The sequence below is a fragment of the Notolepis coatsorum genome, assembly GCF_963971535.1.
Source record: "Notolepis coatsorum genome assembly, chromosome: 20".
In the NCBI taxonomy this organism is placed as follows: Eukaryota; Metazoa; Chordata; class Actinopteri; order Aulopiformes; family Paralepididae; genus Notolepis; species Notolepis coatsorum.
In genome coordinates, this window is record NC_140184.1 from 55,891,782 (window position 1) to 56,180,139 (window position 288,358).

A 288,358-nucleotide genomic window follows, 5' to 3' on the forward strand; every position below is an offset into this window, starting at 1 on the left:
GATAACTGTGAACCAGTGGAGGCTGCTGACCAAATTTTTTGGTGAAGCACAAATTATTATATTATATATTAAATTATATTTTTAAAACATCCCCCACTGTGTGTCAGTGGTCAGTGGACACAGATGAAAACATATTAACATTAGGTGACAGCGCACCTGACCAGATGAAATCATATTAGGTGACAGCGCACCTGACCAGATGAAATCATATTAGGTGACAGCGCACCTGACCAGATCAAAACATATTAGGTGACAGCGCACCTGATCAGATCAAAACATTTTAGGTGACAGCGCACCTGACCAGATCAAAACATATTAGGTGAAGGTGACAAGGAAGCCACAGACTCATACCCCCCCGACACTCAACTAACCGCCTCGGACAGTCCTTCATACCAGTGGCCATCAGGCTCCACAACAGTGGGCAGCAACTGCTGCCAGACATCAACCTAGAACTAATAGGAACCCAAGTAGGACAATAACACTACCTTATGCATACTGCACCTTATGTGGATACTGTGATACTGTGAATAATGAATAATGTATATTTCAGTTAGTTAGATAGTAAATTATAACACTACTGTTACAAAGGGTCAGATTAAACCGAATATATATATTTATTGCCTGAGATCCCATGTATAATATTTGTATATCGTTTGATATTCCCTGTATATTCCTTGTACAATATGCACTGAATATCCCTTTAGTCTCCAGGACAGACCATAATATTCGTTCCCCTATTGGAAGCGATCCCCTGGCGCCAGGTACCGAGTAAAGCCTTACCCCCCTCGAGCTGACTTGAAAGCTACCGCCAGGACTTGCCCAAACATGCCCGCTTTCGCCCAAGGCTACGAGACAGTGAGCAGGCTGGCACCATCGTTTACCCCCCGCACATATAAATATAGCGCGGCGAATACAGAACCCCCCTTGCAGTTCCTTTTCAGTTCGCCTTCAGTTCAGTCTGGTTCAGTTATCCAAGCAACGTCTCACCCACTACGCAACGTGGGCAGAGCAGGGCTCGCAGTGCCCCAAGATAGAGCCTCGTGTTATCCTAATACGTCTGTTTGTCGTATCGTTCTCTATTTTATTAGTAAACCTTCATTACGAGTCAAAGACCACGTGGAGTGAGTAATTGTGCGTCGACATAGAGCACTTATTGCCCGTGCTAATAGTATAGTAACGTCAAGTTTAACCGTGCATTACCGCACCGGAGGATTTACACCGGAGCAGCAGCAGCACCACGGGGGATTTACACCCCGCCCGCAGTGCCACTTTTCCGGCAAGGATTATTATTCTCCATTCTTCACCAAGCTGCTGGAAGCAGAGAAACCGTCTACACCCACTGCTGTGGGATCCACGTGCCTGTGGAGACATCACTCAAGCCCGTTTCTGTCGTACCAGAGACTCCACGGCTTCTACCTTCACCTGCAAGGCGCGCACCCTGGGATCAGGCTGCCTCTCCCCGCTGACCACACGGGTGACATCGCCTCCTTGAACCCTGGACTTGCATAGAGCTTTGGCCCCCTCTGCTGGCTTACAACCGGTAGTACACCCTTTCCCAGAATATCCCTAGATAATTCTCAATATCCATTATTGATTTACCTGCACATTCTATTTGCCTTATAAGCGCAATCTAAGCAAAGTATATTATGTAACAATATTCCCTTTGATGTAATAAATATTCTAACCGAGTATTTTGTGTGGAAAACCGTGTTATTGTTGGAGTGTTCTAATCTAATAATACTTATGTACAGTATTGGCCAGGAGTACATAGACGGTAGTGATTAATGATATCAGTACTTGATTAATACAGTCAGGGAATTGTACCCCTCAGTTACAATTGGTCCTTCGAGCCGGATAATAATTAGCGTAATATTAATATAATATTAATATTGACATGGCCGATGACGAACACTCCACAAACGGTTCTCCTAAGCTAGATCGCCCGCAGCGCAGACGACAGCCACCTCCCTACCTAGAGGCATACCCTGTCAGTCCAATACCTAGCTTTAAAGGGAAGTTAAACGCGGAAAAAGTAGAAAGTAAAATTATGTCTGACCTTAACAACCAGGTTACCCCGACCACAGAGGCCCTAGTGGGTGCTAATGTAACTGACCAAGCTCACGGTGGGGACCAGGAGGGAACTGACACGACTTTACCCCCCGCCACTACCCAAGAAGTAGTCCCCGACCAGCTCCGGGAAGAAGACAACCCTAAAGAGACGCGCACCCAGGAGACGGATCTCCTCGGTACGCAACAGGAGAACGGATCTCCAACAAGTACTGCCGGGAGCCGATCGCCCCGAACGGCGTCTTCCCCCAGCGAGGCGGACAAGATGCTGGCGCAAGCACTCATCGCCACCCTGGCAGCCTCCACCGAACGCGATCGACTTCAAGCGCAACAGACGTGCGAGCGCGAACATTACGCAGGTGAGCGAGAGCGCTTCCAGGCGCAACAAAGGAGCGAAGACGACCGAATAAGGCTGGAGACCAGACGCCTCCAGACAGAAGAGAACATCGAGCGAAGCCGCGCCGACGTCGCAAATGCACAGCTCCACGCCGCCCATGCCAGCGCCAATGCCCAGCGCGACGTCGCCAACGCACAGCGTGACGCTGCCCAGGCCAGTGCCAATACGCAGCGCGACATCGCCAACGCCCAGCGCGAAGCCGCGCGCGACGCAGCCCATGCCCGGCGCGAGGCAGAGCGCGACCGGCTGCAGGCGGAGCTGATGGACAAACTGGTTGCCATGGCGACACCCCCTCACTCCGCACGGAGCTCCCAGAGGTCGTCAAGACATGGGTCTAGGACACATTCCCCTACCCGACGAAGCGACCCGGGACCCCGCCTACAGGAGGAGCCTGTCCACGTCTCTGAACCCCCTCCCCAGCCGGTCCATACGAGACCTAGCAACCGGGGTACAGAACCGAACCACGCCGAGAGACTGAACAGACGACTCCAGGTCCTAGCAGAGGGAGATGAGGAGGAAGAGGAGGGGTGTCAAGCCGACCAGCAGCAACGTGCTCTGGCCCAGGAGGCCCAGTACAGCCCCGACCAGCAGCAACGTACTCAGGACCAGGAGGTCCAGTACAGCCCAGAAGTCAGCCCCGAGGCCCTGTGCTACAAACCCCCGACTCAACTCACGGGTGAGTTTGACGCACCGTCAGCCCCGAGGAACAGCACCTGGGTACCCGACCTTCGGTACCCACCAAGTACCAGCCCAAGACGACACGCAAGAGGAGACTCGCCTAGGAGGCCTCTCCCCCAACGCTCACCGATGTGCCAGTCATCCATGACATCATACATTGCCACGCCGTCATTTCCCGACTTCGCCTATGAGACTCGAGCACAGTACACGGAGCTCCGGATGTGCCTAGAGACAATGATGGTGGACGTCGCTGATGAACGCCACAAGTATGCAATATTACTGAAGCACCTGAAAGTACCGCGAGCGCACAATATAGCGCTGGCCTATGCCTCCTCTTCGACACCATACACAGCGGCCCTTGCAGCGCTGGACCAGAGATATGGACGTATATGGGATTACGTAATAGAAGAGATAAGGCATATTGACCGCTTACCCCCAGCCACAGACAATCGCTCACTAGACGACCTGTCAATCAAAGTGCAGTCCCTGGTGGGGATGCTGGGAGCGCAACGGGAGAAGAGCAGGCATGAGCTATACGCCAACTCTAACGTTGAGAGGATTTTGGAGAAGCTGCCACCCGCAAGACAGGAGCGCTTTCGGCGGCAGAGGGACTACCGCGACCCCGACGGCCCCGAGCCATCCCTCCTTGATCTGGCCGACTTCCTGGCGAGAGAGGTCAGCAGCTTACGACTGGATACATTCGGGCGGAGCACGCCAAGCTCCAGAGAGGGACCCAGGAGAATAAATTATGGAAGAAGATCGGTGACTGTCATGCACCAATCAGAGTCAGTACCGCAGCACTCCAACCACAACACCCCCTCGACGAAAGAGGACCAGTGGAAGATTGAGTGCCAGTACTGTGAGGGAGAACATCGGCTCCATCAGTGCGAGGACTTCAAGAAGCTGACCACAGAGGATGTGAGCCAGTGGGTCAAGGACCACCGCCGCTGCTTCCGCTGCGCGCGCAGCCACCTAGCAGCTGAGTGCCACCTGAAGAAAAAGTGCAGCAGGTGTGGTGGCACCCACCTGGAGGTCCTGCACGACATCAACAAGCGTCACCCAGGACAACAGAGTGGGCCCGTCGCGGTACTGTACCACGCCGAGGCGGTGGCACCAGAACCAAAGTTCCACCAGACCGCTCCCTTCTGTCCCGACTGCTACGGCAGACACTGGGAGTCAAGGTGCGACTCGTGCCACATAGAGTCTACGTCACCACCGACAGGAGTGCTCCACATAGACCCCCAGCATAGCGGGACCCCCCGTGTGCTCCTCAAAGTGGTCAGAGTGCTCCTGAGCCATGGGGACAAAGTCATGGACACTTACGCCGTCCTTGATGACGGGTCAGAGAAGACCCTTCTGCTCGCGTCCGCTGCGGCCCAGCTGGGACTGCGGGGGAGCGAGAACCAAATGACGATTCGGACAATAAGAAGAGATTTAAAGACGATAAAGGGCGAGAATGTCTCCTTCACTATCGCAGCAAGCGGGCAGCCAGAGCGACGGTATAGGATTACAAATGCTTTCACCAGCCAAGAAATAGGACTATCACAGTACACCTACCCCATCCCACAGCTGATGGATAAGTGTGTGCACCTGCGTCAACTACCTATCCCGCTCATAGACGGCGCTACCCCGACCCTGTTGATAGGCTCCGACCATGCAGACCTCATCGTCCCGATAGACCGGGTCCATACCGGAACCCGAGGCTGTCCTGCAGCAGTCGAGACCCGCCTAGGATGGACATTACAAGGCCCCCTCGCTAAATCTCTCAACCGAACCGCAGCCACTAGCTGCCTCCACTCCAGAGAGACAGAAGAAGACACCGGCCTCTCCCCCGTACAGCAGAGGCTATTGACATTAAGCGAGAGGCCCGTGAGAGAACCGTGGGTACCAGAGGGAGTTCGGAACTCCACCCCCCTCAGCTGCGCTTCAGACGTAGCTGACCTCGAACCCAGCACCCCAAGCGACTCCTTGACGGGGCGGCCGGGACCGGCCCCTCCTCACACGGGGTACAGAGCGAACCAGAGAAACAGACGGAGGAGGAGAAAGCACAGCCAAGCCCAGATCAAAGCAGTCTCAGGCCCGCTCCCTCCTAAGCCCCCCTTCATCCCGTCCAGTCGTCATGACCATAGACCAGTCACTACCCCGAGTTGCGTGGCCGGCCGGCCGCGTAAGCAAAGTGACCACTGGTGCCGACGGAAAGGTCAGAGTGGCAGAAGTGCTCGGCCAAGGGCGGATCTACAACCGACCCGTGGCGAGGCTGATAGAGCCGCCAAGGCTCCCCGACTCGCCTAATGACGACCATGACCCCTGACTTTGTGAACTGCCTGACCCCTCACAGACATTGAGTAGTGGACAGTGCGGTTAATCTGTCCCTGCTTAGCTAATTAGGTGGGACTAATTAGGGGGCGGCTGTTACAAAGGGTCAGATTAAACCGAATATATATATTTATTGCCTGAGATCCCATGTATAATATTTGTATATCGTTTGATATTCCCTGTATATTCCTTGTACAATATGCACTGAATATCCCTTTAGTCTCCAGGACAGACCATAATATTCGTTCCCCTATTGGAAGCGATCCCCTGGCGCCAGGTACCGAGTAAAGCCTTACCCCCCTCGAGCTGACTTGAAAGCTACCGCCAGGACTTGCCCAAACATGCCCGCTTTCGCCCAAGGCTACGAGACAGTGAGCAGGCTGGCACCATCGTTTACCCCCTGCACATATAAATATAGCGCGGCGAATACAGAACCCCCCTTGCAGTTCCTTTTCAGTTCGCCTTCAGTTCAGTCTGGTTCAGTTATCCAAGCAACGTCTCACCCACTACGCAACGTGGGCAGAGCAGGGCTCGCAGTGCCCCAAGATAGAGCCTCGTGTTATCCTAATACGTCTGTTTGTCGTATCGTTCTCTATTTTATTAGTAAACCTTCATTACGAGTCAAAGACCACGTGGAGTGAGTAATTGTGCGTCGACATAGAGCACTTATTGCCCGTGCTAATAGTATAGTAACGTCAAGTTTAACCGTGCATTACCGCACCGGAGGATTTACACCGGAGCAGCAGCAGCACCACGGGGGATTTACACCCCGCCCGCAGTGCCACTTTTCCGGCAAGGATTATTATTCTCCATTCTTCACCAAGCTGCTGGAAGCAGAGAAACCGTCTACACCCACTGCTGTGGGATCCACGTGCCCGTGGAGACATCACTCAAGCCCGTTTCTGTCGTACCAGAGACTCCACGGCTTCTACCTTCACCTGCAAGGCGCGCACCCTGGGATCAGGCTGCCTCTCCCCGCTGACCACACGGGTGACATCGCCTCCTTGAACCCTGGACTTGCATAGAGCTTTGGCCCCCTCTGCTGGCTTACAACCGGTAGTACACCCTTTCCCAGAATATCCCTAGATAATTCTCAATATCCATTATTGATTTACCTGCACATTCTATTTGCCTTATAAGCGCAATCTAAGCAAAGTATATTATGTAACAATATTCCCTTTGATGTAATAAATATTCTAACCGAGTATTTTGTGTGGAAAACCGTGTTATTGTTGGAGTGTTCTAATCTAATAATACTTATGTACAGTATTGAGGAGTACATAGACGGTAGTGATTAATGATATCAGTACTTGATTAATACAGTCAGGGAATTGTACCCCTCAGTTACAACTACCTTATGCATACTGCACCTTATGTGACACTGTGAAAATATATTTCAGTTAGTTAGATAGTAAATTATATTGACCTATTTGTTTACACTGCTTGTGTTGTTTTCACTACCTGTACCCCCCCCCCTTCCCCCATGCTGCTATGATGCCTGAATTTCCCCAAGGGGATCAATAAAGGAATATCTTATCTTATCTTAAAAGGAAAGATGAAATTCCCTACCTGGGTTACATCCTATAGAGGCAAATCATTCCTGTGACAAAATGGGATCCAATGTAATAAAACTAAGTCAACCAACGAACTAGATTCCTGTACCGGATCTCCTCTCTGGTAAACAAGAATACCTTGAAGACTCTAACAGGAGCACTCATTCAAGGGTACTACGACTATGCTTGCACCTCATGGTACCAAAGCACCTCAAAGGCACTAAAAACAAGATTACAAACATCACAAAACAAACTGGTCAGACTACTGCTTGACCTTACTCCTAAAACCCACCTCATCCCTGCCCACTTTGACAACCTAGGAGTAGACGACAGAGTACAGCAACTTGCAATGGGCCTGGTCTACAAGATACACTACACCACTAAGATACCCATGTGCATGTCGAAATACTTCCCAAAGGTCAGTGAATACCACGACCACAACACCAGAGGGAGTTCCACAAATCATGTTCAACCCAGATAAAATAATTTAAAAGGTAAAAAAAAAAAAAAAAAAAATTTAATAAAAGAAAAATAGTCATAACTTAGAAATGAGATTGCATAGGTCTATGAATCGATATCGCGATTCTGTTTTGATTAATTGCTTGGTGATTATCATTGTGATGTAGGCTAAGCTGGCTAGCTACTGTTAGCATACAAGCTTTTACAAACACTGTAGCCTACTTACTTTTTCATCCACAACGTTTTTTCTGATCCAGATGCATAAAAAGTTTAATTTAGCCTGACTTGACTTGTTATAGCTGTACAGCTTACTAACTACTAAACAACAACTAAACTACTAGCTTGCTCTTTCAAACAGTCAAAACGGGTCCAGCTGCAGGTCCGGAGGTTAGGTTTAGCTCTGGCCAATCTCAAGTTTCTCAAGTTTCTTTATTAGTTGTCATACAGAAGTACAGAATACTTTTATACAAAATGCTTCTTTCTGTTACATTTTGTATAAAAGTATTCTGTACTTCTGTATGACAACTAATAAAGAAACTTGAGATTGGTTCGAGCTAAACCTAACCTCCGGACCTGCAGCTGGACCCGTTTTGACTTTGCAATGCAGCAATCTCTGATTGGATTTGCAAGGCTGCCAATCATATTCAACCTCCGTGTATTGGATGTCAAGGGCTGTCAATCATTCATTCCTCCATTCAATGGCAAGAGTTTAACTTCACAGACCGTGCTTAGACGAAGTTAATAGCCTATTTCGATTGGCTGTTATTTATTATTTATTTAACATTGGGTCAGCCTGTGAAGTGAATCTGCACGAATATTACCGCAGTCATTACTACAGTGCAGGCCTGCTCAGAGCTGTAAATTTTGGCCATTTTTGAAAAAAAAAATTCACTGGCATTTTTTTACAGAGGAAAACTTTTCTAATAAAAAAATATAAAATAATAAGAATTAAAAAAATAAGAATTGTATATATATATAAATAAAAAAAATTATATATGTAAATTAATAATTATTATGAATTATGAGTGAATTTGTGTTTCACGTGTTGTCATGGAGAAACCTCCACTGCTGTGAACAGGGTTTACAACAAAACCAAGTCGCGTGTGTGTGTGAATCCTACACCCGCATCCTATGTTGTACACAGAAAAACACTGATAGAGAGAGCAAAACGGCTGGGCCGTGGTACGTGTTCATACGAGCATTATTGCAACTAACACAACAGTGTTGTAGCTCAACATTACTTGTGTAAGCAACAGACCATACAACTAGCCTCTACCTGCATGTGGAGTCTCAGGCCGAGGTAGAAAACCTTTCTATAACCGAGTGTAGGCTGCAGACCTTGCTTAAGCTCATAACACGAATATAACCCTCCTATCAATGCATACAAGTGAAGATTCACACTTTGCAACCTCATCATATGTTTTGGTGAAGAAACACACAGTTTGTTAACAAAAAATACAGTCCCCCTTTAGAGGGGACTTTTTATTTTCGAACAAAATTATATGAGAGGGCCGGGGAGGGGTAAACAGAGGGGACCACAGGGGAAAAAAGTCACTGGCCTAGCGGCGCCTGCCGCCTCGAGCCGCTCGGGATTTGCCACCCCGGGAAGCCCCGGAGGGACGGTAGACAATCGGCGGCTGGTCACAGCGATCCCTACCGTCTCCTCCAGGCGCAGATGGGCCGGCTGCAGCGGCGGCGCCCTCTCTCCTCCTGGCCTTCTTCGAAGGGCCAGCAGTGGCGGTGGTAAAAGCAGCAGCCACGGCGGAGGAAGCTCGACGACGTGGTAGCCGTCTGACTCCACCGGCGATGTCGGGAGGGGGAAAATGAGGTTGGAGCACGGAGCGCTCCTCTTGCACTTCTCTGCACGTCGAGGTCATCAACTGCAGGGCCTTCCCGAACAGTCCAGCATCGGAGAGGGGTGCCGTCAGAAGAGGAATCCTCTTCTTCTCCGGTACACAGGCCTGCTCCAGCCAAAGGTGGCGCTGGGTTAGAGTTGCCGGGGCTCGCACTTTCCCAGCGGCTATGGCCTGCGGCTGCGTCAGATGCAGGATATCTCCTGCCGACTGGGTGAGCTGGTCATGTTGTACATCACTCAGCTCCATGCCGCCCGTCAATATCCCGGACATGAATCTTGCCAGCTGCGCGATGTTAGACGCGGCAGCCAGAGATTGTGTTCCGGCAATAAATGACTGGTCGCTCCAGTAAGCCAACCGCCTCGCAGATTTCCCTTGAGGAACCGGCTTGCGTAACGGCTCCCACACCACCTCCGGACAGAGGAGCGCGGCCATCGGCCTATCAAGCCGTGGCACGCCCTCTCTCATACCTTCGACCAAACCCGCCACCCGCGTAACTTGTACGTAGGCGGGGGTGAGGCCAATGATGTGGGACACCACCTGGCCCCGACGAACATAGGCCCCCATTGAGGGGAAAAATGGGTAGACAACGTCCACCCCTCTCACCGGCCGACGTTGCCAGAGATGACCTATTAGATCATCAGGGACAGGAACAGGCGGTGGCTGCGGCAGCGGCACGCCGTTTGCAACGGCCGCCACCGCCATAAGCTCGGGAAACAAAGCCTGCAGTTCCCCCTGCAGACTTTCCTCCACCGAGCCCGCATCCCTCACATACAGCAGGCTTCGACTGGTCAAGGAGCCACACTCCAATGTGGCTGATAGTAGGGCATCCTGCCGACGAGTCCGAGGGTCTTCCCCGACATCTTCAAACAAGGCGCCCCACGGAGACATTTCACCCCCCTCCAGTGTTACCTGGACGGGCGGGATACATGTCTCCACCGGGCCTTCAAATAAGAACCCGTCCGCCTCTACCATGTAATCCTCTGTTTCCATCGGGCAGGTAGAGACCGACGCATCCTCACTGGGCTCCAGCAACTCACCAAACCCAGGCCGTTCGCGTCTGCAAGCCACCATCTTGCGACGGGAGCGAGCAGACGCAAAAAGTTTGCGTCTCAAATCCTCTGGAACCAAAGGAACCGGCCGCTCAACAGCGGACGATTCCCCGGAAGCAGAGGAACCAGAGCCAGGACCAGGCCATCGCAGAGGCGACGGCACCGGTGCATCAGCTCCTTGGAGAGGCAAACTACCCATCGGACGCCTACCGGGCGTGGCTGTCAACCACGAGAGAGGTAACAGCCCTGCACCAGAACGCACGACGGAGGCGGAAATGGAGAACCGCTGGTGGAGAGTGGCTCTGCGACTCTCCGAAGTAGACATTATGACTTAGATTTTTCTATCGAATATTTATGAGAAAAGAAAAAAATAAGCACAATGTAAACACGTCTCAACTTTCTTCAGCTAACAACCTCGTCAAGTGGGGATCTACCGAAGGCACTTCCTTGTGGTGAAAGTGAAGAAGGAGGCGAGTAGGTGACCACACACCTGCTTATGAAGGTAAGCGGAAGGGGGTGTGGTCAGACGGATGTTGGGATGTAAAGGTACATGGTGGAATTTTTTATTCAGTGCTCGTGCACGAAGTGAAGTACAGTGCAGACAGGTGCTGAGCAAGCCATAACGACATAGAACCTTCTGTAGTGTGGTAGTGAAAGGTTAACCTTCTGTAGTGTGGTAGTGAAAGGGTTAACCTTCTGTAGTGTGATAATAATAATAATAATAATAATAATAATAATAATAATAATAATAATAATAATAATAATAATAATAATAATAATAATAATAATAATAATAATAATAATAATAATAATAATAATAATAATAATAATAATAATAATAATAATAATAATAATAATAATAATATTATTATTATTATTATTATTATTATTATTATTATTATTATTATTATTATTATTATTATTAATAATAATAATAATAATAATAATAATAATAATAATAATAATAATAACTTCATTTTATATAGCGTCTTTCAAGGGACCCAAGGTCGCTTTACATAGGGAGGGGGGATAACAAAGTAACTGACAGTGGACAGACACAACATATACATATATACATATAAAGTGAGAGATTAGGGGTTAAATAGTGAAAGGATTATGTCTGTTTTCATTCAGCATGCATCAGGAGCACAGCTCGCTGCTCGCACACACACACACCATCCCTCCCCCTCTCTCGCTCTGAATGAAACGGAATGCATTGGTATCACTCCGCGGGGAAATGCTGCTGCTGACGAAATATAATACATAAATTCCCTATTGTATCGCATTTTTTTTTTAACTTTTCTTTTTCTACCTTAAACAAATCTTTTTCAAGTTCCAAGTTTTAATACTCTTAGTTACTTTGAAAGTAATAATAATAATAATGCTTTATTGAAAGTGCATAAATCATGATTGGCTGCTCAGACAGGTCATCATGAGACGTCATCAGCCATCATGCCATATAAGGTCACAGCTGTCCACTGCTCAGGCACTCTAGGACAGTGGTTCCCAAACTAAATAAAATAGAAAATGTATATAATATAATTTTAATTAAAAATAAAATTGTAAAACCGTTGTGTAATATAAAACATGGTATTATAGTTTGTTATTCTCTCAAATTAGGCTTATCATTATGGGTAAATAGTGGCGCTTGTGCGTGATGACAGTTTTACTGACGCACCTGCTCCTCTGCTCTGCACTTACCAGCGTAAAAGCAGTGGCTCAGCAAGCAAAATAATATTCACTGCTGCATCCACAGGAAGGCCCTAGCTGCCAAAAAAATGCCTGTTGATCTCAAAAAAGGTTTTGGACGAAGCGGTAAGAACTGTCAATTTTATCAAGGCCCGTCCATTGAATTCACGGTTGTTTGCAGCTTTGTGTGATGAGATGGGCAGTGATCACCGGCAATTACTTCTCCACACCGAGGTCCGCTGGCTATCGAGAGGAAAGTTGCGTGAAATCTACGAGTTGCGTGATGATATTTTTACTTGACTCAAAATGTGATCTTTCACATTGTTTCTGTGATGCTCAGTGGCTTGCCAAATTGGCATACATGGCAGATATTTTTGAGCATTTAAATGGACTCAATCTGAGTCTTCAATGGACTAAGCGTTCGTCACCAATGCGAGAGACACTGGTATCGAATCCGACTGTCAGCGTTGCCTCCGGCTTGGCCGGCCGTCATACTGGCTCAATTGGCAGAGTCAGCGGGAGGGAAGCCGGTGGGGTGGTATTCTGGTCGTTGTAAACAGCGACTCCTACAGGTCGGTCAGGGCGCCTGCACAGCGAGGGAGGGAGATGGTGAGGGTAGTATGACCTCCCACACGTTACACCTCACCAATGAGAGTCCGCGCTGGCAGGTGAAAAGATGCTGCTGGCTGTCTCCTATGTCTCGGAGGAAGAATCTGATAGACTTCAGGGCTCCCTAGACCGACCAGTGGGGGGCACATGCGAGCAACGACCAGGAAGGGGAGGGGGGAATTGGCATAACGACTAAGGCCCTGTTTAGACGGAAACGCTAGCAGGTATATTTTTTCGGATGTGCCTTTCGTTTATACGGAAACGGCGTTTTTACGGGGTGAAACCGCAAAAAAGTGAGACTACCTTCCAGGGTGGAATTCCTAGAAACGATAAACCTTTGCGCTATCATCTAAACTGTCAAACCGCATAAAACGATGACGAAAGGGTTGTCAAGGCTCTCGTCGCGTGTACTGCTTACATCACAGGCATGCGCCAGTAGCCTAGAAGCGTAAACAAAGCATGTCTGATTCTATCCATGGCGATCACCTGAAGGCTACATTGGCAGTACTTTTAAATACACAAGAATCTGTCCCGCGGCGTGACTGGACCCACTGTCTGTGAGTGACTCTGCTTTGGTCCAATCACATTCCCCACCCACAGTCTGCGAATCAGAGGCAGAGTAGGGCGGGTCTTCACAGCACGTCATGTGACATATGCGCCAATCGTGTGACAGCGGGGCTCAGTCGTCTAGAGTCGTTACAGCCTCGTCTGCACAGAGAATTCCATCCCAAAACGCTAGTCTAAACGCAAAATTAAAAGTGAGACCGCAAGACGACTTTTGCGGTTTCTGTTCAGACTCTCTCCGATTAAACGTAGCCTAAATTGGGATGGGAGAAAAACACAGAAAAACAGGAGGAGAAAAAGTGGTATCAAAAGAAAAAAAAATAAGTGTGTGTGTGTGATTGCTGATTGGTGAGTTTGAATTTGTTATTACGTCACGGTCACGGTTGAGTTGATGGGTAGTCAGAGCGTGAGTGAGCACAAAAAGCATATGCATCGCAAAGAGGGTCAGGGACGGTAAAATACAAGGATACAAAAGAAAATGGACATAAGAAAATGGTTGCATGGTGGGGCAACTTCTCCAAGGCCTCCTCCAACATCTAACGTTGGAGAAACACATCCAAATCCCAGCACCTCTGAAGAGCTTTCGGCAAGGAGCCAAGAAGCCGGTGCATCTTTTCATGCAGAAGCTAACGTGGTTAGCCATCAACAAACACGAATATGGATGGGTATGTGGGTGAGGGAACTACAGGATATAGAGGAACGATGACTGCAAAACCTAACTCAAGAGACTGTACTACGAGGGCTTTGCGCAAAAGGGGTGTAAGTGACATTTTCTGAATTTTACAGGAGAGCAAAGACAAACACCAAACTCAATTGAAGGTTCTCACTTGCGACTTTATGTTTTCGGCCTTTATTAGAAAAAGTTTAATTAAGTGAACTTATCCTTTTACCATTTGATAGAGCTTATCAAGAGCTTTAAAATGATATATAAAACTCATTTTCGCCCGAGGTGTCACTTACGCCCCTTTTGCTCCAAGCCCTCGAGTCTACAGCATTATCGAGTCAGTTGTTGGAGAAAGTTGCAAAACAGTTTTTCAGGATGCAAAAAGAATCACAGCCAATCGAGGAGGTCGATCTGGACCATAAAGTACATTCTATCACAGTACCACACATCTCTCATGGCAATGCCCAGTGTACTGACTGCTTTCAAACACGCATTCACTTTCGGCGCCTCCACAGCGATGTGTGAGAAGCCGAGAACTCATTCTCAACTCTACGAAATGTTTTTTCGGACCAGACGCACAATGCTCCACAAACGGAAGGCCCAGTTGGTTCAGCTGGCGTTTGAGAAAGACCTCACCCGAAAATGTACAACTGAGTGGAAGGACACCGTCCTGAGGAGGTCCAGTGCCACTCGCCGCCTTCAACTCTTCTGATGGTAAGTCATATGTTTAATTTACGTAAGCAAGCCTTTGCTCTTGCAAAATATGCTGTACTCATACTGAAGTTATTCTTGGTATATACTGTATAGGCCTGATCATTTGCAGTTTCACCTAATTTGTTAATGTGTAGTGTTTGGGATTCCACGTGACATACGTAATGCTGTGTGTGTTTGGCCATGACAATATCCCCTACAAATTCCCCAGTCATCACCCACAAATAAACCTCTCCATAAAGCAGAATCAGGAAGCGACGGGGGCGGCGTGTCCCTCCCACGCAGACCCTCGCCGCTGAGAGATCGCGCTGTGCAGGTGAAAAGATGCGACGGCTGCCTCCTTGTGTACCGGAGGGGACACGTGATGCAAGGCTTCGTCCACATTGCAGCCGGCCTGTGGGAGGCATGGCCTAACAGTGTTCGAGACAGGGGAGGGTAGAATTGGACAATACAAAATTGGGATGGGAGAAAAATAGAAAAATGGGAGAAAAAAGTAGATAAAAAAAAATTGCGAGAGTAACCCCCCTGCACAAAAAAAGGCAGCAAATTAGACCCAGGCAACTACTGCCCTGTTTCTATTCTTACCTCCATCTCGAAAGTCATGGAAAAAATTGTCTACGAACAGGTCGAAAAGTACCTTGCGGAAAAGAAAGTAATCTACGAATTCCAATCTGGCTTCAGAACATCCCACTCCACTGACACATGCCTTCTCTATTTGAACGACCACATCAAACAAGAGGTGGACGCAGGGAAATACTGCGGCATGGTCATGCTGGACCTCCAAAAGGCTTTCGACACTGTCAATCACTCCATTCTGATTGACAAGCTAAAAGCTATTGGTTTTGATAGTTCATCAGTGAGCTGGATGCAATCCTACCTGGAGTTGAGAGAACAGATGGTGGAGGTAAACGGTACACTATCCCCCCCCTCCCAGTGAGCTGTGGTGTTCTACAAGGAAGCATACTAGGACTGTTACTGTTCCTAATTTATGCAAATGACTTGTGACTGCAACTTGTTCCTGTTCGCGGACGACTCAACCCTGCTGGTCTCTGACAGGGACAAGTTGCAGGTTGAAAAAGAGTGTTTTTGTAGGCGCTATTGGAAACCTGGCTGCATTGACTGTGATCACATATTTATTGATGGCAATGGTGCTGTACTGTACTGGAGTTGTACTGTACCTACTTAAATATTCGTAGGCTTGTCACGTGTGGAGAGAGAGAGAGAGAGAGAAAGACTGTCTTACATGCACTCATGTTTTGAGATTTGTGTGTTGGCTTGTGGGAAATTCATTTTCTGAAGCCTATATTTTATGCCACTGTTTGAGTTCTTGAATGGGAATGTATGCCCCCCTGCTGTGAGCCTATGCCCCCCCCCCCCCCCCCCCCCCCCCCGTTAGATTTTGGTTCTGACGCCAACTCTGTTTACACCACACCTTCCTGGGAAGATGGGCCAACCAATCACTACATGCATTCATCATGTTATATTTCTATCTCATCTTCAGCTGTGATTAAGCAAGCCAGGCTACACAAATACAACGAAAGTAAAAATGCTCAGTGTTCAAGATCTGAAATGCCTTCTCAGAGTGCTTTATGTGATGAAGAGGCAGAGGGACCATCACCAAAGCACCTTCGTTCGTCAGTGGGTGGGCCTCTCCATGACAAAACAACATGTGTGTGGTGTATGCAAGGTACGGACATGAGGCACCCAAACAGGAAGCAAGGCAAGCTGTTAAGAATCAACACACCGTCAGCTGTTAAGAATCAACACACCGTCAGCATGGCGCTGCTTCAAGCACCACACAATCCTCATAGAAGATGAGGAGCTCAGGGATCGTCTCACACGACTAATTGAGTCAATGACAGCACTATCGGATCCTAATTTTGAAGTTAATTGTATTGTTTGTTTTGAGTTGACCTTTAAATTCAGCTCAAGCAACTAACCTTGCTAGCTTTGCATACAGAATACTATTTTATGTTAGGCTATAGTGCAAAATAATTTTTGGTTCATTATGAAAATGTGATGGGATGGACTGGACACCATATTCTCAGTAGCCTACCCTATTTAAAGAAAAACTGCAAATCAGCAACTGTTGTTTACACACAAACATTGACTTTATTTACCTCAGAGATTACTTTTGTGTATTTATACTGTATATTATTGTGACGTAGGTGAGTTGGTCATTACCATTATTGCTGTATTTATAACACCATGTGAACATCAGGTTAGTACTATAGGTAAGTAATATTGTGTTTATTTTAGGGCTGGGACTTTATCGCATTATGATTTTTCTTTATTGTGTAAGAATGTTACCTTTCAAAGGAGACCAGACTCATGCATGTGCTATAAAGTATAATAAATCGCAAATAACCTTTTTTCTCAAATGGTCAACTGTTCTGGAATGTACTTGAAAGTACTGCGTTTTACTTTTACCTCGAAAGTGCTTGAGTATAATAATAATAATAAAAAAGAAATATATATATATATTTTTTTTTCTTTTTTCTTTTTTTTTTATAAAAAAGCTGTAGATGTGTTGATTCAGTTTGGCACCACATACTTTTGTGAATCTGGGTTTTCTACTCTAGCATACCTGAAAAACAAATACAGAAACAGACTACAGTAAATGCTATGCATGACCTCAGAATAGTACTTTCAAAAACCAAGCCCAGAATAGATCTGCTGTTTGAAAACTTCAACCAGCCACATACCTCTCATTAGATTTCATTGTGCCATAGATTAAATATTATACCCCTTCTAGCATGATGTCAGGTCAGTAGAATTTTTTAATAAGTCAGTACAAATTAATCAGAATGTTGCTCAATGTTGGGGTTTAAGGTTGAGGGACGGAGGGAGGGGGTAAGAAATGGAGAGTTGAAAAAGGGGTGAGAAATAGAAAGGATAGTAGAACATGTGTGTTCATTTAAAAGTGTTACAAAATTGTATGCACATATGTTATGAGGTGGTGAGCAACTTAACATTACACTCTGATTATTGCTGTGATGTACTTTTATAATTAAATAAATACATTTAATATACATTTGAAATTCATGGTTTGTTGTGTTCTTTATCAGTAGTTTATCAATGTATGTTATGGCAATAAAAAAAATGTATCTACTTTATTCTCCCCCTTTTTTCTCTATTTTTCTCCCATCCCAATTTAGTCATTATGCCAATTCCCTTCCCTCCCTTCCTGGTCGTTGCGTGCATTTGCCCCCTACTTGCCGGTCTAGGGAGGGTTGATAGATACTATTACATGTCCCCTCCGATACATGTGGAGTCAGCCAGCCGCTTCTTTTCACCTGACAGCGAGGACGCGTGGGAGGCTCACACTACTTCCCCCAGTTCCCTTCCTCGCTGAGCAGGCGCCCTGTAGGAGTCGCTGTTTACAACGACCAGGATACACACCCCACCGGCTTCCCACCCTCTAACACTGCCAATTGTGTTAGTATGGACGACCAACCAAGCCGGAGGTACCGCTGGATTCGATACCAGTGTCTCTGCAATGGTAGGCAGGCGCTTAGTCCGCTGTGCTACCCAGCCGCCCATGTTATGGCAATTCATGATGTATTTTTGTAAGTTTGGGTCCCGGGGAAACACCAAATTTCTCTTTTGGGTCTCGAGCTGAAAACGTTTGGGAACCCCTGCTCTAGAGAGTGCTGATTGCCCGAGGATGTGGCAGCAATCACGCCTCAAGGGGCGGGTGGATAAAACCTAGGATGCGACACACACACAGGCGCCTTTTCTGCCATTGCCACTGACCTGAGTGGAGTGTTGGGTTGCCTATTGCCACTGTTGTGTCGACCGATATTGTGTTGGCCATCTTGCCACTATTGTGTGTGTAAATTCACACTGCTACTTAGTAGCTTAATTGTGTCCTCCCTGGGGTTGCTAACCAGGTAAGGTTTTGTTGTGTGGTATGGCACTCTGCTGTTTTTGAATAGCCGTATTGTATTTTGTATTATTGCTGGGTGGTTCCCAGGTTGCCCCTTGTGGCTTTTTGCTTGTGTCTGGTGACACGTCGATAACGTGTGTTTGTTTAGTGTTTTTTTTCTTTTTTTTTACTTAGATTTTTATTAACAATTATTGACTTACAACATTTAGACAATACTTTAAAAAACATCAACCATACAACAATATAGTGACATGGGTCCCTTGAATTATTAGGCTAGGCTCAGTAGAGGAGAGGGGAGGGCACTCCCCCCCACCAAGCCAAGCCCGTTACCTCCCATGTCACAAATGCCAATATGTACATTTAAAGCAACTGCTATTCTAACATGACTCCAAGAAAAGGGAAAAAGACTAAAGACAATTGGCACTTCCCAGGTTTTTTACCCCTGTTGGCAGGCTGGAGGGGTAAAGGCTCTCCTAGTGAGAGGGCCCCTCCCTAGTGACGGAGATGTCCCCAATGGAGATTCTCCCAAGCCCCTATTATTGTCCAACATTTAATTTGAATTTTTTGTCTTTCATGTGATAGTACAGTTCCAGAGCTCCCGGTCAGAGCTTGAATGTGTTTTCCTCATGTTCCTCACCGTCATAGTTGTGCGTCATGTGTGTTAGGACCTTCAGTTTAGTCTAGTATGTGATATTTATTATGTCCCGAACAAAACCCCAATTTCTTTTCAACTAATATGTATACCTTGCCTGTATTCCAAATCAGAACTTGAATTGTTTTATTTTACCCCTTATTCGTATATATTTAAATTCTCTGGTTCCACTTAGTTTAATTGTTATTTATAATATGTGTCCCGGATCCAAACATCCATCTAAATCTAACCTTGAATTGTTTTCGGTACTTTTAATATGTGTCTTGTATCAAAGCATCTATTTATTCTCAGCTAATATGTATTTGTAGTACGTATTCCAAATCCAAATCCAAATGTTTATTTGCCTTTCTCAGTGGTTTGTGTGGTACTTATAATGTGTCTCGAGTCATAACATCCATTTATTATCAAATAATATGCATATGTGATATTGAATCCTGGTTGGTGTGGGTGACCTCAGTGCTTGAATCCTGGTTGGTGTGTGAGATCTCAGTATTTGAATCCTGGTTGGTATGGGTGATCTCAGCGCTTGAATTCTGGTTGGTGTGCGTGGCCTCAATGCTTGAATGCTTTTCCTTCGTTGTATTTTCTTTGTCGGGGGTCGTTCTTCTCTCACTTATCCTCGAGTTTTGTGCACTGGGTCTTGTCATCGTTCTCTTGTCTTCGAGTTGTTACTTTTTTTTTTTTTTGTATTTTATTTTTTTATTATTTTTTAAACAAACACATAAACAAACAGGCACGTGCACACATAGAGGCCAAGGGGTGCCTGAGCACCTGCCTTTTTGAGCCTCAACAAAAAAGTGCCCTTTTTGAAAAAAAATTATAATAATTTTTTTTTTTTTTTTTACTGTTACGCATATAGACTGCCCTTCCAACTGAAAAATGTCAGGATAGAATCAAAATATTAGGTAAAGAGAGAGAGATGCCCCATATTCCATTGCAGTTTGCACGGCCTCCTCAGCATGCCTCTCCGCGGACCTATATATTTTATGCATAGTGTGGGTGGTGATGATGATCATGATAGAAACCGCTGTTGAATGCTGGTATTACACTCATTGAGGGACACAAAGAAGTCAAGTCCGATGGGATTTGGGAATCTCAAATACAAATCGGGATTGGAATAAAAAATGCATTTATATTAAACAATACAGAATATACAGCACTTCTTGGGGTCTGTAGGGTAAGCACTTATTCCCTCCCCCCTGAACATTTATGGAGATGTATGGGCCTTTTAAGTCAGTGATAAAAGTGTCTTTCAAGGATAAGTGAGCTCCTGCACTGATTATTATAGTTCAATATTCAATATTTGATCACCAAAACCCCCCAAAAAGCATAAAAAGGGGGCCCCCCGCCCGAAAAGGGCCCTTACAAATCGCGCTCGCGCGCTAAACTCGCTCGCTTAATATATATACACAAGTGTAGTGCCCTTTTCAGCCTTTGAGCACCTGCCCCTCTAAAGTCCTGTGCACGTCCCTGCATGACAACACACGATAAGATATACAAGCATTAATTGTCAGAGCACATCCAATGAAATCACATTTTAGTTAATTGTCTTATATAAGATATACCCCGGCCCTAATACCTGTTATCTAAAAACCTACACACATATGCTCCAGCTCGAACCCCCCCCTCCCGGACCCCACCTTGGGTAGTACCTCCATTATCCCTCGCACCTAACCAGACACTACCATTATAAGCTAGCTTTTATTCTCTCCACCACTTCTAACCACATTGACATTTTGGATTCATTGAGACCCAGAATTCTTGCTGTAGATATTTCTTGATAAATCACATTGAGATATGTAAGACATTTTTTTGCATATTTCTTTATAACTACAAAAACCCTGTTTGTTAAAAACATCCCCTAATGAGTGTATGCCTTGCTCTTCCCATATAGGGAATCTTATAGGTCGTTTTTCAATTAAGAGTGCATTGTTCAAGTCAAGTCAAGTCAAGAGTTTTAATTGTCACGGCATACAGGTATACAATGAAATGCGGGTGGTCTTGCCCGCAACGATGTGCAATACAGTGGTACATATAATAGAATCAAAAGAAGAAACAACATTGTGCAGTAACAGATAGCAGGTAACATGGAGTGACATCTCGGTATCTGTACATAGTTATTTACAGCGCATGTGTGACATGCTAGTTAGCTTTGGTAGTGCAATACACTGTTCCTGTTATTCTAATTTAAAGTGACCTTTCCTTTGGCCATAAGTGTGCGTGTGTGCGACATGAGTGTGTGCCCGCTCATGTTAAAGTGTTAAGTGGCTGCTCGTGTGTGAGCGTGCACAGTGTGCGTGTCGTGTGTGTGTTCATGTGTGCTTGTGTGTGGACAGTTCAATGTTCTGAGCACTCAATGTACATTGTTCATGGCTCTGATGGCCTGGGGGAAGAAGCTGAGCCTAAACCGCTCTGTCCTAGTAGCTGAGATTTGCAGGCGTCTGCCTGACCTCAGCAGCTGAAACAGGCTGTTATTGGGGTGGTGAGGGTCTTTCATTATCCTGCAGGCTCTGGATTTGCACCTCTTGTTGTATAGAACCTGCAGGGGGGGTAGTGCAATACCCGTGGTACGCTCGGCTGAGCGCACCACTTTCTGTAGGGCCTTCTTGTCCTGTGCCGTGCTGTTTCCATACCAGGCAGTGATGTTTCCGGTCAGGATGCTCTCTACAGCTCCTGAGTAGAAGGACTGGAGTATCTTCCCCGATACTCTGAACTTCCTTAACTGTCTCAGGTGGTAGAGACGCTGTTTCGCCTTCTTTACTACTGTGCCTATGTGTGTTGACCATGTCAGGTCCTCTGAGATGTGGACCCCCAGGTACTTGAAGCTGCTCACCCTGTCCACGGTAGCCCCGTTTATCATCAGTGGTGTGTGTGTCTCCTGCTGTCCTCTCCTATAATCCACGATCAGTTCCTTGGTTTTGCCAATGTTCAGGAGCAGGCTGTTGTCCTGGCACCAGCGTTCCAGTACCTCCACCTCCTCCCGGTAGGCCTTCTCGTCGTTGTCCGAGATCAGCCCCACCACCACCGTGTCATCTGCGAACTTCACTATGGAGTTGGAGCTGAACTTGGCCACACAGTCGTGTGTGTAGAGTGAGTACAGCAGGGGGCTCAGAACACAGCCCTGGGGGGACCCGATGCTCAGGGTGATGGTGTTGGAGGTCTGACCCCCCACCCTGACCGCCTGGGGTCTTTCGCTCAGAAAGTCCAGTACCCAGGCGCTCAGGGCGGAGCTCAGACCTAGCTCGATCAGCTTGTCCACCAGTCTGGTGGGGACTATGGTGTTGAACGCTGAGCTGTAGTCAATGAACAACAGTCTCACATAGCCCCCCTTCTGACGGTCAAGGTGCGAGAGGGTGCTGTGCAGTACCTGGGAGACCGCGTCGTCGGTGGACCTGTTTGTCCTGTATGCAAATTGCATAGGGTCCATATCACTGGGGAGGGAGGCACAAATGTGGTCCTTGACCAGCCTCTCGAAACATTTCATGACCACAGAGGTGAGTGCCACCGGTCTGTAGTCATTTGGACATGCTGGGGAGGGTTTCTTCGGCACAGGGATGATGGTAGACCTCTTGAAGCAGGCAGGGACCACTGACTCCGCCAGTGATTGATTAAATATGACGGTGAACACAGGGGCCAGCTGGTTGGCACAGGTCTTGAGTATACGTCCTGTTATGCCATCTGGGCCAGCAGCCTTCCTGGTGTTCACCTGCATAAATGCTCTTCTCACACTGTGTTCCGACAACGAGAGAGCGTCCCCCCCCCCTCGCGGTTGCCCCCCCCCCTCCACAACAGCCGGCGCGCCAGTGACGTCACTAGCCGGAGAGCCAGCAGCGCCACTGTCTGCACCAAACCGAGCGTAGAAGGTGTTGAGCTTGTCCGCGAGGGAGGCGTCGTCGCTCCCCATTGACGGGGCGCTGACTTTATAGTCAGTTATTGACTTCAGTCCCTGCCATAATCCTCTTGTGTCGTTTTGTGCCATTTGTGTCTCCAGTTTGTCAGCATATGTCCTCTTAGCAAGTTTGACTGCTTTGCGTAGAGTATAGACTGAAGCCTTATACTCCTCCATGTTTCCTGACTCTCTACCCAGGTTGTAGGCGGTGGTACGAGAGTTCAGAGCTGCTCTAATAGTGCTATCCACCCACGGTTTCTGGTTTGGGAAAATCCGCACCGTTTTCCTGAGGACAATACCATCAGCTATTGTTGTTATGTAGCACACCACTATGTCTGCTAGTTCACTGACGTCACTGGCACTTCCTATGAACATATCCCAGTCCGTGTCTGCAAGCACGTCCTTGAGCGTGGCCTCTGGTTCGTCGGTCCACTTCTTAGTCTCACGTGACACGACGGCGTCACGTGATCTCTGTTGATATGCCGGAAATAGCAAGATGGAGTCATGATCGCTCGAGCTTGTGGACCCCGTTAATGGCGGAGCGGCTACTGCCTTGTAACCCGCTTTGAACGGGGAATAGCAGTGGTCGAGTGTGTTCTTCCCTCTGGTGGAGCAAGCGATGTGTTGGAAAAAGGACGGCATCACTTTCTTCAGGTTGGCCTGGTTGAAATCGCCGGCCACTACCATCGCTGCGTCTGGGTGTTTGATCTGGTGTCTGTTGAGATGATCGTGTAATTCGCCCAGCGCTTTGCCCGTGTTCGCGTGTGGGGGAATATACACGGCAGTCATGACGACTGCTGTGAACTCCCTCGGGAGGTGAAACGGACGACATAGGATAGAAAGATGTTCCAAGTCCGGCGAACACAAGTTTGAGAGGACCTGCACCCCCTCGGGATTAACCCAGGAATTGTTCGTGATGAGGCAGACTCCGCCGCCGATGGTCTTTCCTGAGCCAGCGTTGCGATCTGCACGTAAGACTGTGAAGGCATCCGAGGGAGAGACGCTTTTGTCTGGGGTCGTCGACGTGAGCCATGTCTCTGTGAGACATATAATGTTGATGTCTCTCATCTCCCGTTGGAACCGGACCCTCGCTCTCAGATCATCCATCCTACCCTCCAACGAACGGGCATTCGCCAGAAAGATGGATGGAATTGCTGGGCGGTAAGCAGCTCTTTTTAGTCTCAATCTGATACCTCCTCGTCTCCCTCTGTGTCTTCTCCTGCCGTCGCCTTTGTTCTTTTCTTTGCCGCCATTCTCCCGTCTGATTTCTGCTGGCCATTCTAGGTCAAAAGTGTCTCCAAACTCCTCTTTGAGCCCGGGGTTCAGGTCCATAAGTGTCTGACGGTCGTATGACGTACCCGCCAGTGTTGCTTTAAATAAAAAAGTAGCAAAAACAAACATAATAGCTAAAAGTGAGTACATCGTTGCGGAGCTAAAACCAGAGGCGTCTGACCAGGGTCGCGTCCTCTCTGTCTTATTGAATAAGGGAGTATGATTGTGCCATTTATGTGGGTTAGGATTTTTTTTTGTGTTTCACGCCATATCCGGATCGCATGAGTAATTATGGGGCCAAAGTTGTTACTTTTTATCGTGTTTTTAGAATATTTTATTACGTTTCTTGAATTTTTTGACCGGGAGCTCTGTCCTGCAGCTGCTTACCTGCTCCTCGCTAAGCCGGAAGTCTTGTTTAGTGTTTTACCTTTGTTTAGTGTTTGTCCATTTGTCTTATTATATATACCTGTTTTGTTTCCCTTCCCTTTATTGTTGTGGGTTTCATTCCCCTTTTTGTGTAATAAATATCATTTACTTTTGGAAAACGTTTTGTTTATTCCTGCCGGGACCTGTGCTTAACACTTTGAACGCCTGCCGTGTTAGCCATCCTTGTACTCAGTGTGCCACCACTGTAAAATATAGGGATTTTCATTGTGCGTCACAGTGTTTGCAGGGCTATATTCTATATTGTAGCTATGGAGACAATACTATGGCTCATTTGACAGTAACTATTCCTCGTTCAACATGTGAAAAAGAATAAATAATAAATGTTTTCATGTATACGTCCGCATGTTATACCGTGGTGAATATTGTATAGTTTCAGAGTGATCCTGCCTAATTCCTGGTAACTGTGTTGATTATCTTTTTCCCTTTCCTTCTTTTTTCCGATTTTTCTCCCATCCCACTGTTAGTCGTTATGCCAATTCCCAACCCCCTTCCTGGTTGTTGCGCACTTTCCCCTACTGTTGGTCCGAGAGGCCGGAGACTGTCACATGCTTTCCTCCGACGCATGTGCAGCCAGCCGGCAGCCAGCCTGGCCGCTCAGATTCTCACTGGGAGAGTGTAACGTGTGGGAGGCCGCACTACCTCTCACCAGATCCTACCTTCGCTGAGCAGGCGCCCCGACCGAACTGTAGGGGTCGCTGTCCACAACGCCAAGGACCCACCCACGGCTCCCCTCCCCCTAACTCAGCCAAACAAGTTAGTATAGCGATCAGCCCGAGCCAAGGCAATGCTGACTCTCCGGGAGTCGAGACCGCAGCCTCTTGCATTGGTGACGAGCACAATCTCCGCTACGCCACCTGACCGCCCCCTGGTAACTGTGTTACGGAGCGATGTGTGAATTTTGCTAAAAGCGTTTGCGTTGCTCGTCTGGACACGCTACTATTTCCAAATCAAAAGTATATAATAGGTATTATGTTTCATCATGAATGCATGAAAGGGGGGGGGTAATTTTTTTATGCTTTGATCACCAGTAACGGCATTCGTATTACATACGTTGATTGGCAGGATCGATGTGAAACCATTGTTGGATCAAAGTAGGATTGATGTCATATAGTCCTTACCTTTACTAGGAGGTATCCCAAAAAGATTATTGAAATTGTCTGATCACGATTTCCAGTATTGATGTCGATCGGGTCACTGACATGAAGTGGCACAAGATATGCCTCAAGTGTGCTCAACGTGTTTCGAAGTGATCGGATGAAGCGATTTACTTGGCTTGGTCTAAATTTTCCGCCCGGATGAAGTTAGATGTGACACACAGTGTGAAATAAGGTTTCAAAGGGTGGGCGATACTGCCACCTAGCAGGATGTGGCCGGTATTGCACTTTTGGGATCTCCTATGATGATGATGATGATGATTTCCTATGGTAACACCGAGGCCCGTGACACTGCATAGAATTTAAAAAAAAATCGAATAAAACAAAAAAATATGAAAACCCGAGAAATCTCGGGTTTTGGCGCTCAACCGCAGGCGAGATAACCCGAGAAATCTTGGGTCTGGCGCCCAATGTGTTAAAGCACTCACTGGAGGGGTTGGCTTCACAACAGCCCGGTCCAGGTATTTCTGTTATTATTATTAGACCTTTGTTTGTGACAATTATTCAACTCATCATGAGCAGAGCTTTCATTAGAGCCTAATATGAAGGCTGATTGATTGATTGATTGATTGATTGATTGATTGATTGATTGATTGATTGATTGATTGATTGATTGATTGAAATTTTATTAACAGATTGCAGAATACAGTACAGCAATACACACAATTGTTAAGGGGATGCAGACCAGCGAAAGACTTTCGTCTTGTTTACATCAGGGTCCCCCATTTTCAATTCGTCATAACATATTATGACATACATGACATACAGATAGACAGTACTGCTACATCTAGACATTTATGACATACCAGATCTACAAATACAGTACTGTTTGTGATACAAAAAAGGAGTCTAAAAAAAGAGAGTATATACATTTGAGGGGGAAGAAACTGTACATTGGAGGAGGTTGGTACAGTAGGTGCGGTGGGGGGGGGGGGGGTTGTGTAGGTGGGGTGGGGAAACTATACATTGGAGGTGGTTGGGTGGGGGGGGGGTTGGGTAGGTGGGGTGGGGGGGGTGCTGTGGGTAGGGCGTTCCACTTTTATGTGGCTCTGTGATGATTTGGAAATAAATCCCTTTTGGACCTCAACATTTGCAGCCATCTTGCATTTGAAGGTCAGAAATAGGTAAAATCATTATATAAATACCAAATATGTATTCCTTGACCAATATAACCTCTGAAACCATGTATTGTGCATAATTGTAGGTCAAACCATTAACACTTTCAATGCGAACGACGAGATATGAACTGATTAAAAAAACAATCCGTTTGGACAATGTTGACTGCAAACAAGTCATTGATAAGCGATGGCCAGATTAGACACATAGCCATAATTTAAGATGTAGTTTATGCATTCGCAAATATGAGAATGCTATCATTGAAGTGGGTGGTGGCACGGAAGCACTAAATCGTGCGCCCCCTGCTGGCATTGAAAGTGTTAAAAAGCTAATTTCCACGGCAGCCATTTAGGATTTTGGTCTCCCACAAAATGTCCCTGCCTTTTTTTTTTAAATACACCCCGGCTAAATTTGTTTATTAACCCTCCTAGGGTGGAGGGGGGGGGGGCACCCGTGGGGGGGCGGGGACGCTCTCTCGTTGTCGGAACACAGTGTGAGAAGAGCATTTATGCAGGTGAACACCAGGAAGGCTGCTGGCCCAGATGGCATAACAGGACGCATACTCAAGTCCTGTGCCAACCAGCTGGCCCCAGTGTTCACCGCCATATTTAATCAATCCCTGGCGGAGTCAGTGGTCCCTGCCTGCTTCAAGATGTCTACCATCATCCCTGTACCGAAGAAACCCTCCCCAACATGTCCAAATGACTACAGACCGGTGGCACTCACCTCTGTGGTCATGAAATGTTTCGAGAGGCTAGTCAAGGACCACATTTGTGCCTCCCTCCCCAGTGATATGGACCCTATGCAATTTGCATACAGGACAAACAGGTCCACCGACGACGCGGTCTCCCAGGTACTGCACAGCACCCTCTCGCACCTTGACCGTCAGAAGGGGGGCTATGTGAGACTGTTGTTCATTGACTACAGCTCAGCGTTCAACACCATAGTCCCCACCAGACTGGTGGACAAGCTGATCGAGCTAGGTCTGAGCTCCGCCCTGAGCGCCTGGGTACTGGACTTTCTGAGCGAAAGACCCCAGGCGGTCAGGGTGGGGGGTCAGACCTCCAACACCATCACCCTGAGCATCGGGTCCCCCCAGGGCTGTGTTCTGAGCCCCCTGCTGTACTCACTCTACACACACGACTGTGTGGCCAAGTTCAGCTCCAACTCCATAGTGAAGTTCGCAGACGACACGGTGGTGGTGGGGCTGATCTCGGACAACGACGAGAAGGCCTACCGGGAGGAGGTTGAGGTACTGGAACGCTGGTGCCAGGACAACAGCCTGCTCCTGAACATTGGTAAAACCAAGGAGCTGATCGTGGATTATAGGAGAGGACAGCAGGAGACGCACACACCACTGATGATTAACGGGGCTACCGTGGACAGGGTGAGCAGCTTTAAGTACCTGGGGGTCCACATCTCAGAGGACCTGACATGGTCAACACACATAGACACAGTAGTAAAGAAGGCGAAACAGCGCCTCTACCACCTGAGACAGTTAAGGAAGTTCAGAGTATCGGGGAAGATACTCCAGTCCTTCTACTCAGGAGCTGTAGAGAGCATCCTGACCGGAAACATCACTGCCTGGTATGGAAACAGCACGGCACAGGACAAGAAGGCCCTACAGAGAGTGGTGCGCTCAGCCGAGCGTACCACGGGTATTGCACTACCCCCCCTGCAGGTTCTATACAACAAGAGGTGCAAATCCAGAGCCTGCAGGATAATGAAAGACCCTCACCACCCTAATAACAGCCTGTTTCAGCTGCTGAGGTCAGGCAGACGCCTGCGAACCCCAGCTACTAGGACAGAGCGGCTTAGGCTCAGCTTCTTCCCCCAGGCCATCAGAGCCATGAACAATGAACATTGAGTGCTCAGAACATTGAACTATCCACACACAAGCACACATGAACACACACACGACACGCACGCTGTGCACGCTCACACACGAGCAGCCACTTAACACTTTAACATGAGCGGGCACACACTCATGTCGCACACACGCACACTTATGGCCAAAGGAAAGGACACTTTAAATTAGAATAACAGGAACAGTGTATTGCACTACCAAAGCTAACTAACATGTCCCATATGCTCTGTAAATAACTATGTACAGATACCGAGATGTCACTCCATGTTACCTGTTACCTGTTACTGCACAATGTTGTTTTTTCATTTTTGATTCTATTATATGTTGTACCACTGTATTGCACATCGTTGCGGGCAAGACCACCCGCATTTCATTGTATACCTGTATGCTGTGACAATTAAAACTCTTGACTTGACTTGACTTGACTAGATGACAAATCCATTGAGAAACGGACCCTCGCTCTCCGCGGCCACGGAAGTGCCACAGATGACCCAACTATATAGGCAACAGAGTTCAAAGTCATGCAGTATGGGTAACAGAGCCTAGGGTGTAGGCAATGGAGTCAGAGTTTATTATGGTATGGGGGGGCTGTCATTGTGGTACAGAGTTCAGGGAGTTGACAGCTGAGTTGTTCCTGAGTTTGCTTGACTTGGAGCGGAGTTTCCTTTAGCGTCTCCCGGAGGAGAGGAGGGCAAACAATCCATGATTGGGATGAGGAGTTGTTGTCAGCGCACCACATCGCCAGGTGCTGGACCTCCTCCCTATAGGCAGACTCATCGTTGTATTTGATGAAGCCCACCACCGTTGTGTCATCTACGAACTTGATAATGGTGTTGGTGCCATGTATAGGAGTACAGTTGTGGGTGAAGAGGGGGTAGAGAAGGGGGTTCAGCATGCAGCCTTGTTGTTAGAGTTGAGGTAAGTGTGTTGTACCGAGGTGCAGTGTAGAACAGAGGAGACGGAATGCAGGAGTTGATCTTCACAATATAAATATGTTCTTTATTGCTGAGTAGCGAGGCGCACGTAGCAAAAAAAAGATGAGACGGCTCAGTCTCCACAAAACACGATACGAAAAGAAAGCACTTAAACAGGGGGAAACAAATGGGAGCAAACAAGTCTCCAAAACGGGATAAGTTAATGCTTATGATCGATAGACACACGCATCAATGTACACATTCAATAATAATTTCGCATGACAACAAGGCAAAAGGCGAACATTATTAAAGGCGACTTATTCCTCCATGGCAGGAGCGATAAGTCTTAAGTAGCAACAGTGTACTCACGGGTAGGTTCAGTGAGCTGACAATCTAGTAGAGAGAGAGAGTAGTAAGCAGGGAGGACATATAAAGCAAACAAAAAAGGTGTTTAGCCTGCTCATACCTTAAAAGCGTGGGGCAGCACAAATAACTTGGCTCTGCTAATGTATATCGTGCTTCCATTCAAACAGACGGCAACAAACGTGAAGTCAGGTCTCACTCGCGTGAGACCTCCTCTACATCTACAATACCTGGCCAGGGTACTCCTGGGTCCTAGTGCCCCCCAAGTTACACTATATGTTATGTGTGTGCAGTGCACATGTATTTTATATGTTGATAAAATTGCCTTTATCTATAGTCCTAATTCTGTCACTGTTTGATGTCACAAAGAAGGGTGTATCCAAAAGCATTTGTAACAGATGATGAAAAAGTTAACAAATAATTAACTGTATTAGACATTTGTTAATGATGAATACGCTTCACTTTAGATTAGGGCACACAATAGCATCTGTAAATGATTTATAGATGTTTTATGAATGTCTTAACAAATCATTTGTTGAACATGAACAAATAAATGGAGGTACAGTATAGTTGTTTTTTCATATCCATTTTTCAAAACATCTACAAATGTGTTACTACACATTAAACAACATTATTTAATGATGAACAAATCAAGAACAAACCATGTTGATAATGAGTTATAAATAATGTAGAACTACTTTGTAAATGTTATACAAATATAGTTATAAATGATTTAATAATAATTTACGAATGTATATACATGGTTTGTTCATGGTTAGTTCATTATCTACAAATGCCTTATGAAGGTCTTATAACTGAGTGTTATTATAAAGTGTTACCTTTGTTGGTATTGTTATTTTGGGAACCTGCTACAAATAGTCTTCCTCTGCCTGTTGACAATTGCTTACAAAATGTCCTCAAAAATAAATTAAATTATCTTAGCCTTCTTTTTTGATCCAATCACAACTGTCGCTTTCCTCTGACAAATGTTGCTCTTTTTTCTCAGTGGACATTGAGTGAGAACAATATTGACCTCATTCTCGAACATTCCCGTAAGTGTCTTCGTAAATATCTTCTTAAGAACTTCGTAAGAACAAACTTAAGAAAGATTTTTCTTAAACAGCCAAAGTGTCCCTGGAAGAAGAAGAATGCAGCGGATTCTTAAATGGACGTGCATACTCGTACACCTGAATTTGCATATATAAACGCCCTGCCAGCTCTTTGTAAGAGCATGCAACCCAGGACCGCATGCACAGGACAGAGTCCACAGGCAACGTGAATTTGAGACTGATCAAAATTACATTAGATGAGATTCAAATGTATTGTCATACAGCACAAGTACAGTACAACAAAAATAAGAGTCATCCAAACAGTAGGCCTAAAGTGCAATAGTAATATACAACGTATACAGGTGATTAAACTGGGTATATAATATATGAATTAGTACTACTGAGTAATAGTGCTAATCAGATGTATGTAGTACAATACTACTACAGTTGTAGAGTTGTAGTATTAATATGTACAGTGATACAGGTAGTAAGTCCGGTAGTAAGTCATACTGGCCAGCAGCGTAACTAGTAAGAGTAGGTAAGGGATATGTACAGATATAGTATCTAAAGATATGTAGAAGGGTTATATGCAGGTATGTGCAGACAGATAATGTCAATACGGGTACAAGGCCACCCCAAAAAAGCGGTATGGGATGAGTAAAAAGGTGAGGTTAACGTGGTGTCAGGAGAGGAGCGCACAGCAGCTGAAGTGAAAAATAAATGGGCTCATGTGAAATCAGAGTCCAAAAAAGAATCACAAAACACAGGAGAGAGATGCTGGCCACTGGAGGAGGAACAGCGGGCTCAGGGTTGTCTGAGGTGTGCCAGCTGCTGCGTCCAGACACATCCAGCGTCTTTTCAGCAGTCCGATGCTGCGCTCTGTGGTGGAACAGGTACGTGCCTGACTCTCATTATATAGGCCACCTCCTGCTCCGTCAGCGGGCCAGCGCATATCCACAATCTTCTAATAAAACAAGTCATTAGAATAATAGAAGCCTATTGTCGCTGGAACGATTCATTACGCACATATACATACCAATTAGCCATGCGTCTCTCCAGTGTCTCCTTGCTCGAGGACCGGTGCACACCCACAGAGCTGAATGTTGATGGAGTGGTATTGCTTTCTTTTGAGATATGAGATACGGCTCTGGGGAAGGTGCCTTGATGTGCACATGCCCAAGGTGGACAGTACCTGGACATGTGGTGGCACAGGGTTTGAGTGTCTGGTCCGGCTCCTTAGTGCTGGCTCCAGGGTATTGCACAGCTCCATTAGGACAGGTAGCCTGAAGCGTCCAACTAGGTACTCATTGCTCACTGTGAATAGGTCCGCATGGTCGCAGTACTGGCACTCAAGATTCAAGATTCAAGAGGTTTATTTGTCACATACATACCAGGGCATACAGTGAAATGCGGGTGGCCATGCCCGCTTTGATTGTGCAATAATACTAAATAATAAAATAGACATAATAAACAGGTAATAAAATAGACATAAAATAGACATGATAAAGTCCTGAGATAATGCAATACAATGTTAGCTACAAATTAAGGCACTGTGTCCCATGTACACTACTATACAATATACAGTTTTTACTCTATATCCTTATGCTATACTTGCTATTTCTAAACTATACTATACAAGAACCACAACAGTTATTTCCTTAAAGTGACCTTTATTTTCCTTGTTCCTTTAAAGTGACCTTTCCATTGTGTTTATAGTGACCGTTTGTGTGTGAGCGAATGCAGAATGTGTGTTGTGTGTGTGTATGTGTGTGCTCACGTGTACTTGTGTGGAGTGTGTGTGTGTGTGTGTGTGTGTGTGTGTGTGTGTGTGTGTGTGTGTGTGTGTGTGTGTGTGTGTGTGTGTGTGTGTGTGTGTGTGTGTGTGTGTGTGTGTGTGTGTGTGTGTGTGTGTGTGTGTGTGTGTGTGTGTGTGTGTGTGTGTGTGTGAAATGCTGTTGAAGTAGAAAGGTCTCGTGCCATGTGCCTTGCATCAAAAATTCAATCAATCAATTGTAGGTGATTCAAAAAGATTTGATTAAAAAAAACTAAAACAAACCCTACAATTCCTTCTGATTGTCAGCAGTGTGGGACACACACAGCTGCCTTTTGTTCTGATTGAGGACAGAGCCTTTACCCTACAAGGCTACAGTCTTTATTCATCACTGCAGATATTGCATTAGGCAGGCTGTGGAGAAGTGACTTGTCCAGTTAAATACACATCACCTGTGAAGGCCACAAATTTCTCCAGAATCATTTTAAATCCATTTATCCAGTGCTTGGAAAAATGCTGCTGTACACAGTTTGGATTCAAAGGTGTCTAACAATAAGCTAGACAATGTTGTAATAGAGGGGAAACTCTCTCTCTCTCTCTCTCTCTCTCTCTCTCTCTCTCTCTCTCTCTCTCTCTCTCTCTCTCTCTCTCTCTCTCTCTCTCTCTCTCTCTCTCTCTCTCTCTCTCTCTCTCTATCTCTCTCTCCCACTCTCCCACACACACACACACTGTGGTGTAAAGGTTGCAACAGTTTGTTTTCTTTCCTAATGCAGATCCTCATCACGGTCTGTTGATTGTGACCCTTCTACATTCTCACACCATTCTGTGTGTCTCTCGTCTGTAGCCTGACACTAGATGCCAGCTCTCCCTTCACTTGACTCAGACGTGTCAGGTTGTCTCTCACCCTGTCTACAGCCAGCAGCACCTGACCTGACTAAAAGCTGTCTCTACAGATTCAACCCTCACCATGGAATTAAGTGCCTTTGAGCAAGCCCCCCCCCCCCCCCCCCCCCCCCCCCCCCCCCCCCCCCCCCCCACACACACACACACAGACTCAAAAGGATACTACATCTGCAACAACCGTCTAAATCCACCTTCCAGTCACATACTGGAACATATACAGTTATGTATACAGTCCAATACTGAGTAGACCTAGACCCAGGACACTCTTTATATAATTACATTATAATTATTTGAATGACTTAGCTATAATAATATTATATGCAGGACGTTGTCTATCCACCAAGTTTGAGCCAAATCAGATATGAAATGCACAAGTTATCACGTTTACGGACAGACACGCACACACACACACACAGAGTGATTACAATACCCCTTTCCGCTTTGCGCGCAGGTGTAAGGAGAGAGGAGAGAGAGAGAGAGAGAGAGAGAGAGAGAGAGAGAGAGAGAGAGAGAGAGAGAGAGGGGAGAGGGAGGGAGAGGGAGAGAGAGATAGAGAGATTAGATTAGATTTAGATTAGACTTTATTCGCCCACAAGTACATTTTTGCATATACCAGGAAATTGTCCTCTGCATTTTACCCACTAACTATTTAGGAGAGAGAGAGAGAGAGATTTCTCTTTGTCTAGCGACCAATGTCATTCACAAAAAAATGCTGGTTCATCTGTGAGAGGGAGTGTTTCGAAGGTTTGTCTCAGGGCTCCTGAGGCACATGTCAGAGCATAATTATGTCATCCTGAGAATCAGCTCCATAGATTCAAGAGCCTAAAGCACACAGAGGAGAACATGAAGCTGTCCCCAGTAGTTGTGGTCAATCTGTACAAAGTGTAAGGGATTCCTTACAAGCCTGGGGCTTTATGTCAATGACTTTGTGTGTTAGAACTCTGAAGCTTGACATAACACATTCAGTATGCCTCTTTTCAAACAACAAAACCTGTAAATCAAGATAACTGCAATTTGTTGTTTTTCTTCTTCATTCAAATCAAAGTGTGACGGTATCTGATGAATAGCTTCCTGCATTATCTGTGGCAATCTAACCAAATCCACCAGTGTGTGAGTACCCCCCACCAGTTATCATTTAGGGCTATCTGTCTTTCATTCCTCATGTCTCAATAACAGTATTACTGACTAAGTATTTATTGTAATCGCTTCAATATGAATGTGAGTCATGTAGGTCAACATCATCATGTAATGTACCATACCTGTACGTTGACTCACAGTTCCTTCAGTATAGCGTTACACACACACAATATTCTGGGCCAATGGGGGAAGGGGAGGGAGTGTGTATGCATATACACACACATGCATATCTGTCTGTCTTTCATCCCCTTATCTCCGTTTCTCCTCTCTTTTCTTCCTCCTCCACTGCACTACCTGCGCCCACTGTCCTCCACTGAGGTCTGCCACCTGGTCTGTTTATCTTATCTGTCGAACAAATCATTCTGATGTGAATGGGTGAAATTAAATTAATCAAAGCAAGATTAAACTCTCCGAACGATGAAATAATATTTTCCTATACAGATGCAGTCATTATTATACCATTGGGTTTGGCTTGCACAGGAGGTTATCTCTGGAGCAGACTGACTTAGCAAGCCGTTTGCGCAACAGCTACATATCACAGGGGGCTTTACATGTCCACATTACAAAAAAAGTGACACCCCTTGCTGGTTCCTGGCTGTATGTACTGCTACGTTTTGCTTGCTTCATATCACAGCCGGGCAAATCAACACAGACTGAAATTATATTACCTACACATAAAATCTGGACCACTTCTTTGTCAAATGCTTACCCCAAAGTGGTTGAAATTATCCAACATCTCAGACTTTCAATGGAGAGTTTACTGTTTGCTGGGGGCTGACATCTTGATTAGTTAATTTGTTATTTTCACTCCACATCGCATTCAATTCATCATGGCAGTGCCCAGAAATGTTGAGAAGATGGACCATTTCCACAACTTTGGGGTAAGCATTTGACAAATAAATTAGGTAATGTAAAATGCTTCTGAATAAGTCAAATAAAATTGCATGACATAACATCGCCTGGGGGATATAAAGTTAATTATGCCAGGCTCAGGCTGTGATATGAAGCAAGCAAAGCGTAACGGTACATATACAGCCAGGAACCAGCAACAAGACCCCATGATGTTGATCTTCGGTGAAGACAAGGAATAACTCCCTTAATAGGAGACAAAAATGGAAGAATCCTTTGGAAGGGCAATTCAAAGAAAGAACCCCCTTCCATCACAGTATGTACAGTACACGTATATAACATTACCTGCATTAGAGCATCCTGAGGGACTTAACCCTCTGAAACCGACATTACTATCTTACGATCTCGCGGACTAAATTATTATTATATATCTTTGTTTCACCTTTTCTCCCATCCCCCAATTTTTGTTGTTATGCCAATTCCCTTCCTGGTCATTGCACTGCCCTACTGTCGGTCTGGGGAGGGTACCTAATGCCTCCTCTGATACATGTGGAGTCGCCAGCCGCCAGACAGCTAGGAGTTTCACTGGGAGAGTGTAACGTGTGCAGAGGTTCACGCTATCTCCCCAAAATCCCCTCCCTGCTGAACAACCAGTAGGAGTCGCTGTTGCAACGACCAGGACTCATATCTCCGCGGCTTCCTACCCACAAACATTGTCGATTGTACAGGGACGACCAAGCCGGAGGTACCACTGCCAGGACACTCTCTGTAGTGGTAGATGAGTGCTTAGACCTCTACACTACCCAGCTGCCCCCAGGCTAAATTTGAAAGCTGATCAAAATGTTATTACATTAGATTCAAATGTATTGTCATCATACAGCACAAAAATAAGTTTGGCATCCAACCAGAGTGCAAATGTAACAGTGAAGTGCAATAGTAATATACAATGCACAGGATACTGTGCATACAGTACAGAGCGCACCTGGGTACCTCAGGTAGAGGTAGAGGCTTGAGAGTTGGGAGTGGTATTTGAACAAATTAAAAGTCTGCCGTCTACTTTGGCTCACGCCTCACATATCGGCATGTAACTCGAGAACCGCTGAAAGGATTTTGTTGCCTAAACTATCGCTATCGACAGGCAACAAATAGGGCTTTAATTTGATCTATATTGTATTAAAGATTATGCACGCCCGAGCCGCTAGAGGTCGCCAAAGTGGCGCGTCGCACCAGTGGGCAAATCGTCCTCAAGAGGGCCCACATGTGGGCCGCTGCGTGGTAAGAGGTTGACAAAAGTTATGAGCAAATTTCATCGTAGCTCCACTTAAGACCTTTTCGGGCATTCACGAACAGTCCCTTCTTGGGGATTCACTCTTAACTAAGAGCAGGATTTAGGAGCGCTGAAGAGCAGTCGTAAGTCGGACAGACTGGTGTGCGCCGTGTTCTTAAGGGCTTTATTTGGGAGGAATCATGGTGATTGCATTCATGTTGATTCTACAGACATCCTTTTAATTAAATAATCATAATAATAATAAATACGACAATATTTGTATGATAAAAAATTACGTTTTACATTTACAGTCATGCCTCAACGACGCATTGTGATGTCTAAAATTAAATAAAAGCACTACACCGCAAATGACAGTGGATAAATAAATAAGAACTAAACCCAATTGCGTGGATATAGCTATAGTGGAATAATATTCCATATTTATACCATCTTGTTGCGCGCTCCTGGCCACCTACCTCAGGGCACACACACACACTCACATATGTTTCAAGTTTCAAGTTTCTTTAATAGTTGTCATACAGAAGTACAGAATACTTTTGTACAAAATGCTTCTTACTGTTGCGCTCCAGAGACTGTGCATGACAAGATAGTATGAAATAAAAACATAGTAAAAATTAGAAGAAAAAAAAGAGGTCACAGTGTTCAGTTTAGACATATGTACAATGTTCGTAGACGTAGTTACCATACAATATACAATACTGTGCAGTGTACTAATATACAATACTATATAGTGCAAGGCATAAATGGACGAGGTGCAGTTTAGGTACAATTCACAGTAGGTGTACGAGTTGTAGTGCAAATCCTTTATCAATAAATATAAAGTGTAATTGTGTTTGTGTGTTCTAAAGTGTGGAGAGTGGGTGCTGCAGTGTGTTGTTTGTTTGAGTGAGTGTGTGTGTGCGTGTGGGTGTGTGTGCTGTGTGCATTTGATGGTTGTTGCATAGTGATTATTGTTCGTTTAGCGATTATTGTTCGTTTAGCAGCCTGATGGCCTGGGGATAGAAGCTCCTTCTGAGTCTTTCTGTGCTCGCCATAAGACTCCGGTATCGCTTGCCTGACGGCAGCAGTTCAAAGAGGCAGTTGTTCGGGTGGCTCGAGTCCTTAATAATTCTCTTAGCCTTCCCCTTGCACCGCTTGTTGTAAATGTTCTGGAGGGTGGGAAGCCCCCCTCTAATTGTGCGTTCGGCTGAACGTGTCACTCTTTGTAGTCTGCTACGGTCTTGTGCAGTGCTATTCCCAAACCAGGAGGTGATGTTGCCGGTCAGGATGCTCTCTATTGTACATGAGTAGAAGTTCCTAAGGATCTTCTGACTGACTTGGAACTTCCTTAGGCGCCTGAGGAAGTAGAGGCGTTGTCGTGCCTTCTTCACAACACTGTCAATGTGTGTGGTCCATGTCAAGTCCTCGGATATGTGGGCTCCGAGGTACTTGAAACTGTTCACTCTCTCAACTGGTGCCCCGTCGATGCTGAGGGGGCTGTAGTCCTTGACCCCCGACCTCCTGAAGTCCACAATCATCTCTTTTGTTTTGCTGACGTTCAGGGAGAGGCAGTTCTCCTGACACCACTGTGACAGGTTCTCTACCTCTTCCAGGTAGGCCCTTTCGTCGTTGGCAGAGATCAGGCCCACCACTACTGTGTCATCAGCAAATTTGATGATGGTGTTGTTGTTCCGCTGTGCTACGCAGTCATGTGTGTACAGGGAGTAGAGGAGGGGGCTCAGAACACAGCCCTGGGGGGCCCCTATGTTGAGCGTGATGGATGAGGAGGTGCAGTTGCCGGCTCTTACCACCTGGGGTCTGCCCGTCAGGAAGTCCAGGACCCACTGGCACAGGTCATAGTTCAAGCCCAGGTCCCTGAGCTTGGCTATGAGTTTGGAGGGGACTATGGTATTGAATGCTGAGCTGTAGTCGATGAACAGCATTCTCACATAGTTCCCCTTCCTCTTGTCCAGATGTGATGCTGCTGTGTGCAGCACATGGGCTATGGCGTCCTCCGTGGACCTGTTGGGGCGATATGCAAATTGCAGAGGGTCCAGGTTGATGGGGAGGGAGGAACAGATGTAGCCCTTCACTAGCTTCTCAAAGCACTTCATGGCTATGGAGGTGAGGGCTACAGGGCGGTAGTCGTTGAGGCAAGCGGGCGTAGATTTTTTGGGTACAGGGATGATGGTGGACTTCTTCAGACAGGTGGGGATGACGGCCTGTTCCAAGGACAGGTTGAAGATGTCAGTGAATACCGGGGCCAGTTGGTCGGCACAGACTTTTAGGACGCGGCCGGGGATGCCGTCCGGTCCTGCTGCCTTCCTGATATCCACTTTTTTAAAGATCCGTCTCACCTCATGCTCTGTTACCCTGAACACTGAGTCTCCATCAGCAGACCCCCCCCCCCCCATTGCCGTGGTTTGTAGGCTGGTGTTGTTATTCACAGCCTCAAACCTCGCATAGAAGGAGTTGAGATCGTTTGCTAAGGAGATGTCACTGTTCAGTTTGAGGGGGGTTCCTTTGTAGTCTGTCATTGTTCTGAGGCCCTGCCACATGCCTCTAGAGTCAGCCTGTTCAAACTGAAGTTCAACTTTATCCCTGTAGCGCCGTTTTGCCTCTATTACTGCTCTCCTGACGTTGTATCTTGCCATCTTGTGTTCTTCCATGTTGCCTGTCACCAGCCCGGTGTTGTATGCTGATGTGCGCACTTTCAGAGCCTCACGGACGGATTTGTCTACCCAGGGCTTTTGGTTTGGGTAGATATTAATTTTGGTGGTGGGGATTATTACTTCTACCTGAGTACAGACATAGTCAATCACCGTTTCGGTGTATTCGTTAATATTGGCTGTGTTATCACGGAGTACACTCCATTCTGTGCTTCCCAGCACTGCTTGGAGTGACTCTACTGACGTCACGGTCCAACGCTTAACCTCTCGCGAGACCACCGGCGTTCGCTTGAGACACTGTTTGTACTTAGGCAGAAGAAAAATTGCGGCGTGATCGCTTTTACCGAATGGACTAAGAGCCTGTGACTTGTACCCATTCTTAAATTGCGAGTATACATGGTCTAATATGTTCTCGCCTCTGGTGGGACAGGTCACATGCTGATAGAAATTCGGCAGCACCTTTTTAAGACGCGCGCTGTTGAAATCCCCCAAGACCAAAATGGCCGCGTCAACGTTAGCTGCCTGGAGTTTGTTTACCTCGTCGTGAAGTTTTGAAAGTGCGACCTCAGTGTTCGCGTGTGGTGGAATGTACACTCCGATGAGGATGATGGACGTTAACTCTCGTTAACGTACTGTAGCCTATGTGCGTAATGAATGAACAGTAGGCTTATATTATTCTAATGACTTGTTTTATTTATTATAGACTGTATTAATATTCCATATTTATACCGTCTTGTTGCGCACTCCTGGCCACCTGCCTGTTAGATCCTGATCAATCTGGCCAGTGTCACGTCTTCTTGTGTTATCCTCTCTCCATCCAATTCCTCTGCGTTGTGTAATTTTAATGGTCCTGACGTCTCAGATACTGGCTGAATATAATCCTTATCTCTCCCCGTTAGTGCAATCCACAAACCATAATAATTCTCCACCTTCGTAAGAATTCGACACTTTGACAACGTGAAATACCTTACAAGGAGAAGCGTGGTTTAATTGATAAACAGAAGCCTCAGCTCAGATGTTAACAGATGGTATTGTCCTTGAAAAGTCTATTCTAATGATCTTTCGGTGTGTTCAGTCTATTGTCCTTTTGCTATTCAGTCCACTGGTGGTCAGGCCTGGTCTTTAGCCTAACCCTCCTCGCGTTAGACGAAGCTAATGATGATGTGGCATCCTTCCTCCCCCCCCCCCCCCCTCTCTATGAGAGGAGAGAGTCTCTTGGTCTCTTCCCTCCTGTGGGATTCGTTTCTTTGGTCTGAGTCACATTTTTGTCTGCCCTACCCGGAACCACTGTCAGCTTTATAGGATCTTCGTCATAGCTATGATAGCCCACCCCTTTTCTGATTGTCATGTGCCGCGCTGTCATGACAACCGCGTTTAACCTTTACACACATCAAAATGCAGTTTTCTACTGTTTTCATTAAGATGAACCCCTCTCCCTCGCTCTGGGCCCACACGCTATCAGTGTTGTGTCTTAGATTGGAATGTCAACATCCCCATGCTCACACTAATACCCTGCTCGCTCTGAACCACTGTTCTATCACCCTCTTCTAAGGCAAACCATGCACATTTCGATCTCTCTGACCCGGCACCGTTTTAGCTGTGCTCATCTCCCCCAATCTATACATCACATACATTGAATAAGCCCCGTTTGCTCTCATTCCCCCCTTTGATTCTTAATCAACCTTCAGAATCAACAGACTACTTGGTTTTTCAATTAATTATACCCAAAAATAGACTGTGGTTGAAGCAAACCAACCTCATCTCTTGTGCACAAGAAATGAAGACGGCCCGCGGTCAACCCAGTGATCTTGCTGGCTGATATCGTGCACAAAGGGAACCGAAACAGACCACCAAAACCAACAACATCCAACGACTCATAACAATTAGGGCCCCCCTGTCTGCTCCCAATAATTATATCCTGTTGTTTTACTGTTTTCCCTCTTATCTACCTTCTATATATATATATCCTTCTATACATATATCTTATATATGAATCCTCCATTTATATCTCATACTCCTAATCAATGAACCCAGGACTTCTCGCTTTTGTCTCGTCTCTCGATCTCCTGATTGACTCTGAAAGGGAGTCCCTGTTTTGTCCATGATTCACCGCCCATGCTCTGTTGTTTCAAAGCGCTCTCTAAACAGCGTCTCCGCAGGAAAGCCCCCTCCGATGTCCGCCTCGTTCTCCCCTGGGCAACACCGTCTGCGACCGCTGGACTCCGCCCCGTCGGCCGTCTCCGCCCCGTTGGCCGTCTCCACCCCGTCGGTCATCTTGGTTGAGGCTCATCTCCACCGCCGTCGGCCCTCTCCAGACTCTGAAAGCAGAAACACCACGCCAGCAGTTTTTCTGTACACTCGACCCTGTGTTTTCTATTAGTCTACCGTGGCTTTGGGCCTGCAGCTCGTTCCATGGAGTTATCTCCAGTTCTCTATATATTTTTCCTCTGCAAGCCCCTGCCATGGCCACGCCCTTTCAGACTGTTGGACGGTGTGAGTGTCCTACAGCCCATGGCGCTATTTGTTCTCTATTAGTCCCCCACCTTCTCAACACCCATATCTATCCTACAGGGCTGTTCCCTGTTTGTTGTCTTCCGGCGTGACACCCGCAGCTAACCGATTCCCACTTCCGTCGCCCTATCTGTTCATCCCAGGTTGACCCCCAGCGCGCGCCAGTTCTTCTGGTGATGTGTCTTCTGAAGACTCTGCCTATTTATTAGGTGTGAGAAGGCCCCACTGGAGATCGAACTCCCTCTTATTTCATAATTAAACTTATTTAATTAACCGCATCTCATCTCTCTGTGCAATTCTTATTTAACCCATTCAATAATTAAACTATTTAATTAACCCGTATATCGATATTATTATTATGATAATAACATCCAACCGAGCATCGCTCTAACATACAACAGAGCAGGTTGGTTCCCTGCCCCTAACTCACATACACGTACTCGTACTATTATCTAACATACAACAGAGCTGTCCGTTGCTCTACCCTAAACGGGGCTGTCTCCGTCGCCCTGGAGCTGTACGTTGCTCTATACCCTACGGGGCTGTTTCCGTCGCCCTGGAGCTGTCCCGTCGCTCTATACTACACTGGGCTGTTTCCGTCGCCCTGGAGCTGTCCCGTCGCTCTATACCACACGGGGCTGTCTACGTCGCCCTGGAGCTGTCCCGTCGCTCTATACCACACGGGGCTGTCTACGTCGCCCTGGAGCTGCCCGTCGCTCTATACCACACGGGGCTGTCTACGTCGCCCTGGAGCTGTCCCGTCGCTCTATACCACACGGGGCTGTCTACGTCGCCCTGGAGCTGTACCGTCGCTCTATTCTACACTTTGAGTTCCTTTACAAAGTTCTCACATACACCACCGTGTATACACACAAGCAGTTGGTAATTTAAGAAAAATTAAACTCCTTAATTAAATTAAACTCTCCTAACTGGAAACACTAGCATTACTATAAAAATAGCACCCTTTTTGTACTCAATCTGGAGTCACTCCCCCACCCCGCCACTAGATGGTCATAGAGACCTATATCTGAATATTCCCCTATGGGTAATGGAAAACTCCCCAGCACTACCCCCCTCCGCCACTAGGTGGCGACCTACTCCTCCTCTATGGTGTTTTAGTTGACGTGTCACTTCCTGGTTCTTATCTGTTGTTATCTCCTCGTGGCTCATGGCCATCTTGTCTGCTCAATTTTGTTGATATTTCCTCTCATCTTATCTCGCCCATCCTCCTCGTGGCCCTTTGCGGCCATCTTGTCTCTGTGCCTTTTTTTTCCCCACTGTCCCTTTAATGCCTCAAACATTCTCTCGCTACCGACCACACCCGTAACGTTTGTTCACTGCTCACTTCACGTCACAGTCCCGCTTCCCGCTTTCTGTGTTTTGAACAGTAATCAACTAAATACGATGTTGCCCCTTTAATTGAATGAACATCTCCCCTTTGCCTCCCTTCCCATCTCCTACACAGTGGCTTCTGTGCTCTGTAGATAAGACTCTCGATTTTCAAAACAAAAACCGTGCCGCTCTGCTGTTATTCAAACACACTATTACAGCTGGCATTCTCTCTGTGTCAAACTAAATATGTTTACGTTTACGGATGCACTATCTGTTCGTTTTTATTTGGCTTAAAGATCAAACAACCACGTGCGTGCAAGTGAACTCACATTATTTCTCCAGCCACTGTTTGCTCGCTCCTCATGGCCGCTCGAAACGACTCTCTCCCATGGTTGGCTGTCCTCGCTTGCCGGCTTGGCTCGAGTCCATGATGGCTGTTGTTCACTCGTCCCCGCATTGAAAAGTCTTTTTCTCTTGTTCTTATCTCTTGCAAATCCGGGTCATCGGCAACCAACTGTTAGATCCTGATCAATCTGGCCAGTATCACGTCTTCTTGTGTTATCCTCTCTCCATCCAATTCCTCTGCGTTGTGTAATTTTAATGGTCCTGATGTCTCAGATACTGGCTGAATATAATCCTTATCTCTCCCCGTTAGTGCAATCCACAAACCATAATAATTCTCCACCTTCGTAAGAATTCGACACTTTGACAACGTGAAATACCTTACAAGGAGAAGCGTGGTTTATTTGATAAACAGAAGCCTCAGCTCAGATGTTAACAGATGGTAGTACAGTCAGCACACACACGCACACACACACACACACGCGCGTACTTTATAGCCTACGTGTGTAATGAATGAACAGTAGGCTTATATTATTCTAATGACTTGTTTTATTAGGAGATCGCAGATACTGTATGCGCTGCCCTATAGTAGTCCCTCAAAGCGGACAGCCGCAGGGTACGTCCGCGCGAAGCAAACATTTTCTAACAGCAACAAGACAGTAATATGGAATATTAATACAGTCTATTCCACTATAGCTATAGTGTGCTGTATGATGAAAATACATTTTAATCTAATCTCATTTTGATCCGTTGGAATTCGCTTCCGCGCTACCTGTTGAATACAGGGGTCAGCACATCACAGATGCAATGCTGACCGTCTCGCTTCCATTTTGCACATGGCCCTGGCCTTATAAGGAGCTGGTGGGGCGTGTCTGTATGCAATTTCAGGTGTACGAGAACGCGCTTCCAGTTTTAGAATGAGTGACGTACTTCATTCAGGGGATTGCAGCTGCGATCATTTTGGCAACTTAAGAGAACCTCTCCACGCGTTGAGAATCCGGGGGTAACTGTCGTAGGTTTTCTTATGATCTTCCAACGAGGTTGTCGTAAGAGGAAACTTATGACAATGTTGGTGAATGAGGTCCATTGGCTGTAGTGGCTTCACTGCAATAGCATCAAATCTGTATCCTTGTCAAGCTAGCTTAATTAACCTTAAATAAAACTTTTACCTTAAAAATAAAAGTGCCAGCCAAGCCAATTCATTCATCACTAGCGCACTAGCAGAAAACGGTGGGGCCATTGTCTCAAAATCTAGGAGTTTATTTGCGCCTGTGAACCCTTGTGCTAGTTTAACACAAAATCAAGTGATAAAGACAAACAGTATTTAGTTCTCATATAACATGAATTCCAGAGAGAGAGAGAGAGAGAGAGAGAGAGAGAGAGAGAGAGAGAGAGAGAGAGAGAGAGAGAGAGAGAGAGAGAGAGAGAGAGAGAGAGAGAGAGAGAGAGAGAGTAACCTCGGGCTAAAACAGTAGCACATTGGGAACTATTTTTTTAGTGCTGTGAATGTTATGATTACACAGTTGCAGTTGATTGATTGATTATGATCGCACAGTTTGCACCTGACAGACACGCTAATGGAGTTGTTGGCAGATATATTTGTGATCGGGTTTTGATGTGACACCGAAAGGCAAAATGTGTGAATGCCGGGCCCAGGAGTTGTATGTCCCATCATCACACAGCAGCAGGCTGCAACATCAGAGTAGCAGCAGCAAGTAGTATTGTCTCCACCCTTGTAAGACTTCATTCATTAATGCGGCAAACAACACTGCTTGATTTCCATATCAATCGTCTGGTATTCTGCTATTCTCTCAGCTTGATGATGGGTGCAGTTTTTGACTCTGCACGCTCATCTGGGAGGAGGAGGAGGAGGAGAAGGAGGAGGCACCCGTGGGGCACGAAGACATGGGACCAAGCCAAGAGAACAGGTAGAGTAGTTAGAGAATCACATATTTCCTCTCTGAGTTACTGTAAACAGGTCGAGGAGGAGGAGGTGGAGGAGGAGGAGGGAGGAAGGGAGGGAGGGAGGGAGTTGTTGTTGTTATTGGTGGTGGTGTGTTTAAGATGCTAATAGCCCCCTGAGCCAGTAGTGATGTGGGTGGATGGATGGAAGGGGGAACACGACTGCCCTACAGGGACACAAGTTTATTTAGAACAAGTTAACACCCATACGGTCGGAACAGGGAGAGTCTAATACTCACTCACTCTCAAGGTCTATCTCTCTCTCTTTCTCACACACACACATGCACACACACACATACATGCACGCGTGTCACTCCCTCTAGCACGCAGCTACGCATGTGTGCACATACTGTACCTACAACAGCGAGCAAACATGCATTGCGTGCAGGCATTGTGACGTGTGTGTGTGTGTGTGTGTGTGTGTGTGTGTGTGTGTGTGTGTGTGTGTGTGTGTGTGTGTGTGTGTGTGTGTGTGTGTGTGTGTGTGTGTGTGTGTGTGTGTGTGTGTGTGTGTGTGTGTGTGTGTGTGGATGGGCAGTGTGTGTGTGGGATGGAAGGGGGGTAGGTTGCTTGCGTGGTGGTGCCCATAGCAGTCGCAGAGCCCAGGCCTATAGGCTCCTGCTGTCTCCTTGGTGGTTTCTTATCACGACCAACATCTTTAATCTCCTGCTGTGTGGGGCCGTTGGATTACTGCCTCTTATCACACATCCCAGAATCACACACACACACACACACACACACACACACACACACACACACACACACACACACAGCACCATTCCGTGCACCCTCTTCTTTTATCGCACTGCCTATCACTCCCTCGTATTGCATGAAAACCTGTATGAAAAGTCTCCGAAAGATCAAATGTTAAAGCACTTGACTATGTACACTGTTCAGATTCAATCCCCTCTGGTGCAGAGAAGGAAGCCAATGGCTGTGTGGTGTAATTGACAATTGTCTGGGACTAAGTCAGCATTAGCGCCTATCAGGTCATCAGTCTTGCCGCTCTTTTCTTTCCCCTCTGCGTGTAATGAATCCAATATGCCGGAGTCTTGGCATGCTCAAATGATTAACTAGTGGCAAAGGGAACTGATTAAGGAGATAAAGCTTGGCACACAATGGTTTCAGCGCTCCCACGTGTACCTGCATAAGCAGCGCTTCCTCACGCGAGGGAATTATTCACCTCTGGCATTCATTCCCCCTTCTTGCATTCTCCCGGCACAGTACAAAGTTGGTGTGAGCAAGAGAAAAGAATGTAGAAACGGCTAGCGCTTTCCAAATCGACGTGTTGAGTCTATCCCGAGTTATAGTTATAGTTTTTTTGGTTTTGTTTGTTTGTTTCCTTGCAGCTTGACTGGAGCACGAAAAATAGAGAGAAAGACTATAGCAGTTATTATGGGAAGGTTTTGGATCAAGTTCAAGGCATATCAAGGGGGTGGGGTGGGAGGGGGTGGGGGGTACTGACAGGCACAGTGGAGTATGTGGAAATTTTGTATAAGCGGGAACAGGAAAGCAGTAAAAGTAATCACAAATCTCACGCGCTGAGAGTAGATACAGCACTAAGGTGAGAGTAGATACGGCACACCACAGCACTAAGGTGAGAGTAGATATGGCACACCACAGCACTAAGGTGAGAGTATATATGGCACACCACAGCACTAAGGTGAGAGTAGATACAGCACTAAGGTGAGAGTAGATACAGCACTAAGGTGAGAGTAGATACAGCACTAAGGTGAGAGTAGATACAGCACTAAGGTGAGAGTAGATACAGCACTAAGGTGAGAGTAGATACAGCACTAAGGTGAGAGTAGATACAGCACTAAGGTGAGAGTAGATACAGCACTAAGGTGAGAGTAGATACAGCACACCACAGCACTAAGGTGAGAGTAGATACAGCACTAAGGTGAGAGTAGATACAGCACTAAGGTGAGAGTAGATACAGCACTAAGGTGAGAGTAGATACAGCACACCACAACACTAAGGTGAGAGTAGATACAACACACCACAGCACTAAGGTGAGAGTAGATACAGCACTAAGGTGAGAGTAGATACAGCACTAAGGTGAGAGTAGATACAGCACTAAGGTGAGAGTAGATACAGCACTAAGGTGAGAGTAGATACAGCACACCACAACACTAAGGTGAGAGTAGATACAACACACCACAGCACTAAGGTGAGAGTAGATACAGCACTAAGGTGAGAGTAGATACAGCACTAAGGTGAGAGTAGATACAGCACTAAGGTGGGAGTAGATACAGCACTAAGGTGAGAGTAGATACAGCACTAAGGTGAGAGTAGATACAGCACTAAGGTGAGAGTAGATACGGCACACCACAACACTAAGGTGAGAGTAGATACAACACTAAGGTGAGAGTAGATACAGCACACCACAACACTAAGGTGAGAGTAGATACAACACTAAGGTGAGAGTAGATACGGCACTAAGGTGAGAGTAGATACAGCACTAAGGTGAGAGTAGATACAACACTAAGGTGAGAGTAGATACAGCACTAAGGTGAGAGTAGATACGGCACACCACAACACTAAGGTGAGAGTAGATACAGCACTAAGGTGAGAGTAGATACGGCACACCACAGCACTAAGGTGAGAGTAGATACAGCACTAAGGTGAGAGTAGATACAACACTAAGGTGAGAGTAGATACAGCACTAAGGTGAGAGTAGATACAGCACTAAGGTGAGAGTAGATACAGCACTAAGGTGAGAGTAGATACAGCACTAAGGTGAGAGTAGATACAGCACTAAGGTGAGAGTAGATACAGCACTAAGGTGAGAGTAGATACAGCACTAAGGTGAGAGTAGATACAGCACTAAGGTGAGAGTAGATACAACACTAAGGTGAGAGTAGATACAACACTAAGGTGAGAGTAGATACAACACTAAGGTGAGAGTAGATACAGCACTAAGGTGAGAGTAGATACAGCACACCACAGCACTAAGGTGAGAGTAGATACAGCACTAAGGTGAGAGTAGATACAACACTAAGGTGAGAGTAGATACGGCACACCACAGCACTAAGGTGAGAGTAGATACAGCACTAAGGTGAGAGTAGATACGGCACTAAGGTGAGAGTAGATACAACACTAAGGTGAGAGTAGATACAGCACTAAGGTGAGAGTAGATACAGCACACCACAGCACTAAGGTGAGAGTAGATACAGCACTAAGGTGAGAGTAGATACAGCACTAAGGTGAGAGTAGATACAACACTAAGGTGAGAGTAGATACAGCACACCACAGCACTAAGGTGAGAGTAGATACAGCACTAAGGTGAGAGTAGATATGGCACTAAGGTGAGAGTAGATACAACACTAAGGTGAGAGTAGATACAGCACTAAGGTGAGAGTAGATACAGCACTAAGGTGAGAGTAGATACAGCACTAAGGTGAGAGTAGATACAGCACTAAGGTGAGAGTAGATACAGCACTAAGGTGAGAGTAGATACAACACTAAGGTGAGAGTAGATACAACACTAAGGTGAGAGTAGATACAACACTAAGGTGAGAGTAGATACAACACTAAGGTGAGAGTAGATACAGCACTAAGGTGAGAGTAGATACAACACTAAGGTGAGAGTAGATACAACACTAAGGTGAGAGTAGATACAACACTAAGGTGAGAGTAGATACAACACTAAGGTGAGAGTAGATACAGCACTAAGGTGAGAGTAGATACGGCACTAAGGTGAGAGTAGATACGGCACTAAGGTGAGAGTAGATATGGCACTAAGGTGAGAGTAGATACAGCACTAAGGTGAGAGTAGATACAACACTAAGGTGAGAGTAGATACAGCACTAAGGTGAGAGTAGATACAACACTAAGGTGAGAGTAGATACAACACTAAGGTGAGAGTAGATACAGCACTAAGGTGAGAGTAGATACAACACTAAGGTGAGAGTAGATACAACACTAAGGTGAGAGTAGATACAGCACTAAGGTGAGAGTAGATACGGCACTAAGGTGAGAGTAGATACGGCACTAAGGTGAGAGTAGATATGGCACTAAGGTGAGAGTAGATACAGCACTAAGGTGAGAGTAGATACAACACTAAGGTGAGAGTAGATACAGCACTAAGGTGAGAGTAGATATGGCACTAAGGTGAGAGTAGATACAGCACTAAGGTGAGAGTAGATACAACACTAAGGTGAGAGTAGATACAACACTAAGGTGAGAGTAGATACAGCACTAAGGTGAGAGTAGATATGGCACTAAGGTGAGAGTAGATATGGCACTAAGGTGAGAGTAGATACAGCACACCACAACACTAAGGTGAGAGTAGATACAGCACTAAGGTGAGAGTAGATATGGCACTAAGGTGAGAGTAGATACAGCACTAAGGTGAGAGTAGATACAGCACACCACAACACTAAGGTGAGAGTAGATACAGCACTAAGGTGAGAGTAGATACGGCACTAAGGTGAGAGTAGATACAACACACCACAACACTAAGGTGAGAGTAGATACAGCACTAAGGTGAGAGTAGATACAGCACTAAGGTGAGAGTAGATACAACACTAAGGTGAGAGTAGATACAGCACTAAGGTGAGAGTAGATACAACACTAAGGTGAGAGTAGATACAACACTAAGGTGAGAGTAGATACAGCACTAAGGTGAGAGTAGATACAACACTAAGGTGAGAGTAGATACAACACTAAGGTGAGAGTAGATACAACACTAAGGTGAGAGTAGATACGGCACTAAGGTGAGAGTAGATACAACACTAAGGTGAGAGTAGATACAGCACTAAGGTGAGAGTAGATACGGCACTAAGGTGAGAGTAGATACAACACTAAGGTGAGAGTAGATACAACACTAAGGTGAGAGTAGATACGGCACTAAGGTGAGAGTAGATACAGCACTAAGGTGAGAGTAGATACAACACTAAGGTGAGAGTAGATACAACACTAAGGTGAGAGTAGATACAACACTAAGGTGAGAGTAGATACGGCACACCACAGCACTAAGGTTCAAGTTTCAAGTTTGTTTATTATTTGTCATAATAAAATACAGAATACTTTATGATGAAATGCTTGTTTCTGTATGAGCCCCTGAGAGTGTGCTACATACAGTAAAAAAAGTAAGTAAAGGAATGTTCAGTCAATATACATATATACAATATACAATACAGAGTAAAATTAGTAACAGTGAGGTACAATGTATAAATGAGATGAGGTAAAAAAAAACTTAGGGTAGGGTGCAAATGAGGTATGAACGTAGTGCAAATCTCTTTAATAGTAGATAAATATAAAGTGTGTTAAAGTGTCTAAAGTGAGTAAAGTGAGTGATAAGGTGAGTGTTTGTTTAAAGTTAGTGTGTACATGTGGATGTGTGTGCAGTGAGTGTAGATGATGGGTTGTTACATAGTGTCATTGGGCCTCATTCAACAATACTCTCTTATTATTTTTCTTATATTCTTGCTTTTTTTTTTAACTTACATTTTTATTTGCAAACAATACATTCAAATAACAGAAATAATAAAGAAATATCCCCATCCTCCTGCCATCCACCCTGAGAGCTAGGGCTCCCCCATATCCCAGGACCTCTATACACGAAGCCGGGCTCCAGCGACACGGGTCCCTTGAATTGATTGGGCCTGGCCCCACCGAGCCAAGTCCGTTACCTCCCATGTCCCAAAGAACCCCACCCCCCGCACATCGACCCCACAACACACAAGACCCCACTCTCCGGGTCAAGACGATGGTCCCCCCGACATGGTGTGCTACTGGAGCACCCTCGCAAATGTTCTTGATAACAATCTAGTGGTCCGCATAAGCAAGAAGTTTCGGAACCACTGATATAGACGATCTCTAAATATGCGTTCTATGCTACGTATACAGTACTGTATATCTCATGTATGTCATGATATATATCTGTATATCTGTATGTTGTGTATGTCATAAATGTCATTATGAATTGAAAATGGGGCACCCTGATGTAAACAAGACGAAAGTCTTTCTCTGGTCTGCACCCCCTTAACAATTGTGTGTATTGAGCCCTACTGTATTGTACCCATTCTGCAATCTGTTAATAAAATCTTCAATCAATCAATGGCCTGGGCGGCCAGAGCATAACTGTTCTAACAGCAATATATAATCCATTTCAAACAGAACGCACGCAATAAGTTATAATAATAATAATAATTATTATTGAAAGGTTCTGTATTTTTAAAGTCGTATTTGGGGGCAATTAACCAGTGGTATGCTTTTTTTTATTTTATATATTTTTTTTGTACGATTTTCTTATATGGGTAAGAGTGCTCTCGACCACTCTTAGAATTTGGTCTTGCCTGAGAGAAAAGTAACAATAAGAAAACATTGCTGAATCCCAGGTAAGAACAAAATAAGAAGGAAATCTGTTCTTATATCGCTTCATGCATGAGGCCCATTGTCATTGAGCATCCTGATGGCCTGGGGATAGAAGCTCCTTCTGAGTCTCTCTGTACTGGCCATGAGACTCCGGTAGCGCTTGCCTGACTGCAGCAGTTCAAAGAGGCAGTTGTTTGGGTGACTAGAGTCTTTGATTATTCTCTTAGCCTTGGCCCTGCAACGCTTGTTATAAATGTCCTGGAGAGTGGGAAGCCCACCTCCAATTGTGCGTTCGGCTGAACGGGCCACTCTCTGTAGTCTGCTACGGTCTTGTGCGGTGCTATTCCCAAAGCATGAGGTGATGTTACCAGTCAGGATGCTCTCTATTGTGCACGGGTAGAAGTTCTTAAGGATCTTGAGGCGTTGCCGTGCCTTCTTCACTACACTGTCAATGTGTGTGGTCCATGTCAAGTCCTCGGATATGTGGACTCCGAGGTACTTAAAACTGTTCTCTCTCTCGACCGGTGCCCCGTCGATGCTGAGGGGGCTGTAGTCCCTGGCCCCCGACCTCCTAAAGTCCACAATCATCTTGTTCGTTTTGCTGACGTTCAGGGGGAGGCTGTTGTCCCAATAATTGTGTTGTTGTTTTGCTGTGCCACACAGTCATGTGTGTACAGCGAGTAGAGGAGGGGGCTCAGAACACAGCCCTGGGGGGCCCGTGTTGAGAGTGATGGATGAGGAGGTGCCGTTGCCTGCTCTCACCACCTGGGGTCTTCCTTGGGTCAGGAAGTCCAAGACCCACTGGCAAATGTCATAGTTCAAGCCCAGGTCCCTGAGCTTGGCTACGAGTTTGGAGGAGACTATGGTATTGAATGCTGAGCTGTAGCTGAAGGTGAGAGTAGATACGGCACACCACAGCACTAAGCTGAGAGTATATACGGCACACCACAGCATTAAGGTGAGAGTAAATACGGCACACCACAGCACTAAGGTGCGAGTAAATACGGCACACCACAGCACTAAGGTGAGAGTATACGGCACACCACAGCACTAAGGTGAGAGTAGATACGGCACACCATAGGGTTGGCAAACACCAGGGACCTTGCCATTTGAGTACACGATTAGACTACGAACAATTCTCGATTCATCACTTTTCTTTTTCTTCAATACCTTGCAATTTCACATTTCTTTTAACACCAGTTCACTGTGTATAATACATGCGCTATTACACTGGTTGCTTAAAACAGTGAATAGAATTGACTTTGGTTACTGTTGGGGGGTTTAACACCACAAATACCCAGACACAGAATGTGCCAAAAGCTAGAACCCTGATCGTTACATACTGTAAATAGATTGTTTCTTCCACCCCTATAGTAGCCTGCACAGGTTTCTCCTACTGCTGATGGGAATCTACACTTGTTCAGTTCTGCCCCCTATCCCTGCCTATCCTAGACGTTTACACCGGGAGGTCACATCCTGAAAGCTGCAGCCCCTATACCGGATGTGAGGAGACACAATATGCTATTAAAGTAGATGCTAGGACTCTCTGGAGTGGATTATTATGGTTATGATGATGATTTTAGTATGGCTATTTCTGCTTTGTGGGTTAACACCGTGCAATTCAAAGAGGTAACTTGAAGATGAGAATGGTCATCATCATCTGTAAGGGTAATTTGAAAAAAATTAACTATAGTAAAAATCTATTGTATTCTTGCGTTTTTTTCATACACACTATAGATGTACCTCAGAAATACTGTAGTGATTCATAGTATTGCTATAGTGGAATATTATTGAGATTAAAGGGGAATTGCTTTAATATACCTGTGGTTTTGATCAGAAAAAGCCTGTGATTTGCTCAGACACCGTTTTGTTCCGGTTTAACCTTTGCCGGGTCAAAACAATACATTCCTATAGTATTTGGTTTTGATTGATTGATTGAAAAGTTTATTAACAGATTGCAGAATGGGTACAGTACAGTACAGCTCAATACATACAATTGTTAAGGGGATGCAGACCAGAGAAAGACTTTCGTCTTGTTTACATCAGGGTCCCCCATTTTCAATTCATCATAACATATGACATACATGACATACAGATAGACAGTACTGCTACATCTATACATTTATGACATATCAGATTTGCAAATACAGTACTGTTTGTGATACAAAAGTGTCCAGAAAAAGAGTGTATATACATTTGACGTAGAAACTGTACATTGGAGGAGGTTGGGTGGGTGGGGTGGGGTTGGGTAGGTGGGCGCTGTACATTGGAGGGGGGGGGGGGGGTTGGGTAGGGGGGGGGGGGACACTGTACACTGTACATTGGAATACTGACAAAGCCATACTTGGTCATTTACTGTACAACTGGGTTAGGACATTTGTAGGGGCCAGTTTAGAATTGCAGTCTCCCGTAGGTGTTTTTTGAGAGTGTTTTTGAAAGTGGGTAGTGATTCACATTCCTTTACAGCTTTGGGTAGGGCGTTCCACATTGATGGTATGTAGGAGAACACTAGATTCTAGTTCGATAGTTAATTTGCGTACATTTGTTGTGTGTGGACCCCAGGAAGACTAGTTGTTGCTGCGGTGATGACTAATGGGGATCCGTAATAAAGATAAAGATAAAGATAAAGATACACAACATACAGATATATATCATGAAATGTACGACATACATGACATACAGATATACAGTACTGTTACATTTATGACATACAAGATATACAAATATACAGTACTGTTTACCAGAGATCCTAACAGAAACTATATACATTCAAGGGGGAGGGAACTGTACATTAGGAGGGGGTTGGGTGGGTGGGTGTTTTGGGGGGGGGGTTTGGACATTTACGGGGGCCAGTTTCGAATTGCCGCCTCCCGTAGGTGCTCTTTGATGGTGGTTTTGAAGGTGGGTAGGGATTCACATTATTTTACGGCTGTGGGTAGGGTGTTCCACATTGTTGTGGCATAATTGCGAAACGTGTTTAGTCCCTTGTCTGTGCCGAATCTGGGTTGAACATGATTTGTGGAACTATTGTGTCAACTATTACACTAGCAAACATTGCAACAGGAAATAAAATTCCTTTAAAGAATGTTATTCTTTGAAACGTCTATATTCTACTCATAATCTATATTCACTCATAATCAAACATTCAGAATCTTAAGGCAATTTATTGAGCATTGGTGGTGTCCATGCCGATTGTTTGATTGAGCCTTGAAATAAACTTCAAGATTTAAGGTCCTTAATCTATTAGCATTTTAGACTAGACCCCCCCACCCCCGCCTACCCAACCCCCCCCCCCCCCCCCCCCCTCCACCCCTCCTACCAACCTCCTTCCTACCAACCTCCTCCAATGTACAGTTTCTTCGTCAAATGTATATACTCTCTTTTTTAGACTCTTCTTGTATCAAAAACAGTACTGTATTTGTAAATATGGTATGTCATAAATGTATAGATGTAAGCAGTGCTGTCTATCTGTATGTCATGTATGTTATATATGTTATGATGAATTGAAAATGGGGGACCCTGATGTAAACAAGACGATCGTCTTTCTCTGGTCTGTATCCCCTTAACCAATTGTGTGTATTGAGCTGTACTGTATTGTACCCATTCTGCAATCTGTTAATAAAGGTTTTCAATCAATCAATCAAACTATAATGTGTATCTATGAGCCTCTATAACATTTTTGAATTAACTAGGCCAAATTAATGTCTGGAGTCTATTTGTCTGGTGATTCATATGGTTATTGTCATAGCTCACATTGGTGTTGTAGACCGATACCTTTTATAAATTATCTGTATTATTCACACATCGAATTGTATTAATTTAGCCTATCACAATATTAGAATAAACAGATCAATGTTTAGCCTACAACCTACTTTTTTTTATTTATTTTTTTATTCTAGGTTATTATTTTGAAGTAAGTCACAATGTTTGGCAACAGCCAGGCAATCATGGAGAGACAATTCACAGTAGCTAGAAATCGAGCCAATCACTGCAAGTTTATATATACACAACCGTAGCGTGCTTCCTAAAAAAAACGGCCAGCGATTGTTTTGATAAAAGGGGGGTGACCCGCGAGGCTAGCCATACCTCCCTCTGCTCTTTCTGTACACAACCTCGCGACCCTTGGCACGGCCCGAGCAAACACAGTCTGCACGCAATGCCGGGGCTGTGGCACAATGATTAACCCATAGAGGGACTGAACGACCAGTCCCATTGGCTTTCGAGCGGCTGAAAGAATGAGGGGGGGAGGGGCAGATGAGGTTAATTTGTTTCACGCATGAGTTGTTTTGCGTGTCAAGCTTATCTATATCTTCTTTCAGCCTATAGTCGCTCTTTAAACACGCGTTTCATGTGTGCTTTCTTTCACGTCCTCCTCACACACTATTTGCTCGCCGTTGGAGTCGGCGGGGGGAAAAGTCGGTATGCCATGACACCTTCGTGCCCAAATAGAGAGAAGTGACAGAAAAGATGGATGGCCGAGATATTTCCGCACGCAACTATTGTTATTCCCGCGGAGCGTGTATACCGGCTTGCATACGGACGGGGGGCGGCATGTTAGCTCAGTTACTAATCTGGCATTCACTCCTGGTCGAGAGGGGAAGGTGATACAATTGAACCCCGCCTCCCACCCCCGTATAGCGTCCCTTTGGGCCACTGCGCTGCGCTCATAGCGAGCCCCTGGGAAGAGGAACGAGCGAGAATGTTGCCCAATGTTTGTATGGGCCTGTGTGTGTGTTCGCCTGCTGTACTGATTGCGTGTCGCAGGGAGATAGCGGGAGCTGTTCAAATGATCTCGATGCCTCTACAATGGCCCTATTTCAATCGATTCTCACGCAATGACCAAAGTCTGTTGCCTGCCCCCAATAATTATCATCTGTTGCACTATAAACCCAGATATTTTGTTGAACACCAGCCACACATTTGTCTTAATCATCTAGACTAGGACTGGTGTTACTTTTTTCTTTGTTAAATCAATATAGGCCTACAGCAGCTAAACGTTTGCTAGACAATGTGTTCAAGATGCATTGGTTTGGATTTCCCCCTCAGTTCTCTATTATAATAGGAAGAAAATTGCCTTGTGAAATTGAACAGATTTTTTTGCATTTGAAATTTAACAGAAAGTAGACCCAGCCAATGTGAGTGACTACTACCATACAGTCTTTACACATGTACCACTGTACATAATTATACTACAACTCTGTATACATCTGATTAGCTCTGAACTAGGCAAAATCTGCATCTGGCTCGCTGATAACAAACTATCATTACACCTGGGTAAAACAGTCCATTCTCTTCGGTTCAAATAACAAACTCAGCAAGACCGACGGCTTTTCAGTTACAGTGGGTGACAATAGTGTCACAAGGAAAGATGAAATTACATACCTAGGTTCCATCCTAGAGGCAAATCTTTCCTGTGACAAAATGGCATCCAATGTAATAAAAAAAAGTCAACCAACGAACTAGATTATTGTACCGGATCTCCTCTCTGGTAAACAAGAATACCCTGAAGACTGGCAGCCTGCCAGTGGCAGGAGCACTCATTCAAGGGTACTACGACTATGCTTGCACCTCATGGTACCAAAGAACCTCAAAGGCGCTAAAAACAAAATTACAAACATCTCAAAACAAACTGGTCAGACTACTGCTTGACCTGACTCCTAGAACCCACCTCACCCCTGCCCACTTTGACAACCTAGGATGGCTTAGAGTAGACGACAGAGTACAGCAACTTGCAATGGGCCTGGTCTACAAGATACACTACACGACTAAGGTACCCATGTACATGTCAAAATACTTCCCAAAGGTCAGTGAATAAATACCACGACCACAACACCAGAGGGAGCTCCACAAATCATGTTAAACCCAGATTCGGCTCAAACAAGGGACTAAACACGTTTAGCAATTATGCCACATCAATGTGGAACGCCCTACCCACAGCTGTAAAGGAATGTGAATCACTACCCACGTTCAAAACCACTCTCAAAGAGCACCTACGGGTGACTGCAATTCGAAACTGGCCCCTGTAAATGTCCTAACGCAACCCCCTCCAATGTACAATAAATGTCCTATTAAACCCAATAATACACGAGACCCTCTTCTTGGGACCAAGTAAGGTTCCGTCGCTAATCCAATGTACAGTTACCCCACCCCGCCTGCCCAACCCCCCCCCCCCCCCCCTTGGCTAAATTGCCTCACTAACTAAAAGGTGTTCACAATTTTACAACGCATGTTTTTGGACAGTGTCATAGTCCTCAGTTAGGCCACAGGGCTCAAACCCTGCTGTTGCTGTGCTCAGAGGATACCTGCTAACTGCCCCCCCTGCCACAGGAGAGGGTATCCCGGACCCGTGTCGGAGTGGTTAGCAAATCCAAAACAAGGTTTCCACACTATTTACCCCCATCAAACAGTAAAGCCCGGCCCCTGAGGGCATGCTACGCCCAGGCACAGAGCCCACAACGCAAACACACGTACCTCACCCATCCTACGTCTGACACTAGTGCCTATGGATTGAGCCTCAGGCTCCCAAGACGCCGCCAGGAGGCCAAGAGGAATGACACGCAGGGCAGGCCATACCAGGGTCAACAATATTTCCCTTTCAATGGACTTTTGGGATGTAGAATACTCAATCACAGTGCAGACTGCAGAGTAGGTGATTATTTATTGATGGCGTATGAGCCCAGTTCCCAAGGTTTCAAAGGGGAAATAAATGTGGGAAGGAAAATACAGAGTTGTTCTTAGGTCAGTGGGGGAATTGAAAATGAGAGGTGAAAGTCAATAAAAAGTCTACTCTGTGTTTTCACACCTAATGGACTGTCTGGAATTGAATGCCACCTAGTATGAACCAAGTAGGCTATACTGCGCTCTAGGTCTATTGAAAGTACTTATTATTGGTAGAGAATACAATTACAATGGGGGGGGGGGGGTAAGTATTATATAATTTATATATTCATATTTATATATTCATATTTATATAATTTACAGCATATCTGTCTGCATATAATCATCCTGTATACCTACTGCACATGCATATAACCCATACAACTCTGTATGTTAGTATGTACGATAATGCTGTATATATATATTTATTCGTCCTGTATATATATATATATACACCTGTCTGTACATACCTGCACATATTTCTTTTTTTTTAATCAAATTTACCTGCACATATTTCTTAGATAGAAATATATCTGTAAATAGTAGATACTATATCTCTATCTGTACATATCCCTTACTTACTCGTACTAATTACGCTGCTGGCCAGTATGACTACTACCGTACTGTCTTACCTGTATCACTGTACATATTATATTACTCTGTATATACATCTGATTAGCACTACACACAGTAGTACTAATTGATATATTTTATACCCAGTTTAATCACCTGTACATTGTACATTACTATTGCACTTTACTCTTACATTTGCACTCTGGTTGGATGCCAAACTTATTTTTGTTGTACTGTACTTATGCTGTATATTGGCAATAAATCTGACTCTAACCAAGTAGGCTATTCTATACTGCGCTTGATTACTCTGAAAGAGAGTCCAGCATGCAGCCTACAATTTTATTGAAATATACAGTAGGTCTTTGAAAGTACTTATTATTGGTAAAGAATACAATTACAATTGTGAGGAAAAAAGATCAAGTAACATATAAACAAGACTAGATCAATCTAGTTAAGCCTGACCCAGCCGTGACACTCACGCGTGTTTCAACCATGAGGAGTCAGTTGTGGACATTTGCTATCATAGGCCAGCCCACATATGAATGAATGAATGAATGAATGAATGAATGAATTAATGAATGAATGAATGAATGAATGAATGAATGAAAACTTTATTTAACAGATTGCAGAATGGGTACAATACAGTACGGTCAATACATACAATTGTTAAGGGGATGCAGACCAGAGAAAGACTTTTGTCTTGTTTACATCAGGGTCCCCCATTTTCAATTCATAGTGACATTTCGCTGCTGTCGGGACAAAACCTCATAACACCATTTTTTTATTTATTTTTTTATTATATAAATCAACTCCGTAGATCATCCTCCATATGTCTGTGTGGGTTTTACAAAGTTTAAACAATGGGAAAGCATTAAACCGATCATCTGTCTAAACCTCCTAACTCTATTCACCCTCAAATCTGTGTTAGTTTTTTTCATCTGCTGAAAAGTTGGGTTTTTGGAGTTATGAGGTTTTGTCCCGACAGCAGCGATTTATGACATACACAACATACATGACATCATGACATTTATGGCATAGGGACATACATGACATACAGGTATATAGTACATTTGTGACATATATGAAATATACAGTACTGTTACCCATAGATCCTGACAGAGTATATACATATGATGGGGAGGAGACTGTACATTAGGAGGGGGTGGGTGGGTGGGAGAGAAATATACATACGGGGGGGGGGAGAGAATATATACATACGGTGGGGAGGAGACTGTACATTAGGAGGGGGTGGGTGGGTGGGAGAGAAATATACATACGGGGGGGGAGAGAATATATACATACGGTGGGGAGGAGACTGTACATGAGGAGGGGGTGGGAGGGTGGGAGAGAAATATACATACGGTGGGGAGAGAATATATACATACGGAGGGGAGGAGACTGTCTATTAGGAGGGGGTGGGGGGGTTTGGACATTTACGGTGGCCAGTTTCGAATTGCAGCCTCCCGTAGGTGCTCTTTTAGAGTGGTTTTGATTGTGGGTAGGTATTCACATTCCTTTACAGCTTTGGGTATAGGGCGTTGTTCATATAGCATGTCACTCCTAGAATTTCCTTTTCACTTTGGTGTTATTTTGTGTGGATCATATATTGAAACTCAGTGGGGTATAGAGTACTTTTTCCTATGTTACTGTACGACCAATCACACAAATTGTCCATCACAATACATAATGTGTGTTTTAACATGGCGAAGTGAGCGGAGCAGGGTTGTCTGAGGTCACGGCATGTAAGGTGCCATGACCTGCAGTCGCACATAATCCTATTAAGGTTGGACTGATCAGGGTACACGCAAGGCAGGAGCTGGTCCACTGATGTTCACACCAAAGGCATCACTCCCCCATATCACCCCTCTGGTTTACTCATAACTGGGTCATTTTGGATTTAGGGGAGAGCCAATGAAATCAATCCTAAGACCCCTTGCTACTGGTCTGAGGGTTCATTGTGTGAGAGTGCAACTAAGAAGAATCAGAACCACTTCATTCGCCAAATACAATTAACTCACAGGAATTTCTCGACGACAACATTGCAAAGATGTGGTAACAGCTCACAAAGCTTAGTAGGCCTATGACTGATACTCAATGACAAGCCACAGAACCTTACAGTGCACTGGGAGGGCAAGGTGAAGAATAGACAGTAGGCCGTATATACGGCGGTGATGTCACTCTTCATAATTTTTTGACAGAAAGAGTGGGTTCCATGTCATTCTTGCCTTGATATCAGCCCATGTACAGTATGTCAGACCATTGTTCAGCTTTTCCTTTATAAAGATACTTACTAGCCATTTTGTGCCAATTCGTCACTTGCAAAGACTTCCAGTGTCCAGATGTACAAAGCTCACCACATCTGATGAAAATGGCGGCATGCTAACCTGTGGGTCTACACTGCTGATGTTTAAAGGAACACACCAAAATGATGGGAAATGCGCTCGCTGTCTTCTCCAGAGTCAGATAGGAAGATAGATACCAATTTCCTCTCTGTGAGTTCAGTAGAAAGATATCTGGCTGCAAACTCTGGGAGAAGTGTTTTTGGCCAACAGCTAGCTAGCTGTATCCGATTCCATTAATTTGTGCTAAGCTAGGCTAGCTTGCAGCCTGATAGCTTTCTACTGAATGCACAGAGAGGAAATTGGACATTTGAACCTATCTTCTTGTCTGACTCCGGAGAAGACGGTAAGCGCATTTCCCATAATGTTGGCTTGTTCCTTTAAAGCAGTGGTCACCAACCCGTCGATCTTGATCGACTGGTCGATCTTTGAGACTGTCCCTGTAGATCTTTCCATGAAAAAAAAAAAAAAAATTTTAGATCTTACACTGAGAGTCCACATTACAGTTCTACGTTTGTTTTGATGTGAAAAGTGATGCTGCACTTAGCACTGACTGAGAAAGTACACATACAGTTCTACTATTGTTTTGATGTGAAAATGATGCTGCACTTAGCACTGACCGCACTTAGCACTGACTGCACTTAGCACTGACTGAGAAAGTACACATTACAGTTCTACGTTTGTTCTGATGTAAAAAGTGATGCTGCACTTAGCACTGACTGAGAAAGTACACATACAGTTCTACTTTTGTTTTGATGTGAAAATGATGCTGCACTTAGCACTGACTGCACTTAGCACTGACTGAGAAAGTAAACATTACAGTTCTACTTTTGTTTTGATGTGAAAAGTGATGCTGCACTTAGCACTGACTGAGAAAGTACACATTACAGTTCTACTTTATAAAATGCTAATTGTAAATATGTTTGTCAATGTTAATAATATGAGAAAGTCCACATTACAGTTCTACTTTTGTTTTGATGTGAAAAGTGATGCTGCATAAGATGACTGCACTTAGCACTGACTGAGAAAGTACATAATAGTTCTACTTTAATGTTGGACCAAAGCATTGCATGTAATTAGAATACAGGCAAATAAAAGTCATTTAGTTTAAAGTACAATCTTGGCTGTCTTTCTATCTCAACGCTTCAATAGGTAGATCTTGCCTTCACCAAAAAAAAAAAAAATTATCTTGGGCTTAAAAAGGTTGGTGACCACTGCTTTAAAGCATCTTTAAAGATGCTTCATGAAACATTCTGAGACATTTCTTCCTCATCTTCTTGTTCTTGATTCAATAATGGACCTGTATACCTCACCACAAACTATGTGCACAGTGCACACACACACAACTGACACACACACACACGAATATGCATGCATACACACACACATTGACACACACATATGTACATCCACACGTCAGCATGCGAAAAATGTGCATGCGCAGGCAAGCGTGCACATACACGCACACAGAGGGAAATAGAGGGGCACACCTGGTCTGAAGGTGCATACGTGTGTGACAGGTGCTTGCGTGCATAGAACAAGAGTGCCTTCACAGTCATTACACGCTTTTATCTCATGCTCAGAAAACAGGCTTCTGTTGTACAGGTATATGACTGTGTGCAAAACAGTGCTTTCTTGTTTGCGTGTCTGTTTGGTCAAATGGACACATACTAAGCTATACATGACATTATCATGCAATTGGCTCCAGTGAGCTCAAGTAGCCTACATATTTTGGCACTGGCAGCCAAGCCAGTCTATATGACATTTACAATGTTCTTCTCTCCCCGTGGCTGCAGCCGTGAGTGCTGTTCACCTGTTGTGATCCAACACAATGTCACACACAGCCCCATGCATGGTGGTCACTGAGGATGTAACCTGGCATCACCTCAGGCTTTCCACACAGTGAAGAGCAAGACAAGTGACATAATCACTATAGCAGACCATTGCTATGTTAGAAATGTGTTTGATAAAGAGTGATTATCTGACATTTTGGTGATCAGTTACTGAATCAAAATATCTTCCAATTAGTCCTTCAAGTTGTCAATGTCCACCTGTATGTCTGTATGTCGTGTGTGTCATATATGTGTCATATATTGTTGTTATTGTTATGATGAATTGAAAATGGGGGACCCTGATGTAAACAAGACGAAAATCTTTCTCTGGTCTGCATCCCCTTAACAATTGGAGCTGTACTGTACTGTACCCATTCTGCAATCTGTTAATAAAGTTTTCAATCAATCAATCAATCATCACCTCACACAAAGTGCCACTATTCATTCAAGACTGGCAGTGATTGGACAAACATATGGCCTAATGTTGAGCCTCTGGCTTATGAAATGGGTTCCAAGTTGCAGTATGTGAAGAAGTAGTAGCCTTTCTAACACCCCTCCTGATCTATTGGTTGGAATCGGATGGTTACAGACAGTGGCTATGGCAGTCGCAGCTTGGTGGGTTTTTTAACTGTTGATTTCAGCTCAACCGGTTGCATGCCTGCAATGAATGAAGCCGTGGCAGATCGCATGACTCCAAAGCCCCAAGATCCTCGCATTTACAGAAGCTATAGCGCGCAAATATGTGTACCTCCGTGCCCGAGAAAAAAGTCTCACGTCCTGCACTCTTTGTTCTGCGAGTTTAAGACCCTTGTGTCTTTCCAGAGGCTGCTGCCTTCGCGTGACTGACCAAGCAGATTTAGGATTGTCCCGAAGACCGAGCCCACCCCTCTGTGCGGGAGCTCCGCTTTCTCACGCGAACTGGCTCGAGGCGCACTGCCGAGCCCGAGGGGCAAGACGGGCAGACGGGCAGGCAGCGGGAGAGAGTCCGGAGGAGGGACTCGTCAGTTGTCAAACAAGTTCGACGCTTTCTCTGAACACTGATAGTCCCAGAATGGTGTGGATTTACGCGAAAATAAATAAGTAGCCAACCTATGAAAGACTGGCTGTCTGATTTGGTTAATCTATCGTCTGTCAGCTTTGCTGTGCTATAGTATAGGATGATGTATTTTGTTATTGCTGATTTTTCCTAATTAGAAATAGCCTTTTTTTCTTTTTTTTTTTGCATATACAACCTGGATGCTTTGTATGAAATTAAACATGAAAGGGTGATTCGTGCGCACATGAAAATAAACTCAACAGGATAATGGGCGGATTTGTCATAACCTGACCGCGATTAAGCATGCCACGCCACCGCACATTTCTGATACAAGGCTATAGAACATTTCAAGGTTCAGGTTATCATGCAACAATTAGTCCAACTTTTTCTCTGTTTCTCTGCATATGCATAGCTACTGCATTATGTAATTATGTAAGCCTATAATATATGTACATAGTGTCTATAGGCCACTGTAGGTGAAACATTTTGAAAGGCATATGAAAAAAGACTGGCAGTGATTGGACAAAAATGGCCTAATGTTGAGCCTCTGGCTTATGAAATGGGTTCCAAATTTCAGTATGTGAAGAAGTAGTAGTCGGTGGGGGAAAGTGTAACACCCCTCCTGATCTATTGGTTGCCTCTTATGTTGAATTAGAATTGCATTTGATTATAACTTCTAAGTGATATCTAAGTGAGCTGTAATTAACACAAGGATTCAGTATCCTCTTATTCCACTGGTGGCCATATAGGCATTAACTCTCAATAACTGTCAAATAAAATTAATGTGTGCAAAACAATTTAAAGCTTTGGGATACAGTATGTGTGAGATTATGTGCAAAACAAATCACCATTGTTTTTTTTTTGGCGAATTGCCCCTTTAAATTATATTTACCTTATTCCCTGCAAAGGACGGGGCCTCTAAAGATGTCTCTATCATTAAGGCTGGATCAGTCTCTGCAAAGCCTGGGGGAATTCCGAAGGCATAAAGCTCTCTTCAATTTTACACAATGTATACAGCTTTTTGGCTTTGGTCTGACATGACTTACCACCAGGTGTTGAATATTATGCATATTGCATACTGACTACTTTACTTATACACATCAACAACACACACACATACACAATCGCATACACATAGCCTTCAGGCCCTTCACTCATATCCCTATGTCCCTCCCAATCATATCCATATCTCTGTATGTCATATTCTCACCACATCTCTCTGCCCTGCATGCATATAACTCATTCTGCACGGCATAGCCATTTTATAGAGATCTAAGCTGGGGCTCCATTGCTGACATGTTGCAACATATTCTGTCAGTAAACTCTATCCTTAATCAAAGACTCTCCTTGTTGTTGTGAATAATCTGGTCAAATTATTCCACCTCACCTATACTGTTTAATGGCCTTTAATGGATATTATGTCCATTTCTTAGCCAGTCAAGCAATGACAAATGTCTCCCTCTTGCTGCTCTGTTTCATATTGTGCATGGCTGCCCTCAGCTGTGGGGTTTCTCCAAGCCAATTATATTCAATGAGAAGAGTAGAGCTAATGACCACTGATGAAATAACAACTTCAAAGGCTGGATCATACCGTACTCTTTTTGTTACCTCAGGGTCAACCATTCAACACTAAATCAATCACAGAAGCAACACGGGTGTAGCTCACACCTCATACTGTGAAGCAAAATTAGGCCCTTACAAAGAAAAACATTGAAATCCATGGGTTTGGGCTGTATAGTCTGTACATGAACTAAAGCCAACACCAATTTTTTTTGCTCAAGATAATGTTCACTTACTTTCACTTTTTAACGGTATTAAATGTTAATATTAGGTATTAGTCTGTAATTATAGTCAAATCACTTTTTTATTTTTTTATTAAATATAACAATATAAAATAAACCCCCCAAACACGCGCGCGCACACACACGCACACACTGGCAGATCGGCAAAAGGTTCGCTCCTTCACCATTGTTTTAAGAACACAACGGAATCAACCCCTGTGCGTCAAGTTCATGTGTACTAAAATCCCCAAGGGTGCATGCATGACAATATTAACAAGGTGTTCTATCAAAACAGAAAACAGACATACTTAGGCCTATATATGGTTTTAAAAAATATATAGAAAAATAGAAGGAGAAAAAAAGGGATAAGTGAGCTGTATAATGTAATGCCAGAGCTATATTCTTTCGAACAAATGCATCTTCATTACACATCACGACGCCTGTTATTTATTCAAAGAGAGGACAGGTAATGAACTCATAACACCCTTGCACTCCAGCACTGATGCCCCCCCCTCTCCTCCTCCTCCCCCCAGCATCACCATCAAAGGGAGAGGAGGGCTTGGCCGCACAGTCCTCGCACGCAACTGGTCAATCTTTAACTCGAGTCGAGAACTATAACAGGTACACGCACGCGATGGCTTTTGACAGTCTTTTTTTTCTATCAGGATTTAGATCTTATACCGAAACTCCCTTTCAACCTATAGCCTACTGGTTCCATGCTCTTGTCTTGTAGACAGTCACCCTGTTAATTAATTTAGACCTGGAAACGGGATACACCGATGAAACCACAAAGATGTCAAGTCTAAAATTCCTTCAAGAACACATAGTGGATAGCCACTCACACCCCCCCTTATTAATCTTAAACCAAGACAAATATAGTTTAAAGAGAGAATTAGATTTAACCTGTAACAGTATTTGTATACGTCTACTCTACCCCAGCAATCATTGTGAGATTTATCAAGCTCTCCCGACGTAGTGCCTTTATTGATATTTCTCCAGGGGATGACATTCTTCATCGGAGTGAGTTTATGATGAGTCAAGTTTATTCCCCACGGCGTGGGTTATTATAATCCCAAATAATAAACGTGATTTTGTGATGTATTTGCTTTGGCAGATTGTGTGATCTGTTTTCTTAGGCAATACATAATTAGCTTTAAAATGCAAATTATGAAATGCTATGGCGGCGCACCGACAATATTATGTGAAAATATGTGTGACCTTAAATTTGGGGAGAACTTCTCAAAGCAGAACAAACTGCAAGAGATATATAGGCCTAATGACTGGAAGAACTAATTCTGTCTGGTTTAAAGTGATCCTAAATGAATGTGTGTACGTGCGTGCTCGTGTATGTCTCTCTCTGTGTGTGTGTGTGTGTGTGTGTGCGTGTGTGTGTGTGTGTGTGTGTGTGTGTGTGTGTGTGTGTGTGTGTGTGTGTGTGTGTGTGTGTGTGTGTGTCTGTTGGATGTGTAAACTCTCCCGCCTCCCTCCCCCCTCTAACTAAACTTCATTGATGTCTCCGCTTGGGAATCTGTGTTGTACCTTCCCTACCGCTGCTCGAGCGCCCCAGGGAGAGAGAGTGGAGGGGGGGGGGGGGGGGGGGGCATTACGTCATGGACAACAACCAATGAAGCTTTGGAGCGCACTATAAAGCAAGTGCCCATTCTCTCTTTCAGAGACAGCAAGAGAGTACACTCAGAAAAGGACAACCCTTCATTGTTATCACTCGCAAATAACGTCTTTGATCACCACAGACTTCCCTTTGCCCGTCAACTAAGGTAAGCCTGATTTATTAAACTGTTTATCATTGAATCATGTATGGCCTATAGGTTAGGCTATAACAAATAATCATTCATTTATGTTCAAACAATAGATGTTAAAGTGTAGTGTTAAAACATGATGTTGTTCAGTAAAGATATACTGTGCACCTTGCAGTTGGGACTTTTTATACGTTTTTGTCTCCTTAAATTTTTTTCAGTTTTTTTTCTTCCTGAATTAAGTAAATTTCCATTGGTTTATCAGTCATATAGTGATGGCAAACTGTAATGGTTTGCATAACATGTGTGAGGTTAGAAATTATGAAAATATGTACTGACAAATTAATAATGACGGCATGTTGTATTACACCTCTTGCATAATTTATGCTGAGTTTGTGGTGCACGTTTTCAGCTTGTTGCACAAGAGCTGTCTCCCACTCTTTCATACTGTAACATCCCTCTCCTCTTTTCCAGGTTGTGCAGCCTGGGGCCCAGAGAAAATCAAAATGGTTCTAATGATACTACCCTTCATTGGCTCGCTGTCAGTGTCTGAGGGCTTGGTGGCCATGGTAACACTATGTCTGGTCTATTTGATCATCAAGAACCTCCACACTCAGATTCCTGAGGGGCTGCGCCGACTTCCGGGACCCAAGCCCCTGCCCATTATTGGAAATGTGCTGGAGGTGGGCAGCAAACCCTACCTGAGCCTTACTGCCATGAGCAAACGCTACGGCCCGGTATTTCAGATCCAAATTGGCATGCGGCCAGTGATTGTGCTGAGTGGCGCAGAGACTGTGCGACAGGCTCTCATTAAACAAGGGGACGACTTTGCCGGCAGACCAGACCTATACAGCTTCCAGTTCATCAACGATGGCAAAAGTCTGGCGTTCAGCACGGACCAGGCCGGTGTGTGGCGCGCTCGTCGCAAGTTGGCCCTGAGCGCTCTGCGCTCCTTCTCCACCCTGGAGGGCACTACACCAGAGTACTCCTGCGTGCTGGAGGAGCACGTCTCTAAGGAGGGAGAGTACTTGGTGGAACAGCTGAACAGCGTCATGAAGGCCGATGGCAGCTTCGACCCCTTCCGTCACATTGTCGTGTCCGTCGCCAACGTGATCTGCGGGATGTGCTTTGGCCGGCGCTACAGCCACGATGACCAGGAGCTGCTCGGTTTGGTGAACATGAGCGATGACTTTGGTAAGGTGGTGGGCAGTGGAAACCCTGCCGACTTCATTCCCAGTCTTCGCTTCCTGCCCAGTGCCACCATGAAGAGGTTCGTGGCCATCAATGACCGTTTCAACAACTTTGTGCGGAAGATTGTCAGCGAGCACTATGCCACTTACGATAAGGTAGATAGGGCATCTGTGTTTCATTCTGTGACCTCATTTTACATCCAAGATTCACAGTCAGAATCAGATGTCAAGATGATGATGATTGATGACGACGCTCCAATTGTCTGTTTTCAGGATAACATCCGGGACATCACCGACTCCCTCATCGATCACTGCGAGGACAGGAAGTTGGATGAGAACTCCAATGTTCAGATGTCAGATGAGAAGATTGTAGGCATTGTCAATGACCTGTTTGGAGCGGGTGAGTTAAAGGCCTTCACCTGTGAAGGATCAGACATTTGGCACATCTTAAAATACATGAAAAAATAAAGAAAGAAAGATGATAAATGTCATAACAGAGGTTTGCATTTCTTTTCTAGGCTTTGACACTATCTCCACTTGCTTGTCGTGGTCTGTAATGTACCTGGTGGCTTATCCAGAGATCCAGGAGAGGCTTCACAATGAGCTGAGTAAGTAGAACAAACAGATTTCGTTTTTCTTTAACAGAAAGAGGGCTGTCCTCTCTCCTTAGCATTTCTTTTTTTATTGAGACAGTAGGATGGCTGAGAGGGGGACAGAGTAGGGGAAACGCTAGGAGAGAAGGTTTTGGTGGGATTTCATCCTAGCAGGCCAGCAAGGTGCTGTCAGAGACGGGGGTTGGAGGTTTGTAATGTACCCGGAAGGAGATGAGATGAGGAGAGTCATAGAAGGAGATGAGATGAGGAGAGTAATAGAAGGAGATGAGATGAGGAGAGTAATAGAAAGAGATGAGATGAGGAGAGTAATAGAAGGAGATGAGATGAGGAGAGTAATAGAAGGAGATGAGATGAGGAGAGTAATAGAAGGAGATGAGATGAGGAGAGTAATAGAAAGAGATGAGATGAGGAGAGTCATAGAAGGAGATGAGATGAGGAGAGTAATAGAAGGAGATGAGATGAGGAGAGTAATAGAAACAGATGAGATGAGGAGAGTAATAGAAGGAGATGAGATGAGGAGAGTAATAGAAGGAAATGAGATGAGGAGAGTAATAGAAGGAGATGAGAAGGTCAGCTTTAACCACTACACCATCTCTGGGACACCAGGCCTGAGTGATTTTTTTTAATTTTTTTTTACTATATTACACATTTCAAATCAGACTTCACTTGGGATGGCCCATTTGTTGATAAGGGAACAATGTTGCCCAAAAGTTTGGTCATACAAATTGAGTGGACATCTGATGTTGTGTTAGCTGAGTTGCTTGCAGTCTGAATGCACAGTTAAGTGTTTTAGTAAAACATTTTCATCATGTTGTTGGAGTTACTTCTCTCTGAGAAATGTGTATTCGTCTTTGATAAACATTAATGGGGCCATTTTTGAACTTTTGTTTTCATTTGCAGCACAATTATGTGAGAAAAGTATCTTATAGATTCTTAATCTTGACACCATCTTGTTTAAAAATCTGTTAGTCTGGGAAATCCTTCTATCAGATATTATATTATCACATATTACAGTCCAGTGCCAACAGCAATCACAAACTCTGTTGCTGTCCATCTAATAATCCATGTTGTCTCTCCTACCAGAGGACAAAGTGGGGTTGGATCGCTGTCCTCGTCTCACGGACAGATCAAACATACCTTTACTGGAGGCCTTCATCTTGGAGATCTTCCGTCACTCTTCCTTCCTGCCATTCACCATCCCACACTGGTGAGGTTCATCTCTGGGAGATTAGGACAACAGAAGTTATTACACACATCAGAACTTGAGTGAGCAAACATAGAACTAACTGTAAATATATATATTATACTGTATCTTTTAGCTCCACCAGAGACACATCTCTTAATGGCTACTTCATCCCAAAAGACACCTGTGTCTTCATCAACCAGTGGCAGATCAACCATGATCCGTGAGTATGACATCATCTACAATGACTGCATGGTGATTCCACTGGGTAGGGACTATTGGTATCAGACATTGGGTCAATACCAGGTACCAAAAGCGTGTCAGATACTAATAAAAAGTTACCTTTTTGCATTTTTGACACAGAAGCAAGAACATTTATAAAGAATGGATTGCACCGCATTTATGTCCAAAGACCAATGACAAAACCAAGGAAAACAAAAACAAACCGCGTGAACTTTGGAAATTACTCAATAACCAACTAGGCTGCAGTAAAAAACTTAAAACCAGATTCTCAAACATAAACATAAAGACGGACAACACGCTCATCACAGAAAAGCTGGATGTAGCCAATTACTTAAATAGTTTCTTCACAAACATAGCCACAACACTGGTAAACAAACTACCCTCCCACTCAGGGCATTATGGGGTAGAACACATAGTAGCATACTACAAGAACCTAGGGGTCCACAAAGACGACTTCAAACTGGAAATGGTAACAACAGATGAGGTACTCAAAAAACTGAGCGCCCTCCAACCCAACAAGGCCACTGGCCATGACAACATCCCCTCCAAATTCCTCAGAGACTCAGCAGCCGCCATCACCCCAGTCATCACACACATAATAAACCTCTCCATAAAACAGGGACACGTCCCCAAGGACTTCAAAATTGCGAGAGTGACCCCTCTGCACAAAAAAGGCAGTAAATTAGACCCAGGCAACTACCGCCCTGTTTCTATCCTTACCTCCATCTCGAAAGTCATGGAAAAATTTTTATACGAACAGGTCGAAAAATACCTTGCGGAAAAAAATCTAATCTACGAATTCCAATCTGGCTTCAGAACATCCCACTCCACTGACACATGCCTTCTCTATTTAAACGACCACATCAAACAAGAGGTGGACGCGGGCAAATACTGCGGCATGGTCATGCTGGACCTACAAAAGGCCTTCGACACTGTCAATCACACCATTCTGATTGACAAGCTAAAAGCAATTGGTTTTGATAGTCTATCAGTGAGCTGGATGCAATCCTACCTGGAGGGGAGAGAGCAGATGGTGGAGGTAAACGGTACCCTATCCCCCCCCCTCACAGTAAACTGTGGTGTTCCACAAGGAAGCATACTAGGTCCGCTACTGTTCCTAATTTATGCAAATGACATGTCGTCAGCTTGTGACTGCAACTTGTTCCTGTTTGCGGACGACTCAGCCCTGCTGGTCTCTGACAAGAACAAGTTACAGGTTGAAAAAACCCTCAGCTCAGAACTAGGCAAAATCTGCATATGGCTCGCTGATAACAAACTATCATTACACATGGGCAAAACAGAGTCCATTCTCTTCGGTTCAAATAACAAACTCAGCAAGACCGACGGCTTCTCAGTTACAGTGGGTGACAATATTGTCACAAGGAAAGAAGATATTACCTACCTGGGTTCCATCCTAGAGGCAAATCTTTCCTGTGACAAAATGGCATCCAATGTAATAAAAAAAAGTCAACCAACGAACTCGATTCTTGTACCGGATCTCCTCACTGGTAAACAAGAATACCCTGAAGACTCTAGCAGGAGCACTCATTCAAGGGTACTACGACTATGCTTGCACCTCATGGTACCAAAGCACCTAAAAGGCGCTAAAAACAAAATTACAAACATCTCAAAACAAACTGGTCAGACTACTGCTTGACCTTACTCCTAGAACCCACCTCACCCCTGCTGCCCACTTTGACAACCTAGGATGGCTTAGAGTAGACGACAGAGTACAGCAACTTGCAATGGGCCTGGTCTACAAGATACACTACACGACCAAGGTACCCATGTACATGACAAAATACTTCCCAAAGGTCAGTGAATACCACGATCACAACACCAGAGGGAGCTCCACAAATCATGTTAAACCCAGATTCGGCTCAAACAAGGGACTAAACACGTTTAGCAATTATGCCACATCAATGTGGAACGCCCTACCCAAAGCTGTAAAGGAATGTGAATCACTACCCACTTTCAAAAACACTCTCAAAAAACACCTAAGGGAGACTGCAACTCGAAACTGGCCCCTGTAAATGTCCGAACACAACCCCCTCCAATGTACAGTAAATTACCAAGTATGGTCTTGTCAATAATCCAATGTACAGTGTTGTTTGTACAGTTGTACAGTGTCCCCCACCCACCCACCCCTCCTACCCAACCCCCCCCGCCCCCCCCCCCCACTCCTACCCAACCCCCCCCCACCCCCCCAACCCCAATGTACAGTCCCCCCCCACCCCCACCTACCCAATCCAATGTACAGTTTCTACGCCTAATGTATATACTCTTTTCTTTCTGGACTCTTTTTGTATCACAAACAGTACTGTAATTGCACATCTGGTATGTCATAAATGTATAGATGTAGCAGTACTGTCTATCTGTATGTCATGTATGTCATATATGTTACGATGAATTGAAAATGGGGGACCCTGATGTAAACAAGACGAAAGTCTTTCTCTGGTCTGCATCCCCTTAACAATTGTATGTATTGAGCTGTACTGTACTGTACCCATTCTGCAATCTGTTAATAAAGTTTTCATTCATTCATTCATTCAGACCCTGAACCAATTGTGTAATGGTTCAAATCTATGCTGTTTATAAAAGCAATGGATAATCAGATTTGAGATTCTGCAGTAGGCAATACTCAAAGGTCTCCCAAATTGGTATCGGCCCAAAAGTGTTATCTGAGCATGATGCATCCCTATTATTGGCTTATTCCTCCTTTATTTCTGTGCCTTATGTCTTGATCCTCTCTGGTTTGCAGTGAGCTGTGGAAAGATCCTTCCTCCTTCAACCCGGACCGTTTCTTGAGCGATGATGGCACTGAGCTCAACAAAATGGAGGGCGAGAAGGTGATGGTCTTTGGTATGGGCAAGCGCCGTTGCATCGGTGAGGCCATTGCGCGGAATGAAGTTTACCTTTTCCTAGCAATCCTCGTCCAGAGACTCCGCTTCCAGGTGATGCCAGGGCAGCCGCTAGACATGACCCCAGAGTACGGTCTGACCATGAAGAACAAACGCTGCCAACTGAGAGCCACCATACGAGCGAGGAATGAGGAGTGAGGGCATTTAGAATCTATATATGTATATATATATTATAGATGGTATACGTTAACTCCAAAGTTGGTATGAGTCAAGTTTCGATTTAAAGCCAGTGTAAGGGAGTGTATGTCTCTCAGAAGGAAGGCACAGGAGGCCTAATTTCGATTCACACTGAATTCATGGCATCGAAGCAAATGTCTGAAAAGGGTTTACAGAGGACCAACAAACAATGAGATGTCGAAGTTTGCTTGAAAATGTCTTTGTAAACTTGCATCTGTTTATTTTGTTTGAAATACATTTGCATGTCACAGTTCCAACAGGCAATTGGCATTTCTCTCTTAAGTGCTGAGAGGGACTAGGAGCTAATTTGCTACTAGATAACATGTCAGATTGTCTTGACACAGTCCATTCAATGGCTGTAATAATACACAACCAGCTGATCCTGGGTGTGTGTGTGTGTGTGTGTGTGTGTGTGTGTGTGTGTGTGTGTGTGTGTGTGTGTGTGTGTGTGTGTGTGTGTGTGTGTGTGTGTGTGTGTGTGTGTGTGTGTGTGTGTGTGTGTGTGTGTGTGTGTGTGTGTGTGTGTGTGTGTGTGTGTGTGTGTGTGTGTGTGTGTGCGCGTGTGTAGGGGCTATGTTAACTCCACTTAGACAGTGAATATTCTGAAATGTCACCAAAATGTTACCTCCACAGTTCTGAAAATTATCGATAAAGTGCCTCAAACTTATCATTCAGGTGACCATGGGACAATGAGGTAAACAAATACCATGTCCACTTGTAAGCTAATTATTTCTTATTCCATTGTATAGTGGATGGAAGACACTGAAGCTGTTTATATCCCAAAATGTGATTATCTTTTTTGTATATTAAGTGAATTTTTTATGTTCCTACTAATGTGTATATATTTGTGATATAGGCCTAGTGTCACTGTGCAGTTGTATGATTCATAATAAGGACATCAAAATATATTAATTGAATATGAGTATGTACATTTGTTTTGTATCACTTGTGTAGTAAAGATTTTGTAACAATGTAACAAAGAGGGACTTGTGTCCAGTGTATCATTAAATCATTCTCAGAAATAAAATATGATAAAAGCAATGGCCTACAGTTCATCTTGCCCCTGTTCATTTACTTATTTTGGAGAACACACACACACACACACACACACACACACACACACACACACACACACACACACACACACACACACACACACACACACACACACACACACACACACACACACACACACACAGTGGTTGAAGAAGTACACGGTTCCTAAGTAGAAATACCCAGATAAAATACTATAGTAAAAGTAAAAGTCCTCCTTCAAAATGTAAAGGTAGAGACATTTCAAGTTACAGTTTCAAGTTTATTTGTCATCCATATCCTGTTTACAGTGCAGTAAAAGTATAGTTCCATAAAATTTAAATACTCAAGTAAAGTACAAGTACCTCAAGATTTTAGTTAATTAGTTAGTTAGTTTAGTTAATAAGTGCAGTACTAAAAATACTTAAAGAGGCACTAACCATACCAGTCTATTTGACACATGGGTCATTATTACCTTGATTCAAAGATCACTACCATTATTCTTTTCATGATACAAGTTTGGTGGTTCTTTCCTGCCGATTCACCACTGCCACTTGATTCAAGTATCAGATAATGTGTGTAGAGCAACCTTTCAGTGGAACAACAAAAACTTTCAGGAAGATGAATGCACCTCAGATGTTAGTATGGAATTTTAATCAAATGTGGTGACTTTTAAGGGTTTATGTGACATTTAAAGGGGCAAACCAACATTATGGGAAATGCACTTACCGTATTCTCCAGAGTCAGACAAGAAGACAGATATAGAGCTATAGAGCTAAAGCTATAGAGACAGAGTGCAACAAGTTATACTCTGAAAACCACACCCTCCAGAGAGGAAACAATCGGCACAGTAATATGCAACCAAGGATGGAAATCAAACAAAATGCCTGTAGCTAGTTCAAAACATGAAATATCAGCATGTCAAACGATTATTGTATACCAGAGAGCAAGATATATTGACAAACAATATACTGTCAATATCTCCAGGTTACACACACACACACACCACAGGAGGGAGGAAAGTATAGCGTTTATCGCAAACAAATATTGCAAGCTAATGTTATCTATGTGTAAGAAATTGCAAACATAATAGGCTACTGTAGGCTATAGCTTTCTGATGTATCTTTTAATGCTTACCATGACCCACTGCACACGTTGACATAGAGGGTATTGAGTGTCAGGGTTCGACAGTCTTATTGCCTATATCCACCTTTATCTTCTTAAAGGCTCAGTTTCGGTTTGGAAGCTTATGGAAACTTAGTTCAGGTTCTTTACCCTGTTGGTAGTGCATCCCACCACACAGTATATTCTAGTTATTTTTCTGATGTTTGCTAGCTGACTGAAATGACAAGGAGGCACCATCACACAATACAAAGTCAATGGAGAGAGATGGAATGTTTTCTCCTCTGTGTGAGTGGGACATTTGTCTCTATCCGGCTGCAAGCTAGCCTAGCTTAGCACAAATTAATGGAAGTGGATACACCCCAGCTAGCCTAGCTTAAAACTTGGGGATTGATCGATTGATTGATTGAAAACTTTATTAACTTTTGCAGAATGGGTACAATACAGTACAGCTCAATACTAACAACTGCTAAGAGGATGAAGACCAGAAAAATACTTTCGTCTTGTTTACATAAGAGGTGCTTTTGGCCAACAGCTAGCTAGCTGGTATGTATCCGCTTCCATTAATTTGTGCTAAACTAGGATAGCTTGCAGCCGGATAGCTTTCTACTGAATGCACAGAGTAAATGGGTATCTATCCTATCTTCTTGTCTGATTCTGAAGAAGACAGTAAGCACATTCCCCATAATGTTGACATGTTCCTGACACAGTATCAGATACAATAGAACACTATTATATGGAAGTGGTGAATCAGCAGAAAATAACTACAGAATCTTTCAGTAATGGTAAAAGATAATGAAATAAGAACACCACATTATGAGAGCATGAACAATTACTTGTAAGAGTTGTACCCTTCCTGATGACTTGTCGTACAGAACTTGTAAGTCGCTTTGGATAAAAGCGTCAGCTAAATGACTAAATGTAAATGTAATGTACTTAGAAGAACCCACATGTCAAAAAGACTGATAATGGTCCTTTAACCAAAATACAATGAAGATTTATTTTAGCATAGGCCTATTCTATTGATATAATTTGCACAGTATTCATCTAGTGTGTAAGTGTGCAGTGGTGGCACACGCACACACACACAGGCAGGCACGTGCACACATAGAGATAGAGCCCAAGGGGTGCTTGAGCACCTGCCCTTTTGAGCCTCATAAAAAAGTGCCCCTTTTTTTTACCGTTACACATATTATAGACTGCCCTTCCAACTGAAAAATGTCAGGATAGAATAAAAATATTAGGTAAAGAGAGAGAGATGCCCCATATTCCATTGCAGTTTGCATGGCCTCCTCAGCGTGCCTCTCCGCGGACCTATTTTATGCATAGCGTGGGTGGTGATGATGATGAGAAACCGCTGTGGCGCATACAGTTGAATGCTGGTATTACACTCATTGAGGGATACGAAGAAGTCAAGTCCGATGGGATTTGGGAATCTCAAATACAAATCGGGATTGGAATAAATTTTTTTTATTTATATTAAACAATACAGAATATACAGCACTTCTTGGGGTCTGTAGGGTAAGCACTTATTCCCTCCCCCCTGAACATTTATGGAGATGTATGGGCCTTTTAAGTCAGTGATAAAAGTGTCTTTCAAGGATAAGTGAGCTCCTGCACTGATTATTATAGTTCAATCTTCAATATTTGATCACCAAAACCCCCCAAAAAGCATAAAAAGGGGCCCCCCCCGCCGGAAAAGGGCCCTTAAAACATACACAGGTATAGACCACCGCAACACTTCCGGGATTCTGAAATCGGAGAGGAGATAGCGGGGGGAGCATATGAATGAATGTGGATGAGAGCCGTGATGTAAGTGGTTGCAGATACGGCTGTGGGGGTGCTAGAGACATGATCGAATAGACTTGTATGCGCCTGAATCTCCTGAACACGGCGCAACCCATTCCTAATCGATCAGAACTAAATCGGCCAAGAAAAAGCCCATTTTTAAGCACCTATTCCCCATGCACATGCGCAGATTGCCCACGGATTGTGACACCACACACACCCGCCCTGGACTGTTCCATCAGAGGGGGGAGCTTCGGTGGTAGTGTGAGTGGCTACAGACCACTGCACTTAAATATAAACATTAGTCTACCTGGAGACTCAATGAGGTAATTGTAGATGTCGCCATAAGACGCGTCTGGCCATTTAGTGGGATCATTGTTTCATTATCCTGTTCGGCTGAAAGGACACTGGCTGCTGAAGCTCCCCCCTCTGATGGAACAGTCCAGGGCGGGTGTGCGTGGCGTCACAATCCGTGGGCAATCTGCGCATGTGCATGGGGAATAGGTGCTTAAAAATTGGCTTTTTCTCTGGCGATTTAGTTCTGACCGATTAGGAATGGGTCGCGCCGTGTTCAGGAGATTCAGGCGCATACAAGTCTATTCGATCATGTATCTTAGCACCCCCACAGCCGTAGCTGCAACTACTTACATCACGGCTCTCATCCACATTCATTAATTTGCTCCCCCTGCAATCTCCTCCCCGATTTCAATGTAACGCGGAAGTGTAGTGGTCTATAGTGCCCTTTTCAAAGTTTGAGCACCTGCCCCTCTAAAGTCCGGTGCACATCCCTGCACACACGCACGCAGACACACTCTCTTGTGTCAGCATCATATGGCCCAAGCAATGACCATAGTCGCCAAATATTCTGCCAAACATTTACTGCCAGACATAACGTTACAGTTCAGAACACTGATAATAATAATAAATAATATAATAAAATAATTATAGAAAGATCCTTCAAACTTCCCAGAAGCCCAAGTAATATAAATAAATGAAAGGAAGTGACGTTACAACCCGGAACACAACACACATTCGACGAGTGCTCACTGCTCATCAAGCTACACAACTAACTTGGCTGCGAAATAACACAACTTGACTTTGGCTTAATCACATAATTGAATTACAAGGTAGCGTAATAGTTATTATTGTATATATCTTGACATTGACAATACACATTTGACTATTCCTGGTCTCTCTTAGCTGAAACAAATAGCCCACAACAACATGTGCACTAGTTTTCATAGAAGCAACGTTTAACAGGCTAAACTGTATTATAGCTAACGTTACGTTCGCTAAAGTAACAACTACTTAATGAAATCGAAGTGATGTCGCTAGTAATTTTAGCTAGTCAACCTTCATGTCTAGATGTCTCATTTTTAACGATAAAGCGACTCGAGGCTAATGCTTATTTAACGATTATCTCGCCATTCAAGTTGTCTTTTGTGGACATAAGACGCACCCTGGCTGTATTGTAGTTGCCTAGCTTTAAGGTTTTGTGTTTGAATTTAACGCGAACATGAAGCCCCTGTAATATGTTTATTTGGTATGTGTATCCTCTCTCTCCAGGTCCATCGAGAGAATAATGGCCGCCGACTGGTTGGGTAGTGTTGTGTTTATAAACTGTGGGTCGGTCTTAGGAGTTTACCAGGGAGAGGTTTCATCAGTGGACCAGACCAGTCAAACCATTTCTCTGAGACAGCCTTACCACAACGGACTCAGGTGTTCTGTCCCCGAGGTTACTTTCAGGTAAGAGTGGTTTCAGATGTTATTTGAGCAAGCTGCACTGTTTGTCTTTAGCTAACATGCAGAAGTTGCATTGTAGTGTTTGGCAGGTGGTACAGGTATCATCCATCCCCCACCCTGGTTGTTAGACTGGCCTGACCCCAATGAATCCCAAATAAGAGTGTATCCTAATGTTCAGTTCTGCCAAACCCACAGTGCAGACAGTTCTCTCTGATGGCCCGCCACAACATCTCACTTTTGACACCCAATTTATGCCTGTCAACTGCAAGGCTATTGCATGCCAAGGGCTTTCCAGGGCACAATGCTTTGAGCCAATTTAACACAAGCCTCGGCTTGTATCCACAATCAACTTAATCACATCATCACATAATAGTAGAGGTTGTCATCGTATACTTAGCATTTGATCCCACCCACTTTAAACTGTATCAATACGAAAAGCATTAATTTCATGTCACTTTTAGGTTGATGTTGGTGGTTATTACCTGCTTATGGTTAAATAGTCAATTGACTGCATTCATACAGCGCTTTTATCCAAATAGCTTTACAGCTTATGCCTCGCATTCACCCACTAAAAAAAAACAATACTATCTTTTACTAGTATGCACTCTGCTACTTTGGAATCTACCTTGCCTGTATTACTACTATGCTAATATATCTCTACTACTATACACACGACTGTAGCACTCAAGTTCGACACTGTTTGACAAACAATGCTACTAGCTGTCAAGTCCTGCTGACTTGTATAGTCAGCTAAATTACTAAATGTAAACAGTCACACACCAATGGCAGTGACAACCATGCAAGGTGCCTACCTGCTCATCGGGAGCATTTAAGGCCGAATTAGACTTCTGCGCAAGCTGTTGTGGTTCCTTTCTCTGCGTTGGTTAGACCATTATACCAACACCACGTATTCCGTGTCACTCGACATTACATCTTTGACAACTTCCAGAGCCTTCTCCCGCTGTACCCCTGCCTCTGGAATTCCCTACCACAAGACATCCGTGCAATAGACAACCTCCCCACCTTTGTTTCCCGTCTCAAAACACTTCTGTTCATTCTGGCATATTCACTTTAATTTTAAGTTTATTATAACTGCTCCCCTATGTGTAACTCTGTAATATTCTGTTTTTACTGTGTGTAATTGTATTTGTTTTGGGTGCTTTGAAAGGCGCCTTTAAATAAAACGTATTATTATTAACTTAATACACCTGTTATGTTCATAAATCAGTTTAAACCATCTCTCTGTAGTGTAATACATTCCCATTTGTATTTTTCCTTTCTTAAGTTAGGCTACTCATCTACAACAATATTAACTTATTTTTGTAGTCCATAAAGACCATATTTACCCCCCGAGCACCCCACCCAGACAGCATCCTGTCCCCCGCTACCCACCAACCTCACCCCAGCCCTCTACCCCCAGAGGCAGCTAGCAACATTTACCAGACTGTAGTAGCCAGCATCCTCTTTTTTCTGTAGTATACTAGGTGGTGAGGAAGGCTAGCTCAGTAGTGGGAGTCAAACTAGAGGTGGCAAAGAATGAGAAAGAAGCTGGACGATATCCTGGAAAACCACTCCTACCCCCTCTATGAAGAGCTAGACAAGATGAGGAACACGTTCCACCATAGACCCCCCCCCCCCCCCATTTTACTCTTAACTACTAAGCCCTGCAGTCTCTGGCGCAGTAATGTTATTATTATTATGGATAGACTATACATATGTCAAGTTTCAAGTTCAAGTTTCTTTAATAGTTGTCATACAGAAGTACAGAATACTTTCATACAAAATGCTTCTTACTGTTACGCTCCAGAGACTGTGCTAGACAAGATAGTATCAAATAACATAGTATAGCATGTAATTTAGAAGAAGAAAATGAGGTCACAGTGTTCGGTATAGACATATGTACAATGTTCTGAGTTACCATGTCTCACCTGTCTGTGTTATTATGGATAGAGTATACATTAATACAGGGATTAATAAGGACCGTCTTACCTTATCTTAGATAAACCAATCATTTTCATTAATATTTTTCGCATGAATTACTCGAGTAGTGCTCGAGCAATTGTTTAGGAAAACATTTTAGAACGCCTCTTAAAGCACATGGCAGCAGCAATAATAACGACATATTTGCGCTTAGTCACACAAACTCGCTGCCGATATTATTATGTCTCGCTCCAAGAACATAACAATGCACAGCAATATACTCTATGCTTAATGCGTATTGTCATTCATCAAAACAGTCAGTTACCATTTGTAATAATTACATTACCTCCACTGTCTCTTTGCTCATGGAACGACATGTCCGTATCAATAGTCGGTGATTGCTACACAAAGTGGGCGACATGTTGTTGGCACAATTTGGAAATGCACAAACCGGTTTTAGATAATGCTAAGATAACTTTTTGCTGTAATGTTAAGTGTACTATCCATGCTCCACAGCTTCTAGCTTCCTCAACAACTCACGCCTTGCAGGATTTCAGGGTGAGATTTCAAAGCAAGTTTTCTGTTAAAAACATAAAACATAAAATCTTAAATATTACATGTTCATATCCCCACTGCATACCAAGTTCCATGCAGAGAAAACAATGTTTAGAGGTGTTCCAGTGATGTTAAACTCTGAAATGGGTTATTTTCCCGACAAAGGGTTATTGTGGCATGTCCATAGGAGGCCTCTTTTTCAACTGACTGTACTTGAGGGAAGCGATCTGAACTGCTGGTTGTGGCTGCTGTGGTTATCGGAAGCACGGCACTCTTTTACTAAAAGTTGAAATATTTGAACTCCTAGCACTCTGAGTGCTAAAACATGGTCAGCTCTCAGCAGTGACGGAAACGTGCAGTAGAGCAGCGTTTACATTGAAACAAAAGAGAAAAATACAGACCTTCTATGGATATGCATCTTAAGTCCCAAAGTAACAGATTGATTGAATCAGTATTCGTTATTTGTTGGTCAGAAGAACAAATCTGCACTCACATACTCTTGCCAGCCATGATATAGTTCAGCTGTACCGGTCCAATACTACTAAGTAAAGGGCAACATCAGTTCAAGGATATCACATCACAGTACAATATTTTGATCTTGTCGTGCAGTGCCGGGGACATCAGGGAGCTGAAGTTCCTAGATATCCAGAGTGGCATCAGTGACCGGACTGGCGCTTGCCAGGGAAATGCAACACAACCCACTGCTGTTGTATCCTTAGGAAGCAATGGCCAGAACAGCAGCTGCACACACTCCGCCAACAACACCCATTCCGCCAACGTGCCAGTTACCATATTACGCAGAGGTAAGAGGATTGGCTACAACTTGAACTTAACAGCATATTTCACCCTGCTAACCCGTTAACACTATACCTTCCATTACCTCCATATGAGCGGTGAACCACGGACAGTAGCTTCCCTTGGGGAACCGACTGTATTCAGCAACAAATAAATCTTTAGGGTGTGTGTGTCCCTCCACTCCATGATTAGTTTCCACTGAAGGTTTAAGAATCTAGTCTAAAAACCAAAGATGGGCACTGATTTGGAAATTCCATATAGATATTTTGCTGATAGTGTTGATAAATATAATTATCTGGTTAACAGTTTTAATTTTAAAGGTCAGTAAAATCCCTACGACAATCACGGTGAAGGGTTCCATGCGATTCCTTTTAAAACCTTTATGGAACTCAAGGCTTTTTCAGCAATTCCCACCTTCATGCTCATACAGTTACATTCACACAGAGGGGCTGCCTAGTATGACCACAGTATGGAACTGTTAGTCATGGTTGAAGAGCAGCTCCACTGGAGCAGTTGGGGGTTAATGCTTGAATTTTCCACAGCTAGCTACAATGTGAAAAGTTTGCGAACTGTTCTGTGTACATGTGTGTGTCCTTTATCGTTCTTATGCACACACACACACACTCACACACATCACGCAACTGATTACAATATCCCTTGTGCTTCTCGCATGACTGCAACTATGGTGAGACAGATCCAGAATTATGGGCACATGCTCCGAACATCGGCTCCGAATGGGTACTGCACTAGTAATCCCAATTTTAATATTTATTTTAATATCATGGTGATCAATGAGGCAGTCTTAATTTAAATTGAATCTATTAATTTTCTAATTCATTCATCCAATCGGCTTCATGCTCGGCAGGTGTATTGCTGAGGACCCAGGGGAGCGGGGCCCAGTGTCAAATTTGGTGCCATTTGACCAGATGGTGGCGCTATAGTGCGTGTCTGTCCTTCGCATGTCTCAAGAACCATTCATCCAATCACTCGCCCTCAACAGGTGTATTGCTGAGGACCCAGGGGGTCTCGTTGGCGAATTTGGTGCAATTTGGCCAGATGGTGGATTGGCCACCTTAATTCACAAATAATTGGTATTGGCAGAAAAAAAATCAACCACTAGAATCCATCCAGTCTTGTGCAGTGAAGACACGTACGCGACTAATTTTCATCAAGCAAACACTAATGGGTTGTGGAGTTTTGTTCTTGTAAGAGCCAAAGCTATATATATATTTCGGTTATTGTATTATGTATGTTTAATATTCATTGGATTTGGATAAAGTCATTGAACCGTCGTATTTGTCATAATAGAGCATTCTAGAACATAGAACCTTCGAGAACGTAAAACAGTCCGGAACGTTTGGGGTGATGTCATAGTAGCCTTTCTAGAACGTAAAACCTTCTAGAACCACAGGATAACGTCATGATAGAAAGTTATGGAACCTTCGTGATGTCACCGTATGATGTCATAACCGAACATTCTAGAACCTGTGGGTCTCTATATAAGCAGACGTTTCCTTGGAGTGGCGATGAGATGGAGGGTTCCCCCTCTTGGGGGGGCCCTCCAAGAGAGGAGATGATGTTTGTATTGTGATTGTATGACAAGAGGAGCAGAGAAGAAGGAGACAGAGACGATAGAAATGTGTTTTGAAGATGAGAAGAAGAAGAAGAAGAGTGTAAACTTTCTCAAGTGTGGGCGAAGCAAGAATTGTGGAGGGCAGTAATACGCCACGATGCGTCTACACTGCCGGAAATTCAAATAAGAAGAAGAAGAAGAACGGAGCTTTTTGCATCTTCGACCAGACTGAATGGGGATGGACCTATCGGATGGACTCAACCAGGGAGCGAAATAAACTTTTTGACTCACCGGCCAGTGGCGGGTAGATGGGAAGAATCTACCCGCCAAGCATATTTCTTACCTGCCAACTTTTTTTTGATAAAAAGAAATTATTATTATTTTATATACATTTTTTTTTAATAAAATATATATAATACTTGTGATTGTGTTATCTGCGAGACATCGCCACCTCACTGTCTGCAAACAGCTCCACTGTCTGTGTGTATACTCGAGTGGCCTCCAGCTCCAGCAAGGATTCTCCAGCGCTGCAGCTGGACCCTAAACGCTACATTCAGCATGCAAAAGGATTCTCCTGAGCTACAGCTGGACCCTATTCAGCAGCGATGTAAGCCAGGGACTCGAATACGCATGTTGTTGTAGGACATTGATGTCAGGAGCTTTCTGTAGCTACTGCTGGATGGCGTTGGGACAACGCCTCAGTGAACTATTTAGTTTACTGCGACATTTCATAGTGACTAGTGAGCTACCTAGCCAACGGAGGTATTATGCACTGGACTATTGCTGGAGCATTTGTTTATGTCGGGAGCTATCCGTAGCTAGCCGGCTGGATAACGTTACACAATGCCTCATGTATTAAACTAAGTGAATAGTTGACTGGGTCATTTTGTAACGGTAGCTAACGTTATCTCACGGAGGTCCCTCTGACTAGACTAATGTCACAGTGACTGTCTGAGGCAATAGCCTCTGTTTACATGCAGGCATACAGAAACAGGTGGGGAGTATAGGAGCAGCAGTAGCAGCAGCAGCAGTGCGCGGTGCGCTGCATGTCTGTGCTGAGACAGCGAGTGAGAACTCCGCTAAAGAATTGGATCATGATTTTCGGTTTTCACATGACTATTTGATTGCCCGCCACACGGCGGTCAGACCTCTCAGTGGGAGGCGCCAAACGTAAAAACTGAGCGCAAATGGCGGGTGGCGCTTTCTAGTTTCGGTCCCTGGACTCAACCATGGACTGAAGTCAGAAGCCAACGAAGGAATTTTCATGTGTCGAGTCGGCGGGGAATTTGGAGACTGGGAGAATACAGTTTTCTTACCTTGTAGTAGTACTTGTGGCCTGTATTAGTAGTCCAGTCATTATAGGCCAGAATTAGGCTAAACCTAGGACAAATTGCAACATTAGCAAACTCAACTGATTTTGTATCCTCAATATGTCTTTAGTGAGAGAAAAAAAGTCCCAAGGAATCCCATCATGGGAAATGTGTTTTTTTTCAATGTTTTGTTACCCCTATAGTCCAGTCATTATAGGCCAGAATTAGGCTAAACCTAGGACAAATTGCAACATTAGCAAACTCAACTGATTTTGTATCCTCAATATGTCTTTAGTGAGAGAAAAAAAGTCCCAAGGAATCCCATCATGGGAAATGTGTTTTTTTTCAATGTACTTGATTGCTGGCAGGATCACTGACGACACTGTCTTTCAGAGATTGTGACGCGTTCAAATTTTGATGTAGCTCAAAAGTAAAGATACCATTTGATTCTAGACAACCTCGGGTTTCCAATGAGACCAACCATGTCATGTTACCTCATTGGAAAGGGGGCTACATACCTAATTATTCAAAGTTAAGACGATTTTTTGGGGAGGGAAATATGGCCATCACCATTTTTCAAATGGTCCCTTGGCCTTCTACCTCAATATATGTTAATGGAAATGGGTTACATGGGTACCTACAAGCCCCCCCTATACAGACATACCAAATTTATGTTAAGCCCAGTTTTGTGCAAGAATCATGTAGTGTTTTGCATGCTGTACAAATATGTAGTTTCCGCCTATTATAAAAACCCCCATCTCCATGGACCTATCCCCACGGACATAAACCCTTGAGCCCCATCCTCGTGGACTGAGCTCCACAGAGCCTATCTACTAATATTCCAAGAAGAAAAAAATGTTTTTATCAAATGTTTTGATTGGTTCTGGCGTGTATGCTAATTGGTGCATATCAAATAAGATAATGTGTGATTTGCATGAGTAAACAGAATAATTCAATGAAGTTGTGATTGACTTTTTTTCTTGTCTTTGTGTGTGTAATCAGCTTGTGAGTTTTTATAGTGATATCTAAAAGTAAAATTTTCACCACTATGTTATAACAGGCATTTTTCGATATGAATATATATAGGTCGTTTTCAAAACTTTCCCATGATGGGATTCCTTGGGACTTTTTTTCCCTCACTAAGGACATAATGAGGATACAAAATCAGTTGAGTTTGCTACTGTTGCAATTTGTCCTAGGTTTTTTCATATAATGACTGGACTATAGTGCTTGTAGCTGGTAGAAGCCACTTGTATTAGTATCTGTAGGAGTGACAGGAATATTTAGGAAAGTAGATTTAGGACCACTTCTGTAAAGAAAGACTTCGCAAATAAACCATTTGGATATCTTTGCTTTGCACTGGAGCGGCTGTGGACATTACTTTTCTTTATCAACGAACGTACTACTCATGAGTAAGTAATTTAACCAGTGGAGTGGATCGTCGGCCCTCACAGTTCTATATGAAAAAACACTGTTTAAAGGCCAACTTGCAGGTTAAACCCTACTGATCAATTATGGGTAGTTTACATCATTGGTATATAATTTCATTATTTTTTTTCTTTCCATTTGACACCGGAAATGCCACTCAGAAATGGTTAAAAAGGTCCACACACAATAACATGCACGAGCAAATTAAAAAGCTTATCAGAAGCTAGTAGGGCCTTGACATCACGTCAGGAAACGTATGCCTTATGCCCGTCCGGGTCATAGTCCTACTGGATATATGGCGCTGGCTAACGTTAGCATGATGTCTACTGTCGTGAACCATTTTAGATCGGGGCATGTAGAGGAGTTTGGGGAATGAGTAAAATCATGTACACAGGTCCTCTTCTCAGACCTGTGTGGCAAAGCACTGCACACGCATCATGCAAGCTACACGTTGCTGCATGTTGATCAATGGTGGGCATTGGTGGCCCACTCGGTGCATCACAGTCACGAGTGGGCTACTATTGTGCTAACAACGTGCTGCGGCGTCTGGCTTGTTGGCCGGCATCAGTGCCCGATTTGGGGTGGTTCTCTCCTCTTTGTGTGCCTTTGTCCTCGCGGGTGTTCTGCCGGGGGAGCTTGTGGACGCGACAATAGTGGTGGTTGTAGGAGCTTGTAGCGTTAGTTAGCTCATAGCTATCGTTAGCTTCTAACGGTGTATACACAATATGTACAACGACACAATGATCAAACACCTTATAACTACTACTATTGTCATGTCCATAAGTTCCCTGGCAGAATACTTGAGGACAAGGGTATACAAGGAGGAGAGAACCATTTTCACCATCAAATCGGGCATTCATGCTGGCTAACAAGCTGGGTGTCAGGGTATGTTGTTAGCTCAACAATAGCTACCAAGCTAAGCTATCCTTAGCTTCTAACGGTGTATACACAATATGTACAACGACACAATGATTTACATTATTACATATGGTAACGTGGTTGTGGATTTTACAAATAGTGGTTAGCTTTAGAGATGGATGGCTATGATCACGGAGCAATAGTGTTAGGTGAAACGGATACATTTTCATTCATCACTCGGCTAGTAGTAGCAAGGCTCTCTGCCTGCCACTAGCTGTGTGTGACTCTCAGCCCCCTGGTGCCTGTACCTGCCGTGATGACATCATTTCGATTACACGTGCACGTTATGAACCATTGATTAAAATATCCACGTGCGTGGTGATTGTGTTGGGCAGACAAAATGTTTGATAAAAATGCTAAAACTGGGTCAATTTCAATAATCTTTTTTTCCTTCATAAAAGTCACCGTTGGCCTAGTCCACATTGTTTATTGAAGAAAAATACAACCTGCAAGTTGGCCTTTAAACTCTTAACTGGTGCCCAGAAAAATGGCAATTTTAAACTTGAACTTGAGGACTGCATACTTGAAAAGCGTATCTTTATACTTATAGCACATGCATAAGCCTGGTCTCTTTTGAAAGATGCCCCTTTTTTTTATCCACTTTTTCTCCCATTTTCTATTTTTTCTCCCATCCCAATTTTCGTATCATCCAATTCAACCCTCCCCTGTCTTTGAACGCTGTTTCATGCCTCCCACAAGCCGGCTGCAATGTGGACTAAGTCATACATAGCACGAGTCCCCTCCAATACTTGAGGTAACAGCAGTCTCATCTTTCCACCTGCGCGGCTCGATCTTTCAGGGGTCTGGGCTTTGGAGGGGCCCCGCCCCGTCGCTTCCTGATTCTACTGCGCAGGCGCACCAACCGACCTGTAGGAGTCGCTGTCCACAACGCCCGATCCCCACCCATCAGTTTCCCTTCCCCTAATACTGCCAATGTGTATTAGTGCGGACGACCAGCTAAACTGAAAGCAATGTGGAGCGCTGGGCTCGAACAGGGAGGCGTACCTGTTTGAACCCAGTCTCCAGTATTCGTGGTGAGCGCCTTCACGTTTTCTGTAGTAGTTGCAATATCCAAATATAGTATTTCCCAAAAAATTTGTATGAGCTGGAAAACACACTGGGTCCATAACCTGAAGTCTTATGTAGTACATGTCCAAATTTCATAAAGATCCGTTCATAAATGAGTGATTAGGAGCTATTTTGGTAAACTGTGGAGAAAAAAAATAACCTCTCCAGTAAACCATTTTCTCATTGACTTCAATTAATTCTGCGTTTTTTTCTCTTCCGGTTTTGCTCGTGACTTTTCACCTAGATCCCTGATTCGCAGATCCCCACGTGCCGTATCATTTGAAAGCCACACTCATTGGCTACAACCCTGTCCAATAATCTTCGAGATCGCCAAATGATTGACGGATCTAGAGCCCGGAGAGCCGGGGGTGGTAATAAAAAAAAAATAAAAATAAGCTCTGCCGTGTACTTTGGCGCACGCCTCACATATCGGCATGTAACTCGAGAACCGCCGAACGGATTTTGTCGCCTGAAAGGGCAATCGACGGGTAACAAATAGGGCTTTAATTCTATATGTATATTGTATTATAAATCCTCAAGAGGGCCCGGGCCGGGGGGGTTTGCCAGTTAACACTTTGAGTGCCAACGACGCTATATGTCGTTAGTTCATGCCGACCGTTGAGTGCCAGTGACCACAAATAGTGTTTTTTTGTCTTTTTTTTTAATTAGCGATTTGAATTCATATTTCATCAATCTAGTCTCACGTTAGTGCTGCAAACTCTCTCTGAGCTCCATTGGGAAAATACCGCCCCCTATCGTCTCTCCCTGTTGTACTGCACCCCATTGGATTAGACTGAATGAAAGACATTGGGGGGGGGGGGGGGGGTCCAGTTTCCTCATTTGACTTATCCGGCAAGCAATCCGAAGAGATCCAAGTCATTGCCGAGCCGCAAAACGGCGTGGAATACATATTTCCAGTACCCAGCGCTGAATCAAAAACGCGATCGATATTTGGAATGGCGATCAGGAATTGGAATAATCTGATCTGAGGTAAGGAATCTATTTGACCAGTCTTAGGATAATCAGAGCTGTTATGATTCATAAATAGGCCGAAAAATGACAGTTTTTTGTGTATTCCAGAATATTCCAGTAAAGGCCGTTTATCACAGAATCTTTATATTTTATATAATATCCGTTTCGACAATGTTGACTGCAAACAAGTCATTCATAAGCGACGGCCAGATTAGACACATAGCCATAATTTAAGACATAGTTTATGCGTTCACAACGCTATCATTGAAGTGGGTGCTGGCATTCAACCATGTTTTGAGACGGGGAGGCGTGGCATCCAAAGTGTTAAGGGGGTTTGCCAGTTAAGTGGTTAATCACCATGATGAAGCATTTCTCTTTTTATCATAAGCAGTTATTCACCATTGTTTTAAGAGGGCGTTGTATCTTGGTTTAGGTACAAATGAAGCGTCGTCATCGTGGCCATACAGCATTCTTCTGTTGAGGAGTAGAACATTATGTGTTGTTCACGGGATGAAATGTAACACTAGCTATATAGTGTCACATCACATGTTGCTTAATCCCCCCCGTCATCCTCACATGCAGCACATTAGTCAACTAGTCACAAGAGACGAGGCACTCTCCTTTACTATTTTTTTTTTTCTACAATGGGTGACTTACCACATGTAATCTAGACTACAAATTAGCAAGTCACTCGCCACTCCCAGTTTGGGGAATTCATGCACAGTGTGGAATAATAACTGAAATTGCGAAAGCATAACACCAGTATCAGAATTTCCCACTCTTACAATGATAAGCTCGGGAAATGTTGTCGGAGCCTATTTATTTCTGCACAGTCATTATAACAATACACTGATTGTAAGTGTTTGTGATTGTAAGTGATTGTGAGGGAGGTGGGTCGTCGCATGAGGAAGTCATCTGCTCACATTTGCCAGCAACCGCCTCCTCGGGAAGTCTGCTGGAGCGGAAACTGCTTCCGGATCACGACCCAATGAGAACAGGCAGCTAGCATTCAGTCTCGAGATCTCCCAAATAGTGTGCAAAGTACTTTATTCACATGACCATCATCTTGAATCAAAAACAAGACTGGGGTGGTAAAACCAGTTAGTACTCCCGATAATTGCATTGACAGTGGTTATTTGAGATTTCCTGAAACAAAAGTTTTCATTTGATTTTAAATTCAAATTTTTCCTCTTACCCTTATGAAAAAGTGGTGGTATGTTAATTTCAGTATGATGGTCATTTCAGTTTCAACATGGTACTGTTGTGTGTAAATAATTTACCTTTGTACTACCATGGTAAAAGTTATGTATCACCATGGTACCACTTTTGTACTTCATAATACCCAGGGAGCGAAATAAATTTTTTGACTCACCGGCCAGTGGCAGGTAGATGGGAAAAATCTACCCGCCAAGCATATTTCTTACCAGCCATTTTTTTTTATAAAATATATATATTATATAATCATACTTGTAGTTGTATTATCTGCGAGACATCGCCACCACGCAACAAGTCCAAATGCTCGCTATCTGCAAACAGCTCCACTGTCTGTGTGTATACTCGCGTAGCCTCCAGCTCCAGCAAGGATTCTCTGGCGCTGCAGCTGGACCCTATACTGTAGCCTCCAGCTCCAGCAAGGATTCTCCAGCGCTGCAGCTGGACCCTATACTAACGTGAGCTACCTAGCCAACGGAGGTATTATGCAATGCACTACTAGACTTGCTGGATCATTTGTTGATATCAGGAGCTATCTGTAGCTAGCCGGCTGTATAACTTTAGACAATGCCTCAGTATTAAACTAAAAGTGAATAGTTGACTGGGTCATTTTGTAACGGTAGCTAACGTTAGCACACGGAGGTCCCACTACACTAGAGCAGTCAGCAGACTGCCCGACTCTAGCCTCCATGTTTACATGGGTTTGGGAGGGGCAGGAGCAGGAGGGGAGGAGCAGTGCGCTACATGTCTGTGTGCTTGAGACAGCGAGTGAGAACTCTAAGAATTGGATCATGTTTTTTCTTTTTTTTTTTTTTTTTTATAATTTTATTTTCATTTTCAACCAGCATGGATACATACATGATATGGTCAGTGTCAAAATAGAGAATCATCCATTTTGGTTATTCCCCCCCCCCCCCCCCCACCCCCACTCCCTCCCACCAGTTCCCTCCCACCAGCCCATCCCCCCACCAGTTCCAGTTCAATGGATCATGTTTTTTGTTCTGCTTTCACATGACTATTTTTGGTACCCGCCAAAACGTATACCTCTCAGTGGCAATCGCCAAACGTAAAAACTGACTGCCAATGGCGCTTGGCGGGCTTTCATTTCGCTCCCTGCACACACACACACACACACACTCTCTCCCAGCTCTCTTTCTCTCTGGCCCCTTCCTCATCTCTCTCACCCCCCCTCTCTATCTCTCACACACACACATTGAGTCAGAAACAAACATAGTATCAATGAGAGTATCAATAATACACCTAAGGGAAGCAAAAAAAAAAAAAAGGGTTTTTTTTTAAAGTGAATCGTGAGTTAATATTTTTTTTGGCGTTAATAGAATCAGGCGTTAATACCGCGTTAACTTTGACAGCCTTAGTTTTTACTTTTAACCTTTATACAGGTAGGTTATTGATAACGAATTGTCTTTTGCAATAACGCCCTGTTGAATGCAACTACAGTTCAATCAATCAATCTCATTGATAAAATCTTATCAATTCCCATCCCTACTGTTCATCCACAGCTTCTGATTCCAATCCAATCCACTTTATTTATATAGCACATTTAAAACAACAAAGTTGACCAAAGTGCTGTACAAGTCCACAAACATAGGATAAAACATAAAACATAGAAATGTAATAAAAACACATAATAAAACAGTACAATGTGTCACATAAAAAGGCCAATCTCTCAAAACGGTTTAAAAAACAAAAGCCAGAGCAAATGAGTGTTTTTAGGTGTGATTTAAACACCTGCAGAGTGGGGGCCTGCCTAACATGCAGTGGCAGCTCATTCCAGAGCTTTGGGGCTGCCACTGCAAAAGCACGGTCCCCCCTAAGCTTCAGCCTGGAGTTTGGAACGGCCAAGAGGAGCTGGTCAGAGGACCTGAGGGACCTTAGAGGAACATAGGGTTCCAGCAGGTCTGAGAGGTAACCCGGTGCCAAGCCGTTCAAACATTTAAAAACAAACAGTAAAACCTTAAAATCAATCCTAAAACGCACAGGAAGCCAGTGGAGGGCACCCAGCACAGGGGAAATGTGCTCCCTCTTTCGCGTTCCCGTCAGCAGACGGGCAGCGGCGTTTTGCACCAACTGCAAACGAGAGAGGGAGGCCTGACTGACGCCCACGTACAGGGCATTACAATAATCAAGGCGAGAGGTCATAAAAGCATGGATAACCGTTTAAAAAACGGAACGGGATAAAAAAGGTTTGACCTTGGACAGCCTCCTAAGCTGGAAAAAGCTCCTTCCCACCACAGTATTGATCTGCTTGTCCAGCTTTAGGTCACAATCGAATTTCACCCCTAGGTTGGTGACTGTTGGCTTCACAAAAAGCCCAAGAGGGCCCAAATCACCAGGAGGAGGCACATGACCATTGCTGGGACCAAACACCATGACCTCTGTTTTACTGTCATTGAGACAAAGACAGTTTGATGCCAGCCATGCCTTAACATCATCAAGGCATGCTAATAGTGGTTTTACCGGGTTGACAGTGTTTCTTTTTAATGGCATGTAAATCTGGCTGTCATCTGCGTAGCAGTGAAAGGAGACGCCATGCTTTCGGAGTATAGGCCCTAAGGGGAGCAGGTACAACACAAATAAAATTGGCCCGAGAATTGAGCCTTGGGGAACCCCGCAGCCAACTTCTCTCAGACAAATATGATCTAAAAAACTCCAGGGCTTGGCCTTTAATGCCAACCCAGTGCTCCAAACGGGAGAGCAGAATATTGTGATCCACTGTGTCGAAGGCAGCAGTGAGATCTAAAAGTACGAGAATAAGGGAGTCACCAGAGTTTGTGGCGAGAAGGATATCATTAAAAACTCTTAAAAGTGCAGTCTCTGTACTGTGCAGTGCTCTAAAACCAGATTGGAAGACCTCCAGAATGCCATGTGTGTCAAGGAAAGACATTAGTTGGACAAGTACAATTTTTTCCAAGATTTTGGATAAAAACGGGAGCTTGGAGATAGGCCTAAAATTAGAGAGGACAGAGGCGTCCAGGCTAGGCTTTTTGATAAGCGGTTGCACCACAGCATGTTTAAAATGTACAGGTATATCACCTGTAAGGCTGTTGTTCATAATTGTTAGGACATTTGGTCCTATGACCCTGCTGACCTCTTTGATAAGGTGAGGGGGGAGGACGTCTAGGGGGGAGCCTGAGGGCTTCATATGGGTAATAATTTCCTCTAGCTGAGCAAGGGACACAGGCTCAAACTGGCTAAACGTGACAGGGCAGGTGGCAGTAGTAGTAGAATGGTCACAAGTAGGGGTGGACGTGCTAGCTCTAATGTTGGCAACTTTTTCAATTAAAAACTGAATAAAAAGCTCACATGTTTCAGTGGAAGCTTCAAGACAAACAGGCTGGGGGACATCAAGAATATAATTAATCGTTTTAAAAAGAACACGAGGCTTGTGGCAGTTGTTTAAAATGATATCAGAAAAATGCTTTTTTTTTCAGCCTTAACAGTTTGCTGATATCTACACCAGCTGTCCCTCAGAATGTCGAAAGACACCTGCAGCTTGTCCTTTTTCCACTGTCGTTCAGCCCTCCTGCACTCTCGTCTGGCTTCACGAGTGCTGTCGTTCAACCAGGGCTCAGGTTTAGGTTTGGAGCGCCTGGTTTTTAATGGAGCGACGGCATCAAGGATCTCCAGACAGGTGGAGTCAAACCTGGTTAATTCCTCCGTGTTAACACACACTGGGCTAGCTGAGCTAGTTACAGTAGCGCTAGTAAAAGCGGACGAGAAAAGCACAGCAGTGGAAGGGCTAAACATACTGCATCGGCGGGCCGGTGCAGATGGCTTGTCAATACAGCATGGGAGAGCTACATCAAATAAAACGGGCATGTGGTCAGAGAAAAAAGCATCACAGACTTCAACATTAGAAACGGGTAGACCATATGATAGGACAAGATCCAGTGTGTGCCCGTGTTCTTGTGTGGGACCAGACACAGACTGCACAAGATCGAATGAGTCAATAAGATTTAAAAAGTCTCTAGCCAACGGCTTAGAAGGACAGCACACATGTATGTTCATGTCACCCCAGATTAAGACGCGGTCATGATTGGGGAATGTAGTGTCGTGGATGTCTGAGGCAATAATTCGCTGGTCAAGTAAGTAGTGGGTTGTTACAAATGTATTAAAGGGGAACTATTTTACTATTTCTTTCACTATTTGGGCACTTTTACACAATTCCTGTGAGTTTATGGAACACCTCTGTAATTTTTAATTTTTTTTTAATTCATTGTTTTGTATTTCTAATCAAGTCCTCAAAAACAGCATTTTTCTACCTCAAGATCTTAAAGGCCAACTTGCATGTTTGTTCAATAAACAATGTGGACTAGGCTAACGGTGACTTTCATGAAGAAGGAAATTTTTTTTATTGAAATTGACCCAGTTTTAGCGTTTTTATCAAACATTTTGTCTGCCCAACACAATCACCACGCACGTGGATATTTTTATCAATGGTTCATAACGTGCGCGTGTAATCGAAATGATGTCGTCACAACAGGTGCAGGGCACCAGGGGGCTCACCAGGGGGCTCTGAGAGTCACACACAGCTAGTGGCAGGCACTGCAGGCAGAGAGCCTTGCTACTACTAGCCGAATGAAAATTTATCTGTTTCACCTAACAACACTATTGCTCCGTGATCATAGCCATCCATCTCTAAAGCTAACCACTATTTGTAAAAGCCACAACCACGTTACCATATTTGTAATAATGTAAATCATTGTGTCGTTGTACATATTGTGTATACACCGTTAGAAGCTAACATAGCTTAGCTTGGTAGCTATTGTGCTAACAACATATCCCGACGTCCGGCTCGCTGGCCGGCATGAACGCCGACCCAAAATGGTTCTCTCCTCTCTGTACACCCCCGTCCCCACGGGTACCCTGCCGGGGAGCCCATGGACGCGACAACGGCGGCAGCCGTAGGGTGCTCGAGCCCGTAAAGGCTAGTGGTACACGATAGCTATGAGCTAACTAACACTACAGGCTCAAACACCCTACGGCCGCCGCTGTTGTCGCGTCCACAAGCTCCCCGGCAGGACACCCGCGAGGACGGGGGCACACACAGAGGAGAACACCACCCCAAATCGGGCACTCATGCCGGCCGACAAGCCGGACGCCGCGGCACGTTGTTAGCACAATAGTAGCCCACTGTGATGCACCGAGTGGGCCACCATTGATCAACATGCAGCGACGTGTAGCTTGCATGATGCGTGTGCAGTGCTTTGCCACACAGGTCTGAGAAGAGGACCTGCACATGATTTTACTCGTTCCCCAAACTCCTCTACATGCCCAGATCTAAAATGGTTCACGACAGTAGACATAATGCTAACGTTAGCCAGCGCCAATTATCCAGTACTATGACCCGGACGGGCATAAGGCATACGTTTCCTGAAGTGACGTCACGGCCGTGCTAGCGTCTGATAATCTTTTAGATTTGCTCGTGCATGTTATTCGTGCGTGGACCTTTTTAACCATTTCTGAGTGAAATTTCCGGCGTCAAATGGAAAAAAATTTATAATGAAATTTAGGCCTGCCACGATAACACATTTTGCTGGGCGATTAATTGCCCCCGAAAATATCGCGATAAGCGATATTATTGCGACCGGTTAGAGAATTTTTTTTGAGAAATTTATTTCCCAAAACTTTTATTTTGAAGCCCACCGCTCCGTCTTTTCCGGTGTTTGACTTTTATTTTGAAGCCCACCGACCGGACCGGAAGTATTGTTGTTATTATCCTAAGCAGAAACTATGAGCCGACAACATGTCTCGTCGGGTTCTGTTTTTGAGCTAATGATAAAACAAATTGTTGGTGAACAACTACCCTTCGGTTAGTTTTAACGTTAGCTACTAACGTTAGATGCAGCTACTACAGGCAATCAACGATGAGGAGGAAGCGTCAAAGCAGTAATAGAATAGCTGTGGTGCGTAAGCACTGCAGCACGACTCGAAACTACCGGAGTGTTATAATAAATTAATTCATGTTTAACTTGTCCCCGTGTCCAGTCCTTTGACTAGCCCCACCCGTTCATTGTAAACAATGATGCATGTAATTGTATTAACGTTATTCTGTGTTGTACTTGTAGCTATGCTATACGTTGTATTTCGTTTGTTAGATATTTAGCTAATGTTGTTAGCATGGAATGAGAATCAAAGCTCTATCTTTCATCTTTATTTAGCATTCCAGTTTCTCCGGGCAGTAGCGAGTAACTACTTGGGTCTAAAAATAGCTAACGTTACACTACAAACAATGCTACTTGGTTAAAAGGAGCAACACTATTGAGAAATGTCTATGTGGCGTTGCCCCACGGAGCTCCCGTGCTGTACTCTAGTAACGTCAGCGGCCCGCCTCCCAACACGGACAGTGACTGAAGGGGCACTGGTTCCGCCTCATTAAAACAAACGCGCAAATAGCAATTAATCGCGCCCGTCAAAATCATTGCATTCATTTTAATTATCGCAGCAATTAATCGATTTATTGCTTATCGCGGCAGGCCTAATTAAATTAGATACCAATGATGTAAACCAAGGGTTTAACCTGCAAGTTGGGCTTTAAGCCGTTTTGAGCCTGGGCTCCAACCACTGTGGTAACTGTGTGGAGTGTGTGTGAGTCTCAGCAGATTATCATGCAGCTGAGTCTCTCTGACATCACAAATCAGCACATTTTCAGATGACTCAGTTCAGTGAGGGTGAATATTGTGAGAGGAGAATTGGAAGAATGTGCCAATATGAGAATTAGAGACGGATCATATTAATATAAGTCCACATAGCTAGGAAACAATGCTAAACACTGAAAAGGGCCATTTATAAGATAGTTCCCCTTTAAGTAAAAACAGGAGTTGGCTTGAGAGGACCCAACCAGAAGTCCCTGACCTGGGGACCCCGGAAATGAGCTCCTCTAATTCACATTGTGACTAGATATTTATACATGATAAAAATAGACTATAAACAATATAACAATATAATTAATTAACTCTGGACTAGGGCTGAACGATTAATCGATTTTAAATAGAAATCGTGATTTTAAATGATGCAATTAGCAAATCGCATCATTTGCGCATACAGGTAAGTAGGCAGTGTAAAAAGGTCAAGGTGCAAGATGAGGGTATGTATGCCCTCTCAGTAGGGCTGGGCGATATGGCCAAAAATGATACTGCGATAACGACACTGATTAAAAAAAAAAAACAAAAAAAAAAAAACATATATATATATATATATATATATATTTTTTTAAACAACAGATGTATGTTTATTTTGCAGCAATTCTTTGTCGTTGCCGCCATCTTTAGTGTTACATCCCCTCACACTCCAGTTCTCAGGCTGCAGCTGGTTTGAAAGCTAAAGTAAACCGGGTTCTCTGCTGGCTATGGCTCCAGGGGAGTTGAACAGTTCTGGCTCTGCTAGTTTCTTTTCTATCTTTTGGCGCTTTTTTGGTGGACAAACCACAGCACATGTGCACCGTGACTCATGACTGGAGACTAGCTCTGCTAGCACACATAGCCTACTGTGTACAGACTGTTTCAAACTGTATTTTAAATTAGAAAGCAAACAAAATAAAAGAGAAATTAATCTCAATTTGGTCAGTATTGTCATTTGGACAAGCAAAGCCATTACTTTAAGTTGCAGGCAAGAAAGACAAGTCTGTCCACTGTCTCTGGTTTGAAAACTGCCCTGTTGCAGGTCACAAAAAAAAATATATAGATATATTTTGTTTCAATATTTAATTTTTTTCTATATAGATTATTAAAATATATCGCGATAATTATCGTTATATCGCCCAGCCCTACCTCTGTTATATTTACCCTACAATAAATATAGTTACAATATATATATAATCTAATATCTAATCTAATATATATAATCTAAAAATGCTAAATGCTAAATATATGCTCTGATGAAGTAAGTATACCATATACACAAGGTTTAGTATGCTAATCTAATCTCTTCCAACAACATACTCCAGTCCATGTGTTGAAAGTAAACGGATGCTGAATTTCAGAGTCTGCCCATTCAAACCATATTTTAATTGTCCTAACTGAGGGCTTTGCATGGTTGATGAGTTGGTGTACTTGGGTAGAAGGAAAAAAGAAAGGTGGTCAGATTGTCCCATGTGGGGGAGGGGAAACGCTTTGTATGCACCCGTTATGTTTAGGGGTGGGACGATACATCGATCCAGATCGATACATCGATGTAATTATCAACAATCGAATCGGATCGATGCGATGTAATAAGATCGATTCATATCGATACTCTTATTTTGAAAATCCTGTGGCGAGTCTCATATCCGCCCAAGAACAACAGCAGTAGCTCCGTGTGTGTAGACGTTACAGCATAGCATTCTCCCTTTCTGTGTGTGTGTGTGCGCGCGTCTTTGGAAAGACCAGATGAGGTCAGAGGAGTTTGATGTTTAAATGTTATTTAAACATAAACAATATAATACATAATAAATGTAGGCCTATACATGATCATGCAACATCAACAAATTGTTGTAGGAACGGTTTGGGAGAGGGAGGTTGTGAGTTTTGAGTTCCAAAAAATTTTGCTTAAAGTTTAAAGCTCAATATATAAAAACGTGGCACTTTACAGTGAACAGGAGGTCTATTTGTATTAAAAACAATAGATTGATTTTCCTTTAAATGTCTGGAAGAGCTCAAAAATACAAATGTCAAATGATATTTTCATTACCTTTTTTTTGTTGATCTAAATGTTACTGATTTGTGTTAAATGGGCATATGATATCATCTCATATCGATCGCAGGCACCTGAATCTAATCGTATCGTATTGTATCGTGAGAGACTTTGTGATATCGGCAAATATCGTATCGTTGTCCAAAGAATCGATATCGTATCGTATCATGATGAAACTGGTGATTCCCACCCCTAGTTATGTTGGTGTAAATATGGTCTAGACTCTAATCAATGTCTTGTCTTCTCTTGTGGGGCAAGAGATATGCTGGTAAAATTTAGAGAGCACAGTCTTTAGGTTGGAGTGAGCGAAATCTCCTGCAACAATAAAGGCTGCCTAGAATCAGCCCTTTTATGAATTCCATAATAAAATTATATGTTTTTGCCAGGCCTATGCAATATTAAATCTTGTCAGGTAGCTCATACAACATAACTACCCTATATATTTGAATCTGTGTCCATTCCTCCCATGTGTCACCATCAGTCACTAGTGCCAAGCCAAGATCATGGAGGCAGCCACTGTTTGCTATAACTTCCTGAGATTCCCATAGCGTGCTAAAGGCTTGTACCAAAGTTCCTCTTTACAATATGTGTGTGACTAAGATCAATAAACATCCCCCCCTGCTGTGTCTGCTCCTAAAGAGGACGTTATGCAAAGCCTGGCTGTCGTGCCTCAGTGCCCCTTCTGTGTTCCCTCTCTCCAGATCCTCTCCCCTCCCTCAGGAAACCAGCCCCCCACCCCACACCACCCCGCCTCCTCACAGGAAGCTGTGTTGTCCCAGTGTGCTCGGAGGGCCATGGCGATATCAATTGTGGAAGCACTGTTTACCTTTGACTCTTTATTTTAATCTCAGGCCTGCGGCCAAAGGGGCTAATGCACAAATTGCAGGGGGCCAAAGTGCTGAGTGGCAAGGGTTGGGCTGACCCTTTCACACGCAATGCCCATGCTCCTGAAGCCCTCAGGCCGCAGAAGAACACAAGGTTGTGTTCTATACACCTTTTTTCCCTAATTATCTTAACATTCATCTTTCTGGGAGAGTAGGACGGGGTTCGCACAAGTTCCTTGACATGCTTAAAGTGCTTGATCTTTTACAAAAAAAGTCAAATCAACCATTTGCATTGAATGTTTTGTTCATCCATTATCAAATTGTTCTGAATCAAAGTATTTTTTTTGTTCTGTTTTAATAAAATCTGACGAGTCGCTGTCTTGCATGCTCCAACTGCTTTTCCTCATTTCTTCTTTGCGTGTGATGCTCTAGCTTGCTCTAGCTGGCAAGCAGGCCAAGAAGAAGAAGAAGCTTAGAAAACAGCATTTAAAAGTGAATTGTATCCTTCGAGTGACATCCTTGAAAATGAAAAATAGTGCTTGGAAAAGTACTTAAAGGTCCTTGAATTTCATTTTGCAACGTCTGTTGGAACCCTGGTAGGATGAGAATGTAGAAGCAGGGCGTTTTTCTGAGTGGTACACGGACCCATTTCCCAGGACTCAGACAGTCTGACTTCATTAAGACAATGTCTGCCACGCAGTTTGACCATCTTATAGCGCTCACTGCCAGCGCTGTAAGCCTATGGAGTTGCTCACCTTCTTTGCAGGGCTATAACCTTTTTAATATTATAGCTATATCGACATTACTATGGCCCATTCAACATCGGGTATCTATCGTTCCGGATGTGGGAACGTTATATTTTTCCATTCATACATTGTCGTGTTAATACCGTCGTGAATATACAATGGGGGAAATAAGTATTGAACACATCAGCATTTTGTCCCGTAAATATATTTCCAATGTGGCCATTCAAGTGAAATTTTCACCAGACTTTGGGGTTAACTCAGGGAACAGACAAAAAAATCTAAACATTAAAGTCCATACATAAATAAAGTTATGTGTAATAAAGTGGAATGACATAGGAAAAAAGTATTGAACACACTAACTGAAATTAATTCAATACTTATTGGAGAAGCCTTTGTTTGTAATGACAGCTTCAAGTACGCTTTCTGTATGATGTAATTAATCACCTGCAGTATTCAGGTGTGATTTTGGCCCATTCCTCTACAAAGATTGTCTTTAAATCTTGAAGATTGCGGGGGGGCCTCTTGTGAATCTGGATCTTCAGATGCTGCCACAAATGTTCAATTGGGTTTAAGTCAGGTGATTGACTGGGCCATTCCAACAAGTTGATTTTCTTTCTCTGAAATCAACTGCGAGTTTCCTTTGCTGTTTGCTTTGGATTGTTGTCCTGCTGGAAGGTCCACCCATGTGTCAGCATCCTGGTGGATGTCAGCAGGTTCCTCTCAAGAATTTCTCTGTACATGGCTCCATTCATTGTTCCTTCAATGATATGAAGTCTGCCAGTACCAGGAGAGGAGAAGCAGCCCCACACCATGATACTTCCACCTCCAAACTTCACTGTTGGTATAGTGTTATTCGGGTAATGTGCAGTGCCATTTCTCCTCCAAACATGGTGTGTTGTGTGACAGCCAGAAAGTTCAATTTAGCTCTCATCTGACCAGAGTACATGCTCCCAGTAGTTCACTTTCTTGTCCAAATGTTGTTTGGCAAACTTTAAACAAGCTTCAACATGTCTTGCGGGCTGAGCGTGCACAGAGGCCATGGCGGTGGAGTGCATTGCCTATGGTCCTTTCCTTTCTGTCACAGTTGTACCTGCTGCCTCCAAGTCTTTCTGGAGCTCTTTCCTAGTGGTCCATGGCTCTCTGGCTACTCTTCTAAGTATCCTTCTGACTCCCTGATCAGAAATGTTGCGAGGAGCACCTGTGCATGGCCGGTTGATGATGGAGTGATGTTGCTTCCACTTATGAATAATGCCCCTAATGGTTCTTACTGGAAGATTCTGAAGTTGTGATATACGTCTTTAGCCAATTCTATTGTCATGATTTGCAATAATCAGTTTGTGAAGGTCTTGTGAGGGCTCTTTGCTTTTACCCATGATTTGATGTTTCTTGTGTGGCACCTTGGTAACAATTTTTTTTTTTTTTTTTTTTTATATATATATATATATATATATATATATATATATATATATATAGCCCATCAATATATTCTAACCCAGTTGACATTATTAGCACAGATAGGAGGTAGAGTTGCCTCCGAATTAGTTTTGGTTTTCAGCTAGTTCCTTGCCTTTCCTTGCTGTGGTGTACTGCTTTTTCAGTGTGTCCAATACTTTTTTCCTGTTTCATTCCACTTTATTACACAACTTTATTTACATATGGACTTTAATGTTTAGATTTCTTGTCTGGATTTCTTTAGTTAATACCAAAGTCTGGTGCAAATTTCGCTTGAATACGCTCATTGGAAATACATTTACTGAGCAAAATGTTGATGTCTTCAATACTTATTTCCCACTGTAAGTATGTTTTTAGAGTGGTCTGCAGTCATTCCTAGAACGCGAGTTATAGGCCCCGACGCATATTATACATAATTGATTGGAGTTTCGTTCCTATACACGCTACATAAAAAAATGCAAATGCATATGATTGCTATACATTATGCTCAATCATGCGTGAAGGAAAGGGGGGGGGGGGCGTTTATGATTCCTTGATTGTCAGTAACGGCTTCCTTTAGTACGACGTCATACGTTGATCAGATAGATTGCAATGAAATAAATGGACAATCGAGCTGCAATTAACTTTAGATTCCTCTTACCTGTGGCCGATGAGTCTGGAGAAAAAATATTCCAATTATTTGATTTCCATCTGCTAGATCCGTTTTCCATTTGTACGACGTTTGTCTCGAAAGCGATCCAATGCACTAGAGTGTTTGTCTGGATCCACATAACAAGAGGGCTCTGCCCGGAACATTTTCACAGATGCACAGAATGCACCATCCGGTTTAGAGTGAGTGCAACATCGCCCGAAATCTACCAGGCGGTGGTATTGAGCCGTTGCAATATCAGACAGAGTCCAGAGTGTCCCGGAGCCTTGCTGGATGAATTATGAATGGCAATAGCGAATAAAGGAAATAACTATCATAAACATGAGTAAACTCGTTATTGGCGCAGAAGCAGTTAAAGGGGAATCGCACCCATTTTCAGAATGAACCTATGTTCCTGTGCCCCAGTACAGTGCAGTCAGTGTTTGTGAACACACCACTCTCTCCTAAAGATAGAAATCAGAGAGAGAACCCTCCAATCGATGTCACTGGGGCTGCTTCATAGACGATGAACGGGTCTATGAATTTACGAGGCCATGCTATGTTTTTGTGAGCTCTTACACCCAAATGAGGTTCATATTCTAGAATTGATAGACTCTCCAAAGAGCTTGCACAAAGATTTGATGGCCTCATAATGTCAGAACCCCATTTGTTGTCTACGGAGTAGCCCCAGATTGTACATCCCAGTGACATCACTGATTTCACCATTTCGACATAGTGAATCATAAAAACCAGACTTCGGAAATATTGCTGCAGTGTTGCTATTTCCAACCTGCGGTACTGACACTTACATATGTTCGCCTGAGGCTCTACTGAGTGAGATGTATGTTGTTTTTGCGGTCTCGCCTTGCTTTAATTTTGTCCACATGGCCCAGTCATAAGTGGAAGTGAGGTCATGTGCAGTACAGAGCCCCCCCCTCCCTTCCTGTTCTTGATTGCACAGTGACACACAGAGGTGTTGTGGCTGACTGACACTGGTTTCCTCCTGTCAGTTTTGCCTTCCATGTGAACACATTTCCTCCCTATAGCCATACGTTGACAGGTCTCACATGCTTGTCACTGGAGCCTGCCACTCAAGCCTGGCTCCTGTTTAGTATCTCCTCCTCCATCTCACTGATTTATTGTTCCTTTCCTGTGAAGAGTAACATTAGGCACAGGCTAATGGCACAGTTAGTTCCCATTCCTTCAATGGGGTCCTTGAACCCACAAGGCTTGTTAACTCCTTCCCCGCCAAAGACAGGTTGACTCGTTATAGCCCGCCAATCGAATACTGCCAACAACGAGTATACTCATTATTGGATCGTTATTTCTTTCATTCGCTATTTCCATTCATAAACATGCAGGCAGCTGTGTGTTATCACTGGGGATGGGTCTGAGATTGCAAAAGTCCAATACCGCTGCCTAACCAGGGCTGTACACTGCGACGAGAGTATCGCAAATTGCCCCTTAATTTGGCCCGTGCGAGTGGAAAATAATATTTGGGGGCAACCTTGCGAGTAGTGATTTAAACCCTTCATTCGCATTTCACTCCTAAATGAATCCATACAAATTGGATAAAAAAATAAGTAAAACATTAGCCTACAACCAGGGCTGTACAGTGAGACATAATGCTATGAAGAAATCTGTCGGCAATGAATGAATTTACTGCGATAGCCTGTGTGAAGAAAATATTTGCATATTAAGTGAATCTGGGTCACGCTATTCAACTTGGTAGTTGTAGTCTATCGTGCGATTAAATACCATGTCCCCGTCTGGTAGAGTCCATACATCCAACACCAAATCCCATAATTCCTAGCGAACCATCTAAACGAAACTGAATGTGGGCTATTGCATCGCCAAAGAAGAACTTCATTTCAATAAGTTTAAGCCGCTAATTTAGCTCTGCAAGAAGAACGGAGCGGATATCAGTCCATCTTATGACAACCACGTCCGATGTGGAGAGATGATAAGAGACCATAGCCGGTGAAATTAAGTCGGATCTGGCAGTGATGATTGGTGGGGACACACTTCTAACGTTAGGTGAGTAGCCCACTATTAGGACGTTTTTAAATACTGTCTACTTAAATTTCCCTCCGGGGATCAATAAAGTATCAACCTATCTATCTAATAATGAGACAATATGCAAATAAGATAATACTAATAATTGTCACGGTTCCCCGTATGAAAGTGGCTTGCAACTTACTGCTGGTAAAATCACTGTTTACTTCTCGTTTTGCATAGTATTACATTCCTCTTCTATAAACAATAGCACCGTAGAGCCTCATACGGGTCAATTAAACCTTTTTGATTACAGTCTTTCCTTCGAGCTAAGTTGAACTGAACATTTCACTGTCAAAAGCGCAAACGTAAACAAGGTTGCGTTGCAACACGGTTTTCAAAATAAAGGTCACATATACACATACCGTAGTAGGCCTCTCAATTCTTATAAAAAAAAGTCCCGGATATACATAAACATTAATTGGCATAGATCTCTATAAATGGCCCAACACATTGATCACTTTAGGCACACCCGGCCTGAAACCAGTAACATCACAAATATGAAGCAGGTAATTACCCATACAAATAATAAACCTTTCATGGGGTTATTTACAATAATAATAATTCATTTTATTTATAAAGCACTTTTCGTTGTGAAACAAAAGTATGCAGAGTTTCTTGTCCTCCTGATTAATGCAATGGTGTGTGTGACGTGTTGTGGTGATCTCATTCAAGGAGCACTACACAAGCGCGCGCACACACACACACCAGGGTTTCCGTTAGAAAAAATTGTTGCCGGTCTCCGTGACCTGCAAGATTTCAATCTACCGGACAAATGAGATTAATTCCGGTCATAGTTTATTTAGCTTTAAAACAATTGATAGGCAGGCTATATAAAGAATGTCATCCTCAAGGCATGTAGATTTATAATATTATTACTTAAAACTAGGCTACTTTTGCGTATACAGTCATTAATATATTCCAAATAAAATAAGTCCCTCGATACTCCGTGCTGCTGCTGACTTGAAATAAAATAGTGGGCAGTCGGTCCGACACTAAACAGCAGTCTGTTATAATCACATTTTTATGAGCTAACGAATTCCGTTATATTGGACATTTGTATTAATTATATCAAGCGAAGAACTGAGAAAGCAGAGAGACGGCAACATTATCGTGGTTTGCGTGACGACTCTCTCCACCTCGCAACGACTTATTTGCAAAGAGTATGGCAGTGCAGAGCAGCTGTTCAGCTGTTATTGGCTCTTTTCTGGGAACCGCACAACAGCGCCCCCCACCCAACATTGGCTGAAAATGGCTGAATTGGAGTACTGCTGGAATATTGCATTGTACTGCTGGTACTGCGGCTCTACAGCTTCAGAAAAGTCCGCACATCCAGCACTAAGCTCTCGCCGACAACGTCGTTGTCATTATTAGAAGCAACGAGGAAACAAATGTAATGATCGTTTCGTTCATCGCATAGGCTATTTAATTTTAGCCTATTTTAATACAATTCAAATAATCAAATTGTGCTTAGACTCAGGGAATTATTTTCACCGGACATTAAGACCGGAGAGATAAAATATGTCGGACTTAAACAGATTTTGCCGGTAAAATACCGGTAATTACCGGCTAACGGAAACGCTGACACACACACAGTTTGTTGTTTTTGTTCTATTAGTGATTTACACACTTTCTCAGTTGTTTCATTATAAAAGATACAAACCTGAAAACAAACGCACTTAAATGTTAAATAAAAGGACCACAGTAATGAGGCAGGAGGAACATATTTTTTTGCACTATAATGGTAAAATTGTTAAAAATGTGCCCCTAAAAAAATTCTGTGCCCCTAAATTTCTCATTTAGGGGCAAGTGTGCCCCTAGTGAAAAAGCTTAGCGTACAGCCCTGCTAACGCCTTGCGGCCGCTATTGCACTACATTTGAAACGATGTGGCTTTGTGTCTGGGCCGAGCTGCGGCGTGCGGGTGGGGTCTAAATACTCGGGCAGGAAAAGCGGTTATAACGGGTGCATCGAGGAGCGTCACCCCCCCCCCCCCCCGTTCATGTTCAATGCTGGATTACGTTGGAAACACGCTCGCGATCAGTACTTGGAATGGCGATCAGATAATTGGATTATTCTTTTTGCAGTACATCATAGATAGGCTTGGGCGGTATAATATTTTTCATACCTTCATACCTTTCTGACATCACACCCCGGTATACGGTATGACTTTCATCAGCGTGAATGTTTAGAACGTTAATGCTTTCGTTTTGTATATGTCTGACGTTGTTTCAATTGATAAAAGATTTTCCCGGAGTAAATAATTGACTTATTGAATAAAGTTTGCTATATTCACAAACTAGTTTGGCAATATTATTCCGTGCATGTTAACCTTATTTCCATTTGATTCATTACATTACTCGTGTGAATGTTTAGAATGTTAATGCTTTCGTTCTTTAAACTTTTTCAGTTAATGATTTTTACTATCCGGTTATGGAGGAGAATACCAAAGTCTGGCCAAGAGAACAAACTTTAGCAAAGTTTAATTGTTATATGGGTGGATGCTAGAATTCAGTCCACGTTGACAGGTTCATATCGCAAATTGTTCCATTTATGAAAACATAGCGACCACTATGGCTTGCCACAGATATCAGCGCAGCTGGCTGCAATTCAACGTAAGATAAATGGCATATTATTACTTTGTCTGGCTTTAGTTGTGCGAGTTGTCACCGTGTTCCCTGCGGTGCTGAAAATACGCTCAGACGCTGCACTTGGCGCACATATGCAGAGGTATTTGCGGGCCACCCACCCTGAACAGCAACAGTAAGCGCGTCTCGTTTAATTTCCACCACTGGATGACGTACTGCTGAGCTGTCCCCAAGAAGGCCAAGGTCACAGGCCTTAACGACTACAGACCGGTCACCCTGACGTCTGTGGTCATGAAGGTATTTGAGCGCCTTGTCCTGGCCCACCTGAAGTCCACCACAGACCATGGTTTCCGTTAGAAGAAATAGTTGCCGGCCTCAGTGTCCGGTAGATTTCAATCTACCGGTCAAATGAGAGAAATTCCGGTCAGAGTTTATTGAGCTTAAAAACAATTGATAGGCAAAAGAATGACAACCAAACAAAAGAATGACATCATCAAGGCATGTAGATTTATAATATGTTTACTTAAAACTAGGCAACTTTTGCGTATAAAGTCATTATATTCCAAATAAAATAAGTCCCGAGACTCGTGCTGCTGCCGACTTTAAATCAAATAGGTGTCTGTGGGCAGTCGCCCGACATTAATAAACAACAGTCTGTTATAATCACATTTTTATGAGCTAACGAATTCCGTTATATTGGACATTTGTATTAATTATATCAAGCGAAGAACTGAGAAATTTGACAGAGAGAGACGGCAACATTATCGTGGGTTTGCGTGACGACTCTCTCTCCACCTCCCAATGACTTATTTGCGAGAGTATGTCGATGCAGAGCAGCAGATTCAGCTGTTATTGGCTCATTTCTGGGGACCGCACAGCAGCGCCCCCCACCCAACATTGAATTGAAAATGGCTGAATTGGAGTACTGCTGGAGTACTGCATTGTGCTGCTGCTGCTCCGGCTCTGCAGCTTCACAAAAGTTTGCACACCCAGCACTAAGCTCTCGCTGACAACGTCGTTGTCATTATTAGAAGCAACGATGAAACAAATGTAATGATTGTTTCGTTCATCGCATAGGCTATTAAATTTTTGCCTATTTTAATACAATTCAAATTGTGCTTAGACTCAGGGAATTATTTTCACCGGACATTAAGACCGGAGAGATTAAATATGTCGGACTTCAACAGATTTTGCCGGTCAAATACCGGTAATTACCGGCTAACGGAAACGCTGCCACAGACCCTCTCCTAGACCCCCTGCAGTTTGCATACAGAGCCAACCGTTCCACGGACGATGCTGTGAACATGGCTCTGCATTATGTCCTGGAACACCTGGACACTGCAGGGACCTACGCCAGGATTCTGTTGGTGGATTTCAGCTCGGCCTTCAACACCATCCTCCCGCACATCCTGGAGCATCAGATGTCCCTGCTGCAGGTGCCGGACTCTACCTGCAGGTGGATCACGGCCTTCCTGACTAACGGGTCACAGCGGGTGAAGTTGGGAATTAACATCTCCGATCCCAAGTCCATCAGCACTGGCTCCCCACAGGGCTGCGTTCTGTCCCCACTACTATTCTCCCTGTACACCAACAGCTGCGTGACTGTCTCTGCACCCCTCGGTCAAACTCCTGAAGTTTGCGGACGACACCACCCTGGTGGGTCTCATATCCAGGGGGGACGAGGCCGCCTACAGGAGGGAGATCGAGAGGCTGCTGAGCTGGTGCAGCTGCAACAATCTGGACCTCAACGCCCCGAAATCAGTGGAGATGGTAGTGGACTTCAGGCGGAAGGCAGCCCCCACCACCCCGATCATTCTGGGAGGCACCCCGGTGGCCTCTGTGGAGTCCTGCCGCTTCCTCGGCATGACACTCTCCCGGGACCTGAAATGGGATCTGAACACCATCGCTCTCAATAAAAAGGCCCGGAAGAGGATGTTCTTCCTACGTCAGCTGAGGAAGTTCAGGCTGCCGAGGACTATGATGGTCCAGTTCTACACTGCCATCATCCAGTCCATCCTCACCCTCTCCATCATCATCTGGTTCCCTGCAGCCACGGTCAGGGACAAGGCCAAGCTGCAGCGGGTGATACGATCAGCGGAGAGGGTGATCGGCTGCCCCCTTCCCTCCCTTGAGTCCCTACATTCCACCAGGGCCTTGAGGAGGGCGAGGAAGATCATGGCAGACCCCGTCCACCCGGGTCACGGCCTGTTCATTATGCTCCCTCACGGCAGGCGGCTACGGCTGTCCAAGACATTAACACTTTGAGTGCCACGCCGGGTTTTCCTTTTTACCCCCTTGATGCCACCATCCACTTCAATGTTAACGTTAATATCGCCTAATCTATGTTTTAAATTATGGCTATGTGTCTAATCTGCCCGTCGCTTATCAAAGACTATTTTCCAGTCAGTGCTGTCAAGGCAGATTGGTTTTTTATCGCGTCATTTCTGTTTCAGAGCATTTAGAAAAGCACCCGTTTTGAGAAACAGCCCATTCTGGACCATTCTATGAAAATCGTCTTTTACTGGAATATTCCACAACGTTGATATTCGTCGGCCTTTTTATGAATCGTTTTCAAATAAACGCTAGATGATCAATATTATACGTGCACACAAGCACATTCGGGCCGCGCACGGATAATCGCCGCGTTGATTTCCTCTTGGACTTTTACAGTGAAACCGAAAGAGCCCATTTCACAAAACAGCTTATAACTTCATCAAAATTAGTCTGATTATCCTAACACTGATAACATAGATTCCTTACCTGACATCAGATGGTATCCAACTGGTATATTCCAATTCCTGATCACCATTCGAAAAAATCGATAAGTGTATAGATCAGCGGGGCTCAGAGGCTCCAGAATGAACTGTGGTAACCCCGGCTGGATCAGTGGACTGGAAAATGTGGAGTACCGGATTTTTTCCCCCATCCATTTTCATTGAGTCTATTCCAAAATCCCTTATGTCATCTGGGAGAAGATAGGGGGCGCTTTTTTCCACATATGATCGCCGGCGGTGCTCGTGTATACTCGGGTAGGCTCGCGTGATGCAATATGATTTCAGATCGCTAAAAAAATTAAAATAAAAAATATCCGAGAAATCCCGTGAGTGGCTTTCAACCACATAAAAATAAACCTGAGATATCTTGTGTGTGGCAGTTAAAGTGTTAAAGTCCCGCCATAGACTCAGCTTCTTCCCCTCAGCAGCTCGCCTGGTAAATGAGTTGGGTGTCCCCCTGCTCCCCCCCCTCCCCCCCTCTATGGCGAGCTGCTAGGGCTGGACCTCTGGACTTGAACTGTGCTGCACTGTATCCATGTCCCCTACCACTGCACTTTACTGTCTTACTGTTGTCTCACTGTCCTATTTTGCACTTATTTATTTATCATTATTATTATGTTGTTCCTATTTGTGAAAAAATCAATCATGCACTGAAACGTCAAATCACGTTCCATTTGTACCTGTACAATATGGTGAATAAAGAAATCTGAATCTGAACTGCAAAAAGAATAATCCAATTATCTGATCGCCATTCCAAGTACTGATCGCGAGCGTGTTTCCAACGTAATCCAGCATTGAACATGGGGTCGATGCACCCGTTATAACCGCTTGTCCTGCCCGAGTATTTAGACCCCACGCCGGGTTTTCCCCTGTATCGATTGCGTCCTCCTGCATGTAGACAACCAGCTCTGCGTGTGTGCTCGCTCCACTACAGTGAGGACGGGTCTCGCTGCAACCGCTCTTGGCCGGCTGCTCTTCTCCCGCATCAGAGAGAGAGCGGGAAAGACAGACTGCCCTCTGCTGGCGCGTGCTGTGCACTACAATACTTCAACTTCAAATTACTTTATTTTCCTTTCGGAACTTCATTTGTGCAGTGGTTGAAAGACAAACATACAGTCACAATACATAGACACTCACCACTATATATATATTTAAAAAAAAAGTTAAAACTACAATAAAAAGACTACTATAAAAAAAACACCAACTACATTAAAACTACAGTACTTAAAGCATGATATATTAAAAAACCATGTGGAGCAGTTCTGTATGTATATAAATAATAAATAATAGTAGTACAGGTACATAGTATATGTCCATCAGGTGGAAGGGGGAGTCTATTTTAGGTAGTCCTAATACCACCATCTCAATACAGCAACTCTTGTCAGTTTAATAGAAACGCATTTGTATTTGACTATTGAAAATCATACAGACGGGATTTCTATATACCCTGGTATACCGTAATACCATCCAAGCCTAATCATAGACGAGGTAAGGGCTATATGTTATCAATCTTGCGTTGATCCGATAATTATTTCCCCGCGATCGGAGCGTGTGTCTGTGGTGTGTGTGTGGCGTGTTACGTTGGTTGCGATCAAAGCACGGAGGGGCGGCTTCCCCCCCCTTTCATGCATCCATGATGAAACATAATACCGATAATCTAGCGTTGATTTCAGATTGATTATTGATCCAGGCGAGGAATGGCAGGATTTATAGTGAAATGCAGTAAAACGCTGTTCTGCGGAGTTTCCTGGGATTACACAGGATCACTCGAAAACTATACTCATATTCACCACGGTATAAAACGGGAATGTATTGATGAAAGAATTATCTGTTTTTTTGCATATTGACCGGAAGAAACTCAATGACAATCGACTATCCAGTGTTTTCCACAGGATTTTATGAGACTGTGGTGGGTGAACCTCTGACCCTATAGGGGGGTCTGGGGGCATGCTCCCCCGGATTTATTTAGTTGTTTGTATATTTTAAAGTTAAATGCATCAATCTGGTGCACTTTGAGAGCAAAATAAAGAGGCCAGATTTGTGCTCAAAACTAGAGATGTTCCGATACCATTTTTTTTAGGGATGCCCCGATCGATCGGCCACCGATCGTTATCGGCCGATATTCAGTATAAATATGCGATCGGTGATCAGTGATAATGTTTTATTTTCACCGATCGTCAAACCCGATCTCACTTGCTGTCGCTGAGTTCTGTCTCAGACACCGGTGGTGCGGCGTCTGCTCTCGAGTCCAGCCCCTCCCGCACGCATGTAAACACGGGTCTAGTCTAGTGAGACACGGGAGGACGGCGTGTCGGCGTCTCCCTGAGCTAACGTTAGCTTAGCTACCGTTACAAAATGACCCAGTCAACTATTCACTTTTAGTTTAATACATGATGAGGCATTGTCTAACCGAACGGTATCTAGCCGGCCAGGTACCGATAGCTCCTGACATCAACAAACGCTCCACAAAGTCTAGTAGGTAGGTATGATACCTGTTAGCTGTTAGCTGTTAGCTCACGTTAGCGCAAGTTAGTTCACTGTTAAAAACGAAATGTCCCATTGAACTAAATAATTCACTGAGGCGTTGTATTAACGTTATATATCCGGCTAGCAGTAGCTACAGATAGCTCCTGATATCAATGTCTTATAACACTGATTCGATGCGTATTCGAGCTGAGGGCTTGCTGAGCACAGTTAAGTAACGTTATACCAATAGGGTCCAGGTGCAGCGCCGGAGAATCCTGGCCGTAGCTCGAGGCTACTCGAGTATAGGTCCAGCTGCAGCTCCGGAGAATCCTGGCTGTAGCTGGAGGCTACTAGAGTACACACAGACAGTGGAGCTTGTTGCGTGGTGGCGATGTCTCGCAGATAATACAAGTACAAGTCTAATTATATAATATATATATTTTATAAAAAAAAAAAAATTATATAAAATAAAAATTTATCAAAAACGATGATACCGTGATATATACCGTTACCGTCTATGCTTCAAATTATACCGTGATATAAATTTTAGACCATACCGTCCAACCCTAGTGGTTTGTATAGGGGGCAGATGGTCAGGATGTGGTCAACAGTCTGCTCAGGGTCTCCACACTCACATGCAGCGCTGTCTGCCAGGCCCCACTGCTTTAATGATGCTTTAAAGCGACCAACCCCAGATCTTAAACTGTTCAGCAGAACCCATTGCCGGCGTGGAAGATCGTCTCCTGTGGTGCCATCTCCTGGATCCCAGATGTAGTGGTGGATACGGGTTGGCCCAGCACTCTCCCACTCTCTCTTCCAGGCTGCCGCCAGCCATCCATTTCTGGATAGGTCCTCAGTGGTGGAACGGAGCATCTCTTGTGCCACCTTGTTGTAGGGGTGGCGGGACTCGAGTCTGCTCATAGGTGCTGTTGTTGTTGTGGTGTTGTGTAGGATGTGCCAGTCATGCTTCACTGCCTTCCTTGCTAGGGCGAGAGTGGCAGCCTCTCGTCGTAGGCCAGCTGGTGCGATTCCTGCAAGGACTGGCAGCAGGAAGACGGGTGTAGCCTTCAGGCATCCAGTGATGATCCGGAGGGCGTTGTTAGTAGCCGCATCAACTTTTTTAACGTGTGGGCTTCTGCTCCAGACTGGGGCACAGTACTCCGCTGCCGAGAAGTCCAGGGCTTGGGTGGATATCCGAAGGGTCTTGGCAGTGGCTCCCCAGGTTGTACCTGCGAGGCGTCGGATCAGCGCAACCCTTGATGTTGTATCCAGACGCACGCCAAGGTATTTAGGGGCTTGCTGGGACTCCAGACGCTTGTGGTCAGCATATACCTCCAGTTCCCTCTTGGCGTCTCTGTTGCAGAGATGGTATGCTGCTGTAACGGTCTTGCTGGTGCTGAGCTGTAGGCCACTTTTGTAGATAGGCTACTAGGATGTCCATGTCTTGGTTAAGACCGTCCTCCAGTGCCTTCCATGTGGGTCTTCTCAGCATGATGGCAAGATCGTCCGCGTAGCCGTACTTTCTGGATGCTGTGACTGGGAGATCGTAGATGTAAATATTAAACAGCATTGGAGAAAGGACTGACTCCTGTGGGACACCGTTCCTCAGTCTTCTGAGCCTGCTGTGCTGGCCATCGCTTGTGTGTAGGACAAAACTGCGGTTAGACAACATCTCCATGATAAACTTCACCATATGCCGATCAGGTACCATCCTCATCAGCTTCAGGTGGAGTCCACGGTGCCAGACAGTATTGTACGCGGCAGTCAGGTCCAGGTACACTACCCCCGCTTTCTCATTAGCCTGGAAGCTGTCCTCGATGTCTTGAGACAGTGTTACCTGGTCCACTGTTGATCTACCACGTCGGAAACCGGCCTGTTCCTGTGGGAGCTGTGTGTCAAGTAATATCTTCACTTCCTCAAACAGAGAGAGGGAGAGAGGGAGAGAGGGGGGGAGAGGGGGAGAGAGGGAGAATTATAGTAATAATCCACAATTATTACATTGATAGTAATAATGGCACACAGTCATAAATTCACCAACAGGACTCTTTGAAGAATTGTAATCAAATCGTTGTGGGGTCAAATCGTTACACCTCTAGTGTTTATTATATCATAGAAACCTTTTCAAATAGTGGTCCCTTAGACAAAATGTTAATGGAGACTGTAGCCTAACGTTTGGTTATTTATTTGGGTCCTTGGGAACCCATGCAATAGCCTGGGTTCAGTGCTATGGTTTTCATTATTTGCTTTCTTTATTTTGCTTATTAATTTCTTCTCCTAGCTTTTAAATTTGATCATGGCTCATACTTCAGTGTGAAAATCAGTTTTGGCCTTCAGCCAATGTAGCTCTACTAGTTTGTGTCTGCCGTAGGTTCGCCTGAGCCGAAAAGTGACTGAAGTTCAACGTCCTCACGCATTTCACTACTTGGTATTCATTCCTCTGCTTGACTTGGAAACATGCCCAGTTAATTCAGACTCCTGATTCACCGTGTGACAAAACGCTCTCAGGTAACGATCGCATTCCCAGCTCATTGTAATAAAGGCCCAAGCTTTTATCCCCTCTACACACAAGATAACAGATAGGTCGCCCGGCCCCTTTTTTCTTCATGTTAGGCCAGTCTTCTTCATCACTCCTGCCGGTCTCCTCTGGCTTGGTAGTAACTCCATAAAGTATATTATGACACAAGAGACAGGATTGATGTGTGATTGGTCAGCGCCGGCCCTTTTTATCAACAGCAGTGTACTGTGACTGGGCAGTGTGGGCACCCGGGTGTCTTGCGTGAGAGAGAGAGCCCAGAGTACCTTAGCCGTCACAGTGACACTAGCGTGCGACTGAGCCTCTCTTTTCAGTCAGCCTGAGAGTTGCTGTTGAACACCAGGTTTTTCCTGTTTTTGTTTTGTTTTAACTTTTTCTTCCATCCTAGTTTCTTTGTTTGTTTGTAAACTAGGGTGTTGAGTACTGCCATGGTTATTGATCGATAGTATTTATTTTTCTAAAATCTCTCTTTCTCTCTCTCTAATTGGATATGAACTATTAACTATGAGAGAAGGATGGATTTGTCAGGCAATATTAGATGACAAAAGACTCAAAAGAGTTAAAGATACATAATTATTTTAAATGCCCAACTCTTGTGTTGTACAGTAGCCTATATGGAGGACTTTATTTTAAGGAGTTAAGTCATGTAGTGTATGTGCCCTTTGAGTCCCAGTTTTTCATAATCAGTCTTGCACCTATTTCCTGAAATCTTCCTCCGTATTCTCGAAAATATCACATGCTAAACAAAAACTCAACACTGTATTGGCACAACTTCGGATTTTCCAGACAAACAGTGACATTCCATTCAAAAACATATCTTTCATCCAAATGAAACAGCGTGGTGTCCAAAAATCAAATCAAACGTGTCTACTATTGAATGTCAAACAACGCAAAACACAACCATGAAAGTTGTGGACCCATATCCCCATTTTTCTGTGCAGTAAATTTTACACTGGCTACAGTAATCCATATCAATTATGGAATGGGAAAACAATTCAACAATTATGAAATAAAAATTTCTGAATTAGCTAAATGTTTGCCAGCAGATGAGAAGATGCCAAGATGGGGGAAAAAAAGTAATTAGTAATATTTGAATATGCACATTTCAATATGTCATCCCCTACCCCTAGCATGATTTAGTCACCCTTAACTCAATGGTGGCCAGCCCGAGATAAGTCGGGTTAACTCGCCGACGCTTGAGCGCCAAACCCGAGAAAAGTCGGTTTTCATCCATATTTCTTTTATTCGATATTTCCATCCAGGGAGGCTGGTGTTATCATTGGGAATGGGTCTGAGATAGCAAAAGTCCAATACTAGCAAAAGTGCTATTCGAAAATCGCTGGTTCTTAACACTTTCAGAGCCCTTGCTTAACCTTGATTTACCCGTTGAATGCCACCATCCACTTCAATGTTATCTTAAAAACTAATCTATGTTTTAAATTATGGCTATGTGTCTAATCTGCCTGTCGCTTTATCAATGACTCGTTTGCAGTCAACATTGTCGAAGCGGATTGTTTTTTTAGCGGTTCATTTTAGTTTTATAGCATTTTGAAAAGCCCTAGTTTTCAAGGAAAATATAAAGATTCCATGATAAAAGACATTTACTGGAATATTCTAGAATACACAAACGTTGTAATTTTTCGGCCTATTTATGAATCATTTTCAAATAAATGCTAGATTATCGATAGTATATGTGTACGTATGCACGCTATGGATGCGAGCTGAAAAATCTTCTTATTTCCTCATCAGCGATTGCGCACACACAGACACATCACACATAGGGCAAACGCTGAGATCTCAGCAAATACAACTCTGATTATCCCAAGACTGGTAAAATAGATTCCTTACCTCAGATCAGATGTTCTCCAAAAAGATCATTCCAATTCCTGATCGCCATTCCAAATATAGATCACGCTTATTGATTGAGTATTGGCTGCTGTGAATATATATTCCAGGCTGATTCCCGTCCCGCGATGACTTCCATGTTGATCAGACTTTTTGCCAGCACAAGGAACCAGCTGGCCCCGCCTCTACATATCTACAGATCCCAGGTCAGTCTAAGCCTGCAGTTACACAGGGATAGACGATAGGGGGCGCTTTTTTCCATTCTGGGCTCCTGTAGGAGCTGGTGTACCAACGGGAGACTCTGTTGATGAAATATGATTTCATCATTTTTTTCGCTAATAAAACGATATTTGTCGTCGTGGGCACTCAATGGGGGTGCTAATAAAACGAGATATGTCGTCCGTGGCACTGAAAGGGTTAACACAATGGGGACGAACAACGGAGTTCTTCGTGTTTCGATTCCACCCGTTGTGGACAGAAGCACGGATAAATCCGTGGCAAGTTGTTATTGCTTTTATTCCATATTAATAACCTATTCAAGGTCGCCGAGCGGCACTGCAGATTTACCCTACTCTATGAATTTGAGGGTGCAATACCGGCCAGATCCTCTTAGGGGCGCTATCGCGATAATGCAGTGTGCCCTGTGGCTGAACGGATCAGTATTTTTTTTACTTTCAATGGAGATTTCAGTTAGCAGGATTCTAGATGTGCAGCATGTAGCTTGGATTACGTTTTGCATCGCAGATTTCACCATGCAATAAGGATTTATCATCAGCCAATGGACATATCGATCTACCAGATGGCGATCGATAACGGGGAAATGCTCGTGGGGATCCCACCGGACCACGGTAAGATCTTTTTCACGTAAAGTACATCCCGATCGGGCCTTGTTTTGATAGCCATCCAGGCGTTCGGCCTATGAGGCTAATGAGGCTAACGCGGTTATTGGTAATCAATAATCAGAAACTACTTTCAAATGTTCAGTTTCAGTTAAATTCAGTTATTCTTTTTAATAGAATGGATCATTAAAATCAAAGGGTATTGCACATAATCTACAAGTATGACAAGGCTACATGTCTCCTCAGAGTAGGCGGTAGGCTGCACAGGGCCGAGAACTTGGAGATGGATGACATTCACCCAATCGTCTTGGATCCACATCACCCCCTGACAAAGCTGATCATCCAAGATTATGATCAAACTCTTCTCCACCCCGGGCCTGAGAGGGTATTCGCTGATCTTCGATCCCGATTCTGGGTTCTATGTGGAAGAGAAGCAATCCGCAAGCATCAGCACACCTGCAGAGAATGTCATCTGCGGCGAGCAAAGCCCGACATGCCTAAAATGGCCGACCTTCCGCCCTGTCGCCTGCGTCTCTACAAGCCCCCATTCTATTCTACAGGAGTAGACTGTTTTGGGCCATTTCACACCAAGATAGGGCGCCGGAGAGGCAGAAGTGGAGGAAGGATGGCAAGAAACTGTCACTCGGCCAGGTGGCCCTCATCGCTGACCCACAGCTTTCTCGGGCACTCTGGCCTGTTGGGAAGGTCACTCAGACGTACCCTGGAACTGATGGGCGCATCCGCACCGCAGCTGTCCAGGTGAAGGACAGAACATACCTGCGCCCTGTGTCCCGGTTGGTGCAGCTCCCGAGTCTCCCGGATACCGAGGACCCCTGAGACTTTCCTGTTTAGTTCAAAAGGTCTAAGTAGACTTTTGGGTGCGGCTGTGTAGGAAAGCCCTGTTAATAAGACTACTTTGTTCTGTAATAGCCCTTTAATATGTTGTTGTTGACAGGAAAGGGTAATTGATTTATGCCAGTGTAATCGTTCAGCGTGATGTGCTCCAGCTAGTGTCGCACTCGAGTCTTCTGATAAGGTTACTGGCCCTTTAAGAGTTTCTTCTTCTAACGTGCGCAAGTTGGTCTCTGTCCAGCTGTCTGATGGTGCGGCAGTAGTAACATCTGTCCCTTTGAGGAACATACAATCACACGCATGCAAATTCCCAAATACGATCATTAACTGCAGCACGTGTGTGATTCTTTAATCGGAGTCACAACCCCATAGTGTCCGCCAGCTCTATCAAACGCACCCTGTGGAGGCCCTAGCCCTCAGTTTCACTAACGTTACTGGCAGGGGGCGAAATTTAAGCCCGCCACCCGCCAGGGGCGCTCAGTTTTTACCTTTGGCGCTTGCCACTGAGAGGTCTGCCCGCCGTGTGGCGTGTAGACGTGTAGTTCATAACGATACTCTTATTTTGAAAATCTGTGCGGGTCTCATTTCCGCCCCAAGCGCAGCTAGAGTCATATCGATGGCTCCGGCAGTTAGCAACATTCGGTTCGTATGATACTCTTATTTTGACATTTTGAAAAAAAACGTGGCAACGAGTCATATCCGCCCAGCCCTGCAGCGGGATACTATTGGCTTCTGCTCGTATCAACACAGAGGCAGTCTGCTCTAGTGTAGATCGGACCTCCATGAGCTACCGTTACTGTTTAAACAATGACCCAGTCAACTATTCACTTTTAGTTTAATACATGACGAGGCATTGTCTAACGGTATCTAGCTGGCTAGCTACTGATAGCTGCTGATATCAACAAATGCTCCAGCAATAGTCGACTCGAGTGCATAATACCTCCGTTCCCTCGTTAGCTAGCTCACGTTAGCTAGCTCACGTTGGCTCTATATGTCCCAGTAAACTAAATTGTCTTAACGTTATCTAGCGGGCTAGCAGTAGCTACAGATAGCTCCTGATATCAATGTCTTATAACATTGATTCAATGCGTATTCTAGCTGTCGCTGAGGGCTTGATGAATGTGATTTGACCAAAGAACCGTAACATTATACACCAATAGGGTCCAGCTGCAGTGCCGGAGAATCCTTGCATGCTGAATGTAGAGTATTAGTATAGGGTCTAGCAGCATCGCCGGAGAATCCTTGCTGGAGCTGGAGGCTACTCAAGTATACACACAGACAGTGGAGCTGTTTGCAGATAGCGAGCATTTTGACTTATTGCGTGGTGGCGATGTCTCGCAGATAATACAACTACAAGTATGATTATATAATATATATTTTATTTAAAAAAAATGTTTTTATATAAAATATATATATATATATTTTTGTATTAATCAAAAAAAATTTGGCAGGTAAGAAATATGCTTGGGGGGTAGATTCTTCCCATCTACCCGCCACTGGCCGGTGAGTCAAAAAGTGAATTTCGCTCCCTGGTTACTGGTGAAAATGTGATTTACGTTGGAATACTCCTTTGCCAACTTGCTGTACTTTGCTTGCAGGTCTGCAGCCATTATTGCTGGATTATGAATAGGGATGGGAATTGATAAGATTTTATCGATACGATTCCATTATCGATTCTGCTTATCGATTCGATTCTTTATCGATACCTGATCAATTTATAATTTAAATAAATAAATTGGAAATGCAACAGAACTAAGCTGGATAGAATAACAACATGCAACTTGACATTTCTGATTGTCATTTATTGTTGAGCCCCCATGTCAGGGGCGACAGTGGCTCGGGAGGTAGAGCAGTCGTCTGGCAATCCGGAGGTTCCCGGTTCGATTCCCGCTCCTCCCGGGCAGCGTGTCGATTAGCGTTTCCGTTAGAACATATTCGTGCCGGTCTGGGTGTCCTGCAAGATTTCTATCCCCGGACATATTCGAGAAATTCCGGTCAGAGTTTTAAACAGCAGTCTGTTATAATCACATTTTTATGAGCTAACGAATTCCGTTATATTGGACATTTGTATTAATTACATCAAGCGAAGAATGAGAAATTGATTTGCAGAATCAAATTACTATCTCTCGCCTCCCAAGTTAGTGCGATATACGCTAATCCAGCATCAAGCTCCCGCCCGCAGACTCGCGCTGCAGCAGCTGTCACACGCACCCCCAAATGAATCTCGAGTCGACATCGTTTCACCTCGTTGTATCGGACATGTCACACATATCATAATGTTCAACTTCACACACAGCAAACTGTAGTTGATCATCACATTGCCTCGTTTGCTAGCTCGTCACCACATGCAGAGAGGACGAGCCACATGCTTGTAACGCATTTGTTGATTTCATTATAGCCTACATTTAGTTATAATCAATAATATGCATTACTATGTGACACGGCAGTCAACCAACAGTTGCATATGATTAAAAAATGTCAACACTCACTCACCCCGTCTCTCGTTGTGCCTATCCGTTTTGTACCTGCGAGAACAGCGGGGTCGTCTGGTTGGTTCGACTTTGATAGATCCCCATTGGAACAGGTGGACGTCTGCGAGGCTCGCAACGGTAGCAGCAGACTGGGGATGCTCTTTGTGGTTCAATCAATAAAGTGTACTTTGTGTACGTTCAATCAATGTTATCTCTCGTACATCATAGAGGCTAGACTACTAGACTATAATGTCGCACCTCAGCCAGGAGAATTTAACTTTCCACTCGGGCCTGAGCGCTCGACATTTCTGTTTCTTTTCCGCGGGAGCCACCACGGCATCGGCGGTCTCTGTGACTTCAGAAGACTCATCTTCGTTGTCATTATTATTAGACCTGCTTGTGCTTGGTTTCATGAAATATTTGTTAAGCTTAGCTTGTTTGGCCATCTCTCTCTCTCTCGCTCGTATACCCGTTTGTCGTTATGGTGGCCAGACAGGCTCAAAAAAAGAAAGAAAAAAAGATTCACATCTGAGCGGCGCCATCCGCGCTTTATCAGAGTGAAGCAACAATGAAACAAATGTAATGATTGTTTTCGTTCATCGCATAGGCTATTTAATTTTAGCCTATTTTAATACAATTCAAATAATAAAATTGTGCTTAGAGGAATTATTTTCACCAGACATTATGACCGGAGAGATTTAAATATTCGGACTTCAACATATTTTGCCGGTCAAATACCGGTAATTACCGGCTAACGGAAACGCTGGTGTCTGTGTCCTTGAGCAAGACACTTAACCCCTAACTGCTCCCGATGAGCAGATTGGCACCTTGCATGTTTGCCTCCGCCGTCGTTGTGTGAATGTGTGAGTGATTGGGTAAAATGTAAGGAACAAATTGTAAAGCGATTTGGATAAAAGCGCTATATAAAAAAGCAGCCATTTACCATGTCAGAAAAATACAAAAACTGTAAAAAATAAACATCAGCATATTATTTACCCGAAGATAGCAGTAAGCAAGGCATTACTCCGTTCATAGCTCAGTTCCATTCCGTTGCTCATTCCGTACCCAACTACCCATTCTGCAATCTGTTAATAAAGTTTTCAACCAGACATGTATAGAAAGGCTTTGTTTTATTATAACATTTGTTGCAGTAAAATCATTATGTCTCATTTGGTCATGCTGTGGAGCGCTGGTCGGCGGGCCGGGCAGCTAACGTATTAGCTACGTTAAGTTTGTTGTGCTCTCGCAAGCAGATCAATGGCGGCATGCCCGGAAGTAGAAAATGAATAAACACTTGCCGATTGGTGGTAAGAACAGCAGGAGGTGGGTGCTAGCGGTGTGGCGTAATTGGCCGAATCGACTGTCAATCAAAATGGTTCTATTGCATTGGCTGTGAGCTCTGGTTGAGAGAATAGTATCCATCTGCAGGCCGCCAGACGATACTGGGAGAGGGATAGTGCTACATGGCATGGTGGAATTAATACCATAAACATATTTCTTGATGTTTCCTTTTTTTAAGTAAGTAAAGAGGCCTACAAATACAAACATACACATACAAATATACAGTAGTTTAATAAAAAATTTAAATTAAAAATTAAAAAAATTACAAATATTTATTTTTTGCCACAAGTATCGGTATCGGCCGATTTGTGTTAGTTGAATAATCGGTATCGGTGGCCAATTTTCATATCGGTGCATCCCTATAATAAACAAACAGAAACCGTATCATGTGCATCTTTTAGATCAATTAGGCTATGAAAATTAGGCTGCCTCTAAATATAAAAAGGAATGAAATAAGAATGGTTTGCTTTAAAAAATATATATATTCAAAGAATACGATAAATCTCGCTTAAAAAATCCAGCTTCCTCATTTTACTTCTCAGACAAGTCACCCGAGAGGATCCGATTCATTGCCGAGCCCCAAAACAGCGTGGAATACATATTTCCAGTACCCAGCGGTGGATCAATAAACGTGATTGATATTTGGAATGGCGATCAGGAATTGGAATAATCTTTTTCAAGAGATTCGATTTTTCAGCCGGCTTCTATAGCGTGCATAAGTACTATCGATAATCTAGCGTTTATTTGAAAACGATTCATAAATAGGCCGAAAAATTACAGTTTTTTGTGTATTCCAGAATATTCCAGTAAAGGGCGATTATCACAATCTTTATATTTTCCTGAAACTTAAAAAAAACAGTTTTTCAAAATGGTATAAAACGGAAATGAACCGATTTAATAATAATAAAAAAAAAAATCCGTTTCGACAATGTTGACTGCAAACAAGTCATTGATAAGCAACGGCCAGATTAGACACATAGCCATAATTTAAGACATAGTTTATGCGTTTGCAAATATGAGAGCTCTATCATTTAAGTGGACGCTGGCATACGGAGCCCTTTAGCGCTCTGCATGGCTGGCACTGAAAGTGTTAAATAAGTCCGGGGGGATTTTTCTTAGTCGGGCAACATACTTGGGAACTAGGGCTGACCCCTATTAATCGATTAGTCGACTAATCGGTTGAAAGGAGCCGTAGTCTACTTCGAATATAATTTTTTTTTTTTTTTTTTTATATAATTTTTTCCAAAAGAAAAGAGGCCTAGAAGCGTGGCTAACGCTAATGGCGCACATAATTTTTTTATTTTTATTTTTATTTTTTTTTACCAATAGTCGACTAACGGCACATTTTTGCCAATCCTAGTCGACCATCCAAATCCTTAGTCGGGGACAGCCCTACTTGGAACATACTTGGAATGGCGATCAGATAATTGGAATATTCTTTTTGGGGTACATCCTAGTCAAGGTAAGGGCTATATGGTATCAATCTTTCGTTGATCCAATAATTCCTTCATTGCATTGTGTGTAATGTACTGTGATCACGTGATCGGATCGGGACATCCCTAAACTTAATACATAAAGTCTAAACTAATTTATCCCAACAATATACTAGAGTCTTAATTGTTGTAACCCCTCTCTCAAGTCTGGTCTTGCTCTGTTCCTCAGTTCCTACAAATTCTCCCAATGGCAGAGGGCCAATGCAGGCCACGCCCAAGAAGAACAGCGCGAAGAACGGCATCATGGGAGGGCACCTGAGAGTGAAGGACGACGAGTGTTTCAGGGAGGGCATGGACGAGCGCCTGGACACAGACTTTGACTTTGAGGGGAACCTGGCCCTGTTCGACAAGGAGGCCTTCTCCTCCAAAATTGACGGGGGCGATCACCATGACCGCAAGGCACGTCCCCGTAGCACGCCGAATGAGCGGACGCCGTCGCGCTACCGTCACGATGAGAATATTCTGGAGGCCAAGCCTGTCGTCTACCGGCAGATCAGTGTGCCACAGCATGGGGGCAAGGAGTACTGCACTGGTGAGGAAACGCACACGCATACAGCCACATTCACACACGCCTAGAGGGCCGATCTTGGACCGCACGTCTGTGTACAGCCGTGTCCCTGGAGGCAGGACATTGTATATGGATCCAGAAATAGACCCTCAACACAAACAAGAGTTGAGGCAAATTGCTCCGGTAATGAAACAGTCTGGATATTTCCAGTGATCCCCATCGGTCTGTGATGGTGAGATACGGTGCCGGTGCCCCACAGCGCACAACAAGACTGGGTGAGGTGAGGAGTACAGCTGTAATCACTGCTACTGCCTCCCCCACAGGACAGACACACCCATCAGCTACTCATAGCCTGTAGGAACAAGATGGCATGAAGCTCTCCATTCATCCACTGGCCCTGTGTAGGGTTTTTTCCCCATTGTGTACTGGAATGTTTAACTGAATATAGTGTAATATGGTTACATATACTGTATATATATTAGGGAATTGTGATACACAATTTTGTTGTCTGAATGAATGATTAACCACATATGCATCGGGCAAAAATGGGGCTAGTTTTGCACAACATGACTGACGATTGCATACCCAAAGTAATTTGCGATTTATTATATTATACTTATAGCACATGCATGAGTCTGGTCTCTTTTGAAAGGAAACATTCTGATCTTTCTTCCACAACAAAGAGGAATCACTGAGTGCTAATGAAATAGAGTAACAGAGGTTTGAACACACTGAAGTAAAAGTTTTGTGTACTCTCATTTCTGCTGGTTGCCAGATGCCTGTTTTTAAGTTCCAGCTGAGAGGTGGGAGCTGGAAAACATAACGGTTCCATAGCCTGAAGTCTTATCTAGTACAGGAGGTCCAAAGTTTATAAAAATCCCATGGAAAATGAGTGTTTCACAAAGGTTTCTGTAATGTGTGTACCGACGTTGATTTGGCATGATTATCCAAAATGGCCGTCCGCTTCCATTGATTCCGAGGCTCTAGTCCAGGGGTTCTCAAACTTTTTTATAGCGCGACTGCATTTTATTTAGGAAATTTTTTTGGCGACCCCACACTTAACTCATTCAGCGCCAGAGGGTGCTGTTTACTGTGTAGTTGAAAGGCCAACGCTTTAAAGTATAGGAATACGTGGCAGTGTTTGCAGGGCTAAAACTATATTATATATTATAGCTATGGATATAATACTATTGCCAATTTGACATCACCTATCTATCGTTCAATATGAGAAAAAGAAATCATTTTTTCATCCATACATTCCCGTTTTATCCCGTGGTGAATATGACTATAGTTTTAGACTAATCCTGTCTAATCCCAGAAAACGACGCTATGCAGCAATACGTGCAATTAACTAAAAATATTGTAATTTCTCGCCTGTACACGCTACTATTTTTAAACGTTTTTTTTAATGCTTTGATCGTCACCAACGGAATACGTTACACAGTACATTACACACATACTCTGTACTACATTCTGTTGTGGAAGGACAGCTCATTCACTGAGAGACTTACACTGCATCAGGGTAAGACATTTTAAGTCATTTAGTAATATCTTTAAACTGAGACTTGATTGCTGACTTGACCAGCTGACTTGATTAAGGGGCGTGTTTAAAGCGGCCATTTTGTTTCCTTAAGTGACCCATTAAAAGCTGCTTCCTGCTTAAAGACAGCACTTGTGTACTGAGTGTGATCTCAGAGCCCTGTCACTGCTTAAAAGCAGAACCTCAGCCTCTCCTGGAATCACTCTGTACTACATTCTGTTGTGGAAGGACAGCTCATTCACTGAGAGACTTACACTGCATCAGGGTAAGACATTTTAAGTCATTTAGTAATATCTTTAAACTGAGACTTGATTGCTGACTTGACCAGCTGACTTGATTAAGGGGCGTGTTTAAAGCGGCCATTTTGTTTCCTTAAGTGACCCATTAAAAGCTGCTTCCTGCTTAAAGACAGCACTTGTGTACTGAGTGTGATCTCAGAGCCCTGTCACTGCTTAAAAGCAGAACCTCAGCCTCTCCTGTAATCACTCTGTACTACATTCTGTTGTGGAAGGACAGCTCATTCACTGAGAGACTTACACTGCATCAGGGTAAGACATTTTAAGTCATTTAGTAATATCTTTAAACTGAGACTTGATTGCTGACTTGACCAGCTGACTTGATTAAGGGGCGTGTTTAAAGCGGCCATTTTGTTTCCTTAAGTGACCCATTAAAAGCTGCTTCCTGCTTAAAGACAGCACTTGTGTACTGAGTGTGATCTCAGAGCCCTGTCACTGCTTAAAAGCAGAACCTCAGCCTCTCCTGGAATCACTCTGTACTACATTCTGTTGTGGAAGGACAGCTCATTCACTGAGAGACTTACACTGCATCAGGGTAAGACATTTTAAGTCATTTAGTAATATCTTTAAACTGAGACTTGATTGCTGACTTGACCAGCTGACTTGATTAAGGGGCGTGTTTAAAGCGGCCATTTTGTTTCCTTAAGTGACCCATTAAAAGCTGCTTCCTGCTTAAAGACAGCACTTGTGTACTGAGTGTGATCTCAGAGCCCTGTCACTGCTTAAAAGCAGAACCTCAGCCTCTCCTGGAATCACTCTGTACTACATTCTGTTGTGGAAGGACAGCTCATTCACTGAGAGACTTACACTGCATCAGGGTAAGACATTTTAAGTCATTTAGTAATATCTTTAAACTGAGACTTGATTGCTGACTTGACCAGCTGACTTGATTAAGGGGCGTGTTTAAAGCGGCCATTTTGTTTCCTTAAGTGACCCATTAAAAGCTGCTTCCTGCTTAAAGACAGCACTTGTGTACTGAGTGTGATCTCAGAGCCCTGTCACTGCTTAAAAGCAGAACCTCAGCCTCTCCTGGAATCACTCTGTACTACATTCTGTTGTGGAAGGACAGCTCATTCACTGAGAGACTTACACTGCATCAGGGTAAGACATTTTAAGTCATTTAGTAATATCTTTAAACTGAGACTTGATTGCTGACTTGACCAGCTGACTTGATTAAGGGGCGTGTTTAAAGTGGCCATTTTGTTTCCTTAAGTGACCCATTAAGGGCCAGGTGTTAGAAAGCACTAATTAGTGATAGGGATTTAAAGGCCTGCTGGCTTAGCGTCAGCGAAGCGTCGAGAAACGAAGAGGGACAAAGAGGAGTTTTCCTGGAGGAATCCAGGGATCCACCCAGTGCTAAGTACATCATAATCCTATCTTACACTCCACTCTGAAAAATCTCCCTTTCCCTCCCACTCTGCTATTTCTCTACTTCCTCCCTGCCACTCTTGACACCACAATGTGTCTCATATCCACAATCTGCTCCCCCAGAACAGACTCAACCCACCCACGGCAGTTTGCTAGCAACCCGGCTAATCTATCCTACCCTCCTACAGCCACTAATACACCTGTCACAGTACAGGGAGGCCTATGGAATTGTCAATCAGCAGTCAAGAAAGCTGACTTCATTACTGCCTACGCCCATAGTCAAAATCTGCAGCTCCTGGCTCTAACTGAGACCTGGATAACCCCCAATAACTCATCAACACCTGCAGCATTATCTACAAACTATAACTTCACTCACACACCTCGACCTTCCAGGCGGGGTGGAGGCACTGGCCTCATGACATCTCCTTCATGGACTACAAACTTAACACCCCTCCCAGCACTGTCACTCTCCTCTTTTGAATATCATGCAGTATCTGTCTCAAATCCTTTCAATCTCACCATTGTTACACTCTACCGCCCTCCAGGTCCGCTCGATCACTTCACAGATGAGCTGGACATGCTTCTAAGCTCCTTACCGGAAGATGGTACCCCTCTCCTTCTATTGGGCGACTTCAACCTGCCTGACTCATCTCAGTCAGTCATAGTAGTCTCCCTCCTACAATCATTTGACCTGACTCCCACTGCCATGCCTCCCACCCACAAAGCAGGCAACTCCTTGGATCTCATATTTTCCCGTAACTCCAGCATCATTAACACCACGGTAACTCCCCTACATGTATCTGACCATTCCTTCATATCCTTCTCACTAACTCTCATGCTTAACCGAAAGGTCTTCACCCCAACTCAAACCGTCTCACTCAGACGCAACCTGCCCTCCCTATCCCCCTCCACCCTCTCCTCTGACATACTATCCACTCTACCTTTGAGTGACACCTTCTCTGCTCTCTCCACAGAGATGGCAACCTCCACCCTCCTCTCAGCCCTTGCAACCTCCTTCGACAAGCTCTGTCCCCTCGTTGAGAAACCTGCCCGCCGTTCCCCACCCAGTCCATGGCTGACAGATCCAGTGAGAGAACAAAGACAGGTCCTGAGAGCAGCTGAAAGGAAGTATAGAAAGTCACGCCTCACTGCTGACATCGACACATATCACAACCTCTTGTTAACATTCTCCAAAACCATTACTAATGCCAAAGCTTCTTTCTTTCACCATAGGATCGAGGCCTCTGCCAAGAATCTTCGCAAACTGCATGCTACCATGTCCTCCCTCCTCACTCCCCCCCCACCCCCCCCTCCCTCATCTTTCTCTGCCGAAGACTTTGCGATCTTCTTTGAGGAAAAAGTGGAGAACATCCGCAGCTCCTTCTCCCAACCCCCACCCATTCCAAATGCTGAATCGAGAACCTCATCCTTCACTCTGTCATCTTTCTCTCCCATTACAGAAGCCGAGACCCTGACACTGGTAACGTCGAACCGTCCGACTACATGCCAGCTGGACCGGCTACCTTCCCCACTCCTCCAGTCCATAGCACCAGACATCCTCCCATTCCTAACTGCAACCATCAACTCCTCACTCAACTCGGGGGTGGTCCCCACCTCCCTAAAACAAGCCAGAGTCACGCCCCTCATAAAAAAACCATCCCTGAACCCTACCGTCATAGGCAACTACCGTCCTGTCTCTCTTCTCTCCTTCCTTTCTAAAACACTTGAACGTGCTGTATCCAACCAACTTACTGCTTATCTCTTACAGAATGACCTCCTAGACCCTAATCAGTCAGGCTTCAGGACTGGTCACTCCACAGAGACAGCCCTCATTGCGGTCACAGAGGCACTTCACTTAGCAAAAGCGAAAGGCCTCTCCTCTGTCCTGATTCTCCTAGATCTATCTGCAGCCTTCGACACAGTCAACCACCAGATCCTCCTCGCGGCCCTCGCAGGAATGGGAGTGGCTGGCTCTGCGCTGACATGGTTGTCATCATACCTCAATGACCGCTCCTACCAAGTGTCATGGAGAGGGACCCTGTCGGCCACCCGCCCCCTGCGGACGGGTGTCCCCCAGGGCTCGGTTTTAGGACCCCTTCTCTTCTCCCTCTACACTAAATCACTGGGTAACATTATCACGTCTCATGGCTTCTCCTACCACTGTTATGCCGACGATACTCAACTCTTCCTCTCCTTCCCTCCCTCAGATATCCACGTCTCTGAGCGGATCTCGGCCTGTCTGTCCGACATCTCCGCCTGGATGACGACCAACCACCTCAAACTGAACCTAAGCAAAACAGAATTGCTCCACCTGCCGGCCAAATCCTCCCCCCTGACCGACCTTTCCATCACAGTCGAGAATGCAGCTGTGACCGCGTCCCCGACCGCCAAGAACCTTGGTGTTGTCCTCGACGACCAGTTGAACTTCTCTGCTCACATCGCAGCGACAACCAGAACCTGCCGATTCCTCCTGAGCAACGTCAGAAGGATACGCCCCTTCCTGACAAAAGAAGCCACCCAACTCCTCGTCCAATCAACAGTCATCTCCCGCCTCGACTACTGCAACGCACTGCTCGCTGGCCTCCCGGCCACTGCCACTAAGCCTCTTCAACTCATTCAGAACGCAGCGGCCCGCCTGATCTCAAACCTACCGAAGTCGGCCCATGTCACCCCACTTCTTAGGGACCTGCACTGGCTCCCCATTGCTGCACGAATCCGCTTCAAGGCCCTCGACCTAGCATACCGTGCGGCAAAGGGAACTGCTCCCGCCTACCTCCGGTCAATGGTCTCTAACTACACACCCTCAAGACCCCTACGCTCTGCATCTTCTGGCCGCCTCAGACCTACTCCTATCCAAGCTCCGGGAGGGTCATCAAAGAGAAGTCGCCTATTCTCAGTCCTTGCCCCACAATGGTGGAATGAACTACCCACCCCAGTTAGGACAGCCGAAACACGTCCAATCTTTCGCCGTCGACTAAAGACGCACTTCTTCAACCATTATCTGAATTAAAAAAAATAAAAATAAAAAAATCTAACCCTAACTAACCATACTGTCATGCACTTGTCCTAATAAACTAACCTACACTGTAGCACTCAACACTTTGATGAACATTGTTACTCAGCTGATAGAGTTGTGCTCTTCCTGATGGCTTGTCGTACAGAACTTGTAAGTCGCTTTGGATAAAAGCGTCAGCTAAATGACTAAATGTAAATGTAAATGTACGCTCCGATCGCAATGAAGGAATTATTGGATCAACGCAAGATTGATACTGTAGTGGTTACGTCATTGCCGTTTTTCGTGTTCCACCCTCTGTCCAATGCAATGTATTTCCCCATTTACCATTTCTAAATCGTCTCGTTTAAAACAAATAAAGCATTACAGGGCTCGAAATTGCGACCGAATTGGTCGCATATGTGACCGAAATTGTATCTGTGCAACCTCAAAATATAATTGGGAGCATTCGTGCGACATCCTCCTCCCCCCCCGAACGTCCCTTTCTCTGTCCATTCACTAGTTTGTCACTCAGTATGTGCCTTGTGAGTTGACTGTGACCATTCTAACCAATCAAACGTGAGCTTGACGTTTTTACCTTTAATGCTGATTTTAGATTGCTTAAATTGACGCACATACACGCTCACACACCCTCATTGCTCCTCCCCCTCACAGACCCGTCTCATTCGCACCGAAGATAGCAAGCGTGCAGGTCCTCTTTTAACATCACTGAAGCAACAAGTAAACAATGGCCCAGTAAACTATTCACTTTAGTTTAATACACAGAGTTGTCTAACGTTATCTAGCTGGCTAGCTACTGATAGCTCATAACATCATTGAAATTCGTTTTTGCAGCTGTGGCTAAAGTTAGCTAGCTACCTTTCTTCGGGTGGCTAACGTTAGCTACCTAGCAACTGTAGCTAGCTAATACGGGCTGTGCTGGCTGGCTACCTTTTTAATTCGCAATGTAGTGGAGCTAACTAACTGTACAAATCAATGTGATCGGCTGAGACTGTATTTTGTACGATTGGCTGCCTGGCTGTTGTCAGTGTTGTGGATTCGGGTAGCCAGCTAGCAGCTAACATCAACTCAACGTCAACACTGTTGACACTGAGCTAGTTTGCCGACAGCAATGTAACAAACAATATGGTCCGTGCGGAACCCTTATCCCCAACACATAGTTCCGTGTGTGAATTATGTTGAGCCACCACAAAAGATGAATCCAAAGTTTAATCCAGTAAGAATAGTACTAGGCTATATAACATACATATTTGCAAGTAGATTACATTAGCAAAATGCCCTTTTGACATGTAGCCTACATATTCATAAGTTTATTTGGAAGTATACTTAGTTTTATAGTGGTCAGACAGTTCCCTCTGTGTGTAATACAGACACTACAGTCTTCACACATTCATAAATAACACTTACAGAAAAGTTTATTGTGCACTGTAATATGTTTTGTTCATTGGGGGATTTTTTAATATCCCTAAAATACTCTGTTCCGCCCCAATACATTGCAACGACGTCCACCGTATACCACACACTACTATAACCGTGGCATCAGAATTCACGCCACACACCCACTCGGCACGTAAACTATAAAATAGCGCCGTGCAAGCTAATTATCCTAGCCAGCCAAACTATAAAATAGCGCCGTGCAAGCTAATTATCCTAGCCAGCCATGTTTCCAGCACCAGTGCTACCAAGTACATTTTTTATTTTTTTCTGTACTTTACTCTCCCTCTCTGAAGTCTAAACTTCACAACAAACAATCTAAAACCCCTTACCTCCCTCTCCCAAACCGATCTTGTATCTCAATGGGACTTCCTGGTTAAATAAATATATATATATATATATATATATATATATATATATATATATATATAAATGATTTTTTTGTTGTTTCTAATTGCATCATTCCAAATCGCGATTTCGTTATAAAATCAATTAATCGTTCAGCCCTAATGCCTAGTCTACACTATAGGCTACACTACTAGGTCTACACTATACTATAGTTTAAGGCTACTTTCACTGTTTTACTGCATTACAGTACTGTTATAGTAGTTTTTTTTATCAATAAAAAAAATATATTACATTATATATTGTTGGTGCTCCTTACATTTTGGTGGGTGCTCCTAAATGTTTGCTGGTGCTCCCAACTTTTTGAAGTTGGGAGCACCAGTGCTACCAAGTAATTTTATTTTATTTCGAGCCATGCATTAACATTTGCATGGTGTACCTTTCTGTGCTTATTCATCCACAATATAGCTCAACATGAAAATATTCGTAATTAATCATAAGAAAAAATCGCCAAATTTTATTTCAACCAAAAATGCTTAAACAATAATGTTAGTGATAGAAGGGAACTCATTTTGTGCAAAAATGGAAAGCTTTTCAATTTCCATGCAGCAGAATTGTTACAATAGCCGATAATCCATTTTCCCAATGATAAATCCCTATACGGGTGGAACAACCAGTGACGTCAGACTACACCTCCCTATAGCCCTTACCTTGACTAGGATGTACCCCAAAAAGAATCATCTGATCGCCATTCCAAGTATTGATGTCGATCGTGTCGCCATCATAATCCACCAAAGAACATGAATCGGGAGTGTTTGATTCATATCAATCCATGCGTTATAACCGCTCACCATACCCGACTAGGAAAAGTCCGCCTGGACCTATATAATCGACACACACCCAAATACAGTTTCAAATGATGTGCAATACCGGCCGCAACCTACCAGGCGGCGGTATTGTACTTTTGCAATCTCGGACCCATTCCCAATGATAACACCAGGCTCCCTGGATGGATAATAAAAGAAAATCGAATAAAAGAAATAACGACCAAAAACCGAGAAATCTCTGGTCTGGCACCCAACCACTGGCGAGTTAACCCGACTTATCTCGGGTTTGGCCCCGAATGAGTTAATGTATCGCATACTTTCAATTTGGAAATAAGGACTATCAAAATAAAAGCACACGTTGTTGAACTTGATCATGCATAATTATGTATTAGAACATTTTATTACAGCACAATGTTATCAATGAAATTATTGAATTATCAACAAAAGCAACAGAATTGTTTCTGTATACACATTTATAAAACGAGGCACATTTAGCCAAAATATGTTTCCAGAATAAAAAAAATTAAAATAAATGCTTTCATGTGCTTTTCAATAATAAACTAAAATGAGACTTAATGGGAAGGGTGTGCTTGTACATTTGAACAGTTCCATGATACGTGGCTGCGTTGTGCTGAGAAAGAGCTTCTAAAAAGCTTCTACTGAGGCAAGATCTGTATTTATTTTGTATAAATGACGGTGCCGAAAATCCGGCCTCACAGAGGTATGTTGATGCAAAGGGGACAAGCTTTCTCAGCGCAGCATTACATAGCACTGGGTACTAGTTCCAGACTGATATCCATAACTTTGCGAGGGCCTGTCCAGTGAACTTGACTTTCTTGTCACAAGAAAGATCAATTGCTCCTCCTGCTCAGACAGCCGGAGGCCTGTTGCGTCATGCGTAATGGACGGATCTTGGATCCATTTGTCCAAATTGTCAGTGCTCTTTCTTTCAGGAAAATAGTTCAGAAATTGTTCAATGAGCCCTTCTATGTGGCTACAGATAATGGGCTTCAAATAGTTTTGTGCTACATTCTGTTTCTCCAAAAAGCCATCAAGCAGAGTAAACACTCCAAAATCTTCGCCGATGATCCTGGAGTGCCACAAACGGAGTTTCTTTATCCAGCCTTACATTTTAGCTGCAAGTCCAAACGGGTCTGTGTGCCGACCTTGTATTCCCAGATTCAACGTATTGAGGCCAGGCGTGGCCTCCGCGACTATATACCTGCGCAGGATTTAGTGAGATGTGTAATCCTTCGGCAGCCCTCATATGTGCCGTCACTTTGCGCTCCACCATTATACCTGCGCAGGATGTAGTGAGATGTGTATTGGAATACTGTGGCCTCCATTGATGAAGGTGCGAGACATGGCAAATACACACAGCTGCCAGGTGGAAAAGGCAATCTGATTTGGGCTCGTCGGATTTTCCTTTTTTTTATTTATTTTTTGCCAATGTGCAACCCCACTGTCACCTGGGGTCGCGACCCGTAGTTTGAGAACTGCTGCTCTAGTCAAAACAAAGGAATTCCCTGGCTTTCTCATTGCGATCAGCCCCGGCATGGGATAGCGTTGGCTCCAGAATTTCATTGGCTACAAAGGTGGTCAATCATTTTCGCCATCAGCAGTGACTGGTCCATTCAGTACCCGACCAAGACGTGGACGCTCGTCGGATGTTTCGTCTTGTAACTCGAGACTGGATGCACGCAATAGGTTGAGTGTGATGACGATCAAAAGGCGGCAAATTCAACTTTCCAACAATGTATTGGTTGATCTGCAAAAATACAGTGCTAGGCCAACAGACGAGGGCAAAGTGCTGCGAAGTGTGATGGCCCGCATATGGAAGCAAATGAGTGCCAGAAGTATTTGAATTTAATCAGACACCGCATTTATAGCATTGAAAATAATAACTTTGAAAACATGTATCTGAATTTGAAAACATGTATCTGAATTTTTTCAGACACCGCATTTTTGTATCTGAATTATTTCAGACACCGCATTTATAGTTTCAGACACCGAATTTATAACATTGCAAATAAATACTTTGAAAATCATGTATCTGAATTTCTTTGCTCCGAATTTACCTATTGCGAAATAAAAATGCAGTGTTAATAAAACAATTCGAATGCATAATAAAATTCAATTCGACGCCAAAAAAAGAATTCGATGCATAATTGCGGTGTATTCGATGTCAAAAATTCGATGCATAATTGCGGTGTATGGAATTCGATGTAAAAAAACAACTTCCGGGTATCCAGCTGCAGAACCACAGAACCACCACAGCAGCAGCAGGCTGAGGCCCCTCGCTTCCATTGGCTGATTTGGGTCACGTGATTTGGGTCACGTGACCGTCCCACCCAATGGCTGAATTGGAGTATTGCACTGCGGGCATTGGCTGATGCACTGCGGGATTGATTGATTGATTGATTGATTGATTGAAAACTTTATTAACAGATTGCAGAATGGGGACACGTGACCGCCACAGGCCCTGATTGATTGAAAACTTTATTAACAGATTGTAGAATGGGTACAGTGACCGATTGTTTGATTGATTGATTGATAACTTTATTAACAGATTGCAGAATGGGTACAGTGACGTCACAGGCCCGGATTGATTGATTGATTGAAAACTTTATTAACAGATTGCAGAATGGGTACAGTGATGTCACAGGCCCGGATTGATTGATTGATTGATTGATAACTTTATTAACAGATTGCAGAATGGGTATAGAGGTGTGAGAGGTGTGAGAGGTGTGTGAGGTGGGATCGGTGTGATAGGTGTAATAGGTGGGATAGGTGTGAGAGGTGTGATAGGTGTGATAGGTGGGATAGGTGGGAGAGGTGTGAGAGGTGTCCGATCACACCTGTCACACCTCTCACACCTATCCCACCGATCCCACCTAGCACACCTATCACACCTCTCACACAGGGCTCTACGCTAACCTTTTTCACTAGGGGCACAGGTGCTCCTAAATGAAAAAATTTAGGAGCACACAAAGAAAATTAGGAGCACCCAAAAATATTTAGGAGCACAGTGAAAATATTTCAAGTAACGGAGTTTATTTTTTTTTCAAAAATAAATGTATATTTGTACTGTGCGTGCATGTGTGTAAATTAGCTCTTGCTACAACCCTGCATGTTTACATTTTGTATTTTGTACTTGATGTTCATTAACATGTGCTGTCCCTATCAAATAAACTATCAAATCAAACTACTGCTACAAAAGGTTCAGTCACTTAACTTTAGCCCCTTTTATGCATACAATGCCTATGTTTTGGCTGTGTTGCTCTTCTAGAAAAATAATCCTTTCAGGGTTGCCTATTGAAATACTGTACACTTTCCTACTGTACACTTTCCTGATTAATTGAAATGGGGGACCCTGATGTAAACAAGACGAAAGTCTTTCTCTGGTCTGCATCCCCTTAACAATTGTGTGTATTGAGCTGTACTGTATTGTACCCATTCTGCAATCTGTTAATAAAGTTTTCAATCAATCAATCAATCACACCTCCAGTACAGAAACATTGTTTGAGTTTGCGTGTCAGGTAGACCATTGATTGACAGTCGAGTCTGCCAATTACATCACATCGCTTGCACTCCGGCGCTGCAGCTGGACCCATTGCCCACCTCTGCTGTTGATAACGCTAGCCAAGTTATTATATACACAGTGGGCCAGTGACTTTGGTGTAGGGGTGTAACAATGCATCGATCCTAAGGGGGAAATTCAACTGCATCGATTTGAAAATGTTAGAATAGATTATCGCAATTTTAATGTGTACACGTTATGTTATTGTCATGTCCGTTACAGCCAACACACCGACATACGCTACTGCATCAACGTTATGATTAACAAAGCAAGGCATTCGTTTTGTTGCATTAACGTTATATTACTATTGCTATCGATAAATCTAGGTGTTCTAAAATCTATTGCTATTGGTAAGAGAGAGACTATAATAAGTTGGTGTCTCGGGGGCGGCTAGGTGGTGTAGTGGTCTAAGGCACTCGCCACCAGTGTGGAGACGCTAGGATTCGCGTGTTCGAATCCAGCTCTCCACATTGTTTTTCAGTTTGGCTGGTCGTCCGCAGTAATACACATTGGCCGTATTACGGGGAGGGAAAAACTGAAGGGTGGGGATCGAACGTTGTGAACAAGCGACTCCTACAAGTCGGTTGGTGCGCCTGCGCAGTAGAATCAGGAAGTGTCGGGGGCAGCGTGAGCCTCCCACGCGTTACTCCTCGACACTGAGAGGTCGAGCTGCGCAGGTGAAAAGATGCGACTGCTGTTACCTCAAGTACCGGAGGGGACTTGTGCTATGTATGACTTAGTCCTCACTGCAGCCGGCTTGTGGGAGGCAAGAAACAGCGTTCGTGACAGGGGAGGGTTGAATTGGATGATACGAAATTGGGATGGGAGAAAATATAGAAAATGGGAGAAAAAGTGGATCAAAAAAAATAAGTTGGTGTCTCGGAAAACGAGAGCCCTGATCGCGGAGTTTCAGGAAGTAAACAAGCTTCCGATTGGTCATTTGCTTTATTTCCCATGAAACCAGTCACTTCACTCTACTGTGATTGGACCGTTGGCTTGAGTGCAATGTGGGACTTGTAGTTTTTTAACGATCTCGCAGCGGAGGAAAAAAAAGACGAGAGAGGCTATAATCTGTATTCGCACAGCGTGCGCGTAATTGATTTTTACGGCTCGCACACAAATATTTTTAGGGGCATATGCGAGCAATTTGGTCGCACTGTAGAGCCCTGTCACACCTATCCCACCTATCACACTTATCACACTTATCACACTTATCACACCTCTCACACCTCTCACACCTATCACACCTATCACACCGATCCCACCTATCACACCTCTCACACCTCTCACACCTCTCGCACCGATCACACCGATCCCACCTCTCGCACCTCTCACACCGATCCCACCTCTCACACCTCTCACACCGATCCCACCTCTCACACCGATCCCACCTCTCACACCTATCACACCTATCACACCAATCACACCGATCACACCTCTCACACCTCTCACACCTCTCACACCTCTCATACCTATCACACCTCTATACCCATTCTGCAATCTGTTAATAAAGTTTTCAATCAATCAATCAATCCGGGCCTGTGACGTCACTGTACCCATTCTGCAATCTGTTAATAAAGTTTTCAATCAATCAATCAATCAATCCGGGCCTGTGACGTCACTGTACCCATTCTGCAATCTGTTAATAAAGTTTTCAATCAATCGGTCACTGTACCCATTCTACAATCTGTTAATAAAGTTTTCAATCAATCAATCAATCAATCCGGGCCTGTGACGTCACTGTACCCATTCTGCAATCTGTTAATAAAGTTTTCAATCAATCAATCAATCAATCAATCAATCAATCGGTCACTGTACCCATTCTACAATCTGTTAATAAAGTTTTCAATCAATCAGGGCCTGTGGCGGTCACGTGTACCCATTCTGCAATCTGTTAATAACGTTTTCAATCAATCAATCAATCAATCAATCAATCCCGCAGTGCATCAGCCAATGCCCGCAGTGCAATACTCCAATTCAGCCATTGGGTGGGACGGTCACATGACTCAAATCACGTGACCCAAATCAGCCAATGGAAGCGAGGGGCCTCAGCCTGCTGCTGCTGTGGTGGTTCAGTGGTTCTGCAGCTGGATACCCGGATGTTGGTTTTTTACATCGAATTCCATACACCGCAATTATGCATCGAATTTTTGACATCGAATTATATACACCGCAATTATGCATCGAATTTCTTTTTTGACGTCGAATTGAATTTTATTATGCATTCGAATTGTTTTATTAACACAGCATTTTTATTTCGCATAGGTAAATTCGGAGCAAAGAAATTCAGATACATGTTTTAAGTATTTATTTGCAATGCTATAAATTCGGTGTCTGAAACTATAAATGCGGTGTCTGAAATAATTCAGATACAAAAATGCGGTGTCTGAAAAAATTCAGATACATGTTTTCAAATTCAGATACATGTTTTCAAAGTAAATGCGGTGTCTGATTAAATTCAAATACTTCTGGCACTCATTTGCTTCCATACCCGCTTTGGATTATCCGTACATGAAGCAGATATTATGTTAGAATGGAAGGAATCTCTTGGGCTTCAGCCCCTCTTGGAGGTCTGTGCTCTGATAATAGAACAATATACTAAAACACAGTTATATGGGTCACTTCTCCATAACTCAACCCAAAGAAGATACTGGAGCACACTTTAAACGGATCAGGTGCAAACAAACGACTAGATTTCAACCTCAACTCTTTGGGTTCAGTCATGGAGAAGTGATCCATAGGACTGTTTTAGTATATTGTTACTGCCTGGTTCTTGAACTGGTTCAGGATTCTTGGAAGCATGGTGCTGTCTAGTCTAGTGAACCAGCCAGCGTTTGCAGCCAGCGTTTGAGCGGAACCATTGTAATCAAGGATCGATGGAGGGCATTGCTCAATGTATGATAATGTGCTGAAAGTACAAGGAACACATACTTGTTTGTTTATGCTTAATTCTAGGTGGCTCTCATAAGGAGGCATGTCTGAACTATTTTTCCCCTCACTCCGCTGTACTCTAATTATGACAATTATACATTGTTTCTGTTCAAGATTGTGAATTACTGACCCTTACTTAACCGGCCTGGCTTACTTTTGCAAATTGGTTAATATCTTATTATGATTATATATGTATCTATTTATAACCCATGTTCCCTGTGCGTTTCCCCACCAGCTAAGGACGTGTTAATCCTCTCCGTGGGGGAATTCTGTGTGCAAGCATGTAGCTTGAGCCCATGTTTACTTTGGACAGAGTCAATCTTTCCCACCGTTGTGTTGACTTGGAGCAGAAATAAAATCTGTCCATCAGAGTGTGAGTGATAAAATGGTGTGTGTCAACCTCTACCTCTGATAATGGAGCCTAACTATCTCTCCCATAGGTCAGAGCTCCCCTCAGTGCTATAGTCTGGTCCATGGATATTTGGCTCTGTACACCGCCACAAAGGATTTAAAATTAAGCTATCAAGATGTGCTTTAAGTGTAGACTTCCAGCTTTAATTTGAGGGTATTTACAATCATTTCTATTTTTCTATATGTGCCTCCTACGGAAGCATATTGCTGCCACACCAGAAACAAATTAAATATCCGTATCACGTTATAACATAAAGGTTTCACGTTAAAACGTGATAACTTCTTGTTTTAACATAAAACGTCTCACGTTATAACGTGATCACTTCTTGTTATAACATAAAGGTTTCACGTTATAACCTAAAGGTTTCACGTTATAACATAAAGGTTTCACATTGCTGCCACACCAGAAACAAACAAAAAATAGCCGTATCACGTTATAACTAGGGGTGGGAATCACCAGTTTCATCACGCTACGATACGATATCGATTCTTTGGACAACGATACGATATTTGCCGATATCACAAAGTCTGCCACGATACGATTCGATTCAGGTGCCTGCGATCGATATGAGACGATATTATGTGCCCATTTAACACAATCAGTCACATTTAGATAAACTAAAAAAAAACTACGGAAATATCAATTGATGTTTTTATTTTTGAGCTCTTCCAGACATTTAAATGAAAAACAATCTTGTTTTTAATACAAATAGACCTCCTGTTCACTGTAAAGTGCCACGTTTTTATATATTGAGCTTTAAACTTTAAGTAAAATGTTTTGGAACTCACAACACGCAAGCTAAAACCCCTTCCTCTCCCAAACCGTTCCTACAATTGTTTTATGTTGCATGATGATCATGTTTAAATATCAACATTATCTGTCCATCCTCAGTAAATAATATCAATATAATAATACACACACACACACACACACACACACACACACACACACACACACACACACACACACAGACAGAATGTCCCCTCTCCTCTCCGTTTCTCTCTCTCTCAGCTTAGTTAGCTTAAGCAGCTGATGTAACGTTAATTTAGGTCTGCCCACGCGACGTGGGCATAAAAGAATGGCGACGATGCAAAGCATGTTGGATGCATTTGACCCGTTGCGGGGAAAAAACTGCACAGACTTATATTGGGTCTCAAAATAGACGACTGAAGCCCTGCTCTCGCTCTGCTGTACAGAGCTAAACGGAGTTTCACAACACTGGCCGCAAGGCGGATATGACGTCGCCGGATTTTCAAAATCGCAATATGAATCGATCTTTTTACATTGCATCGATCCTATTTGATTATTGATAATAGATCGATATATCGATCTGGATCGATGTATCGTCCTACCCCTAGTTATAACATAAAGGTTTCACGTTATAACATAAGTGAAACCTTTATGTTATAACGTGAAACCTTTATGTTATAACGTGATACAGATTTTTTTGTTTGTTTCTGGTGTGGCAGCAATACGCTTCCGTAGCCTCCCCCTTTTTAACCCTCTAAAGCAAAATGTTAAATATCTTTAGAACCATTTATGATAAAGACTCTCTTTAAATTGTCAACATTGTGTATTTATCCGTCGCCCACAGACAGGAGATTCCGGTATTTGAATCTTTTCCGATACCAGGCTAGTAAATCTCTCTGTTGCAAATTTGATCAGGGAGATATTGGTCCAAATATGAAGGCAACACCAAAATGTATAGATTTTCACATTGTCTGCTAAAAAAACGCCCAGAACAATATCCTAATATATGGCTGCCACCCACTGACTAGTGTATTTGCACCAAATTTCACATGGAGGTTCAAAACAAAATAGAACAAGTGGCTTTATTTAATGAGCAATCATTTATTATATGAACTATGGAATTATTCAACAAAACACAAGGGTTTCTTTACTGGCAGGGCTGTACGTTAACTTTTTTTGCACATAGCACTGGTGCTACAGAGGTTGATAGTTTTGTTGATAGCACTGGCCAAAATCTTGTAGCACAAGTATAAAACGTGTTATATTTGTAACAGTCACAAATGTGCCTATTGTATTTGTGTTATTTAGTTGCAGTGCCATGTTTGGCTGTCATTTCCATGCTGACAAGTTGACGTCACACAGCCAGACACGTTACGTGTAAGGAATTATGGGATTTGGTGTTGGGTGTGTATGGACTCTATTAGGGGTGGGAATCACCAGTTTCATCACGATACGATATAGATTCTTTGGACAACAATACGATATTTGCCGATATCTGCCACGATACGATACGATGCAGGTGCCTGCAATCGATGAGATGATATAAGCCCATTTAACACAATCAGTAACATTTAGATCAACTCAAAAGGTAACTAATATAATTTGGATATTTTTTTTAGCTCTTCCAGACATTTAAATGAAAAACTATTTATTGTTTTTAATACAAATAGACCTCCTGTTCACTATAAAGTGCCACGTTTTGATATATTGAGCTTTAAACTTTAAGTACATTTTTTTTGGAACACACAACCTAAAACCCCTTCCTCTCCCAATCCGTTCCTGCAATTGTTTTATGTTGCATGATGATCATGCATACATTTATTATGTATTGTATTTTTTATGTTTAAATATCAACATCATCTGTCCACCCTCAGTACATTTACTATCAATATAATATACTCGTCTGACTTCATATCTTTTCAAACACACACACACAGAAGGGAGAATGCCCCCCCCCCCCCCCCCCTTCCCAGTCCCCACTCTGCTGTTCTCTATTGCTCTGAACAGGGCTTTAGCTTGTTGTTAGCTTATGCTAACGTAACGTTAATTCCGGTCTTAAACACGACGTGGTCATAAAGGAATGGCGAGGATTGCAAAGCATGATATATGCATTTGACCCGTTGTGGGATAAAACAGCAGCGATTTGTTTTGGGTCGCGAAATAGGCACACTAGCCTTGCTATGTTGCAATGTGCGTGTTCCAGACGCTACTGCTACTACTGAGACAAGTACTGCTATGTGCTGTAGAGCGGATATGAGTCACGACACCACGGATTTTCAAATTAAGAGTATCGATATGAACTGAGCGTTGCTAGCTGCTGGAGCCATAGTTATTATAGCTGGAGCTGCGCTTAGGCGGAAAAGAGACCCGCTACAGGATTTTCAAAATAAGAGCATCGACATGAACCGAATGCCTATCGCACCAGTGCTACTGAAGTAAATCCATTCATCGCACAGACCGATGTTGCTGTAGCACGTGCGATATATATCTCGCACTGTACAGCCCTGCTGTTAGCAAACCTCTCCTGGCTGTTAGCGACCCTCTCCTGGCTGTCCAGCATCACCTGGACCGTGTTGGCATGGGCACACGTGGCACAGCTGTTGGACAGTCGGGCTCCCCCCAACCTCATCTTGGCCAGACAACAGACTGCTGTCCAAGTCTGACAGCGATTTATTGCACGGATGTCACTATTATTAGAATATAATAGAAATCCTTTAATAATCCTGAGGGAAATTCGGCACTACAGATGACTCTCATTGAACAACAAAACATTTAGGTAGTCAATAGGACTAAAATTTGAATATAATATATATTCTAGACAGGGTTTCCCTCTTAGTCCCGGACTATTCGATTCATCATTAGAACCTTTAGCACAATATATAAGACAATCCCAATTCATAGAACCAATCGTAATCAAGGGCACACAACACAAAATTTGTTTATATGCGGACGACGTAATACTGTTCATGCAAAACCCTAACACCGCAATGCCTCATCTTCTCAAGTTGATTGATGACTTTGGCGACCTATCGGGATTTAAGATAAATTGGCCAAAGTCGGCTTTCCTTCCACTTAACGCCCCTGCAAAAAATATATGCCTTCCAAAAGAAATACCAATGGTTAAACACTTTAGATGTTTGGGAGTTGAAATATTCCCTACCATAAGCCAAACGGTGAAGCACAATTACATAGAAATCCAAAATAAAATCAAATGCGACTTTGACAGGTGGTCAAAACTTAAAAACTCAGTACAGGCACGGGTTTCAATAGTTAAGATGGATGTCTTACCTAGAATTAACTTCATCAGCTCAATGCTACCGTTACCCCCTCCGGATGGTTACTGGAAAAAATTACACTCTTCCGCATACAAATTTATTTGGAATAACAAACCACCACGTATAAAAAGATCCACCGCACAGAGAAACAAAGCCGACAGAGGTATGGCATTTCCAGATTTTTTCCACTATTTTAAGGCGTACACTTTAAGACCACTGACAACCTGGTTTGATCCCCAAGCATCTCTATCCTGGAGAAATTTAGAAGTAAATATAGTAGCACCACATAGACTGCAGGATATAGTATACACCAAATTATCAATTAAGCAATGCGAACTGAAATTTGGCCCCATAATTACTCATGCGATCCGGATATGGTGTGAAACACAAAAAAAATATTCTAACCCACATAAATGGCATAATCATACTCCCTTATTCAATAACAATGCACTCCTGATTGGGAAACGACCTATAAGATTCCCTAGATGGGAAAAGCAAGGCATACACACATTAGGAGATGTTTTCAACAAACAGGGTGTTTGTAGTTATGATGAAATACACAAAAAAATGTATCTCACCGGTTCCACATATAATTTTTACGCACAGTTATTGTTATGTTTGAAGGCTCACAGTGTTCCATTAAGGATACCAATTGTACACCACAGATACCACATTCTTCTATGAAAGAGAGACATCGAGAGGTTTTGTATCAGCATAAGAGCATATGTGTGTAGGGTATTAGTCAGATAGCAGGTATTAGGGGTATATCTTGTATAAGACATTTATCTAAATGGTGATTTCATTGGATGTGCACTGTTAATTAATGCTTGTATATCTAATCTTGTGTTGTCATGTTTATTTATGTGTTTGTTTAAAAAATTATAAAAAAATAAAATACAAAAAAAAAGAATAAAATGGAATAAAGAATAAAATACGTCTGGGATATACATATATAAACTATCCAGCCATAAATATACATAAATATACAGTAAAATGTACATTAGATTAGATAGTTTACAATTTCTCAAGAACTAAACGCATCACTTCAGTAATATGTCAGAGATTATGCGTTTGCAGCGCTGGTGGACTGGGGGCAGCACATTTTATTAGATTCAAAAGTATTGTCATCATACAGGGGCGTTTCTGTATGCAAATGAAGGTGTACAAGAACACACTTCCAGTTTAAGAATGAGTGAAGTTTTTCATTCAACCCAGCTGGGAATCCAGCTGCGATGATTTTGGCCACTTATGCCACTTTTCCACTGCATAGTACCACTACCTACTCAACTCGCTTTTGGTACCTGGTACTTTGTTCACTTTCCACTGCAGGTAGTTTGTGAGACTGAACTCTTTGTTCTTGATGGTAAATTGTGTTGCTGTTGGTTTTGTTTCATCAATAAATGAATACAAGTTTTTTTTTTATTGCACTGCAAACATAATGAATGCTAATGTTTAGTAGTCGCGAGGCTATTTAAAGATGCCGGGTTTGTGTTTTTGTGCAGGTCACACTGTAGCACAGGGGTGGCCAACCAGTCAGAGACTAAGAGCCACAAAAATGACTGTGGTACCACAAAGAGCCACACCATATGTGTTTCTCAACCTTTTTTTTCAGTCACGGCACCCTTCATGTGTTTATAGGTCACACCCTCTGGCCTCTGAAGTTGCTAATGTCTTTTTTATTTGGACCTCACAGGGTTAAAAGTACCCTGTGAGACCCACGGTTGCAAAATTACAAAATCACTTTTAGCCATTTAAAAAAAAGTGTTTATTTAAAAGAATTTAAGCACATGTATAGTCAATTGGTCCTGTTGTTCAGCCTCACAATGCTATTTGATAGTAAATGTGTTTATATGTCCCACCCTCCGCCCTCTGAAGTTGCTAATGTCTTTTTAATTTGGGCCTCACAGGGTTAACCTCTTAAGCCCGAGATATACAGTAAAAGTGTATTTTCAGCATTACGTTTGTTTACCAATGATTTTAACTGTTATTAGTGAAATATAAGATTATAGAAATCTCAGGGCATTGAGTCGGAAACCGGCATATATTGACAGGAGGAAGTGGCACAGCCAAAAGTGAGTGTAGTCTTTTGAAGGAAGAGACTCAGGGCTTTCGAATTTTGAAAAACTACCCTACCCAGCTCACACCAGCCCCTGTCAATCATCTGACTTCTGGATAAACTTTTTTATTTCTCTTATTTTTTGGGATTATCTCCCACAAACCTGAACGTTATTGCCATAAAACAGAATGCAGTTAGTTTCTCTACCTTTCTGTGAACGTCTTGCAAAGAACGGTGTTGCAATACGATGAAAAATGGTGGAGAAATTTACATTATAAAAAAGATGACAGAATTCAGTACTGTATCTACAAGACCTGGTTAATCATCTTCCCTTTATTCATTTGTTTAATCATCTTCCCTTTATTCATTTGCTTTGATTTTTCATGTCTGGTCAATTTTAGCATGGTGTTATTCACTGTTGAATAGAATTGATATTCTCCTTTGGTTCATTACAATTTACTCAAGCCTAGTAACAGACACACTATTTCTGACACTGATCCATATGTCCCTAGATTCAGATACCAAGAACATGCAAATGGGCCATTTAAAAAGAAAATTGTAAATGTTTATTCTACGTCCTTTTGAAATGAGTGGCAAAAAAAAATATATATATTTTTTTATGGATGGAAGAGCCACACATTGACGGGCAAAGAGCCGCATGCGGCTCGCAAGCCGCCGGTTGGCCACCCCTGCGTAGCGCAATGATGACGTAGTGATGATTCTCTCCAATCAATGGTCTGCAGTGTTTCACATCACTCTTTGGTATCGCTTCTACCCACTTGGAACCTTGACAAAGCAGGTACTAAAAAAAGTACCCGGTACCAGGTACCATCCGCAAATTTCGGCAATGGAAAACCGAAAAGGTAGTCAAGTAGGTACCATGCAGTGGAAAAGCGACATTACGGAGACCGTTTCACACGTTCAGGAATCCGGAGGAGGATTTTTGTAAATTTGTTAGTACGGACCTTTTACCAAGATATTTACAAAGGTACTTACGAACATGTTCGAGAATGAGGACCATTGTCTTTGCATCAGTTTTGGGATTAACTAGTTACAGCTGTGGGTATCCAATATAAAGAAAAGCATAAATTGCGCTGAGAAGAAAGGACTCCACCAATCAACAACATCATTGATATTGTAATTCCAACTTCGCTGACCTCATTTGGATGTAAATACCCTCCAATTAAAGCTGAAAGTCTGCACTTGAAGCACATCTAGATTGTTTAATTTCAAGTCAATTGTGGTGTACAGAGCCACAATTGTGTCAATGTCCAAATATGTATGGTCCTGACAGTACATCTAACCAGGGATCACTACATTACCTCTGGTTACTGTTTAGCATGGAGTTGACTTTTGAGCCCATCACCACACACACGCATGCACGCACACGCACACAGGCCCATAGAAAGATGAGCCGTTTGCTTTCTCTCACAGTCCAGCACACTCTCGGAGCGAATGGTTACATAACTGGTTAATACACACAAGATAAGGGACTGGCACGCTAACTCAGGCCCCGGAGTCCAAGGTGTGAGTAGAATAACTCTGCCGCTGTCTATCTTCCCTGCAGATCAGCTAAGCTAGAGGGATGGCTGGAAGGGACGGTAGGCCCATAGAAACCAGTTACATCTCGTTCTGGTGTCGTTGCGTGACAAAGAGTGGGCAAGTGGACAAGTTGGTGAAAGTTATTTTTAGATGTGAAGCATCTCTAGGACTTTTTTATTTATTTATTTTTTATTTAACCTTTATTTACACAGGCAAGCAATTAAGAACAAATTCTTGACTTGCAATGCCACTAACTCATTCACTCACTCATTCATTCAATCATGCAGTAATTCACTCACAGTTAGCCACTCTGCCCCTAGTGGTGGCTCACAGGCATGGTGCTTTATGCAAGATCAGTTAAATATATGCAAAATTGTTTCACATCTATTACACGTGTTCCGTTCTGGATCGCATTAGGGCTGCACGATTTTGGGAAATAATCTAATTGCGATTTTTCTGACAGATATTGCGATTGCGATTAAATTTGCGATTATAATAAAAACATTTAAATAAGCAGCCCCACAGACGTTTATTGTAAAATGCGGCTTGCATCTGGCCTATACGCGGTGGGTCTTTTTGGGACACCGAGCCTGAAAATGTTTCTTTACCTGGGAATCGATACCGGTACCCAACGGTACCTTTTTTTCTGTACTTTACTCTCCCTCTCTGAAGTCTAAACTTCACAACACACAATCTAAAACCCCTTACCTCCCTCTCCCAAACCGATCTTGTATCTCAATGGGACTTCCTGGTTAAACAAATTAAAAAAAAAGTTTAAAGATTTTAAATCGATTAATCGTGCAGCCCTAGTTCGCATACTCCTAATTTTGAACCGTTAGGACCATTTCACCAATGATAAATTAGATCTGCCTCTGAACCTGAAAATAGCTGGTTTTTCTTGCAAATTTAGTGGGCGTGTCATATTCTGCAGGCTGGAAAGAGGATGGAGAAGGTGAAAATGGAGAAGTCGGATGATAAATCATTGGTGGAAAATAGGAGCGTGCTGCTATTTCCATTTCCTGTCATACAACACGAAAGGAATACTAAGTTCAGTTAACTTTGTAATTTGTGCATACTGCATTTTAATTCAAAACTAAAAGGGACCCATCAGTTTGCCTAGGTGAGTGCAGCTATCAGTCAGGTTGTGTGGGGAATGCTTATTGTAACTAGGGCTGACATAAAAAAATTAATAAAAAAATTAACACTTTGATTGCCCATCCTTATGCCCAGTCTGCCAGCGCTGTAACCCTATGGAGATGTTTACCTTCTTTGCAGGGCTATAACTTTTTAAATATTATAGCTATATCGACATTACTATGGCCCATTCAACATCAAAATCGGGTATCTATCGTTCCGGATGTGGGAACGTTATATTTTTTCATTCATACATTGTTGTGTTAATACCGTCGAGAATAAGTATGTTTTTGAGGTTTTCTGCTGTAATTCCAAAAACGCGAGTTATAGGCTCTGAAGCATATGATAGATTATCGATTGGCGTTTCTTTCCTATACATGCTATATTAAAAAATTTGAATGTATATGATCGGTATTAGGGATGTCCCGATCCGATCACAAATCGGGAGTAACATTTAAAATTTATATATTTTTTTTAATTTTATTCAACAAACATGACCATGTTCACGTTTTAAACTCACACTGAGGCCTTAGTTTTGGTTTTAAATTACATATCATTAATTTATTTATTGTTGCACAGAGCAGAAGAATTTGCCAAAACAAACGCATTTCCTTTGATTTACACCGTCGCACGACAGTGACGTATGCCGAAAATATCAGACCTACAAGCTCACAACGCGTCGCTCCGGCAACTCCAGCAGGTTATGTCCACCTGATGACGTGGAGCAGCCAGACAAAATGTCAGAAGTTTGGAAGCATTTAGGAAATGGCAAGGCAGGGTAGTGTGAGCCTCCCACACGTTACACCTCGCAATGAGGCCATGGTTAGACTAGTGTATTTGTGGCGTTTTTTTTATACGTTTTTGAATACGTTTCATGTCCCTATTACACAGAAATGCGTTTTTTGGCGTTTTTTTTGTGGATACGGCTGAAACGCTAAATTGTGTTTGCGTTTTGGAGAAACGCTAAAATACGCGCCGTCAACAGCGTGTAGTCAGCACGGAGCCGTTGTTGCGAAAACGCCCATGCGCAGTAGATACCATCTGCGTGCCCTTCCGGTGACAACAGTGTGTGTGTTTGGGACATAGCTCCGTGTCCCAAATAGCTTCAGCTACCATGTGTTGTCAAGTTATTGTTATAAGGACCCCAGTCCAAGCTACAACAGTCTGCATTCCCTTAACAATTGTTTGTATTGAGCCGTATTGTATTGTACCCATATGCAATATGTTAAATAAAGTTTACATCCATTCATTCTGCTAGCATTACCGATTGCATGAGCAGCTGGCTAACGTGAGCTATCAGGATTCAGACCCTGTTAGCTCAGAGCTCCTCTTTCAACTTAACAAGCATTAAACAAAATGGCCCAGTCATCTATTCACCTTTGTTTAATACACACAGCGTTGTCTCTAATGTTATCGAACTACTGATAGCTCGCGATATCATCAGTTTGGTGCTGGCTAAGTAGCGTGAGCTAATGTTAGCTTCTAGCCACAATGCTATATTGTTATAATGGCATACTCCATTGACGTTAGCATGCAGCTAACAATGCTACCGATCTTTTTTTAGACTAAACTATCCGCTCTTGGTGGTCACTTGTGTTGATGTTAGTTTTGTTTCATCAACAAATGACAGGCAGAACACACAGTGAATGTATCCGTTTTGTTTATTGCACTTTTATTAGGCTTTGCTGAAAAAGAATTGCTGCATTGGGTAACTAGGCAAAAGATGGTGGCCGCCTTGTTGACATTTGCTTTGCAGGCACATTCAAGTTCTGATTGGTTGCCACCTACTGCCACCTACTGCTTTGGCAGTGTACTACATCAGTGTGCTCGGGTGACAAAAACGAAAAAAAAAACGAAAGTGTGACTCGAGGCGCACGACGTCGCGGCGAAACGCATATGACAATGATACGAAAATGAAACGAAAGGTGTAACCGCACCCTGAGAGTCCGCGCTGGCAGGTGAAAAGATGTGACGGGCTGCCTCCTTGTGTACCGGAGGGGACACGTGATGCAAGGCTTCTATCCTCCCTACAGCCGACCAGTGGGAGGCATATGCGAGCAACGTTCAAGACAGGGGATGGGAGAATTGGAAACACGAAATTGGGATGGGAGAAAAATGGAAAATAAGGAGGAAAAAGTGGATTAAAAAAAGAAGTTTGGAAGCATTTTAAAATTGAAACCGAAGCCAGTCCAATAGTCAGTTGCAATGTTTGCAAGGCGTACGTTCTGCGTGGAGGAAAGAACAGAGCTGCATTCCACACGACCAATCTAATACGTCACATTATGTGACTAGAGCGAGCAAAGGAATAGGGGAGGCGGCTGGTGCTTTGCCAAACAGCTGTATTGATTGCAATGCCCCGCTTGAATGAAGTTAACGTTCGCCTGGATAACGTCAACATTCACTTTTTTTATTAAACAATGTTTATTGGTATTTTTTTTTTTCAGTTTTACAGCATCAGTTCAACAGTTCAACAACCATACAAAAGAAAACGCTGCCAACTGCCCCCCCTCCCAGAGTTACAGAAAAATAGATACAAAATAACCCCCCCCCCCCCCCCCCCTGAAAGAAAAATAATAAATCAATATAAACAAAAACTAAAAAAAACTCTAGGCCAGACCCCCCCTCCCCTCCCCCAGACTAGGACCTCAACAAATTCATTTTTTTCTTTTTTTTTTTACACATTTTGAGAATTTAGTAAACCCAGTTACACCCGTCTAACAGGTGCCCATACTTCTACACCAAACAAATAAATATCTAACGTTACATCTTTTCTCTTCAAAGAGCAACTAATAACATTTACAGTGTCAACATTCACTTTGTGATGATTATTGTCAGCGTTTCAGACCAAAATGGAGCAAATCATTACGTAAGTCGAACACTGTGAATGTATACTAATGTGCAAACAGATTGAAACTTTGAATATTTCTCGTATGAAGCACATTATCAGGGGCTCAGGGTGAATGTAATGTGAGCCACCGCACGCGCTCGAGGGGCTATTGAGGCAACAGAGGGGCTTGTCTTGCTTCGCCAGTTTCTGACAAATGCGTCAAATTGGTTACTAATGTGAAAGATCGGATCGGGAAAGATCGGTATAGGCAGATACTCAAAATCACATGATCGGGATCGTATCGGGAGCAAAAAATGCGATCGGGACATCCCTAATCGGTATACATTATGCTTCATCATGCGTGAAGGAAAGGGGGGGGGGGTCGTTTATAATTCCTTGATCGTCAGTAACGGCTTTATTTAGTATGGGTAGGGATGGGTACCGAATTCGGTACTTTTGAGGTACCGAACCGAAACACGTCGGTACTTTTATTAATAAAAAGTAAATTTATAAAAAAAAAAAAATTTAACTTTTTTCTTTTCATGTCAACGTTCACACGCACAATATATGCTTACCTAGGATTTGACTTGATTCAACAACAAAGCAGTCGGAGCAATGACAAGCCGAAAACTGTCGAAAAATGTAGTTATTTGAAGTTTGGATTTTTTTTTTACGACTGAGGTAGGTAAATTAAATTTCTTGAGACTAAAGTACCGAAAAAAGGTACCGTTGGGTACCGGTATCGATTCACAGGTACCGGTACCGGTATCGGTTCAAATGTGAAAGGTACCCATCCCTAAGTATGGGTTGATATGTTGAGCAGATGGATTGCCGTGAAATGAATAAACAATCGGGCTGAAAATAACGTTATATTCCTCTTACCGTTCGCCGATGAGACTGGAGGAAAAATATTCCAATTATTTGATGTTGATCTGCTAGATCCATTTCCCGTTTGTATGACGCAATAAACGCCGAAATCATATTGATTATTGCGTTTAGAAAGCGATCCGATGCACTCGAGTGTTTGTCTGGATCCACGTAACAAGATATTGCGCCACTTCCGGTTTGGCTTGGAGTGTAACTCGCCCGATCATCCACCAGGCGGCGGTATTGAGGCGTTGCAATATCAGACAGGGTTCCGCTGCAGTCCCGGAGGGAGGCTGGATGAATTATGAATGCCATGGCGAAAAAATGAAATATTGATCCCAAAAACGAGTTAACTCGCTTCTGGCGCACAACGCATGGCGGGCAATAACGAGTATACTCGTTTTTGGCGTCCAATGTGTTAATTATTATTATATTTGTTTATGTTGTGGGACTTGTACAGCACTTTGTTCAACTTTGTCAGTGCTGTAAAGTTTAAACCTTTTTTAATTTTAATTTTTTGATCTACTTTTTCTCCCCATTTAAATTTTTTTTTCTCCCATCCCGATTTCGTATTATCCAATTCTACCCTCCCCTGTCTCGAACGTTGTTAGACCATGCCTCCCACTGGTCGGCTGCAATGTGGACCAAGCCTTGCATCACGTGTCCCCTCCGGTACACGAGGAGGCAGCTGTCGCATCTTTTCACCTGTACAGCGCGATCTCTCAGCGGTGAGGAGTAACGCGTGGTTGCTTCCTGATTCTGCTGTACAGGCGCACCAACCGACCTGTAGGAGTCGCTGTCCACAACGTCCGATCCCCACCCACCGACTTTCCCACCCCCTAATACTGCCAATTGTATTAGTATGAACGACCAGCCAAGCCGGAAGCAACGCCGAGAGCTGGGCTCAAATCCAGCATCTCCTGCGTTAGTGGCGAGCGTCTTGCCCACTGCGCCACTTAGCCGCCAAGTTTAAACCTTTTAAAATCTTTGTTGACAAACGAAACACTTTTCTTTCATGAAATATTGTAAGCTGTCATTTGAGGCTTTATAAAAGCAGCACCATGAACACAAATCTGTCAGTGCCGAGTCCGACCTCATCTTAAATAACAAACAGCATTGCTTGTTGTAGTTAACAAAGAGAGGCAGAGTTGATTTTGCACCAATTTTTTTTTATTATTATAATTTTTTTATATTCTAATTTTATTTTCATATTCGAATTCCATGCCCATCGAACAAAGCTTCGACGTATTTAAGACAGCCCTAATTGTAACGCGACTATTTGAAAGTGACAAGTAAAAAGCAGCTGAGAGGGCTTGGGCAGGGAGATCTGTCCGACACGCGAGTCCAATGAATGAGCCTGAGTCCATAGCTGCAGTTCAAATATTTTTTATTGAGCCTTCGGTTACATGCTCTTGCAGATGGTATATGGATTCCGATGGTAACTGAGTAACGTAGTGCGGTCAACAGAAATATAGGCACCCTGCCTCACCCTCTCTCTGTAACAAACACACACTGAGTGGTTCCTAGGCACAGGTGATATTTATTACCCTTCTTCCCAGGTGACCCATCCACACCTCCAGACAGACACACCCACTATCACTGGTGACAAAATTACATACACCTCCCTGCTCCTACACTTATTATGGATCAGTGGACAAGATCAGCTAAATCACATAATATTCCCCAACATCGTTTAATTACAGATTTTGTTTAGTCTATGATGGACATGGATTAAACAGCGATTGTGTGTGAGAATTGCCACCGCAAGGCATCCAAGCCTGGGAATCACCCCGCTCCGTTACCAGGAAGGCAAAAGCAACTCCTTCTCCCCAAAGTATTTATGCTTAACAACCTCTCCAGTTTGTGATTTCAGTGCATAATGTCTAGCCATGTTGTTCATATTTACTCGTAGTCACTTCAGCAACAAGGTCATTCACAATCTTGAACAGAAACAAACAATGTATAATTGTCAGTACAGAGGAGTGAGGGGAAAAACGGTTCAGACACGCCTCCTTATGAGAGCCACCTAGAATTAAGCATAAACATAAACAAACAAGTATGTGTTCCTTGTGCTTTCAGCACATTGAGCAATGACCTCCATCGATCCTTGATTACAATGGTTCCGCTCAAAACTGGTGCAAACGCTGGCTGGACGGCACCATGCTTCCAAGAATCCTGAACCAGTTCAAGAACCAGATGAGGTTACACCTAGGGTGTTTTCGTTTCGTTTTCAGGATGAGTTTCGCTTTTCCAGGTGGCAACGTAGTGGCAGCCGAGTTAGACATTCGTTGTGCAACCTGAGCACTTTCGTTTTGCCTCCTGAGCACAGTGATGTAGTTTGTAGTACAATGCCAAAGCAGTAGGTGGCGAACATGAACCAACCAATCAGAACTTGAATGTGCCAATACACTTCCTGTAAAAAAAAATATACACAAGCCGCCATCTTTAAATGCCTCCTTGAGCTATTTAGCCACTGTAGCACTTATTTTTCAGCAAAGAACGTGCAATAAACAAAATATATATATATTTTAGCCTAATGAACGCAGCACTGAGCACAAACAGAATTATTCTCTAGGAAATGGCATTACTCCCTAATCAGTCATTGTGCATTTACTTATATTTATTAACTTAAAGGTAGGATCTGTAATGCTGTCAAACTGCGACCTCTTGGCAAAATAGCCCCACTTAGTATTATTTTGTTTCGGTCTGATGTTGTGGAGATAGAGAATGGGTTTCTATTGCTGGACACATCTCCGGTTAGAGAAATTCACACTATAATAACTTACTATATAGTAAGTTAGTAACTTAGTATAGTATTACTATACTATATGACCAGCAATAGAAACCCATGTGATCCACAGCAAACCAAAATAGGAAAGAAATGTAAACAAAGTGTAATACCAAGTGGGGCTCTTTTGCCAGGAGCTCACTGTTTGGCAGCATTACAAATAGGGATACCCCCCGATCACGTTTTTTGCCACCGATCACCGATCGTCTATGAGCCATATCGGCCGATACTGATACCGATCGTTTTTGGTTTTATTAAAAAATTGTGAACGGGATACATACAGCATTTTATCCGAGTATCTCCCAGGACCACGCATAGAGCCCAAAGAGGCACAGCCGCCTGCATAAAGCCCAAATAGCCCCCCAGGGCCACGCATAGAGCCCAAAGAGGCGCAGCAGCCTTCAATGCGGAAGCTGAGCTGCCTCCTTCTCCTCTTGTTACCGGACAGGCTGGTCTGTCATGTTAATCCTCATCATCTGCACTCTGTAATTAGCAGGCCGCCCTGAAGCTTTACATAAACAGCACCTCTTCAGCGACAAAACCACAGCAATGCTGACCTGGAATCTGTGCCTATAAACATATACATCCACACCACACACAGCGTAGAGAGAACGATCAACAACACAAAAACAAACAATCAATATAAATCAACAACAACACACTCATTCTTTACTGACTGGTGAGGGGGAAGTTCTAGGTCTAGTCTAGCTTTGTTTCTATAGACAGTAGTGTTGTCACAATACTGGAATTTCGAACTTCGATACGATACCTTGAAAAGTATCGATATTCGATACCATTTTCGATACCACTGGGAAAAAGGTTCAATGTTAAAATGGATTTTTTTTTTTTTTTCCCTTTATAAATTTTGCTTTTGTTGCTGGTTGATTCTCCTCAGCTTCTCTCTGGTACTATAAGAGAAAATAAATATAACACTTTTAAAACCCTTTAGATCACACATTCATCTCACTTCAATCATTTTTATTGCAGAACATGGTATTTTCTCAAGCAGACAGATGTAAACACTAATCTGTGTTGCATGATGTACCTGACAAACTGAACTTTTTGTATTACAGTCATATTCCGACTTAACTGAATGCACATGTGTGTGTACTACTGTACTATTACAGGTATTGAAATGAACAATGCAACTTCCTTATAAAATTTATTATATATATATATATATATTTCTTTTTATGAATAATTAAATATCGATATTTCTGGAAATGAGTATTGAAACCGTTTTAAATATTCAGAATCGATATGTATCGATTTTTCGATATTTTTGACAACACTAATAGACAGAGCATTGTTTCTATAGACAGAGCATTGTTTCTATAGACGGAGCATTGTTTCTACAGACAGAGCATTGTTTCTATAGACAGATCATTGTTTCTATAGACAGAGCATTGTTTCTTCGGAATGAACTGACCTGCATTGATCTTAATTAAATTTGGCATCTGGAGGTGATGGAGTGGACCGGCAACTCACAACACAGGGCTTCCGATGCTGCGAGGTAGCCCTTGTATAACTCTCACTCCCCCCTCGACCGTACTTCTCTTCCTCTCCCCCTGCGCTAGCCCTAATCGCACATGGCCCGCATCCATCCAGCGTGTATTGGTTACTTTCAACCCCGTCGCTCCCCTTGTCATGCTTGAAGGATCGCTTCCAACTCTGTTTATTATACCGCTGCTGCATGCTCATGGCTGCCCAGTTGAGCAGGTTGAGCATTGCGTGTGTAAACTGTATTTGTACCACATTACCTTTTGTGTGTGTGTGTTTATATGTATGTGTGAGAGAGACTATGAGAACAGGGTCGGGGTGGGTGGGGTGTAGCGGTACTATTTACACATGCACCTGGCGGGACGGGTATTTTCCCATGCACCTGGCGGGACGGGAAGAAAGTAATTAGTGCTACTCTAGTCTTGCGTAGCCAGACCTCTCTCCACACTATGTTAGTGCTGTGCCAGCGCAGGAGAGAGGTCTGGCTGAACCTATTATCATTCTGATATAGGGGGGAAAATGCTCTGTCTTGTTTGTATTTCTTTAAACCAATCACAATCACCTTTGGCAGCGCTAAGCCCATGATGCAGCGACCGTGTCCTTTCAAAATAGTGTCACAGATGGCAGAAGGGGAGGAGAATTCTGACTGAAATAGTCGGCCAATGGCATGCCTATACCCACAGTCTCATGGCGCCGATCCAGACTAGTGTGTGACTCCCACTTCCTATGTGCTTGCTTGGCTCTCTGAGCAGCGAGGGTTGCATGACAAGAAGCTGTTGACTTCTCGGCTCTTATCGCTTGCGTGATTTGGACGAGGAGCGGCCTTGTCCCGGATCTCTCTCATCCACTGTTAACGTATGACCTATCTTCTGCTCCCTGCCCATAAATGAATAGTGGGAGATGATGGGGCCAGCCAAAAGATAAGCTTCATTTCCACCATGCACAACATCACCTTTTCTCTGTGTTGTATCACCCTGTGTGTGTGTGTGTGTGTGTGTGTGTGTGTGTGTGTGTGTGTGTGAGTGTGTGAATAATTGAGGCCACCAAGTACTGTGTTGCGAGGCCAAAGATCCGAGGAAGGCCATTAAGGACTTAACGGCCTCCCAGTAGCTGTGTTTATCAAAGGGATCCTGAGCTGTGCAGCTCCCCAGGGCTCAGCTTTAATTTGCCCCCTCAAAGGTGCTACAGGCGATACGTAGGTAGAGATTATCTCCGCTTCTTTTAAAGGCCTCCTCCATGCGGCCTTGCGAGATGCTAATGACACCGCCATGGCAGGCGGAAGGAGGAATAGTTTGGATTATGGACAGACTTTGGATTTGGTCCAAAGTAGAACACTGGAGCACACGGATCTAAGGCGGTAAAGTTTTACTGAGGACGTAACATAACGTTTCCACGTATTGGTGCATCTTCATCCAAGTCAAAACCCTGGAATAGTTGTGTTGGTATAGGCTAGTGTTAGGCTACCTCTGTGTTGGTATAGGCTAGTGTTAGGCTACCTCTGTGTTGGTATAGGCTAGTGTTAGGCTACCTCTGTGTTGGTATAGGCTAGTGTTAGGCTACCTCTGTGATGGTATAGGCTAGTGTTAGGCTACCTCTGTGTTGGTATAGGCTAGTGTTAGGCTACCTCTGTGTTGGTATATGCTAGTGTTAGGCTACCTCTGTGTTGGTATAGGCTAGTGTTAGGCTACCTCTGTGTTGGTATATGCTAGTGTTAGGCTACCTCTGTGTTGGTATAGGCTAGTGTTAGGCTACCTCTGTGTTGGTATAGGCTAGTGTTAGGCTACCTCTGTGTTGGTATATGCTAGTGTTAGGCTACCTCTGTGTTGGTATAGGCTAGTGTTAGGCTACCTCTGTGTTGGTATAGGCTAGTGTTAGGCTACCTCTGTGTTGGTGTAGGCTAGTGTTCAACACAATCATCAAATTTGCTGACGACACAGTAGGGCTGGGCGATAAAACGATAACGATAACTATCGCGATAAATTATTTCCTCGAAATAAACATGAAACGTGGTCGCAAAGTTTCGATATATCGATTTTCCAAGCTTGGCTCCGTTCAGCCTCGGCTCAGCACACTCACTAACAACAACCAGCGTTACGTGATGACGTACTTACGCACAACAGCTAACAACCAATCAGTGAAGGAGATGGCCGAGACCCGGAAGGAGGTAGGACTCACTCAACAACAAGGCTTGCTAGGCTAATTAGCTTGCACGACGTTGTTTTATATATTTACGTGCCGAGTATGTGTGTGTTTTGAATTCTGAGGCCACGTTTATGGTAGTGTGGGATATACAGTGGACGCCGTTTCAATATATTGTGGCGGAAGAGAGTATTTTAGTGTCATATTTATTGTCATGAGATACTCCGCTTGTCGGCTAATGTGCGCAGACTGATGACGACATCAACTCGACTTGAGACATTCGCAGCAGCATAAGAAGTTAATTAAACTTGACGGACATTATATCGACGATAATTATCGATATCGAATTATATGAAAATAATTTTATAATTTTATCGCGATAACGTTTTTGGTCATATCGCCCAGCCCTACGACACAGTAGTGGTGGGCCTGATCTCTGCAAACGACGAGACGGCCTACCTGGAGGAGGTCAAGGTTCTAGCGGGATGGTGTCAAGAGAACAGCCTCTCCCTGAACGTCAGCAAAACAAAGGAGATGATTGTGGACTTTAGGAGGTCGGGGGTCAGGGACTACATCCCCCTCAGCATCGACGGGGCACCGGTTGAGAGAGTGAACAGTTTTAAGTACCTCGGCGGAGTCCACATAGCCGAGGACTTGACATGGACCACACACATTGACAGTGTTGTGAAGAAGGCACGGCAACGCCTCTACTTCCTCAGACGCCTAAGGAAGTTCCAAGTCAGTCAGAAGATCCTTAAGAACTTCTACTCATGCACAATAGAGAGCATACTGACTGGCAATATCACCTCCTGGTTTGGGAATGGCACAGCACAAGACCGTAGCAGAGTGAGAGTGGCCCGCTCAGCCGAACGCACAATTGGAGGGGGGCTTCCCACTCTCCAGGGCATTTACAACAAGCGGTGCATTGGCAAGGCTAAGAGAATTATCAAAGACTCGAGCCACCCAAACAACTGCCTCTTTGAACTGCTGCGGTCAGGCAAGCGATACAGCGGTCTCATGGCAAGCACAGAAAGACTCCGAAGAAGCTTCTATCCCCATGCCATCACGATGCTCAACGAACAATAACACTATGTAACAACCATCAAATGCACTCACAGCACACACATCCACACGCACTCACTTTAAACATACAACTCACTGCAGCACCCACTTTAACCACTTTAGTACACCTAAGCACACTTTATATTTATCTGTAAAGAATTTGAACTACAACCCATACCTCATTACCAGTGATGCCGGTAACGCGTTACTAAGTAACGCGTTATTGTAATCTGATTACTTTCCCCCGAAAATAGTAATCTAACGCGTTAATCTTTAAAAGCCAGTAATCTGATTGCAGTTACTTGTCCAAGTGGCTGTGCATTACTATTTCGTTACTATCTCATCATAAATTCATAATGCAGGCGGAATGCAGTATTTTATTTCGTTTTCGACAGTCAAAAATACATTTTTGAGCTGTTTTTCTTATTTGGGAGTGACGTGGTGTGGCAGTGAAAGGGTTACACAAGAATGTGTCCTCGCGGCGTGACTGGACTCTCTGTCTGTGAGTGACTCTGCTTTGGCCCAATCACATTCCCCATCCACAGTCTGCGAATCAGAGGCAGAGTAGGGCGGGTCTTCACAGCACGTCATGTGACATATGCGCCAATCGTCTGACAGCAGGGCTCCGTTGCATTCGTCTGAGAATTCCACCCCAAAACGCTTGTCTAAACGAAGTGAAACCGCAAGAAGACTAGAGAGACATTTATAAAAACAATTTAATAGTTACAGTTGATATAATTGAATAGTTCAGCCTGCATTTGTTAGATGTGAATGGATACACTGGTTTTGTAAAACCACTGGCTGGCTGCTCTAATGCTCTCCCACAGTTCTCCAGGTGGGAGAACACGAGTGACAGAGAGAGGGGAGAGAGACACACACACACACACACACACACACACACACACACACACACAAGCACAAGCACACGCACACGCACACACGCGCACACACACACACACATACACACAGAGAGGGAGAGAAGGGATTATATTATAATAATAATAATAATAATAATAATTATTATTATTATTATATTAGAGATGTAGGCTGTCTGGGTGGGGTTGGAGAGAAAGAGGCATGGGGTGAGAGAGAGAGAGAGAGAGAGAGAGAGGGGTGAGAGAGAGAGAGAGAGAGAGAGAGAGGGGTGAGAGAGAGAGAGAGAGGTGAGAGAGAGGTGAGAGAGAGAGAGAGAGAGAGAGAGAGAGAGAGAGAGAGAGAGAGAAAAGCTCTTATTTGCCAGATTTACAGTTAATTTACATGTTAAAGAGAGACTGCTTGTATGTTTATAGAGAGACATTTATAAAAACAATTTAATAGTTACAGTTGATATAATTGAATAGTTCAGCCTGCATTTGTTAGATGTGAATGGATACACTGGTTTTGTAAAACCACTGGCTGGCTGCTCTAATGCTGTGAGCATCATAGACTGTTGCTTTACCATACTTGATGGTACAGAAGCTGAAGCACTAGTTTAACAATTTACGTTATGTGCAGAGAAACAAGTTAAAAACAATTTATGCACTTTCAATAAAGCGTTTAAAAAAAACTGTTGGGGGAACGACGACGACTTCGTAACCTAGTTACTTTCAAAGTAACTAAGTTACTCTGATAATCAAGTAATCAGTAAAGTAACTTGGATTACTTTTTAAAGGAGTAATCAGTAATCAGTAATCGGATTACTTTTACAAGTAATCTGTGGCATCACTGCTCATTACACCTTACTGTAAATTATATTGTACCTAAATTGTACCTCATCCCACTTCTGCTTTGCACTGTATAGTATATTGTATGGTAACTCAGTTACTTCTACTCTACATAGAGCATTGTATATATGTACTGAACATTTTTGTCTACGTACTTGACTTCTATTTTATACTTGCTATACTTATTTTATTATCTATTTTTATCTAGCACAGTCTCTGGAGCGAAACAGAAAGAAGCATTTTGTATAAAAGTATTCTGTACTTCTGTATGACAACTAATAAAGAAACTTGAACTTGTTAGGCTACCTCTGTGATGGTATAGGCTAGTGTTAGGCTACCTCTGTGTTGGTATAGGCTAGTGTTAGGCTACCTCTGTGTTGGTATAGGCTAGTGTTAGGCTACCTCTGTGTTGGTATAGGCTAGTGTTAGGCTACCTCTGTGTTGGTATAGGCTAGTTAGGCTACCTCTGTGTTGGTATAGGCTAGTGTTAGGCTACCTCTGTGTTGGTATAGGCTAGTGTTAGGCTACCTCTGTGTTGGTATAGGCTAGTGTTAGGCTACCTCTGTGTTGATATAGGCTAGTGTTAGGCTACCTCTGTGTTGGTATATGCTAGTGTTAGGCTACCTCTGTGTTGGTATAGGCTAGTGTTAGGCTACCTCTGTGTTGGTATAGGCTAGTGTTAGGCTACCTCTGTGTTGGTATAGGCTAGTGTTAGGCTACCTCTGTGTTGGTATAGGCTAGTGTTAGGCTACCTCTGTGTTGGTATAGGCTAGTTAGGCTACCTCTGTGTTGGTATAGGCTAGTGTTAGGCTACCTCTGTGTTGGTATAGGCTAGTGTTAGGCTACCTCTGTGTTGGTATAGGCTAGTGCTACCTCTGTGTTGGTATAGGCTAGTGTTAGGCTACCTCTGTGTTGGTATAGGCTAGTGTTAGGCTACCTCTGTGATGGTATAGGCTAGTGTTAGGCTACCTCTGTGTTGGTATAGGCTAGTGTTAGGCTACCTCTGTGTTGGTATAGGCTAGTGTTAGGCTACCTCTGTGTTGGTATAGGCTAGTGTTAGGCTACCTCTGTGTTGATATAGGCTAGTGTTAGGCTACCTCTGTGTTGGTATATGCTAGTGTTAGGCTACCTCTGTGTTGGTATATGCTAGTGTTAGGCTACCTCTGTGTTGGTATAGGCTAGTGTTAGGCTACCTCTGTGTTGATATAGGCTAGTGTTAGGCTACCTCTGTGTTGGTATATGCTAGTGTTAGGCTACCTCTGTGTTGGTATAGGCTAGTGTTAGGCTACCTCTTTGTTGGTATAGGCTAGTGTTAGGCTACCTCTGTGTTGGTATAGGCTAGTGTTAGGCTACCTCTGTGTTGGTGTAGGCTAGTGTTCAACACAATCATCAAATTTGCTGACGACACACTCGGACACAGTAGTGGTGGGCCTGATCTCTGCAAACGACGAGAGGGCCTACCTGGAGGAGGTCAAGGTTCTAGCGGGATGGTGTCAAGAGAACAGCCTCTCCCTGAACGTCAGCAAAACAAAGGAGATGATTGTGGACTTTAGGAGGTCGGGGGTCAGGGACTACATCCCCCTCAGCATCGACGGGGCACCGGTTGAGAGAGTGAACAGTTTTAAGTACCTCGGCGGAGTCCACATATCCGAGGACTTGACATGGACCACACACATTGACAGTGTTGTGAAGAAGGCACGGCAACGCCTCTACTTCCTCAGACGCCTAAGGAAGTTCCAAGTCAGTCAGAAGATCCTTAAGAACTTCTACTCATGCACAATAGAGAGCATACTGACTGGCAATATCACCTCCTGGTTTGGGAATGGCACCGCACAAGATGGTGTAGGCTAGTGTTAGGCTACCTCTGTGTTGATATAGGCTAGTGTTAGGCTACCTCTGTGTTGGTATATGCTAGTGTTAGGCTACCTCTATGTTGGTATAGGCTAGTGCTACCTCTGATTAAGTAGATTACTTTTTGAATTACAAATTTTTTCATCTATTGTCCCAGGATGATCCCTAAATATGCTTTGTACCGTCCCCAGACATAGTTTTCATTGTCCCCGGGGTGTCAGGATGCCCTTGGTTTCAAGCCCTGAGTCCGCCAACTCACTGCTCTGCTTCCCCCATGTTTAGTCATCCCACTCCCTCACCTCTAGCCACAGGGATACTGGCACAGGTGTCATCGCCACCCCCCCCCCCTTTTTTTTTTGTCTGTCACGCAAACCTGTGTTTTGACTGAGGTGGTAGGCTATGTGGGGGGGCAGGCCCAGCCCAGCACCCAGCCAGGATGAGCTGTGTGTGGGGGGTGGCCAGGGGGGATGATTGGGAGTGTGTGAACTCTAGGGCCTGTAGGGAATAGGTGTCTCACTACGGCTCTGCCTGTGGTGTTTGCCATGTTTTGTAGAGGCTGCCAATCATTCCTTTGTTGTCTCGGACAACGGTGACAAAACGAGAGAGGAAAGAGAGAATCTTCCGTGATGGGAAGCTTTTCCCAAGGGAACGGGGGGCTGAGGGGGGGTTCTTTGCGTGAGGACGTGTGATGCGTATACATAAACTACTGTCTCCAGAGAGGCTGTGCGTGCGTGCAGAGGCCTGTGTTTGTCCTCGTCCGCGAAGTCGGACTCAACTGTTTTTTACTGCCTCTTCTCCTCAGTACTTTTTCTCGAGGTGCGCTTTGATGAAGATATATTACAAGTGCCTCGCTGGATTTGCTGGATTATAGAAAGCATGACCTTTTTCTGTGAGCAAACTTCTGGAACTTATAAAACCGTTCAAAACCTTTTTATTTATTTATTTACTACTTTCTTTTTTTTATTTATAGCATTTTAGGGGAAACGGAAGTACCGGTAGTCTTTTACCATGAACATATCATATCCTCAACCTTTCTGGCTCAATATCACTCATGATGGGATACATTTATTTGAAAATAAACATTCATGTGAGCTACTCATTACTTTTTGCCTTTAGGTTAGCTAAACATATTGGGCAAATAATTTCACCTGTTCTTAAAATAATTGCTCAATGATTATTTGTTACATACATGCTGTCATGGAAAACCTGGAAGATTCATGGGATTGGAACTTTGTGTCTTCCAGGCCTGGAAAAGTGATGGATCATATTATACATGTATGGCTTAGAACAATAACAATATATTTCTTCCCCCTTTTTGTTTTGAGTTGATACACACTAATGGCTAATAGCTGTACACCCAAAACACCCCTGAGTATAATGTTGCACACTCTACTGAGCATCTATAAAGCACTAGTGAACTTCCTGTTTGCTTCTTATCGTCCTTATCCCTTCATCTACCTTTTCTCTCTGTCCATCTCTCAAAGATGTACATAGACTACTAGGAGAGGTAGGGCCAGGGCCGTTTCTAGCTTTTTGGGGGCCCTATGCAAAATGTTGTTTGGGGGCCCCTATTTTGTGAAACTATGGTGGGGGTACCGGTACGAGAATGACATCACGCCATAAATCCATCTCTACAGAATGTATGAATTAATGTTGCGTTTTTTTTCATCAAATGTAGCCAAGAGTAAAGACCCTAACCCTGTCAAAACATCAGTCAACGTGTATATTTTCAGCACTGCGTTTGTTTACCAATAATTGTAAGTGTTATTAGTGAAATATGAGAGTATAGAAATCTCGGGGCATCGAGTCGGAAAAAGAACTACACTTCCCAATCTCACGCCAGCCCCTGTCAATCATCTGACTTATTTTTCAGTTATTTTTTCCTCCTTATTTTCGGGATCATATCTCACGGGTGGAACAAACCTGAACGTTATTTCCATAAATTCGAACGCAGTTCGTTTCTCTACCTTTCTGTGAACGTCTAGCAAAAAACAGCATTGCAATCTGATGAAAAATGGCGGAGAATTTACATTATAAAAAAGTAACTGTACTTAAAGTAGATTTCATTCACGGGTTGTCAGGGCCGCTTGGTGGTAATAAATACAGATTTAACTCTGTCATTAGAAGGGGGACATTTGGCCCAATCCATAGATATAGCCTTAAAGGATAACTCCACTATTTTGGGAAACTAGCTTATTTAACATCTTCCCTGGAGTTAGACAAGAAGATGCATACCTTTTTTGTCTCTGTGCGTGCATTTTAGCTTTGGGAATAGATGCTCCGTTAGCATAGCTTAGCTTCATCACTGGAAGTGAGGCAGGACAGTAGCCTTACAGTGCCTTACAGTGTATTGCAAGGTCTGACATTGACCAAATTTGATATGCATGACCTTGGTGGGCTCTAGGTCAACTCCTGAAAAGGGGGTCAATGTCAGACTTTGCAATCAAAAGTTAGGGGGCTAATAACCCTTGCCATAATTTCAGTGCGCCCCTAACTTTTGATTGCAAGGTCTGACATTGACCCCCTTTTCAGGAGTTGACCTAGAGCCCACCAAGGTCATGCATATCAAGTTTGGTCAATGTCAGACCTTGCAATACACTGTAAGGCACTGTAAGGCTACTGTCCTGCCTCACTTCCAGTGATGAAGCTAAGCTATGCTAACGGAGCATCTATTCCCAAAGCTAAAATGCACGCACAGAGACAAAAAATTTATGCATCTTCTTGTCTAACTCCAGGGAAGATGTTAAATAAGCTAATTTCCCAAAATAGTGGAGTTATCCTTTAACCTGTTCCACTCGACGGGGTCGGTACCGACCCCTTTTGACATTATGGTCATATATGCATATTTTTATGAATGATGAAAATAATTTGTGATTTTAAAATCAACCGTTTTCAAGTATTAACATCACTACTATGTCACAAATGCATTTAGAATGTAAAACGTTAGGTTGGCAATAGTTTAGCAATAGGTTAAAAGTGTACTTATATCGTTTTAAGTTTTCGATATGCAATCGCCTATCTGACCCGGAACCGGAAATGGAAATGTTGAACCATGGGAATTGTAGTTCTTTTGTGGCCATTTTGTAGAGGAGATTCATAGCTATCTGCCAGCGTTGAAATTTCTCCGATCTACATTTCCTGTCACATACTATGGTGGTTCAAAGTTCAGCGTTCTGAATGAATCGTATCAATAATTGTTATGATTCGCGATAATAAGCCACAAAAGATAACGTTTTTGACAAATATTGAAACGCAGTCAGTTTCTCCTCACTATTGTTACCATGTAGGAAGAATTAGATCTGAAATTAGTTTCAAAATGGTTACACTGTGGGGGAAATAAAAAGTACAGTCGATTACAGTAAATATCAGTATCTGTTATTATGCAAGCCTGGTGATACTATATCCTAATTGAACTCGGCCATTTGAAAGATACTATATGTATATATATATAAATGTGCGAATTGGCTATAATAAGGTAATGTATAAGCATATATTCTATATTCTATAATAATATTTCAAATTGCATTGGTCCGGATGGGAGAATTCAGTACTGTATATACAGAACCTTCAGTTTTATCATCTTCCCTTTATTAATTTCCTTAGATCTTTTGTACACATGATCTCAAGAGGGTATTGCATGAGGTCAGTGGTAGTTTAAGTATGGTCATTATTATCATGGTGTTATTCACTGTCAAAGATGAAAAGAAAAATCATAATTAATATTTTCCTTTGTTTCATCACAATTTAAGCAAGCCTAGTAATAGACACAATATTTCTGACACTGAGAATACATTCACTGAGGTCCATAGATATACCTAGATACCAAGAATATGCAAATAGCCCTTGTAGAAGTGGAGCAATATTCCATTTACCTAGGTATACATTTTATGCAGATTTTCACCTGGGGTGGAACAGGTTTTAAGCCGTTCAAATAATAAATGTATATAAAAAAATGTAATAACAAAGAACAAACAAAGTCAAACTCTAGGGGCAGCGATGGCCTAAAGGTTAAGAGAAGCGGGTTTGTGATAGGCTTGGGCGGTATGACGGTATTACGATATACCGGGGTATTTAGAAATACCGACGGTATTGAAAATCAATACCGTCCGTCACCTTCAAAATCACAGATGCGCTTCAGCTTCTATTACAGTGAAACGGAGTTTTGAGTGTAGTGCACACACGCGCCAGCAGAGGGCGAGACCAGTCTAGTGGAGCGAGTGGGGCACAACGGTGTTCACGTTTTACGGTAATGTTGCGACAGTGCTGTGAAAATACCGTAAAGCGTTGTGACGAGAGTTGGTGTGTGTTGTTGAGTGGTGCACTGGTGGAGCAAGCAAATAATCAGTCTCTTATTATATGTGAACTAAAGAGTACAAGGTTTACACAACAGCCCCCACCCGCCTTTTTATTGTATTTGTATCGTCCTGTACTATCCGCTGTCAGCTGTTTATCTCTCTCTGTGAGCTACTGAGCTTGATTAGCTAGCGTTAGCTCTGCGGCTAATCTTAGATTACCCTGAACTAAATCAATGACTAGGTTATAAAGCATTCAAGTAGTTTTCACTGCACATAGAAGTAGCCAAACAACGGGAGCATTTCGGGAGCATATGACCAAAACTCATGCAATTTCGAGCCATTAACGAATCAAATAGTCTGCCAAGGCTAGATGCTAACGCAGTAACGCTAACGGTGCAGGCTTCTGACTACCAATCTGAGAGCTGACGATGATTTGTTTACTTGGTAATACGGGTTGCCCCCCCCCCCGCTGATGAAAATGAAAGTCATACCGTCAAATACCGTGCACCGGGGTATTATGTGATAAAGGTATAACTGTGTGAAAAAAAGGATACCGCCCAAGCCTAGTTTGTGACCAGAAGGTCGCCGGTTCGATCCCCCGACCGGCAGGAAAAAATCTGGGCTGGGGACTTGAATGAATAACTCTCTCCCATACCCTTAACACAATGGCGGCCAACCGTAAACTCTGTTTGGCTTTTATTCCATTTTAATATCCTACTCAATGTCACAGAGCTGTATTTTGGCTGGAAAATGCATATTGGGACTCCGAAAGTGCAGTACCGGCCAGATCCTGGTATTGGCACTGTCTCGAATGCAGTTTCCCCTGTTGCAGACCGGGTGTAAACTTTTTTTCGCTCCGGGTTAGCTTTTCTGTTAGCCAAAAGCTATGGCTTCACCAGATCGCCTGGAATACTTTTTGCGACGCTGAATTCAGTATGCAGTAAAGGAATATAGCATAAGCCAATTGGACACATCGATCTACTAGATGGCGATCAAATAACTGGGAAATTCTTTTTGGAATCCAACCGGCCACATGTAAGAGCGATTTGACATCAATTTCAGCCTGATCGGGCCTTGTTCTCATAGCCATCCACCCGGTCAGCGTATGATGTTGCAATAACGAATGCCGTTATTGGTAATCAATCATCAGAAACGACTTCCCCCGCCCCCCCCCCCCCCCCCCCCCCTTTCATGCATTCATGGTGGAACATGATACAGATCAAATGCATTTTGGTTTTTAACTCTAGCTTGTGTAGGGCCGAAACGCCAATCGATTTAATGTTATTAGCTTAGCGCCCTATAACTAGCTTTGCAGGAATTACCCCAGACCATTCCCGTATATAGTTCATATTCACGACGCTATAAAACGGGAACGTATTGATGAAAAATTATTTCTTTATGGCATATTTAAGGGAAGGTTTATACTGTCAATTGACAATGACAATGGACACATAGCAATAATATAAAATATAGATTAAGCTCTACAAACAACCTCACGCACAGTGAAAACTTTAGCCAAACATTGGCCTCATAGTCTAATCCCAATGGCCCCGAATGTGTTAACACCAACCGCTGAAGTGCCCTTGAGCAAGGCACTAAACCTTTCAGTGGCAAAGAACAAACAAAGTCAAACTCAATATATATATTTTTTTGGTCATTTACATATTTGAAAAGGAGTGGGAAGAAGCATACTTATTAAATCCCACCCCTATTTACTCATCAGAACATACTATATCAGGGGTGGCCAACCAGTCAGAGACTAAGAGTCACAAAAACCAGAGTTTCTCAACCTTTTTTTTCAGTCACGGCACCCTTCATGTGTTTATAGGTCTCACCCTCTGGCCTCTGAAGTTGCTAATGTCTTTTTTATTTGGGCCTCACAGGTTTAAAAGTACCCTGTGAGACCCACGGTTGCAAAATTACAAAATCACTTTTAGCCATTAAAAAAAAAATTTAAGCAGTCAATTGGTCCTGTTGTTCAGCCTCACAATGCTATTTGATAGTAAATGTGTTTATATGTCCCACCCTCTGAAGTTGCTAATGACTTTTTAATTTGGGCCTCACAGGGTTACCTCTTAAGCTTGAGATATACAGTAAAAGTGTATATTTTCAGCATTATGTTTGTTTACAAATTATTTTAACTGTTATTAGTGAAATATAAGATTATAGAAATCTCAGGGCATTGAGTCGGAAACCGGCGTGCCTATTCTTTATTCCCAGCGGAAGAGTGTTGCCGAGTGCTTCCGCGTTTTCCCTGATTGGCTGCGACAGGCCCCGCGGCAGCGCGGCAGCCGCAGAGCCATCAGCGGAGCAGCAGAGCTTGCGGCATTATGTAGCCGTAATCCCCGATGTTTTTCATTCAACGCTTAGCTCAACTGGTATGCCGCCGTGCTGTGGAGCCTGCGGTGCGGTTGGTCACAAGTTCGAATCACTTCAATTTTAATTTTTTTTATTTTTTACGCTATAAACGTGCATTCTTCCGCTGGTTAAGTTTAGGCATTCTTTCGGAGTTGGTTAAGGTTAGGGTTAAGGTTAGGCATTATTTCGGAGTTGGTTAAGGTTAGGGTTAAGTTAAGGTTAGGGAGGGTTAAGGTTAGGCATTCTTTCGGAGTTGGTTAGGGTTAAGTTAAGGTTAGGCATTATTTCGGAGTTGGTTAAGGTTAGGGTTAAGTTAAGGTTAGGGAGGGTTAAGGTTAGGCATTATTTCGGAGTTGGTTAGGGTTTGTCACAGAGAATGCCTGTCTGTCATTCTTGACGTGGAGGATGCAGCCTATTTCCGCACTGCCGCTCTCTCGCGCTGCCGCGGTCACATTGGCGTCATGGCCAATCAGAGAAACGCGACGCACTCTTCCGCTGGGAATAAGCTACACGCAACCGGCGCATATTGACAGGAGGAAGTGGCACAGCCAAAAGTGAGTGTAGTCTTTTGAAGGAAGAGACTCAGGGCTTTCGAATTTCGAAAAACTACCCTACCCAGCTCACACCAGCCCCTGTCAATCATCTGACTTCTGGATTTACTTTTTTATTTCTTATTTTTTGGGATTATCTCCCACAAACCTGAACGTTATTGCCATAAAACATAACGCAGTTAGTTTCTCTACCTTTCTGTGAACGTTTTGCAAAAAACGGCGTTGCAATACGATGAAAAATGTTGGAGAAATGTACATTATAAAAAAGATGGCAGAATTCAGTACTGTATCTACAAAACCTTCTGTTTAATCATCTTCCCTTTATTCATTTGCTTAGATTTTTCAGGTCTGGTCAATTTTAGCATGGTGTTATTCACAGTCAAAGATAATATTTTTTTAAATAGAATTGATATTCTCCTTTGGTTCATTACAATTTACTCAAGCCTAGTAACAGACACACTATTTCTGACACTGATCCATATGTCCTTAGATTCAGATACCAAGAACATGCAAATGGACCATTTAAAAAGAATTGTAAATGTTTATTCTACGTCCTTATGGAATGAGTGACATAAAAAAAAAAGAGAGAAAAAAAAGATACAAAAAAAAAGTATAATTTTTTATTTTTATTTTTTTTATGGATGGAAGAGCCGCACATTGACTGGCAAAGAGCCGCATGCGGCTCGGCCACCCCTGTACTATATTATATTTACTAATTCATACATTACTAGACTTTTTTTTTTATCCACTTTTTCTCCCATTTTCTATATTTTTCCCCCATCCCAATTTCGTATCATCCAATTCAACCCTCCCCTGTCACGGACGCTGTTTCTTGCCTCCCACAAGCCGGCTGCAATGTGGACTAAGTCATACATAGCACAAGTCCCCTCCGGTACTTGAGGTAACAGCAGTCGCATCTTTTCACCTGCGCAGCTCGATCTCTCAGTGGCGAGGAGTAACGCGTGGGAGGCTCACGCTGCCCCCGACACTTCCCGATTCTACTGCGCAGGCGCACCAACCGACCTGTAGGAGTTGCTGTCCACAACGCCCGATCCCCACCCATCAGTTTCCCACCCCCTAATACGCCAATGTGTATTACTGTGGACGACCAGCTAAACTGAAAGCAAATGTGGAGCGCTGGGCTCGAACTGACGAGCCCAGTGTCTCCAGCATTTCGTGGCGAGCGCCTTGCCCACTACGCCACGTAGCTGCCTATACATTACTAGACTTATATTGAAAAAGTTAACTTAGCAACGTCAGAAGGATCCGCCCCTTCCTGACAAAAGAAGCCACCCAACTCCTCGTCCAATCAACAGTCATCTCCCGCCTCGACTACTGCAACGCACTGCTCGCTGGCCTCCCGGCCACTGCCACTAAGCCTCTTCAACTCATTCAGAACGCAGCGGCCCGCCTGATCTCAAACCTACCGAAGTCGGCCCATGTCACCCCACTTCTTAGGGACCTGCACTGGCTCCCCATTGCTGCACGAATCCGCTTCAAGGCCCTCGACCTAGCATACCGTGCGGCAAAGGGAACCGCTCCCGCCTACCTCCGGTCAATGGTCTCTAACTACACACCCTCAAGACCCCTACGCTCTGCATCTTCTGGCCGCCTCAGACCTACTCCTATCCAAGCTCCGGGAGGGTCATCAAAGAGAAGTCGCCTATTCTCAGTCCTTGCCCCACAATGGTGCAATGAACTACCCACCCCAGTTAGGACAGCCGAAACACATCCAATCTTTCGCCGTCGACTAAAGACTCACTTCTTCTTGCCAAAACTATGTTACCCTGTATAGTTCCTCTAGCCATTTTTATACATATATACAACTATATACCTACATATATACATTTATATATACATTACACATACATACTGCCAGTTAGCAAACCCCTTCTTCATCTGTACCTCTGGAAAACCATTTGACTGTATTTTATTTTAAACTGTTTTATGTTTTGACATTGCTTTAACTCCACAATCAGACCGTTCCATAATTTTGAAAATTGAAATACAAAGACTCTTCATGGTCGTTCGAAAACTGTATCTTTTGAAATTAAATGTTCCCCTTAAATTGTAACCCCCATCTTGCACGATGAACAATCTTTGAATATTTCCTGGGAGTTTATTATCAGTAAATTTTAATCATTTTGACTGGAAGAAGAGTGAATGAGTATGTTCCAGATATCCAACCTTGTGAATGATGTGCACAGCTCTTTTCTGTAGGATGGTTAATGAGTGTAATGAGCATTTATAATTATTTCCCCAGACTTAAATGCAGTAAGTTAAATATGGTGCAACTAGTGAACAGTAGAGAATGTGAAGTGATTTGTGATCCAGGACCTGCTTTGCTTTGTTTATTACTGAAATTCTCCTTGCCAATTTAGTTTAAATATGTTTATGTGATTTCCAATACATTTTTTCGTCAATCGTGACACCAAGCAATTTTATTTCAGAGACACTTTCAATTTCCACCCCATCTATTTCTATCCGTATACATATATCTTTCCTACAATAGCCAAACAGCATTATTTTGGTCTTGGATAAATTTAATGACAATTTGTTGAAATCAAACCATATTTTAAATGGGACATGTGTTGCTATTCCTAGCACTATTTGAGCAACTTTACACAATTCCTGTGAGTCTATTGAAGACATCTGTAAGGTTTTTAGGCTGTTATGGCTCCGCCCATAAGCACCTAGAGAGAGAGAGAGAGAGAGAGAGAGAGAGAGAGAGATCAGTCTAGGTAGAATGTGGGCGGGCATTAGCTACAACCACAGAGCCAATCACATCACTGTCTGCTACCCTGCGTAACGTCACGCAGGCCTTCAAATCAGGATGGCCTAATTTACTGGAGCAGGAAATGATCTGAGCTGAATCAGAGCAATCCGCCAATATGGTATTTAGACACTAAAACACATTGATACTAACTCCTATTACTATAATACAATGCTAGAGACTGAAAAATGACATTTATAATGCATGTCACCTTTAAGTTTAAACATTTCCTGCGTAATGTCCTCCTGCAGTTTATTAAAATTATCCCCAGAACAGAAAATATTTGTCATCAGCAAACGCAACTAATTTCAGTAACTTGGACACTTTACATATGTCGTTGATATACAGTATAAATAATCGTGGCCCCAACACTGACCCCTGGGGGACACCACAAGCAATGTCCAAAAACATTGAAGAGCAATCACCCAGTTTCACATACTGTTGTCTCTTATTTAGATTTTTTTTTATTTAGACTTTTGATCCAGTCTAGTACTACTCCCCTGATGCCATACTTTTCCAATTTGTTAATTAATATATCATGGTTGATTGTGTCGCATGCTTTTTTTAGATCAATAAATACTCCAATTGCATATTGTTTTGTCTATGGCATTTGTGATTTCCTATATTGTTTCTATTATTGCCAGTGACATTGATCTGTTTGCTCTGAACCAATATTGGCTATCAGAGAGTAGTTGATGCTTATCTAAGAAAGCATCTTCTAACCTGTTGTTAAAAAGTGTTTTGAGTATTTTGGAGAATTGTGGGAGTAACGAGACGGGTCTATAGTTTGTGAATTGGTGTTTGCTCCCAGTTTTATACAGTGGTATGACTAGCTATTTTCATTTCATCTGGAAATGAACCAGTTTGAAATGCTAAATTGCAGATGTATGTCAATGGTTTTGAAATCCCAGCAATGACCCTTTTTACTAATGTCATATCAATGTCATCACAATCAGTGGACCTTTTGTTCTTACATTTATTTACAATGTCCAAAATTTCTTTTTCATACACTGCTTTTAAAAACATTGAAATGGGATTTCTCTCCAACAATCCCTCCATTTTTTACCAGCTGTCCCAGGATCAGGATTTTTTTTGTAAGATTGAGTCCAACGCTTACAAATAATTTATTAAAGCTGTTGGCCACATCTTCTATATTATAATTATCTTTGTCATCATCAATTAAATAGTTTGGATAATTATTAGCTATGGTACTGTTTCTTATAATACTGTTTAATAACATGCAAATTGCCTTGTAGAAGTGGAGCAATCTTCCATTTAGGGCTTAAGAGGTTAAATGCATCAATCTGGTACAGAGGCTAGATCCGTGAAAAACTTTTATCTTTTTTTTCTCACAAATTAAAATCAAACATCTCAAGTTGACCCCAGCAATGACAGAAAATTATAATAAATGGGAAACACTGTGGCTTCCCTACATCAAGAAACTCTTGAAACTTAAAGGATTTACCGAATCTGCATTATAATATCTCCCAAATGCGCATATATTAGACAGATACTGCATTTTCCTTAAAATGTTTATTTTAAATGTTGAGAAACACCCACTTGCGGTCATAAGCAGTAGCCTATCAGTTAAATATTTTAAGCTGGCGATTTGTTACATCCCTACAGGATATATATAACTTATATACAGTATATATTATACAATTTTTCTTTTTCATGAGCATATAGGTGCTTTCACTCAACGCACGAGAATTACAATAAAAAATAAAATAAACTTATATATATATATATAAAATAATAATTAGTGGTTTCGGGGGCCCTATGCAACCGCATAGTCCGCATATGGCAAGAAACGGCCCTGGGCAGGGCAATATGAATTAATGAATGATCATTGCATTTTCATTAGGGATGCTCGCTATTGTCTTTTTTACCTATACCGATATTGTCCAACTCTTAATTTCCGATACCGATATCAACCGATACCGATATATGCAGGGTTCCCCCCCCCCCAAAAAACGGAATAATTTCAGGTAATTAACATTACATATCTCGTTGTGGAATTAACACAACATTATGCATACTTTTGACAATAAATAAAATCAGAATTTGTTCTTACTTGCTTGCCTGGGTAAATAAAGGTTATAGAAATGTAAAAAAAAAAAATATATATATATATATATACCGTATATATATATATATTTTTTTTGAAAACCGATACCGATATTTTCAGATATCACATTTTAATGCCAATATCGGCCTATAATATCGGTAGGCCGATAATATCGGACATCCCTAATTTTCATAGTTATTTTCTAGATACTCAAAGCGCTTTACAATGTAGTAAAAACGCAATGTAGTGGAAATTGCCTCTTTCACGGTGGCAACCTTGGGTTTTGTGTGCTCAGTGGCACCAGACACACAACACAAATGTATTCAATCGACAAATAAATCGGCTCAGATTCTTAAAAAAAAAAATTCTCTTCTTTTCTGTGTATATAGACTCAGGCCTGGTTGTTCCCAGCGTGTCTTACGAGCTACACAAGCGTCTGCTGATGGCGGCTGAGCGCCATGGCCTGTCCCTGGAGCGCAGGCTGGAGATGACCGGGGTGTGTGCCAGTCAGATGACCCTCACACTGCTGGGGGGCCCCAACCGGTGAGTCAGAGCCTAATATGTATATATATCTGTACCTCTATCTCTCTATATATATACAGTATATACCAGGGCTGTAGGTTAACTTTTTTTGCACATAGCACTGGTGCTACAGAGGTTGATCGTTTTGTAGCACAGGCCAAAATATTGTAGCACAAGTATAAAACGTGTTATATTTGTAACAGTCACAAATGTGCCTATTGTATTTGTGTTATTTATAGGGCTGTCCCCGACTAAGGATTTGGATAGTCTACTATGATTGGCCAAAATTTGCCGTTAGTCGACTACTAGTCGACTAAAAAAAAATATATATATATAATATATATATTTTGTTTATCATTCCATTTGGGCTGTGGGGGGTGCTTAATGTCTGAAGGAGTCCACTGAAGGCTTCTTGTCCTCTGCAAAAGCATGCAATTGGTCCACTGATGGATACATCTTGATATTGTCTAGTCTAGTGTGTTCATTAGATGGGTGAAATCCTCTTTCAGTGCCTCTGTGCCTGTTTTCGTAGGCAGTTAGCCTCTGGTATGCGTGCCATTAGCGTTAGCCACGCTTCTAGGCCTCTTTTCTTTTGGAAAGAATGATAAAAAAAAAAAAAAAAAATTATATATATATATATATATATATATATATTTTTTTTTTTGTATTCGACTAAGGGGTTGGCAGCCGACCGGCTCCTTTCGACCGATTAGTCGACTAATCGACTAATAGGGGTCAGCCCTATTTAGTTGCAGTGCCATGTTTGGCTGTCATTTTAATGCTGACAAGTTGACGTCACACAGCCAGACACGTTACGTGTAAGGAATTATGGGATTTGGTGTTGGGTGTATGGACTCTACTAGGGGTGGGAATCACAAGTTTCATCACGATACGATATCGATTCTTTGGACAACGATACGATATTTGCCGATATCTGCCATGATAAGATACGATGCAGGTGCCTGCAATCGATATGAGACGATATCATAAGCCCATTTAACACAATCAGTAACATTTAGATCAACTCAAAAAAGGTAACGAAAATATAATTTGAAAAAAAATTATTTAGCTCTTCCAGACATTTAAATGAAAAACAATCTATTGTTTTTAATACAAATAGACCTACTGTTCACTATAAAGTGCCACGTTTTGATATATTGAGCTTTAAACTTCAAGTACAGTACATTTTTTTGGAACGCACAACACGCAACCTAAAACCCCTTCCTCTCCCAAACCGTTCCTGCAATTGTTTTATGTTGCATGATGATCATGAATACATTTATTATGTATAGTATTTTTTATGTTTAAATATCAACATTATCTGTCCACCCTCACTACATTTACTATCAATATAATATACTCGTCTGACTTCATCTGATCTTTTCAAACGCACACACACAGAAGGGAGAATGCCTGCCCCCCCCCCCCCTCCTTCCCAGTCCCCACTCTGCTGTTCTCTCTATGGCTCTGATCAAGGTTAGCTTGTTGTTAGCATATGCTAACATAACGTTAATTTCGCACTTTAACACGACATGGTCATAAAGCATGTTAGATGCATTTGACCCGTTGCGGAATAAAACGGCAGGGATGTTTTGGGTCGCGAAAATGCTATGTTGCAATGTGGGTGTTCCAGACGCTACTGCTACTACTGTGACGAGTACTGCTGTGTGCTGTGGAGCCGAGCGGATACGACACCACGGGATTTTCAAAATAAGAGTATCGATATGAACCGAACGTTTCTATAATTTGAGTGTATTTACATCCAAATCAGGTGAACAGTGTAGGAATTGCAACCGTTTTTACATGTGCACCACCCTTTTTAATGGACAAAGTAATTGGACAGACTAACAATCCATACATAAAATGGTCACTTTTAATTCTTGGTTGCAAATCATTTGCAGTCGATGACAGCCTGAAGTCTGGAACCCATAGGCATCACCGGACGCTGGGTTTTCAGTTCCTGCTTGTTCTTGGGGTATTTTCCCTTCAGTTTTGTCTTCAGCAAGTGAAATGCATGCTCAATTGGATTCAGGTGATTGACTTGCATAACATTACACTTCTTTACCTTAAAAAACTCTTTGATTGCTTTCGCAGTATGCTTCGGGTCATTGTCCATCTGCACTGTGAAGCGCCGTCCAATGAGCTCTCTGAAGCATTTGGCTGAATATGAGCAGATATTCTTGCCTGAAACACTTCAGAATTCATCCTGCTGCTTTTGTCAGCAGTCGCATCATCAATAAATACAAGGGAACCAGTTCCATTGGCAGACATACATGCCCACGCCATAACACTACCACCACCAGACTTCACTGATGAGGTGGTATGCTTTTGATCATGAGCATTTCCTTTCCTTTTCTATACTCTTCACTTCCCATCATTCTGGTACAAGATGACTTTGTCTCATCTGTCCATAGGATGTTCTAGAACTGTACAGGCTATTTAGATGTTTTTTTGGCAAACTGTTATATGGTCTTCCTGTTTTTGAGACACACCAATAGTTTACATATTGTGGTGAAGTCTATGTTTGAAGTCTGGTGAAGTCTTCTCTTGATTGTTGACTTTCACACAGATACGTCTACCTCCTGGAGAGTGTTCTTGATCTGGCAAACTGTTCTGAAGGGGTTTTTCTTCACCAGGGAAAGAATTATTCCGTCATCAGGGCTGTACGTTAACTTTTTTTGCACATAGCACTGGTGCTACAGAGGTTGATAGTTTTGTAGCACAGGCCAAAATCTTGTAGCACAAGTATAAAACGTGTTATATTTGTAACAGTCACAAATGTGCCTATTGTATTTGTGTTATTTAGTTGCAGTGCCATGTTTGGCTGTCATTTCCATGCTGACAAGTTGACGTCACACAGCCAGACACGTTACGTGTAAGGAATTATGGGATTTGGTGTTGGGTGTATGGACTCTACTAGGGGTGGGAATCACCAGTTTCATTACGATACGATTTCGATTATTTGGACAATGATACGATATTTGCCAATATCTGCCACGATACGATACAATGCAGGTGCCTGCAATCGATATGAGATTATATCATAAGCCCATTTAACACAATCGGTAACATTTAGATCAACTCAAAAGGTAACAAATATAATTTGGGGAAAAAAAATGTAGCTCTTCCAGACATTTAAATGAAAAACTATTTATTGTTTTTAATACAAATAGACCTCCTGTCAGTGTTAATTTTGTTGTCTAAATTGATGACTAAAGATGTTCGTCAACGAAGGTTTTTTCATGACGACAACGAGACGTGACGTCACGTTATTGAATACCATGTGACGCTAACGAGACTAAATAGTTTATTAAATATAGTTGACCACAACTGACGACACAAATGTAATTTATAAAAACCAGGATGAAATTTCTCTTAATATTGTTGACTAAAACAAGACGGGACAAACTAATTATAACTTTTCTTAATGCCATTGTCCCGAGTAGAGCAGTGTGACGGGGAGCTCTGTTATTAGCATTAGCTGGAGCTATTTGAAAAGCTAGTTTTAGCTTAACGTTACCTTGGCTAAAATTGGGACTATTCATAATCCAGCTGCAGACCTGCAAGCAAAGTACAGCAAGTTGGCAAAGGAGTATTCCAAGGTAAATAACTTTGTCACCAGTAACGTTACATTGTTTGTATTTCCATCTAGATCGCGTTAGCTAGTGGCTAAGCTAGCTCACGCTAATGTGGCTAACTGCACACAATTAATGACACAATGCAGACAGCCATACCGGTGACAATGTTTAGCTTTTAGTGCCAAATGATAAGAGTCTGAGGCGGAGTCTCAAAAGAGAATGTTGAATGTTTTATTTTGCATTAAAAATCACAACAGTGCCTCTGCTAGGAGCTAACTGAACCGGAGCCGACTGGATGGGAAGTGCGCAACAACGTATAATGTCCGTGTGGAACCAATGTGCCAACAACCTTTCCGTGGGTGAAGCATAGTTGAGCATAGTTGTCATTTAATGATACTAATACTAATACAACCACCTGTTGTTGAATAAATACCATTACTTTCTAGTTATTACTAAAAAACAGTATATATAAAACAGTAGCTGTAAAAAAGAAAAGAAAAAAAGTTGTATAATTTATATAATATAATTTTATTTTTTTATGTATGCACTGGTATCGGATCAGTATAACCAGACCTAGACCACCTCTAACTCTAACCCCTAACCAGACTTAGACCACCTCTAACTTTAACCCCTAAGTTAGGGTTGTGACTTAGAGGTGGTCTAGGTCCGGATATGGGTTAAGAGTTGGTCTAGCCCTTTACATCCATCTAAATAATAATAATAAATTATAATGAATGCTTAACTACCCCTAAGTTACCCTAACCAGACCTAGACCACCTCTAACTCAAACCACTAACCAGACCTCTTCCATGTGGCACTTTAACACTGACTTCAGAATGTGATTTTATATAATGTTTTTATGCAAGCATATTGCAATCAGTGTGTACTACTACTAGTACTACTGTGTGTTCTGTTTACTTAGTTTACAGTATCCTGTTATAGAATAAACCGCTGCCAGACACAGCAGAGAGAGAGAGGACAGACATGACAGAGAGGACAGACACAGCAGAGAGAGGACAGACAATCATGGCAGAGAGAAAGGAAAGACACAGCAAACAGAAGACAGACAGAGTTCAGTGTCGTCTCTCTGGTCAGAAACAACGTCACCACATCCGTAATGCTCTCTTAGATGCATACATTGGACCATGTCTACATCAACATATACTGTAGGTGCAACAATACATTGGACCATGTCTACACCAACATATACTGTAAGAGCAACAATACATTGGACCATGTCTACACCAACATATACTGTAGGAGCAACAATACATTGGACCATGTCTACACCAACATATACTTCCTGTGTATCACTTGTGCCGCCGACTCAGATTCCCCTAGGTTAAAAAATAAATACGCAATTTAAATCAGAAAATGTTCCATGTTGACTATTTCTGACTTTTGACACGTTTTTTTCCATTAACTAAAAATAGACAAAAATGTCATCCGTTTTCATCGACTAAATCTAGACTAAAACAAAAAAGACAAAATTGAGACAAAAACTGACTAAGACTAAAATGCTCAGACATTTAGTTGACTAAAACTGACTAAACGAAAAATATATGAAGATGACTAAATATGATAAACGAAAAAGGAGCACTTGACACATGACTAAAACTAAAATGAAAATAGCTGCCAAAATTAACACTGCCTCCTGTTCACTATAAAGTGCCACGTTTTGATATATTGAGCTTTAAACTTTAAGTAAATTTTTTTTGGAACACGCAACCTAAAACCCCTTCCTCTCCCAAACCGTTCCTGCAATTGTTTTATGTTGCATGATGATCATGCATACATTTATTATGTATTGTATTTTTTATGTTTAAATATCAACATCTGTCCACCCTCAGTACATTTACTATCAATATAATATACTCGTCTGACTTCATCATATCTTTTCAAACGCACACACACAGAAGGGAGAATGCCCCCCCCCCCCTCCTTCCCAGTCCCCACTCTGCTGTTCTGTCGCTCTGAACAGGGTTTTAGCTTGTTGTTAGCTTATGCTAACGGGACGTTAATTCCGGTCTTAAACACGACGTGGTCATAAAGGAATGGCGAGGATTGCAAAGCATGTTATATGCATTTGACCCGTTGCGGAATAAAACAGCAGGGATTTGTTTTGGGTCGCGGAATAAGCACACTAGCCTAGCTATGTTGCAATGTCCGCGTTCCAGACGCTACTGAGACGAGTACTGTTGTGTGCTGTGGAGCGGATATGAGTCACGACACCACGGATTTTCAAATTAAGAGTATCGATATGAACTGAGCGTTGCTAGCTGCCATAGTTATTATAGCTGGAGCTGCGCTTAGGCGGAAATGAGACCCGCGACAGGATTTTCAAAATAAGAGTATCGATATGAACCGAATGCCTATCGCACCAGTGCTACTGAAGTAAATCCATTCATCGCACAGACCGCTGTAGCACGTGCAATATATCTCTCTCACTGTACAGCCCTGGTCATGCACCACAGTTGTTTTCAGTAGTCTTCCAAATTTGTTCGTGTTGCTGAGCTCACCAGTGCGTTCTTTCTTTTTAACACATCAAGTGCTGTTCAGCAGGGGGCGCTGTGGGCTGTGAGTGCCAGTGCTCTGTTCAATGAGATAAATGCCGGTGTTTTGCAGTGCTAAACCTATATTAAATATTATAGCTATGGATCTAATAACGCCGTCGATTGTCAGTGAGTTTCTTCCTGTCAACATGCAAAAAACAGATACTTTTTTCATCAATACATTTCTGTTTTATACCGTGGTGAATACGAGCATAGTTCCAGAGCGATTCTGTGTAATCCCAGGGAACGCAGCCAAAACAGCCCTTATCTGCATTTCACTATTTATTGTGCCATTTCTCGCTTGATTATTGAATCGATCTGAAATCAACGCTAGATTATCGGTATTATGTGTCCTCGTGCATCCACGAAAGGGTGTGTGTGTGGGGGGGGGGTTCTATGCTTTGAGCGCCACCAACGGCATACGCTACACAGTACATTACAGACGCACGCTGCAATCGCGGCGAAAAAATCATTGGATCAACACAAGATTGGTAACATATAGTCCTTACCTTGTATCTGATGTAACTGCAAAAAGAATAATCCAATTATCTGATCGCCATTCCAAATTTTCATCGCAATCGTTTGTCCAATGTTATCCAGCATTGCAGATGATCTGGCGGGCGGGGACCCTTGTCGAGGGAACTGTGGTGACCACTTGTCTTGCCGGAGTGTTCAGACCCCGCCCCCACGCCGCAGCTCGGCCAAGAAAACAAACCACATCGTTTCAAATGGAGTGCAATAGCGGCCGCAAGGTGTTAGGTGGCGGTATTGGCCGTTTGCGGTCTCAGACACATTCAGGACAGCATGCACAAGGTGCCTCGATGGATTATGAATGGCAATAGCGACTAAAAGAAATAACGAAACAGGTAGGCGGCTGAGTGGCGCAGTGGGCAAGGCGCTCGCCACTAACACAGGATATGCTGGTATCGAGCCCAGCTCTTGGCGTTGCTACCGGCTTGGCCGGCCGTCATACTAACACAATTGGCAGTGTTAGAGGGTGGGAAAGCCGGTGGGTGGGGATTGGACGTTGTGGACAGCGACTCCTACAGGTCGGTTGGGTGACGCCGGTGCGGCGGAAACAGGAAGTATCGGGGGCAGCGTGAGCCTCCCACACGTTACTCCTCGCCACAGAGTTCGAGCTGCTGCGGTGAAAAGATGCCACAGGCTGCCTCCTTGTGTACCGGAGGGGACACGTGATGCAAGGCTTCTATCCTCACTACAACCGACCAGTGGGAGGCATAGTCTAGCAACGTTCAAGACAGGGGAGGGAAGAATTGGAAATACGAAATTGGGATGGGAGAAAAAAATTTAAATGGGGAGAAAAAGCGGACAAATAAAATAACGAAACAGAAACGTAGATCTACGTTTCTGGCACCCAATGTGTTAAGAATGTACCGAAAAGTTGATTTGGCCACACGTAATGTTTTCACCTCTCTGATGGGTTTGTTTTGGTTTTTCAGCCTAATGATGGCTTACTTCACTCTTTGGACCTCATATTGAGAGTTGACGGCAACAGATCTCTCATTTCTCTCTCGCTCTCGCTCTTTCTCTCGCTCTCTCTCTCTGTTAACTCTAGAGGTTTTCACATGTAGTACAGTAATACTACTAGTACACCAAAGCTGATTACCTAGGACTACTACTATGTTGTACAAATAGCAGCTTTTGTTCTAGTTATTCTGTCCACTTTTCTTCTGTTTTCCTGTTGTGTTTTTGCGGTTGCCACAGTGATCGGCTTATTTTCCCCCCAACTAAGGTGTTCCTGCTGTCGATGTTGTTAACCTTGACCCAGGGGCCCCAGGGGGTTTTCACACTGGGAATCACTGGTGCAACTGTTGCACGGCAGGCCAGGAATGTCCCAGCAGGCCGTTCACTTCCTCTTTTTCTAAAACTTCCATTGAGGCTCTCTTTCACCTAAACTTGCATTGAGGCTCTCTTTCACCTAAACTTCCATTGAGGCTCTCTTTCACCTAAACTTCCATTGTGGCTCTCTTTCACCTAAACTTGCATTGAGGCTCTTTCACCTAAACTTCCATTGAGGCTCTCTTTCACCTAAACGTCCATTGAGGCTCTCTTTCACCTAAACTTCCATTGAGGCTCTTTCACCTAAACTTCCATTGAGGCTCTCTTTCACCTAAACTTGCATTGAGGCTCTCTTTCACCTAAACTTGCATTGAGGCTCTCTTTCACCTAAACTTCCATTGAGGCTCTCTTTCACCTAAACTTGCATTGAGGCTCTCTTTCACCTAAACTTGCATTGAGGCTCTCTTTCACCTAAACTTGCATTGAGGCTCTTTCACCTAAACTTGCATTGAGGCTCTCTTTCACCTAAATTTCCATTGAGGCTCTCTTTCACCTAAACTTGCATTGAGGCTCTCTTTCACCTAAACTTCCATTGAGGCTCGCTCTCTTATACCTAAACTTGCATTGAGGCTCTTTCACCTAAACTTGCATTGAGGCTCTCTTTCACCTAAACTTCCATTGAGGCTCTCTTATACCTAAACTTGCATTGAGGCTCTCTTTCACCTAAACTTCCATTGAGGCTCTTTCACCTAAACTTCCATTGAGGCTCTCTTTCACCTAAACTTGCATTGAGGCTCTCTTTCACCTAAACTTCCATTGAGGCTCTCTTTCACCTAAACTTGCATTGAGGCTCTCTTTCACCTAAACTTCCATTGAGGCTCTTTCACCTAAACTTGCATTGAGGCTCTCTTTCACCTAAACTTCCATTGAGGCTCTCTTTCACCTAAACTTCCATTGAGGCTCTCTTTCACCTAAACTTGCATTGAGGCTCTCTTTCACCTAAACTTCCATTGAGGCTCTTTCACCTAAACTTGCATTGAGGCTCTCTTTCACCTAAACTTGCATTGAGGCTCTCTTTCACCTAAACTTCCATTGAGGCTCTCTTTCACCTAAACTTCCATTGAGGCTCTCTTTCACCTAAACTTCCATTGAGGCTCTCTTTCACCTAAACTTCCATTGAGGCTCTCTTTCACCTAAACTTCCATTGAGGCTCTCTTTCACCTAAACTTCCATTGAGGCTCTCTTTCACCTAAATTTCCATTGAGGCTCTCTTTCACCTAAACTTCCATTGAGGCTCTTTCACCTAAACTTCCATTGAGGCTTTCACCTAAACTTCCATTGAGGCTCTTTCACCTAAACTTGCATTGAGGCTCTCTTTCACCTAAACTTCCATTGAGGCTCTCTTTCACCTAAACTTCCATTGAGGCTCTCTTTCACCTACACTTCCATTGAGGCTCTCTTTCACCTACACTTCCATTGAGGCTCTTTCACCTAAACTTCCATTGAGGCTCTCTTTCACCTAAACTTCCATTGAGGCTCTCTTTCACCTACACTTCCATTGAGGCTCTCTTTCACCTACACTTCCATTGAAGCTCTTTCACCTAAACTTCCATTGAGGCTCTCTTTCACCTACACTTCCATTGAGGCTCTTTTACCTAAACTTGCAACTAGGGATGCCCCGATCGATCGGCCACCGATCGTTATCGGCCGATAATCAGTATAAATATGCGATCGGGAATTCCGATAATGAGTCATATTCGCCGATTGCGGAAACTGATTCAAGTGGATATCTCACTCGCTTGTCTCAGACGCACAGGACCTGCAAACTGCTGCTCCTCCTCCCTAGCCCCGCCCGTACCCGTGTAGAGTTTGTAAACACAGAGGAGGCGGACCTCCTCTGCTGAGTCTAGATAGTGCATTCGACCTGAGCTAACGTTAGCTACCTAGCTATCGTTACTGTTTAAACTAAATTACCCAGTCAACTATTCACTTTTAGTAGGCATTGTCTAACGGTATTTAGCCGGCTAGCTACTGATAGCTCCGGATATCAACAAATGCCCCAGGAAGTCTAGTAGTCCATGTTGATATCTCCGTTAGCGTGCGTTAGCTTGCGTTAGCTGACGTTAGTTCACAGTTCAAAACGAAATGTCCGATTGAACTAAATAGTTGTCTTAACGTCATCTAGCCGGCTAGCAGTAGCTACAGATAGCTCCTGATATCAATGTCTTATAACATTGATTGAATGCGTATTCGAGCTGAGGGCTTGCTGAATGTGACAGTAGTAACGTTATACCAATAGGGCCCAGCTGCAGCGCCGGAGAATCCTTTTTGGAGCTGGAGGCTACTAGAGTACACAGACAGTGGCGCGGTTTGCAGATAGCGAGCATTTTGACTTGTTGCGTGGTGGCGATGTCTCGCAGATAATACAAGTACAAGTCTAATTATATAATATATATATTTTATATACAAAAAAAAATTATATAAAATAATTTTTAATTTCTTTTTAATCAAAAACGATCGGTTTCGGCCGATATGGCTCACGACGATTGGTGATCGGTATCTGTGGCAAAAAACGTGATCGGGGCATCCCTACTATCTATCTATCTATCTATCTATCTATCTATCTATCTATCTATCTATCTATCTATCTATCTATCTATCTATCTATCTATCTATCTATCTATCTATCTATCTATCTCACACTGTAGAGTTGAATTACATGTAGTGCTGACAATGGCCCTCCTCGTTTGGTGTTGTTAAACTGTATCTTTATGACCTGTGTAGTTATGAACATAAGAGAGCTGCAGTCCCATTAAAAACAAGCGTGTTGATCGTCCTCGTGTTACTGAAGAGTCTGTTTTTCTCACGGCCTGCCGCCGTGGGCTATGTGTGTCAAATTGGGATCTTTCACTGAGTCACGGACGATCTGGCAGGGACGTTTTGTCAGGACACATGCGCAGGTAGCACCGCAGGTCTGCACGGTGTCGTCCTCGTTATCAGTTGTCTCCATGTGTATCCCTTTGTCTGCAGACTCGGAACTGCCGCAGGCTCGGATCAAGTGAAATGATGTTATATAATACCAGTATTATGTGTGATTACTAGATGCTAGACTGTTGTGTGTCTACTACTAACTATACTACTGATGGTCTAGACAGCCTGCAGGCTGCATTTGGACATGCACTCCTTAAAGTGTGGACTGCCCCCTGTAGAGGTGTGTGTGTGTGTATATTACAGACTCATCATTACAATGTATGTCGGGTGAGTTTCAGAGTACTTTTGTGCTCATATTCTAACACACACAGACATACACCCCCCCCCCCCTTCTATTCCTCTCAAAGTTAGGACTGTAGAGGAGATCTGTACATCTTTTTGATCCGTGGAGTGACGAAAATGTGTGTCTCAAATGCCCCCCCCCCCCCCAGGCTCACACCTAAGAATGTGCACCAGAGGCCCACAGTGGCCCTCCTGTGTGGGCCCCACGTCCAGGGGGCTCAAGGCATCAGCTGCGGCCGACACCTGGCCAACCGTGATGTGGAGGTCATCCTGTTCCTGCCCAACTTCGTCAAGATGCAGGAGTCCATCACCAACGAGCTCAGCCTCTACAGCAAGACCAGCGGCAAGCAGGTGTGCAGTATCAAAGGTAACCAGGCAACCAGGAGGACATGAAACTGGGTTATTGTTGGGCTTGTGTGTGGGCTGAAATCTTTTAATAAAAAAAAATTCAAATTATTTTGCAATGTGACGACACTAAATTGACCGTGACAAAGGCTGCAATATGGACATTCTTCTTGTATTAATTTCTAAAATAAAGGTGAGTCAATAGATTGTGAACATTGTATGAATATGGTGTGCATCATCCTGAAGGAAGAGAGCTACTCGGTTTGTTCTAAATCTAAACATCAAAAACAGGTCAAAGCTTAAAGGTAAAACTATCCTCTAAAGGTTTTATATTGCAATTTGCAGGTACTTGCAATCGCAATATGTCACAGAATCTGTCGCATTTTCCCATATTATTACGTCCTAATTTCTGTCTTAACACATTGGTTGCCAAAAACGCTTTACAGCGTTATTGCCCGCCATGCGTTGAACGCCAACACCGCTGTACAGCGTTTTTTAGATCAATATTAAATTTCTTCGCCATGGCATTCATAATTCATCCACCCAACCTCCGGTGCTCCAGCGGGACCCTGAATGAGACTGCAACGCCTCAATACCGCCGCCTGGTGGATGGTTGGGGCGAGTTACACTCTCAAAACCGGATGTTGTGATCGGTGCGTCAAGGAAATTCCTCCGGCAGTCACATCATGTTACGGGACTACAGACAAACACTATAGTGCATATGGATCGCTGCCATAACGCAATAATCAATATGATTTTGGCGTTTATTGCGCCATACAAACCGGAAATGGATGTAGGAGATCGGCGTCGAATAATTGGGATCTTTCTCCTCCGGTCTCATTGGCGAACGGTAAGAAGACAGTAACGTTATTTTCAGCCTGATTGTTTATTCATTTCACTGCAAACCATCTGATCAACGTATCAAGCCATAGTAAATAAAGCCGTTACTGACTATCAAGGAATTATAAACGACCCCCCCCCCCCCCTTCACGCATGATTAAGCATAATGTATACCGATCATATACATTTGAATTTTTTAATATAGCGTGTATAGGAGAGAAACGCCAATCGATAATCTATATACTTCAGGGCTTATAACTACTGTTTTTGGAATTACAGCAGAAAAGATTAAAAACATACTTATATTCTCGACGCAGTAACACAACAATGTATGAATGAAAAAATATAACGTTCCCACATCCTGAACGATAGATAATCGATGTTGAATGGGCCATAGTAATGTCAATATAGCAATACAATTTAAAAAGTTATAGCCCTGCAAATAAGGTAAACATCTCCATAGGCTTACAGTGCTGGCAGAGAGTGGTATAAGATGGGCACAATGCCCGGCGCCCAATGTGTTAATGTCGATATTATGTAAACACAGGTAAACCTGATTTGGAGATTACAAGTGAGAATTAGGTATGTTGTCCTGCTGGAAATGTGTCACGCCAAGACAATGTCGCCCTCTACTGGACATGTACTGTTGTGAAGCTCACAGTAACACTCATCACAACATCTACCTCCTCTTCCCCACCTCCACCTCTCCTCCTTCTCACCTCTGACTCACCCCCTCCTCCTCCCCCTCATCTTCACTCACCTCCTCCCCCTCCTCTTCACACCCTCCTCCTCACCCTTACCTCCTCGTCCTCCTCCTCCTTTCCCTCACCACCGCTCCCTGTGTTCCATCCAGACCTGCCTGGCAGCCCTGTGGACCTGGTAATCAACTGTCTGGACTGCCACGAGAATCCGCTGCTGAAGGAGCAGCCCTGGTACCAGGCGGCTGCCAACTGGGCCAACCAGAACCGAGCTCCGGTGCTCAGCATCGACCCTCCCGTCGGTGGAAGGCGGCAGGCGGTGGAGGCCAAGTGGACCCTCTCTTTAGGCCTGCCCCTCCCTCTGGCCGAGGGCCAGGGCAGACTGTACCTCTGCGACGTCGGCATCCCCAAGCAGGTCTTTCAGGAAGTCGGCATCGGCTACCATTCGCCCTTCGGCTGCAAGTTTGTGGTCCCTCTGCACTCTGCGTAGCGAGAACTTGACTTCCCCCGTAGCGTTGCCTTTTCCTCCTGACTCCAGTGCAATACAAAGAGACAATGGAAGGGAACAGAGGGCCAGGGCTCCATTGTGGGGAGTCATAATAGTTCCAAGAGCAACAAAAAGGCCCTTGAATTGGCAACATTTAACTACTGTTGTAAGTTTTGTACTGTTACGTTTTGAGGGCATCGTCCAAAAAAACACCTAATCGTGTAGCTGAGTAGCCAACCCCCCCCCCCCCCCCCCCCCCTACAAGAAATGCCCCCCAGGGGGTCCTTCATGTGTTGCGTGCGATACCTCTTTGTTTTGGAAAAGGGAAAAGCTTCCTGTTAGTCGGGTGTTTTTCTAAGCGCTCCGAGTGTTGCCCTCTTGTGTTGGCCAGTGTGAGTATGTTTACAAAGTGCTGACCAGTGGGGAGTCTATCAATGATCCGTGACCAGCTGTGGGCCAGAGACCCGCTTCCTGTTTCCTCTTTTGTAGAATGTGTGTGCAGACGGGACATGACCCGGTGACCCAGAGCAGCGCTCGGCCCAAAAGCTTCCTCCTAGCCAGGGGAATGCCAACCCCGGCATTCATCTACCACATAGAGGGGGTGCACATGTCCAATTTACTTTCAATTTAGAATTTTGTTTTGCCTCACCCAAAGGGTGACTGAATGATGAACCTTACCTTTTGGGCTAGAAATTATTTCAGGAATTATCACTAATGTGAAAAAAAGATAATTGGCCATTTTCAATGGGGGGAAATTTCAATTATACCTCAGGAAGTAGTGTGTGACTTTTTTTGTTTTTAAAAATGGGAAAGATGGTTTGTTAGCATTTATTTCAATGCACCCCTTTTGTGCACTTTGGGGGGAGAATTTCAAGAATTGTTTAAAAAATGCTGTAAAATACTAGTAACAAACACTTCTTTTCCTGTATTTTTGTCACAACGCATCCAATGAGTTTGATTACTTGTTGCTGTGGATTTGTTGAGGCCCACACAGTATGCAGAACTGCAGAGACACACACAGACCTCAGGGTAACGTAGTAGCACCAAAGCCTCTCAAGAGAAGTCTGCTCACTCTGCCACCATCCTTAGTTACCATGGCAACCACTCACTACAGAGATTGTTATTTATTTTAAACATCTTTTAAAACTCACATTTCACATCGAAATGCAGTAGATTAAATAAGATCACATTTAACAATTCTCCCTGAATGTGTTTTATAGCAAGTAGTAGAATTTCTCCATTCAAAACTCTGAGCACTCCGTCTCATTTTATAGAGTATCTCTGTTATCACCTTGATACTCGCTATACTTCTTTTTTTCTTTTACATTTCTCTACTCTTGCTTCAGTGTTTTTGAATGCAAACATTATGTTTTGATGGCATGGTGTTGAGCACTGCTAGTTTGATGTTGATGTTATCAAGCCTAATACATTCAGTCAGTTTCTCGCTTCTAACACAATATTCCCCTCACCTTTTGTCATCACATAGGGTTTGTATTTGCATAATTCCATCAATTTTATTCCAAGCCCAAGTGCATGTGTAGCACATTACACCCCCGTCTCAGTAGATTATGGTAGGAAAGGCAATTTTCTCAAATCAGAATAGCTGAATATTGGATCCTAAAATTATCTTAAGCCAGCAACAGACTGTTCTGTAAACATCAAACCGTAATTGTGAATCTTTTTTGTCACGCACACCAGCCAGGATATCTGAATTTTGTTTTGCAAATGATGAGCAGTTTTTCCAAACCACTCGTCTTAAGAAGATTTTGGTCTGGAACAAATATCATGCAGTGGAAAGCTCTGAATTGGTTATGTTGATGTTTTGACTCATTCTCCCAGAGCACTTTCCAATCACTAACCTGTTATTAACCTACCGTTATTCATGGGAGGTTGACTCAGTAGATTTGCTCTTGCACAGCGGTGCCCTGCTACTACACACTCTCACAGTTTCACACATTCACACCTGGGAGCTGCCAAGTACAACCGCAGTGTCCTGCTGTCCGTCAGTAAGCAGCTCCAATAAAATAGTTGGGAGTGAAGTGGCTTTCTCAAGGGCATTATCGCCAAGAGTTGTCCAAGGAAAGTGTTACTTGTTCAATTTCCCTGCCAAATTATTATCTCTGTGATCCTCCGGTCAAACGACTGCTTCTCCAACCTTCCATTAGTCTTTGAGGGTGACGGACTCTCACTTGCTTCTTCAACCTTCTATTAGTCATTGAGGGTGACAGACTCTCACTTGCTTCTTCAACCTTCTATTAGTCATTGGGGGTGACAGACTCTGACTTCCTTTGAACCAAGAGTGGTTTTACTTCAATCCAGTGGTTTGTTGCATGACGTTCCACATTGACCTTCATGGGGTATTGTTTATGGTGAGAGGACTGATGTGATTCCAGATTAGCAGACATGATGTTGTTGATGATCTTTTATCAGGGCCTCTTTACGTTGTTGTATTGTCCAGACCTTACCATAAACACAACATTTTCCCGACATTATGAATCTCTTGTTTTCATATGGATATATATATATTGGGTAAACACGTTCCTCCAGTGCATGTTTTATTCAACCAATCAACCAAATGTGGAGAGACAAACAAACATTATAAACATGACAGAGGGCCAACTCAATGGAGAATGTGGTATTTGTGTGCTGGTGTTTACAATAAAAAAAAAAAATATATATATATATATATATATAATTCCATTTGTTATGGAGGTAAATGTGATAATCTACCATGATATGGATTTCAGACCATATCAACCAGCCCTACCGTATCACACTTTTCCCAAAGGACTGTAGCACAGGGAATCAGGAGTATTTGCCTTCTGTTGTTTTTGTTGTTGATGGGACCTCGGTCATCTGTTTTATTATCTCAGATTTTATTGACTTGTGGTAATATTGCACAATAATGACTAACCTTATGACCTAGTTGGGGATGCACCAATACTGTGCCGATGCCAGGCTAAAACATGGTATTGACGTCAGAGAATTTACTAGTTTTAAAATATGATACTTACGATGTCTGAAATCAAAACAAAGTAACTTGGTTTTCTGCTATTTTCTTTTGCACATACAAGCTTGTTAAATGTCTCTAATAGAGAGAAATGTGTATCTCAAAAACATGTTGTCCTTTGAGCCCAAACGATTGGTCCGAGTCTATAGGCTACTGTTCAGTGGAGATAATGGATGGGATCGGTATCAGGTCGATCACTTGGAGGTTTAGCGCTCAGAATTGGTGTTGGCTGTGAAGAAGTATTGATGCATCCCTAGACTTAAAGTGCCAATCAAGAAGATCTCCATTTAACCGTCTCACCAGAAAACCTAAATTAAGTACTAATCGACCACAGGAAAAAACGTAGATAATGTATGTTATAGCCATAAGGCCTAAAAGAAATAATTGTTTGGTTCCGGTTGCCGACCGACCATGCCGATTTAGGTGCGACCCAATTTATTTTATGAGTTACATTTTTTAAATTCTTTTACAATAAAGTTTCATACAAATCTTAGTCAAACCTTTAGTATTATGGATATTAAACATGCTGGCAGAGTACATGCATCCATGTTGTCGTCAACATTTGAATTAAATAAAGAAATTCCCTATCCATAGTCGCCGTGCGAAAAAATTAAATTAAATAAATTCCCTACCTACCCATGGCCTTAACTGACAACCAACAGGAACCACATTTTTCTTCTTTTATGCCTAAGTAATATATTGATGTGTTGTGTAAGTATTAATATAATGACGTTTTGTATCAGCAAAAGTCCAAAACAAACTTGACTCCAACCAACAATCATTGCGGTCGCAGGCGAGTACTCTCACCACCACTACACTAACCCACCCACCCCGATATACACACAGCAATACTAGGATTATGTAATATATGTACTTATCATAATATAAGTACAATACAGTACCTAAATATTAACTGAACGTACATTATGTATATTTTCCCCTGTGGTCGATTAGTACTTTATTTAAATATTTTAAGTGATATCTTTTCCTTGGAATGTTGCCACAGACACCCAGTTCATAATACTTAGTAATGCTATATAGGCAAGGGCTTTCATCTGTGGGCCATAGGCTCATTCACCATTGTATTACCTCATTCATGGATGGTGACTTGGCAGACATTCCAGATTGACACTTTAAGTGCTATGTATATATTTTCTTTTTTATACAAACATATCTATTGGTTCAACTTTGTTTTTGAGTGGAGGGGTGAATGTCATAATGTCTCAATTGGATGTGGACTTGACATTTGTAAACAAAAGCAAAATACTAGTGGTAATACTGTTGTGGTCTAGAGATTACCTACATTTAATCATTGTTTGTAGGATATACTGTTACAAACCAAAACCACACTGTTCTTGTAGCACAGCGGCACTGTGTTCTAGATGACTGCAACATTTGTGTATGGGGTATATTTTTGGATGATGGTTGCTGATTGAGAATGCAGTTGCATAGGTTGTCCAACAGGTGGTGGTGCAGGGTAGCTCACACCACAGGGCTTGTGGATGCATTGATGAACATCTGAGACACTCCTAAATTACAGTAATTACTCCATTTCTGAATCAGTTACATTTATTTTTTAACTGAATCTGGATCGGTTGTTAAACCTTTTTTTGGGGCCCACAAATCTGTATGTATTGATCATTGTGATGCACCGTAGGCTACTAGCAGCTGGTAGTCCTTCCTGTATATGGCCAGCTGCTACAGTCCAGAATAACTCCATAGAGAAATATTAAGCCCAGAGATTGAAGGCGTTGTGCAATGTGAATTACATGCGATCAATTTAGGTCTCTGAAATTGTGAAGTTTTGAATTTATCCGCACCGAGCACGGATTCTTGAAAATCTATAGCTACCTGCCAATACTACACGGGTGCATTGAATATTTCTGGCACTTTATAGTGCTCAAACTCTTCATAGTGCTCATGCTCTTCATAGTTGATGTCCTTAGCACTTAGCACATGTCATTATTTTCAACTTGGCTCTAGTCAGTATATTTTGAAAAGCTGAAGTCACTGCCGTGAATAATCAGTGCACCTGTGTGTATTGACGGGGAGCTGTATCGGCTACAGCCTTACTTAAAGGTGCTGTAAGTGGTATCTTTTGTTAAACTAAGCTCTACATTCCAACAGCCATCACTTGGATAGAGTGTTTGGTCAGTAGCATGGGTCTCCCAGTCCCTCTGCTCTGCAGCAAACAGAAAATACATATTCTGGTATCCCTTTCCAACTTTATCCAATCAGGAGAGAGAACCCTATATTCATACTTATTTCAAGAAATCTTGCTATGTCACATTTGCTTACTGCACTGGCAGATTATTTTACTTATTTCAAACACATATTCACTTAAAACTAGTTTTTATTTCTTATTTTTGTCAGTTCTCTCTCCTGATTGGATAAAGTGGGAAGGGGATACCAGACAATTGATTTTGTGTTTACTGCAGAGCAGCAGGGACTGGGAGACCCATGTTACTGACCAAACACTATCAGATGGCTGTCGGAATGTGGAGCTATTATTTTAACATGTAACGTTAGACCACTTGTTTAATTTATATAAGAAAAATAATAATAATAAACACTTACAGCACCTTTTTAAGAGGCAACCTAGAATAAAAGTGATCAAATTGATATTCAAGACTCCATGCCCTCCTCACAGGTTAATTCATAACCTCACACACCCAGACCTAAACTGACCATCTATGTTGCGCAGCGCCTTCAATCACCCGACCGACATATTTATCTATAATATTATTAGACCATAGCCAAATCCTCCCGATTATCTGTGTTACAAGTGTGTCTATGATCAATAAGCCCACAAATGAAAGGGGGAATTCCCTGCACTTCTTATGAGCCCATATGTCTGAGGCCATAGGCTCAGGGCGGCTAACTGTTACTGGTTATGTTACCCAGGTATGAAAGGCTACTTAGTGTATGTTTAAGTTTATTTGGGTCCACATCACTGTACTGCAAATGCCAGCAAGTTCATACACCATGGTGTAATCTACAGGTTAATAAAAAAAAATACTCAAAGATTTGCTTGTTTTTCTTCATTTGTCCACCTCGTTGAAGATCTGCCTATTGCCACCAAGGATTAACATAACATAATGCCTCTTAAGTCCTCTTACAGTACCATGACTGCCCCCGGGAAGTGGGAATCCAACCCCCAACCCCAGTGTTGGTATGCTCTACACTTGGAGATGATAACGTTACAATGATAATGTCATCATGGCATATAGCCACAATATATTTAATTACAACAATCAACATGCATACATCTATTCAGAAGAAACCTTCACATTACCCATCTTCTATCTGGCCACAAGGCTGTGCTCAGAACCTACACTCTGATCAACCCAGTTGTGCTCGCAGGAAATGCGCGCATGCGTGTCCCTCCTCAGCGGAGTGGAGGAGACCATTTCCTCTGACCAGGCCTGTGCGAGCTGTGCCATACAGCACTCAAGAGAACCCCCTCAACCAACAAGCTTCATTTCGGAAAAACTGGATGCCCCCCCAACAACAACAACAACAACATAAGTCATCCTAATGGGCCTACATCGTTAATTTGCAACAACATCTGGTCGACATTAAGTGATATTTTACGGTGAGTTGCACACAGTGCGCACGGCTCAAGCAGTGTTTTTGTCTCTTGCTGTGCTGCACTAACACATTAGCACGGGGGGGGGACCTTTGTAATATCTGTCCCAAGAAAATTCCATAATGGACGTTATTCCCTCTGTTCGTCCGAGTCCTCGCGTTTACCAAGGTAATGTGTGTCACATGTTTTTGAATGACTTGAGGTAAACAACCATTGAGCGCTTAGCGTTAGCCGCTACACTGTAGCCTCCGCGGTCCTCCGGAGCATCATGGGCTGGTACCGTTGTTTCATTGATGAACAACACCGCTGCCTGCATCCCAGACCATATTGATCCGATACAAACCCATGTATTTTCGTATCCGTTCAGGTTTTTGCACATTTCGAATTGCGTCGAATTAGACATTTAAACGGGATTGTTTTATTTGACAGTCGATTATTGTGCGCCGTGTGTGTGTGTGTGTGTGTGCGCGCGCGCGCGCGTGCACTGTTGATTGTTGTTATTGCTGTGTCGTGCACCAGGGCCAGGGATGAAACCTGCTACCCTCCTTGCAGCCTTGGCGTTGTGTTCAACGATGGGATAATTCGCTCGACACAATGTTGCAATGTACATCATGCCACTGTCAGAAATCATATATACTATACTCATCATGCCGCTTCCCTCTTGACTGGACTACAATGTAGTACATCATCATAGGCCGAATCACTTTGACCTCTTTTCTGTGTCATTTTCAAAGAACACCCGCCTTGAGACAAGTCATTTATAAAAGTGTCTGTTTTGTGAGATTATATTGTAGTACAAGGCTGTTGTTCAGAATCATTGCACCCAGATATTGTTGATCTACTGTACAATGGTGTATTAACATAGCTTTACAGAGACTGTCGCACAACTATCTGATTGATTAGAAAATAGATTGATTATTTTAGTCCATTAAGCAATTTAAATATTGACTGATTTCTAGATATGAACTACAAGGCTATATTGACAATCACAGAGGGACTGTTTTGAGGTTCCCCTGGGGAAACTATTAGCAAGATTGTGGGGGCATATGGCCTTGGCAGCATCCATTATTCTCTGAGGAATTTATGTAAACCAGACTGCAATGTGTCTGTTGAGACTATGTTAGGACGTCCCACCTGGAGACTCGACTGAGCTGTGTGTGTGGAACAGGTCTCTCAATTTGTGAATGCCAAGCAATCATCTAGTGAGGCGAAAAAGACTCCTGCATGATGCAGACATCGACCGTACCAAGTGCCCTCACTTTCCTATCTGCTCTTTGTCAATAGCTTTCTCTCATCCTCCCCCTCTCTCATTGATTGACTGATAGCTGGATTGGACTAGTCTCCAAGAGCACTATGGTTGTCAGATAGGCCTGTAGCCTATATCGGTCTAGCTGGGTCCTGCTGTCTCCACCCATTTTAGTGAAGGCTTCAGGAGAAGAAGAAAATCCCTGTCTGGTCTGTAGAGCGATGAGGAACCAGGTTGAATTACTGTCTTGCACTAAGCCTGAGCTCGGCTTACAACACGCTCCGCAGGGAAGTAATGGCTGCTCTGTCTGGACGGACACTGCCCGTCTCATTGCACATTTGAAGCCTGTCCAAGGCCCTGCTGACCTTCACACAATGGCCACATTCTGTTTCTCCTTCCCCCCCCTTTCCTAGTCCTCCCTGTCCTGTCCTAATCCCCTGCGCGTCCTGTCCTAGTCCCCCCAGCTCCCTGTCCTGTCCTAGTCCCCCCAGCTCCCTGTCCTAGTCCCCCCGGCTCCCTGTCCTAGTCCTAGTCCCCCCAGCTCCCTGTCCTGTCCTAGTCCCCCCAGCTCCCTGTCCTAGTCCCCCCGGCTCCCTGTCCTGTCCTAGTCCCCCCAGCTCCCTGTCCTGTCCTAGTCCCCCCAGCTCCCTGTCCTAGTCCCCCCAGCTCCCTGTCCTGTCCTAGTCCCCCCACCTCCCTGTCCTAGTCCCCCCAGCTCCCTGTCCTAGTCCCCCCAGCTCCCTGTCCTGTCCTAGTCCCCCCGGCTCCCTGTCCTGTCCTAGTCCCCCCAGCTCCCTGTCCTAGTCCCCCACCTCCCTGTCCTGTCCTAGTCCCCCCAGCTCCCTGTCCTGTCCTAGTCCCCCCACCTCCCTGTCCTGTCCTAGTCCCCCCAGCTCCCTGTCCTGTCCTAGTCCCCCCAGCTCCCTGTCCTGTCCTAGTCCCCCCAGCTCCCTGTCCTGTCCTAGTCCCCCAGCTCCCTGTCCTGTCCTAGTCCCCCCAGCTCCCTGTCCTGTCCTAGTCCCCCCAGCTCCCTGTCCTGTCCTAGTCCCCCCAGCTCCCTGTCCTGTCCTAGTCCCCCCAGCTCCCTGTCCTGTCCTAGTCCCCCCAGCTCCCTGTCCTAGTCCCCCCACCTCCCTGTCCTGTCCTAGTCCCCCCAGTTCCCTGTCCTGTCCTAGTCCCCCCAGCTCCCTGTCCTGTCCTAGTCCCCCCAGCTCCCTGTCCTGTCCTAGTCCCCCCAGCTCCCTGTCCTGTCCTAGTCCCCCCAGCTCCCTGTCCTGTCCTAGTCCCCTTGGCTCCCTTTGAGCCATATGAAATCCATTTTATTATTTTCCAAATTCCATTTTATTTTTTCCCAAATTCAATTTTTTCCGTTTTAATATTTCAGAATTCTGTATTTTGCTTTTTATGCTCATTTTACCATCAGAAATAGTGTCTAATAAGTGGGAATGAATAAATGTCCACAATTGAATAAGATATAACAGTCCATTTAATGTTTTTAAGTGCTGCAACTCAGAAATACAGTTCAATTTTACACAATATTTTTCAAATAATGTTGTGACAAAATAAAAATACACATTTCAAGTGTAAACAATAGATACAGCTAGCTACTACTCACATTATCACAATGACTGTCAGTAGCCTAGCTATATCTATTATATTGTGATGAAATATAGTAATGCATCATTTAGGCACCTTTAGTTTATTTCGTTTATAAAGGACAGTGTATAATGACAATCGTTTGCATTAAACAAATGGATGGGTGCACTAGATTTAGCTAGAAGCTATCATTTTCATCTATTCTGTACTGTAATGTTTCATAGCTATTTAAGTTTATTTAGATTATAAAGGGCAGTGTATAATGACAATCGTTTGCATTAAACAAATGGATGGGTGCACTAGATTTAGGTGGCAGTATTGAAGCGTTGCAGAGTTGTGCTGGCTCACACAGCATCAGACAAGGCTCCGTGAGTGAAATATGAAGACCATGGCGAAATTATGATCAGAATCACGTCGTACGCCGTTATTGGCAGATTTCGCATTAACTTGAAACCCGTTGTACGACGTTATTGACGGGGAAAGGGTTAAGGGGATGCAGACCAGAGAAAGACTTTCGTCTTGTTTACATCAGGGTCCCCCATTTTCAATTCATCATATGTCCTGTCCTAGTCCTCCCGGCTCCCTGTCCTTTTCAGCTTGACAGTGACGGAAGCTGAAAGTGCCAGTAAATCTGCAGCGGTTTCTGTTTTTGTCTCAATAAAGAGATGTTCTTACAGACCAAAAAAGTGAACAAGCTGAAGCCATCACACACTGTTGATTAGGGGTGTAAAGGTACAGTGGTACACGTATCCGTACAGAACCGTTTCAGTACTGGACCTTAGGTTCAGTACGGCTGTGTCCCGAACGAATACAACGGTATGTTAATTAACCACTAACGACCGCCCACCGAGGGTTGTTTTTTTCGCAATCTAATATAATAATTTTTTTAACAAGTCGATTATTAATTTCAATATAGAATATTCGTTGACAGCCCTACAAGTAGGCTTGGGCGGTATCCTTATTTTCAAACCGGCAAACCTTTATGTTATAATACCCCGGTGCACGGTATTTGACGGTATGACTTTCATTTTCATCAGCGGGGGGGGGGGGGGGGGGGGGGTTTACGTGTTACCAAGTAAACAAATCATCGTCAGCTCTCAGAATGGTAGTCCCGTCCCGCACCGGTAGAAGCCTGCACCGTTTTAGCGTTAGCATCTAGCCTATAGCCATGGCAGACTATTTGATTCCTTAAGGGCTAGAAATTGCCTGGGTTTTGGTGATATGCTCCCGAAATGCTCCCGTTGTTTGGCTACTTCTATGTGCAGTGAAAACTACTCGAATGCTTTATAACCTAGTCATTGATTTAGTTCAGGGTAATCTAAGATTAGCCGCAGAGCTAACGCTACTTAAACGTGAGCTAACGCTAGTTATTCAAGCTCAGTAGCTCACAGAGAGAGATAAACAGCTGACAGCGGATAGTACAGGACGGTACAAATACAATAAAAAGGCGGGTGGGGGCTGTTGTGTAAACCTTGTACTCTTTAGTTCACATAATTATAATAAGAGACGGATTGCCCCACAACAACACTGCTCTCGTCACAACGCTTTACGGTATTTTCACAGCACTGTCGTAACATTACCGTAAAACGTGAACACCGCTGTGACCCACTCGCTCCACTAGAGCGGTCTCGCCCTCTGCTGGCGCGTGTGTGCACTACACTCAGTGTGTGCACTACACTCAAAACTCCGTTTCACTGTTATAGAAACTGAAGCGCATCTGTGATTTTGACGGTGACGGACGGTATTGAAAATCAATACCGTAGGTATTTCTAAATACCCTGGTATACCTTAATACCGTCATACCGCCCAAGCCTACCTACAAGTACAATTAGTTACTGCACACTACATCACCCCTGAGTGGAACATACCACTGTACCGAAAACCCGTACCGAACAGTGACTTCAAAACCGAGGTACGTACCGAACCGTGGTTTTTGTGTACCGTTACACCCAGGGGAGGAAACTAACTTTTTGGCTTACCAGCCAACTGGCGAGTATCTGATTTTTTTTACCAGACAAACTGATTTTTTACCAGCCAAAAAAAATCGCTAATTGTGATAATTACTTCTTTGTATGTCTTCGTCTAAATTGATTTTCAATCATAGTAATAATCACACCGTGTCTCTACTCTTTAAAATATTTATTAGCATAAAACATTAATAACAGTCTCTACTCTTCACAATATTAGCATAACACATATTAACATGAAAGAGGGATCTATTCTGGACTGGGTTGGGCTGAACTGGGCAGTGAAAGATGCTGAGTTGGACTGGGTTGGGCAGTGAAAGAAAAAAACTGAAGTATGTTGTGAAGTGTATAGATAGATAGATGTGAAATGTATAGATGTAGCAGTACTGTATCTGTATGTCGTGTATGTCATATGTTATGATGAATTGAAAATGGGGGACCCTGATGTAAACAAGACGAAAGTCTTTCTCTGGTCTGCATCCCCTTAACAATTGTGTGTATTGAGCCGTACTGTATTGTACCCATTCTGCAATCTGTTAATAAAGTTTTCAATCAGTCAATCAAGTTAACTTTGAACCTCGGTTGTCAAGCCACGTCAATGTTGTGTATGCATCCGAGTGTTCACTGTGCCTTTAAGACGGCACGGTGGCCTTACGACAGTGCTGTGAAGTACCGGCGTCAAGTGTTGTGGTAACGTCAGTTGGGTTGGTCTGCTGTTGTGCACTGGTTGAGCTAGCCCCTTTCGTGACTGCGATGTGCAAGCCAGGGGCTTTTGAGCATGAAATAAAATGTCTAACCTTACGTCGTAGTCCGGTGCGCAATAGACTAACATACACCTCTGTAATTTAAATGTGTCCTTGCCTTGGACTCGAGAGTTGTACTAGGGTTGGATGCAGTTCCCCGTTGCTCAGTCTGTCTGTTTTCCATCTTCTGTGTTTAACGTTATCTGTTTGCGAGTGCTTCCTTGACTGATGGCCAGTACCACGGGACTTTTATTCAACATTCTATATTTCCGCGGGTTGGCCAGTACTGCAGGAACTTTTATTAAACATTATACATGTCCGCGGGTTGGCCAGTACTGCGGGAACTTTTATTAAACATTATATATGTCCGCGGGTTGGCCAGTACTGCGGGAACTTTTATTAAACATTATATATGTCCGCGGGTTGGCCAGTACTGCGGGAACTTTTATTAAACATTATATATGTCCGCGGGTTGGCCAGTACTGCGGGAACTTTTATTAAACATTATATATGTCCGCGGGTTGGCCAGTACTGCGGGAACTTTTATTAAACATTATATATGTCCGCGGGTAGGGATGCACCGATATGAAAATTGGCCGCCGATACCGATACCGATTGTTCAACTAACACTATTGGCCGATACCGATACCGATACCGATATTTGTATATTTGTATATAAGTATTTGTAAATTTTTTTTTTTTTTTTTTTTTTTTTAATTTTTTTTTTTTTTTTTAATGAAACTACTGTATATTTGTATGTGTATGTTTGTATTTGTAGGCCTCTTTACTTACTTAAAAAAAGGAAACATCAAGAAATATGTTTATGGTATCACTATCTCTCTCCCAGTATCGTCTTGCGGCCTGCAGAGGGATACTATTTTCTCAACCAGAGCTTTCAACCAATGCAATGGAACCATTCTTGCGGCCTGCAGCAGGATACTATTCTCTCAACCAGAGCTTTCAACCAATGCAATGGAACCATTTTGATTGACAGTCGATTCGGCCAATTACGCCACACCGGTGACCGCTAGCACCCACCTCCTGCTGTCCTTACCACCAATCGGCAAGCGTTTATAAATTTTTCTACTTCCGGGCATTCTGTTTGCGAGAGCAGAACACACTTAGCTACGTTAGCTCCCCGGCCCGCCGACCGGCGCTCCACACATGACCAAATGAGACATAATGATTTTACTGCAACAAATGTTATAATAAAACAAAGCCTTTCTATACATTTGTCTGGTTGAAAACTTTATTAACAGATTGCAGAATGTGTAGTTGGGTACGGAATGAGCAACGGAATGGAACCGAGCTATGAACGTACTAACGGAGTAATGCCTTGTTTACTGCTATCTTCGGGTAAATAATATGCTTGTTATTGAACGTGTAACACTTCATTTTAACAGCAGATACTTTCTTAAATGCCATCTTCCCGAGAGAGGGTGTTGACGGGGAGTTGTGTTATTAATAGCATTGAACAGCTAACCGAAAGCTAGCGTTAACTATTGTTAAAGGTTTAGCCATAACGTTACCTTGGCTAAAGTTGCGGCTATTCATAATGCAGCAATAATGACTGCAGACCTGCAAGCAAAGTACAGCAAGTTGACAAAGGAGTATTCCAACGCAAATCACATTTTCACCAGTAACGTTAGTCTTGCATCTAATAGCTAATAACGTAGCTACGTTAGCTGCCCGGCCCGCCGACCGGCGCTCCACGCATGACCAAATGAGACATAATGATTTTACTGCAACAAATGTTATAATAAAACAAAGCCTTTCTATACATTTGTCTGGTTGAAAACTTTATTAACAGATTGCAGAATGTGTAGTTGGGTACGGAATGAGCAACGGAATGGAACCGAGCTAATGAACGGACTCGGAGTAATGCCTTGCTGCTATGGGTAATAATAATATGCTGATGTTATTGTCCGTGTAACACTAACTATATAACGCTAATGCCACAAAACGAATGCCTTGTTAATCATAAGTAGTAACTTTGATGCAGTAGCTTGTGTGTGTGTGGGGGACGGCGGGCGTTGTGCAGGTAGATCGCGCGAGTGAACTTTTTTTTTTGCCTTTTGACGCTACACAAATTGATGGGTATTTATCGGCGACTGCTATCGGCACATTTGAGCTTATCGGCCGATAGGCCGATAGCAGTCAACAAGGCACTTATCGGCCGATACCGATACCCGACCGATATATCGGTGCACCCCTATCCGCGGGTCTTGTGCAGTGCTCTCGTGGCACTGTCAACTCGCCAGACTGGCGAGTGGTCTTCATGAATCACTCGCCAAACGTAAAAAATACTCGCATTTGGCGAGTAAAGTGGCCTAATTTCCTCCCCTGGTTACACCCCTACTGTTGATACTTACCACCAGGAGAACCTTGCTGGCTCCTCCTTATTCACATGTTCGACCTTTTTAGAGATTGTGTCTAGTTTTGCAACCTAGCATCATAACAGGCTATTCGACAGTGAGTGGTTTCATTCTATGAACATGATTAGTAGAAGGTGGCAGAAAGCCTCAGCTCTGCTCTCCCACTGTGTTGCTTCCATGTGGTCTTCTCTCTTCGGCAGCTGTGGAGCCGTGATAGGAGCCTGCAGGCAAGGCCCCCCTCCCCCTGCCCTTCACGTCCGCCATGCTGCCCAGCAGAATAGGGGCATTGTGACCCCCATCTTGGGCACAAACACAGCAAGGCTTCTCCATCTGGGCAGCGGCTGGTCAGGCAGGCTGCTCCTTGAGTGGGCCATGGGGCCCCCCTTTGCCTGCTGGACCGCTAACAGTGGAGAGTGGAGCTGCAGGTCTGACACATGCATGGCCTCTCACTTGGTTCACCTGCAGGTCTGACACATGCATGGCCTCTCACTTGGTTCAGCTGCAGGTCTGACACATGCATGGCCTCTCACTTGGTTCAGCTGCAGGTCTGACACATGCATGGCCTCTCACTTGGTTCACCTGCAGGTCTGACACATGCATGGCCTCTCACTTGGTTCACCTGCAGGTCTGACACATGCATGGCCTCTCACTTGGTTCACCTGCAGGTCTGACACATGCATGGCCTCTCACTTGGTTCACCTGCAGGTCTGACACATGCATGGCCTCTCACTTGGTTCACCTGCAGGTCTGACACATGCATGGCCTCTCACTTGGTTCAGCTGCAGGTCTGACACATGCATGGCCTCTCACTTGGTTCACCTGCAGGTCTGACGCATGCATGGCCTCTCACTTGGTTCACCTGCAGGTCTGACACATGCATGGCCTCTCACTTGGTTCACCTGCAGGTCTGACACATGCATGGCCTCTCACTTGGTTCACCTGCAGGTCTGACACATGCATGGCCTCTCACTTGGTTCAGCTGCAGGTAGAGCTGCCGCGATTACCGCATTACCGCGGTATCGCTGTTACATCACGGCCACCGCAGAGTAGGCTGAATACCGCGTCACCGCTGTTTTTTATAATAATAATAATAAATTACCCTCCTCTCGTTGGGCTTGCGGCTCTGCAGATATACCCTACTCGTCTATCGAGGTTCCAAGCGACCCTATTGGGTACCAGAAAAGTCACGTGAAACATTGCAGACCACTGATTGGTCAGAAGAGAGACGCGTCACACGTTTTTACGTCCTGAATGTCAGGTCATCACAACACGGCTAATAACGTTAGCTTTAACTCTCCGCCGGAGTGGACTAACATCGCGCCTCAGGAGTACTAAACGAGACATAATGATTTTACTGTCTGCAACGAATGTTATAATAAAAGCCCTTCGTTCTATACACTTGTCTGATTGAAAACTTTATTAACAGACCGCAGAATGGGACAACTCAGCACGCTCTGAGCAAAGAAAGGAACTGAGATATGAATAGAGTATTGCTTGCCTTGCTATGGTCCGGTAAATACGCTGATGTTATTGAACGTATAACTATATAATGTCAATGCCACAAAACGAATGCCTTTATTATAAAGTAGTAACTTTATAGTAATAATAATAAGAAAGGGTCGGGGGGGGTTAGGGGTAACCACCCCTGCCCGCGACACCGAGTGAACTGCGCATCCGTGTTTCACTTTCAATAACTAATGCGTGCTTGCCGAATCCCAAACAATATTCATGCTGCAAAGTCATCCTCTAAAGATAGACATTTAGACTAGAGGCAGGCTATATGCTATAAAGAGTAGACTACTACTAAAAAAAAAATGCATTCAAACTTTTTTTTTAAATTTTTTGTGTGCGTGCGGTAAAAACCGCGGCGGTAGGAAATATTTTGCAAATTTGTGCAGTAAGGAAATAATCAATACCGCGGCAGCTCTAGCTGCAGGTCTGACACATGCATGGCCTTTCACTTGGTTCACCTGCAGGTCTGACACATGCATGGCCTCTCACTTGGTTCACCTGCAGGTCTGACACATGCATGGCCTCTCACTTGGTTCACCTGCAGGTCTGACACATGCATGGCCTCTCACTTGGTTCAGCTGCAGGTCTGACACATGCATGGCCTCTCACTTGGTTCACCTGCAGGTCTGACACATGCATGGCCTCTCACTTGGTTCACCTGCAGGTCTGACACATGCATGGCCTCTCACTTGGTTCAGCTGCAGGTCTGACACATGCATGGCCTCTCACTTGGTTCACCTGCAGGACTGACCAGGGAGCGAAATTAACTTTTTGACTCACCGGCCAGTGGCGGATAGATGGGAAGAATCTACCCGCCAAGCATATTTCTTACCTGCCAAATTGTTTTTGATTAAAAAATATATATATATATTTTATATAATTTTTTTTTTAAATAAAATATATATTATATAATCATACTTGTAGTTGTATTATCTGCGAGACATCGCCACCACGCAATAAGTCAAAATGCTCGCTATCTGCAAACAGCTCCACTGTCTGTGTGTATACTTGAGTAGCCTCCAGCTCCAGCAAGGATTCTCCGGCCCTGCAGCTAGACCCTATATTCAGCTAGACCCTACATTCAGCATGCAAGGATTCTCCGGCGATGCAGCTGGACCCTATTGGTATAACGTTACGGTTCTATTGTCAAATCACATTCAACATGCCCTCAGCTAGAATACGCATTCAATCAATGTTATAAGACATTGATATCAGGAGCTATCTGTAGCTACTGCTAGCCTGGTAGATAACGTTAAGATAATTTAGTTTACTGGGACAGATAGATCTAATGTGAGCTAGCTAACGTGAGCTAGCTAACGAGGGAACGGAGGTATTATGCACTCGAGTCGACTATTGCTGGAGCATTTGTTGATATCAGCAGCTATCAGTAGCTAGCCAGCTAGATACCGTTAGACAATGCCTCGTCATGTATTAAACTAAAAGTGAATAGTTGACTGGGTCATTGTTTAAACAGTAACGGTAGCTTATGGAGGTCCGATATAGACTAGAGCAGACTGCCCGCATATCGCAATGGTGGCGTTTCAGGAAGTAAACAAGCCAAATGAGAGCTTCCGATTGGTCATTTGCTTTCTTTCTCATGAAACCAGTCACGTCACTCTACTGTGATTGGACCGTTGACTTGAGTGCAATGTGGGACTTGTAGTTTTTTAACGATCTCGCGGCGGAGAAAAAAAAGACGAGAGAGGCTATAATCTGTACTCGCACAATCAAAATAAGAGTATCGTTATGAACTACACGTCTACACGCCACACGGCGGGCAGCCCTCTAAAGGGGTCCCCACACGGCGAGCGATTTTAGCCAGGCGACCGATTTTTTTAGCGAACCGACCGGCAGAATTGTATCGCCTCCATTGTTATGAATGAGAGAAACCACACGGCAGGAGATTTTGAAGCGACAGTCGCGCAGATATTTCTGTCGCCTCGCTAAATATCGCCTCGATCCTATTTTTTGAGGCGACACAGCAGGACAATGAGGAAATAACATGACTTCTACAGAAGTTCTACTGGTGTATCATTTGTACACCATTAATGTATCATTCAATACATTCATTGATCAATAACCTACCTATTATTACCATGCTACTTGTTATGTTCATTATTATTAACGGGAACAATTTAAATAAATAACGTTAGTTTGAGAAGCTGTAGTGGCCGCTTGTCATTAACTAATAAATGAACAATGCGCCACGATGCACCTACTAGTGTTTTTATACTCGGGTAACAAAAGAAGCTGTGGATGTTGACCGAGTTTAATGTCCAGGCTGCAGCTGATGTAGTTTGTAAGGTTTATTGTCCAAAGAAAATTATGGTTGAGAACAAAACAGTTTGCGTCTTCCGTGAAAAAAACACTCAGCAGCTGCATAACAATACTTGTCCAATCGTTGGTAATGAACGTATCGTAGCGATCAGGCATGCAGTAATGTCAGGAAGAATGATGAGAGGTTGTATTCGTATATGGTGGTTTAATTCCAGCTCAATATGAGTTTTACAGGTTAATACTCTCTCGTACTGCACAACACAGCTACTGCTAACCCGCTTCACAACAACCTAATAACGTAACGTCCGGGACTCCGGTCCCGGCGGTCCGCCCTCCTATATCTCCCGGGGGGAAACACCCCCAGCTAAACAGAGCGACACATAGCTTATGCATATCATGGGGGACCCTGATGGAAACAAGACAAACGTCTTTCTCAGGTCTGCATCCCCTTAACAATTGTATGTATTGAGCCGTACTGTATTGTACCCATTCTGCAATCTGTTAAATAAAGTTTTCATTCATTCATTCATTCATCATTATACCTGAGAACGGTCGCCTCTGGTGTGGGGGGCTAAGCGATTGTCATTGAGCGACAGGCGATCACATCGCCAGGCGACGTCTGTCGCCCGCCGTGTGCAGACCACTTAAGTGGCAAGCGCCAAAGGTAAAAACTGAGCGCCCCTGGCGGGCGGCAGACTTTAGTTTCGGTCCCTGGGTCTGACACATGCATTGCTTAGCCTCTCACTTGGTTCAGTGCTCACAGACATCCCTTTACAGTAGTAATAAGACTCGTCCTGGAGAAAAATCAATCCCACTAGTGAATAGATCCTATGCTGTAGGTTTCAGCGTGTGCGAAGGCAGGTGAAGTCTTGGTCTCATTCAAGGCCCTCAAATCTGAAGCTCCCCTCTCAGAGAACATGTGGTGTTCTGAAGAAAGTGTAGGTCAGATGCAATGGTAAAGATTCCACTTCGGAACCACAGTTTAAAAAAAAATTAAATGTAGATTTGTTTTTTGGCATTTTACTGCTTTATTTCGGACAGGCCCAACAGAGAGGAAGGTTGGGAGAAGACTTGGGGCAAAGGTCTCCGGGTCCAGGAGTCAAACCTGTGTCCGTGTTGCACTGCAGCTGAGCTATGTGGCGCGCCACCCTGGCACCCTGGAACCACAGTTTTAAACCTCAAAAATCCGTCTCCATGGAAATTGCTGCCCTATACTCTGACATTCTCTGATTCATAAAAACAATAAGACCAAAAATGACTAAAGAGAGAGAGACCATATTGACTCCAATGCCTCTCTCTCTCCTACACTTATGAATCAGGTTTTCTCGTAGACACGGGTTAATTATTTAAACGTCAGATTGGTTGGACGGCATCAGTCGGGAGTTTTTGTGTTTTGGAGGGGAACTGATTTGAATTAATGAGCAGCAGATAAATGTTGCATGCATATTGCGGAGCCATGCAGAAGAGCTGCGAGATCAAGAGCCTTTGTCTCGCTGACCAACAGGGTTGATGAGGCCGTACAGGAGTCGGGACACACAGGTGTATGTTCATTTAGTTCAGATAGGGGACAGAAGGAGAAGGACCCGACGATGCACGCACTCACGCTGGATGCCCGGGTTCAGCAGTAAACTGCTCCAGTATCAGCCAGTCATTTACCCGTGGCAGACAAAATTACCTTTTTCCATTTTTAGAGTTTTCATTTATGAAAGTACTGTACATAGAATGTAGTCAAATTCGGCTCTCATTTTGGCCCTCTAAATGGTTCCACAGAAAGAAATTCAGATTTGGTCTACTTAATATGTTTCAGGAGATATTTTGAATTAACTTAAATATTACAAGGAACATACATGTTGAAATAAGTCCTAAAATGTAGAGATGTTCCGATACCATTTTTCCCTTTCCGATCCGATTCCGATACCTAAGCTTTGGGTATCGGTCGATACCGATATTTATCCGATACCAGTGCATAAAAAAAAAATTAAAAAAAAAATTATATAAATTATACTTTTTTTTTTTTTTTTTTTTTCAGATACTGTTATACTGTTTTTTAGTAATAACTAGAACGTATGGTATTTATTCAACAACAGGTGATTGTATAGATTTGTATTAGTATCATTAATCAATGAGTATGGGCTGCAGCACTGCAGATATACCCTACTCCAATGATCCACACGGACATTAAACGGTGTTGCACTCGCTACTCAGTGGCTCTGCAGATATACCCTATTCAGTCTGTAAGCTAGTGGCATGTTCATGTTGTGATTTTTGATGCAAAATAAATATTCAACATTCTCTTTTGAAACTCCGCCTGAGACTCTTATCCTTTGGCACTTGCTGTACTTTGCTTGCAGGTCTGCAGCCATTATTGCTGGATTATGTGAATAGCACCAACTTTAGACACGGTAACGTTATCAAGCTAAGCTAACTGACCTAGCTCGCCTTCCCGCATCGACATTAAGATAACGTTAGTAATAGTCAGCTAACGCTAGTCCGTAGCTACTTAACTTAAATACAATTCACCGTGGGTGCATTATTGTTGATAGACGGTCACGGACAGTGTTAGGTCCTGGAGAACGGACAGGCGATCATCTGATTTGATGTAACGTTAAAAGCGGATGTTGTTCCAACTAGCTATCTTTCCAGCTAATGCTATCATAACACCAGCCAAACACATCCCGATTCCCGTCCGAGCTCCCCGTCACACGGCACTGTCGGGGACAATGGAATTTAAGAAAGTGTATCTGCTGTTAAAATGACACAGCATCACACTTTAAAACATGTTCATTTTATAATCCTCACTCTCCGCAGGACTCGGCAGGAGATAAATTACATCATGGGATCGGAGGCTAGAATTTACGTGTACTCGCCGATACCGATACTAGCATTTTAGGCAGTATCGGCGGCATTTCCGATACTAGTATCGGTATCGGAACAACTCTACTAAAATGTAATAAAAAAATAAATAAAAAAAGAGGCTATAATATATACACACACATTTAGAAAGATGCCCCTCCACTATGGGACGTTATTCCCTCTGTTTGTTTGTGTTTGCCTGCATCCTCCTTTTTTTCTTTTTGTATCCACTTATTCCTTATTTTTTTTTTAAATCAAAAACGATCGATATCGGATCGGTATCGGCCGTTATGGCTCAAGACGATCTGTGATCGGTATCGGTGGCAAAAAACGTGATCGGGGCATCCCTAAACCAAACCAATCTGGTGGTTGTTGTTGAAGTTGGTGGTGGTGATTGTTGTTGTTCTTCCAGGCTGCACACTGCTATCGACGGGGGCTTGTAAGAAACTCCGGATGAGTCAGTTGTGATGATAGTAGGAGGCTACACTTATCCACTTTCATCTATATTTTGAGATTAATATCAAAGAAAGACCAGGTACTCCCCTGATGTTGTTGACACTCAAAAGTAAAGTGAGATGAATTATGTCTATTGTAGGCTAGTGTTCTTTTCCTGTTTTTGTACTTTTGCTGTCTGAGAGCCCTTTGATATTAAACTGTGTGGCAACCATATATGCCATCATTTTCTTAAAGGGTACCCCCCCCCCTTTAGTGATTTAAAGGAGAGATTAAACCTAAAGATGTATTCAGTTTAACTGACTGTTGAACCACCAATGATATAGGCCTACTGCAGGCACAAGAAGACTGATGTTGGATACAACCAGGGGAGGAAATTAGGCCACTTTACTCGCCAAATGCGAGTATTTTTTACGTTTGGCGAGTGATTCATGAAGACCGAGTATACAAAAAAATAAAACATTCTGCAATCACTGCACTGGCAAACGGTGCGCGTCTTCTGAGTGTTCGCTTTAGTTGACAGTGCCACGAGAGCACTGCACAAGACCACCCGCGGACATATAATGTTTAATAAACGTTTGCGCAGTACTGGCCAACCCGCGGACATATAATAATAAAAGTCCCGCGGTACTACTACACTAGGCTAGCCATCAGGAGCACTCGCAAACAGATAATGTTAAACACAGCAGAATATGGAAAACAGACAGACTGACCAACGGGGAACTGCATCCAACCCTAGTACAACCATCGAGTATAAGTTACTAAGGACACATTTAAATCAGAGGTGTAATGTTGTCTACTGGAACTGTATACAGTGGTTAGCTTCTAGTTAGCGTTATATAGCTGCTTGCTAGCTAACGTTAGCCCCGTGTGCTCAAAGCAGCCAGCTAGGTGTATCTGTTATGACTATAATGTTTCCGAAAAAGCACCGGACTACGACGTAAGGTTAGACATTTTATTTCATGCTCAAAAGCCCCTGGCTTGCACATCGCAGTCACGAAAGGGCCTAGCTAAGCTCAACCAGACAACAGCACACCAACCCAACTGACGTTACCACAACACTTGACGGTACGTCACAGCACTGTCGTAAGACCACCGTGCTGTCTTAAAGGCACAGTGTGCCTACCCAGATGCATACACAACATTGACGCGGCTTGACATACAAAGAAGTAATTATCACAATTAGCGATTTTTTTTGTCTGGTAAAAAATCTGTTTGGCTGGTAAAAAAAATCAGTTGGCTGGTAAGCCAAAAAGTTAGTTTCCTCCCCTGGATACAACAGATGTCCAATGAGGCCACAGGCTCTGTGCTAACATCTGATCCCCCACCAGCAGCAGCAGCAGCCAGGAGGAGAGAAGACAAATTGTCTCTGCACTAAGAGAAACTTGCATCACATATTGACCACTCAGGCTGAGCCAGCCTGAGGCTGCTATTTTTGTCCTTCGGCCAATAGTATCTCCCTGCTGCTGGTGCTACCCCACTCACTTGTGGGAGGGAGGGGCCGGTGGACTCTGTAACAATCTATCACAGCCACAGTTATTTAATCACACTCGGGTTATATAATTGAAAGATGGGGGGGGGGCACTAAATTTTCATGCTCTCTAAGTGCTTGCAAGTCCTTGATCAGGGTGACTCGGGTGTTTAAGCTAGCCTCACGCTCAGGCTCTGTCATCACAGGCAGTGCTGTCGTCTCTGTCACTGACACTACATAGAGGCTGATGATGATGATTAGTACCAGGTAGGGGTGCACCGATGTATCGGTCGGGTATCGGTATCGGCCGATAAGTGCCTTGTTGACTGCAATCGGCCTATCGGCCGATAAGCTCAAATGTGCCGATGTCAGTAGCCGATAAATATCCATCAATTTGTGTCGCGTCAAAGGCAAAGAAAAGTTCAGTCGCGTCGCGACCTGCACAACGCCGCCCCCGGCCCACACACACACAAGCTACTGCATCAAAGTTACTACTTATGATTAACAAATGCATTCGTTTTGTGGCATTAACGTTATATAGTTAGTGTTACACGTTCAATAACATCAGCATATTATTTACCCGAACGTAGCCGCATTACTCGTTCATACTAGCTCAGTTCCTTCCGTTGCTCATAGAGCCCTGAGTTTTACCCATTCTGCAATCTGTTAATAAAGTTTTCAATCAGACACATGTATAGAATGGCTTTGTTTTATTATAACATTCGTTGCAGTAAAATCATTATGCCTCATTTAGTCATCCTGCGGAGCTAAAAGCTAAATGTCGGCCGCGCCACCGAGGGGATCTTGTTGTTGTTGTAGAAAACCTCTTGTCAAAATCAATGACGGACAAAAGCGTAAGTAAAAAATTTATACACGCTTGCCGATTGGTGGTAACAGCAGAGGCGGGTGCAAGCGGTGTGTGATGTAATTGGCAGAATCGACTGTCTATCAAAATTTCATTGGTTGAGAGCTCTGGTTGAGACAATAGTATCCAGCTGCAGCCCGGTTGACCATACTGGGAGAACTAGTAATTAGCTGCAGCCCGGCAGACCATACTGGGAGAGAGATAGTGCTATTTCTTGATGTTTCCTTTTTTTAACTCTTTCAGTGCCACGCCTGGTTTTCCGTTTTACCGCTTGAATGCCACCATCGGCGCCAATGTTAACGTTAATATCGCCTAATCTATGTTTTAAATTATGGCTATGTGTCTAATCTGCCCATCGCATTATCAAAGGATCGCATTATTGATATTCGTCGGCCTTTTTATGAATCGTTTTCAAATAAACGCTAGATGATCAATATTATACGTGCACGCAAGCACATTACGGCCGCGCACTGATAATCGCTCCGTTGATTTCCTCACAGAATTTTACAGTGAAACCGAAAGAAGACATTTCACAAAACAGCTTATAACTTCATCAAACTTACTCCGATTATCCTACCACTGATAACATAGAGTCCTTACCTGACATCAGATGGTATCCAACTGGTATATTCCAATTCCTGATCACCATTCGAAAAAATCGATAAGTGTATGGATCCAACGCGATACTGTAGATCTCCATGATCAGCAGGGATCTGAGGTTCCAGAATGAACTGTGGTAACCCCGGCTGGATCAGTGAACTGGAAAATGTGGAGTACCGGATTTTTTTCCCCATTCATTTTCATTGAGTCCATTCCAAAATCACTTATGTCATCTGGGAGACGACAGGGGGCGCTTTTTTCCACAGTGATCACCGGCGCAGCTCGGCTATACTCGGGTAGGCTCGGGTGATGCAATAATTTTTCAGATCGCAAAAAAAAAATAATAATAATAATTCCGAGAAATCTTGTGAGTAGCACGCAACCACCTATAAAAAAACCAGAGAAATCTCGTGAGTGGCACTGAAAGAGTTAAGTAAGTAAAGAGGCCTATGTTATTGTTCATATCGGTGAGCACAATTTGTAACACAAATATACAGTAGTTTCACAAAAAAATTAAAATAAAAAAATTACAAAAAAAAAATTACATTTTTTTTGCCACAAATATCGGTATCGGCCGATTGTGTTAGTTGAACAATCGGTATCGGTGGCAAATTTTCATATCGGTGCATCCCTAGTACCAGGCTCACTGCCTCTTTGCCACCAGTCACCAGTCATGTCACACTCATCCACTCACTGGTGTGTCTTCGGAGTGAGGCTGACTTCCTTGTGTTTTAAAAAATAGCAGGGACTTGATTCAGGAAATGGGATTACTGCACTTGGAACATTTGGGAGTGTTTGTTTTATCTAGTCGTGGACAGACTATACAGAGCTCTGCCCGCTGACCAGAGAAGGTGAGGTTCTCCCTTTCTCTCCCTCTCCCTCCTTCCTCTCCCAGTCACACATGCACTGCACACAGACCCAGCGTATCCAGAGTTCTGCTGCTTCTGCTGCTGTCCAGGCCAGGCCCCCCAGGCAAGGCCCAAGGGTCAGCTTTGGCGAAGAATATGACCAGGCCGTCTCCAGTTTCCCCACAACTCCTTTTTGAGCCTCTGAGGAATGCAAGAATGTAGCATGACATTTTGAGTGCACTGACCCCTTCCACAGATATTTTGTTGATTTGTTTTTCAGCACTAAACGCAAATGTGTCACATTGGGGTAGAGCCGGCCTACACGTCTATGGGTTTATGGGGGCTGGGTTGTAGTATCCAGTTTCTGAAAATGTATCCTGTGTTTAGGTTGGACATTATGGACCCTGTTACAATGAACATTGGGTAATGTGAGCTAATGGAGAAAACAATATATTGTAATACTCAGAAGGACCTTTTTATTACAATATTGTCTTTCATATGGATAATCACATGCTGGATTAGGATAGTCCATCATGTTGGACTGCATGGTCATCGGAAAAGTGACCTTAAAAAAGACCTTAACTGGGAGCTGTGATGTTATCCCAGTAAGAGCCCGTTTCCACACTGCCAAATACACAGTAGTGTACTGTCTTCATGTGAAATACTAAACCTAATGGGCCAGTATTGAATGTGGTCGATGCCTTGAGACTACGAGGCCAGTCCAGGGTGGGTCCCCACAACCACATGACAAAAGAGACCCGCTAGTCTTGTAATGAGCCCAGGTCCCTGGTGTATAGGAGAGCTGGGGCTGTGGGAACTGGAGAGGTTCGCTTTAGCCTATATCCAGCTGGCCACCACACCCTGCTCCACGGCTGCCTGTTTCGGCTGAGCCTGCTACAGCTGACCTACTCGCCACAATACACATTATGAAGTGGTCTAAAGTTACACTCATCAGCAAGGACATGCCCAATACATCCTGTATTGAAAGCATGGCTGTTATCAACCATGTTGCTTCATAGGAGATGAATGTGACCACATAACGCCAGTGAATAAGGGTTTATGTTTAGCTGCTAATACCTGCTCTACTATATAGTTTGTGTGTACAGGCCCATTCATATAGTTTATTCAAGTGCAGCACTGTAAGAGCTTTTCATTAAGGCCTCCACCCAAACGGCATACATTACATTCAAGTGGAGATATCTTTGACAGAAACGGGCCATTGAACATTTTTACCTGGGAGCCATCTGCAAACTGAGCAAATAGTTAGCTCTCTGGGTCCTATCATCATAATCGACATTAAAATGCCATGGGTCTACAACACCAATGCCCCTTGCCCCCTGTGTTGTGATAGGGATGAGGGTTATCGCCACACGCAGCCGTGCCAGCCAGGCTTTTGTACATTACAGAAGAGGGAGAGGAAGCCCCTGGCCCTGCGATCTGCGGAGTTGCATTTGCTGCCTCGACAAACATTTGCTCTGCATTTGCAGAAATTCTCTGTGAGCCATCTCTCTGTGCCAGTATGGAGTTCTCTCTCTCTCACAGCCACACTGTTACTGCTGCTCACCTTACCACTAATGTTCTCCTTTTCTTCCTTTTTCATGTTTTCTTATGCAGGTCAGATAAAAAGAGGCCCCTTGATGTGTGCAGTATAAACAGAAAACTTTTCAGAAAACTCTTCCTACTACTTACTTCTACTACCTAAGGCCAGGTAAAAATATTGAAACATTCCACATTGAGTCATTTCATTTGAATGATACAATCGTATGCCTTTTTCGCGGCATTTATGGATATTTTACGCTAAGCGTTACTTTGAGTGCGCCTCCCGCCCTGCAGATGTCTCTAGTTTGCCTATTGAGTTTCTTCTCAACTACTAGGGAAACTCAGTTGACCAAATTACGTCTTTTGACAACACTGGCAGATGCTGTCCCCCTGAAACCAGTGCCATCAAGCCTAACTGAATAGATATTGAATTGAATCAGGACCATGTGAATTGAAATTTAATCTGGTAATCAGTGCCAATAACCAGCCCCACTACTACCATACTTACAGACACACACACTTGTGTCACCTTATGCCAATTCCTCCTGTTTTAATTCATTGTCACTCACAGTACAGTTGAATCAATTCTGTATTTGCTGTTTCTTTACACCTTTATTTATTTATTTATTTATTATTCCTCTTATGATTGTCTGAGCGGGAGCTTCATTCAGGCTGATGAGCAGCGTGTCTTGAGTCTGTGACCTGGATAATCTGACTCCAGGTCAGTGATTTAGAATAAGGGTAGTATGCGTGTGTGTCTGACTATTTTTGTACAAGGTGTGTGTGACTGTGTCATTTGATGTGATGCAGCGTATAAAACTACGGCATATGTAGAAGTGATGAGATGGGCTCCAGCACACACACACTCTCGCACACATGCACGCGCGCGAACACGCACGCACACACGCACACACACACACACACACACACACTGTGACCTCCAGCGTTTTGGACTTGTTGGACTCAGTACACACACCCAGCTTTCATTGTGAGAAAATTGGTATAGATTTGGGCTTTATAAAGCACAATGGGCATCAGTCCAATTTAGTATTTTTATGGTCGATTTGTAGAATTAACATCTTGGGTGACCTTGTCCCTGGCAGTGTGTTGCTTAATACGAGTGCCAAGTGAACAACAGAATGAGGCTGCCTGGAATAAATGTCTCTCTTTTTAGATTTTCACAACTGTCCTTTGTTTCTTATGGCGAGTGATGTAACTCCCCTATACTCCACAGGGGGCTTCCTTCCCATCACACGGTGTGCTGTATGTTTAGTTGTGTCTCTGTCGGGATCCCCAGGCCCTCTTTCTCAAAGGTTTCTCCACATAATCAATCATTGAGCCTCCACCTGTTTCCTCATCTTCTCCCACTCTGAAAGTCCTCACATTCTCTCATCTAGACCTCCCCTCCTGTTTAACCTGTCTTTGTTCCATCACATTCAACATCTCCAATGTCCGCCTGTCTCCATTTTGTTCCCTCACCTCACCTCCTTCAACCCTTTTTTCTGCTTCCTTTACTCTCTCTTCCTTGCCCTCTCCTCCGTACATCTTACCCACTCTCCTCTGCGCTCTCTACTCCATACATCTTATCTTCTCTCCTCTGTACATCTTACCCTCTGAAGGAAATCACTGGTTGCCAGATGACTGGTTGATGAGGCTGAAACACTGATATCCTTCACCTCTCTCCTCTGTATATCTTGCCCTCTCCTCCGTACATCTTATCCACTCTCCTCTGCTCTCTCTCATCCGTACACCTTACCCTCTCTTCCTCCATACATCTTACCCTCTCTCCTCCACTCTCTCGTCCTCTCTCTTCCCCAGGCTCCTCGCTCTCTGACTCTGATACGTCAGCAACCGGAGATGTCTGCTCTCGGCCCAACTCGTGTTCCCTCTCCTTCTCTTCTGCTTCCTTCCTTCCCCTCACCTTTCTAGGCATCCTTTATCTAAATTTATTCTCAGACTTATGGGCCCCATCTCTATGTTTCACACTTTATTTCCCTCAGTTTTGTCGTATTTCTCAGTGTTTTTCCCGGGAGCTTCACAGAACCCATTCTACCCCAGTCTGTCACTAACTGGAAGTCTGTCCAAACATTCTTACGAGAATTGGTGTCTTATCTGTATTGGCTAATTGGGATGGGGGGTTCAACTCACCCATTCCAGAGTTAAAAACAAGAGTGGTACAGATTCAAAATACATTAAAATAGGGCTGGGCGATATGGCCTAAATATGATATCACGATATTTTCTGACCTTTCGGCGATACACGATACACATCACGATGTTTTTCTTTTTTACCCCAAACGATTCATTATGAGGCTTACCAAGACAGTATTTGAGTTTGCAAGCTAACATTAAAGACAAAATTAAATACCCATGCATTTAGCATTTTTATATTATATATTAGATTTAGATTATTGGATTATTAGATTATAATATATTGCATATATTTAGCAATGAGATATTATATGATTTAGATATGAAATATGATGAATTGAAAATGGGGGACCCTGATGTAAACAAGACAAGTCTTTCTCTGGTCTGCGTCCCCTTAACAATTGTATGTATTGAGCTGTACTATACCCATTCTGCAATATGTTAATAAAGTTTTAAATCAATCAATCAATCAATCAATCAATCAATCAATCAATAGCATTTTAGCATTTTTATGAAACTACTGTATATTTGTATGTCTCTAAATGTTTTGATGTATTGAAAATGGAGGACCCTTATGTAAAAAAGCCGAAAGTCTTTTTCTGGTCTTCATCCTCCTGTACTGTATTGTTCCCATTCTGCAATATGTTAATAAAGTTTTCATTCATTCATTCTGACGGACAACAGAATAATTTTTATTGACAGTCGAGTCTGCCAATTACATCACACCGCTTGCACCCGCCCTGCTGTTCTTAGCACCAATCGGCAAGCGCTATTAGTTTTTGACTTCCTGAATGTCCTGTGTGCTGCCATCAACAAAGCTACTTACATTAGCTCCCCGCGACCGACTAGTAGGAGACCAGTGCTCCACAGGATGACTAAATGAGCCATAATGATTTTACCTCAACGAATGTTATAATAAAAGCCTGTCCGATTGAAAACTTTATTAACAGACTGCGGAATGGGCATATCTCAAAACGGGCTGAGATATGAACGAGTAACGTGTGGACCAGATTGACGCGACACAAGCCTCTTGGGCAAAACATCACGATATCCACGATACGTTGAAAAAGTGTATCGTTAATGAACTGTACCCGATATTTATATAATATCGTCATATCGCCCAGCCCTACATTAAAACAAGTATCATCATAGTATCTAGGGCTGACCTTCGAAGCTTTTTTTGGCAATCGAAGCTTCGGGGCCGAGCTTCGATTTTAATTCGAAGCTTCGGAAAAAGAAAAAAAAAATATTTTTTTTAATATTTATTTTTTAATTTAAAAAAATGTATCTTATGTTATGGGACTTGTACAGCACTTTCGTAAACTTTGTTGTTTTTAAATGTGCTCTATAAATAAAGTGGGTTGGATTAATTAATTAAGTAGCCCCTTTCGTGACTGTGACGCATCCAACAAGGTTTCACTCGGCTGTGTGATTTAATTCAAGGTGGATCAACAAATGCTCCAGCTAGGCCTGCCGCGATAAGCAATAAATCGATTAATTGCCGCGATAATTAAAATTAATGCAATCATTTTGACGGGCGCGATTAATTGCTATTTGCGCGTTTGTTTTAATGAGGCGGAACCAGTCACTGTCCGTGTGGGGGGCCGCTGGCCTTACTACAGAGCACAGCACGGGAGCTCCGTGGGGCAGTAGCAACGCCACATATAGCTTAACTACATTTCTCAATGGTGTTGCTCCTTTTAACCAAGTAGCGTTATTTATAGTGTAACGTTAGCTATTTTTAGACCCAAGTAGTTACTCGCTACTGCCCGGAGAAACTGGACTGCTAAATAAAGATGAAAGATCGAGTGTTGATTCTCATTCAATGCTAACAACATTAGCTAAATAGCTAACAAACTAAATACAACATATAGCATAGCTACAACACAGAATAACGTTAATACAATTACATGCATCATTGTTTACAATGAACGGGTGGGGCTAGTCAAAGGACTGGACACGGGGACAAGTTAAACATGAATTCATTTATTATAACGTAGTAGGTAGTTTCGAGTCGTGCTGCAGTGCCTACGCACCACAGCTATTCTATTATATACTGCTTTGACGCTTCCTCCTCATCGTTGATTGCCTGTAGTAGCTGCATCTAACGTTAGTAGCTAACGTTAAAACTAACCTAAAGTTAGTTGTTCACCAACAATCTCAATATTTGTTTTATCATTAGCTCAAAAACACAACCGGACGAGACAAGTTGGCCGCTCATAGCATAGGGTGCCGCTAGGATAATAACAACAATACTTCCGGTCCGGTCGGTGGGCTTCAAAATAAAAGTCTAAAACACCGGAAAAGACGGAGCAGTGGGCTTCAAAATAAAGGTTTTGGGAAATAAATTTCTCAAAAAAATATTCTAATATCGCCGGACCATGTAGAATCCGGACCTTGTAGACTGACATAATTCTGTGCATAGTTTAGTCTACACAGGCCATATTTCAAATAATCAAAATCTTATTTCATTCATCTTAAACATTCTTGATTTGGGGGATTGGTAGTTCCCATGAAATCTGAAGTTGTTCAAACGACAACAGCGATCCACCTTGAATTAAATCACACTGTGTTGGCTGCGTCACAGTCACGAAAGGGGCTACTTAATTCATTAATCCAATCCACTTTATTTATAGAGCACATTTAAAAACAACAAAGTTTACCAAAGTGCTGTACAAGTCCCACAACATAAGATAAAAAAAAAAAAAAAATTATATAATTTTTTTTTTTATTCGAAGCTTCGAATTAAAATCGAAGCTCGGCCCCGAAGCTTCGATTGCCAAAAAAAAATTCGAAGGTCAGCCCTAGTAGCTTGTTACATGCTAGGTAGCTAGCCGGCTAATGCTGGTTGACTTGAGTGAGCCTCACGCTAGGGCTGGGCGATATGACGATATTATATAAATATCGGGTACAGTTCATTAACTATACACTTTTTAAACATATCGTGGATATCGTGATGTTTTGCCCAAGAGGATTGTGTCGCGTCAATCTGGTCCACACGTTCAAACTTTTGAACAGCGCCGCCCCACACACACACTACTGCATCAAAGTTACTACTTATGATAACAAAGGCATTCGTTTTGTGGCATTAACGTTATATAGTTACACGTTCAATAACATCAGCGTATTTACATAGCAACGTCCGAGGTCGACCTAGATAGATAGCAAGCATTAGTTGTTCATATCTCAGCCTGTGCTGACTCAGTTGTGCCCATTCTGCGGTCTGTTAATAAAGTTTTCAATCAGACAGATGTATGGAAAGGCTTTTATTATAACATTCGTTGCAGTAAAATCATTATGCCTCGTTTAGTCATCCTGCGGAGCTAAAAGCTAAACGTCGGCCGCGGGGAGCTACCGCTACCGTTGTTGTTGTCATTGAGCTCTTGTCAAAATCAATGGCGGATATAGCAAAAGTAAAAAATTTATACGTGCTTGCCGATTGGTGCTAAGAACAGCAGGGCGGGTGCAAGCGGTGTGACGTAATTGGCAGACTCGACTGTCAATCAAAATGATTCTGTTTGCCGTCTGAATGAATGAAAACGTTATTAACAGATTGCAGAATGGGTACAATACAGTACAGCTCAATACAACAACAGTGGACTGGAGGATGCAGACCAGAGAAAGACTTTCGTCTTGTTTACATCAGGGTCCCCCATTTTAAATTCATCATATTTCATATCTAAATCATATAATATCTCATTGCTAAATATATGCAATATATAATCTAATAATCCAATAATCTAAATCTAATATATAATATAAAAATGCTAAATGCATGGGTATTTTATTTTGTCTTTAATGTTCGCTTGCAAACTCAAATACTGTCTTGGTAAGCCTCATAATGAATTGTTTGGGGAAAAAAAGAAAAAAATTGTGATGCGTATCGTGTATCGCCGAAAGGTCAGAAAATATCGTGATATCATATTTAGGCCATATTGCCCAGCCCTACCTCACGCCCACTTGTCATTCTCATCCGACTCGATGGAGACGTGTCGCGTGCTGTTGTCAGACCACACTTGTATCCGAAAGCGACGACTCTACATGCAATTATTTTCATCCACTGATGTGTTTTTGTCTACGTTGTCAAGCCGGTGACAGGAGTCGGTAGGGCTGCACGTAGTGGTCTGTCCACTTCCCCTAGATGGGCGGCATCTTCTAGAAAACGAGTGTTCATTGGAGGAGCTTAGAGCGCAACGATGATGTTCATTGGTTATGGATTATTATGAGACGCAAATGGGAGGAATCATAAGGGGGGAGTCAGAGTTTGGCTTGTGCCAGTGAGCCAATCAGCAGATTGCAGAATGATTTTTTAGGTTTTGTTTACTACTCGCCAGTGTGGCGAGTGCTCTTCATGAATCACTCGCCAAACATAAAGAATACTCATTTGGCGAGTCAAATGGCCTAATTTCCTCCCCTGCTCCCAACGCATGATGTGTGGTGGATTATGTTGGCGACACGATGGAGATCAATACTTGGATTTGCGATCAGATAATTGGAATATTCTTTTTGGGGTACATCCTAGTCAAGGTAAGGGCTATATGATATCAATCTTGCGTTGATCCAAGCATGTCTTCATATCGATCCGAACGTGTGTCTGTAACGTTAGTCCACAACGTATGCCGTTGGTGGCGATCAAAGCATCAAAAAACGACCCCCCCCCCTTTCATGCATTCATGATGAAACATAATACCTATGATATAGATTTGATTTAAGAATAATAGCGGGTCCAGGCAAGAACGGTTATAGTATAATACGGCTATAAGGCTATTCCTCAGCATTTCAGGAATTACCCCAGACCGATCTAAAAACATACTTATATTCACCACGGTATAACGCGCGAATGTATGCATGGAAAAATTATCTCTCTTTTGCATCTTGACCGGAAGAAAGTCACTGGCAAATTACCATAGTATTGTATCCATAGCTATAATATAGAATATAGTTATAGCTCTACAAACAAGGTGACGGATTCCTATCTATCTAGCGTTGGCCTTGCTACAGAGGGCCGCGGGCCCGCGTCTAATGGCTGGCACTGAAAGTGTTAACAGATTTGGATTCAGGAGAAGGAGGATTTCACTTCTTGCATGTCTTTTGTTGGCACAGGCACGTGTGTGCAATGCATGCATCTGCGTGCAGCCGTGCACATTTGTACGTGCGGGTTTACACAGGGTGCTAATGGAAGTCTGTGGTTGTGAATTAATTATTCACTGTGCCCTGGCGTAGGGGTGTGATGGCCGCAGGGGTGGGGCCTCCATTATTCATGTGGCGTGTCACAGCCGACGAGCGCCAGCCACTCTGCTGCACAGCATTGCCACATGTGCGATAATTATCATATTTGTATGATAATTTTGCACAATCCCAAATTCCATAATGTAGGATCATTTGATAATTTTGTGACACTTAGTATTAGTAGAGATGTTCCTTTTATTAAACCCCTTGAGGAAATGCAGGTGTCATAGTGGGCACGGGGGAGGGGGAGGTATGGGTACAAGCAAGGTAATAGAAATTACAATAAAATATAGATAATAAAACATCAGGGTAGATTTAATGGATAAAATATGAATAGAAAAATAACAGTAAAAAAGTCAGTCGGACAGGTGATATATATATCAATAATAACAACACACTGACAGGTGAGACATGTATACTCAATCAATAATGACAGATGAGGCATACAGTCAGGTGACCTCAGGTCCATTTTTCACACAATTGCATCATTCTGGCTCTGTACACCACCACAATGGATTGTAAATTAAACAATGAAGATGTGCTTTAAGTGCAGACTTTCAGCTTTGATTTGAGCGTATTTACATCCAAATCAGGTGAATGGTGTAGTAGAATTTATTTATGTGCCTTCCCCCTTTTTAAGGTAATTGGGCAAAGGTGTAGAGTTAATTTCAAGTGTGGTATTTCGTAGGGCTGTCTTAAATACTTCGAAGCTTCGTTCGATGGGCATGGGCTTCGAATATGAAAATAATATTCGATTATGTAAAAGAAAATATATATATGAATATTCTTTTTTTGTTGTTTTTTTTGTTTTTTTTGCAAAATCAACTCTGCCTCTCTTTGTTAATTACAACAAGCAATGCTGTTTGTTATTTAAGATGAGGTCGGACTCGGCACTGACAGATTTGTGTTCATTGTGCTGCTTTTATAAAGCCTCAAATGACGGCTTACAATATTTCATGGAAGCAAAGTGTTTAGTTTGTCTAAGATTTAAAAAGGTTTAAACTTTACAGCACTGACAAAGTTGAACAAAGTGCTGTACAAGTCCCACAACATAAAAAAAAAATATTATAATAATAAAAGAAAATGATTTTTTATTTCGAAGCTTCGAATTAAAATTGAATCTCGGGCCCGAAGCTTCGAATTCCAAAAACAAATATTGAAGGTCAGCCCTAGGTATTTGCATTTGGAAACTCTAAATATGAGGTCCAAAGAGCTTTCACTATCAGTGAAGCAAGGTATCATTAGCAAAAACATTAGGTATGGCCAAATCAACTGGTATATTCTTAAAAATAACACACTGGTGAGCTCAGCAACACTAAAAGTACTGGAAGACCACAGAAAACAACTGTGGTGGATGATGGAAGAATTATTTCCCTAGTGAACAAAATCCCCTTCACAACAGTTAGCCAGATCAAGAACACTCTCCAGGAGGTAGGCATATCTGTATCAAAGTCAACAATCAAGAAAAGACTTCTCCAGAGTGAATACAGATGGTTCATTGCAAGATGTAAACCATTGGTGAGCCTCAAAAACAGGAAGACCAGATTACAGTTTGCACAGGTTACATGCTTTTGAAATGTAAAATAGACCTAAAATGCTGATAATAAATCATATTCAGCCTATGGATTTACTTTGTCCTACATAATGCACATCATAGCTACAGCGTGCACGACATCTGTTTGAGCTGTGGCATGAGGCACGATTGTTTCTGACGGAGAATGCGTCCCAGCTCGCTGCCCAGCTCCGATGCCGACTGGATAACAAGGCTAGCATATTTGTCTTGCATATTTGCTCAAATAAATGGACTTAATCTGTCACTACAATGTGAAAACACAACCATCCTGTCGTTCAATGATAAAATACAAGCGTTCACGTGGAAACTCGAGCGCTGGAGTAGAAATGGGCCATATTTATGTTTCCAGAGCTTGATGAATTTATGGAGGAACATGAACTGAGTGTGAACACAGTGAAGAGATGTCTATAACTCGCCTCCAAGCCCTTCTTGAACGGTTTAAAAAGTATTTCCCTGAGGAAATCAAGCGACCAAACCTAAAAAACAGTGTTTCAGTCCAAGCCGCTGGCTGAGTTCTGGATATCAATTGAGGGGGAATACGCACAGCTATCTGCCATTTGGATCTACTTACCTATGCAAAATCAAAATATCAAATATTGATATGCGATTCAAATGTGATTAATTTTGATTAATTAACTATAAAGTCTTGAATTAATTTGATTAAAACTTGTAATCGAGTCCCACCACTACATATTTATATAGTACATCAGTGTTTCCCATTAATTACCTAGACTGTGGCCGCCACAGTTTTATAATTAACCAAAAAAAGTATAATTAATTAATAAAAAAAATTATTTAATTTTTTTTATAAATATAAAGTTTGCCAATAGGGATGTATCAGTAGTATTGACAGTGGTAGTAGTCGTAATAATCCAGTATATTTTTTTATTTTCCAAAAAATAAGCCAGTTCAACAGAGAACCACTTTTGCTTCATTTCTTTGATGGCTCAAATGTATGCTTTAGTCGATTTTGTGTTTTGAGCACAAAGTTCATCATAGATCTAGCCTCTTCATTTTGCTCTCAAAGTGCACCAGATTGATTAGAGGGGCTGAGGTTCACCCACCACCACAGTCTCACAAAATCCTGTGGGAAACACTGGTACATGATACCTAAGCGCGTACAGTACATATATCCTCATAAGTATCTATTCATTCGTATCAATTAGATACTCTTTGGGCTTGTTTTTATCTACTTATTCTGAAAGAGTTGAATAAATATTTTTGCTAGCAAGATTTCATTCGATGATTCATTCCATTAAGCCTACTGCCAGCAGGCACATTTAAAGAAATATAATCTGATTGATTGGGGGTAATGAGGCACAATTTGCCTATACATTTTCCCAACACTTACACATTTTACTTGTTAGACCGCTAGAAACCATTAGAAAATCATGGTTTTGTTGATCGACCCTCTTTTGAAGTAGGACGGGCACGCGCAATTATCCTGATTACTGAAGTCTGGTTCGAATTAGGGCTGGGTGATATGGCCAACATTTTTATCATGATATATCACGATAACATTTTTCATATCGTTTGATATAGATAATTATCTATATTTTTGTTAGTATTAACACTTTCCCCGCCATTCACGTCGTACGACGGGTTTCAAGTTCATGCGAATTCTGCCAATAACGGCGTACGACGTGTTTCAAGTTCATATTTCATATTTTCGTCATGGTATTCATATTTCACTCACGGAGCCTTGTCATATGCTGCGGGAGCCATCACAACTCTGCAACGCTTCAATACTGCCACCTGGTGGCTGATCGGCGAGTTGCAACCGGAAGTGGATCTCTTGTGATACCGGTGCGTCTCCCTATTCCGTCCGGCCACTCGTTTATCGTCCCTGGACTCAAGACACACACCGTGGATATGAATCTTTGCCATAACTCAATAATCCACATGATTTGGGCGTATATTAGTATTATACAAACCGGAACTGGATCACATCGATCCACATCACATAACTGGGATCTGTTTGATCCACTCTCATCGCTCAACACTACGAGGAAGCTGCCGTGAGTTTCAGCGCTTTTCTTTATCATTTTCGATACAAACTGCTCTGATCTATATATCACCCATACTACATAAATCATAGGTGTCAAACTCATGGCCCGCGGGCCAAATGTGGCCCGCCAAGTCATTTGATGTGGCCCCCAAGAGCTCTGGTAAAATTTTTTTTTTTTTTTTTTTTTAAACATTAATCTTGGGTTTAAAAATAGCGGCGTTAAAAGAATTGTGGGTTAATGCATTAATAAAGCTTTAACTTTGACAGCCTTAGTTATTACACATTCTTACACATACATGTATGTTGAACATCTGAGGTATTGATGAAGTAACAAAGGAAAAAAGCCAAAAGCACTTACTCCTCAGACATTCTTTGACAATTTTACAGCCCAAAATACAAAAAAGATTCAGGCGGAATAGGTAACAAAGGGTTGAAGAAATATTGTCTGAACTGTCGGATGCAAACCGAGCATCTCGTTCAATTGAATAAGAAGCTGTAGGGACGCAAACAAGTCCCACCCAAAACTTGACCAATATAGTTGTGAACTGAGACAACCCTTATTTTGTTATTTTTGAGTACAGTTACAGTTGTGTGTTCATGCAGACACATAATAGCAATTTCATTACGAATTGAAAATGGGGGACCCTGATGTAAACAAGTCGAAAGTCTTTCTTTGGTCTGCATCCCCTTAACAATTGTGTGTATTGAGCTGTACTGTACTGTACCCATTCTGCAATCTGTTAATTAAAGTTAATTAAACTATCTTCCATTAGTTGGATGTATGGCCTCTGCAAGGTTGTGTGCAGCCATTTGTTTTTGTAACATCTGCTACATCTGTCCCACGTGTTCTTTACAGCTCACAGTGGTTAGTTCTGCCCCTCTTGACTGTGACAAAAAGGTTTTTAACAAACTTAATGTCATAGCTTGTATTTGATGATATTCTTCTTTGTTATTTACTTGAATGGTTTGATCATTGATTGATGGAGTAATATGGGGTTCTGATAAACTAAAATTATTTGTTAAAATAACATAAGCTAACATATATTTTTACATCTATGCAAATGCATATGCAATATGTATAACTTGAATAAGTAATACATACAGAAACAACATGTTTAACAATATGTAAATTAGTAGCTACATTTATATTACATTAACATTTATATCAGGGTTTCCGTTAGAAAAAATTGTTGCCGGCCTCAGTGTCCGGTAGATTTCAATCTACCGGTCAAATGAGAGAAATTCCGGTCAGAGTTTATTGAGCTTAAAAACAATTGATAGGCAAAAGAATGACAACAAAACAAAAGAATGACATCATCAAGGCATGTAGATTTATAATATTTTTACTTAAAACTAGGCTACTTTTGCGTATAAAGTCATTATATTCCAAATAAAATAAGTCCCGAGTCTCGTGCTGCTGCTGACTTTAAATCAAATAGGTGTCTGTCGCCCGACATTAATAAACAACAGTCTGTTATAATCACATTTTTATGAGCTAACGAATTCCGTTATATTGGACATTTGTATTAATTATATCAAGCGAAGAACTGAGAAATTTGACAGAGAGAGACGGCAACATTATCGTGGGTTTGCGTGACGACTCTCTCTCTCCACCTCCCAATGACTTATTTGCGAGTGTATGTCGATGCAGAGCAGCAGATTCAGCTGTTATTGGCTCTTTTCTGGGGACCGCACAGCAGCGCCCCCCACCCAACATTGAATTGAAAATGGCTGAATTGGAGTACTGCTGGAGTACTGCATTGTGCTGCTGCTGCTCCAGCTCTGCAGCTTCACAAAAGTTCGCACACCCAGCACTAAGCTCTCGCTGACAACGTCGTTGTCATTATTAGAAGCAACGATGAAACAAATGTAATGATTGTTTCGTTCATCGCATAGGCTATTTAATTTTAGCCTATTTTAATACAATTCAAATAATCAAATTGTGCTTAGACTCAGGGAATTATTTTCACCGGACATTAAGACCGGAGAGATTAAATATGTCGGACTTCAACAGATTTTGCCGGTCAAATACCGGTAATTACCGGCTAACGGAAACGCTGATTTATACGGTCTTTGGCCCTTTGAGGGCAACCATAATGCTGATGTGGCCCTCTGTGAAAATGAGTTTGACACCCCTGACATAAATCATTTAACGTCGGTCACGGAATTATAAACGACCCCCCCCCCCCCCAGTCATAACGCTTAGGACCATGTACAGTTGAAATTTCTTATATAACGTTGATCGGTATCAAACGGCATTTGATAATCTAATATATGCATTTATGTCTATATCTCACGTTCTAGGAAATACTGCAGAAAACGATAAAAACATATTTATACTCTAGACGGTATTTTCGTATGAATGTGTCAATGAAAAAGTAAAACGTTCCTACATCCTGAACGATAGCTAATCGATGTTGAATGGGCCATAGTAATGTCAATTTAGCAATATAATATAATAATAATACAATAATATAATAATATAATAATAATAATAATAATAATAATATAATACAATTTAAAAAGTTATATCCCTGCAAAGAAGGTGAACATCTACATAGACTTACAGTACTGGCAGAGAATGGTTTAGGATGATCAAAGTGGTGGCAGAGAATGTGTTAAAGAAAATATATATTTTATTTATTTATTATTATTTAAACAACAAATGTATGTTTATTTTGCAGCAATTCTTTGTCGTTGCCGCCATCTTTAGTGTTACAGCCCCTCACACTCCAGTTCTCTGGCTGCAGCTGGTTTGAAAGCGAAAGTACCAAAAAAAAAAAAAAGCTGTGGCTCTACGGGAGTTCTGGCAGTTCTGTCTCTGCTCGTTTCTTTTCTATCTTTTAGCGCTTTTTTGGTGGACAAACCACCGCACGCACACATGCACCGTGACTGGAGACTAGCTTAACTCCGGCTCAGCTTCTTCCCCCAGGCCATCGAAACACTGAACACTGAACTCTCCACTCACAAGTACACATGAGCACACACACACACAGGGAGCGAAATTGGACCCCGCCACCCGCCATTTGCGGGCAGTTTTTACATTTGGCATGTGCCACTGAGAGGTCTGCCCGCCGTGTGACGGGTACCTTATAGTCATGTAAAAAAAAAACACAACAGTCGCAGTGTTTGGCAACCCCGTCTCTCACGGCGCGTCATCTCGTTGGCTTGTTTACCAACGTGACATCCGCGACACGCTCTTCTTCTGCTCTGTCTCTGCTCTCGCATGAGGGCATGCTGAATAGGGCCCAGCTGCAGCGCCGGAGAATCCATCTCGTTGGCTTGTTTACCAACGTGACATCCGCGACACGCTCTTCTTCTGCTCTGTCTCTGCTCTCGCATGAGGGCATGCTGAATAGGGCCCAGCTGCAGCGCCGGAGAATCCTTGCATGCTGAATGTAGAGTTTAAGGTCCAGCTGCAGCGCCGGAGAATCCTTGCTGGAGCTGGAGGCTACTCGAGTATACACACAGACAGTGGAGCTGTTTGCAGATAGCGAGCATTTTGACTTGTTGCGTGGTGGCGATGTTTTGCGGATAATACAACTACAAGTATGATTATATAATATATATATTTTATTAAAAAAAATTTTTTTTATATAAAATACATTTATTTATTTTTTTAATAAATTTTTAAATCAATTTGGCAGGTAAGAAATATGCTTGGTGGGTAGATTCTTCCCATCTACCCGCCACTGGCCGGTGAGTCAAAAAGTTAATTTCGCTCCCTGCACACACACACACACACACACAACACTCATGCGGCAACCGCTAAAACAATCACTTTAAACAAAATGTCACTTTAAATAATGGAAGTCACTTTAAAGGAAGGAGGTATTGTATATAGTTTAGATACATTAAGAGTTAAAATTGTATATTGTATTGTAGTGTACATAGGAACCAGTTTCTCAGGAACTTAGCATGTTTTTTTTCTTGTGTCTTACCTATTTAAACAAAAAACAAAAAATGTATGCCTATTTTTATTATTGTATTTTGCACAATCGATGCGGCCATGACCACCTGCATTTCACTGTATGCCCTGGTATGTATGTGACAAATAAACCTCTTGATTCTTAGCTCTGCTAGCACACTTATGCCTCTTTTCAACTGCATGGTACCTACTCGACTCTACTCTATTCTACTCTACTCGCTTTTGGTACCTGGTACTTTGTTCGTTTTCCACTGCAGATAGTACCCCCTGTCAGTGTAGCTGGTCGTCATAGCGAGGGTGCCGTGACGTCATCTTCAACGCGACACACACACAGACAATGGAGGATTTAGAAGCTAACCGTTAGCATTGCGGCTAGCGTACATTAGCTAATAAGGCACTGGTATCATAAAATAGTATAGAAATACTTTAATCATCCCGATTTGTAGTGTAAATTTTCCCTCGGGATGATTAAAGTATTTATATTCTATTCTATTCTATGATACCAGTGCCTTATTAGCTAATGTACGCTAGCCACAATGCTAACTGTTATATAAGTCACATTAGCACATAGGGCTGTCTTAACACTTTAACTGCCAGAAGACGAGTTTAGGCGTCCTTCCCCGCCATGCTCAAGTTGCCGAAGACGCCGTAACTCGTCTTTGATATCAATATTTCAAAAATCTGTGATCGGATTCATATTTCCCATCCGCTGGCCTGAGACCCACCAAAAAGCCCCACTGAACCCTCTAGCGGTTCAAGAGCGCCATCTGGTGGCCGATCGGCGCAATCGCCTAACAGGAAGTTACTTGGACGATGTGCTGTTCACCCATATTACTTCCGGGCACTCGGTATAGGTTCCGGCACTCTAGCTCGTCACAATACATAGCGATCCGTTGCCAATAACTCGATAAACAACATGATTTGGACGTATATACTATTATACAAGCTGGAAATGGACCGGATATTTTTACATCCCATAATGGAAAACTGTCTACCCCACGCTGATCGCCCAACGGCCCGCGGAGACTGGGGTGAGTTTTAGCGTGTCATTTTTCCGTGTTTGACACTAACTGCTATGATGAACATTTGACCCACATTAGATGATTGGTATAACGCTGCCCACGGAATTATAAACGCCCCCTCGCCCATCCGGTCAACATCAGATGACGTGTAGTAACTTCCAGAAGTCCGTCCAGTTGGATTTTTTTATATCGCGCCGATTGCTATCAAACTGTATTTGATCATCAATATAATGCATTTGGGGCTATAAATCATGTTCTGGAGAAAGCTGCAGAAAGAGATGAAAACATACTTATACTTTAGATCATATTTTAGTATGAATATGTGAATGAAAAAGTTTAACGTTCATACACCCTGAACAATACATATAGGACATTGAATGGGCCCTAATAATGGCAATTTAGCAATAGAATTAAAAAAGTTATAGCCCTGCAAAGAAGGGGAACTTCTCCATAGACAAATAGAGCTGGCAACCTATGGTATATCATGAAATTAGCCTTAGGCAATCAAAGTGTTAAATACTTCGAAGCTTCGTTCGATGGCACAAGCTTCGAACAAAAAAAAAATCGAAGTAAAAATAAATAAAAATGTGAAAGTAAGCAGCGCCTTCCCGCCTCCATTCCAATTAAACGAAAGTAAGCGGCGCCTCAACTCCACCTCTTTACAATAAGCACGTGGAGATTATCTGTGTTGAAAACAACAAGGACATGTGCAGCAGACATGTCGACGAAGAAGCGAAGCAATGCCGTTTGTTATTTAAGACTATGTCGGACAGATTTGTGTTCATTGTGCTGCTTTTTTAAAGTGTCCCGACCCATATAAAAATATGTCTTAATAAAACGTGCTTAATTAAGTCTAATTCTGCCTTTGTCTCTATCAACTACATATAAATATTTATATAATTGTTTGCTTGATAGACGAAGGTTGCAACATAATTATGTAATGTCATGTCGTTGGCTGTGAGAGCAGCCCCACTGCACCCAGGCAGCGCAGCCGAGTGAAACCTTGTTGGCTGCGTCACAGTCACGAAAGGGGCTACTTAATTAATTAATCCAATCCACTTTATTTATAGAGCACATTTAAAAACAACAAAGTTTACCAAAGTACTGTACAAGTCCCACAACATAAGATAAAAAAAATATATATATACATATATATATATTGGGGAAAAAAATTTATCGAATTCGGCCCAGAAGCTTCGATTGCCAAAAAAAGCTTCGAAGGTCAGCCCTATTAGCACATAAGCTAAACAAAATCTGCCATCTTTTTGTGAGACTAAACTCTTTGTTCTTGGTGTAAAAATTGTGTTGATGTTGGTTTTGTTTAATCAATAAATGAGGCAGAATTAGTGATGTCCCGATCACGTGATCTGGATCGGGGGCCGATCACATGATTTTCAGAAGAAAAATATCGGGAGTAAAAATCGTTATTTTTTTTTTTTAAATATTATTCAACAAACATGACCATGTTCACGTCTTAAACTCATACTGAGGCCTTAGTTTTGTTTTTAAATTACATATCACCATTCATTTATTTATTGTCGCACAGAGCAGAAGAATTTGCCAAAACAAACGCATTTCCTTTGATTTACACCGTCACACCACAGTGACGTATGCCGAAAATAGCAGACCTACAAGCTCACAACGCGTCGCGCCCGCAACACCGGTAGGTTATGTCCACCTGATGACTCGGAGCAGCTAGACAAAATGTCAGAAGTTTGGAAGCATTTTAAAATTGAAACCGAAGCCAGTCCAATAGCCAGTTGCAATGTTTGCAAGGCGGACGTTCCGCGTGGAGGAAAGAACAGAGCTGCGTTCAACACGACCAATCTAATAAGTCACGTTATGTGACTAGAGCGAGCAAAGGAATGTGGCTGGTGCTTTGCCAAACAGCTGTATTGATTGCAATGCCTTGCTTGAATGAAGTTAACGTTCGTCTGGATAACGTCAACATTCACTTTGTGAGGATTATTGTCGGCGTTTCAGACCAAAATGGAGCAAATCATTACGTAAGTCGAACACTGTGAATGTATACTAACGTGCAAACAGATTGAAACTTTGAATATTTCTCGTATGAAGCACATTCTCAGGGGCTCAGGGTGAATGTAATGTGAGCCACCACACTCGAGGGGCTATTGAGGCAACAGAGGGGCTTGTCTTGCTTCGCCAGTTTCGGACAAAAATGCATCAAATCGGTTACTAATGTGAAAGACCGGATCGGGAAAGATCAGTATCGGCAGATACTCAAAATCACATGATCAGGATCGGATCGGGAGCGAAAAAATGCTATCGGGACATCCCTAGGCAGAATACACAGTGAATGTATCCTTTTTTGTTTATTGCATTCTGTTCTTGCTACAAACAAATAATGAATGCTAATATTTAGTAGTCGCGAGGCTATTTAAAGATGCCGGGTTTGTGTTTTGTGCAGGACGTCCCCCGTGTAGCGCAATGATAACGTAGTGACGATTCTCTCTTCTGACCAATCGGTGGTCTGCAGTGTTTCACATCACTTTCTGGTATCACTTCTACCCGCTTGGAACCTCGACAAAGCAGGTACTAAAAAAGTACCCGGTACCAGGTACCATCCGCAAATTTTGGCAATGGAAAACCGAAAAGGCTGAGTAGAGTCGAGTCGAGTAGGTACCATGCAGTGGAAAAGAGGCAATAGCCTACTGTGTACATACGGTTTCAAACTGTATTTTAAATTAGAAAGCAAACAAAATAAATGGACAAGAGAAAAAAATATCTCAATTGGGTCAGTATTGTCATTTGGACAAGCAAAGCCATTACTTTTAAGTTGCAGGCAAGAAAGACAAGTCTGTCCACTGTCTCTGGTTTTAAAGATGCCCTGTTGCAGGTCACAATACAAATAAAAAAAATGTATATAATTTTTATTATAGATTATTAAAATATATCGCGAGATTGATGTCATACTGTGACACTGAAATGAAAAAATATTTCATCAACTAAGATATTTAGTCAACAAAAGGCTTATATGATATGTGGTGCGAAATTTGCGAACAACAAAAAATTTACTTTTTATTTTATAGATTTTCCACAAATAAGGGAATGACTATAATAGAGCTGCATAGTTCAGGGTTTTATTTCAAAGTAGGTCTACAGATGCCAGTGTTTTTTCTCATTTTCTGTTTTATTTCAAAGTAGGTCTACACATGGTAGTCTTTCTTCAAAGTGGACTACTTTTTATTTTATAAATGTTCCACAAATAACGGAAGGCCTCAAATATACCTGAATAGTTCAGGGTTTTATTTCAAAGTCGGTCTACAGACACCAGTGTTTTGTCTCCTCTTCTGTGTTTTATAAAAAAAATAGCTCTACACAGCCAGTATTTTTTCTCCTCTTCATAAGGTTTTCCTTTGTTATAACAGGTAAAAACAGCATTTTTCAGGCGTTTTATGCTAAATGTGGGGTATGCTTGGGGATATATAAAACGTTATACACTGTGTTATCTTCATTTTAAGGGTAAATAGGTTGTGCGGCTCCCTGAGCATTTTATTTTGTGGGACGGGGGAAAAGTGGCTCTTTTGATAGTAAAGGTTGCTGACCCCTGGCTTAGTTGAACCACGAGGAACGGGGCCCAGGTCTAGCCTTCTCACCAGCTAGTTGTAATTAGTCTCATTTGAATTAATCAAAACATGCTGTTTGAATAGTTTAATAGTACAACCAGAGATTCTACAAGGAACCAAGTGTGAGCACAGACAAACAGGGTATTTGATAACAATTTAAATAAACATCACATGTTATTATTTAACAGAATGTTTTTGTCTTCTGTGCATGGGTTTTTACTAGTATACCTACATAAGGCCTAAGTTAAATGTTTGGTATTATGACCAAATGTGGGGACCAGGGCTAAACCAATAAGACTGTCAGTCAACCATTATAGGGCATGGGATAGCCCCATGACACCCTGGTACGGTGCTTTCCTACCCTGGTACGGTGCTTTCCTAACATTTCCCATCTGGCAATGCTCGTGCTGCAGCAGCTCACAGCAGGGACCCATTGTTAGAACCGTCACCAGCCTTTTGCTAAGGCACTGCTGGGAAATCCTTGACCTCATTCAACCCATCTCTCTGTCTCTCTCTCTCCATCCTCCATCTTCTTCCTCCTCCTCGTTGTCAGCCGTGCCCTTGCCCTCCTTGCTCTGTCCTTCCCCTCTACATCTGTCTCTAGAACCAGAGGATCTGTAGCACACTGAGGCTGTTATGTATTTTTTTATTATGTGTTATGTATTCATAATATCAATGCCTGCCACCACTCAATGCCCCTTTTATTATCAGAGGGACGGAGCTGAAGTCACCGCTAATGCTGCTCCTCACATTGTTCCCAGTGCCTTCCTGTAGCTCCCAAGTAATGAGGTTCTTTGTCTCCCTCTGTTCTCGTTGCCTCTCCCCTCCTCCTATCCGCTGTGCCTCGTGTGTCAGTCTGCGAGGCTGATCTGAATGAGGGAGCTGTCATGTGTTGCTACTGCTGTGTGTGTGTGTGTGTGTGTGTGTGTGTGTGTGTGTGTGTGTGTGTGTGTGTGTGTGTGTGTGTGTGTGTGTGTGTGTGTGTGTGTGTGTGTGTGTGTGTGTGTGTGTGTGTGTGTGTGTGTGTGTGTGTGTGTGTGTGTGTGTGTGTGTGTGTGTGTGTGTGTGTGTGTGTGTGTGTGTGTGTGTGTGTGTGTGTGTGTGTGTGTGTGTGTGTGTGTGTGTGTGTGTGTGTGTGTGTGTGTGTGTGTGTGTGTGTGTGTGTGTGTGTGTGTGTGTGTGTGTGTGTGTGTGTGTGTGTGTGTGTGTGTGTGTGTGTGTGTGTGTGTGTGTGTGTGTGTGTGTGTGTGTGTGTGTGTGTGTGTGTGTGTGTGTGTGTGTGTGTGTGTGTGTGTGTGTGTGTGTGTGTGTGTGTGTGTGTGTGTGTGTGTGTGTGTGTGTGTGTGTGTGTGTGTGTGTGTGTGTGTGTGTGTGTGTGTGTGTGTGTGTGTGTGTGTGTGTGTGTGTGTGTGTGTGTGTGTGTGTGTGTGTGTGTGTGTGTGTGTGTGTGTGTGTGTGTGTGTGTGTGTGTGTGTGTGTGTGTGTGTGTGTGTGTGTGTGTGTGTGTGTGTGTGTGTGTGTGTGTGTGTGTGTGTGTGTGTGTGTGTGTGTGTGTGTGTGTGTGTGTGTGTGTGTGTGTGTGTGTGTGTGTGTGTGTGTGTGTGTGTGTGTGTGTGTGTGTGTGTGTGTGTGTGTGTGTGTGTGTGTGTGTGTGTGTGTGTGTGTGTGTGTGTGTGTGTGTGTGTGTGTGTGTGTGTGTGTGTGTGTGTGTGTGTGTGTGTGGTGTGTGTGTGTGTGTGTGTGTGTGTGTGTGTGTGTGTGTGTGTGTGTGTGTGTGTGTGTGTGTGTGTGTGTGTGTGTGTGTGTGTGTGTGTGTGTGTGTGTGTGTGTGTGTGGTGTGTGTGTGTGTGTGTGTGTGTGTGTGTGTGTGTGTGTGTGTGTGTGTGTGTGTGTGTGTGTGTGTGTGTGTGTGTGTGTGGTGTGTGTGTGTGTGTGTGTGTGTGTGTGTGTGTGTGTGTGTGTGTGTGTGTGTGTGTGGTGTGTGTGTGTGTGTGTGTGTGTGTGTGTGTGTGTGTGTGTGTGTGTGTGTGTGTGTGTGTGTGTGTGTGTGTGTGTGTGTGTGTGTGTGTGTGTGTGTGTGTGTGTGTGTGTGTGTGTGTGTGTGTGTGTGTGTGTGTGTGTGTGTGTGTGTGTGTGTGTGTGTGTGTGTGTGTGTGTGTGTGTGTGTGTGTGTGTGTGTGTGTGTGTGTGTGTGTGTGTGTGTGTGTGTGTGTGTGTGTGTGTGTGTGTGTGTGTGTGTGTGTGTGTGTGTGTGTTGCCAGCTAGCTAGCTAGAGATGCTCCCAGAATCCCCGGCCCACCTCTCTCCTCCTCATTTCTCTCCAGGTTCGCAGCAGCCGTCTCCTCAATCTCCTCTGCGGCTCGCGATCGCTCCCCATTGCTCTTGATTCATTGAAGTCATCCTCACTCACTCACTCACTCACTCACTCACTCACTCACTCACTCTCTCTCCCTATCTCTCAACTCTCTCTCTCACTCTCTCACACACATCTCCTCTGCTTAGCATTCCTCCTGTCTCTGGTGAAACTGACAACTGGGAGTTTCAGCCCCCTCCCCATCCCCCTTTTTCCAGCTGTCCGCCCACCTTTCCTTTGTAGTATCTCCTAGAGCCATATGAAATCCGCGTTCACGGAATCGCGGACGGAATCGCGGAATTAACCAATAAAAATGGAATCAACTGCAAAACGTGGAATATTGCAGAATTTGGCCTAATCGACTGAAATTCCGTTTTTGGGTGAAACGCTTTGGTGCACACGCGACTGGGGAGGCGGACGCTAGAGCGGGTTACACACAACACAGCAGTCTCCAAGCGTCTCTCTGCTGCTTCGGTGTTAACATCGTCAAGAAGCTAAGAAATTCCCCCAATAAGTCCTCAATTCAGAGCAGAGCAGTATCCTAATGACTTTTTATGCCTCCGGCGATAAGGTGTTTTGCAAATTCTGTCAACGTTCCGTGGACTGGAGCCACAAAAACACTTGCGACACTATTGTGATTAAATAGCTATAACGTTAGGACATGATAGCTTCTTGCTAAATCTAGTGCACCCATCCATTTGTTTAATGCAAATGATTGTCATTATACCACTGTCCTTTATAAACAAAATAAACTAAACTAAACAGGGCTGTACGCTAAGCTTTTTCACTAGGGGCACACTTGCCCCTAATGAGAAATTTAGGGGCAAAGAATATTTTTTAGGGCACATTTTTAAATGAACTATTTTACCATTATAGTAGGGCTGGGCGATATGGCCTCTAAATGATATCGCATATTTTGACATTTCCTCTAAAGCACTTAAAAATGCTTGATTTAACCCTTTGATGCATACAGTCACGCCAATATGATGATTATAATAAGTCCCTGCAACATATGTTTGCATTATTAAACCATGAAGATGCTTTAAAAAATAATTTAATGAAAATGTACTAAGAGTAGTCTACTTACTGACACACTAATAAAAAAAATTATTACATCTAAGACAATTTATATAAAAACTCTTGGGTGCCCTTTTACACAGTACTGTGTTTTCTATCACTTTAGCCAAACACACACACACACACACACATATATATACACACACACTACTGTGAGAAAATAATAATCACAGACTTAATGATTTTAGAATATTTCAGATAATGAAATTAAATGTTTATATCATCAACTATCCAGTTAGTATTTATACTGTGTGTAACATTTGGCTACTTTAAATTATTGAATGTAGAGAGAGAGCGAGAGACGAGAGCGAGAGAGCGAGAGAGCGAGAGAGCGAGAGAGAGAGCGAGAGAGAGAGAGAGAGAGCGAGAGAGAGAGAGAGAGAGAGAGAGAGAGAGCGAGAGCGCGAGAGACGAGCGAGAGAGAGAGAGAGAGAGAGAGAGAGAGAGTGAAGAGAGAGAGGAGAGGAGAGAGAGGAGAGAGAGAGAGAGAGGAGAGAGAGAGAGAGAGACGAGAGAGAGAGAGAGAGAGAGAGAGGGGGGGGGCGAGAACGAACAAGAGAGCCAGCCCCCCCCTTCGCGTTTTGATAGTCTAAGCTGCCGTAGGTGATGACGTCACACTCGAATGTAAACAGGAAGAGATGGAGACACACGGAGATGGAAATTAAATGATATACAGAAATGAATAACCAATAAATATGAAGTTATGTTTAAACTTCTGTTGTCAAGCGTTGTCAATATAACCCACCCCTTTCCTCACGAATGGAACTAGTCTTGTGGAGTCGCTTTGGACCGTTTTCCAGGGTTAGCAGAGATCGCTAGTTAGCTTAGCATAATCCAAATGGTAACCTTGGTTAGAACGCTACCGTTAGCTCATTGCTCGTGTCAATTAAATTGCATGTTATTAAAGGTCCGCGCTGGTCTGTCTAATTAAATTACAACCGCAACATTATATTGCACTGTACAGCCCTGGTTGTAGGCTAATGTTTTACTACAATTTGTATGGATTAATTTAGGAGTGAAATGCGAATGAAGGGTTGAAATTACCACTCGCAAGCTTGCCCCCAGATATTATTTTAAACTCGCACGGACCAAATTAGGGGCAATTGCGATCATATCATCGCAGTGTACAGGCCTGCTAAAGGTGCCTAAATTATGCATTACTATAATTTCATCACAATATAATAGATATAGCTAGGCTACTGACATTGTCATTGTGATAATGTCAGTAGTAGCTAGCTGTATCTATTGTTTACACTTGAAATGTGTTTTTTTATTTTGTCACAATATTATTTGAAAAGTATTGTGTAAAATGTAACTGTATTTCTGAGTTGCAGCACTTAAAAACATTAAATGGACTGTTATATCATATTCAATTGTGGACATTTATTCATTCCCACTTATTAGACACTATTTCTGATGGTAAAATGAGCATAAAAAGCAAAATACAGAATTCTGAAATATTAAAACGAAAAAAAACTGAATTTGGGAAAAAATTTAATGGAATTTGGAAAATAATAAAACAGATTTCATATGGCTCTAGTATCTCCCACTTGACAGGCTTTTGTTGGAGAGAACCCTCCCTGCGCACACACACACACACACACACACACGTCACACACACACACACACACACACACACACACACACACACACACACACACACACACACACACACACACACACACACACACACAGCCACAGTAATGTATGCAATCATGAATTTGGCTACAGCCTCTCCATTACCCCAATGGATATTCAGTGGATATAAATAGTGTAGAGATGAGCAAATTCCGGAGTGTGTGCTGAGATTGTGGCAGCAGTGGAGGGAAAGAAGCTCTTGGTGTTCTGTTCAAACAATAGGCAGCATCCTTCTCTCCCTCTCCCCACTTCCCCTTCCTCTCCTCTCCTTTCTTCATCCCTTCAGCCTCAGAGCAAGAGGGGGGTTCTCTCTGTCTTTTCCCCCCTCCTCTCTGCATTTGTCATCGTTCACAATCACAAGCCCAAGCGTGTCACTCTAACATCACACACTGCTGTGTGTCTGTTGTGTGAGATGTTTCCCGGGCATTTTGCTCCATTTTTCATTCATCCTAACAAAAAGAGGTGAAGATGGTTCTACAATGTTCTACAATGGATGCTCTAAAGTCATCCTGCCCATTACTCACAATTAATCAGCCTCTCCACTAGGGCGGTCTTAAATACTTCGAAGCTTCGAAGCTTCGTTCGATGGGCATGGGATTCGAATATGAAAATAAAATTGTATTACTAAAAAAATAAATATATATATTTTTTTATTTTTTATTTTTTTGCAAAATCAACTCTGCCTCTCTTTGTTAACACATTCGGGGCCAACCACGGACATGTCCGTGTTTCGGATCCAACGGTTGAGGGTCAACCACGGATATGTCCGTGGCAAGGTTGTTTTGGCTTTTATTCCATTTTAATATCTTACTCAATGTCACCGAGCGGCACTGCAGATTTACCCTACTCTTGGAATTCGGAAAAGTGCATTACCGGCCAGATCCTCATAGGGGCGCTGTCTCGATAATGCAGTGTTCCCTGTTACAGACCGGTGTTTTTTTTTTTTTATTGATTTTTCTGTTAGCCTACAGCTATGCGTGTAGCCGATCGCCTGAAATAGTTTTTGGGATCTGAATTTAGTAAGTAAAGGATTATAGCATCAGCCAATGGACATATGGATCTACCAGATGGCGATCGATAACTGGGAAATCCTTTTTGCAGTCCAACCGGCCACAGGTAAGAGCTATTTGACGTCAATTACAGCCCAATCGGGCCTTGTTTTGATAGCCATCCACCCAGTCAGCGAATTAGGCTACTGAGGCTAATGCCATTATTGGTAATCAATAATCAGAAACGACGTCCCCCCCCCCCCCCCCTTTCATGCATGGTGGACCCGGTCAGCGAATTAGGCTACTGAGGCTAATGCCATTATTGGTAATCAATAATCAGAAACGACGTCCCCCGCCCCCCCCCCCCCCTTTCATGCATTCATGGTGGACCATGATACCGATCGAATGCATTTAGATTTTTATTTCTAGCTTGTCTATGGCCGAAACGCTATTCAATTTAACGTTATTAGCTTAGCGCCCTGTATCTCGCGTTCCAAGAAATATCCCAGAACATTCTGCTATAACGTTCATATTCAAGACACTATAAAATGGGAACGTATTGATGAAAAAATTATTTGTTTAAGGCATATTGAAGGGTTCGTTCGTTCGCACCCCCGCCCCTCCTGAAAGCTTGCTTTAATCCCAGTAACGTTAGCTTATTTAATTAAATAATTAAATAAAACGTTAGCAAGCTAGTGAGCTAGCGTTGCCACAGACGGCTATGTTTATTGTTCATGTTGACAACGACAAGCGACACCATATATTAAGGTGAGTTAATAAATTCACTGCTCCGCTCTGATAAACTGACTCTTCGGTCAGAGAGTCCAGTCTGCACAACTTGAGTGCGCTCGCTCTGACACACTGAAAGCCAATTTACCTTCAAACTAGTTTCGTTTAGCTAACGCCATTATGCATCGGAGCTGTGGTTTCGCTGTGATCAACATGGCTAACAAGCAAATCAATTCTTTCTATTTTAAGGAATGTTCTGTAGGATATGTCGGCAACATAAGAAGCCAGGCAGCTTCTTATACAGGGGTAGCTGTTTGTGTGAAATAAGAGAGGAGACTAGAACGTGCATCAACTAACTGTGCGTCTGTATCGCAACCAATAACATGGGCATCATATAGCTTACATCCTGGTCCCTGCTGGGACGTACCAACTGAACACACCACTGTGGGGGGTTATATAAAAATCCTAGGTTGATTTGATTTTGTATACATTTTAAGGCTCAATGAGCTGTTTGACTGCCTACCTCAAAGACTGTTCTCTTATTTTGTACATTTTCAGTAAATATTTGATTGAAATTGAAGGACATTGCATAGGACAGGATAGCGTAGGACAGGACAGTGTAGGACAGGATAGCATAGGACAAGACAGGATAGTGTAGGACATGATGGCGTAGGACAGGACAGCTTAAGACGGTGTATGACAGGATAGTGTAGGACAGGATAGTGTAGGACAGGACAGCTTAGGACAGTGTAGGACAGTGTAGGATAGTGTAGGACAGGACAGCTTAGGACAGTGTATGACAGGATAGTGTAGGACAGTGTAGGATAGTGTAGGACAGGACAGCTTAGGACAGTGTATGACAGGATAGTGTAGGACAGGACAGCTTAGGACAGTGTATGACAGGATAGTGTAGGACAGGACAGTGTATGACAGGATAGTGTAGGACAGGACAGTGTATGACAGGATAGTGTAGGACAGTGTAGGATAGTGTAGGACAGGACAGCTTAGGACAGTGTATGACAGGATAGTGTAGGACAGGACAGTGTAGGGCAGGATAGTGTAGGACAGGACAGTGTATGACAGGATAGTGTAGGACAGGACAGTGTATGACAGGATAGTGTAGGACAGTGTAGGATAGTGTAGGACAGGACAGCTTAGGACAGTGTATGACAGGATAGTGTAGGACAGGACAGTGTAGGGCAGGATAGCGTAGGAAAGGATAGCGTAGGATAGAACAGGATAATGTAGGACCGGGTTTACAGCAGCAGTCATCTCTAGTGGGGATTCACTTTTCCCACTGCTGGTCAATACCAATTCCAGATTCTGAAATGTGTAAATGTCGTCTGATACTCTGTTTTTGTAATGTGTCCATTAAAAAGCAGTGAGTGTTTACTGTAGACTTGGATCATTAGAACAATCAGACTTAAATGTATCCAATGGAGCTTTTGACCACTAGTTGCACACATTAGGAGGACAGGGTGCCTGAAAATGAAGGACATAGAAGATTGAAAGAGTTGTGGGCTTATAGGTAGGGATGGGAATTGATAAGATTTTATCGATACGATTCCATTATCGATTCTGCTTATCGATACGATTCTTTATCGATTCTCTTATCGGTTCCTGCTCAATTTATAATTTAAATAACTAAATTGGAAATGCAACAGAACTAAGCTGGTTAGAATAACAACATGCAACTTGACATTTCTGATTGTCATTTATTGTTGAGCCCCCATGTCAGAAAAATACAAAAACTGTAAAAAATGAAGAATTAACTATAGCCTACACTTAAATAAAATAATGTATTTGAGATTCTCTTAATTTTTTTTTCTTTTCTTAAACTAATTTAATCTATTGAATAACGACCTGTTGAATGTAACTACAGTTCAATATCTTAAACTAATTTAATCTATTAAACCGTAGTTGCATTCAACAGGTCGTTATTCCTCTGACTTCTCTGTCTCTGGTCTTTCAGAGACACACACACACAGACACACAGACACACAGACACAGAGCTCCCTCCCCGGGCCCCTGTCCGTAAGGTATTGGCTTGTGTTGCTACACGGACATGTTTGTATGTTGCACGTAGGGCTGCAACGATTAGTCGACATAATCTACCTATCTTTTTTAAAGTGGCTTCTCAGCTCTGGTCCAGCCAGCTGAAGACTTCTTAGCTTAACATAACAGACCGACAGTAAGTTTGGGGGAACTAATGGGATAACTGGGGATGTTGTTTGGTCCTGACAAGAGTCTCAAAGCAACTCTGAGGTCATGCTCAATGTCCAATCTGTTCCTCTGCTCTGTCTTCAGCTGGACCAGAGCTGAGAAGCCACTTTCACAAAGATAGGTAGTGATTTTTTTTTTCATTTATTTATTTTTTATAATTGTTTTTCGATTAGTCGACTAATCGAAAAAATAATCGACAGTCATTAGTTGCAGCCCTAGTTGCACGGTACTTCCTGCCTTACCTACTAGTAAACAACAGTCAACGTGATCACACGCTCTCCGTCTCTTATTATATGTGAACTAAAGAGTACAAGGTTTACACAACAGCCCCCACACCCTTTTTATTTTATTTGTACCTGTACTACCTGCTGTCAGCTGTTATCTCTCTCTGTGAGCTTGATTAGCTAGCGTTAGCTCAGAGGCTAATCTTAGATTACCCTGAATTAAATCAATGACTAGGTTCTAAAACATTGGAGTAGTTTTCACTGCACATAGAAGCAGCCAAACAGCGGGAGCATTTCGGGAGCATATGACCAAAACCCAGGCAATTTCGAGCCCTTAAGGAATCAAATAGTCTGCCATGGCTACATGCGTGGCGCTAACGTTATGCGCAACTGTCGGGAAAACCTGGCATCGATAAGAGGAATCGATAGTCACGGAGGCATGCGATTCCAGGAATCGGACAATTAGGAACCGGCTCCCAACGGGAACCGGTTTTCGATTCCCATCCCTACTTATAGGGCCTCCCTCTGTAGAGTTGTGGGCTAAGAGCTCCCTCTATAGAGTTGTGGCCTTATATGGGCTCCCTCTGTAGAGTTTTGGGCTAAGAGCTCCCTCTGTAGAGTTGTGGGCTTATATGGCCTCCCTCTATAGAGTTGTGGGCTAAGAGCTCCCTCTATAGAGTTGTGGGCTTATATGGCCTCCCTCTATAGAGTTGTGGGCTAAGAGCTCCCTCTATAGAGTTGTGGGCTAAGAGCTCCCTCTGTAGAGTTTTGGGCTAAGAGCTCCCTCTGTAGAGTTGTGGGCTTATATGGCCTCCCTCTATAGAGTTGTGGGCTAAGAGCTCCCTCTATAGAGTTGTGGGCTAAGAGCTCCCTCTATAGAGTTGTGGGCTAAGAGCTCCCTCTGTAGAGTTTTGGGCTAAGAGCTCCCTCTGTAGAGTTGTGGGCTTATATGGCCTCCCTCTATAGAGTTGTGGGCTAAGAGCTCCCTCTATAGAGTTGTGGGCTAAGAGCTCCCTCTGTAGGGTTGTGGGCTTATATGGCCTCCCTCTGTAGAGTTTTAGGCTAAGAGCTCCCTCTGTAGAGTTGTGGGCTTATAGGGGCTCCCTCTGTAGAGTTGTGGGCTAAGAGCTCCCTCTGTAGAGTTGTGGGCTAAGAGCTCCCTCTATAGAGTTGTGGGCTTATATGGCCTCCCTCTATAGAGTTGTGGGCTAAGAGCTCCCTCTATAGAGTTGTGGGCTAAGAGCTCCCTCTATAGAGTTGTGGGCTAAGAGCTCCCTCTATAGAGTTGTGGGCTAAGAGCTCCCTCTATAGAGTTGTGGGCTAAGAGCTCCCTCTATAGAGTTGTGGGCTAAGAGCTCCCTCTATAGAGTTGTGGGCTAAGAGTAGAGCCATATGAAATCAGTTTTTATTATTTTCCAAATTCCATTTTATTTTTTCCCAAATTCCATTTTTTCCGTTTTAATATTTCAGAATTCTGTATTTTGCTTTTTATGCTCATTTTACCATCAGAAATAGTGTCTAATAAGTGGGAATGAATAAATGTCCACAATTGAATAAGATATAACAGTCCATTTAATGTTTTTAAGTGCTGCAACTCAGAAATACAGTTCAATTTTACACAATATTTTTCAATTAATATTGTGACAAAATAAAAATACATATTTCAAGTGTAAACAATAGATACAGCTAGCTACTACTGACATTATCACAATGTCAGTAACCTAGCTATATCTATTATATTGTGATGAAATATAGTAATGCATAATTTAGGCACCTTTAGTTTATTTCGTTTATGGACAGTGTATAATGGCAATCGTTTGCATTAAACAAATGGATGGGTGCACTAGATTTAGCAAGAAGCTATCATTTCCATCTATAGTCCTATGTACTGTAACGTTTCATAGCTATTTAAGTTTATTTAGATTATAAAGGGCAGTGTATAATGACAATCGTTTGCATTAAACAAATGGATGGGTGCACTAGATTTAGCAAGAAGCTATCATTTCCATCTATAGTCCTATGTACTGTAACGTTTCATAGCTATTTAAGTTTATTTAGATTATAAAGGGCAGTGTATAATGACAATCGTTTGCATTAAACAAATGGATGGGTGCACCAGATTTAGCTAGAACTTCTAGAAGCTATCATTTCCATCTATAGTCCTATAACGTTACATAGCTATTTAAGTGTATTTAGTTTATAAAGGGCAGTGTATAATGACAATCGTTTGCATTAAACAAATGGATGGGTGCACTAGATTTAGCTAGAAGCTATCATGTATTCATGTCCTAAGTAACGTTATAGCTATTTAATCACAATAGTGTCGCAAGTGTTTTTGCGGGTCCAGTCCACGGAACGTTGACAGAATTAGCAAAACACCTTATCACCGGAGGCATAAAAGTCATTAGGATACTGTTCTGCTCTGAATTGAGGGCTTATTGTGGAATTGTTTAGCTTCTTGACGATGTTAACACTGAAGCAGCCAGACGCTTGAGCACCGCGGCTGTGTTGTGTGTAACACGCTGTAGAGTCCCCGCCTCCCCGGTCGCGTGTGCACCAAACGTTCCACCCAAAAACGAAATTTCAGTCCAGATTAGGCCAAATTCTGCAATATTCCACGTTTTGCAGTTGATTCCATTTTTATTGGTTAATTCCGCGATTCCGTCCGCGATTCCGTGAACGCGGATTTCATATGGCTCTAGCTAAGAGCTCCATCTATAGAGTTGTGGGCTTATATGGCCTCCCTCTATAGAGTTGTGGGCTTATAGGGGCTCCCTCTGTAGAGTTGTGGGCTTATAGGGCCTCCCTCTATAGAGTTGTGGGCGTATATGGCCTCCCTCTATAGAGTTGTGGGCTAAGAGCTCCCTCTATAGAGTTGTGGGCTAAGAGCTCCCTCTATAGAGTTGTGGGCTTATATGGCCTCCCTCTGTAGAGTTGTGGGCTAAGAGCTCCCTCTATAGAGTTGTGGGCTTATATGGCCTCCCTCTATAGAGTTGTGGGCTTATATGGCCTCCCTCTATAGAGTTGTGGGCTAAGAGCTCCCTCTATAGAGTTGTGGGCTAAGAGCTCCCTCTATAGAGTTGTGGGCTTATATGGCCTCCCTCTATAGAGTTGTGGGCTTATATGGCCTCCCTCTATAGAGTTGTGGGCTAAGAGCTCCCTCTGTAGAGTTGTGGGGGAGGAACTTATTTTGTGTGGATGTAAGTAGATCTATTTATTTGTAAAAAAAAATATCGATTTGAAACTACCAATTGAATGTGTATTAGTGTAGTGTCAATATTGCTTACAAATAAAGGCTTACAAAAATAACTTCATTGACTCCTCTGCCCATCTTTTTCTCTTTCTCTCTCTCCCCCTCTGTCCATCCACTGCCGTCAACCAGTGCGAGGACGGAGACAACAGGAGGGAAATAAATAACAGATGGGTCTAGCTGTTTCAGTGGGACTATGAAAAGCGCTCCTGTGTCCGCATAAAAAAAGGTGGCATGATGCAGCAGATGGCAGAGCTGTTTAATGAGCTAGACTGACTGACTCTCTACCCCTCTCATCATCTTTTCCTTTATTATTTACATTCTTCCCCTCTCTCCGCCAACAGCTCCACAGGATACCTCAGAGCAACTCCCTCATTTCTCAACCCAACAGAAGAATGTATCTACTGCCTTGCTCAAAGGCATCCCATTTCTTTGTTTAGTCTATAGCACATGTGTCAAACCCGAGGCCTGCCTGCCAAATATCGCCCCACCTGGCAGATTAAATTCGCTTATCAATTCATTATGGCCTGGTCCCTCTCCTAGGCGTAATTCAGCTGGTCTGTGATAGAAATCAAGCGCACCTCGGTCTCCCTGCATGGCAATACAAATCACTTTCGCTTTTAAAAGCTTGTTAGTCAGTATTTAGAAAATCCCAAGCGCAGCCCCAGCAGATAGATCAGCACGCGAGATGTAAAAACAGACCATCTGGCAGCAACAACAGCATGTGAAACACCCGTGTGGGAAGACGTTGCAGCAGGGCTCCAGAGAGTGTGCCTATTTGGTCACATTTTGTGACCCGAAATAAGTTACAACGACCAGATTACCACCCCACCGGCTTCCCTCCCGCTGACTCTGCCAATTGAGCCAGTATGACGGCCGGCCAAGCCGGAGGCAACGCCGACAGCCAGATTCGATACCAGTGTCTCTCGCGTTGGTGACGAGCGCTTAGTCTGCTGCGCCACCCAGCCGCCGCTGTATAATAATTTTTTAAGTTTAAATATTTGGCCATCCTCAGTAAATACTATCAAACTCAACTCCTCTGACCTCATCTGGTCTTTCCAAAGATGGGTTGGACACACACACACACACACAAAGGGAGAATGGCTTATCGAGACTTAATGCTTTTAGAATATTTCAGCTAATGAAGTTAAATCAACTATCCAGTTCGTTTTAATTATTATTTTTGTTAGATTTTTTTACTGTTTTTTTTTTTTACTACCGGGCAGTCCGGCAGACAGACAGACAGACAGACAGACAGACAGACAGACAGACAGACAGACAGACAGACAGACAGACAGACAGACAGACAGACAGACAGAAAGAAAGAGAGAAAGAGAGAAAGAGAGAAAGAGAGAGAGAGAGAGAGAGGAAGAACGGGAGACAGAGTGGGGGGAAGACACTCTGCAAAGGACGGCAGGTCCGGGAATCAAACCCGGGTCGTCCACTTGGCGACGCAGCGCATTACATGGTTCGCCACTTGGGCGCCCCCCCCCCCCCCCCCCCCCAGTTAGTTTTTATAGTGTAACATTTGGCTACGTTTGGAGAGAGAGAGAGACTCGTTACACGCGAATCCGTCTGACTTGCGGAGCGCACACTGCATTCCGTTGTCTCTGAATGGTTTTTTGCAGCTGTCATTACTGAGTCTCCGTAGACGCCGTCACCATTTTAAAGTTGTAGTGAAGATCGATTTTATATGAAAACCGATCATTCAGAATTCCGTGTTAATATCTCAATTCCGTGAAATCCTCCATGATTCCGGATTCCATAGGGCCCTACATATACTGCACACGGCGCATCAATGGCCTCACTTCATAGCCTTCGCCATATCCTGTGTTGAAACAGGAAGCAGCCTTTTTTGCTGCAGATCTGTATGCAAACAAGAGCCAAATATAGCCATGGCCAGGCTGCTCAGATACACCCAGAGGGCGCCCACCTCTTTTCACTATGCCATTATTTAGGTTTAGTGTGCAGAACACCGCTGGGGGAAAAAAAAGAGAAGGCAGTATACGTCCACCAGAGGATCACTGCTCACCAAACACAACAAGGCCGGCTGGCCAACGGAGTGACAAGTGAGGACTATTCTTATCCTGCTCTCTGCAATGCTGAGGAATGCCTAGGAGCCATTCAAGAGCTTCAGCACTACAATGACTACATTTTCTGTCCCCAAGCTAGCTAAGTGGCAGTCAATATAGCTTCTTGTGTGTACACAGACAATTTGATGTTCCCAAGGCCTGGATGAATGCGTCATCATGGACGGACGAAGGAGATATCTAAGAGTCAGCGAAGAAATCCCAAGCATGGCTTGAACCAAGCTAAAGAGGGGGCTTATGACACACAAAAAAAAAACTGTTTAGTCCTAGCATTCAGAATAGTTCCCCACACATTTCAGGTCCAACACAATGGCAGGCGGTCATTTAGCAGTGCGGTCCACCTAGGCTAACCAGATGTGCATCTCAACACATTAGGTATACGTCATCCCCTTTACCACGCCTCCTGCCAGTTCCTCTCACGCTCGACGAGATCTCCAGCTGACAGCGGCAGCGCCATGGCAATGTCCGTTGAGTGAACCGCTGTACACTGCGATGATATGATCGCAAATTGCCCCCTAATTTGGTCCGTGCGAGTTTAAAATAATATCTGGGGGCAAGCTTGCGAGTGGTGATTTCAACCCTTCATTCGCATTTCACTCCTAAATTAATCCATACAAATTGTAGTAAAACATTAGCCTACAACCAGGGCTGTACAGTGCAATATAATGTTGCGGTTGTAATTTCATTAGACAGACCAGCGCGGACCTTTAATAACATGCAATTTAATTGACACGAGCAATAGCTTCTAACCAAGGTCTCCATTAGGATTATGCTAAGCTAACTAGCGATCTCTGCTAACCCTGGAAAACGGTCAAAGCGGACTCCACAAGACTAGTTCCATTCGTGAGGAAAGGGGGTGGACTATATTGACAACGCTTGACAACAGAAGTTTAAACATAACTTCATATTTATTGGTTATTCGTTTCTGTATATCATTGAATTCCCATCTCCGTGTGTCTCCATCTCTTCCTGTTTACATTCGAGTGTGACGTCATCACCTACGGCAGCTTGACGATCAAAACCCGAAGGGAGGGGGCTCTCTCTCTCTCTCTCTCTCTCTCTCTCTCTCTCTCTCTCTCTCTCTCTCTCTCTCTCTCTCTCTCTCTCTCTCTCTCTCTCTACATTCAATGATTTAAAGTAGCCAAATGTTACACACAGTATAAATACTAACTGGATAGTTGATGATATAAACATTTAATTTCATTATCTGAAATATTCTAAAATCATTAAGTCTGTGTGATTATTATTTTCTCACAGTAGTGTGTGTATATATATATATATATATATATATATATATATATATATATATATATATGTGTGTGTGTGTGTGTGTTTGGCTAAAGTGGATAGAAAACACAGTACTGTGTAAAAGGCACCCAAGAGTTGTTATATAAATTGTCTTAGATGTAAATAATTTTTTTTATTAGTGTGTCAGTAGACTACTCTTAGTACATTTTCATTAAATTATTTTTTAAAGCATCTTCATGGTTTAATAATGCAAACATATGTTGCAGGGACTTATTATAATCATCATATTGGCGTGACTGTATGCATCAAAGGGTTCAATCAAGCATTTTTAAGTGCTTTAGAGGAAATGTCAAAATATCGCGATATCATTTAGAGGCCATATCGCCCAGCCCTACTATAATGGTAAAATAGTTATTTAAAAATGTGCCCCTAAAAAATATTCTTTGCCCCTAAATTTCTCATTTAGGGGCAAGTGTGCCCCTAGTGAAAAATCTTAGCGTACAGCCCTGCCTGTGATGTGCTGTATGCCTCCTTGAACGTGGCCCCATCGCTATCCCTTCACTGTGCAAAATGACAGGACGTTAGCCGCTCTGCTCCTCCTCACTACATCACTGTCCAGAATCATCAGGCTGCAGCTGGAGCGCTACAGAAGAAAGATGCCGGCGCAAAAAGCGGCGGACAGGGCATTCTTCCAAAGCTCAATCATTGCTTTGAGTCATCCAAGGCTGGTCGCTGCAGAAAGGGAGGGAGAGTCCAAGCGTTGGGGGGAAAACAAATAATCTCTGAACGAAGAAGCTCTCGTCTCCATCCAGATAGCGTTGAAAGAAAGACTCCTATTCTCTTTCTAATCCTGCTACCTGGGAGCAGAGGAGATGGAGGCTGTGTAACGTATGTCTGAGTGAGTGAGGGGAAGGCATAGGGCTGGGCGATATGGAAAAAAATCATATCGCGATAACGATATGATAATGTTATCATATTTCTCGATATCGATAATTATCGAATTGTTATAAGTATTAAAAAAAAAAATTATTTTGTGCACCGTGACTCGTGACTGGAGTCTAGCTCTGCTAGCACACATAGCCTACTGTGTACAGACGGTTTCAAACTGTATTTTAAATTAGAAAGCAAACAAAATAAATGGACAAGAGAAAAATAAATCTCAATTTGGTCAGTATTGTCATTTGGACAAGCAAAGCCATTACTTTAAGTTGCAGGCAAGAAAGACAAGTCTGTCCACTGTCTCTGGTTTTAAAACTGCCCTGTTGCAGGTCAAAAAGTCAAAAAAATAATAATATATATATATAAAAAAAAACGATTTTTCGATATTTTTTTTATTTCGATATTCGATATCGATTATTAAAATATATCGCGATATTTATCGTTATCGTTATATCGCCCAGCCCTAGGAAGGCAGCACTGCAAGGTTCTGCTTTCAGCATGGCCTTGGACTCTAGTGACTATGCAGTTAGAGCTACAGAGAGGCCTGGCATTTGGATGAAACTGCAAGCTATGGTTCTGATCATTCTGAGCTCTATACTCGCAGAGGTTCAGGGCCATGGAAAGGCTTAAGGAAATGCCCAGGGCCCTATACATAGCTCACACAGTGTCCCTTTGAAAGCCAGGAAGCTAGAATCTACTGGCACTGTCCACACAGCACCACACTACATAACACAGCAGTCTGCTTTAGCCTACTTGGGAGTGGCAAGGTGGTCTTGTCTGGTGTATGACTCCATGTCTCAACATTCCCGACAATTGGAAGCCTGTTGGATTTTATTTAACAAGGCAAGTTGAAGGCTGTCTGGGGCACATGGTTTCCTACAGCAAATCTGGGGCAGTAGATCCAAGGAGGAGGGAGGGTCTCTCACACACTACCACCTGAGGGCAGCAGCGTATATCTATTGAAATCTCAATATGGCCTAAATATACTGTAATACAGACAGGAGGCGCAGTATTTGATAATGGTAAAAAAATAAGATAACATAAGATACTTTATATGTTTGTTTGGTATAGATCTCTACACAAATCATGATGAACCATGATCATTTTAATGTTGTCCAATGAAAATTTAAATAATAATAAAAATATACCATTCTTTCATATCATGAATCATATCACAATTGTAATATCAGTCAAAATAATGTTTTTTTTTTTTTTTTTTACAAATCGTTCAGGCCTAGTCCCCGGTGACATAAGGCGTTTCAAATGCAGGCAGACGAGACACATCCAGGTAGTAACTAAACGATATAAACTATAATCTGAATTTTACTTGAGTATTTACTTACTACTAGCAAGTGTTTTAGTAGTTCTGTTAAAAGTATCCAATTTCCTGATTTGTTTTTGCAATGCTGTCGTCAAAGTGATGATATATGATTGGCAGATGAGAGTTGAGGAGTTGTCAGGCCTTCAGAGTGGGGGACGGCAGCAGCCGCTGGGCGGTTCGCTGGTTAGGCTCCACCACCCCTCTCCATAGGCAAGTTGTTGAAAGAGGGGATATAGCCACTCAGATGTTCCTGGACAGTACAGGAATTTGAAGGAACAAAAAGAGATGTTCCGATACCATTTTTTCCTTCCCGATCCGATTCCGATACCTGAGCTTTGGGTATCGGCCGATACAGAGTACTGATCCGATACCAGTGCAAAAAAATATATATATATATTATATGAATTATAAAACTTAATTTTTTTTTTTTTTTACAAATACTGTTTTACATATACTGTTTTTTTTGTAATAACTAGAAAGTAATGGTATTTATTCAACAACAGGTGATTGTATAGATTCATATCATTAATTGACAACTGTGCTCAATGGGTTAGGGCATTTGCCATGTTGTATGGCAAAACACATCATGGGAATACTATGACTTAGCTTTACTTGTGGTGATTAGACATAGTTCACCCACGGAACTGTTGTTGGGACAGCCGGGTTGTACAGTAGGTGGCGGTATGCGTCTTTCTGTTGTTGCAACCCACCATTAACCCCCATAGAAGAAGTGTTGGGACATTGTACGTTGGACGTTGTTGCTATCCTGAAGGCACTGGTTCAGTTGGCTAGTAACAAGACGTGTGTATGTTGTGATTTTCGATGCACAATAAATATTCAACATTCTCTTTTGAGACTCTTATCCTTTGGCACTTGCTGTACTTTGCTTGCAGGTCTGCAACCATTATTGCTGGATTATGAATAGCCCCAACTTTAGCCAAGGTACCATTATCAAGCTAAGTTAGCTGACCTAGCTCGTCTTCCCCACAAGGTTTTCACATTGACATTTGATAACGTTAGTCAGCTAACGCTAGTCAGTAGCTACTTGGCTTGAATCCGATTCACCGTGGGTGCATTATTGTTGATAGTCAGGTCCTCGAGAAAGGACAGGTGATCATCTGATTTGATGTAACGTTAAAGCGGATGTTGTGCCAACTAGCTTTTCAGCTAATGCTAGTAACACCAGCAAGCGAAACACATCCGAGCTCCCCGTCACACCGCTCTGTCGGGACAATGGCATTTAAGAAAGTGTATCTGCTGTTAAAATGACAAACAGCATTGACACTTTAATTCACGGTCGATTAAAAACACGTTCATTTTATAATCCTCACTCTCCACAGGAGATAAATTACATCATATGGGATCGGAGGCTAGACTTGACGGGTACTCGCCGATACCGATGCCAGCATTTTAGGCTGTATCGGAGGCATTTCCGATACTGGTATCTAGGGGTGCACCGATGTATCGGTCGGGTATCGGTATCGGCCGATAAGTGCCTTGTTGACTGCAATCAGCCTATCGGCCGATAAGCTTGAATGTGCCGATGGCAGTAGCCGATAAATATCCATCAATTTGTGTCGCGTCAAAAGGCAAACGCGTCGCGACCTGCACAACGCCGCCCCCGGCCCCCGTTCTTTCAACCTAAAAGTGCACTTTCTTCAACCTCGAAGTAAACAAATCACAGAACGGTAGCCTGTTAGTAGGTATCAACGTGAGCTCCCGGGACGGTAGCTAGTTAGCTAGCACCATCCAGGCATGAACGTGAGCTCCCGGGACGGTAGCTAGTTAGCTAGCACCATCCAGGCATCAACGTGAGCTCCTGGGACGGTAGCTAGTTAGCTAGCACCATCCAGGCATCAACGTGAGCTCCCGGGACGGTAGCTAGTTAGTTAGCACCATCCAGGCATCAACGTGAGCTCCCGGGACGGTAGCTAGTTAGCTAGCACCATCCAGGCATGAACGTGAGCTCCCGGGACGGTAGCTAGTTAGCTAGCACCATCCAGGCATCAACGTGAGCTCCCGGGACGGTAGCTAGTTAGCTAGCACCATCCAGGCATCAACGTGAGCTCCCGGGACGGTAGCTAGTTAGTTAGCACCATCCAGGCATGAACGTGAGCTCCCGGGACGGTAGCTAGTTAGCTAGCACCATCCAGGCATCAACGTGAGCTCCCGGGACGGTACCTAGTTAGCTAGCACCATCCAGGCATCAACGTGAGCTCCCGGGACGGTAGCTAGTTAGCTAGCACCATCCAGGCATCAACGTGAGCTCCCGGGACGGTAGCTAGTTAGCTAGCACCATCCAGGCATCAACGTGAGCTCCCGGGACGGTAGCTAGTTAGCTAGCACCATCCAGGCATCAACGTGAGCTCCCGGTACGGTAGCTAGTTAGTTAGCACCATCCAGGCATCAACGTGAGCTCCCGGTACGGTAGCTAGTTAGTTAGCACCATCCAGGCATCAACGTGAGCTCCCGGTACGGTAGCTAGTTAGTTAGCACCATCCAGGCATCAACGTGAGCTCCCGGGACGGTAGCTAGTTAGTTAATAACGTTATATAGTTAGTGTTACACGTTCAATATAACATCAGCATATTATTTACCCGAACACAGCAAGTAAGCAAGGCATTAATCCGTTCATAGCTCAGTTCCATTCCGTTGCTCATTCCGTACCCAACTACCCATTCTGCAATCTGTTAATAAAGTTTTCAACCAGACAAATGTATAGAAAGGCTTTGTTTTATTATAACATTTGTTGCAGTAAAATCATTATGTCTCATTTGGTCATGCTGTGGAGCGCTGGTCGGCGGGCCGGGCAGCTAAGGTATTAGCTACGTTAAGTTTGTTGTGCTCTCGAGTCGCAAGCAGATCAATGGCGGCATGCCCGAAAGTAGAAAATGAATAAACGCTTGCCGATTGGTGGTAAGAACAGCAGGAGGTGGGTGCTAGCGGTGTGGCGTAATTGGCCGAATCGACTGTCAATCAAAATGGTTCTATTGCATTGGCTGAGAGCTCTGGTTGAGAGAATAGTATCCATCTGCCGCCAGACGATACTGGGAGAGGGATAGTGCTACATGGCATGGTGGAATTAATACCATAAACATATTTCTTGATGTTTTCTTTTTTTAAGTAAGTAAAGAGGCCTACAAATACAAACATATACACATACAAATATACAGTCGTTTTTTTTTACATTATACAAATATCGGTATCGGTATCGGCCGATTGTGTTAGTTGAACAATCCGTATCGGTGGCCAATTTTCATATCGGTGCATCCCTACTGGTATCGGTATCGGAACAACTCTTCATTTTTTGTAGGAAGAGAAACGTAACTAGGAACTAAAAGGGATTTTTAAATCATCCGGCTAGAGCACTGCCATTATTCTGAAAAGCCCAGAGACTGGTTTTTAAAAGGCTCTTTTATATTTCCATCATTTATTAGGCTATCGTTTTTTTTATGTCAAGTCAAAGTTCTCTGAGGAAAGCACTTTTTAATAGCCACCACACTAAATATTTCATGTGAAGGAAAGTTCCTTCCAGAGTCTAGTTTTCCCCCACTCCTCCTGGCTCAGTCCTGCCCGTCTCTATGCCTGTGTGAGCTGGTCAGGGGGACGGATGTTGCCTAGTTACCAGAGCCAGGTACCGCGGTGGCATCTTATGAACATTACTAAGTCGGTCAGACTACGTGATCCTTGAACTTATGGCGTTCGGAAGGAACATAAAGCTAAATTATTTCAGTTCCTTCCTCTGGTGGAATAAAGTGGTTGAACCCCAACCTGCCTCTGGAGTGCTGCGAGAGGCCCTGTGTTCAGACCTCGTGTGTACAAAGGATATCCAGAAAAAGTCATTCCTATTGCCTCATATCAAATGTGCAAAAAATGAAGTAGCTTCATTATCATATTTGTCAAAGTAGGCTACTTAAAAACGAATAATAATAAAGTCTACGGCAGCCGAGCCAACGTCAGTGGTTCCCAAAGTGAGGGCTGGGGACACAGGGGTCCTAAGGTCCCTGAACGACAGCCCTTTTAAATTGAAAAGTGTTTAATTTGACTATTATTAGCCTACATTCACAAGAAGTTATCCCAGTGACAGAATGTATGACTATTGTCTCCTCTATTACCTCCTGACTTTAACACACAGTAATGGAATGCTGTACTATAGCATATCTAAAAGCAAAAATCTTAATGGTATGGGGGAGCCTGGGACAAAATCTCATCTTTTACATGTTTAAATAAAAATATGAAATTTGGTGATCCCTGGTCTATTTGTATGAATATAGGGGTGTTTTATGTGAAAAAGTCTTGAGCCACTGGCCCACATAATGCTATTCCCTGAGATCCATAGATGTCCCTAGCAGGGTTTCCATTAGAATTTTTTTTTGCCGGTCTGAGTGTCCGGTAGATTTCAATCTACCGGACAAATGGGATCAATTCCGGTCAGAGTTTATTGAGCTTAAAAACAATTGATAGGCCTATATAAAGAATGACATCCTCAAGGCATTTATAATATTTTAACTTAAAACTAGGCTACTTTTGCGTATATACAGTCATTAATATATTCCAAATAAAATAAGTCCCTCGAGACTTCGTGCTGCTGCCGACTTGAGGTGTCGGTGGGCAGTCTGCCCGACATTAATAAACAGCAGTCTGTTATAATCACATTTTTATGAGCTAACGAATTCCGTTATATTGGACATTTGTATTAATTATATCAAGCGAAGAACTGAGAAATTTGGCAGAGAGACGGCAACATTATCGTGGGTTTGCGTGATGACTAATGACTATCTCCACCTCCCAACGACTTGGTGCTGGTCATAATGTCCGGTGAAAATAATTCCCTCTAAGCACAATTTGATTATTTGAATTGTATTAAAATAGGCAAAAATTAAATAGCCTATGCGATGAACGAAACAATCATTACATTTGTTTCATCATTGCTTCACCAAGCAGGTCTAATAATGACAACGATGTTGTCAGCGGGAGCTTGGTGCTAGATTTGCGAGAGCATGCAGCTGCAGACCCGCAGAGCAGCAGTGTTTTCAGTAGAGTTGTTCCGATACCGATACCAGTATCGGAAATGCCGCCGATACTGCCTAAAATGCTGGTATCGGTATCGGCGAGTACACGTAAATTCTAGCCTCCGATCCCATGATGTAATTTATCTCCTGCCGAGTCCTGCGGAGAGTGAGGATTATAAAATGAACATGTTTTAAAGTGTGATGCTGTGTCATTTTAACAGCAGATACACTTTCTTAAATTCCATTGTCCCCGACAGTGCGGTGTGACGGGGAGCTCGGACGGGAATCGGGATGTGTTTGGCTGGTGTTATGATAGCATTAGCTGGAAAGATAGCTAGTTGGAACAACATCCGCTTTAACGTTACATCAAATCAGATGATCGCCTGTCCTTTCTCCAGGACCTAACACTGTCCGTGACCGTCTATCAACAATAATGCACCCACGGTGAATTGTATTTAAGTTAAGTAGCTACGGACTAGCGTTAGCTGACTATTACTAACGTTATCAAATGTCAATGCGGGAAGACGAGCTAGGTCAGTTAGCTTAGCTTGATAACGTTACCGTGTCTAAAGTTGGTGCTACTCATAATCCAGCAATAATGGCTGCAGACCTGCAAGCAAAGTACAGCAAGTGCCAAAGGATAAGAGTCTGAGGCGGAGTTTCAAAAGAGAATGTTGAATATTTATTTTGCATCAAAAATCACAACATGAACGTTCTATCTGCCTCTAGCTTACAGACTGAATAGGGTATATCTGCAGAGCCACTTAGTAGCGAGTGCAACACCGTTTAATGTCCGTGTGGATCATTGGAGTAGGGTATATCTGCAGTGCTGCAGCCCATACTCATTGATTAATGATACTAATACAAATCTATACAATCACCTGTTGTTGAATAAATACCATACGTTCTAGTTATTACTAAAAAACAGTATAACAGTATCTAAAAAAAAAAAAAAAAAAAGTATAATTTATATAATTTTTTTTTTTTTTTTTTTATGCACTGGTATCGGATAAATATCGGTATCGGCCGATACCCAAAGCTTAGGTATCGGAATCGGATCGGAAAGGGAAAAATGGTATCGGAACATCTCTAGTTTTCAGGTCCGGTCTGCGTGAATATTTTAGGCAACCTACTTGTGTTTAGCGTTTCTCTGATTGGCCACTACGCCCATGTGATTGCGGCAACGCGAGAGAGCGCTAGACACAAGTAGGTTGCCTTTAATATTCACGCGTCCGGTCTGGGGACCGCTCAGCAGCGCCCCCCACCCAACAGCTGAATTGCCAATGGCTGAATTGGAGTATTGCACTCAGCACTGTCTGTGCGGGCACAGCTCTGTGGGTTCTGTGGCTCTGCAGCTGCATGCTTCTCACAAATCTAGCACCAAGCTCCCGCTGACAACATCGTTGTCATTATTAGACCTGCTTGGTGAAGCAACGATGAAACAAATGTAATTATTGTTTCGTTCATCGCATAGGCTATTTAATTTTAGCCTATTTTAATACAATTCAAATAATCAAATTGTGCTTAGAGGGAATTATTTTCACCGGACATTATGACCGGAGAGATTAAATATGTCGGACTTCAACAGATTTTGCCGGTCAAATACCGGTAATTACCGGCTAACGGAAACCCTGGTCCCTAGATAACAAAAACCTGCAAATGGACCTTGTAGAAGTGGAGCAATCTTCCATTTACTTAGGTATGTATTTTTAGGCGGATTTTCAGAAAATATGGCTAGGGCTTAAGAGGTTAAGGAAGGTGGGGCCTAGGGCTGTCTTAAATACTTTTTTTTTGTGTGCAAAATCAACTCTGCCTCTCTTTGTTAACTACAACAAGCAATGCTGTTTGTTATTTAAGATGAGGTCGGACTCGGCACTGACATATTTGTGTTCATTGTGCTGCTTTTATAAAGCCTCAAATGATGGCTTACAATATTTCATGAAAGCAAAGTGTTTTGTTTGTCTAAGATTTAAAAAGGTTTAAACGTTACAGCACTGACAAAGTTGAACAAAGTGCTGTACAAGTCCCACAACATAAAAAATAAATATTTTATATATTTTTTTATCTCGAAGCTTCGAATTAAAATCGAATCTCGGCCCCGAAGCTTCGAATTCCAAAAGATAATTCGAAGGTCAGCCCTAAACGCAGGGCTCTACGCTAACCTTTTTCCCAAGGAGCACATGTGCTCCTAAATAAATTTTTTTTGGAGCACACAAAGAAATTTAGGAGCACACACAAATATTTAGGAGCACAGTGAAAATATTTCAAGTAACAGAGTTTATTTAAATTTTTTTTAAATAAATGTATATTTGTACTGTGCGTGCATGTGCAAACGGGAACGGGACACACATCTGTGCAATAGCACATACCACCAAAGTCACTGGCCCACTGTGTGCGTGTATCTGCGTCTGCAAATGGGAATGCGACACAGACATTTGAACTATTAGGTGATTAATGCCTACTGTGGCAAAGTTGTAGCCAACAACTAGGCCTAATAAAAAAAGGCAGTGACATTAAACAAAAAGGAGACACTGGCATTACCACCAGGGCCATCAGTAGAGGGGACTGTAAGGTGCCTTTTCGGTATACTACCTTTGCTAAAACTGTGTTCTCTGTTAAAGGTGGTAAACTACTGGAATAGCCTACCAGTTGTGATTAGAGAGTGCCCCACATACACCATGTTCAAGACTCATCACACTTTGATTACCGGCCATTAACATGGTAAAGCATGGTTAAATGCCACCACCCACTTCAATGATAGCGTTGTGAACGCATATTCTCTCTCTTAAATTATGGCTATGTGTCTAATCTGCCTGTCGTTTATCAATGACTTGTTTGCAGTCAACATTGTCGAAACGGATTGTTTTTTTATCGGTTCATTTTCGTTTTATAGCATTTTGAAAAGCCCTCGTTTTCAAGGAAAATATATAGATTCCGTGATAAATGGCATTTACTGGAATATTCTAGAATACACAAAAACATTGTAATTTTTCGGCCTATTTATGAATCGTTTTCAAATAAACGCTAGATTATCGATAGTATATGTGTACTTATGCACGCTATAGAGGCGGGCTGAAAAATCGATTCTCTCATTTGCTGATCAGGAATCACCGCGCACACACACGCATAGGGAAAAAGCTTATATCTCCGTGAAAACATGTCTGATTATCCTAAGACTGGTAAAATAGATTCCTTACCTGAGATCAGATGTTATCCAAAAAGATGATTCCAATTCCTGATCGCCATTCCAAATATCGATCACGCTTATTGATTACAGTGTTGGTACTGTAAATACATAATCCTCGCTGTTCTGAGGGCCGGCGATCACTTGGTCTCTTCAGATGCTTTGACGGGAAAATAAAATGAGCAAACTAACCACTCCCCCTGCATCAGTCAGAACTAATGGGGTGCAGTTACACAGGGAGAGACGATAGGGGCGGTATCTTCCCAATTGAGCTCAGAGAGACTCTGCAGCACTAACCCGAGGCTTGATTGATGAAATATGAATTAAAATCGCCAAAAAAAATATATACGACAAACAAACGATATATGTCGTTGGCGGCACTCAACTGGCAGCATGAACTAACGACTTATAGAGTTGGTGGCATCCAATGTGTTAAACTGCATCTTAAGGCAAACCAGAACTGTGATACATTTTAATCTGATTTAGTTTATGTAACTTGTTTCTTATTTTTATTGTTGTTTTTATCATTGATTGTCACAATGCTTTTACCCTAAGCAGGCTATTTATTTATTGAAAGAGTTTAGCTGTCTCCTGGTGTAAATTAGCTCTTGCTACAACTAGGGATGCACGATATTGATTTTTTGACACCGATAACTTTATGCTCCTCAAGCCGATAACCGATACCGATAACCGATATTTATTGTATTATAATCTTTTTTTTAAATGTATATATATATATTTTTTTGGATTTTTTTTTTTTCTTTTTTAGTATTTATAAGCTCCGACGTCATCGGTACTGCTATCGGTACTCGAGAAATGATGGAGTTTTTTTTTGAGGAATTTAAACGTCGCAAACTAATCTTGTTGGCCGTTTTCTATATCTCTCCTGCCTCTGTGTCTCTGCCTGCGCGAGGAGCAGGATGTGCTGTGCTCACACACACACACTCACTCACACACAAACACACACACACACACACACACGGGTGCTGCCGAGTACAGACAGCTCTGCTCTCATCATGGCGGACAGAACGAAACGTTCAAAAGTCTGGGTCTATTTTACTAAAGTCGATGCTGACAACGCTCGTTGCCACAAGTGCAACAAGACATTTGCCAGTAATGTATAAGCGCCGCTGGTACTTGTCAATGTGGCTGGCGGGGAGATAACGTTATTAGCCTGAGCTCCGAGTAGAATAATGGCTGACAATCCAGAAGTAAATAAACGAACAAGAGCTTCCGATTGGTGGTAAGAAGAAGAGGTGGGTGCAAGCGGTGGGACGTAATTGGCAGATCGACTGTCTGCCTCCGAATGTAACGTGACTACGTCACAGCCAAGAAAGGGAGCGCTGGATTTGTGAAAAACTCCCTGTTCCTAAACCACACGCTATCAGTCATACCACAGTACTGGCAAAACGGGAGGAGGCTATAATAAAAACAAGCGCCCTTCATCCAAATCCACCCACACCGGATTTCTTTTAACCAAAAAATGTATTATATATTATCGGAGCTATCAATAACATTATCGGGTTTATCGGGATGACGTCATAATTGCTGATATCGGCCCGATAATTATCGTGCATCCCTAGCTACAACCCTGCATGTTTACATTTTGTATTTTGTACTTGATATTCATTAACCCTTTAATCGCCGTTGACGCTGAAACACGGCATTCCCAGCCATGCTTATTCTGCCGATGATGCTGGACAGCGTCTTTGATATCAATATTTCACAAATCTGTGATCGAAATCATATTTCTCCCCCGGAGACATTATATGTACTGGTGAGCCCCTGTCAACTCTCTAACGGTTCAAGAGCGCCATCTGGTGGCCGATCGGCAGATCGCCCAGGGAAGAAACAGGGAAGTGGAAGCTGGTGCTCATTTCAATTTGGTCCGATCACTCGGTATAGGTCCCGGGACTCGAGCTCGACACAATGGATATCGATCCGTTGCCAATAACTCGATAAACAACATGATTTGGACGTATATACTATTATACAACCTGGAAATGGATCGGGTATTTCTACATCCCATAATAGAAAAAATTCTGTTCCACGCTCATCGCCCAACGGCGAGAGGAAGCTACGGTGAGTTTCAGCGTTTGTAATGTCTTCTATACTAACTGCTCCAATGATCATATCACCCACACTAGATGAATGATATAACGTTGCCCACGGAATTATAAACGACCCCCCACCCATCCGGTCAACATCAGATCATACGTAGTAACTTCTAGAAGTACGTGCAGTTGATTTTTTTTTATCTCGCGCCGATTGCTATCAAACTGTATACAATCATCAATATAATGCATTTAGGGCTATAAATCACGTTCTGGAGAAAGCTGCAGAAAATGATAAAAACATACTTATACTTTAGACCGTATTTTAGTATGAATATGTGAATGAAAAAGTATAACGTTGCTACACCCTGAACAATAGATATAGGACTTTGAATGGGCCATGGTAATGTCAATTTAGCAATACAATTTAAAAAGTTATAGCCCTGCAAAGAAGGGGAACTTCTCCATGTTAAATAGGGCTGGCGAGGGATGGTAAATTATGAATTTAACCCCGGCGATCAAAGGGTTAACATGTGCTGTCCCTATCAAATAAACTATCAAATAAAACTACTGCTACAAAAGTAACAGTCACTTAACTTTAGCTTTTGCCCCTTTTATGCATACAATGCCTATGTTTTGGCTAGTGTTGCTCTTCTAGAAGAATTATCCTTTCAGGGTTGCCTATTGAAATACTGTACACCTCCAGTACAGAAACATTGTTTATGAGTTTGCGTGTCAGGTAGACCATTGATTGACAGTCGATTCTGCCAATTACGTCACACCGCTTGCACTCCGGCGCTGCAGCTGGACCCTATTGCCCACCTCTGCTGTTGATAACGCTAGCCAAGTTAGCATACACACAGATACACACACGCACAGTGGGCCAGTGACTTTGGTGTAGGGGTGTAACAATGCATCGCAATGCATCGATCCTAAGGGGGAAATTCAACTGCATCGATTTGAAAATGTTAGAATCGATATCGAATTTCCCTATTGGGATTGAAGTGCAAACCTAACTTTCACCAATCTTCACTTAAAAATAAATAAATAATTATATATATATAAATAAAAGGGTTACTCTTGATCAAACAAAGATGAATGTCCCTATTGGGATTAATAGTGCAATAACTAGCTTTTTCTCCAAACTTCACTTAAAACAAATAAAAGGTGCCTCTTGATCATCAAACAAGAATGAATTTCCCTAATGGGATTAATAAAGTGCAAATCTAACTTTCACCAAACATCACTTTGTCAAATAAAAGGTGACTCTAAATTATTATTATATATTTTTTTTAAAGAATCTATATATATATATATATTTTTTTTTTAATCGTACTAAATCATTCATTCGAATGAATAGATAATATCGATTAATCGCCCAGCCCTAACTGGCACCAACTGAAACATATTAGGAGAGAGATGGGAGTTCTGGGGGAGGCATTACAGGTGTGAAATGCAGATTAGGCAAGCCTGGACTCGGCCATCGCACAAAGTCGGTAGAGTTTACTGGTGGCAAACAAACAGCGGGGAGGTATGGAAATGTGACCTACTCGCTGACCAAAGCGGCAACAGCTCAGCTGAACTCACTTGGAGACTTTAGGGGGAAAGGGATGGTGGAAAGGAATGACAACAAGCGCGCAACTGTCAACAACAGATGATTGTAGCGGGCAAGTCACATTTCCCTTGTGTAAAATACTTTACACTACACCTGTTGTCCACGAAATCCACAGATAAGGATTTATACGAGGTGTGTGTGTGCATGCACTGGTGGCATAGATTGACAGAAACCTGATGTCACTGAATGGAGAGTATGCAAATGAGGCACCATCACTGCACATACTGGATGAGGTCATGGTTTGAAAGTTGGGTACCAAGCCGAGGCCTGATAGTAAACACTTCTGCCATCGTCACAATATGAGCGTCAGCCCACAGGAAGTTTATCAATACAGCCATTAGGCAGTGGTGCACACAGACCTGACACTGGTAATCAGATATCAAGAGAATTACCAGGCTAAAACCGGGTCCCCGATACTAAAATACAGTAGTGAGGAGGATCATGTGAAAGAAATAAGGTATCAAAACAAAGCGACTGGATTTCAGACACCAAGAAGCATGTTAGATCTTCCTAATGGTGAACAATCTTTTTTGACAAATGGCCAAAAACTAATGGCCCAAGTCTAAATTATAGAGTCAGTACAGACACAATGCCCTGGGAGACCTAAAAACACTAACCAGATGAAGAGCAGCATTAGGGTGAAGAGCAGCATTGGGGTGAAGAGCAGCATTAGGGTGAATGGCAGCATTAGGGTGAAGGGCAGCATTAGGATGAAGGGCAGCATTAGGGTGAAGAGCAGCATTAGGATGAAGAGCAGCATTAGGGTGAAGGGCAGCATTAGGATGAAGAGCAGCATTAGGGTGAAGGGCAGCATTAGGGTGAAGGGCAGCATTAGGATGAAGGGCAGCATTAGGGTGAAGAGCAGCATTAGGATGAAGAGCAGCATTAGGATGAAGAGCAGCATTAGGATGAAGAGCAGCATTAGGATGAAGGGCAGCATTAGGGTGAAGAGCAGCATTAGGATGAAGAGCAGCATTAGGATGAAGGGCAGCATTAGGATGAAGAGCAGCATTAGGATGAAGGGCAGCATTAGGATGAAGAGCAGCATTAGGATGAAGGGCAGCATTAGGATGAAGAGCAGCATTAGGATGAAGGGCAGCATTAGGATGAAGAGCAGCATTAGGATGAAGGGCAGCATTAGGATGAAGAGCAGCATTAGGATGAAGAGCAGCATTAGGATGAAGAGCAGCATTAGGATGAAGGGCAGCATTAAGTCAAGTCAAGTCAAGAGTTTTATTTGTCACGGCATACAACTATACAATGAAATGCGGGTGGTCTTGCCCGCAACAATGTGCAATACAGTGGTACAACATATAATAGAATCCAATAAAAACAACATTGTGCAGTAACAGGTAACATGGTGTGACATCTCGGTATCTGTACATAGTTATTTACAGAGCATATAGGACATGCTAGGTAGCTTTGGTAGTGCAATACACTGTTACTGTTGCTATACTAAATTAAAGTGGCCTTTCCTTTTGGCAATAAGTGTGGGTGAGTGCGGCATGAGTGTGTGCCCGCTCATGTTAAAGTGTTAAAGTGGCTGCTAGTGCACAGCGTGCGTGTCGTGTGTGTGCTCATGTGTGCTTGTGTGTGGATAGTTCAGTGTTCTGTGGCACTCAATGTTCATTGTTCAAGGCTCTGATGGCCTGGGGGAAGAAGCTGAGCCTAAACCTCTCTGTCCTAGTAGCTGGGGTTCGCAGGAGTCTGCCTGACCTCAGCAGCTGGAACAGGCTGTTATTGGGGTGGTGGGCAGCATTAGGATGAAGAGCAGCATTAGGGTGAAGGGCAGCATTAGGGTGAAGGGCAGCATTAGGATGAAGAGCAGCATTAGGGTGAAGGGCAGCATTAGGATGAAGGGCAGCATTAGGGTGAAGAGCAGCATTAGGGTGAAGAGCAGCATTAGGGTGAAGAGCAGCATTAGGGTGAAGGGCAGCATTAGGGTGAAGGGCAGCATTAGGGTGAAGAGCAGCATTAGGATGAATGGCAGCATTAGGATGAAGGGCAGCATTAGGGTGAAGCGCAGCATTAGGGTGAAGAGCAGCATTAGGGTGAAGAGCAGCATTAGGGTGAAGGGCAGCATTAGGGTGAAGGGCAGCATTAGGGTGAAGAGCAGCATTAGGGTGAAGGGCAGCATTAGGGTGAAGGGCAGCATTAGGGTGAAGAGCAGCATTAGGATGAAGGGCAGCATTAGGGTGAAGAGCAGCATTAGGGTGAAGAGCAGCATTAGGGTGAAGGGCAGCATTAGGGTGAAGAGCAGCATTAGGGTGAAGAGCAGCATTAGGGTGAAGAGCAGCATTAGGATGAAGAGCAGCATTAGGATGAAGAGCAGCATTAGGGTGAATGGCAGCATTAGTGTTACAAAGGGTCAGATTAAACCGAATATATATATTTATTACCTGAGATCCCATGTATAATATTTGTATATCGTTTGATATCCCTTGTGTATTCTTTGTACAATATACACTGAATATCCCTTTAGTCTACAGGACAGACCATAATATTCGTTCTCCTATTGGAAGCGATCCCCTGGCGCCAGTGCCTTACCCCCCTAGAGCTGACTTCAAAGGTACCGACGAGATATGTCTGTACATGCCCAGCTTCTGCCCATGAATACGGCTACTGAAATACGAATGGTACTATTTGTTCACCGTGCACATAAATAGGACGCAAGAAATGTAGAACTCCTCTTAGTCCCTTGTCCCGTTCAGTCTCGTTCAGTTCCAGTTATCCAAGTGACGTCTCTCCCCACTACGCAACGTGGGCAGAGTCGGGCTCGCATCGCCCCAAGATAGAGTCTCGTGTTATCCTAATACGTTCGTTTAACGTATCGTTCGCTATTTATTAGTAAACCTTCATTACGAGTCAAAGACCACGTGAAGTGGGTAATTGTGCGTCTACATAGAGCATTTATTGCCGCGTACTAATAGGATAGTAACGTCAAGTTCAACCGTGCACTACAGCAGCACCACGGAGGATTTACACCCCGCCAGCAGTGCCACTTTCCGGCAAGGATTATTATTCTTCATTGCTTTGACCAAGCTGCTGGAGCAGAGAACCGCCTACCCCACTGCTACTGTGGGATCTACACCTGCTCGTGAGACCATCACTCGAGCCTGTCTCTGTCGCACCAGAGGCTCCACGGCTTTCACCTACGCGGAGCGCACCCTGGGATTACCAGGCTGCTTTTCCCCGCTGACTCAGGGAGCAATATACCGTCTCCACAGGTGCCTATTGAAGCTCCCTTTAGAGCCATTGACTTTCATAGAGCATTGCCCCCCTCTGCTGGCTTACAACCGGTAGTACACCCCTTTCCCAGAGTACCATAGAGATAATCCTTAATATTCATTATTGATTTGCCTGCACATTCTTTGCCTTATAAGCGCATCTAAAGTGACCAAAGTAATGTAATATCATACCCCCTTTGATGTAATAAATATTATAAACGAGTATTTGTGTGGAAACCGTTTCATTGTGGAAGTGTTCTAATCTAATATACCTTTGTACGGTATTGGCCAGTAATGTACAAGACGGTAGTAGTTCAATGATACTAGTACTTGATTAATACAGTCAGGGAATTGTACCCCTCAGTTACAATTAGGGTGAAGGGCAGCATTAGGATGAAGGGCAGCATTAGGGTGAAGGGCAGCATTAGGGTGAAGAGCAGCATTAGGGTGAATGGCAGCATTAGGGTGAAGGGCAGCATTAGGATGAAGGGCAGCATTAGGGTGAAGGGCAGCATTAGGATGAAGGGCAGCATTAGGATGAAGAGCAGCATTAGCGGGTTCACTGTGCACTGAGGATTAGACAACAACTTTTAGCAGGCACAGTCACAATCTCTGCCTGTGAGAGCGAGAGCGTGAGAGCATGATGTTTTATTCCACCATAGCCTGAGGGGGCAGTTGCGGAGAGATTCTAGATCAATGCACTGACATCCAGCAACACTACACTCCAGACTAACTTTTTTCACCACCGTCCCAGAACCGTCCCGAAATACAATTTTAACCGTCCCAAAGTGAATGTAACCGTCCCAAAAATCAAATGTAATTTCTTTACTTTGGTTTTGTCGTCTATAGTTGTTAACTTATTGCCATAAGAAACACCATTCAGAGAAGGGGAGAATAAATTGATTTAGTCAAAAGGCTCCCAGGTGGAAAGATTTCACAAGAATAATTACGATTAAAAATAAATAAATATATATATATAAAAAAGTGTTTAACAAGGTGCTAGTATAGGGATATTTGGTCACGGTGCTGTTATAGTCAACCAATTGGAGCCATGTTGATTATTCCTTCCATAGGAAAATATATTTAAATGTATTTGTATTTTATTTCGTTTTAGTTTTTTTTGTTATTACAAATGTGTGTGTTTATGGTTGAAAATGTTAGAGATAAATAAAGATCAAGTCAAATCTAACTGATCCCTCTTCTAACAAGAAAGAAAAACGTAGTTTAGCTTTAAACTATATAATGTCATTGCAGAGATTCCACCTTTGATACTAAAGTAATGACACTTGACTAGTAATGAAACATGTCCCTTAGATCGCGCTGTCCTCCTGGTCGATATTGATAACTGCTGCTAAAATAAAATAAAATAAGTCCTGAGTCGAGACCCCGTGCTGCTCCCGAGTCCCAACGAATCCCAATAGTATGCAACTGCAGAGCCGCAGAGCCAGGGGCGCTTTCAGGTCCGGTCACAGGCCCGCTCAACAGCGCCCCCGCTGAATTGCCAATGGCTGAATTGGAGTATTGCACTGTGCAATACTCCAATTCAGCCATTGGCAATTCAGCCGTTGGGTGGGGGGCGCTGTTGAGCGGGCCTGTGACCGGACCTGAAAGCGCCCCTGGCTCTGCGGCTCTGCAGCTGCATGTTATTCGCAAATCCAGCATGAGCCAGCTCCCGCTGCAGCCGTCGTTATCAGAACACTACACACATATCATAATGTTTACAGCAAACTGTAGTTGATCACCAGGTATGTTTTATTAACGTAGAATAATTCATATATATATATGCGCGCACTGTCAGTCGGCTAATTGACATTTCCTGTGAAAAAAATCAAATCCTTTCCGTCCCGTTTGCGTCCCAAAAAAGATTTTGGTTCGTCCCAAATCAATATTTGATCGTCCCCGGGACGACGGGACATCGTTAGTCTCGAGCCCTGACTACACTACCTACTGTGCAGCTAACCAGCCAACTCTGAACAGACCTGATGACAGCTTGTCTGTCTGTGTGTGTACAGTCCACCCCCCCCCCCCCCCCCCCACACACCCTGTGCGCCAGTAGGAACCAGGTAGTGGGCTCCAATTAGTGCTTGGACAGAGACATGATGTGCCCAGAGATAGAGTGGGCTCCTGGTCTCTAACAAGCAAGCCCCTATTTGTCCTTTTCATGTGGTTGACCTGGGCCTGGGTCACAGCAGGGTGCATGGCTTACTGCTGATGTGGCAGGGTCACACAGCGGGAAGCTGGACCTGCGGTCAGAACGTCACACTACCCACGCTGGTCCCCATCAGGATATATCATCACTCAGCCTGGCCCAGCCTGGATCAGCTCCAGCTATTTTCATGTCAGCACATCAGCCCACAGGTGCTGTTTTACCAACGATAGCCACAACTAGGAATGACGCAGAATCACAGATAACCTTTTTTCATTATAGAATCAGAAACTTTTTAAGTATTGGCTGATGCAGAGTAACATTAGAGAGCTTTGCTTTGATCTCTTGACTTGTTATATATATATTGGGTGGAACCGTTCACAAAGATCACGGTTTGGTTCATACCACAGTTTTGGGGTGATGGTTTTGGGTTCTGTACGATTCAGCTTCAAAGATTCCATTGCTAATTCAAAGAGTATTTGTTCAAATCAATTATTTGTTCATTATAGGTGGCTCTCATAAGGGCATCTAAATAACTTTGTTTTCTCACTCTGGTATAACCAAAGAGTTGTGGGCAGTCTGGTAACTTTGCTCTGGAGTCTATCCCTCTGAGTAGGACTATATTTGACAATTCTGCCTCGTGTCTGTTCTGTTGCTGAAGTATATATCGCGATATTTTGACATTTCCTCTAAAGCACTTAAAAATGCTTGATTTAACCCTTTGATGCATAGTCATGGCAATATGATGATTATAATAGTCCCTGCAACCATGAAGATGCTTTAAAAAATAATTAATTAAAAAGTGTCAAAAAAATGTACTATGAGTAGTCTACTGACAATACTTTTCTTTTATAATAAATTAAAGAATCTACTGTAAGACCATTTATATAAAAACTCTTGGGTGCCTAAGACTTTTGCACAGTACTGTGTTTTCTATCCACTTTAGCTAAAAACACACACACACTTTATATATACACACTACTGTGAGACAATAATAATCACGCACAAAGGGATAATGGCTTATAGCAGACTTAATGATTTTATAATATTTCAGATAATGAAATTAAATGTTTATCATCAACTACTTTAGATCATATTTTAGTATGAATATGTGAATGAAAAAGTTTAATGTTCATACACCCTGAACAATACATATAGGACATTGAATGGGCCCTAATAATGGCAATTTAGCAATAGAATTTAAAAAGTTATAGCCCTGCAAAGAAGGGGAACTTCTCCATGTTAAATAGAGCTGGCAACGGATGGTATATCATGAATTTAACCTTAGGCAATCAAAGTGTTAGGATCGATGCATTGCGATGCATTGTTACACCCCTACACAAGTCACTGGCCCACTGTGCGTGTGTGTGTATGTATGTGTGTGCTGTGCGCTAACTTGGCTAGCGTTATCAACAGCAGAGGTGGGTGAAAGGGGTGTGACGTAATTGGCAGAATCGACTGTCAATCAATGGTCTACCTGACACGCAAACTCGTAAACAATGTTTCTGTACTGGAGGTGTACAGTATTTCAATAGGCAACCCTGAAATGATTATTTTTCTAGAAGAGCAACAATAGCCAAAACATAGGCATTGTATGCATAAAAGGGGCAAAAGCTAAAGTTAAGTGACTGTTACTTTTGTAGCAGTAGTTTGATTTGATCGTTTATTTGATAGGGTCAGCACACGTTAATGAACATCAAGTACAAAATGTAAACATGCAGGGTTGTAGCAAGAGCTAATTTACACCAGGAGACAGCAAAACTCTTTCAATAAATAAATAGCCTGCTTAGGGTAAAAGCATTGTGACAATCAATGATAAAAACAACAATAAAAACAAGAAACAAGTTACATAAACTAAATCAGATAAAAAAATTATCACAGTTCTGGTTTGCCTTAAGATGCAGTTTAAGATGGGTCTTGAACATGGAGTATGTGGGGCACTCTAATCACAACTGGTAGGCTATTCCAGTAGTTACCACCTTTAACACTTTGAATGCCCATCACGAGATATCTCGGGTTATCAGCCCGCGGGTTGAATGCCCATCACGAGAATTCACGTTTAATTTCTTTTATTAGCGATCTGAATTCATATTTCATCAACCGAGTCTACCGTTGGTAATCCTGCCCCGCCAGGTGCTCAGATGTGGAAAAAAGCGCCCCCTATCGTCTCCCAGATGGTAATGCACCATTTTGGATTGGACTCGATGAAAATGGATGAGAAAAAAAAACTCCGGAATCCACATTTTACTTCTCACGCATGTAACCGGAGCCGATCAGATTCATTCTGGACCCTCAGCACAGCGTGTAATGTGTGTTTTACAGTATACGCGTGGGATCAATAAAACGATCGATTTTTGGAATGGCGATCAGGAATTGGAATAATCCATTTGGATACCATCTGATCTGGTAAGGAATCTATTTTACCAGTCTTAGGATAATCAGACCCGTTTTCACGGAGATATAAGCTTTTCCCCTATAATGTGATATGGCTGTTTGACTGTAAGAGCGATCAGGAACTGAGCAGGGGCGGGGCTAGGGGGTGGCTACTTGGGCTCAAGCCCTGAATGTTTTCTGAAAAGCCCCGAATCTATTTTCAATTTTTATTTATATTTTTATAAAAAATTATAAATTTTTTTCTTTTTTTTTGACAATCATTGCTACATGAAAATATGTTTGCACCAGATTTAGCAGAAGTTAATTTCCATCTGTAGTCTATCCAGCTGCTAACTATTTGAGTGAGTTAAGTCTTGGTGTTATGGTAGACTCAGACCTAAGCTTTAAATCACAATCAACAAGTTGACAAAAACATAATTCTTCCACCTTAGAAACATAGCTAAAGTACGGCCATTTATAAATCAAAAGGACGCTGAAAACCAGATCCATGCCTTTATCTCAAGCTGACTCGACTACTGTAATGCACCTGAAAAAATACGATGATAACTATTTTATTGCAATGCACTATTGCATTATTTTATTCTATTTTACTAACTATTTTATTGCACTGCACTATTTTACTTTGTATCAGTGATAATCAAACCATAAACAAAGACGCATATTAACACTTTCAGCGCCAGATGGCGCTGTTTACTGTTACTGTTGAAAGGCCAGCGCCTTTTAACATGGGGATACGTGGCTGTGTTTGCAGGCCTAAAGCTATATTATATATTATAGCTATGGATCTAATAATATAGTCGATTGTCATTGAGTTTCTTCCGGTCAAGATGCAAAAAACAGATCAGTTTTCCATCCATACATTTCCGTTTTTTATACCGTCGTGAATATGAGTGTAGTTTCAGGGTGGTCTGGTGTCATTTCCAAAATGACAGACACCAAGCCACATCGTTTCAAATGGAGTGCAATAGCGGCTGCAAGGTGTTAGGTGGCGGTATTGGACTTTTGAGATCTCAGACCCATCCCCAGTGATAACACAGGCTGCCGGCATGTCTTTATGAATGGAAATATCGAATAAAAGAAACAACGATGAAAACCCGACTATACAAGCGGCTAGGTGGTGCAGTGGGCAAGGCGCTCACTACCAATGCAGGAGACGCTGGGTTTGAGCCCAGCTCTCCGCATTGCTATCAGCTTGGCTGGTCGTTCATACTAATACAATTGGCAGTATTAGGGGGTGGGAATCTGATGGGTGGGGATCGGACGTTGTGGACAGCGACTCCTACAGGTCGGTTGGTGCGCCTGCGCAGCAGAATCAGGAAGTGACGGGGGCGGCGTGCCCTCCAAAAACGCAGACCCCCGACACTGAGAGATCGCGCTGTGCAGGTGAAAAGATGCGACTGCTGCTTCCTCGAGTACCGGAGGGGACACGTGATGTAAGGCTTAGTCCACATTGCAGCCGGCTTGTGGGAGGCATGGCCTAACAACGTTCGAGACAGGGGAGGGTAGAATTGGACGATACGAAATTGGGATGGGAGAAAAATAGAAAATGGGAGAAAAAAGTAGATAAAAAAAAAAAAAAACGACTATACTCTGGTTTTCTGGGGTCCTGGCGCTCAACGTTCGGCGAGTTAACCCTAGATCTTAGATCCTAATATGAAAAACGATGTGATTTAATATTCTATGTCTTACCTTGACTTTGTCTATTTTACTGCTATCTATTTTATGCTTTATGTCTGCACTTTATGCATTGCTCTTGATCTGCTCTTGGTAGTATACCGAAAAGGCACCTTACAGTCCCCTCTACTGATGGCCCTGGTGGTAATGCCAGTGTCTCCTTTTTGTTTAATGTCACTGCCTTTTTTATTAGGCCTAGTTGTTGGCTACAACTGTGCCACAGTAGGCATTAATCACTTAATAGTTAAAATGTCTGTCTGTGTCCCATTCCCGTTTGCACATGCACATGCAGATACACACACACGCACACAGTGGGCCAGTGACTTTGGTGGTATGTGCTATTGCACAGATGTGTGTCCCGTTCCCGTTTGCACATGCACGCACAGTACAAATATAATTTTTTTTTTTTTTAATAAACTCTGCTACTTGAAATATTTTCACTGTGCTCCTAAATATTTTTGTGTGCTCCTAAATCATTTCTTTGTGTGCTCCTACATTTTTTCATTTAGGAGCACATGTGCTCCTTGGGAAAAAGGTTAGCGTAGAGCTAGGCCTGCCGCGATAAGCAATAAATCGATTAATTGCCGCGATAATTAAAATTAATGCAATGATTTTGACGGGCGCGATTAATTGCTATTTGCGCGTTTGTTTTAATGAGGCGGAACCAGTGCCCCTTGTCAGTCACTGTCCGTGTTGGGAGGCGGGCCGCTGGCTTTACTACAGAGCACAGCAGCTCCGTGGGGCAACGCCACATAGCTTAACTACATTTCTCAATAGTGTTGCTCCTGCTCAGTTTTTACGTTTGGCGCCTCCCACTGAGACGTCTGAGCGCCGTGTGACGGGCAATCAAATAGTCATGTGAAAACCGAAAATCATGATCCAATTCTTTAGCGGAGTTCTCACTCGCTGTCTCAGCACAGACATGCAGCGTGCACCGTGCACTGCTGCTGCTACCCCCTCCCCACCTGTTTCTGTTTCTGTAACTATGTAACGTTAGTTAGCACTGCTGCTGCTGCTAATGCCTGCATGTAAACAGAGGCTATTGCCTCACCGTGACGTTAGTCTAGTCAGTGTGGGACCTTCGTGAGATAACGTTAGCTACCGTTACAAAATGACCCAGTCAACTATTCACTTAGTTTAATACACGAGGCATTGTGTAACGTTATCCAGCCGGCTAGCTACGGATAGCTCCCGACATCAACAAATCCTCCAGCAATAGTCCAGTGCATAATACCTCCGTTGGCTAGGTAACTAGTCACTACGAAATGTCGCAGTAAACTAAATAGTTCACTGAGGCGTTGTCCCAACGCCATCCAGCAGTAGCTACAGATAGCTCTTGGCATCAATATCCTACAACAACAACAACAACATGCGTATTCGAGTCCCTGGTTTACATCGCATGAGTGAGGGCTGCTGACTAGGGTCCAGGTGCAGCGCCGGGGAAAAGTCTAAAACACCGGAAAAGACGGAGCGGTGGGCTTCAAAATAAAAGTTTGGGGAAATAAATGTCTAAAAAAAAAATTCTCTAACCGGTCGCAATAATATCGCTTATCGCGATATTTTCGGGGGCAATTAATCGCCCAGCAAAATGTGTTATCGTGGCAGGCCTACGTAGAGCCCTGATTTACTATAATACACGTTGCGGCTTATAACCAGCCTCTCAGGAATTGGCCCGGATCATTCCGAAATAACACTCATATTCACCATAAAACGTGTGCGAGTGAGCATGAGAGGGAGTAAGTGTAGTCGAGACCATAGATATATCTATGGTCGAGACGACAGACTATTCTCGCACATTGAGCCTGAGCTAACCCATACGCTACACTGCCCCAGGTCGCTGAGAGACAACAAGCATTCCGTGAAGACCCGCCCTACTCTGCCTCTGATTCGCAGACTGTGGGTGGGGGAATGTGATTGGACCAAAGCAGAGTAGACAGAGACACACAGACAGTGGAGCAGACAGAGATAGTGGAGAAATGAAAAGTATGAAAAGTATAATTTGCTCAGAGTCCAGAGACAGTTGTGGTTCGGTCTGGACCGGAGTCCGGACTTGAGAATGCCTGTGTTAGAACTACAGTATAATTCTGCCAGCTGCTATAACAAAACCAAAAACATAAAACTCATAAAACGGGAACATATGGATGGAAAAATTCTTTCTTTTTTGCATCTTGACTAGGGATGCACCGAAAATTATCGGCCGAAAATGGTTAAAAAGGCTCTTTCGGCTTGGTTTTAGCACCGAAAATATATGACCGAAAGTCAAATATCGTGTTGTTGTGATGACGTCATCAAAACGCGACTACAGACATACCGGTAGCATGCGCAACATGTAACGTGAGCAGCTTGGCAGCTCTTCCTGCATTCTACAGCCTGTGATAACTAACTCCTCTGGGATGCCCCCCGAAACCCGGTTCTAAACTAAATTAGAAAAAACCGGAGTATTGATCAGCTCCGACGTTAACGGTACTGCTATCAGTAGTCTAGGAGCGGATTAGCTACGGAGCTAACAGTGTACCATCCATCTGCGACGCAACGGTGGCAGCAACAGTGGACACTGAGTAATGTTAACGTTATGACGAGTTCATACTACACTACACGTATGAACTCGACATAACGTTACCGTTACTCCGTTTAAATGAAGTGTTTAATTAGCAGCAATCTGTTGTTGAAAATGTATCGTTAAACCGGAAATGCGAGGACAGGAAGTCGTCATCAATCGTTGTAGTCTTTTAGTCTTAACAGTCTGGAATTAATGTATCAAAATGTATTAATGTATTCAAAAGTGCTGAATAAATGTTTTATGGGCCCATAATAGTGATTATTAATATTATTTAAGTTAAGTTTAGCCATAATCATGTCTTTTGCCATAATCAGGTAGCTAAAAATAAATAAAAAATACATTATATATATATTTATATTAATCATTTTCGGCCTTACGGCATTCGGTTTTCGGCCAACTGTTTCCTATTTTCGGTATCGGTTTCGGCCAAGAATTTCCCATTCGGTGCATCCCTAATCTTGACCGGAAGAAACCCAGTGGCAAATGACTATAGTATTGAATCCATGGCTATAATATAGAATATAGATTTGATTTGATTTGATTTGATTTGATTTGATTTTATTAGGGATCCCCATTAGCTGGTGCGATAGCAACCAGCTAGTCTTCCTGGGGTCCACACACAAAAAAACACACAAAAACAATCACTATTGCAAAAAACAAAATTATTAAAAGTCAGTACACACAATGCATAATGAACCTACTGTAACAATTAATATAGCTAAAATTACATTAGTGTAAAACAAAAACAAAAAATTACTTTACAGTGTTAAAAACAATTTAAAAACAATTTAAGATTCTTTTTAAAAGTGAATCTACTGTAAATGCAGCAGAGGTTCCGAGGCAGGCCATTCCACAGAGTTAATGCTCTAAAAATAAAAGATCTCCCCAGAGCGCTGGTTCTAGGACCTGGCAATTCAAGCTGCCCACTACTGGAACCTCTAGTGTAATGCTCGTGCACAGTATTACTAAAAACAATCTGATTATGTATAAAAACAGGAGTCTTACTGCTCATGACCAACTTGAACAGCACAAGTATATTAAAAGACAATCTATTTTCAACGTTAAGCCAAGAGAGGCGGGCATGCATACGGCTCACATTAGACCTTAGTGAGCAGCCCAGTACCAACCGTGCTGCCCTGTTCTGGACCACCTGGAGCTTCCTGAGGTCACCACTGGCAGCAGATGACCACATCGCAGAGCAATAGTCAAGATGACATAAAACTAAACTTTGCACTATCTGACATAAAAGGGGACGGGCAACAAAAGAAGCACATTTCCTGGAAATACCAATTGCTCTTCCCATTTTTAAAACAATATAATTAATATGCTGAGACCAAGACAGAGTGCAATCCAGCATCACTCCAAGGAGTTTAGTACTTTCAACTTGTTGAACTGCTGAATTACACAAGTTTAAATGAAGCTTTGGATTTGTAGATAACCTGTGCCTTGTTCCCAGCACAATACATTTAGTCTTGGAGATATTAAGGACAAGTCTATTACATACTACCCAGTCATGCACAACTTTAAGTTCTCTACTCAAAACTTCATTAAGTACATTGCATGATGGTGCCGCGTAATACAATGTTGAATCATCTGCATAAAGAACTGTTGTAGCACATTTGGTAGCCCAAGATAGGTCATTCGTAAATACAGAGAAGAGCAAAGGTCCTAGGCAACTTCCTTGCGGCACTGCATGATGTAGCAGTACTGACTATCTGTATGTCATGTATGTCATATATGTCCTGATGAATTGAAAATGGGGGACCCTGGTGTAAACAAGACGAAAGTCTTTCTCTGGTCTGCATCCCCTTAACAATTGTGTGTATTGAGCTGTACTGTATTGTACCCATTCTGCAATCTGTTAATAAAGTTTTCAATCAATCAATCAATCACGCCACACTCTAGACCTCTGCTACTGGACAGGCTGCCATTTAGATACACCTTCTGTGATCTAGGACAAATAACTTAGTATCCACTTTAAAGCAGAAGAGTTAAAACCATAACATTTAAGTTATCAACCAGTAGAAAATGGTCCAGCACATCAAATGCAGCACTAAAATCTAACAGCACAGCTCCCACCAACATAGAGTTATCTATAGCCTTAAGGCAGTCATCAGTCATCTGTATCAAGGCAGTAGAAGTAGAGTGACCAGCTCTATAGGCATGTTGAGAATCTGTTGCAAGCTTGTTTGAAACAAAATACTCTTGAATTTGTGAATGCACCAACTTTTCCATGATTTTGCTCAAGACAGGTAAAATACTTATAGGTCTAGAATTTCCCTCATTAAAAGCAGCTTTGGTATCCTTAGGTAAAGGAAAAACCTTAGCCTCCTTCCACATCTTTGGAAATAGACCCACATCCAAACATCTATTCATAATATGACATATAGGAGATGCTATAATACCAGCAGTCATTCTCAGCACTTTACTATCCAGGTTATCTAGGCCTGCTAACTTACTATCAGGAAGAGAGCGGAGTAACCGCTCCACCTCACTGACTTCAGCCTGATGAAATTCAAATTCACACATTTTATCTTTCATTATAATATACTTAATACAGTCATTTGTTTTCCGGTTGTTTGACATATTCATAGCATGCCTTAGTTTAGATACTTTACCCACATAATAATCATTAAAATGATTTGCAATCTCACCTGGTTTCGTGAGAACAAATCCATTTGATTCCACTAAGGGTGTGCACACAGTTGTCTTTCGACCCATCATTTCATTAAAAACATTCCATATTTGTTTGCTATCATTTCTCGCATCATATAACCTTTGTTTAAAATAGTCCCTTTTTTTTACCTTGTTTAGTTTTGTCACCTGATTGCGTAAAGCACAGTATTTATGCCTGTCATCAATTGAACCAGAACTAACTGAGGCTTTTTTGGCCATGTCTCTCTCTTTCATTAGGGTCCTGAGACTGCTGTCAAGCCATGGGGCAGATCTATTTTTGACGTGAATTTCTTTAAAGGAGCATACTTGTTCACAACACTCATATATCTTGACATAAACAAATCCAGGGCAGCTTCAGGGTCATCCTCACTACACACCATGTTCCAATCTATACTGGATATTTCATCAATAAATGAATCTTCATTAAATATTTTATAGGACCGTGTTAATATGATTTTAGCTTTAAGTTTTGGAACCTTTGTCTTTCTAGTGACAGCTATTATATTGTGGCCACTGAACCCTACAGGGACAGAGACAGCCTTAGAGCATTGTTCAGAAACATTTGTATAAATATGGTCAATGCATGTCCCAGAAATAATACCATCACTGCCTAGACTTATTCTTGTTGGAGATGCAACAATTTGAGACAGATTACAAGCATTTAACATAGAGAGCAACTTATTCTTGTTGGGACATGACTTCACCATCCAGTCTACATTCATATCACCTAACAAGAAGATTTCTCTATTTTCATCTGATATCTTGTCAAACATCTCACACAACCCATTCATATACATAGCATCTCCACTAGGAGGCCTGTAGAAACAACATACTAGAATTGGTTTTAAATAAGGCAAGTGGACTTGCACACAGTTTGCTTCAATGTCTTCCCTCATTAGATCATAACGTATTTTGGCAGGTAAATTATTTTGAACATAAATAGCCACTCCACGTCCAAACTTATTTCTATCTTTTCTAAAAACTGAGAAACCCTCAATAGCTACATTGGAATCAGAGAAAGACTCATCAAGGTGGGTCTCAGAAATAGCAATGATGTTAATACAGTTATCTCTGACAATACACTCTACCTCCTGATGCTTATAACGCAGACTACATACATTCACATGAGCTAAAACCAGGCCCTTGTGAAGGCCTAACTTAATGCAGGGTATATCAGTATTGGATGTAGTCATAGCAATTTATAGAAAACAAAAACAAAAACAAAAATGAAATGAAAATACAACATCCTCCATCTAAAACAGCCAGGGGGTCACCTTTGATTCTCTATACAGTTGTCCATTTATGTACAGTTTATCGACTGACAAAGCCACTCTGTGATGCAGGGCCCTGTTTTCCCTCATGATAGGAAGCAGTTGTTTTCTCCTGTCATTGATCTCCACAGGAAAGTGGTCATTTAACCACAGAGAGGACCCCTTCAACTCCTTACCACGGCTCTTCACCAACTCCTTATGCTTGTAGTGCTCAAACCGAGCTATAGATTTAGCTCTACAAACAAGGTGACCGATTACATTGGTTTAATGGGTTGCATGATGAGCCTATACATTTCCCGGAAGGGGCATGGCACCCAATGGGTTAAGACTGAGGTTAAAAACATAATTTTGTATTTTTTTTTTTTGGTTAAATCCAAAGGACAATATATGAAATGCGAAAACAGGAACATTTTAAACCGAGAAATCCGAAAACGGGAAAAGATCAAACGGATTTCATAGGGCCCTAAGTATATGCTATGAGATCAGCGAGCCATTAGCCGGGCCCTTTATGATGAGATGAGATGCTCTAGAATTCCGTGGAATGTTGGGTTACTTTCAGCGGTGTACTTTGAAGTACTAATGCCCATACAGGCATATCTTGTACCTGAGACGATTATAGAATAGCTGCGGTCTGATCAGAATACCACCGTAATGCAAGCCTCCCACCACATTACCAATCACTGTGTAGTGAAGGTAATCATGCCCCCCCCCTCCCTCACACAAAGCCATTGGAAAATATGAGTCGGCTACTTCCTGCTTCTCATTTTTCTTGCCTTCACTTCCTGTTCTCCGGTCTGGGTGGAAGTGAGGTTCACTATATGTCTCGCACACAGTCACTGTAAGAGAGCTGGGCTCTCTCAGTGCTATTCCCCCATGCTATGAGTCTGTGCTCGCCTGCCTGCTTTAGGACCGTATCATCCTAGTACTGTGTGACTCAGGATCATTCCAGAGGATTGAATGGCTCTCTGTCTAGGTTTGCTCGCCCAGCCTTGATTTGGGACCAAGCTGTCCCTCTGTCTGTCAGCCATGCCCATGTCTGCTACTCGCTCTGGAGTCGTTTCACGCCACATTGGTTCCTCTGCCTGTGTGTCTGTCCGAGTGTGATGCAGTTTGAGCCGAGCCATGCCGTTTGCCTCCAGGCTACTCTGGCCGGGGTTCCCTCCACGCTTAGGGAAAAAGACACACACACACACACACACACACACACACACACACACACACACACACACACACACACACACACACACACACACACACACACACAAAATCTCAGGACTAGCATCTGCTGTTCATGCCTGGTCTGCTTGGCTATCTTGTCTGTCCACAGTCCACTCCCCCACCCTCCATCCTTGATGTGTTCCCAGGGTGCAGTGCAGGAGCTGCCCATAGATCAGGTTGTGTGTTTGGAGGCCAGACAGCAGAGAGGGAGGCGTCTCCTCTTCAGGGGACAATCAACTCCCCCCATCTCTGCACTCGCCTTACTATAATCAAGGTCACCCTGAACAAACCCATATATATAGATGATCTCCTTTTTGTCTTTCTAGTGGGTTTCATTCCAGAAGTGGTTTTGATACTCTTGTATTTGTAGCAGGTTTCATTCCAGAAGTGGTTTTGATGCTCTTGTATTTGAGGCAGGTTTCATTCCAGAAGTGGTTTTGATGCTCTTGTATTTGAGGCAGGTTTCATTCCAGAAGTGGTTTTGATGCTCTTGTATTTGAGGCAGGTTTCATTCCAGAAGTGGTTTTGATGCTCTTGTATTTGAGGCAGGTTTCATTCCAGAAGTGGTTTTGATGCTCTTGTATTTATAGCAGGTTTCATTCCAGAAGTGGTTTTGATTAGGGATGCACCGATATGAAAATTGGCCGCCGATACCGATACCGATTGTTCAACTAACACTATCGGCCGATACAGATACCGATATTTGTATATTTGTATATAAGTATTTGTAATTTTTTTTTTTTTTTTTTTTTTTTAATGAAACTACTGTATATTTGTATGTGTATGTTTGTATTTGTAGGCCTCTTTACTTACTTAAAAAAAGGAAACATCAAGAAATATGTTTATGGTATCACTATCTCTCTCCCAGTATCGTCTTGCGGCCTGCAGAGGGATACTATTTTCTCAACCAGAGCTTTCAACCAATGCAATGGAACCATTCTGGCGGCCTGCAGCGGGATACCATTCTCACAACCAGAGCTTTCAACCAATGCAATGGAACCATTTTGATTGACAGTCGATTCGGCCAATTACGCCACACCGCTAGCACCCACCTCCTGCTGTCCTTACCACCAATCGGCAAGCGTTTATTCATTTTCTACTTTCGGGAATGCCGCCATTGTTCTGTTTGCGAGAGCAGAACACACTTAACGTAGCTACGTTAGCTGCCCGGCCCGCCGACCGGCGCTCCACAGCATGACCAAATGAGACATAATGATTTTACTGCAACAAATGTTCTAATAAAACAAAGCCTTTCTATACATTTGTCTGGTTGAAAACTTTATTAACAGATTGCAGAATGTGTAGTTGGGTACGGAATGAGCAACGGAATGGAACCGAGCTATGAACGGACTAACGGAGTAATGCCTTGTTTACTGCTATCTTCGGGTAAATAATATGCTTGTTATTGAACGTGTAACACTAACTATATAACGTTAATGCCACAAAACGAATGTTTGTCATTTTAACAGCAGATACTTTCTTAAATGCCATCTTCCCGAGAGAGGGTGTTGACGGGGAGTTGTGTTATTAATAGCATTGAACAGCTAACCGAAAGCTAGCGTTAACTATTGTTAAAGGTTTAGCCATAACGTTACCTTGGCTAAAGTTGGGGCTATTCATAATGCAGCAATAATGGCTGCAGACCTGCAAGCAAAGTACAGCAAGTTGGCAAAGGAGTATTCCAACGCAAATCACATTTTCACCAGTAACGTTAGTCTTGCATCTCCCGGTAGCTAATGAACGGACTCGGAGTAATGCCTTGCTGCTATGGGTAATAATAATATGCTGATGTTATTGTCCGTGTAACACTAACTATATAACGTTAATGCCACAAAACGAATGCCTTGTTAATCATAAGTAGTTACTTTGATGCAGTAGCTTGTGTGTGTGTGGGGGACGGCGGGCGTTGTGCAGGTAGGTCGCGAGTGAATTATTTTTTTTTTGCCTTTTGACGCTACACAAATTGATGGGTATTTATCGGCGACTGCTATCGGCACATTTGAGCTTATCGGCCGATAGGCCGATAGCAGTCAACAAGGCACTTATCGGCCGATACCGATACCCGACCGATATATCGGTGCACCCCTAGTTTTGATGCTCTTGTATTTGTAGCAGGTTTCATTCCAGAAGTGGTTTTGATGCTCTTGTATTTGAGGCAGGTTTCATTCCAGAAGTGGTTTTGATGCTCTTGTATTTGAGGCAGGTTTCATTCCAGAAGTGGTTTTGATGCTCTTGTATTTGAGGCAGGTTTCATTCCAGAAGTGGTTTTGATGCTCTTGTATTTGAGGCAGGTTTCATTCCAGAAGTGGTTTTGATGCTCTTGTATTTGAGGCAGGTTTCATTCCAGAAGTGGTTTTGATGCTTTGAGAAACACTGCACTAAGTGGAAGTAATGTAGACATTTCAGCACAGAGCGACTGGGGAACCAACACGCTGAACTATTGACGCGCAATGAATGAATGAATGAATGAATGAATCACATTAAAAATAAAAATAACTTCTCTGAAACCACTGTTCGTCATTCTGCCTAAAGCCAGGACTCGACAGTGTACGCTTCACTCACATTTGATAACTTTGGTTTTTGACGTAAATTTCAGCAGCAACAGTGCAGAATGGAAGGGGCTGAGCCTATAACTCTCTCTGTCTCTGTTTCAGTCTCTCTCTCTCTCAGTCTCTGTTTCAGTCTCTCTCTCTCTCTCTCTCTCTTTCTGTCTCTGTCTCTGTCTCCGTTTTTTCCTTTTTTTTTTTTTTATTGCAAAACAAAATGGTTAAAAGTCAGTACTCAACACACAATGCATAATGAAACTAACAATTAAGGTGGCTAAAATGACATGCAAGTACAGTAACAGAAAACAAAAAAAAGTATATAATACTTAGGCCTGCCACGATAACACATTTTGCTGGGCGATTAATTGCCCCCGAAAATATCGCGATAAGCGATATTATTGCGACCGGTTAGAGAATTTTTTTTTGAGAAATTTATTTCCCAAAACTTTTATTTTGAAGCCCACCGCTCCGTCTTTTCCGGTGTTTAGACTTTTATTTTGAAGCCCACCGACCGGACCGGAAGTACTGTTGTTATTATCCTAGCGGCACCGCCACCTATGAGCGGCCAACTTGTCTCGTCCGGTTGTGTTTTTGAGCTAATGATAAAACAAATATTGAGATTGTTGGTGAACAACTAACTTTAGGTTAGTTTTAACGTTAGCTACTAACGTTAGATGCAGCTACTACAGGCAATCAACGATGAGGAGGAAGCGTCAAAGCAGTATATAATAGAATAGCTGTGGCGCGT

The 288,358-nt window shown here is 43.1% G+C and overlaps 3 protein-coding genes across 4 annotated transcripts in view; all 3 read left to right on the forward strand.

Moving 5' to 3' along the window:
- The first annotated feature begins 68,185 nt into the window (after positions 1–68,185).
- Positions 68,186–75,631, forward strand: cyp1a (cytochrome P450, family 1, subfamily A). Its single transcript, XM_084337292.1, has 7 exons — positions 68,186–68,284; positions 68,738–69,609; positions 69,727–69,853; positions 69,972–70,061; positions 71,151–71,274; positions 71,387–71,473; positions 74,255–75,631. The coding sequence occupies exons 2-7, from the start codon at positions 68,770–68,772 to the stop codon at positions 74,550–74,552; spliced, it is 1,566 nt and encodes a 521-aa protein (XP_084193418.1). The 5' UTR covers positions 68,186–68,284; positions 68,738–68,769; the 3' UTR covers positions 74,553–75,631.
- Positions 75,632–79,547: 3,916 nt separating this feature from the next.
- On the forward strand, positions 79,548–191,764 carry LOC311247331 (enhancer of mRNA-decapping protein 3-like). Its single transcript, XM_084337694.1, has 7 exons — positions 79,548–79,660; positions 80,100–80,279; positions 83,361–83,554; positions 125,793–126,155; positions 177,806–177,959; positions 189,291–189,508; positions 191,180–191,764. The coding sequence occupies exons 2-7, from the start codon at positions 80,116–80,118 to the stop codon at positions 191,512–191,514; spliced, it is 1,428 nt and encodes a 475-aa protein (XP_084193820.1). The 5' UTR covers positions 79,548–79,660; positions 80,100–80,115; the 3' UTR covers positions 191,515–191,764.
- A 6,185-nt stretch (positions 191,765–197,949) lies between these two features.
- Positions 197,950–288,358, forward strand: part of cskl (c-src tyrosine kinase-like) — a 162,172-nt gene continuing 71,763 nt past the window's right edge. The window contains exon 1 of one of the 2 annotated variants that reach the window (XM_084337229.1): positions 197,950–198,116. The gene's annotated coding sequence lies outside the window, so the exon portion shown is untranslated. Of the gene's footprint in view, positions 198,117–218,585; positions 218,625–288,358 lie in introns of those variants that run through there. The other variant, XM_084337230.1, reaches the window with a different exon arrangement.

Bases quoted from the DNA above. Each gene is read 5' to 3' on its own strand.
- cyp1a (XM_084337292.1), top strand. From the start codon at position 68,770: ATGGTTCTAATGATACTACCCTTCATTGGCTCGCTGTCAGTGTCTGAG. The intron at 69,854-69,971 runs GTGAGTTAAAGG...TTTCTTTTCTAG, and splicing joins CAATGACCTGTTTGGAGCGG to GCTTTGACACTATCTCCACT. The intron at 71,474-74,254 runs GTGAGTATGACA...TCTGGTTTGCAG, and splicing joins TGGCAGATCAACCATGATCC to TGAGCTGTGGAAAGATCCTT.
- LOC311247331 (XM_084337694.1), top strand. From the start codon at position 80,116: ATGGCCGCCGACTGGTTGGGTAGTGTTGTGTTTATAAACTGTGGGTCG. The intron at 126,156-177,805 runs GTGAGGAAACGC...CTGTGTATATAG, and splicing joins GGGCAAGGAGTACTGCACTG to ACTCAGGCCTGGTTGTTCCC. The intron at 189,509-191,179 runs GTAACCAGGCAA...TGTTCCATCCAG, and splicing joins GCAGGTGTGCAGTATCAAAG to ACCTGCCTGGCAGCCCTGTG.